Source organism: Rana temporaria, chromosome 12 (assembly GCF_905171775.1).
Source record: "Rana temporaria chromosome 12, aRanTem1.1, whole genome shotgun sequence".
NCBI lineage: Eukaryota > Metazoa > Chordata > Amphibia > Anura > Ranidae > Rana > Rana temporaria.
This window is the reverse complement of record NC_053500.1, coordinates 131,950,356-132,194,148: the sequence shown is the minus strand read 5'-3', so window position 1 is coordinate 132,194,148 and position 243,793 is coordinate 131,950,356. Positions and strand designations below refer to the sequence as shown.

Genomic DNA, 243,793 nt, shown 5'->3' with positions numbered 1-243,793 from the left:
GGGGGGGGGGGGTTTGCTGTGAGCAGATCGCCTGCTGATCGGAAAAGAATTCGCCCCGTGCTGAACGCAGAATTGTGCAGAGAACGTCTACAAAAAACAACAACAGGGGACCAAACTTCTGAAATTCTCTTTTTATTCAATAAAAGAACATCCGCTCTCTCTGTAATAGAATTAAACATTTATAATAAACTGTTCACTTCGTTTTTTGTTCTCAGTAGGAAGCCGAGACGTGAAAAAGACGTATTATACAAGCAATGAACCATGAATATTTTCACATTGCAGATCATGGATGGGTGATATGAAAATGTGTGTGAAGTGATCATTCCAAAAGCAGCAAAGTCTGTACTGAAGAGTCAAACCCTCTTCTACTTATTTATTAGTAGTAGAAATTCTTAAAAGTCTATATATAAAGCCTAAACTTTTATGTTTTGTACATAGTGGGGCACAGTCGAGACCCATCAAGGTCGTCTTTTTTTTTTGTGTCATGTCAGGAAGATTACCCTTCACTTCCTGTGCCAGAGACACAACAGGAAGTGAGAGAAAATCTCTACCAAGTGAAATCCAATGGATGCTCACTCCTAACATTACAAGAGTGAAAAATCAACAAAAAAAAGGCAGGATGTGGGAGTTACTTGGCCAGGCTTCTGGAGGAAAAACTCAAAATGGCCTACAAAAAAGGTATGAAATAAAATAAATGCTTTAAAAAGCGGCACCATTATATTATATATAGTATTTATTGGCGTATACTGCGCACTTTTTCCCCCTTAAAATCAGGGGAAAATCGTGGGTGCGTGATATACGCCGATCCCTGCTGTCTCTGAGCCGCTTGCCTAGAGCCGAGTGTACTGCGCACTCGGCTAGGCTACGCTCAGGTCCGCCTAGCGTACTGCGCACTCGGCTAGGCTCGGCCACGCTTGGCTCCGCCCGCAGCCATGCAAGAGGAGCCGAGACAAGCCGAACACACAGGAAATCCGGCTCCTCACGGCTCGCGCCAAATCCAAAAACGAACAGCGGACACGCTGGACGGAGACGGACACCTCCAAACCCGCAGACGGACACGCTGGACGGAGACGGACACCTGGATGGAGGCCGCAGATGGACACCTCCGAGGCCGCAGACGGACCCCGCGCAAGGAAGCCGGAGACGGACACCCACAAGGCTGGACGGACCCTGCACAAGGCCACAGACGGACGCCGGACAAGGCTGCCGATGGACGCAGGGCAAAAATGTAAGTTTTCTTTATTTTTACCTTTCTAAGCTTGGGGTGCGCGTTATACGCCGGCGAGCGGTATACCCCGATAAATACGGTATATAAAATCTATTGGAGCCCCGTGACTGCATAGGCTATTACGTTTTCTTTTAAGTTGATCATTTAGGCCGCCTATTATATTAACAAACCATACAGGGGACTTAGAAGGGGGGACCATGCTTGACTTTTTACAGGAAAAGTTGAAAGCCACTTAAAACTTCAGCTGCCAGACAGGGCCACAAGCCTGGGAATCTACGAAAAACGACCCCAGGACAAGGCGCGCTTTCACAACACTCACCCATGCTAATCAAACTTCTGTACAATTAAAAAATATATATATATATATATATAATTTACATACATCGTGTGTTACAGCTGTTTATCTTACATTTGCTTTTTTTATGAGGACTAAGACACCTTTCACACTGAGCCACACATAGCGTCGGCGGTGAAACGCTGCTATTTTTACCGCCGACGCTATGGGCGGATTTGCGTTGCATTTCGGACGGTAGCAGGGCTCTTTTAACCCAAGAAAGGGTTAAAACCTGAGGCAGCGCATTGTGAGCGGTATAACCGCGCTGTCCCATTGATTACCTCCAGCAGCGCTGGAGGAGCGGTAAACTTACTGCTCCAAAGATGCGGCCTAGCAGGACTTTTTTTTTACCGTCCCGCTAGCACAACGCTCCAGTGTGAAACCCCTCGGCCTTTCACACTGGAGCAGCCGTTTGAGGGCAGATTTCCGGCGCCATTTTTAACGCTATAGCGCCTGCAGTGTGAAAGGGTTCTTAATTGTAACTCCACCCAAACTTTTTTCATTGTTTTTGGCCAAGTAAGATCGGATTGGATCCCCTGCTAGGTCCTCCAGTGCTGGCATTTTTCGGGCGCCTGTAAAACGCCTCCCCTGCAGCCCCAGTGTGAGAGCCTGAGTGCACTTGCAGGATGTTAGAAAAAAAGTCCTGCAAGCAGCATCTCTGGGGCAGTGGCGGTGTATACACATTGAAATTAATGGGCAGCGCTGCCGAAGCGACTACGAAGCTCTTTGGCAGCGGCGCTTTTCGGGCGCTATTAACCCTTTTTCCGGCTGCTAGCGGGGGTTAGAAGCACCCAGCTAGCGGCCAAACATCGCCTCTAAAACGACGGCAAAGCGCCGCCAAAACTAGCGGTGCTTTACCGCTGACAGTGTGAAGGGGGTCTATTAGAATGAGATTTTGGAGTCAGGTCCCTTTACGTAGAATCCTTCTAGTGGTTCAATAACCTGCATACTGAAATGGTGGGAAGGACCATAACAAGGCACCAAATGCCCGCAAGAACATAGTATCGGCACAAAGTATGCCAATGTAAAATTTATAAAAAAAAAAAAAAAATTTGCTTAACCAACAAGCCTTTAAGTGACATTAAAGTTTTTTTTGTTTAAAAATAACAAGTTAATACTTACCTGCTCTGTGTAGTGGTTTTGCACAGAGCAGATCCGATTTTCCTCTTCTCCGGTCCCTCGACAGCGCTCCGGGTCTCTCTCTCTCTCTCCTGTCAAGTGCCCCCACAGCAGGAAGCTTGCTATGGGGGTCACCCAAGCCGAGCTGCTGCTCTGTGTGTCCATTCAGACCCGGAGCCCCAGCTCTACCCCACTCCCTCTCTCTCTCTCTCCTCATTTGGTGACTGACTTCGATTGACAGCAGCGGAGGCATCACCCACAACACTGCAAAGAGATTTTTTCAATATTAAAAGGAGAAGTCCAGCCGGAGTTCATTAGGCGGCGCTTCTCCTATGTATGGGTCACAGGAGTGCAATTCGTTTGGCGCTCCTGCGATCCATTTTCAGCAGAGAGCGGTCTGAAGTCCACTCTCTACTGACGTCACACAGATCAGTCCAGGCACCGCGTCATCACAACAATAAAGTCTGGATCCACCAGATGCTAGAGCTGCACGATTCTGGTCAAAATGAGAATCACGATTCTTTTGCTTAGACTAAAGATCACGATTCTCTCACGATTCTCAAAAACTGAAATGCCAGAAACTCCCCCCCCCAAATAAATAAATCTGATTTATCTGAAAATATGAATATTAAAAAAAAAAAAAAAAGAGACCAGTGATATGTCTATAATGCTAAAGACCATATAACTCCTATGAAAAAAGCAGAATCGGCTAGATGTTTTAAAATATGATCAGTACTTACCCGTTTACGAGATGCATCTTCTCCGTCGCTTCCGGGTATGGGCTGCGGGACTGGGCGTTCCTATTTGATTGACAGGCTTCCGACGGTCGCATCCATCGCGTCACGATTTTCCGAAAGAAGCCAAACGTCGGTGCGCAGGCGCAGTATAGAGCCGCACCGACGTTCGGCTTCTTTCGGCTACGAGTGACGCGATGGATGCGACCGTCGGAAGACTGTCAATCAAGAAGGAACGCCCAGTCCCGCAGCCCATACCCGGAAGCGACGGAAGAAGATGCATCTCGAAAACGGTAAGTACGGCTCATATTTTAAAACAAATAGCCGATTCCCCTAGACAAAACGAGCAGGAAGCTAAGGGGATTGTTTAAAAAAATATATTAATGGGTGAACTCCCGCTTTAACATTATAGACATATCACTGGTCTCTATTTTTTTTATACATCAGAAGCAGTACCGCCAGCAACCATTGGGTGGCGCATGGATACACACAGTTGTACAGAACTGTGAGAAAGATTAATACATCAGAAGCAGTACCGCCGGCAACCACTGGGTGGCGCATGGATACACACTACAGTTGTAAAGAACTGTGAGAGAAGCCCAGGCATCTATCCAGCGGCGCAGGCTGCCGACGTCGCTTCCGATACCGGCGCCATTTGCGTTCCACGCTGGTTACGTGGAACCGGCGGTGACACAAAAGAATCGCGGGTCATCCCGCGGGCAGGGAGAATCGGGATCGCGATTAATCGTGCAGCTCTACCAGATGCCTGGACTGATGCCCGTCTCGGCTGCTCCCCGCTCCTCCACAACTCAGCACTGCAGCGAGCGTGGAGGAGCAGAGAGGAGAGATGCTGATTGACAGTCAGCAACTCTCTGCTCGGAGGCATTGGCGACGTTCGATCGTTTGGTTCTCAGTGCAGAGGCGCCAGGGGAGCTAGGCAAGTATGAATTGGGAAAAATATATATATATACACACACTTCTCCTTTAAAGACCACCTACCTGCAAGTGGAACTACAATAGAGAAAGAGTAAGTCCCCTCCCAGTCAGGACTGTACTGTGTGGCAGAGTTGTGCACATTTTTAGGACTGAATGGACAGAAATACAAATCCTTTGGCAGGTAAAGCAGATTTTATGTATACATTTCATCTGAGTTTTTAGAAATTTGTCCGAAATTCTGCTTTTATTCGCAAGCTTTATTTAACAACGCCAGCTGGTATTCCAAGTTGGACTCATTGGCTCTTAAATTGAAAAAAAAATAAATAAAAAAAAAAATAATAATTGTGTCCCCAAACAAACAAAAAAAAAAAAAAAAAAAATTATGTATTAAACCCATTCCAGGTCTCAAACTGATTTTTAGGAGGACAGGAACGAATGTAGCATAACCTCCCCTGTGGATATTATTGAAACCCGGGCCCAATGAGAGCAACCTAATGCAAATCATTAATTGAATCAACTTTTTAACCAGCCATTGAACAGACAACATCAATCAATGAGATGTAAGCCTTAAACAGTTTAAGCATACCATTAAAAAAATAAAAAAAATTAAAAGAACATTTTTGATGGGTTGTTGGGTCATCACACGCCGTTTTTTTTTTTTTTTTTTTGTCTTATCAAAAAGATTTAACTGGATGTATTTAAAATAGGGGGAGCAATCTGTTAAAGTAAAAGGATAAAACAATAACCCACATTTTAAACGTTGATCCACCATTGGCTTCGTTATTCAATTCATAATTTTCTAATAAATCTTAAAGGTGATGTCGCTCCAATGAGTCGGTCTCTGCACGGCGACAATATCACCGAAACCATGACATCATCTCTCCGCCATCCAAAGCGCTGAAGCCCAAGTCTGGGGAGATTTCACACCAGCCAGCCGCTCCCGCCTCCTCCACAGTCCAGGGTTTCAGTGATCACTAAAGCGGATGTCACAGAGCTGGTCCAGACTCTGGAGAGATCCTAAAATTAATGTTGGGATCCACCCAGATGCCTGGAAGGGCAGCTGGCTCAGCCTCTCAGCGTGCCACCGAGAGGCTCAGCCAGCCACTACAGCCTCCTCCATTGCCCAGCTCCAGTGAGCGCTGGAGGAGCAGAGCAGAGAGCCGGTGACTGATAGTCACAGGCTCTATGCTCACTGAAGGTGGAGAACTGAGTGATCAGCAGTCTTTGATCGCTCAGTTCTCAGTCTTTGAAGCAGCGGGGAACAGATGTAGCATCGGACCAAGGCAAAGATGTTTTTATTACAGATTATGTGAGCAGACTGCAGTCCCTCTTTAAATATCAGAGCAATGGGGAGGCAACTTTTAAAAAGCTTGTTCTCGTTTAGCCTTTCCTTCCACTTTAAAGGATGGAACCCATTAGAACCAAACCACCAGAATTCATGTATTGCTCTTCTGACTGCTCCAAAAGGGAAATCTGGAGTGACTCTCAGCAACCAGTCAATCCTTACATCATCAGCATAGGTGACACTGTCCAGATACGTCCACTTACCCCGACAGCTAGAGATTAACCTGAGGACCTCAATGATCGAGGAAATAGACAATCAAACCACAATTCGTTAAAAATGCAGACAGAGCTAGGACCACATCACAGAGCTCCCGACACGTCTAGGTTTTATTACAACTCCGACTGGCCGAAAAATACAAAAAAAAAATTGTGTCCATTATACGCGGCCTTTCAAGTTGTGCTCAGAACCTGGATGGAAATCTGGAGAAGTTTCCTTGTGGGGTAACCGACCAGAAGTTGCGCCGGTTCTGGAAGTACTGGAAACTGTTTTTAGTTCTGAACTTGTCCTGTTTGAACTTGATTTTCTTCACCTACAAAACAGAACAAGATAATAAAAAAAAAAAAAAAAAAAAACACAACACACATTATTTCAAATGCATCTTTAACCACTTAAGACCCGGACCAAAATGCAGCTAAAGGACCAGGCCCCTTTTTGCAAACCGGGACTGCGTCGCTTTAACCGACAATTGCGCGGTCGTGCGACGCGGCTCCCAAACAAAATTGGCGTCCTTTTTTCCCCACAAATAGAGCTTTCTTTTGGTGGTATTTGATCACCTCTACGGTTTTTATTTTTTGCGCTATAAAAAAAAAATAGAGCGACAATTTTGAAAAAAATGCAATATTTTTTACTTTTTGCTATAATAAATATCCCCCAAAAATATATAAAAAACATTTTTTTCCTCAGTTTAGGCCGATACGTATTCTTCTACCTATTTTTGGTAAAAAAAAAAAAAAATCGCAATAACAGTTTATTGGTTGGTTTGCGCAAAATTTATAGCGTTTACAAAATAGGGGATAATTTTATTGCATTTTTTATCAATTATTTATTTTTTACTACTAATGGCGGCGATCCGCGATTTTTTTCGTGACTGCGACATTATGGCGGACACTTCGTACAATTTTGACACATTTTTGGGACTATTGTTATTTTCACAGCAAAAAATGCATTTAAAATGCATTGTTTATTGTGAAAATGACAATTGCAGTTTGGGAGTTAACCACAGGGGGCGCTGAAGGGGTTATGTGTCACCTAATGTGTGTTTACAACTGTAGGGGGGTGTGGCTGTAGGTGTGACGTCATTGATTGTGGATTCCTATAAAAGGGAACACACGATCGATGACAGCGCCACAGTGAAGAACGGGGAAGCTGTGTTTACATACGGCTCTCCCCGTTCTTCAGCTCCGGGGACCGATCGCGGGACTCCATCGGCGATCGGGTCCGCGGGTGCCGGAGCTGCGGACCGGGTCGCGGGAGCGCGCCCGGGCTTAAAGATTAACGTACATATACGTTTATGTGCCCAGTCGAGGCATTCTGCCGACGTATATGTGCAGGAGGCGGTCCTTAAGTGGTTAACCACTTCCAGTCCAGGCCTATTCTGGTACTTTGTCTACATGTAACAATACGTATTTTTTGATAGAAAATTAGTTAGAACCCACAAACGTTATATATACACACTTTTTTTTTAAAGTGGATGTAAACCCTAAAAAAAAAAAAAAAAAAAAAAAAGTGCCGTTTTCTGCCTAGTCAATCTCCTAAAAGGAAGGATAATACCCTAAGGTCAATTGCTGCTGTGTCCGTCCATGAACGGAAGAGAAATTACGTTTTGACGTTGCTTCCGCCCTGCACTGGTATGGAGCTGGGTGGGGGCCATCTTCCCCTCACTCAGCTCCATACCCAACACAGAGAAGGATCCGACCGCCGGTAAGCGGCCGCAGGCACTGGAGCGTGGCGGGAGGCCCTCGGGAGACCGATAAAAATAGGATTTTTGTACTCACCGTAAAATCTATTTCTCTGAGTTCATGGACGCACACAGCAGCAATTGACCTTAGGGGGATATAATACCCCCAAGGTCAATTGCTGCTGTGTCCGTCCATGAACGAAAGAGAAAGTGATTTTGCGGCGAATCCGAAGCAGAGACCACTTTTATCTGAAAACAGACCTCCCGTTAGGACATCAGCCGCTGGGATTGCTTTTACAAGAGAGCTGACCGCTAGCTCTAAAAAACATAGGCAACCTCCCGGTATAACCATCCAAAGTCCAGTGACGTACCGGTACATCGCTGGTCCGGAAGTGGATAAAGGCGCACGGACTTCTGCTGATAGTGTACTTACTTATACAAGTTATCTTCCCGCTGCAGGAGTAAGCATTGGTGTTGGGTCTTACCCCAGAGGATGGATGTACACTCAACTTCTATTGCACTCATAACCCAAATTTACCTTTCCACTATCAAAGTCTTCGTCCCATTCATCGATAACCACGTCATGTTTGGCGTCCTCCGCATCGCGCTCAGCATCTTGACTTACAGTGGACTTTTCTCCATCCCAACTGAACACTGTGGGGCAAAGCACAAGAAAGGACAATTGAATGGAGTGTACTGGTTTCTCTTCCATTCATGGACCCCCGGGGGTACACTCCCCGGGGTTTTTTATTTTTTGCTAAACGAATAAAAAAAGGCCGAACATTTAAAAAAAAAAAAAAAAAGTTTTTATTTTGTTTTGGTTATAAAATGTTGTAAATAAGTATGTTTTCTCCTTCACTGATGGGCACCGATAAGGCGACACCGATGAGGTAGCACTGATGGGCATCGATAGGCAGCACTGATATGCAGCACTGATGGGTACTTATGGGTGGCACTGATAGGCACTCATGGGTACTTATGAGTGGCACTCATGGGCAATGACGATGGGCATCGATAGGCGGCACTGATATGCAGCACTGATGGGTACCACTGATAGGCAGCACTGATGGGCACTCATGGGTACTTATGGGTGGCACTGATGGGCATCGATAGGCGGCACCGATATGCAGCACTGATAGGTACTTATGGGTGGCACTGATGGGCACTCATGGGTACTTATGGGTGGCACTGATAGGCAGCACTGCTGGGCACTGATAGAAAGCACCTCGGCGGCCGTCTCTGCTTCCCTAGGCAAGCACTCCACACCTTAATGTGAGCTTGCATGTTGTGGAGTCCTTGCGGGCGGCTATAGCTGCTCGCTGTATCACTCGCCCCCCGGCGCTGCGTCATCGGATGTGAGTGTCAGCAGCGAAAGCCTGTGGCTGCGCCGCTTTCAATCCATCCACTCTACCCAATCAACGGTGAGGGTGAGTGACGAGGAAAATTACGTGGACAAGCACGGGACTTTCGAGGGCTCAGGTAAGTATAACGGGGGGTGGTATTGTCAGAAGTTTTTTCACCTGGTGAAAGAACATTTACCTTTACAACCCCTTTAAGGTGAAAAAAACACCAAGATTTACAACCCCTTTAACTCCTCCCCACTCTAACCAAAACGAAGAAAAATGTCTGGAGTTTTTTTTTATCCCTTGTGCCCCAAGCATCTCACCTTGTGTCCCGTAGGCTTTATTGGTGGCGTTCTTCAGTAGCTGTTCCACGACACCAGATTTCGCCGTGCCGTCCCACGCCAGCTGGGCTTTCTTGTTTGCACAGGGAATGGATGGAAGTCGCTTGTATCCATCTTTGATGTGGCTGTCCCATACAAATATAGAGTCTGCACAGAAGAAAAAAACTGAATCAGAAAATTAAAAACAAAAACAGGGCGACCAGAAACCAAGCGACTTTCTCTATGGGGAGGGAACGTTGGGTGTGCGACATCAAACAGCGGAGCAGCGTGTGACCAATGACAAGCAATTCAGAGAGTAGTATGAGGATTGCCTAATCTACCCGACTTTCCCCCCCCCCGTCATTTATTTATCTGTCCCGACATTTCCCCAAAAATGATAACCAGGAGGAATCTGTCCATCCAAATAATTTTTATTTTTTTTTAGGATTTTAGTGGTTACATTTTTTATTTATGTTTTCCAACATAGGGTATAAAGTGGTAAAAAAAAAAAAAAAAAAGGAAGAAAAGACAAAGACAAAAACAAAACAAAAACAAACAAACCAATAAAAAATAAATAAAAAAAAAGGAAGAAAAGACAAAAACAAAAACAAACAAACCAATAAAAAATAAATAAAAAAAAGGAAGAAAAGACAAAAACAAAACAAAAACAAACAAACCAATAAAAAATAAATAAAAAAAAAAGGAAGAAAAGACAAAAACAAAACAAAAACAAACAAACCAATAAAAATAAAAAAAGGAAGAAAAGACAAAAACAAAACAAACACAAACAAACCAATAAAACAAAACAAAAAAAACACACACGTTATATAAAAGTTTTAACCCCTTCACACCCACCCCAGGTTCCCTTTAACCCCTTTGCGCCGACTGCCTCCCAGCCCTATAAGAGTTCTAAAAGGCGGAGGCAGGCATGTGACCGCTGTGGTGGGGCTGTCACGTGACCAGAAAGCTTCCCATCGCAAGTATGAATTGGGAGCTTGCCGATCCCCGACAGCTACCGCGCTGAAAGCGCACTCTCAGCACGGCAAGTATATGTGGCCACTCTGCGTTTAGGCCCACCCGCTGAGAGGCCGCATATATGTGAATGGCCGGCGCAAAGGGGGTTAATTGGGATATATTACGGCTGGGGGCGGGAAGGTCTGCCAGATCACGTGACCACAGTGATTGGCTGTCACAATGGTCCCATGATCAGGAGCTGTGCAGCATGTGGATATTAAAGCCCACCCCTTTTGCTGCCGCACATACGAGTTATGTGGGTAGCAAGAGGTTAATAGGGTAGCCTTTTTAATTGTGAACTGCCTAACCAGAGCCAGCGAGCTCTCTGAAATATCATAATCTTTCATTGCTTTACATCAGTGGTATCCCGACTGCAGCCCGCAGACCAGGTGAAGGCCTTTACTCGCCCTTGGGGCACTGTTCTACCCACTGATATGAGACCCCAATCCTTCCACTGACACCAACAATGGGGCAGTATTCCTCCCACCGACACCAACGATGGGGCAGTATTCCTCCCACCAACACCCATGACTTGGCACTATTCCTCCCACCAACACCCATGATGGGGCACTATTCCACCCACTGACACCCATGACGGGCACTATTCCTCCCACCAACACCCATGACGGGCACTATTCCTCCCACCAACACCCATGACAGGGCACTATTCCTCCCACCAACACCCATGATGGGTCACTATTCCTTCCACCAACACCCATGATGGGTCACTAATCCTCCCACCAACACCCATGATGGGTCACTAATCCTCCCACCAACACCCATGATGGGTCACTATTCCTCCCACCAACACCCATGATGGGTCACTATTCCTCCCACCAACACCCATGATGGGTCACTATTCCTCCCACCAACACCCATGATGGGTCACTATTCCTCCCACCGACACCCATGATGGGTCACTATTCCTCCCACCGACACCCATGACGGGTCACTATTCCTCCCACCGACACCCATGACGGGTCACTATTCCTCCCACCAACACCCATGATGGGTCACTATTCCTCCCACCAACACCCATGATGGGTCACTATTCCTCCCACCAACACCCATGATGGGTCACTATTCCTCCCACCAACACCCATGATGGGTCACTATTCCTCCCACCAACACCCATGATGGGTTACTATTCCTCCCACCAACACCCATGATGGGTCACTATTCCTCCCACCAACACCCATGACTTGGCACTATTCCTCCCACCAACACCCATGATGGGGCACTATTCCACCCACTGACACCCATGACGGGCACTATTCCTCCCACCAACACCCATGACGGGCACTATTCCTCCCACCAACACCCATGACAGGGCACTATTCCTCCCACCAACACCCATGATGGGTCACTATTCCTCCCACCAACACCCATGATGGGTCACTAATCCTCCCACCAACACCCATGATGGGTCACTAATCCTCCCACCAACACCCATGATGGGTCACTATTCCTCCCACCAACACCCATGATGGGTCACTATTCCTCCCACCAACACCCATGATGGGTCACTATTCCTCCCACCAACACCCATGATGGGTCACTATTCCTCCCACCGACACCCATGATGGGTCACTATTCCTCCCACCGACACCCATGACGGGTCACTATTCCTCCCACCGACACCCATGACGGGTCACTATTCCTCCCACCGACACCCATGATGGGTCACTATTCCTCCCACCAACACCCATGATGGGTCACTATTCCTCCCACCAACACCCATGATGGGTCACTATTCCTCCCACCAACACCCATGACTTGGCACTATTCCTCCCACCAACACCCATGACGGGGCACTATTCCTCCCACCAACACCCATGATGGGGCTCTATTCCACCCACCAACACCCATGACGGGCACTATTCCTCCCACCAACACCCATGACGGGCACTATTCCTCCCACCAACACCCATGATGAGGCACTATTCCACCCACTGACACCAATGATGCGACACTATTCCTCCCACCGAGCCTGAGACACTACTCTCTCTCTGACGCTGGGGCATTTTCTACCCCTACTGGCCACGGTCCTCTGGTTATTTCTTACCACAGTTTATTTCCTGAGCTTTATGTTTATCTCCATTGGCAGATTCGCTCTCTTCACTCTCTTGGCTATCGTGCTTGTGCAATTTATGCTTTTTCTTCTTCTTTATTTTCATGATTTCATGATCCCCTTGCGAATCCTGGCTAGACACTATGTGTGTACTAGGGGGGAAAACATTGCACATTTAAATCAGAACATGTCGAGTGTGTAATCAGTATTACAATTTTATATTAATGCTGCCATTGTTCTGGACAACACATGGTAAAGAGAACCTGTATATATAAAAAACAGCTGAAGATCGAGCCAGCAAACCATATCAGAAAAGGGCAGTTGCCCCCCAGATTCAGGGCCCCACCACCACCAGACCCCTGAAGAGTCCCAGATTTGAGGGTCATTATTGCCATCCTATGCATAAGTCACTGTATTCAACACTGCAGGTCTTTTCCTCTCAAACTCCATCTATGTCACGGGTGCCGAACCTTTTGTCCTCCAGCTGTTGAGGAACTACAAGTCCCATCATGCCTTTGGGAGTCCTGCTTTTAAGCCTTGCAATGTCTCATGGGACTTGTAGTTCCCCAACAGCTGGAGGGCCACAGGTTGAGCACACATGATCCTAGGTGGTGAGGTTATCGGAGTTTGATAGCTGTAATCAACTCTGCAGCATCCGTCCTGTGAAGAAGATCCATCTTCACAATGGAGTTTAAAGGGGTTGTAAAGGTACAATTTTTTTTCCTAAATAGCTTCCTTTACCTTAGTGCAGTCCTCCTTCACTTACCTCATCCTTCAATTTTGCTTTTAAATGTCCTTATTTCTTCTGAGAAATCCTCACTTCCTGTTCTTCTGTCTGTAACTCCACACAGTAATGCGAGGATCTCTCCCTGGTGTGGAGTGTCGTGATCGCCCCCTCCCTTGAACTACAGGAGAGTCAGGATGCCCACTAACACACAGCTCCTTTCTCTATCTGTAACGTAGAGAGCGTCCTGACTCTCCTGTAGTCCAAGGGAGAAAGCCTCGCATTACTGTGTGGAGTTGCAGACAGAAGAACAGGAAGTGAGGATTTCTCAGAAGAAATAAGGACATTTAAAAGCAAAATGGAAGGATGAGGTAAGTGAAGGAGGACTGCACTAAGGTAAAGGAAGCCATTTAGGGGGAAAAATTACCTTTACAACCCCTTTAAAAGAATCCTGCTATGCCAATGACAGTAGCAATTATGCAGGGCATAGCAGCCTTTGCTCTCAAAATCAGACACAGCGGGAGGGGGTCTAGTGTTTTAAGGGGTAAAGTAGGAAAGGGCATGGTGGGGAAGGGTACGGTAACGTGGGGTGGGGTGGTATAGGGTAGGGTATGGTACAGTAGGCTAGCATAGTGTAGGGTGCAGTAGGCATGGTGGGGAAGGGTACGGTAACGTGGGGTGGGGTGGTATAGGGAAGGGTATGGTAGAGTAGGCTAGCATAGTGTAGGGTGCAGTAGGCGTAGGGAGTCGGGCCTAAACCACAACCTTATTAATTTCCTTAAAACGCCCCTTGTTTTTCCCTTTGCCTCTATGAGCAAATATGGATATGCCACAATTTCACTCCACGGTTTGTCAAGTCACGGCCCAGCAGTAAGACCAGTCCCTCCCAGCATGTTGTTCGGAAGGGCTGAGAGATCACATCCCAATCTTCTCCAATTCAAATTGTGTACGGTGGACATGAAGGAACCTCCAAATGGGGGAAACCGGCAACAGAAGATCATCGATTTTTTAAGGTTTACTTCTTGCACAGTGGACATGTTTTAAAGAGAAGTTAAATTGGTTGTAAAGGTAAAAAGGTTTTTTTTACCTCAATGCATTCTCTGCAAAGTGGACGTAAACTTCCATTCTCGACATTCACCTATAGGTAAGCGGCCCAGGGTTTGACAAATATGCTTGGAATCTAGGAGCCAGCTAAAAAAGTAAGGCGCCAGAAACGCGCCCCGTCCCGCGCGCAGAAGCGAACGCATACGTGGATAGCGCCGGCATATGAAAACGGTGTTCAAACCGCACGTGAGGTACCTCCCCGATTGGTAGAGTGAGAGCAATAATTCTAGCCCTACACCTCCTCTGTAACTCAAAACGTGCAACTTGTAGATTTTTTTTAAACGTCGCCTAAGGGGGTTTCAAAGGGTAAAAGTTTGTTGCCATTCCACGAGCGGACGCAATTTTTAAGCGTGACATGTTGGGTATTAATTTACTCGGCGTGACATTATCTTTCACAATATAAAAAAAAAATTGGGCTAAATTTTTTAAAAAAGTGTATTTTTTCCCAAAAAAGTGCGCTTGTAAGACCGCTGCGCAAATACGGTGTGACAGAAAGTATTGAAACGACCGCCATTTTATTCTGTAGGGTGTTAGAATAAAAAATATATATAATGTTTGGTGGTCCTAATTGGAGGGAAGGAGATGGCAGTGAAAACCCAGGAGAAGCTCCATTAGCATTGCTGGTTGTCTTGTCTGTCGTACCAGCGGCCACCACAAGATGGCGCCAGATCACAAAAGGAAGCATAGGCCTGCAGAAGGCCGCAAAGCCGCGGCCTCAATTACCGGCCGGCGCGATCGCGCGCCGGGGGAGGTGGGGGCGTATGGAGACACAGGATGGGGTATCCTGTGTCTCCGTGCGCCCCCACCTCCCGATCGCATCGGGCCGCGCCGGCCGGTAATTAAGGCCGCGGCTTTTTGCAGGTCTATGCTTCCTTCTGTGATCTGGCGCCATCTTGTGGTGGCGCAATTGCGACCTGGTGCCCGGATTTCGTCGAACCCTGGCTTACCTATAGGTAGTGTAAATATCCCCTAAACGTACGCCGTTCAGGAGATATTTACTGTACATGCAACCAGTGAAATCACCGGCGCATTCCACCTGCAGCAACTCGTCTCTCAGGCTTGGCTAAGAGCAGTGAGAGTCATTGGCTCCTACTGCTGTCAATCAAAACCTGTGAGTGGGGGCGGGGCCAAGGCATGCTTAGTGTGTGTCATGGGCACACAGAGCGGGTCTCAAGAGCGAGCGAGCATGCACGAGTGCCCCCATAGCAGGCAGCTTGCCATTACTACATTCCAGGAAAGCCACTTACCTTTTCACTGATGCTTCCGGCTCACTTTCTGTATAATCAACTGGTCTCTCATCCTTTCTCCTCTTTTTCTTTTTCCTCGTGGTCTCCTGAGAAGTCTCAGCATTGTCCGTTGGCTCCGGTACAGGTATTGGAGAGGTGTGGCCCTGCAAAGTTTTGGCTTTCTTTGATTTGATTTTAGTTTTCTCTAGTTTAAGTTTTTGTCTTTCAGGGTCCAAGTGGGAATCCACTTTTTCTGTCCTTTCCAGAATTTCCGAGGGTTCGGAGGCTTTTCTCTTTTTCTTCTTGTGTTTCTTCCTTATGCTGCTTTCTTCTCTGACCCGGCCGTCCCCATTGCAGCTGATGATATGCAGCGGACTCTTTTGCTCCGAGATGCCGTCCTGTGCTGTACTGGTGCAGCTGTCTCCAGCTGGTTCCTGGGGCAAAAGAGTCCGTTTGGGGGTATTGCAAAGGCTGGATGGGGGCCCTGATGGAGCGAAATGTTGAGGAGATACTTCACTTTTGTGTTTCTCATGAGGTTTAAATGTTTTGTGTTTAAAAGTGTTACCACAAGTCCCAGGGAAGCTGTCTGAGGCTGGAAGAGAGTCTCTGCAAAATAAAAAATAAAAATAATCAGAGAACATCCACTTTAAGACCATTTCTGACTTTTTTGGTTTACGTTTAAAAAAAATCAGTATTGTTGGCTAGAAAATTACAAAGAACAACCAAACATATTATATATTTTTAAGCAGAGGCCCTAGAGAATAAATCATTGGTTTTGCAATTTCTTTCTTAAATGCCATATTTGCGCAGCAGCTTTTCAAACACAATTTTTGGGGGGGAAAAAACACCCCCCAGGTCCTTTAACAGTGACAGAGGGACGGACGTCACCACAGTGACAGGGTAGGGAGGGATGTCACCACAGTGACAGGGTAGGGAGGGATGTCACCACAGTGACAGGGTAGGGACGTCACCACAGTGACAGCGTAGGGAGGGACGTCACCACAGTGACAGGGTAGGGAGGGACGTCACCACAGTGACAGGGTAGGGAGGGACGTCACCACAGTGACAGGGTAGGGAGGGATGTCACCACAGTGACAGGGTAGGAAGGGATGTCACCACAGTGACAGGGTAGGAAGGGATGTCACCACAGTGACAGGGTAGGGAGGGATGTCACCACAGTGACCGTGTAGGGAGGGATGTCACCACAGTGACAGGGTAGGGACGTCACCACAGTGACAGCGTAGGGAGGGACGTCACCACAGTGACAGGGTAGGGAGGGACGTCACCACAGTGACAGGGTAGGGAGGGACGTCACCACAGTGACAGGGTAGGGAGGGATGTCACCACAGTGACAGGGTAGGAAGGGATGTCACCACAGTGACAGGGTAGGAAGGGATGTCACCACAGTGACAGGGTAGGGAGGGATGTCACCACAGTGACCGTGTAGGGAGGGATGTCACCACAGTGACAGGGTAGGGACGTCACCACAGTGACAGCGTAGGGAGGGACGTCACCACAGTGACAGGGTAGGGAGGGACGTCACCACAGTGACAGGGTAGGGAGGGACGTCACCACAGTGACAGGGTAGGGAGGGACGTCACCACAGTGACAGGGTAGGGAGGGACGTCACCACAGTGACAGGGTAGGGAGGGACGTCACCACAGTGACAGGGTAGGGAGGGACGTCACCACAGTGACAGGGTAGGGAGGGACGTCACCACAGTGACAGGGTAGGGAGGGACGTCACCACAGTGACAGGGTAGGGAGGGACGTCACCACAGTGACAGGGTAGGGAGGGACGTCACCACAGTGACAGGGTAGGGAGGGACGTCACCACAGTGACAGGGTAGGGAGGGACGTCACCACAGTGACAGGGTAGGGAGGGACGTCACCACAGTGACAGGGTAGGGAGGGACGTCACCACAGTGACAGGGTAGGGAGGGACGTCACCACAGTGACAGGGTAGGGAGGGATGTCACCACAGTGACAGGGTAGGGAGGGATGTCACCACAGTGACAGGGTAGGGAGGGATGTCACCACAGTGACAGGGTAGGGAGGGATGTCACCACAGTGACAGGGTAGGGAGGGATGTCACCACAGTGACAGGGTAGGGAGGGATGTCACCACAGTGACAGGGTAGGGAGGGATGTCACCACAGTGACAGGGTAGGAGTGATGTCCAACCAGCTGACATTGTGGATTTTAGTGCCACCCGTGACAAAGGAAGTAGTGGCGGAGGGAGTGCTGGCAAGGTGAGTATCAATGGGATGGTGGGGCCCCCTTTGCAAAGACACTGTTGACTTATCCCTGAACAAGCAAGGTGACAGTGACTCTTTAACCAGTAGCCTACCGCCCGCCATCTTAGGACGACGGGACGATGAGGCACTCGTTCTGGCCGGACGTCATATGACATCTTCGCCTTTCCGAGCCACTAGGGGGGGCGTTCGCGCCGCTGTGTCACTGGGGACCCGATGCGTGGGGAGACAACAATCGGATCACCTTGTCCAGTCAGTCCCCCCCCCACAGTTAGAATCACACCCTAGGGAACACATTTAAACCCTTGATCGCCCCCTAGTGTTAACCCCTTCCCTGCCAGTCATATTTACACAGTAATCAGTGCATTTTTATAGCATGGATCACTGCATAAATGTGAATGGTCCCAAAAATGTGTCAAAAGTGTGCGATGTGTCCGTCACAATATCGCAGTGAAGATATAAATCGCAGATCGCCGGCAGGCGCGATGATCACCGGGCACCCACGATCGCTCGTGACACAGCAAGAACCGGGATCTGTGTGTGTCGCCCTGCCCGCAGTCTGCCCGAGACTGTGTGGCCGGAAGTGGGTGCAAATACCTGTCTTTAGACAGGTATCTGCATCCCCCTCCCCCCTGAAAGGTGTCAAATGTGACACCGGAGGGGGGGGAGGGTTCCGATCAGCGGGAGTTCCACTTTAGGGTGGAGCTCCGCTTTAAAGTTAGGGTGCGTGTTATACGCTGATAAATACGGTATTTTCACGTTAAAGCTTACATAAGATATTTTGCAATTGAATTTAACGGAACAAACATTTAGGCTCCACAAAGAACGGTAACACAGAAAGCTGGCGGGTGAAAGACACTGAGTAGGGTGGGGGGTGAAGGCGCAGCTTGACTTACCCATGCTTATGGAGCGGCTGGGGTGTGGTGGGACCAGGGGAGACGGAGGTGGGATGAGCAGAGCCGGTGGTGGTGGTGATGGAGTGGGACGGAGGGCAGTAAACGTCATTTCTGCTTCCCTTCTGCAGCATGCTGCCCTGTAGTTATTGACATAAATAAAATCTTGGTGGTGTAAAGAAAAAAAGGGAGGTTTGTGACAAATCAAAATGAATGAAGGAAGAAAAGGAGGGTGGGGGGGGATTTGATATAGTTTAGACCAGTTGCACACACATCGATATATATGTATAAGGAGAAAAGGGTATACATATATATAGAAAGATGTCCAGGACACAGAAGAGATGGCAAGGCAGTATGACAAATGAAATGGTTTAACCAAGCCACAAAAAACGACAACGGAACAGTGATGGGGTGAGAAAAATACTTGTTAGAAAACATAAAAAAAAATAAAAGGAAATAAAAATAAATAAAAGCAAAATCAGTCAAGACAAATCTGATATTTGATTCTCAGGGATTCCAGATTGAAGTACCCGACAACCAAGTTCCCAGCTCCACCCATCCCCCCCGTCTTGGCCCTGAGCTTCTGGATTCACAGCAAAAACATTTGTTGTACTCACCATTTCTCGGAGTTCATGGACGGACACAGCACCCACCCCTCCTTTGTTTGTACTGCTTGTTTACGAACTGGGGCTGCGTCATGCAGAGAGTGGGATGTACCCGGGGGACCCGCCCCCTGGGAGGTGCTGTACTGAAAGTTCAACACTTTAAGGCTGCATTCACACCTGAACGCGGCGTATGTTACCGCAATTTGCAGCGACAAATTGCAGTGTTTTTTAAGCCTAACATACGCCGGAGGGGTGATCAACATTGTCGGCTATGCCGAAAGCCGCCTGAAAAAAAGGTCCGGGACTTGTTTTGAGCTTCAGGCGTACAGCGTTTCGGCGTTGAGATGTGAACCATCTCCATAGCCGACAATGTTAAATCACCCCTCCAGCGTATTGCAGGCTGCAATAGCGTCGCGCTACAGGCGACAATACGCCTAGGTGTGAATGGAGCCTAAGTGCTGTTTTTTCTGCCCAAGTCTCTCCTGAAAGGAAAGGTATATAACCCTAAGGTCAATGCTGCTGTGTCCGTCCATGAACGGAAGAGAAAGATCAAGACTTCCTTTTGCTGCAGGAAGAGGAAAGAGCAAAGGAAGTCCAGCTGGGAACTCTTTTGTGAATCCCGAGTGATGCAAGAAGCTAAAAGACTCAACTACTGTCCAATACCTACCCAAATATCAGCTTTGTATGGACCGACCAAAAGTTCAATACAGGTCAGAGACACAATACACGGAGAAAAACAGTTCTACAAGGATTGTACCTCAGATTTTTCCAATTTCGTCATGGCTTGGCCAGCATACTAAGGACATTTACTGTATGCAGGTCTTTTTTTCCTCCGTACATACCGTTATATTGTCATTTTGTCCAGGGCTTCCGGGTTCTGATGACTGCGGGACTGGGCGTTCCTATCCCTGCCTCAGGGTTCTGATGACTGCGGGACTGGGCGTTCCTATCCCTGCCTCAGGGTTCTGATGACTGCGGGACTGGGCGTTCCTATCCCTGCCTCAGGGTTCTGATGACTGCGGGACTGGGCGTTCCTATCCCTGCCTCAGGGTTCTGATGACTGCGGGACTGGGCGTTCCTATCCCTGCCTCAGGGTTCTGATGACTGCGGGACTGGGCGTTCCTATCCCTGCCTCAGGGTTCTGATGACTGCGGGACTGGGCGTTCCTATCCCTGCCTCAGGGTTCTGATGACTGCGGGACTGGGCGTTCCTATCCCTGCCTCAGGGCTCTGATGACTGCGGGACTGGGCGTTCCTATCCCTGCCTCAGGGCTCTGATGACTGCGGGACTGGGCGTTCCTATCCCTGCCTCAGGGTTCTGATGACTGCGGGACTGGGCGTTCCTATCCCTGCCTCAGGGTTCTGATGACTGCGGGACTGGGCGTTCCTATCCCTGCCTCAGGGTTCTGATGACTGCGGGACTGGGCGTTCCTATCCCTGCCTCAGGGTTCTGATGACTGCGGGACTGTGCGTTCCTATCCCCGCCTCAGGGTTCTGATCACTGCGGGACTGGGCGTTCCTATCCCCGCCTCAGGATTCTGATGACTGCGGGACTGGGCGTTCCTATCCCTGCCTCAGGGTTCTGATGACTGCGGGACTGGGCGTTCCTATCCTTGGATTAGATGATTGACAGCTTGGGAAACAGTTCCCCTGTCGCACAACGCGCGTCACCAGATTTCCGGAAATAGCCGAGCTGCGAGTCGGCACGATACGGCGTCCGCCGCGTAGAGCTGACTGCGAAGGCGCCGTAGAGTGCCGACTCGCAGCTCGGCTATTTCCGGAAATCTGGTGACGCGCCTTGTGCGACAGGGGAACGGTTTCACAAGCCGTTAATCATGTAATCCAAGGATAGGAACGCCCAGTCCCGCAGTCATCAGAACCCTGAGGCAGGGATAGGAACGCCCAGTCCCGCAGTCATCAGAGCCCTGAGGCAGGGATAGGAACGCCCAGTCCCGCAGTCATCAGAACCCTGAGGCAGGGATAGGAACGCCCAGTCCCGCAGTCATCAGAACCCTGAGGCAGGGATAGGAACGCCCAGTCCCGCAGTCATCAGAACCCTGAGGCAGGGATAGGAACGCCCAGTCCCGCAGTCATCAGAGCCCTGAGGCAGGGATAGGAACGCCCAGTCCCGCAGTCATCAGAACCCTGAGGCAGGGATAGGAACGCCCAGTCCCGCAGTCATCAGAGCCCTGAGGCAGGGATAGGAACGCCCAGTCCCGCAGTCATCAGAGCCCTGAGGCAGGGATAGGAACGCCCAGTCCCGCAGTCATCAGAGCCCTGAGGCAGGGATAGGAACGCCCAGTCCCGCAGTCATCAGAGCCCTGAGGCAGGGATAGGAACGCCCAGTCCCGCAGTCATCAGAGCCCTGAGGCAGGGATAGGAACGCCCAGTCCCGCAGTCATCAGAGCCCTGAGGCAGGGATAGGAACGCCCAGTCCCGCAGTCATCAGAGCCCTGAGGCAGGGATAGGAACGCCCAGTCCCGCAGTCATCAGAGCCCTGAGGCAGGGATAGGAACGCCCAGTCCCGCAGTCATCAGAGCCCTGAGGCAGGGATAGGAACGCCCAGTCCCGCAGTCATCAGAGCCCTGAGGCAGGGATAGGAACGCCCAGTCCCGCAGTCATCAGAGCCCTGAGGCAGGGATAGGAACGCCCAGTCCCGCAGTCATCAGAGCCCTGAGGCAGGGATAGGAACGCCCAGTCCCGCAGTCATCAGAGCCCTGAGGCAGGGATAGGAACGCCCAGTCCCGCAGTCATCAGAACCCTGAGGCAGGGATAGGAACGCCCAGTCCCGCAGTCATCAGAGCCCTGAGGCAGGGATAGGAACGCCCAGTCCCGCAGTCATCAGAACCCTGAGGCAGGGATAGGAACGCCCAGTCCCGCAGTCATCAGAACCCTGAGGCAGGGATAGGAACGCCCAGTCCCGCAGTCATCAGAGCCCTGAGGCAGGGATAGGAACGCCCAGTCCCGCAGTCATCAGAGCCCTGAGGCAGGGATAGGAATGCCCAGTCCCGCAGTCATCAGAACCCTGAGGCAGGGATAGGAACGCCCAGTCCCGAAGTCATCAGAGCCCTGAGGCAGGGATAGGAACGCCCAGTCCCGCAGTCATCAGAACCCTGAGGCAGGGATAGGAACGCCCAGTCCCGCAGTCATCCGAACCCGGAAGCCCTGGACAAAATGACAATATAACGGTATGTACGGAGAAAAAAATAAAAAAATTAAAAAAAGACCCGCATACAGTAAATATCCTTAGTATGCTGGCTCTAATGTTAGACAATAGTTTTTAGGGCGAACCCCCGCTTTAACTTTAATGGCATCCCAGTCTTAGTCCGTAAGGTTGAACATTGAGTTGGCCCCGCCCTTTGCAGCTATAACACCTTCAACCCTTCTGGGAAGGCTGTCCACAAGGTTTAGGAGAGTGTCTATGGGAATGTTAAAAAATAATGCCCATGAGATATGTAAATAACCTGTCACTCACAGCAGGAAGAACGGACAAAAGGTTTCTCCTGTTTGTCCGTTTATCTCACTGAAAAAAGAAAAAAAAAAAAAAAAGAGGATTGCTCAGAGCTGGATTAACTCTTTGTGGCAAGACTGGGCACAGATGATATTTTCAGAATTATACTCTACATTGTGACAGCAAAAGAAAAATAAAAAAATTCGGGTTTACATCCATTTTAATGCAAATCGCACTGCAAAGTATCAGTTTCGGTATCGGGAGGATTTACCAATACTCGTAGAAATGCTTGGCATCAGTGCATTCTTGATATACAACAAAGACAGTATGCAATACATATTATACCAAAATTACATGAATGCAAACTCCAACTTATTCACCAAGAATACATAGGTATTTCCCCATAGGTATAGGGCAGAGATGTCACGCTCTCCCATTTTACCCCATTAGAGAACACTTTGCATTTATGAAAAAGTGCAGAGCAAATGGCGCCTGTGCTGAGCGGTTGGCCTTCTGTGTTTATAGCGCAGCCACTCGGCACGGGACTCGGAAGCTAGTAGAGATCCCTGGGAGTAGTGGTGTCTACTTCAGTCATTTCCAGCTTCCAGGGGCTTCATAGTTGATCAAGAGTAAGGATGAGCTCCGGCGTGTTCACACCCCAGAGAGTCGGCACTGTGCTGCGCTAATCACAGGCAGCGAGACATTTCCCGATCTCTGCAGCTGCGCATCGGGACAATGTCTCACTGCCTACGATTAGCGCAGCACAGTGCCAACTTCCTGGCGGCTCTGCACTTGGGGTGTGTAAACACGCCGGAGCTTATCCTTAAAAGGGGTTGTAAAGGTACATTTTTTTTTTTCCCTAAAAAGCTTCCTTTACCTTAGTGCAGTCCTCCTTCACTTACCTCATCCTTCCATTTTGCTTTTAAATGTCCTTATTTCTTCTGAGAAATCCTCACTTCCTGTTCTTCTGTCTGTAACTACACACAGTAATGCAAGGCTTTCTCCCTGGTGTGGAGTGTCGTGCTCGCCCCCTCCCTTGGACTACAGGAGAATCAGGACGCTCACTAACACACAGCTCCTTTCTCTATCTGCAACGTAGAGAGCGTCCTGACTCTCCTGTAGTCCAAGGAAGGGGGCGAGCATGACACTCCACACAGTAATGCAAGGCTTTCTCCCCTGGTGTAGAGTGTCGTGCCCGCCCCCTTCCTTGGACTACAGGAGAGTCAGAATGCTCTCTACATTGCAGAGAAAGGAGCTGTGTGTTAGTGGGCATCCTGACTCTTCTGTAGTCCAAGGGAGGGGGCGAGCACGACACTCCACACCAGGGAGAAAACCTCACATTACTGTGTGTAGTTACAGACAGAAGAACAGGAAGTGAGGATTTCTCAGAAGAAATAAGGACATTTAAAAAAAAAAAAAAAATCCCTAAATAGCTTCCTTTACCTTAGTGCAGTCCTCCTTCACTTACCTCATCCTTCCATTTTGCTTTTAAATGTCCTTATTTCTTCTAAGAAATCCTCACTTCCTGTTCTTCTGTCTGTAACTACACACCGTAATGCAAGGCTTTCTCCCTGGTGTGGAGAAAGCCTCTTGAGGGGGCGAGCAGGCAAGTCAGGACACTCTCTACTTTGCAGCTAGAGAAAGGAGCTGTGCGTTAGTGGGAGTCCTGACTCTCCAGCTCGCCCCCTCAAGAGGCTTTCTCCACACCAGGGAGAAAGCCTCGCATTACGGTGTGGAGTTACAGACAGAAGAACAGGAAGTGAGGATTTCTCAGAAGAAATAAGGACATTTAAAAGCAAAATGGAAGGATGAGGTAAGTGAAGGAGGACTGCACTAAGGTAAAGGAAGCCATTTAGGGGGGGGGGGGGAATTGTACCTTTACAACCCCTTTAATCAAGAGCTTTCAGAAGAATAAAAAAAAACATTATATATATACATACATACACATATGTGTGTGTATATATATGTATGTATGTATGTATGTATATGTATATGTATGTATGTATGTATGTATGTATGTATGTATGTATGTATATATATATATATATATATATATATATATATATATGTGTGTGTGTGTGTGTGTGTGTGTGTGTGTGTGTGTGTGTGTGTGTGTGTGTGTGTGTGTGTGTGTGTGTGTGTGTGTGTGTGTGTATGTGTGTATGTATATATATATATATATATATATATATATATATATATATATATATATTTTGGTTGGACATACACACATCTATAGGAAGAGGACACCTATACACAGTGGCTGAAGGCTTTGGCCACAAAAGCCAGAATCTTCCTTCCACTTCCTCAAGCTAAGCAGACACCAATTTTCCTCTGTTTTTTGTAGAACTTGGTAAAACCATCTCAACGGTTCAGCAAAACAAAAAATAAAAAAAAACGATCAAGTCTTCACAGGAACTAACCTTTTTGGCTGACAGAGCCAGCTTTTTGGCGGGTGGGGGCGACATGGTCGTCAAAGCTTCACACACACTGGCCAAGGTGGGGGACTTGGACTTTAAAGTGCAGTTTGGCCCCGTCCGAACGGCTTCCATAGGAGGGCTGCAGCATGGCGATGGAACATTCCTGATGGCGGAGGTGCCCAGGGGCACAGCCTGTTCATTTAAGAGTGGTTCTTGCGGCTTTACATTTTTCACCTCTTCCAGTTTTTGGTTGGCGTCTTCCTGGGAGTCAAGGTTTTCGTTGGAGGTTTTGGAGGTGGATATCGAGCTCAGGCTGGTGGTATCCCAACTAGACTTGGGGTCCTCTTGCATTTTCGCTTCGTTCGATTCGTGAGATGCCTTGAACTTGGCAGCTTTCTTCACACGACTCATGTGATCATCCAAAAGACAAGGAGAGTAGGAGGTTTTCGAGCTGAGCTTTGGAGAAGGGCTGGCACTTAGGGGCCTAGGGCGGGGAACTCCGTTGTGTTCTTTGCTGCTGACCAAAGGATATGTACGGCACACTGGAACCCCAATGTCATCCATCGGTGACTTCTTCTCGTGTACTCCGTCTGGTCTCTGGAAGTAGGATGGTAGAAGAAAGAACGTGACAGGAGAAAAGAACACCCAATGCCAATAGACACAGGTGGGTTAAATAACCTGCTGTTTTCTAAGGTTTCTCGAAGATTGCAAACTTGAGATCTCTTAAAAGTTTGTGTTTCAGGGTAGGAGTCACTCACCTTCCCAATCAGCGGGGATGACAGACTACCATTAGAGAACGTCTTCTTGATAGTTGGAGGAACAGAGCTTGGGCGAGAAATTTGAGCATTTGGCACTTTACACGCCGAACCATCAAAACTCTTTCTGGATTCTGGAAGCCTGGGGAAGAAAGATTTCTGACCACATAGAACAAGCAGAAATTACCAAGTATACTATTTCACGGGTTCAACCTAAAGAAAACCTGTGGTGTGTCCATGCAGGGCACACCACCCCCCTTTCTGTCCCCTGCCAATCTATTCACCTGCAAGAAGAAAATCTGCCCATGTGATCCCTGGGTCACTTAAATAAGAGTCTCTACAGAGCCATAGCCCACCCTATATGACTGCGCTGGTGAATACCCCAGAGCTGTCACACAGGGTGAGTTGCATGCTCCTCCATACTGAGAAGAACAAGGCATTTTTTTTCATTCCTGACAGCCGATCAGAGCAACAAGGGAATGAAGGAAAGGTATGTGCTGCTGGAGAACAGGGGATTAAAGTCACTTTGCCAATTTAGTATAAAGGGACCAAAGCTTTTTAAAGTGCATCCGCGTCCAAGACCATGCACGTTAAAGTGTTTACATTATGTGAGCAACGCGGCTGGGCGGAGCACTGTGACTGAGCAATGCGGCCGGGCGGAGCAGAGCACTGTGACTGAGCAACACAGCCGGCAGAGCACTGCGATTGAGAGACCCGGCCGGATTGGCAGAGCACTGTGATTGAGAGACCCGGCCGGGCGGCCAGAGCACTGCGACTGAGCAACACAGCTGGGCAGAGCACTGCGATTGAGAGACCCGGCCGGATTGGCAGAGCACTGTGATTGAGAGACCCGGCCAGAGTACTGCGACTGAGCAACACAACCGGGCAGAGCACTGCGATTGAGAGACCCGGCCGGGCGGCCAGAGCACTGCGACTGAGCAACACAACCGGGCAGAGCACTGTGATTGAGATACCCGGCCGGGCGGCCAGAGCACTGCGACTGAGCAACACAACCGGGCAGAGCACTGTGATTGAGATACCCGGCCGGGCGGCCAGAGCACTGCGACTGAGCAACACAGCCGAGCAGAGCACTGCGATTGAGAGACCCAGCCGTATAAAAAAAAAACTGGCAATGGCGGCGATAGGCGACATATTACGATGGACATTCAGTCACTAACTGACACTTTTTGAGGACCAGTGACACCAATACAGTGATCAGTGCTGAAAAAAAAAAAAAAAAAAAAAAAATGCGTCACTGTACTAATGACACTGGCTGGTAAGTGGTTAACATCAGGGGCACTCAAAGGGTTAAAGGTGTGCCCAGCCAGTGTTTTTCTACAGTGGGTGAGGTGCTTTTACTATAGGAAGACCATGCCTTCCTTACTGACAGAACGGCAATCTGCCTTGTTTACATAGGCAGACCGCTGATCTGCCTCTCTGCTGGATCATCGGTAGGTGCCGGCGGACATTTAGTCCGCCCTACCTGCCGATCGGCTCCCGCTGTGTGTGATTGGAGAAAGCCGCTGGCCGTGTGCATGCGCACCCTACACGGAAGAGCCTGATCACATAAATATATAGATAATCTGGCGCACAGGTGCTGCCCTGTAGCAGTAAACCCGCTATAGGGCGGTCATTAAGTGGTTAATGGACCTCATTATCCTCATACTGCAATTACAACACAAAACAGCAGTTCCTGCTGTTTTAGAGAATGCTGTGAATTCATAGTTCTGCTATAACAATACCTCAGATAGAAGAGTACATAAGCCTGCTGATTCAGAACGACCTTGATGTTACTGGCATGAACAAGCGAATCATTCATCTGATACCACTGCCCGTTACTGGCCTAAAGAAGAGGGAAAAAAAAAAAAAAATCCACGTCAAATACATTTCACAACAGTTCCCGTCTCCTAGCGCTTTCAACAGGCATCAACTAAAGCTGAATAAATCTAGGCCACCAGGTTCCCATGGCAACTAAGGAAGGTAACCTGACGACCAGGAAGCCGCTGCGGCATTACTGCGGAGGACAGAACGCTATTCATGGTCTACGAAGCCCAATCAAGATTGTACAGACAGACAGGAGAGCTGGCTGTGATCAGAGGTGTAATATTAACCACTTGCCCTCCGGAAGATTTATCCCCTTCGTGACCAGGTCATTTTTTAGCGTTACGGCACTGCATTACATATATACACACATTATATATATATATATATATATATATATATATAACAAAGCTTTAGTATGACTTTAATAGGAAATTCTGCGTCCTCAGGAACACAGCACAACACAAAGCAGGTCAAAAATAGCCTCGGAACCGCCATGTGTGGCACCCAGTGAAAGTCAATGGGATGTCACTGACCTGCATTTAAAAGTGGTTGCATACCCTTTTTTTGCATTTTTAACTATAGGTAAGACATACGGCTTACCTGTAGGTAAAATGAATATCTCCTAAACCTGCATGGTTTAGGAGATATTCACTTTGCATGCAGCTGCTGAGGTCAGCGGCGCACACGCGCTGTGAAGGTCCAGCAGACGCTGCTGGAAAGAAGTCTCCCACGCACAGAAGTGACGACATCACGGCCCTGGCCAATCACAGCGCCGGAGCCGCGAACAAGGAAGACACGCCAAGGGGAAATATCCGCTTTCTCGGCAGTGACCGGGATCAGCTGCCGACGCCTCGTTCTAAGGAAAGTATTTCATAATGAGCTAGTATGTGGTGCATACTAGCTCAATACGCCTTTTGCCTTACAGGTTTTTAAAAAAAAAAAAAAAAGTGTGTGTGTGGGTATACAACCGCTTTAACATTAAAAACGTACATCAAATCTAAAAAAAAAAAAAAAACAGTGCCTATTGACATGGGCCCTAAGACTACATAAAAGATATGCAATACTACTCACTTTGACATAGCAATAGTAGTGTCCAGCATGGCAGCTGTACCCAGAGTGCACAAGGACTGCATAGAGAGAATACATAACCGGGTCTCCATTGCACTGAGACATATACGGACGGATGTTCAAAAATTCTGGGTAACCGACATCCTACAGAAGACAGGAAGCAAAGTGCAGATGTCATTTACACTTTAGAATGCCCTTTTTGTGCATATGTATTGCGTGTGTGTGTGTGTGTGTGTGTGTGTGTGTGTGTGTGTGTGTGTGTGTGTGTGTGTGTGTGTGTATATATATATATATATATATATATATATATATATATATTTTACACACACATTTTTTTATATATATATATATATATATATATATATATATATATATATATATATATATATATAAAATATATATACATATAAAATATGAACATTTATTTTACCGACCTTTGTTATTTTGCCGCCACTGAAGTTAGCAAATCGTTTTAGCGACAGTGTGAGGACATTGGAAGCCCGATGAATGCTGAACCTTTTAGTGGCCGGAACCTTCTTCTTACACCTTACAGAGAAGAAATCGACTGTAAGATATTTTATATCTGTACAAGTTTGACACAAAGCTGAGTATTTATAAAGCAGTAAATACGACAATCTCTTCCATGTGATTTAAATGACACCGATTGATTCACCACCATTGAATTCATGATCATCAAAAGGCGACCCCCGCCAGCCACAAAATGTGCGAGTTTGAGCCCAAAAAGTATTTATAAAAGCCAGCATTTAATACGGCAATAGCTAAAACATAAAATATGGGCTACAGCAATAATCAGAGGATAAGTTCAACCTTTGGAACATGTAACATGTCCCAGGGTCTTAAGCTCAGATATATAGCAGTGACCAGGCGTGAGCAAGGAGCACCTCTTAAAGTGGGTACCGCGGTGCCACACTGCTCAGCACCCTGCACTCACTGTGTGCACATCATGTTATTTACCCAGAACTCTGTTAACTGCATAGATGAAGAGTAACAGAACGGCTCTTACTTGCCACACATGTAGGCGTTCTCTCCGCTCAGCACATCAGACTTGATGAAAAGTTCTAAAGCACGCACTATGTTGGCCGATTGCTGCAACAAGAAACAAAAAGATCCTTACAATCTGAAGGAAGGAAGAAGAAAGAAAAAAAAAAAAAAAGAAAAAGAAAGAATTCCCATCCATTTACATATACTGCAAGTACATAAAAGAAAATCTGTTAATCTCCCAGAAATCTCTCCACATGCATTTTCTTTTGCAGAAAAACAATCCCACTGCCTAATGCTCCATAAGAAATTCAGAAATGTAGCAATGATGGGGAACCTTGGCACCCCAGGATTTTTGGAACTACATTTCCCATGATGCTCCACTACACAGCAGGATGCATAAGCATCATGGGAAATGTAGTTCCAAAAATCCTGGGGTGCCAAGGTTCACCATCACTGCCCTAGGGGGGGAGGGATGTACCAACATCCATAGAAACCAAGCAAAGGTACCCCTGCTGAGCCCTCCTTCCAGCAGCTTCTTCAATGAGAATTGTACAAGTCCAGGGATGGCATCACAAGGAGTAATGAAAGCTTTTTTGTCACTACAGGCACAAGAGAACAGTGACTGCTGGGACATGATCTACAGCAGTGATGATGAACCTTGGCACCCCAGATGCAGTGTTGCCAACCGTCCGTATTTTTACGGACAGTTCGTAAAAACGGGCACTTTTTTCCCCCGTTCGTAAATGTCTGTGGTTGCAGAAATGTGCCAGTAAAAATAGCCGAGATCGGCTCGGCTTGGAACTGCGCATGGAGATTGGAGGCAGGGGAAGATGGTGGCTGCAGTGGCACCTCAGAGGGGGCAATAGAGGCAGGGGGAGATTGGAGGCAGGGGGTGTTGGTGGCACCGCAGAGGGTGGGGGATGGAGACAGGGCTTGTTGGTGGCACCACAGAGGGGGGTGGAGGCAGGGGATGATGGAGGCAGGGGGTGATTGGAGGCAGGGGGTCTGGGGGAGATTGAAGGCAGGGGGTGTTAGTGGCAGGGGGTGTTGGTGGCACCGCAGAGGGGGATGGTGGCATCGCAGAGGGTGGGGATGGAGACAGGGGTTGTTTGTGGCACCGCAGGGGGAGATTGGAGGCAGGGGGAGATTGGAGGCACTGCAGAGGGGGGTGAAGGCAGGGGGTGTAGGTTGCAGAGGGGGTGGAGGCAGGGGGTGATGTGACTAAATAATTTGCCCTTATTATATCGAATAACAAAAATATGTTTTTTTACCTTATCTACCTTAAATCACATTGCTATTTGCCTAGCGTACTTGTTTAAAGCCTAAATACTGAAATTTGCACCTAGAAATGTAGTTTTGTAACTTTTGTGAAATGCCAGTAAAAATGTGGCTGCGCCAGTAAATTTCGGGTGTCGTGCCAGTAAATTTTAATCTGGTAGGTTGGCAACACTGCCCAGATGTTTTGCAACTACATTTTCCATGATGCTCAACTACACTGCAGAGTGCATGAACACCAAAGAAAATGTAGTTCCAAAACATCTGGGGTGCCAAGGTTCGCCATCACTGCTCTGGAGGGATGAAGGAGGTGAGGGGGTAAATTTGGGTCAGGCCTGTCCTTGAAGATCGATTACTAGCAATGAATTTCAAATGCTACCAAAAAATAAAAATCTCTTTCTTAGAACTATAACAATACTCTTCTGTGGCCTCTGTTCTGTAGGAGAGAGAGCCGAGCCCGTGTTGTCACCCAAGAGTCTCGCTGAGTGCGGTAGTGAGCCGGCTACTGCCATTTTATGTGAAGTGCTTTTTAATGTGATTCTCCCAAATGTAATTTGTAGCGGGGATTGAGAATACACTTGAAAAAATCTCCATAGGCGACATTTTAAAATGTTGTACCGGTTACATGTTTTGAGTTACAGAGAAGGTCTAGGGATAGAATTATTTCTCTAGCAACCAACGTTCGTGGCGATACCTCACATGTGTGGCTCAAACACAGTTTATGTGGGTGCGACATATGTATGCGTTTGCTTCTGCGTAGGGGCGCCATATTTTATTTATTTATTATCGTTAATTTAATTTTGTATCACTTTTATTCCTATTACATGTAAACATCCCTTGTAATAGGAATAGTGTGCGACAGGTCCTCTTTACAGTGAGATATGGGGTCAATAAGTCCCCAGATCGCACCTCTAGGCTGGGAAGCCTGAAATAAAAAAAATAAAAAATAGATTTTAGCTTCCCAGCTGAGGCGGCACCATTTTTTGCAATGCAGGAGCCGGCGTGATGTCATAACATCACGGCCGGCCTCCGAACGATCATAGACTCCAGGGACCATCTGGTCCACTGGAAATCTCTATGATCAGCATCCGGCACCAGTCAGTTCCTTCTTTAACTCACCGATCGCAGGGGCGAGTCAGTAGAAGCACCAGAGAGCGGTGGGAGGGGGTACTTCCCCTCCTGCCACCTGTAAGGCCGGGTACTAACGAGCAAACATGTACGGTGAAACCGGTCCGTCGGACCGTTTTCACCGTACATGCCTGCCAGAGGGCTTCTGTACGATGGCTGTACTAACCATCGTACAGAAGTCCGCGCGTAAACATTACGCGGGGCGTGTCCGCGTCGTCGCCGCGATGATGACGCGGCGACGTGGGCGGGCCTGCCATTTAAAGGCTTCCACGCATGCGTCGAAGTCATTCGACGCATGCGAGGGACGGCGGGCGCTCGGACATGTACGGTAGGTCTGTACTGACGACCGTACATGTCCGAGCGGGCAGGATTCCAGCGGACGGTTTTAAAACACGTCCAGGAATATTTGTCTGCTGGGAAAAGGCCCGGCGGGCAAATGTTTGCTGGAATTCGGCCCGCTCGCGCCTACACACGACCGAACATGTATGCTGAAACTGGCCCGCGGACCAGTTTCAGCATACATGTTTGGTCGTGTGTACGGGGCCTTAGAACGAGCAAGCGTCTGAACAGCCGTTAGGATCGTTCTTATGGTGAAGGGAGTCACAGGCGCTAAACACGGCACGCGGCTCTCCTCTCTCTTACCCTCTGCGATCACTGGGAGAAGGACCCTGCCTGCCGGCGGTGCTCGCCTCACCCCCGCCCCCCTCTCTCCCAGACAGCCCACCCTCACTGGCCATCAAATTCCACTGGCGAGTGGAATTTGAGGGCTGTACTCATTTTTTTTATATAGTCACAACTCTACATTGATCTTTGAAATTATTCATTTGTCAATAATAAAAACCTTACCCGTATCTCCAGTGCGACGTCCAGATATGGATCAAAGGTGTCAGACACGCTCTTACAGACGGAGCATTTCACTAGAAGACAGCAGATACATTTAACAATTGGAAATAAATCGACAATTAGATTTCAACTTACTATGATGACTACGAACTTTGAGGGTTAAAGCGATTGTAAAGTATTATTTTTTATAGGGGGAAAAAAAAATGAAAAACGCTTTACATTACCTCCTCTGTGTAGTGGATTTGCACAGAGCAGCCCAGATCCTCCTCTTCTTGGGTCCCTTTTTGCTGCTCCTGGCCCCTCCCTCCTGTTGAGTGCCCCCACAGCAAGCAGCTAGCTATAGGGGCACCCAAGCTGAGTCGCAGCTCCCTGTGTCCATTTAGACATGGAGCCCGACTCCGCTCTGCCCCCTCACTCTCCTGATTGGCTAGTTGACTTTGACTGACAGCAGCGAGAGCCAATGGCACCTGCTGTGTCTCAGCCAATCAGGAAAGAGGATCTCAGACGGTTGAGACACTCGTGGACAGCGCTGGACAGAGATGGCCCTCAGGGAAGTAAGAGGGGTGGCTGCTGCACACAGAAGGCTTTTTATCTTAAAGCGGAGGTTCACCCTAAAACTGAACTTCCTAGCTATGCTATCTGCAGCCTTAATAAAGGCTTGTAGCGTTGTCTTTTTTTTTTTTAATCTGTACACTTACCTGTCTTCAGCCTCACTTCCGGGTCTTCTTCCTTGCGGGGAGTGGGCGTGTCGCTCCTTTTCCCCGATGGGGAGCTCTGCGCAATGTCTCCTGGGAGTGAGTGTTGATCCTCCCAGGAGGCGCGTCATGCCTTCCGAAAATAGACGACGTGAGACTCGGCTGTTTACGGTGCCTGCGCCTGCCGTGTAGAGCTGACTGCGCAGGCGCCGTAAAAAGCCAAGTCCCACTTTGTGTATTTTCGGAAGGCGTGAGGCGCTTTACCAGCACGTCAATCATCTTCGCCTTGTCTTAGGAACGCCTACTCCCCGGGGCAGAGAGAACCCGGAAAACTACGATAACACGGTAAGTACAGCGGGGGGGGGGGGGGGGGGGGGGGGGCCAGCATACTGCAGATGTCAGCAGTATGCTGGATCTAATGGTATATAGATTTTTTAGGGTGAACCCCCGCTTTAATGCACATAGAATGCATTAAGATAAAAAAAAAAATGTCTGCCTTTACAACTCCTTTAAAGTGTTACTAAACCCAGGAGCTTGCACTCACTAGATCTGGTCTCCCACAGTACACAGACATGCAATAGTTTTAGTAATTATAAACTACTAAATACCTTTTTTCAACAGCAGTATATAGCAGTCTTGTGACTTCTATCAGTGTCTGCTTAAGCTTGTAGGAGAAGTTTTTATTCTACCCTGACGCTCTGTCTGGACAGTGCTGATTGGCCCTGTGCTAATCACATGCACTCTCCCAAGGGAAAAAAAAAAAAACAACTCTCTAACAATACACACCAAACTGAGCATGTGCAGCCTGACTCCTAATGCTCTGTTCTGTCAGGAGATGGATTGTAGTCAGTTAAAGACGAGGAGGATCAGAGCAGACAGGATCAAACAGCCTTTATACACAATGCAGGGGATCAACCCCTTAGGTTCCATGGTGAGTATAACAAGCATGCTTTACTGCATATACACACTGATTTTACTGTTGTGGGTTTAGTAACACTTTAATGCCGATTCCTCAGTGTAGTTTCAATTTTTGAGTATTGTCATCAATATTCCATGAATATTGCCAGAAGCTGGTAAATTTAGAGCATTGGCCACCTTCTTACCATGTATAATCCTAAATGTAGGATAAGCACTTTCACAGGTGTACCTGTCAGGGCACCATAAAGACAACCTGATACAGCCAATGCTTCAGTTTTGAATGAATAGTGAGTGATCGGTACCGATCACACATTGTGTTCATTCAGGAAAGGAAGGGGCTGGTAAATGACATTTACCAGACCCTTCCCCCTTACTCAATTTTGAAGGATCCTTTGTGTGTTTGCAGCTGCCAGCAGGAAGGAGAGGAGGGAAGTCGGTAGGACTGCAGGGGTAGGAGGAGGCACACGGGGGGGGGGGGGGGGGGGGGGCGGGGCAGCAGGGGAAAAATGTATGGTGCACAGGGAGGGTGATCAGTGTGGTGGGGGAGTGGGACAGTTACAGAAACCGATCCTTTGTATGGCTCTCTCTGCAGCAGTTGAAAGCCAACGGGAGGGGGAGGAGAAGAAGCCAGCTTTCAGCTGCTACAGAGAGCTAAACAGGGGATTGGTTCCAGTAATTTATTAGATGAGGAAGTGGAAAACAACAAGAAGGCAAAGAGCTTCTTGTGGGATGAAGAGCAGAACGAAAGTGATGTCATCTGGATGCTTGGGGGGCGTAGCTACGCGTTTCAAGGCCGCCAAAGCCTCTTTCTCAAGCTCATTCTAAGCTGACATCCAGCCTGACATCCGGACTTTCCAGGCTGCAAGTTGTGGAATTAAGCTCCCCATCCCAGATGCATGAGCCGACCGCTCACAGGTTACAAACAGTGCCATCTCTTCTTTCCATGCGAGTTACCAATGTACAAGTATTTTCTCAGTACTTAAAGCGTTGTTTCACCCTAAAAACAAATTTCTAGCATGCCATCAAGCATACTAGCGCGATCTACAGTACACCTTTCTTTTATTTTTTGGCGCCGTACTTACAGTTTACTGCCGTAGCGAAGTTTCAGACTCCCCGCGGGGAATGGGCGTTCCTATGCAGAGGGAAGAGGATTGACGGCCGGCTATGGCGCGTCACGCTCCCCGAAGATAGCCGAAATAGGACTTGCCTCTTCACGGCGCCTGCGCACAGACATCGGAGCTGACTGCGCAGGCGCCGTGAAGAGGCAAGTCCTATTCCGGCTATCTTCGGGGAGCGTGACGCACCATAGCCGGCCGTCAATCATCTTCCCTCTGCATAGGAACGCCCATTCCCCGCGGGGAGTCTGAAACTTCGCTACGGCAGTAAACTAAGTACGGCGCCAAAAAATAAAAGAAAGGTGTACTGTAGATCGCGCTAGTATGCTTGATGGCATGCTAGAAAAAAAAAAAAAAGTTTTTTTAGGGTGAACCCCCGCTTTAATGCTGCACTTAGTTTGGTGCCCCCCGGAGTGTTCTCTTGGTTCTGCAGGTTTATCAATCCACCCAGTACTCCTATTGGTCTGAGGTTCCCTCTTGTTGCGAGACTGAGCATCATCATAATAAATCTGTTAAAATACTACACTCAGATTGCACACTGCTGTTGTACTTACCTGCTTAACTTACATAGAGAATGCAACAAAAGGAATAGCGGCACCCCTGCTATGACAGCAGACAACAAGGGCAGGACAGAGAGAGGACATAAGGCAGGGAGATCCTATTGTAAGGGTCGTTGAGGGATATAAGGAGCTAATAGTTGACTTGTAGTGGTAGCCCACAGTGAAATATCACTTTTATACGGACCTAAGGCTTCATTTCCATGGACGTTTTTACAGCCACTTTTCTGAGTGTTTTTTGCAGCTTAAAAACGTCTCTCCATGTTAGTCTATGGCCTCATGCCCACCATGACGTTTTTGACGTTAAAAAACGCTCAAAAACGCGCAAAAACGCTACTGCAGCGTTTTTGAGCTCCAGCTCAAAAATAAACAAACAAACATGGACAGGCGTTTTTAAGCTGTAAAAAAGGCTAAAAAAAGTGGCTGTAAAAACGTCCATGGAAATTAAGCCTTAAAATGACTATTAAGCATCACATCATTAAACGCCTTCATTAGTCTCTTACCTCGAGAGCGCAAGTAACCCCCAAATATCTGATGCACCAAAGTCGTAGCTTGACTTTGTCGATCCAACCTAAAGAGAGGAGGTAAATATTTTACAATCATTTCTCATAAAACAAACTTAATTTAAAAATACTATCAGCTGAAACATCAATTCTTTACCCGGGTTCCCGACCGGCTCACTTAGATTTACTGCGGCAGAATGGCCCCCCCCCCCCCTTGGAAAAATCCCGTATGGGTACGTCCTTCCCTTTTTTTCGGCCAACAGTATAACTTTGTAAACATAGTAACACTGCAGCAGCCTCTGTTTCTTTTTGGCTATGCACAACTAGCTAGATTCAGTAAGAGTTAGGTCGGCGTATCAGTAGATACGCCGACCTAAATCTGAATCTGCGCCGACATAAGTTTAAGTGTATTCTCAAACAGAGATACACTTAAACCGATCTAAGATACGACGGCTTGCGCCATCCTATTTTAGGGTGCAATATTTAGGCTGGCCGCTAGGTGGCGCTTCCATTGCAGTCGGCGTAGAATATGTAAATCACTAGATACACCTATTCACGAACGTACGCCCGGCCGACGCAGTACAGATACGCCGTTTCCGTAAGAGATAGGCCGCCTAAAGTTATTCCGTTAAATAGATGGAATAGTAATGTTAAGTATGGCCGCCGTTCCCGCGTCGAAATTCGAAAATTTTACGTCGTTTGCGCAAGTCGTCCGTGAATAGGGATTTACGTCGTTTACGTCCACGGCGAAATCAATAGGCCCATGCGGCGGACTTAGCCGCAATGCACACTGGGAAATGTAGGCGCCCGGCGCATGCGCAGTTAATAAAAAAAAACCTCAATCACGTCGGGTCAAGCCTCATTATCATAAAACACACCCCCTCAGACAAATTTTAATTAGGCGCCCTTACGCCCGCCCGCTTTAGGCTACGCCGCCGTAACTTAGCAGACAAGTACTTTGAGAATCAAGTACTTGGCTCGCTAACTTAAGGCGACGTAGCCTAAACACGCTAAGCTACGCTGCCGCAAAGTTAGGACACCGTACATGAATCTAGCTAAACCTTTTTTGGCGATACTTTTATGGATCACAGGAATGCAGTTCGTTCTGCACTCCTGTGACCTGTTTTTATCCAACAGAGGGCTAAAGGCCCGCTGTCAGCTGATGTCACAGAGCCAGCTAAGGCTCTGAAAAGATCCCAAGCATTTGGTCAGGATCCACCCAGAAGCCTGAACCGTCACCTGGCTCAGCCTCTCAGCGAACCGCTGAGAGCCGGCCCCTCCCACCCCTCCACAGCCCGCCCAGCACTCCAGTGAGCACTGGAGGGGAGAGCAGAAAAAAGCCCCTGACTGACAGTCACAGCTTTGTGCTCAGAGTGAAGGGGGCAGAACTGATTGATCAGCATTGCTTAATCACTCCGTTCTCACTGCAGAGGGGGACAGATGCATCGTATCAATGCTGCATTCACCTAGGTTTGTAGAATTGCTTTATTTTTATTTTTTTAAAGGCTATTCTTTTAAAATGACACAAAAAAAAAAAAAAAGTCGATTTCAGTATGTATTCTTAACCCAAAAAGTTCCTTCTATTGCTCTCAGCCTCCTCCAAACTCCTCGTTTTTTGTTTTTGTTACGGTGATCAGACTTCTGCGGCTACTTTCGTTCTCCATGGTCCCACTGTATGTAGGACTGTTACCACTCTCCCTTCTGCTCACTCCTGAGATGGACTATGGGATTTGTAGTGTGTATAGAGCAGTGCAATGATGCACTGCTTGTTCCATACAAACAGAACTGAGAGGTTTGGGAACTCACATAGAACAGTACAAAGAAGCAGAAATACAGAGCAAGAAACAATTTCTTAGAAAATGGATTACAGGGACATCAATTAGTGGATTGCATGGATTATTTTTGGAGAATAAAGGATATATATAGTTTAGTGTCCCTTTAAATTATTATACACAATAAAAAATAAATAAAAAAACACTTTAAAATAAAAAAACAAACATCCACATAGGTGGATGCAGCATTGATTCTGATCTGCTGCATTTGTCCCGCCGCCTGCTCTGTAGTGAGAACCAAGCAAATACCGTATTTATCGGGGTATTGCGCGCTCCGGCGTATAGCGTGCACCCCTATAGTGGACCCAACATTCCTGTAAAAAAAAAAAGATTTTAGTACTTACAGTTTTGGTGTCTTGCGCGGCGTCCATCGGCGGCGTCTTCGGGTGTCCTCTTCGTCGGGTCCGGCATCCTTCTGCGGCGTCCTCCCCGCGCCGAGTTAAAATACTGCGCCGGCATATACCGAGCGCAGTACACTTGTGTATAGTCGGGCAGGCTCGGCTACTCTCGCGCTCACGTCCTGTATGTCCAGGACGTGAGCGCGAGAGGAGCAGAGCCTTCCAGACTACACACGAGTGTACTGCGCTCGGTATATGCCGGCGCAGTATTCAAACTCGGCGCGGGTATCGGCGTATATCGCACACCCACGTTTTTGCCCTGATTTTCAGGGCAAAAAGGTGCGCGGTATACGCCGATAAATACGGTAATAACCACTGATTGCTCAGTTCTCACCCTTCCCTCTGAGCACAGAACCATGACGGTCAGTAACTGTCTCTCTGCTGTCCCCTCCAGTGCTCACTGCAGCACTGAGCTGTGGAGGGAGCGTCAGGGGTAGGCTCAGGCAAACAGTGATGTGCTGGGAGGCTGAACCAGGTGACGGTCCAGGGTTCTGGGTGAATCCCGACCATATGGTTGGGATCTTTTCAGAGCCTGGATCAGCTCTGTGATGTTAGGCAGCCCGCTGTCGGCTGAAAAGAGGTCACAGGAGTGCAGAATGAACTGCGCTCCTATGATCCATAGGAGAATTACAGCCAAAACGTTTTGGCTATACTTCTCCTTCAAGCTCTGTACAATGCTGTCAAACTAACACAAGTAACATGCTTACAAAAGAAGTGCTGGTCTCTTACTTGGCATATCCATTCAGACAGGCCTTCTGCATGGCATCAATAGTATAACGAAGGAACTCATGAGCATCTTCTTGGCTCCCAAATCGAAAGTGACGAGCAATTCCTACATTACAAAAGTAAAACAAACACCTATGTTAACCTACATTTAAAATTCATAAACGTAATGCATATGTCTGGGCATCCTATGTCCAATAGGGGCATAGGATGACTGAGAAATGATATCTCGGATTACATGAAATGGGACAGTAACAATAATTCATGTATTGCAGGATATCTTGAAATTTTACAGGTGATTAATTCTGACCCCAACAGGTCAATAGGAGAGTGACTCATTCATGTGGAGACACATACTGTTGAGGTGTTTATTGAGTCTGGCTCCTAAGATATTTAATTGTGTGAAAGTCTATTGATGATAGATGTGTTGGGGGTTGGCAGTCTGAAAGGTCAGATGACTGACTTTTCAGCTGTAGTGGATTAGCATGTCAATTACGTCTACAAAAGGAATGTATATTGTGTAGCAGGTGAGAATAGCTTATTGCAGAGTCAGAACGTCTGGGTAATGATTAGTAATTCGTTTTTTTTTTTTTTTTTAAAGGTTTTAATTAGCCATATACACGTTCACAGGAAATGACATTGCATATAAAGTACAAGGATAGTAAAAAAATATTCTTATGATTAGTAATTCGTTTATGTAGATTATCTGAATGTCATTATCTAAAGGAATGTGTATTGAAGTTCCTTGTGTCATGTTGTGGGTGGAGTTGAGTCATTGTCCATATTTGGTTGCCAACTGTATAAGAAGAGCTGAGTTTACCATTAAAGTATTCATTCGTTTGGAACCAGAGAACAGAACTTGTGTCTCGTTATTCTGGGAAAATCCATATGGATCGTGTCTGCTGGATTGTGGAGTGTCGGATAAGCCGCCTTGGGTTGGTGGAATGGAATATCGTAAACGGTGTAAACCAGGGTTTGACAAATTTGCTTGGAATCTAGGAGCCAGCTAAAAAACTTAGGAGCCAGAAAACGCACCCCGTCCCGACGAGCTTGCGCGCAGAAGCGAACACATACGTGAGCAGAGCCAGCATATGTAAACGGTGTTCAAACCACACATGTGAGGTATCGCCGTGATTGGTAGAGCGAGAGCAATAATTCTAGCCCTAGTCCTCCTCTGTAACTCAAAACATGCAACCTGTAGAATTTTTTTAAACGTCGCCTATGGAGATTTTAAAGGGTAAAAGTTTGTCGCCATTCCACGAGCGGACGTAATTTTGAAGCGTGACATGTTAGGTATCAATTTACTCGGCGTAACATTATCTTTCATAATATAAAAAAAAATTGGGATAACTTTACTGTTGTCTTATTTTTTAATTAAAAAAAAGTGTAATTTTTTCCCAAAAAAGTGCGCTTTTAAGACCGCTGCGCAAATACGGCGTGACAGAAAGTATTGCAACGATTGCCATTTTATTCTGTAGGGTGTTAGGATAAAAAATATATATAATGTTTGGGGGTTCTAATTAGAGGGAAGAAGATGGCAGTGAAAATAGTGAAATGTTACATTAGAATTGCTGTTTAACTTGTAATACCAACGGCCACCACCAGATGGCGCCAGCTCACAAAAATTCTTTTTTTTTTTTTGCCCCCCTTCCAAGCCAAGTCGCCAGGACCCTATTTCTAGTCGCCATGGCGACCTGGCGATTTGTCGAGCCCTGGTGTAAACCCCTGACCGTTACACTGATCTCCCAGTAGCTGGGACATACTTGGTGGGGTGGTTTGAGAGTAAATGTCGGTCATGTCTATACAAATCCCTTAAAAGTGAAGTGCTGGATTACAAAATTAAAAAAAACATAATAACCTATTAGGATGCAGCATCAGTTTCATGCTGCAGCTGTCCCAACGCTGGCTCCAAGACCAAGAGCTGAGCAATCACATGACTGCTGATCGCTCAGTTCTCGGTTGCGATGACCGAGTCACCTTCTCTATGCTCTCCCCCTCCAGTGCTCACTGGAGCACCAGGCTATGGGGGGGGGGGGGGGGGCTGGCTCAAGCTCTAAGCGATTTGCTGAGAGGCCAAGCCAGCTGCCGGATAGGCAACCGAGTGAATCCTGACATTATTGTCGGGATCGCTGAAGAGCTTAGGCTTGCTCCGTGACATCAGCCATCACCTGTTCTTTACACTACAACCAATAGACTCTTGCAGTAGCGTGCTTACTCTTTAGTTCTCGGATGAAGGCGATGGGCTTGATGGCATTTCCACTATTTGCAAAGGCTTGGATGAGATGGTTTTGCATGATGCACAGCATACAGAATCCGCCCTGCTGACCTGTATAGGACATAGAGGGGTTAGAAGAGATATCCTGCTGTCAGAAATTAAAGTGGAGTTCCACCCATAAATATAACATTACATCAGTAGTTTTAAAAAAGCTGAGTTAGGCTTACCGGTAACTCCTTTTCTGAGAGTCTTCCAGGACAGCCCATGAGACCTAGGGCTCCTCCTACCAGGACAGGAAACACGTTAACCCCCACCAGATAAAAGGGCGGTCCTCCAGGCCCCATGCCAGTCTTCTCGAGAACCGTAGGACTACCCTGAAAAACATATGCATTAATAACACATAACTTCCATACAACAAAACCGGGTGGGAATCCGGCTGTCCTGGAAGACTCTCAGAAAAGGAGTTACCGGTAAGCCTAACTCAGCTTTTCTCTCAAGCGTCTTCCAGGACAGCCCATGAGACGATGAGCCAGAACTTACCAGTCTAGGGTGGGACAACTGCCTGAAGGACCTTTCGACCAAACGCCTGTTCTTGAGCGGATAGCAGATCCAGGCGATAATGTTTAATAAAGGTCGAATAACTGGACCATGTGGCAGCTTTACAGATTTGTTCTGGTGAAGCACCAGCCCTCTCAGCCCAAGATGCAGCCAAAGCTCTTGTTGAATGTGCTGTAACAAAAGGTGTAGGAACTTCTCTGATTTTATAGGATTCTGAGATGGCCTGCTTAATCCATCTAGCCAATGTGGCTTTAGATGCACCTTTACCTTTGTGTGTACCTGAAAAAAGGACAAATAAAGCGTCTGTCTTCCTGAAGACCTTGGTGACCTCCAAATATGCAAGAAGGGTTCTTCTTACATCTAAAAAACTAAATTTCTTTTCCTGATCACCCTGTGGTGAACTACAAAAGGATGGCAGTACAATGTCTTGTGATCTGTGAAATGTACTAGCTACCTTAGGCAAAAAACCTGGATCAGTTTTCAATACAACTCGATCCTCAAAAATCGTGAGGAAAGGCTCCCTTACTGATAAGGCCTGTAACTCGCTTACTCTACGAGCTGAGGTAATAGCTACTAAAAAAATAGTTTTTAAGGTAAGTAATTTAACAGAAATATCCTCCAAAGGCTCAAAGGGAAACTCTACCAGAGTTTGAAGTACCAGGGACAGGTCCCAAGTTGGACAACTTCTTACCACTACTGGCCTGGCCCTTGAAATGGATTTAAAGAATCTAGCTACCATGGGATTTTCCAAAAGAGAAAACTGGAGGAAAACGCTGATAGCTGCCGCCTGTACCTTTAAGGTACTAACTGAAAGACCCTTGTCGACACCCTCTTGAAAAAATTCCAAAATAGAAGGAACATCATGCGTTGATCTTTGGTTTTCAGACAACCATGAATTAAACTTTTTCCAAACCTTGGAATAGATGGCTCTAGTGACTGGTTTTCTGCAATTTACCAAGGTTCTAATCACCTTGTCAGAAAACCCCTGAGCCTTCAGTATCTTCTCTTCAGATACCAAGCTGTCAAGCTTAATGAAACCACCTGTGGGTGTGACACTGGACCCTGCGACAGCAAGTCCTCTCTGTTCTGAAGTCTCAGTGGAGGCTCCGAGACCAGAGACTGTAGCAGGGAAAACCATGGCCTCTTGGGCCAGAAGGGGGCGATCAGAATAAGATCTGTTTCTTCTAGGAGAAACTTCCGGAGCACTTCCGGAATGAGTCTGATTGGCGGAAATGCGTAGCAGAGGTTGAAGGGCCACGGATTCGCCAGGGCATCTATCCCCAGTGATCGATCCTCTGGGTTTAGAGAAAAGAACTCCTCTGTTTTGCGGTTGTCCTGATTTGCGAACAGATCCGCTTCGGGACAACCCCATTTGTTGGTGATCTCCAAAAAGACTTCTGGATGAAGTGACCAATTGTCTCGCTCCACCCTGTGGCGACTGAGGTAGTCTGCCAAACTGTTTTGCGTCCCCTTCAGGTGCACTGCTGAAATTGAGCCTAGATTTACTTCTGCCCAAGACAAAATGTTTTGTGCGATTCCTTGAAGAATTCGACTCCTCGTGCCTCCTTGTTTGTTGAGGTACGCCACTGTCGCAATGTTGTCTGACAGGATCTGGAGATTGTGACCCCTGACCTCCGATTGAAAAGCTTGCAGGGCTCTTTGCACCGCTAGCAGCTCCCTCTGGTTCGATGAGGCTCTTGCTTCCTTCAAGGACCATTTCCCCTGTGCGACCTGGTCTTTGAGGTGGGCTCCCCACCCCCAGGCACTTGCGTCCGTCGTGATCCTCTTGGATATCGAGATGGACCAAGGCAGGCCTTTTGTTAGGTGCAGATTTTTCCTCCACCACCACAAACTTCTCTTTACCTTGGTCGGTAACCAAACTTTTGACTCTAGGGACCTGGCGTCCCCGTCCCAATTTTCCAGAAGGAATCTCTGCAATGGTCTCTGATGGAACCTTGCCCATGGTACCGCAGGGAAACACGAGGTCATGAGACCTACCGTCCTTGAAATTTCCCTCAGTGAAACCAACTGATTGGTCTGTAAGGCTGACACTGCTTGCACCATCTTGGAGACCTTCTCTTCTGGGAGAAAAACTTTTTGGACTACTGAGCAAAAGTCGTAACCCAGGTACTTCACCTTCTGGGCTGGATCTAGGGAAGACTTTTCCCTGTTTATCAACCAGCCCAGGGATTGAAGGAAGTCGAGTACAGTCTGAAGATCTGCTAGTAATTTCTGGCGGGACTCTGCCACTATTAATAGATCGTCCAGGTAAGGGATGATAGTTATCGCCTTTAATCTTAGTGGCGCCAGCGCTTCCCCCAATACCTTTGTGAAGATACGAGGGGAAGAGGACAGACCGAAGGGGAGGGCCTGAAACTGGAAGTGCCTGATTTCCGATCCCATCTTTACTGCTATTCTCAGGAATCTCTGGAAAGCCGGATGGATCGGGACATGTAGGTAAGCATCCCTGAGGTCCAACGTGGCCATAAAACAGTTTGGGTAAAGCAGATTCTTGATAGAGAAGACTGTCTCCATCCTGAAGTGTTTGTATCGGATCGATTGATATAGAGACCGAAGATTCAGAATAAGCCGATACTTTCCTGACGGCTTTCTGATGACAAAAATGTGGGAATAAAACCCTTTGTTCTGATCTGACCGAGGAACCGGAATCAGGACCTTCTGGTCTAACAACTCTCCTACTTGGAGACCCAGAGCTCTTGCTTTCTCCCGATCTTTGGGAGGAGATGTGATCAAGAGTCGTTCTGGTGGCCGACAGGAAAACTCTAGCCTGTATCCATTTGCCACCAGATCCAGAATGAAGGGACTTGAGGTGACGGTTGCCCATTGTGGGAGAAAGGCCCTCAGTCTTCCCCCCACTGGCAGATGTTGGTCATTGTGGCTTGGCGGGCTGCTGAGGTGTGTTAAACAACACACCTCCTCTCCCTTTGCCTTTGTACCCGGACCAATGTTTTTTGGGCCTATTGTCCTTTTCTTTAGGACCTTGTTGCCATGGCAAGCCTTTATTTTGGCCACGAAAAAACTTTCTTCCCGTCTGCTTTTTCTTTTCTGGAAAGGCCTTTTTCCTATCGGCCGTACGTTCCAGTGCCTCCTGCAAACCTGGGCCAAAAAGATGATCCCCGTTTAGGGGAAGCCCACATAATCGTAATTTAGATGCTGCATCCCCAGACCATGTTTTAAGCCAAATGCTTCTTCTGGCTGAGTTCACTAAAGCTGAAGTTCTGGCTGTCATTCTTACTGATTCCGCAGATGAATCTGCCAGAAAACCCACAGCACTAAAAAGGAGAGGAAAGGATTTTAAAATCTCTTCCCTAGAAGTACCCGCTAAAAGATGGGTTTGGATTTGTGTAAGCCATTCCTCCAGATTTCTGGCTACACAAGTAGAGGCCAGAGCTGGTTTGAGATTCCCCATAGCTGAATCCCAAGCTCTATGAAGAAGGACATCACATTTTTTGTCCATAGGATCCTTTAGCGTACCCATGTCATCAAACGCCAGGTCCGAATTTTTTGAAACTTTTGAAAGAGGAGCATCTAACTTTGGGTTCTTATTCCACGGTAGCGCTGCATCCTCATCAAATGGAAACCTTCTTTTTAGGTTACCGGAAAAGAAAGGTTTTCTCTCTGGACTCTCCCACTCCAGTTTGATCGTATTAAGGAGGGAATCGTGCACTGGAAAGTTTTTACTTTTCTTTTTGTGCAAACCTTTGTACATAAGGTCATGCTTAGACATTTGTACCTCCTCCTCCTCCATTTCAAGGGTGGTATAGATGGCTTTTAACAAATTATCCACATCTTCCAGAGACAATTTGAACCTTGAGCCTTTAGAGGATACTCTATCCTTGGGCTCTGTATCTGACCCTGAGTCTTCCTGAGAAGAATGGGTAGATTTGGCTTCAGCCTCAGAGTCTTCACTCTCTACGCTCACCTGCGGGGTGCTAACCACTGAAGCCTTTCTTTTTGAAGATGTACCCTGTTGGGGAACCTGCATTTTGTCAATCAACTCCCTAAATGAGCCAAAGGTAGAAGCAAGCTCATCCCTGACCGAAGTCAACATTTTTTGACATGAGGTCACTGGGTCATCCTTCACTAAACCATCTATACAAGTGCGGCAAACTGGTTTTCCCCAAGTGGAACTCAGTTTGTTACCGCACACCGCACATTTTCTCTTATGTGGCTGTGATTGGGCTTTGTCCTGAGTCTTGGCCTGAAAGACACAAATTAAATGACCCCATAAGTAACCCAAGCCACAAAGAAATACTCCATCACCACGTGCAGGAGAAGAAAATGTGTCCCCTAACACCTAATCCTATGATTGGGAGGGGGGGGGTAAAAACCTTCACCAGGATAGCAAGAAAAAGTGACCATAAAAAACACTTGCAGCTTACCTGAGAGGTGCTGGTGTTGGGGACTGCATCCGTTGCCTGAGCGATTATCGCAGGATTGTCCATGCCGTCCGTCTGGTAGTCCTACAGCCTGTGCTGTCTTTACCAGAAATCACCAGCAGCCATTAGCCCCCGTTTCGCGCCGTTTTATGGAGACAGGAACCATGTCTCCGGCGCCCGAGGATGACGTCATGCGACCCGGAAGTGACCCTCGCCGGATCTTCCTGTAGCCAGCTTGAAGCGCAGAGGCTCCGCCCCTACCAGCGCTAGTGAGCTCCACGTTTCCCAGCACGAATCAGCCATGCTGTGTGCGGGAAACACTCTCACCAACATACAGCCTGTGCTGCGAACAGCGCAAGGGACCCGACGCCATCCCGGTCCTGGCCCTCTCCAGGCACAAAGAAGCAAGGGCAGCAGCAAAAACTTCCCCATGGAAAAAACTGCTAATGGCAAGGAGGTTAGTCAAAATATATACATACCCCTTTGAACGGTCATTAGAGCCCCTGCCCATGAGACCTAGGGGACCAGGTTCCTGAAACATGTTACCCCCCATCCGGAGGAAACACTAATACTGGCATGGGGCCTGGAGGACCGCCCTTTTATCTGGTGGGGGTTAACGTGTTTCCTGTCCTGGTAGGAGGAGCCCTAGGTCTCATGGGCTGTCCTGGAAGACGCTTGAGAGAAAAATGTCATTAGTCCTTTACGAATTTTTTTGTTTTTTTTTAGATGCCTTCAAAGTGTTGTTGCTAGGCAGAATAGTTAATCTTCCCACTTCCTGCACCTAGGTGCTTAATGCTTCCTAACCTACACCGCACAGACTCCTGGGAATGTAGTGGGTGTAACTTTCCAGGAGTCTGTGCACTCCCCAGTCTCAAAGAATCATGTGACTTGGACAGCACAGGTGCTGAAACCTGATCTGACACTGCTTGTGCAGCACTGAGCATGTGCAAGATTTGCAAGGCTGAAATCCAGGAAGTCATACAGTCTGGCTTCATGATGCCCACACTTAAGATGGCCCCAGTCAATTTCTATTTTATAAAGTGTCTAAATGCTGTAACAACCTAACAAAACGGACCTTAGTTTACAGACTAACTTTACTAGAATACATTAAGCTTGTGTATTACAGGGGTATTTATATTTAAAAAGTGAAATTGTGGCCGGAACTCCGCTTTAACTGTTCACATCATTCTCCAACTGTGCTACTCCCTGCCTAGGCACAGGCATTTGGCTGGAGCTCTATGGACAGCATTTATTAAAGGATTGGATACGACTAAAACAATTGCAGAAGACTAAAATTGGACTAAAACTAAAATGTCATTTTAGCATAATTTTTATTGGGTTTTTATCATAAAATATATAAAAAAAATAAAAAAAAATAAAAAATGTACAAGTTTTCTTACAAATTACTCAAAGCATAATAAACTTATCAATAGCATAAGTAATTTCAGTAATAATTAGGGTGTAATATGTTATTAAATTACCTGCCGCCACCCCAACCCGACCCCCACTGCAACAGCAGACAGGGGATCCTTTTCCTGCACCCACTGTCACAATTAGAGCAGCACAGGCTGAGCAGGGCTCCCGCAGAAGGTAAGGGTGTGAAGGAGGACCAGAAAAGGGTTGGAGCTCTCCAGCAGCTGCAGGAGAGGTGCGAGGGCCACATAAAAATGGCCTGGAGGGCCGGTTTGTGTTTGACACCTGGTGATTTAAAGAGCTCCTTTAATATGTGCCAGCACATATTAAAAGAAAGCTGTCACTTTACCCATTCAGGGCGATCTTTCATAACACCTCCCGCTCCACTCCATTCGTCAGTTAGATCCCTCATTGCTTTTGAACAGTGGTGTCCAAACTGCGGCCCGAGGGCCAGATGTGGCCCTTTGCTTGCCTTTGTCTGGCCCTGGAGGCACTATTTCTCCTACCACTGACACCAAGGATCGGGCCACTATTCCTACCACTGACACCAAGGATGGGGGCCACTATTCCTACCACTGACACCAAGGATGGGGCCACTATTCCTACCACTGACACCAAGGATGGGGCCACTATTCCTACCACTGACACCAAGGATGGGGCCTCTATTCCTACCACTGACACCAAGGATGGGGCCCACTATTCCTACCACCGACACCAAGGATGGGGCCACTATTCCTACCACCGACACCAAGGATGGGGCCACTATTCCTACCACCGACACCAAGGATGGGGCCTCTATTCCTACCACTGACACCAAGGATGGGGCCTCTATTCCTACCACTGACACCAAGGATGGGGCCTCTATTCCTACCACCGACACCAAGGATGGGGCCACTATTCCTACCACCGACACCAAGGATGGGGCAACATTCCTACCACCGACACCAAGGATGGGGCAACATTCCTACCACCGACACCAAGGATGGGGCAACATTCCTACCACTGACACCAAGGATGGGGCAACATTCCTACCACCGACACCAAGGATGGGGCCACTATTCCTACCACCGACACCAAGGATGGGGCACTATTCCTACCACTGACACCAAGGATGGGGCACTATTCCTACCACTGACACCAACGATGGGGCAACATTCCTACCACCGACACCAAGGATGGGGCAACATTCCTACCACTGACACCAAGGATGGGGCCACTATTCCTACCACCGACACCAAGGATGGGGCCACTATTCCTACCACTGACACCAAGGATGGGGCCACTATTCCTACCACCGACACCAAGGATGGGGCCACTATTCCTACCACCGACACCAAGGATGGGGCAACATTCCTACCACTGACACCAAGGATGGGGCAACATTCCTACCACTGACACCAAGGATGGGGCCACCATTCATACCACTGACACCAAGGATGGGGCCACCATTCATACCACTGACACCAAGGATGGGGCCACCATTCCTACCACTGACACCAAGGATGGAGCCTCTATTCCTACCACTGACACCAAGGATGGGGCACTATTCCTACCACTGACACCAAGGATGGGGCCTCTATTCCTACCAATGACACCAAGGATGGGGCCTCTATTCCTACCACTGATACCAAGGATGGGGCCTCTATTCCGACCACTGACACCAAGGATGGGGCCACTAATCCTACCACTGACACCAAGGATGGGGCACCAATCCTACCACTGACACTAAGGATGGGGAACTATTCCTCCTACTAATCACATTTTTTAAATCCCACTGACCACCAAGCCTGAGTCATTGTAGACTCCCATCAATGCTGGGACATTTTCTATTACAATTGACCACAGTCCGGCCCTCCTAAAGTCTGGAAGGCAGGAAACGGGCCCTTTGTTTGGGAAGTTTGGAGACCCCTGCTTTTGAGTATATAGGAGCATGTGCCTTTCTCCCCTTCCTCCCAGGATGCAGTGCTCAGGCCCAAACACTATTACATAGGACAGGAGAGAAGGCTTACACAGGGGATAGACTCAGTGCTCGAACAGAGCCGTAGGGAGCACATGAAATAAGAGCATTACTGGGTGGGGGTCTGTCATTTTGTCCTGGATGGGCAGATTTCCCTTACAATGTCCAACACGAGTCAAGGTCTGATTTATAATTACTGTCCCTTTAAATATGGCGCCCGTAGCGTGTGGCGGTACTCACAGTTGCGGCTGTGCTCCTTAGACAGCAAGTAGTTGGCGAGAGGAGGGGTGTAGGTCAGACACTGTACTGTGGAGTTGAGAAAGCAAGTGTTCCCCAGATTCTGCAGGCCCGCCCCCACTCTAGACACTCGCTCCCACTTCATAGACAACCTCTCCATTGGGAAAAGCATCTTCTGAGGAACGGGGATGCCATCTATTCCCCCCGATGCCAAGTCATTGCCTGCAGAGAGAAGAAAATAAGTTCCTATTATACTTTGTAGAAACCACCACCCACCGCTGCAAGGCTGGCAACCAAATACTTTTTTTCACAGTAACCATCATCATCACAATCAAGAAATAAAAAAAACGAAAAAAAAAAAAAACATTTGGGTAGCCATGATTCTATGTTGTGGAGATGAGGCGGGATTCTGGAGTTTGGCAAAATAAAACTGGGCAGGGCTGACACCAGGCAATTAGCAGCTAAAGAAGATGATCAATGGATGCAGAGACTGAAGGAACGATACATGAACAAATAATAAAACAGGAAGGCTCGCTCTAAGTGTAGTACATTACATATTTATTGGAGTGAAGGACAAAATGCAGCTCACATGAACCTATTCAAAACTACCGTATTTATCGGCGTATACCGCACACTTTTTCCCCCTTAAAAGCAGGGGAAAATCGTGGGTGCGCGATATACGCCGATCCCCGCGCTGTGTTTGAACGCCGCCGTTGACATATACCGGGTACAGGGTACACTCGGCCAGGCTCGGCTCCCCTCACGGTCACGCCCTGTGCCGCCTCCTAGCCTTTATACGAGAGGAGCCGAGCGTGCCCGAGTGTACTGCGCTCGGTATATGTCGGCGGCGGCCAAACACAGCGCGGGAAGCGGGGATCGACTCAAAAACAGCACGGGAGAAGTGGGGAGGACACCACCAAGGCCGCAGACGGACGTCGGACCGGACAAGGCCGCCGATGGACGCCGGGCAGGACACCGACGAGGGGCATTCAATTTTCCTGAAATTTCCCTTCCAGGTTTGGGGTGCGCGCTATACGCCGGGGCGCGCTATATGAAGATAAATACGGCAACTCACTTTTTATTATCCTAGAATCAATGAATGATTGTTTACACCCTGCAGTCCCAACACTGTATAACCAACGTGTTACCATGCTTAGGGGATTGGCTTGAGAAAAAAGCTTGATTGGCCTTGAATTGTGTAGCTCCACCCCCCTGATGACACTTCCGGTCTGCTCCGCTTTCCACTGGTACCCGCCGCCATCTTCCCGCTTCCTCCATTTGAGCTGGCACCCCGGCCCGACATCAGGTTGCTCTTTTTTTGGGACAGACCTCCAGCATAGATACAATGCTATTTTCCCTTTTATCTATGCAAGTTGCTTTATCATATTGCCTATCTGTGACATTTACTACTGCACTCGCGCATGCGCAGTAGGGAACCGGGCAGTGAAGCCGCAAGGTTTCACTTCCTGATTCCCTCACCGAGCCTGGCGGTGGCAGCATCCAAGGACTGAGCGATTGCTCATCCTCATCTGCCGACTTCGCGGGAGCGCTGGACAGGCAAGTGTTCATTTTTTAAAAGTCAGCGAAAAAATCCTGGGGGTCCTCTGCTTTAAAGAAGTTGTAAACCCTCGTGTTTTTTCACCTTAATGCATCCTTGCTTCCCCTTTTCACTCACCTGACCCCCATCGTTCCTTCGGCAGAGAGTCCATGGGTGCTCAACCTGTGGCTCTCCAGCTGTTGCAGAACTACAATTCCCATGAGGCATTGGAAGCCGCTGACAGTTACAAGCATGACTCTCGAAGGCAGAGGCATGATGGGACTTGTAGTTCCGCAACAGCTGGAGAGCAACAGGTTGAGCACCCATGGCAGAGACGCTCTATACCGCTCTGCTCGGGGTTCTCAGCTCTTGATTGGAAAGAGTCATAGCAGCACAGCCATTGGCTCCCACTGCTGTCAATCAAATCCAATGACGCAGGGGGTGGGGCAGAGTCCTACATTCTGTGTCTATGGATGCAAATGCTGGACTCGGGAGCGTGCCCGCAAGGTAACCTCCCCGGGAGAGCGCTTCTACTAGGTTGTTATGTGATGCGGGGAGGAGCTACCAGCGCCACGGCAGACCCCAGAAATCGAGGATCGGGGGGACTCTGTGCAAAACAAACTGCACAGTGGAGGCAAGTATAACATGTTTGTTATTTAAAAAAAAAAAATAATAATTAAAAGGGATACTAAAGTTTTTTTTTTTTGTTATACTTACCTTCACTGTGCAGCTCGTTGTTGCACAGAGTGGCTCCGAATCTGATCTTCTGCTGTCCCTCGACGGCTGTTTCGGCTCCCCCGCCGCAAGGACTTAACACCTTAATGCGAGCTCGCATGGCGTTGAGTGCTTGCGGGCGCGCTCCTGTGATACAGCCGGCGGCCATGGCTGCTCACTGTATCGCTCGGCCCCGCCCCCTGGCGTGCCGCGTCATTGGATGTGATTGACAGCAGTGCAAGCCAATGGCTGCGCTGCTTTCAATCAACCAATGAAGGAGCCAGGAAGACGGCCCAGAAGCCTGCGCGTTCACGGGACTTTCGAAGGGGCAGGTAAGTAAAGGGGGGCTCGGGGGGGGGCTGCTAATACACAGATGTTTTTTCACCTTAATGCCTCAGTGTGAAAGGGGTCTATGTGCAAAACAATCACATGGATCAAGGTGACCAGCAGTTTTTTTTTTTCAGGGCAATAAAGGCTGAAGGCTTGAATCATGTGTATGGCCAGCATTACGATTTGTCCAAACAGAGCATATAACCCAAGCACGTGTGATGACATACCCTGCCTGTGGTTACCCTCTATACTCTTGTGCGGAGTGGAGGGTTGCAGCGATGGAGCCAGCAGGACATATTTGCTCTTCAAGGTCTCCAGTTGGTAATGGAAGCTCTTGGTGGCCGGCTCAAACTCGATTTTCTGCAGAAGGATCTTCTTGGCGGAGGACGTGAGCAGCTTCCCGAGTTCCACATCGTCGGGGTCCTTCCGACCAGGCTTCAGGGCGTCCTTCAGCTTCTCTACAATCGGCATGTTCGCTTACTAAGAAAGAAAGATGGAGGAGGTCAGAGGAACGTTCAGCTGTACCCATTTATGTCAAAGTACACCATACTTCATATAAAGCTGGTCTCCAGGAAATAGCGGTTGTTACAGGGGTTGTAAATGTACAATTTATTTTCCTAAATGGCTTCCTTTACCTTAGTGCAGTCCTCCTTCACTTACCTCATCCTTCCATTTTTGCTTTTAAATGTCCTTATTTCTTCTGAGAAATCCTCACTTCCTGTTCTTCTGTCTGTAACTCCACACAGTAATGCGAGGCTTTCTCCCTGGTGTGGAGTGTCGTGCTCGCCCCCTCCCTTGGACTACAGGAGAGTCAGGCCGCCCACTAACACACGGCTCCTTTCTCTATCTGCAACGTAGAGAGCGTCCTGACTCCCCTGTAGTCCAAGGGAGGGGGCGAGCACGACACTCCACACCAGGGAGAAAGCCTTGCATTACTGTGTGGAGTTACAGACAGAAGAACAGGAAGTGAGGATTTCTCAGAAGAAATAAGGACATTTAAAAGCAAAATGGAAGGATGAGGTAAGTGAAGGAGGATTGCACTAAGGTAAAGGAAGCTATTTAGGGGGGAAAAAAAATTGTACCTTTACAACCCCTTTAACCACTTAAGGACCCCTTCACGCCGATATACGTTGGCAGAATGGCACAGCTGGGCACATCCACGTACATGTCTCCTTAAGCCCAGCCGTGGGGTCACCCGTGACCCAGTCCGAAGCTCCGCGGGACCTGTGGACCCGATCGCCGCTGGAGTCCCGCGATCGGTCCCCGGAGCTGAAGAACGGAGACAGCTGTGTGTAAACACAGCTTCCCTGTTCTTCACTGTGGCATCGATCGTGTGATATTATAGGGATACACAATCGATGATGTCACACCTACAGCCACACCCCCCTACAGTTAGAAACACATATTAGGTCACACATAACCCCTTCAGCGCCCCCTTGTGGTTAACTCCCAAACTGCAAATGTCATTTTCAAAGTAAACAATGCATTTTAAATGCATTTTTTTGCTGTGAAAATGACAATGGTCCCAAAAACGTGTCAAAATTGTCCGCCATAACGTCGCAGTCACAAAAAAAATTGCTGATCGCCGCCATTAGTAGTAAAAAAAATAAATAAATAATAAAAATGCAATAAAACTATCTCCTATTTTGTAAACACTATAAATTTTGCGCAAACCAACCGATAAACGCTTATTGCAATTTTTTGGACCAAAAATATGTAGAAGAATACGTATCGGCCTAAACTGAGGAAAAAAAAATGTTTTTTTATATATTTTTGGGGGATATTTATTATAGCAAAATGTAAAAAATATTGCATTTTTTTTCAAAATTGTCGCTCTATTTTTGTTTATAGCGCAAAATATGAAAACCGCAGAGGTGATCAAATACCACCAAAAGAAAGCTCTATTTGTGGGGAAAAAAGGACGCCAATTTTGTTTGGGAGCCACGTCGCACAACCGCGCAATTGCCAGTTAAAGCGACGCAGTGCCGAATCGCAAAAAGTGGCAATAAGCGTATATTGATTGGTTTGCGCAAAAGTTATAGCGTCTGCAAACTATGGGAAAGATTTATGGGGTTTTTATTAAACTAGTAATGGCGGTGATCTGCGATTTTTAGTGGTATTGTGGGGGACAGATCGGAGACTTTTGACACATTTTAGGGATCATTCACATCTATACAGCGATCAGTGCTATAAACAGGCACTGATTACTGTATAAATGTCACTGGCATGGAAGGGGTTAACACTAGGGGGCGATCAAGGGGTTAATTGCGTTCCCTCATGTGTTCTAACTGTATGGGGGGGGACTAAGAGATGACAGATCGCTGTTCCTACTTTGTAGAAACACACGATCTGTCTCCTCTCCTCTGACAGCACACACTCACACACAAATCCCCATGCTGCCTCTCGTGCAAGCGATTGTGCGTGGCTGGCGGCGATCGCGCCCGCTGGCAATTTGCATTGAGGCTCGCGCGCCTTCTGGGCAAAGCCGTAAATATATACGGGATTTCATATTTTGCATAGAAGTGGATGGAAGTCGGTTTTGTAGAGAAGAGGAAGGATGGCATTTCTAGAATATGAAGGTAGATTGAAAAACGCAGAAGGTCTACATTTGCGTTGAATAAAAGGGAATTCACAAATCGCATCCCTGAAGAGTATCAGTCGCACCCAAACCGCTAAACAACGACCTTTGGCAATCACGCTGAAAACCGACATGAAAATCTCACCACATGAGGAAAACCCTACTGCTCGCCCACAGCAAGGCTACACGTGCCTGGCACCCGGAACAGCATGTCCGGGGCATCGGGCGATAGGATTTGTGCATCCCTGCTAAGTGCATTAACCCCCCGCCCATGAAATTGCTGCCCCTCCTACAAGCCCCGAACCCCACCCCCCCTCCCCCCATTATATCACTGTCCCTCCCAACAGCCCTAAACCCCGCCCTCATGAAATTGCTGCCCCTCCTACAAGCCCCAAACCCCACACCCTACCCCCCCCCCCCCCCATAAAACCACACCGAGCTCCGCTTGACTTTTTGTTACTTACAATCAGTATTTTTTGCTAGAAAATTACTGGGAACCCCCAAATATTTATTTTTAGCAGAGAATCTAGAGAATAAAATGGCGATCTTGGCAATTTTTTTATGTCACACAGTATTTGCGCAGCGATCTTTCAAACGTAATTTTTGGGGGAAAAATACACTTCAGTTAATAAAAAATAAAAAAAACGAAACCGTAAAGTTATCCCAATTTTTGGGAATAACGCTGCGAGAATCGTGATCTTTATTCTAAGCAAACAAATCTTGATTCTCATTTTATCGTACAGCTCTAGCACCCCCATAAATCCATTGCCCCGCCCAACAACCCCAAACCCCACCCCCGTTAAATCGCTGCCCCTCCCAACAGTCATAAACCCCGCCCCATGAAATCACTGCCCCTCCCACCAACAGCCCCAAACGCCCCCTGAAATCGCTGCCCCTCCCAACAGCCCCAAACCACAATAAAATTACTGCCCCCAAACCTCGCCCCCATGAAATCACTGCCCCTCCCAACAGCCCCAAACCCCGCCCCCATGAAACCACACCCCCACCTGACAGCTCCAAAACTCACCCTCCAATAAAACAGCTGCCCCTCCCAACAGCCCAAAACCCCACCCCCATGAAATCACTGCCCCTCCCAATGGCCCAAACCCCTGCCCCTATAAAATCACTGCCCCTCCCAACAGCCCCAAACCCCGCCCCCATGAAATCACTGCCCCTCCCAATGACCCAAACCCCGCCCCCATGAAATCACTGCCCCTCCCAACAGCCCCAAACCCCGCCCCCATGAAATCACTGCCCCTCCCAATGACCCAAACCCCGCCCCCATGAAATCACTGCCCCTCCCAACAGCCCCAAACCCCGCCCCCATGAAATCACTGCCCCTCCCAACAGCCCCAAACCCCGCCCCCATGAAACCACACCCCCACCTGACAGCTCCAAAACTCACCCTCCAATAAAACAGCTGCCCCTCCCAACAGCCCCAAACCCCACCCCCATGAAATCACTGCCCCTCCCAACAGCCCAAAAACCTAACCGCTAAGAAACTACTGCCCCTCCCAACAGCCCTAAACCCTGCCCCTATGAGACTACTGCCCCTCCCAACAGCCTCAAACTCCGCCCCCATGAAACTACTGCCCCTCCCAACAGCCTCAAACTCCGCCCCTTGAAACGACTGTCCCTCCCAACAGCACCAAACTCCACCCCCACGAAACTACTGCCCCTCCCAACAGCCCCAAACCCCACCCCCATGAAATCACTGCCCCTCCCAACAGCCCCAAACTCCGCCCCCATGAAACTACTGCCCCTCCCAACCGCCCCAAACTCCGCCCCCATGAAACTACTGCCCCTCCCAACCGCCCCAAACTCCGCCCCCATGAAACTACTGCCCCTCCCAACCGCCCCAAACTCCGCCCCCATGAAACTACTGCCCCTCCCAACCGCCCCAAACTCCGCCCCCATGAAACTACTGCCCCTCCCAACCGCCCCAAACTCCGCCCCCATGAAACTACTGCCCCTCCCAACCGCCCCAAACTCCGCCCCCATGAAACTACTGCCCCTCCCAACCGCCCCAAACTCCGCCCCCATGAAACTACTGCCCCTCCCAACCGCCCCAAACTCCGCCCCCATGAAACGACTGCCCCTCCCAACCGCCCCAAACTCCGCCCCCATGAAACGACTGCCCCTCCCAACCGCCCCAAACTCCGCCCCCATGAAACGACTGCCCCTCCCAACCGCCCCAAACTCCGCCCCCATGAAACTACTGCCCCTCCCAACCGCCCCAAACTCCGCCCCCATGAAACTACTGCCCCTCCCAACCGCCCCAAACTCCGCCCCCATGAAACCACTGCCCCTCCCAACAGCCCCAAACTCCGCCCCCATGAAACGACTCCCCCTCCCAACCGCCCCAAACTCCGCCCCCATGAAACGACTGCCCCTCCCAACCGCCCCAAACTCCGCCCCCATGAAACGACTGCCCCTCCCAACCGCCCCAAACTCCGCCCCCATGAAACGACTGCCCCTCCCAACCGCCCCAAACTCCGCCCCCATGAAACTACTGCCCCTCCCAACCGCCCCAAACTCCGCCCCCATGAAACTACTGCCCCTCCCAACCGCCCCAAACTCCGCCCCCATGAAACCACTGCCCCTCCCAACAGCCCCAAACTCCGCCCCCATGGAACCACTGCCCCTCCCAACAGCCCCAAACCACACATGTCCTGTTCAGTGGAGATCTGCGGATCGGATTCCCTCATTGAAGGTTATATCCGGCTGTCACTGGCTACTTCTACAAATGCTCGTTGCCTGGCTGCCCATCTTCCCTCCCAGCACACATGGCGGTGGAGAAGAGTCAGGTGACACACAGCAGCCAGGCCATGAGCATTGCCAGGAGGAGCTCAGCAATGGCTGCCCCCAGACCTCCCTCATGGCACACATTGTAAACATTCAGTATCTCCCCCCCCCCCCTCTCCATGTCACAGTCTGTGGGGGGGGGGGGGGGTTGTTTTTTAATATTTTTTAACCCCTCTTCTCCCCCTCCACAGGACAGACATGAGGGGGGGGGGCAGAGCCTGGGGCGCCAGCAGAGCAATGCATGTGCCTGGCAGGCAATGACATGTGACTAGTGGGGGAAGGGGGGGGTGAAGTGTCCTTCTCCCCCTCCCCCCCAGGAACACGTGATCAGCCCGGTCTCTCCCCCCCTGACCCGCAGGACAGACGTGTCCCCGGTACTCACCGGGCCCCTCTGCCGCCTGGAAGGACTGGACCACTTCCGCTCCCCTCCACTCGCAACATCCGCCCCGCACTGCCTGACTCACCGCGCCCACCGATGACGTACCATCATTTCCACTGCGGTGGCCCGAACCAGGCGACAGGAAATGATGTTTGAAGCACATGTTCCAAAAAAAATTGTCTCCAGTAACAGGGGGCGGCCATTTTTGAGGAGACCAGGGAGAGGCCGGGCGCTGAGTGGCTCAGGAGGATCACATGACCTCCTTCCTAGTTCTCCTACTGGCTGGCCTGTTCTTAAAGCAGTATTAAACCCAAAAAGGAAACATTATATTGCAGCTTATTAGATGTGGTGACTGCAATAGTATTCTTTTTTTAGGCTTTTCCCCTCCTCTGTTGATATAACGAGTAACACATCACGGGCTAGATTCAGGTAGAAGTTACGGCGGCGTATCTCCAGATACGCCGCCGTAACTTCAAATCTGCGCCGTCGTATCTGTACGCCGATTCTCAAAGGCAGATACGTTCAAAAAATAGGCTTCCTCCGCCGACGTAACTTGAATACGGGGGCGTATAATTGTGTGCAATTTTACGCTGGCCGCTAGGGGCGCTTCCGTCGTTTTCGGTGTAGAATATGCAAATTACCTAGATACGCCGATTCACAAACGTACGTACGTACGTACGCCCGGCGCAATTTAGTTACGTCGTTTACGTTAGGCTTTCTTGGCGTAACCTTATGCCTGCTATTAGGAGGCGCAGCCAATGTTAAGTATGGACATCGTTCCCGCTTCGAAATTTGAATTTTTTATGTCGTTTGCGTAAGTCGTTCGCGAATAGGGCTGGACGTAATTTACGTTCACGTCGAAAGCAATGACGATTATGCTGCGGATTATGTGGAATTTCGAGCATGCGCACTGGGATTCTTTCACGAACGGCGCATGCTGTAAAATATGCGGGGTCACCATTAAAGCGGGGGTTCACCCTATAAACCCCCAAAAAAAATTTTTGTTTTCTTCTACCATAAAATCAGGCATTGTAGCGCGAGCTACAGTATGCCTGTCCCGATTTTTTTATCCCCGTACTCACCGTGTACTCGTACATCGAAGATACCGACTCCCCTCGGGGAATGGGCGTGCCTATGGAGACGGAGGATGATTGACGGCCGGCTCTGGCGCGTCACGCTTCTCCGGAAAAAGCCGAAATAGGCTTGGCTCTTCACGGCGCCTGTGCATAGCCTGTGCGCAGGCGCCGTGAAGAGCCGAGACCTACTCCGGCTGTCTTCGGGGAGAGTGACGTGCCAGGGCCGGCCGTCAATCATCCTCCCTCTCCATAGGCACGCAGATTCCCCGCGGGAGCCGAAATCTATAATGTACGAGTACACAGTGAGTACGGGGGTAAAAAAATCAGGACAGGCATACTGTAGCTCGCGCTACAATGCCTGTCTCGATGGTAAAATCGTGTCACTGAGGGTGAACCACCGCTTTAATTTAAATAAAACACGCCCCCCTCATCATCATTTGAATTAGGCGCGCTTACGCCGGCCCCATTTACGCTACGCCGCCATAAGTTAGGAGGCAAGTGCTTTGTGAATACAGCACTTGCCTCTCTAACTTACGGCGGCGCAGCGTAAATACGATACGCTGCGCCGCCGTAAGAATGGGCGCAGCTACCTGAATCTAGCCCCTCCTGTATTAGAGCATCTCTACTCTGGATGAAGGAGAACAGGGGAGACAGCAGCGTTGTCTTTTGGGGTGGGGTGCATACCTCCCAACTGTCCCTGATTTGGAGGGACTGTCCCTGATTTGGAGCAAAGTCCCTCATTCCTCCTCATTTGTCCCTCATTTTGGTCTGATCTATATAGATGTATATAAAATGCACTTTTTATCTATCAAAAATTGTTTCCCAGCGCTAAATCTTTCATCCAATTTCTATATTGCTGCATTTGTAAATTCCAAAAGCCAATATAAAGGAATAGTAGTAGTAAAAAAAAGCACATTTTATTTTTTGTACAATTCTCCTTTAACTACTTCCATATCGGCTCACGTTGTTGTACAGGGGTACTTTGAAGAGGGATATCGTTGTTATGGCAGCAGCTACCATAACCCCGGTATCCTCTTCCTTAGCGGGCGGTCCAGTTTCCTGAAAAAAGTGGTCTCTGCGGCAGATTTGGCTTTTATCGGCGGCGGAAGAGGGGACCTCCCGCCGCTCTCCTGTGCCCTCAGTCGCTTACCGGAGCTCTCGGAAGCTGCGGAGGCGATCGGATCCTTCTCTGTCCCATACCATGCAACAATAATTTGCGGGTCGTCCCATGAATTACATACCTCCCAACTTTCTGACATGGGAATCAGGGACACCTATCAGCAAGAGTATGTAGGCATAGGACACACCCCTTGCCACGCCCCCTTAAAGGAGAATTGTACAAAAAAAATAAGATTGGTTAAACCCACAAGTTCTTTTTTTACCACTATTATTCCTTTATATTGGTTTTTGGAATTTACAAATTAAGCAATTTAGAAATCAGATGAAAGGTTTAGCACTGGGAAACACTTTTTGAAAGATAAAAAGTGCATTTTATATACAACTATATAGATTAGACCAAAATAAGGGACAAATGAGGAGAATGAGGGACAGAGGGACATTGCTCCAAATCAGGGACAGTCCCTCGAAATCAGGGACAGTTGGGAGGTATGGAATTACTTAACATAACAAAATTTGGAACATTTCAAGGGGTATGAATACTTTTTCAAGGCATTGTATTGACTCCTCACCACCTGCTTTAACCCCCTTAAAACGGAGCTCCACCCTAAAGTGGGAGGTTCCGCTCATCAGATTCCCCCCCCCCCCTCCGGTGCCACAATTGGCACCTTTCAGGGGGGGGACAGGTATCCTTTCCCATTTCCGGAAGTCCGGCCGCGGGGCTCCCTCCTCCTCCCCTGGCCGCCGGGCTAATAGGAGAGAGGAGCAGGGCCTCGCGCATGCGCAGCAGGGTTCCCGGCGTGAAGCCGCAAGTGTATCCTTTCAGCTACACGCCGGGAACCCTACTGCCGACATCGCTGGACTCCAGGACAGGTAAGTGTCCATTTATTAAAAGCCAGCAGCTGCAGTAAGCCCCAGACCTCCTCTTTAAAATGCTGGCTCACTGCATGTTGTGGCGCGGCCCTATCCCCTTAAATGTTGCTGGATGGCTATGGCACAGCCCTATTCACTTGAAAGGGTCATGTTTGGTGGTGTTCCGCCTGCTGAATGTAACATGTTCTTTAGTTTTGTTTTGTACAGCACTGAGACGGCTGTGTTTAAGTGGGCGGCCAGGGGGAGGTAAAACCATCTGTTTTCGATATAGTAAGTGCAGCGCTTAAAAATGTGTCACAAAAAAAATGATATAAACATAATTATATAATCATGAAACAAATGTAATTAAAGGAGAAGTCCAGCCTGAGCTCGTTTGGCTTCTCCTATGAATCACAGAAGTGCAATTTGTTTTGCACCCCTGTGACCTTGTGACCTGTGGTTTGAAGTCTGCTGACGTCACAGAAATCAGTCCAGGCACCGCGCGTCATTCCGACTCTGGGAGTCTGGATCCCCCAGATGCCTGGACCGACACCCGTCTGAGAGCCTGAGACAGATGCTCCCTGCCCCTCCACATTTCCAAAACTTCAATTCAGGGACACACCCCCTCTCTCACCTTCCCCCAAAAAAGATGAGGGGGGGGGCGGGGGGAAATGTAGTCTTGGGGTTGATGAGGAATTCAGCGGCGGGTTATTTGTCAGGTGAATGTGCCACTTGCCACCAGATGCAGTCAGGGATGGACTGGCCATTGGGACTAAAGGGAGTTTCCTGGTGGGCCGACTTCAGTGACAGCGGACCGCCACCCCCCTCCGCTCCTCTGTCTCTCCCTCCCTGCAGCGCTCACCTGGGGGGAACAGAAAAGCAGGGGGAGGACCAGAGGAGCAGGGGGAGGACCAGAGGAGCAGGGGGGACAACAGAGGAGCATGGGGGAGGGGACAGACAGCGGACTCAACATCTATGGCCTGGGAGTTTCTCACTTCTGCCTAATCTTGTCCCATAAGGGGGCACGGAACTGATTCTTTGCCCCGGGTGAAATAATGTCTAGCTTCTCCACTGGTACTGCCTATAAGAGTACCAGTAGCAGCCGTTCTACTCTAATAAAGTGTAATGGTTAGTGGCTGTTGAAGGGGAAGAGGGGGCTTGGGTGGCGGGGGAGGGGGTGAAGTGGGCCAGTCTGGATGAAGTCCAGGGCCAAATCTTTATCCCAGTCCAGCCCTGGATGCAGTGCCACTTGCCACCCATAGCCTGCCACCAGATGCAGTGCCGCTTGCCACCCATAGCCTGCCACCAGATGCAGTGCCTCTTGCCACCCATGGCCTGCCACCAGATGCAGTGCTGCTCTCACTCCCTCTGCATGAGCCACGTGCGTATAAGGAAAGGAGTGGCGTCACTATCTGGAGAGTGAAGATCACACCAGTCCCTGCTGCTTGCCACTGTGTGCCAGAGAAGAAGGAGGTGCTGAGGTGGGTGGGAACAGCAGCGCTGCACTAGGCACAGGCCTCGCTCCTGGCCTCATTGTCTGAAAGTAAATTGTCACTGGTTTCAAGACGCCAGGCAGCGCCGGCCCTAGCAACCAGTTCTGGAAATGTAGTTATTAGTTAGTAGGGGGTGGCTGTGTCCTCTATTTCATTCCGGGACATTGTATTGTCCCAGAATGAAGGTGCCCGGGACCCGGGACAGACATGTTAATTGTGGGACAGTCCCGGGCAATCCGGGACACGTGGGCACCCTAGAGTGGAGAGATGCTGATTGACAGGCAGCAGCTCTCTGCTCTGGTAGCCGAGAGAACCGAGCCATTGGCAGTGTTTGATTGCTTGGTTCTCAGTGTAGAGGCACCAGATGCAGCATCCACCTAGGTAAGTACGGGGCTGCTGCAAGAATTTTTGACACCATAGGTGAAAGCTCATTTTGCCTCCCCATTGACCCCGCCCCTGACTCCGCCCCCTTGCCCTGCCCATGTATACCCCACCTTTTTAATGAAGCACCTATTAAATGCAGCCTACCAGTGCCCATCAATTAATGTTTGCTTGCTTTCATTCATTCGAGAGTCGGGACACAGACACAGTCCTCCTCCACTACACGCTGACGCTGATGCCGCGTACACACGACCATTTTTCATGTCATGGAAAAAAACAACGTTTTTCTCGACGTGATTCCTCTCAAGCCTGCCTTGCCCAGAAGACAGCTGGGGGGGACGGGACAGAGAAGGCGCCGGAAGTGGCGTAGATACCCGTGGGTGGATCGGGTATCCATGCCCGGGAGTGGGAGCAATTACACAGGTATCCGCTCCCCCCTGAAAGTTGCCAAATGTTACCCGCAGGGTGGAACGGTTCCGAAAAGCGGAAGTTCAATTTTTTGGGTGGAACTCCGGATCTGGATTTTGGGATATCAAATAAAAGCCCATAGGAGAATAGGCCGTGAAGTAATAAAACATAGAAATGTGTAATTTACAAGTGATCCACCAGATGTCAGTATTGTAATGAAAAAAAAAAAAGTGGTGCCAGGAAAAGGAATAACCTTCTAATGGTAATTTAAAATATATCCACCAGGTGTCAGTAGAAAGATTTTTTTTGAAGGGGACCTGTCAGAAAAGGAACTTGGGAGCTGCCAATGTTATTTTTGATGGCGTTACCTCCAGGGCTGTCATCCTTATCCTTGCGCCTCTGTTCAGTGAGACAATACTCCGGAACAAGTGTGCTTACAGAAGGTGTTGAGTGTACTAATTTCATTGGCTGCTCACACCCTGTTTGCACTGTATTGGTGGACGTACACATAACAATCTGGTCGATTGATCAGGGCCGCCATCAGGGGGGTACAGGCATTACACCTGTAAGGGGCCCTATGGTCCTCAGGGGCCCAGCTGGCCCCCCTCCCGTTTTTTTTTTGTTTTTTTGCATCACACCTGTAAGGGGCCTGATGGTCCCCAAGGCCCCTTGCAGGCCCGGCCGGCCCCCCTCCGTTTTTTTTTTTGCATTACACCTGTAATGCCCAATGGTCCCCAGGGCCCCCCCTTATTATCTCACGTCAGGAGAAGAGATTACACTTGTTTTTTTATTAGACACCGTGCCCATCATTGCAGCCTCACCGTGCCCATAATTGTAGTTTCACTGTGCCCATTATTGCAGCCTCATAGTGCTCATCATTGTAGCCTTACCGTGTCTATCATTGCAGCTTCACCATGCCCATTATTGCAGCCTCACCCTGCTGCTCATTGCAGCCTTACCATGCCCATCATTGCAGCCTCGCCGGGCTCATCATTGCAGCCTCACCATGCCCATTATTGCAGCTTCACCATGCCCATCATTACAGCTTCACCATGCCTATTATTGCAGCCTCACCATACTCATCATTGCAGCACACCGTGTCCATCATTGCAGCCTCACCGTGCCCATCATTGCAGCTTCACCGTGCCCATCATTGCAGCCTCACCGTGTCCATCATTGCAGCCTCACCGTGCCCATCATTGCAGCTTCACCGTGCCCATCATTGCAGCCTCACCGTGCCCATCATTGCAGCCTCACCGTGCCCATCATTACAGCTTCACCATGCCTATTATTGCAGCCTCACCATACTCATCATTGCAGCACACCGTGTCCATCATTGCAGCCTCACCATGCCCATTATTGCAGCTTTACCGTGCCCATTATTGCAGCCTCACTGTGCCCATCATTGTAGCCTCACTGTGCCCATCATTGCAGCCTCGCCAGCCTCATTGTGTCCAACCGTCCATGCAGCCTCATAAGTCAGTGTCTGGGCATCTCCCGCTGTGTCACGGAGCTCAGTCTGAAATGTTTGGCTGCACTGTAACAAAGGTCCCGCCCTAAACAGGAGGAGGAGTAGGGAGGGGAGCGCTGCAGCCACATGTCAGCTTAAAGCGACCCCAGGGCAGGCAGCCTACCGGGAAATGTTCCTTTATCCCGGTAGACCAGACGCTGGGCATCCCATATCTACCATCCCCATCCAAGTTATACCCCAACTCTCGGAGTTCCTGAGAGTGAATGCTGGGCTGATTTCCAGCATAAATCTTCCAAATTTATTTCTAAAACCAGTGTTCCGTGTTTGTCAAGAATTCCCACGCAACAACAAGGGAACAGCGCCATGAATAATGCATGTGCACAGCGTGACATTTCATTATGGAAATGAGGACCGCATCTGAAAATACCTGAACAGCCCCAACCGACTCTTCCCTCTCCATCTGTTCACCAAAGAGAAACCGTGACAGCCAATCGCAGACAGCGCTACCCTTCGCCGCTGTTCTGTAGAGGGATGAACACCGCTCAATGGACATAGATAGACAGATAGGCCCAGATTCTCAAAGGAGTTACGCCGGCGTATCTATGCGCCTGATTCTAAGGCCCCTTTCCCATTTAGGCGTTTTTCATGCGGTACAGCGCATGAAAAAACCTGCCTGTAGGCTTTCACATTGAAGCAGTGCGCTCCAAAAGTCCTGCTAGCCGCATCTTTACTGTGGTATAGGAGCGGTGCGTTCACCGCGCCTTACCATTGAAATCAATGGGAAAGAGCGGTAAAACCCTTTTTCGGCTGCTAGCGGGGGGTTAAAACCTCACCGCTAGCGCCCGAATATCGCGGTAAATACGACAGTATAGCCGCGCTACAAATAGCGCGGCTATACCATCACCGCGGCTCCACGCCTCAATGTGAAAGAGGTCTTAGAATCAGTTACGCATAGATTTGTCTTAGATCCGACCGGCGTAAGTCTCTTACGCCGTCGTATCTAAGTTGCATATTTACGTTGGCCGCTAGGTGGCGCTTCCGTCGATTTACGCGGCGAGTATGCAAATTAGCTAGATACGCCGATCCTCAAACGTACGTCCGCCCCGGCGCATTTTTTTACGTCGTTTACGTAAGGCTTTTTCCGGCGTAAGGTTACCCCTGGCTCTATGAGGCGTAGCCACTGTTAAGTATGGACGTCGGGACAGCGTCAAATTTTCCGTCGTTTGCGTAAATCGTTCGCGAATAGGGCTTTGCGTAAGTTACGTTCACGTCGAAAGCATTGACTTATTTGCGACGTGATTTCGCGCATGCGTACTGGGATACGTCCACGGGCGGCGCATGCGCCGTTCGTAAAAAGCGTCAATTACGTGGGGTCATACTAGATTAGCATACAACATGCTTACTCCAAGCCTACTTTGAATTACGCAGGCTTACGCCGGCAGATTTACGTTACGCCGGTGCATATATGGGAGCAAGTTCTTTGTGGATACCCTACGAGCCACTCAGATTTACGGCGGCGTAGCGCATATGAAATGCGCTACGCCCGCCTAAATATACGCCCGTTTTTGGGGATCTGGCCCAGTGTCTTTCTTTCTTTGTATCCATCTATCTATCTCTATTTCTCTCTCTATATCTATTGATTAATCAATCTATTGATCGATCGGCCGATAGATACATATGGATAGAAAGAGAGAAAGATTATCTATCTATCTCTATCTATCTATCTATCTCTCTCTTATCTCTCTCTATCTCTCTCTTATATCTATCTCTATCTCTCTCTATCTATCTCTCTCTCTATCTATCTCTCTCTTATCTCTCTCTTATATCTCTCTCTCTCTCTCTATCTCTCTCTATCTATCTATCTCTATATCTCTATCTATCTATATCTCTATCTATCTATATCTCTCTCTATCTATCTCTATATCTCTCTCTATCTATCTATCTCTATATCTCTATCTATCTATATCTCTATCTATCTATATCTCTATCTATCTATATCTCTATCTATCTATATCTCTATCTATCTATATCTCTATCTATCTATATCTCTATCTATCTATATCTCTATCTATCTATATCTCTCTCTATCTATCTCTATATCTCTCTCTATATCTCTATCTCTATATCTCTATATCTCTATATCTCTATCTCTCGTGCCTTAAAAAAAGTATTCATACCCCTTGAAATTTTCCACATTTTGTCATGTTACAACCAAAAATGTAAATGTATTTTATTGGGATTTTATGTGATTGACCAACACAAAGTGCCACATAATTGTGAAGAGGAAGGAAAATAAATGGTTTTCAAAATTGTTTACCAAATAAATATCTTGAAAGTGTGACGTGCATTTGTATTCAGCCCCCTTTACTCTGATACCATTTAGGCCCCATTCACACCTGCGCATAGCGTTTTCAGGCAGAAAGTCAAACAATTCTACCGCGATTTTTTGCGGCATTTTTTCCCCAAGATTTTGTACAGGTCAAAAGGTCACCAATGTAAAAAGAATGAATCTATGTTATTTTTGCCGGCTGCTGGCGCCGACTATTCAGATGGCCGGACGGTGAGCGCTGGCCACCTGAATAACGGCAGCTGGTTGGCTGTGCGGAAGTGCCTATCAGAGCCAGCGGCTCCCGGAAACCTAAGTGACGTACGGGTGGTGCGTTCCTTAGATAAGACTGACAGGCGTCTCAGTCAATCAGGTTCACCGGTTCTGGTTACCGGTAACCTGATTGGCTGAAGCGTCTTCGAGGGCGGGAGAAGACATCGAGGGACGTGGAAGGAGGATGGCTGACCCCCAGAAAGGTAAGTGCCGGGCGGGGGGGGGGAGGGGCATTATACAGGGCACAGTGGCGTCAATGGGCACAGTGGCATCAATGGGCACAGTGGCATCAATGGGCACAGTGGCTGCGTTTGATGGCATGGGACAGTGGTGACAATTGATGGCACAGTGGCTGCTTTTGATGGCATGGCACAGTGACTGCATCTGATGGCATGGCACAGTGGTGACAATTGATGGCACAGTGGCTGCGTTTGATGGCATGCACAGTGGCTGCGTTTGATGGCATGGCACAGTGGTGACAATTGATGGCACAGTGGCTGCTTTTGATGGAATGGCACAGTGACTGCATCTGATGGCATGGCACAGTGGTGACAATTGATGGCACAGTGGCTGCGTTTGATGGCATGGCACAGTGGCTGCGTTTGATGGCATGGCACAGTGGCTGCGTTTGATGGCATGCACAGTGGCTGCGTTTGATGGCATGCACAGTGGCTGCGTTTGATGGCACAGTGGCTGCTTTTGATGGCATGGCACAGTGACTGCATCTGATGGCATGGCACAGTGGTGACAATTGATGACACAGTGGCTGCGTTTGATGGCATGGCACAGTGGCTGCGTTTGATGGCCTGGCACAGTGGTGACAATTGATGGCACAGTGGCTGCGTTTGATGTTATGGCACAGTGGTGACAATTGATGGCACAGTGGCTGCATTTGATGGGCACAGTGGCTGCATTTGATGGGCACAGTGGCTGCATTTGATGGGCACAGTGAGGCTGCAATTGTTTTTTTGTTTTGTTTTTCGTTTGCGTCCCCCCAAAAATTTTGAGCACCAGCCGCCACTGAACAGCAGTGTAGAAAAGCAAAGTGGGGGACCTGGCTGTGCTACCCCATTAGTGGGTACCTGGATAACAGGAGAAATCCTTTGGTAGGTACACATATACATATTATATGAGATAGTTAGCCTCTTCCCCTTAGTTGTGCTTCATGCTGGTCAAACACACACAAAAACAGTCCAGACTGGTATTGGCAGATAATACTGTTTATTGGCACCTATGAAACTTTCACATACAGAATTTGTCAGAATGAGTGCAAAGCACAGAACATGCAACCTTCCCCTTCTCTCTCCCCAAGTCTCAGACTTCATAAATCAGCAAAAAAACACAAAGAGAACAAAAAGCTTTAAATTAATACTGGCAGCGGAAAAAAATAATAATAATTATAATAATAATAATAATAATAATAATAATAAAATACACATTCCGTTTTATATTTACCAAGCAAGAATCTCTACAAGTAGCATGACTGTGAATTACAGTATACTTGTTTGCACAAGGTGGGGGTTGGCTTTAACACAAGGACCAGAAAACCTTAAAACGGGAAGCTCTCAAATCATATGACATAAATATGAGAAAGGCCTTCGGTAGCATTAATGGGTAAATATATATATATAAAAAAAAAAAGAAAAAAAAAAAAAAAAGACTATGCAGTCAGTACACCAGGCTCGTGTCGAGTTGGGTTGAGTTTATGAAATTCGAAGGAAAGGAAGGTGTCTGTATTGCCTGTAGCAACCAATGGGAATGTAACAGTTGACATTCTAGAGAAACAGGTATTGATGCGACTGTCTTGCCCGTAGCAACTATGTAGGGTAATTGGAAAATTCGTTTTGTGGTTCCCAGTGTAGAAAATGGCCGGTTCTCTGTGGTGGACACATGAAAAAAAAAAGAGGATAGGCAAGAAATCGATTTTAATGTGGAAATAGAAATATGGGCCCAGATTCTCAAAGGGCTTACGACGGCGCAACGCCATGTACGCCGTCGTAAGTCCTAATCTGGGCCGTCGTATCTATGCGACTGATTCTTAGAATCAGTTACGCATAGATATCCTCTAGATCCGACAGGCGTAATTGCTCTCACGCTGTCGGATCTTAAATGCATTTTTTTTTTTCGCCGCTAGGTGTCGCCTCCGTCATGCAAATTAGCTAGATACGCGAATTCCCGAACGTACGCGCGGTTGACGCAGTGAAGTTACGACGTTTACGTTAGGTTTACGCAACGTAAAGTTGCTCCTGCTATATGAGGGGCAACCAATGTTAAGTATGGTCGTTCCCGCGTCGAAATTTAAAAATTGACGTCGTTTGCGTAAGTCGTCCGTGAATGGGGCTGGACGCCATTTACGCTCATGTCGAAACCAATGACATCCTTGCGATGTCATTTGGAGCAATGCACCCTGGGATATTTTCCGGACAGCGCATGCGCAGTACGTTCGGCGCGGGAACGCGCTTAATTTAAATGCTCCACGCCCCCTACCCAGCTAATTTGAATTACGCGGGCTTGCGCCGGGTGATTTTCGCTACGCCGCCGCAACTTTACAGGCAAGTGCTTTGGGAATAAAGCACTTGCCTGTAAAACTTGCGGCGGCGTAACGTAAATGACATACGTTACGCCGCCGCAGAGATACGCCGGATATACGAGAATCTGGGCCATGGTATCTTACATTAGATGAGGTTGGGAGTAACCATAATGCACAGGTAGAAGCCCATGCAGATGCAGGAACAGTCACTCTCGATGGTTGGGTGAGCCCAGACTTAGGTCCACTTGCAGATCAGGATGGTGTAGGTAAAAAAAAAAAACAGTATATAAAGCTGAAGACAGCAAATATACAGTGGAACCTTGGATAAAGAGCTTAATCCATTCCTGGGGAATACTTGTAATCCAAAGCACTTGCATATCAAAGCGAGTTTCCCCATAGAAATCAATGGAAACTAAGATAATGTGTTCCGCATTGACTTCTATGGCATGCAATACCGCATGTGGCCAAAGGTGGGGGAGCCTCAGAAATACTCAGGAACAGCTCGGCTGATCTTGGAAACCCTCAGAAAGGCTTGGAAACACTCAGGAACAGAGTATTTTTGAGTATTTCTGAACTGTTCCGAGTGTCACCGGCGCCCCTGCACCTGCTGCACACCCCATCAGCTTGAATTCTGCTTGTTTTACAAGACAACACTCGCAAACCGAGTCAGGATTAAAAGAAAAAAGTTGCTTGTCTTTCAAAACGCTTGTTAAACGCGTTACTCGTAAACCAAGGTTCCACTGTACATGTAAAACTTATGTAGGGAGATTTGTTTCATCTCTGTGTACCATCTGAGGCTGTTTACTTCACTGGGTATATGTGAGGGTTTACATCCGTTCTGAACGGTAACTGAAAGCTGGAAAAAAAAACAGCCAGAATCTGTGTGTTTACAAACACACAAATCTCTGCACAGTGATTGGGCACAGCCGGTCATACGGCCAAACTCATTGGCTGTAACCTGCGCTGTGGCTAATCACAGCACAGATTAGCAGAGGACGTGCGCAAGCGTGCCTCTAAATCGGGAAGCTCATTGTGACGTATGGGTACATTGTAGTGCCTAAAGGCAAGCTGTTAAAGTAGCAATTACACAATGCTGTTTTATAGTATATATAAAAGAGTGCTCCTCTCTCAATCTGATAAGCGGCATAACAAAAATCAAAGCAAGAATTGAAGCCGGCCACCCGGTAACTCCTATAAATGTTCTTTATCGGTTACATCCTGTAAAACAGGATCAATGCTAACGTGGGTTTCGGCCGAAACGCGTTAGGGTGGATCCTGTTTTACCTGATGTAGCCAATAAAGAACATTTATAGGAGTTACCGGGTGGTCAATTTTTGCTTTACATTACGGGTATATTCATGATGGCTGTGTAAACGCTGTGAATTTTGTATAACTTTACCCCTATGTGTATGCAAAAAAAAAAAAAGACATGTCAGGTCCAGTTGCCCAATCCGATTGGTTGCAAAGGGTGAGACAATGCCTTTCACGTGTGAGGAAATTGTCATTATGTTAAGAGAATTCTGGGTAATAATGGAGCCTGTGACTCACAGCTTAGACCTCGCTTGGCGGCTTAGAGATAGAAGCATGGTGGGGGGGGGGGGGGAGGGGAAGAAACGGGGGGGGGGGGGGGGGGGGTTAAGTGAGGGAAGGGGGCTGTAGACCAGCTACACAGAATTCGGGAATTCTCAATATGGCCTTGTGCGCTGTGATAAGGGGGAAAGGTGGTGAAAGGAAGTCTAAGAAGTAAGGTGGGCGGCAAGAGTCCATCCACCTTCCGCCTCCATTTAATCCTTTCAGTGCTGCGATCTCTCCAGCAATGAAGGGGTTAAACCCCACGTCCCATGACGGTTTGCCAGTCCAGCTTCAGTCACGTGACTTGCGGGAAAACCGATATTAACCTGGGTCGAAAAAGGGAAAAAAAAGACGCCTCCCTCTCCTCCTCGTGGGCGCGCTGGCTTCTCAGAACTGGCGGCTGGGACTTGAGAGAGACGGGAGTTAGGGGTCCTCTATGTCGAGGAACTCCTGCTTCGGGGGGGCGGTCCCCCGGTACCAAGAGCACGATCCGTCGCTGCGCTTGATGCAGGCATAGTGCTTGGCCTGCCGCCCGTGTATGCTCTTCTCCGTCATCCAATCTGTCCAGAGGCATTCATCTTGGGCGCTGACGTAGCAGGGGATGGAAGGGCAGCGTGAGATCTGCAGGGGTACAAGCAGCACAGGACAGTTAGAATAAGGACACATATGATGCAATTAGTCACTAGCATAAAAATCCCAGCAGTTTTTAAGATGGATACATTATCTGTGGCACAGACTAGAAAATGATGTGCGAAAGTGTTGCAAAAAGTTGGAAATTGCAACAAATTATCTATTATGTTGCCGTGAGCAGAGGTGTAACTAGAACCTTCAGAAACCATAAAGGGCCCCATTGATCCCTGTCCTGGTGGCAAGTGAGACCCTTGTGACCCTGGTAGTTCCGCCACTGGTGTCAGTAGTTCCTGACTTCTCCTGTTTGCCTGTGCCCTTGACCTTTTGCCTGTCCCTTGGTTACCCTAGTCTGCCTGTTGTCCTGACCTCGGCTTACCCATCACTACCATTGTCCTGCTTGCTGCTTCCCCTCTCTCTCTGCGGAGCGTGACCTAGGGGATCCCAAGGGTCGCGACCTGGATCCAGCTGCGGCGAAGGCCATCCTCACCACTAGAGGCTCTGGTGAACACAAAGCTGGGTCTTAGACTCCGCGCCCTGGGCGATCTTGTGTTCGCTTCCTCTCTGATCGCAGCAGTCGGCTATAAGGTTCACTACCCAGTGGTGCATCCCTTACCCCCACGGGGTGCACTTGTCACCTGGCCACAGTTGACCTGACAAAGGAAAGCTTTTGGCCGAGAATTCCCAGCCGTGTGTATGCTCCCTCGCAGTTTTTTCGACTGAAAAACTGCCAAAATCCGCCGGGAAAAAAAAAAAGAGAACCAGCTCCCTTTTTTCCCGTCTGGATTCCCGGCTGACTTTTTCCCGTCGGAAATCCCGAGCGCGTGTACGAGGCATGAAGGTGTTAAGGAAAAGAGTTGAGCCCAGTCCATAAAAGCTGTAGGACACATACAAGGTTTAGTAAATCCTCCAGCTACTATATAATTTTTAGAAGATTGCATTGGTTGGCAACCACAGTAAATGGTATAGATCAGCTTCCTGTATGGGGTCAGATGTCTATGAGTCAACACACACTCCCCAATAAAAAAAAAAAATCACGCAGAGCTCTCCTACAGTGCGGCCGGCCGGTAAGAAGGAAGCCATTATTGTGAGCTCAGGTCTCAGGTTACACTCAGGGTTTGCAACAAACCACTTAGCTGATATTAAAAGCATGTGACAAAAAAAAAAAAAAAAAAAAAGTTTTTTTGCGGTCAGACGAGACAAAATTGGAACATTTTGTTCTCAGTCCAAAGGCCCGCATATGGTAAGAGCTCGACATCAAACGTTCACCGAGGAACTGCTTTGAAAGTGAAAAACTCTGCTTCGGTGTTAAAAAAGCTTAAAACAAGAGAAATGCTTTTCTTTGATACGGAACCAAAGCCTCGGATCAAAGAGGATTAGAGCGAGTAAAGTGAACGAGTCAAGCGGGAAAAACACGACCAACAAAACTTGATTTTGTAAATTTAATGTGGTTGGTGGGTGGTCCCAGGCAGTGGTGTAAGCGTGGGTTGTCAGCGCCTGGGGCGAGGCAAAGTAATCTGCGACCCCCTGACCCACGGACTTACCTATTTTCAGCTAGCTCCAGTCTGGTCACATGATCCACTGTGTGAGACAGCGGTGGCTGTAGGGAAGAGGAGAGCGTGCTTGATAATGACTGGTAAAGCCTGGAGTGGTGACATCATGCATTAGTTCCTATGTCCCATCTGTTGTTGGCGCTCCCTCCTCGTATACACTACGGCGGCGTAGTGTATCCGAGATACGCTACGCCGGGCTTACATATGCGCCGAGGTACGTGGATCTGGGCCTGTATGTTTCCTACAGCTTTTATGGACTGGGCTCAGCTCTTTTCCTTAATACCTTCATGCCTCGTTCACGAGCTCGGGATTTCCGACAGGAAAAAGTCAGTCGGGAATCCAGACGAGAAAAAAAGGGAGCTGGTTCTCTTTTTTTTTTGCCGGCGGATTTTGGCAGTTTTTCAGTCTGAAAAACTGCGAGGGAGCATACACACGGCCGGGAATTCCCGGCCAAAAACTCTCCTTGCAGTTTTCCCTTCGTAAGACCCGGTCGTGTGTACGAGGCATAAGCCTATTTCCTGACAGCTCCCCTCTAAATTTTGCACCCGGGGCGGTGGCCCCCCTCGCACCCCCCATGCTACGCCACTGGTCTGAGGGATACAGAACAAAAAAACTCACGTTGGAGCTTTGCTGCAAGGGACGGTCCAATGTAGAGGAGGTTCTGACTGATGGGCCAGATTCTCGTAGTTTGGCATAACTATATTTACGTTACGCCTCCGCAACTTAGAAGGGCAAGTGCTGTATTCTCAAAGCACCTGCTCCTTAAGTTGCGGCGGCGTAACGCAAATAGGCCGGCGTAAGCCCGCCTAATTCAAATTTGGAACAGGGGGGCGTGTTTTATGTAAATGTTCTGTGTATTTTTTCCCCAAAAAAGTGCGCTTGCAAGACCGCTGCGCAAATACGGTGTGACAGAAAGTATTGCAACGACCGCCATTTTATTCTTTATGGTGTTAGAATAAAAAAATATACAGCAGCCACTTCTATTGTACTGTTGCAGACATTTCGTAGCTTCTCCAAGCCACTTCTTCTGCACTATAGAAGACGTTTCATAGCATCTCCAAGCCACTTCTTCTGCACTATAGAAGACGTTTCATAGCATCTCCAAGCCACTTCTTCAATACTGTTGGAGACATTTCAAAGCTTCTTCAAGTCACTTCCTTCAATACTGTTGAAGATGTTTCGAAGTTTCTCCAAGCCACTTCTTCAGTACTGATGAAAACATTTCATAGCATCTCCAAGCCACTTCTTCAGTACTGTTGACGTTTCAAAGCATCTCCAAGCCACTTCTATTGTACTGTTGCAGACATTTCATAACTTCTCCAAATCACTTCTTCTGCACTATAGAAGACGTTTCATAGCATCTCCAAGCCACTTCTTCAGTACTATTGAAGACGTTTCATAGCTTCTCTAAGCCACATGTTCAGTTTATCAACATTACAGGACAAATCCAGTTGAATGTGACTACTAGCTCTACCATAACCAACAAAAACCTTCACAGACATATATCCCTAAACTCGTTCTCTTACCTTACACTCACAGCCCATCTCATATCTCTGGTTAAGACTCTTCTTCTGGGTTTGGGTGAGGGATTCCCATGGCCACACGAAGTCGCACAGTGTGATGTGCATTTTTCCAGTACCCTCTGCTTTACCTGGAAGAATGAGTTTGAATGGTTACCATCTGTTACAAAAATGCTCATTTCAGAAAACAGAACAATAAAATTAAAGCCAAACTCCAGGAAAACATCTAAATATACAGATAAACTACACATAATGGAGTTGTTTGTATTTGTGTCCACCCTGGGGGGGCAGAAGACCCGATTTTTTTTCTACTTCAGCTAAGTAACACATACAGGTCTTGTCCCTCCCAAGACTGTAGTGCTCAGTAAAGTAGAAGACAGAGCCGGGTCACACTGGGGCGACTTGTCAGGCGACTCAGCCGCCTGACAAATCGCGTCCCATTCTATTCAATAGAACCGTTCTAATAGGAGCGACCACTTAGAAAAAGGTTCTTGTAGGACTTTGGGGGCGACTTGCATTGACTTCTATACAGAAGTCATTTTGCAAGTCGCCTCTGAAGTCGTCTTCAGGACGCCTTGCTGCGGCGTAGCGTAAATCACCCGGCGCAAGCCCGCCTAATTCAAATTAGGCGGGTAGGGGGCGTATAGCATTTAAATTAAGCGCGTTCCCACGCCGAACGTAATGCGCATGCGCCGTCCCTAAAATTTCCCGACGTGCATTGCGCTAAATGACGTCGCAAGGACATCATTGGTTTCGACGTGAATGTAAATGGCGTCCAGCCCCATTCACGGACGACTTACGCAAACAACGTAAATTTAAAAAATTTCGACGCGGGAACGACGGCCATACTTAACACTTGGTTGCCCCTCATATAGCAGGGGCAACTTTAAGCGGCGCAAATCTAACGTAAAAGTCGTAACTTCACTGCGTCGACCGCGCGTACGTTCGGGAATTTGCGTATTTTGCTAATTTGCATACTCGACTGGAAAAAAACGACGGAGGCGACACCTAGCGGCAAAAAAAAAAAAAAATTGCATTCAAGATCCGACAGCGCAAGAGCCTTACGCCTGTCGGATCTAATGGATATCTATGCATAACTGATTCTAAGAATCAGACGCATAGATACGACGGCCCAGATTAGGACTTACGACGGCGTACATTGCGTTGCGCCGTCATAAGCCCTTTGAGAATCTGGGCCATATGAGTTTTAGCTTTGGAGTGCACACCATAATGCCATAGGTATTAGTGCACAACTGTGATTCTTAGTAAAAGTTTATAGCTACTCAAACACAACTACATTCTATGCATGAAGAAAAAAAAAACCTTCTGTATGCAGCCCCCCAGCCCCCCAATCCTAACCTGAGCCCCACTCTGATCCAGCGATGTTCACGATAGCCTCAGCTATATGGGGATTCTCCTTCCTCATTGGCTGAGACAGCAGCAGGGGCCCATTGGCTGTCAGTGAGCCAATGAGGAGAGAGTCGGGGGGGGGGGGGGGGGGGTCTGGCAGCCGCGGCTCTATGGGGTTGATTTACTAAAGGCAAATAGACTGTTGCTCCAGAGCTTGGTAAATGAGCAGAGGCTCGGCTGACTTCCATCATCCAATCATGTGCAAGCAAAAATGCATTTTTACTTTTATTTTCCTTGTACTTGATTGTGTATACTTTGCAAAGTGAAGCTTTCCTCATTTACAAAGTCCTGGAGCAACTGCACATTGCAAAGTACACAGTCTATTTGCTTTAAAAAAAATCAACCTCTGTGGCCCAGATTCTGAAAGGGCTTACGACGGCGCAGCGCCATGTGCGCCATCGTAAGTCCTAATCTGGGCCGTCGTATCTATGCGTCTGATTCTTAGAATCAGTTACGCATAAATAACCATTAGATCCGACAGGCGTAAGGCTCTTACGCTGTCGGATCTTAAATGCAATTTTTTTTTTCACCGCTAGGTGTCGCCGACGTCGTTTTCCCGATCGAGTACGCAAATTAGCAAAATACGCGAATTCCCGAACGTACGCGCGGTCGACGCAGTGAAGATACGACGTTTACATTAGATTTGCCACGCGTAAAGTTGCCCCTGCTATATGAGGGGCAACCAATGTTAAGGATGGCCGTCGTTCCCGCGTCGAAATGTAAAAATTTACGTTGTTTGCGTAAGTCGTCCGTGAATGGCGCTGGACGCCATTTACGTTCACGTCGAAACCAATGATGTCCTTGCGACGTCATTTAGCGCAATGCACGTCGGGAAATTTTAGGGACGGCGCATGCGCAGTACGATCGGCGCGGGAACGCGCCTAATTTAAATGATCCGCGCCCCCTACCAGGATCATTTGAATTAGGCGCCCTTACGCCGCAAGAGATACACTACGCCGCCGTAACTTACGGCGCAAATTCTTTCTGGATTCGAAGCAACAAAAAGCAAGTTACAGCGGCGTAGCGTATCCCGCCATACGCTGCGCCGGTGCAGATCTCTGTGGATCTGCCCCACAGTCTATTTGCCATTAAAAAAAAAAATCAACCTCTGTGTGTCTTATGAATGCATAGAGCAGTGGCTCGGGAGTGAGCACGCAACGGTGCCCCCAGGGCATTGGACTTTCTCTAGGGGGGGCTGCTTGAGGGGGAGGTACCCGAAAAGAAGAGGATCAGAGCTGCTCTTTGCAAAACCACTGCGCAGAGCAGGTACCATGAAAACAATTCAAACAAAAAAAGAAGGACAAAGCTTAAGTAGCACTTTACTGGACAAAGCTGAAAAGGTGATGGCAATGTCTCCAAATCCTCATCTGAGAACTGAAAGCTGATTTTTGCAATACAGATATTACACAAACGCAACCTAACTTCGCAAGACTACTTTCTTGCAGCCATACGGATGTTTCTACACTTTGGGGAAACAATATGACAGCTACTGAGCCACAAACAAGTTTATGTGTAATCCTCATGCCATAGACTAGAGCTGTGTCTCGATACACTGTGTGCGTCAATAAAAAAACACAGCCTCATAGCCTAGGATGGCAAGGCACACTTCCCTGCTTTTCCATCCTCCTCCTTTCTTCAAACTGACATGCAGAGTGACTCCAGACTGCACTGTCCACTTTTAACTTTGGAAACCTGGAATTTTAACAAATAGTTCAATGGGGAAAGTTTATTCTATTGTGCTTAATGTGCGAAACTAAAAAAATACAGAGCGATTATTACTACTTTAAAACAGACCTTCATCCTCATTCTTCACACTTTTATTTTTGCAGAGTGCAGAGCTCAGGGGTGCTTTATGTACAGAGTGAAGAGCTCAGGGGTGCTTTATGTACAGAGTGAAGAGCTCAGGGGTGCTTTATGTACAGAGTGAAGAGCTCAGGGGTGCTTTATGTACAGAGTGAAGAGCTCAGGGGTGCTTTATGTACAGAGTGAAGAGCTCAGGGGTGCTTTATGTACAGAGTGAAGAGCTCAGGGGTGCTTTATGTACAGAGTGAAGTGCTCAGGGGTGCTATATGTACAGAGTGAAGAGCTCAGGGGTGCTTTATGTACAGAGTGAAGAGCTCAGGGGTGCATTATGTACAGAGTGAAGAGCTCAGGGGTGCATTATGTACAGAGTGAAGAGCTCAGGGGTGCATTATGTACAGAGTGAAGAGCTCAGGGGTGCATTATGTACAGAGTGAAGAGCTCAGGGATGCTTTATGTACAGAGTGAAGAGCTCAGGGGTGCTTTATGTACAGAGTGCAGAGCTCAGGGGTGCATTATGTACAGAGTGAAGAGCTCAGGGGTGCTTTATGTACAGAGTGAGGAGCTCAGGGGTGCATTATGTACAGAGTGAAGAGCTCAGGGGTGCTTCATGTACAGAGTGAAGAGCTCAGGGGTGCTTTATGTACAGAGTGAGGAGCTCAGGGGTGCTTTATGTACAGAGTGAAGAGCTCAGGGGTGCTTTATGTACAGAGTGAGGAGCTCAGGGGTGCTTTATGTACAGAGTGAAGAGCTCAGGGGTGCATTATGTACAGAGTGAAGAGCTCAGGGGTGCTTTATGTACAGAGTGAAGAGCTCAGGGGTGCATTATGTACAGAGTGAAGAGCTCAGGGGTGCATTATGTACAGAGTGAAGAGCTCAGGGGTGCATTATGTACAGAGTGAAGAGCTCAGGGGTGCATTATGTACAGAGTGAAGAGCTCAGGGATGCTTTATGTACAGAGTGAAGAGCTCAGGGGTGCTTTATGTACAGAGTGCAGAGCTCAGGGGTGCATTATGTACAGAGTGAAGAGCTCAGGGGTGCTTTATGTACAGAGTGAGGAGCTCAGGGGTGCATTATGTACAGAGTGAAGAGCTCAGGGGTGCTTCATGTACAGAGTGAAGAGCTCAGGGGTGCTTTATGTACAGAGTGAGGAGCTCAGGGGTGCTTTATGTACAGAGTGAAGAGCTCAGGGGTGCTTTATGTACAGAGTGAGGAGCTCAGGGGTGCTTTATGTACAGAGTGAAGAGCTCAGGGGTGCATTATGTACAGAGTGAAGAGCTCAGGGGTGCTTTATGTACAGAGTGAAGAGCTCAGGGGTGCTTTATGTACAGAGTGAGGAGCTCAGGGGTGCTTTATGTACAGAGTGAAGAGCTCAGGGGTGCTTTATGTACAGAGTGAAGAGCTCAGGGATGCTTTATGTACAGAGTGAAGAGCTCAGGGGTGCTTTATGTACAGAGTGAAGAGCTCAGGGGTGCTTTATGTACAGAGTGAGGAGCTCAGGGGTGCTTTATGTACAGAGTGAAGAGCTCAGGGGTGCTTTATGTACAGAGTGCAGAGCTCAGGGTCTTTTCAGGGCAGACACAGTATTTTTAACTGAAGTTATTTTGGGCATTGCTAGTACCAAGGTCAAGAAGTCATAAAACACAACCGAGTAATATACTGTAAGTATAATGATCCAGTTTGAGGATCACACAATTCTAAAAAGAAAAAGGGTGCAGTCATGAATCTAATTGATGATGTAATGCGAGCGTATGAGGTACATGGGCCCGCCATCTGGCTCCATTTCCAAGATCCTACAGATGTCGGGAATGAGCTGGGTACACTGCATGGTGGATGCGTCACAGAGGCCGTGAAGATAAATGAATAAAACAGCAACAAGAGGAAGACGTTTTTTGGGGCAGAAGAGACTTTGCATGTTTCATGACTTCCACTTGAAGAGTGTGATAGCTGTTACATTATTCATACAATTCATTCATTCCAGTTCATAGGAGCAAACCAAAGGCTTGTCCTATAGGGACCTCCAGGCTTATAAGTAGGATCCAGCAAACATATCAGTGGAAACTTGTTATTTAAATAAAAATTGTTCCTATTTAATCATTTATTATAACATTAACTGGCCTCTAATAATTCCCCCTTCTCTCCTAAGATATATATATTGTTTTCCTTTTTTTCCCCAGTTAAGACTTTTTGGATTTATTGGTTTGTTTTTTGTTTGTTTTTTAGCTTTATTTAAAAAAATGTGCAATTTAATAAAAAAACAAAGAGAAGCTTGGAGTTTCGGGAAAACACTTTGGAGAGTGCAGAGTGTAAGATGATGGGCAATATATGCAGGAGAGGTGTACAGAGGGAATGATGGCGGGCAGTATGTGCAGGAGAGGAGTACAGGGGGAATGATGGCTTGAGTATGTGCAGGAGAGGAGTACAGAGGGAATGATGGAGGGCAGCATATGCAGGAGAGGAGTACAGAGGGAATGATGGAGGGCAGCATATGCAGGAGAGGAGTACAGAGAGAATGATGGCGAGCAGTATGTGCAGGAGAGGAGTACAGAGGGAATGATGGGGGGCAGTATGTGCAGGAGACGAGTACAGAGGGAATGATGGGGGGCAGTATGTGCAGGAGAGGAGTACAGAGGGAATGATGGCGGGCAGTATGTGCAGGAGAGGAGTACAGAGGGAATGATGGCGGGCAGTTTGTGCAGGAGACGAGTACAGAGGGAATGATGGGGGGCAGTATGTGCAGGAGACGAGTACAGAGGGAATGATGGGGGGCAGTATGTGCAGGAGAGGAGTACAGAGGGAATGATGGCGGGCAGTATGTGCAGGAGAGGAGTACAGAGGGAATGATGGCGGGCAGTATGTGCAGGAGAGGAGTACAGAGGGAATGATGGCGGGCAGTATGTGCAGGAGAGGAGTACAGAGGGAATGATGGCGGGCAGTATGTGCAGCAGAGGAGTACAGAGGGAATGATGGCGGGAAATATGTACAGGAAATGAGTGCAGAGTATACAATGATGGGCAATATGTGAAGGAGAGGAGTGTAGAGAGTATGATGGTGGGCAGTATGTGCGGGAGAGGAGTGTAGAGAGTATGATGGTGGGCAGTATGTGCGGGAGAGGAGTGTAGAGAGTATGATGGTGAGCAGTATGTGCGGGAGAGGAGGAAAATAGTATGCAGGGTATGATATTGGGGCAATATGTACAAGAGAATAGTGTGGAGGACATTTTGTAGGGCAATATGTGCAAGAAAGTAGTATGAAGGACATGATGGAGGGCCATATAGGAGAGGACTTCGGAGAGTATGGCAGTGGGCAGTATGTATAGGAGAGGACTGCGGAGGGTATGACAGTGGGAAGTATGTATAGGAGAGGACTGCAGAGGGTATGGCAGTATGTATAGGAGAGGACTGCGAAGGGTATGGCAGTGGGCAGTATGTATGGGAGAGGACTGCGGAGGGTATGGCAGTGGGCAGTATGTGCAGGCGGAAGTATACTGTATGTATCACACTTCTCTCTTCAAGGCACAGCTTAAAATACAAAACTCTTAGGGAGTGGAGGAGACAAAAAGTTTTTCAGAGGCACAAAGCCTTATCTGCTAAACAACTTCTTCCTCTAGTCATTGTATCTCATGTGCTGTGTATTCTGTACAATGTGACTGCTTCTCAATGACTGAAGATGAGCAACATGGGAATGGAGAAGATGGCGGATAGAGCAGTGACTGGCGGTCTGGATGGGATACCCCTGGAGGAGAACTCTCTTGTAGGTAGGTGTTCCATAGTGCCGGAGCCCACAGTGGACTTTAGTATCACTTTGATCCAACAACAATGACTTTTAACTGTCAAGCAAGTCATTGGCTGCTAACCTGCAATCAGATACTCTTTTTTGCCTCCCGTTTCCAGTGTCACTCCACACACTGCGGAAGAAGAAGCTGTGAGGATGTACTGGATGTCCTCGGCGGGGCCCTTGAACATCTGCAAAATAAAGAACATGGCAATCAATAGATCATTTCCAATGATAAAAAACATTTTTTGATTTTTTTAAAAACGTCATTTAAAATCATTGTGTGTGGGCTTCACACCGTTTTTCGGCTTCTTAAAAAAAAAATTTAACGACCGTGTGTACGCCGCATCAGTCTACACCAGTGGTTCTCAACTCCGGTCCTCGGGACCCACTTACAGGCCAGATTTTAAATATTACCTTGAGGAAAACGTTTCAGTTAATTTCAGTTATTTTGAAAACGTTTCAGTTATTTTGAAAACGTGACCTGTTAGTGGGTCCCGAGGACTGGAGTTGAGAACCACTGGTCTACACGGTTTAGGAGACATTTGCAAAAAAGATGGGCACTGATGTCTACGGCGCATGCGCACTGTGGAGACCTTTAGAAACGGCAAGTGTGTTGGACTATCACATAAAATCCCAATAAAATACATTTACGTTTTTGGTTGTAACATAACAAAATGTGAAAAATTTAAAGGGGTATGAATACTTTTTTAAGTCACTGTATCTAAGTTAAATTTATATATTGAAAAAAAAGTTTTAAGGATGTATTGATAAGATTTGATTTTTTTTTATATTTAACTCATTTATTTTACTATCAATGTTGAAAAAAAATGATTATATATATATATATATATATATATATATATATATATATATATATATATATATATATATATATATATATATATATATATATAAATTCCATTAAAGCCAACCTAGGGGACACTTACAAATAATCCCTCGCAAGCCCTGAACGTCACTCTGATATAACCAAATCTTCCACTGAAATCTTTCCGGAAACCCACACTTCAAGGAGTGGCAGATTCCTAGTCCCCTGCTGTGCTCAGTGGTTTCTCCCGCTGACCCCTCAATCACTACTGTATGCTGTAGTGACATAGGGTTCAGTAGGGTAAACCACTGAGAGCAACAGGGGACCAGAAGATCGAGCCCACCAGAAATGTAAGCCACTGAAGAAACTTTAACAGATGATGTCATCATGCATCAGTGAGGCGCTCAGCACTACTACCATATAATTCTGCAAAAACTGTTATATATTATAAAACACTTTTGCACATAATACATCAAAATACAGACAGGAAATCTAAAAAGAGACATTAGGCTCAGTTCTAAGCTACGTTATATGACCAAAAGCCATCACACCTACCACTATACAGCCAATAGGGGGTTAGAGGGTTAGGGTTAGAGTTAGGGTTAGAGTTAGGGTTTTACCTTGAAGAATAAGGCTAGGACTCAGGAATTGGAACAGGGACCTCCCCAGAGGTCAAAGGTCAGAAGGCAGGTTCCCAGAGGTCAAAGGTCACGGGGCGTGGCTAGTCCACCTCCACCACAGTGTACTGCCTACCCCAACTAAGGGCCAGATTATTTACGTTACGCCTCCGCAACTTAGACGGGCAAGTGCTCTATTCTCAAAGCACTTGCTCCGTAAGTTGCGGCAGCGTAGCCTAAATAGGCCGGCGTAAGCCCGCCTAATTCAAATTTGGAACAGGGGGGCATGTTTTATGTAAATGTTCCGTGACCCGACGTGATTGACGTTTTTCACGAACGGCGCATGCGCCGTCCGTGGAAATCTCCCAGTGTGCATTGCTCCTAATACGCCGCAAGGACGTATTGGTTTTGACGTGAACGTAAATTACGTCCAGCCCCATTCACGGACGAGTTACGCAAACAATGTAAAATTTTCAAATTTTGTCGCGGCAATGACGGCCATACTTAACATTGGTACGCCGCACTTACGCCACCATATAGCAGGGGTAACTTTATGCTGGGAAAAGCCTAACGTAAACGGCGTATCTGTACTGCGTCGGCCGAGCGTATGTTCGTGAATTTGCGTATCTAGCCGATTTACATATTTCTAGGCATAAATCAGCGTACACACCCCTAGCGGCCAGCGTAAATATGCAGTTACGATCTGACGGCGTAAGAGACTTACGCCGGTCGGATCTAATAGAAATCTATGCGTAACTGATTCTAAGAATCAGGCGCATAGATACAACCGGCCGGCCGTATCTCTTTTGAGAATCTGGCTCTAAGTGTTTTGAACAAATGTTCTTTTAGATCAGGGGTCTCCAAACTTTCTAAACAAAGGGGCAGTTTACTGTCCTTCAGACTTTAGGGGGGCCGGACTGTGGCCACCACGAGTAGAAAATGTACTGGCATCAGTTGGAGTAAACTATGCCCCGTTTTGGTGCCAGTGAAAGAAATTGTGCCCCATTGATGGTGTCTTTGGTAGGATATGTGCCATTGAAAGAAATGGTGCCACATTGATGGTGCGTTTGGTAGGAAGTATGCTCCATCGATGGTGTCTTTGGTAGTGTAGGGCCCCCTTACTTTCAGTATGGGCACAACGCTAAAGTTAGTGGGGAATGGGAGAGTTACCTTTCTCCCATTCACTATTTGTTTAAATTTTGGGACTTCTGTCATTCCAGAAATGTCCACTGGGTCAGTCTGTGGTCCAGGGATGCAATGTCATCTCTGGCCAGCAGTTGGCGCCAGAGGGGTTCTGGCAGAGTAAGTTTCTCCAGCAGCCAATTAGAGGAGTTTTTTTTCCCTCGCGGGGCGTGCTGGAGAGGAGTATATCTGTGACAGGTGTCATGTGTTCTAAAATCTTCACGGGGTCCCTGTTCCAGATGCGGCATCCACCTTCAGGGTGCGCGCATCCATGGACCCCGCCGGCGTGGCCCACCTGGCCATAATTGCAGACTACTTGGGACCTCATCCGGAGGTACAAGGGGACCCCAGTGACTGGCTGGGTTCCCAGGCTGGGTGCCGTTCGATTGGGGAGTCGGTTTGAGGAGGACCCGGAGGCAGGTCATCCAACAGAGCCTGAACAAACCAATTGGGGATCCGGTGACTAGAGTACTGACAGGTATGTTTGCTGTCATCTGGTGACCGATGCAGAAATCTACTGGGAGGATTCGCTTCATCTATCTATCTAGCTCAGTTATTGTAATTGGCCTGTGGGGGTCTGTGAGAGTGGCCTGTTCCTCCCAGAAATCCTAAGTGACATCTCGGCTGCCAGGCCTGTAAAGAGGGATCTGCCCGGGGGCACTATACCCACTCAGTTGGAGTGGCGACAAGTTACAAAATTGGTACAATGCAGAGCAGTACTGACTGCTCTATCCAATATCCAGGCCTGATACTGCAAGGTTCTTCCTCTCTCTCTATTCATCAACTTTGCCCTTCCCAATTGATGTTGATGTTGGCCTGGAAAATAAAGCATTGGAAAAAACCTTTATTCACTGTCTGGACTTTCCCTCACTGTTTGTTTCTACAATTGCACCCCTAGACAACGCCAGGGTAACTTAATAGGCCCTTCGGGGGTAGCGCTACAGTAGGAATTGTGCCCCATCGATGGTGTCTTTGGTAGAATTGATGCCCCATCGATGGTGTCTTTAGGCCCCATTGTTAATGTCATTGGGAGGGATAGTGTCCCATAGTTTGTGTCATTAGGAGGAATTGTGCCCCAATCTTTGGTGTCATTCATAGGAATGGTCCCCCATCATTGATCTCATCGGGCCCCATTGTTGGTATAATTGGAAGGAACAGGAACTATGCCCCTTTGTTGGTGTCAGTGAAGGAAATAGTGCCCCAGGGGCCGGATTCAAGCAAGCAAAGGGCCACATCTGGCCCCCGGGCCACAGTTTGGAGACCTCTGTTTTAGATAAATGGGCACAAAGTCCCACAGACACCCCCCGAAATCTTGTGGAAAGCCACCAAAAAAGAACGGAGAGGCAACAGGTTCTGTAATGGCATCTCTAACAAGCCATATAGTGTGTATGTGATGGTCAGGTGTCCACAAAGGTTTGGCCACACAGTGTATGACAACTGATTGACCGCAATGTTCTTTATTTAGCTAAAATAATAATAAAAAAAAAAGTGAATTGAGCCTATTGTTATTTTATTTCATACCTTAATTTGTTTGATTTCATACTGGATCCTTTTGATGGGATTCCCATAGACATCATTCCCGCTGTCGATTTCTTTACCCACAATGGCCTTGGCCCGAATCACTGCAAGGAAAGAATGGGAAAGAACTTTAATAACATGTTTTTATTTTGGTGGCTATATATAGTTCCATATTTTTTAATTATTTTTTGCATAAAAATTATTTTGAATAAATTATAATTATTTTTTTCATGATGTAGCGAGCATAAAATAAAAGTTTCTCTTTGTTATTTATTACCCATTCTCTGTTATTATTACATATTTTTAAATATTGTGAACACTCCTGATAATTTAACTCTTGTTTATACACAGTTATGAAAAGAGCAAATAATTCTAATTAGACTTTTCCACATTTCATCTGTTTACTACAAGTCATGTTTACTTCATTTATTTTTATTTATTTATTTTCCACCTGATTTAATATTATTTGCATAATTTGTACCTTTATATACCAATTATTCTCTGTACTCCATCTTTTCTTTAAAGCGGAGGTCCCGCGAAAAATAAATATTAAAAGCCAGCAGCTACAAATACTGCAGCTACAAATACTTAATAAATGGACACTTACCTGTCCAGGGTGCCCGCGATGTCGGCAGCGGAAGACGAGCAATCGCTCGTCTCTCGGCTGCCCCCACCGACATTCTCGGTGAGGGAATCAGGAAGTGAAGCCTTGCGACTTCACTGCCCGGTTCCCTACTGCGCATGCGTGAGTAGTGCGGCACGTTCCCAGTGGTCCCCTCTGTCTCCTGGGACCAGTGTGTCTCCCAGAAGGGAGTGGAGTGACTCCTGTGGGAGTCTCTCCCTTGAAGTTGGTGCAAATACCTGTATTATACAGGTATCTGCATTCCCCTCCCCTGAAAGTTGGCAAATGTGACACCGGAGGGGGGGGTTCCAAAAAGCGCAAGTTCCATTTTTGGGTGGAACTCCGCTTTAAAGTGGTTGTAAATAGGGTTGTCCCGATACCACTTTTTTAGGACCGAGTACAAGTACCGATACTTTTTTTCAAGTAGTCGCCGATACCGAATACCGATACTTTTTTTTAATGTCATGTGACCGTTTTCAAACCACAATACAGACCAAAGATATTTTCTTTAGAATTATGAAGAACTGGTACATCATGGTGTGGGGCTGTTTTTTAGCATACGGTACTGGAAAACTACATATCATTGAAGGAGTGTTCACTGTCAGTGCAGCTCATCGGTGCCAGTGCCCAAAAGTGCAGCTAGCCAGTGCCACCTATCAGTGCAGGGAAGCAGCTTATTAGTGCATCTCATCAGTGCCACCCAATCAATGCCAGTGCCACCTATCAGTGCCATCCATTTATGAGTGCCATTCAATCAATGCCAGTGCCACCTATCAGTGCCATCCAATGGTGCCATCCAATTTGTGTTCGATGTCACAAAAAAAAAAAAAAAAGTATTCTATTCTGGTATCGGGAGTATTTGCGCGAGTACGAGTACTAGCGCAAATACTCGGTATCGGTCCCGATACCGATACTGGTATCGGTATCTGGACAACCCTAGTTGTAAACCCCACTTTATGAGTTTTACCTACAGGTAAGCCTATAATAAGGCTTACCTGTAGGTATAAAGAATATCTCCTAAACCTGCAGCCCATACCCGGAAGCGACGGAGAAGATGCATCTCGTAAACGGTAAGTACGGCTCATATTTTAAAAAAAATAGCCGATTCCCCTAGACAAAACGAGCATCCATCTAGGGGGAAAAAGTGCCCTCTAAGGGTGAACCCCCGCTTTAAAGAATGGAAAGAAAAAATCAGTCAGATGTTTTCCTTCCATTCTTTAATTCATATTTTGCCGAACAGGCTACAGTAGAATAGCTGCTGGGGGTGGGGGGGCCCAGACAGTTCTCATTTCAGATATTCTGAAAAAAAACAAGGTTGGGCCATTGTGTATTAATAGCAGGATAGGCATATTTCAGCCGTGTCACGTGACCTTATTCAGAACCACGCCACACATCGCAAAATAAACGCGATCCTGCCTTTGAAGCGATCGTTAGCATAATTTCAGAGATGGGGTTAGTCAAGGTGTCCGGGGAAAGCATTAATAAACTCCTGAAATGAACGCTCAGCGATCGTCTGTATAGGGTGGTGGAGCAGAACGATGGTTGTGGTGAACAGAACTCCGTTCCTCTCATGTGCTGCTGAATCATTAGACAAAAATGCATCCAAATTCTGAGAGGATTTGTTGGAAACAGAGAAGCTTTGTGGAGGGAACTGCTAGTCTGCACTTTCCAAGCCAAAACCAAAGCGACGGAGCCAAGAGCTAGTGCAGAACGCGTGATGGGAGAGAGCGAGAAAAGAGGAGACCGATAAAATCATATAGCCAAATTCGGAGAGAGTTACGCCGGCGTATCAGTAGATACGCCGTCGTAACTCTGAATCTGCGCCGTCGTAAATTTAAGTGTATTCTCAAATTGAGTTACACTTAACCACTTAAGGACCGGACCAATATGCTGCTACATGATCCAAGGGGTTTTTACAATTCGGCACTGCGTCGCTTTAACAGACAATTGCGCGGTCGTGCGACGTGGCCCCCAAACAAAATTGGCGTCCCTTTTTCCCCACAAATAGAGCTTTCTTTTGGTGGTATTTGATCACCTCTGCGGTTTTTTATTTTTTGCGCTATAAACAAAAATAGAGCGACAATTTTGAAAAAAATTCAATATTTTTTACGTTTTGCTATAATAAATATCCCCCAAAAACATATATAAAACATTTTTTTCCTCAGTTTAGGCCGATACGTATTCTTCTACCTATTTTTGGTTAAAAAAAATCGCAATATGCGTTTATCGATTGGTTTGCGCAACATTTATAGCGTTTACAAAATAGGGGATAGTTTTATTATTATTTTTTTTTTTACTACTAATGGCGGCGATCAGCGATTTTTTTCGTGACTGCGACATTATGGCGGACACTTCGGACAATTTTGACACATTTTTGGGACCATTGTCATTTTCACAGCAAAAAATGCATTTAAATTGCATTGTTTATTGTGAAAATGACAGTTGCAGTTTGGGAGTTAACCACAGGGGGCGCTGTAGGAGTTAGGGTTCACCTAGTGTGTGTTTACAACTGTAGGGGGGTGTGGCTGTAGGTGTGACGTCATCGATCGTGTCTCCCCTATAAAGGGGATGACGCGATCGATACGCCGCCACAGTGAAGCACAGGGAAGCCGTGTTTACATACGGCTCTCCCCGTTCTTCAGCTCCGGGGAGCGTTCGCGACGGGGCGGCTATAAACGAATAGCCGCGCCGTCGCCCCGGATCGCTCCCTGCGGGAATCCGACCGCCGCATGTAGCGGGGGGGGGGGGTCCCCGATCGGACCCCCGACCCACGTCTAGGCAGGGACGTACATGTACGCTAATGTGCCTGTACGTGCCATTCTGCCGACGTATATCTACATGCGGCGGTCGGGAAGTGGTTAAATCTAGCTAAGACACGACCGCGGGCGCCGTCGTATCTTAGCTGTCTATTTAGGCCGGCCGCTAGGGGCGTGTATGCCGATTTATGCCTAGAATGCGTAAATCAGCGAGATACGCCTATTCACGAACGTACGCTTGCCCGTCGCAGTAAAGATACGCCGTTTACGTAAGGCGTTTTCAGGCCTAAAGTTATTCCACCAAAAAGATGGCGCAGCCAATGTTAAGTATGGACGTCGGACCCATGTCAAATTTTTTTTTAATTTTACGTCGTTTGCGTAAGTCGTCCGTGAATGGGGCTGGGCGTAATTTACGTTCACGTCGAAACCAATAAGTCTGTGCGGCGTAATTTGGAGCATGCGCACTGGGATATGTCCACGGACGGCGCATGCGCCGTTCGTTCAAAACGTCAATCACGTCGGGTCACGGTTCATTAGCATAAAACACGCCCACCTCTTCACAATTTGAATTAGGTGCGCTTAGGCCAGCACATTTACGCTACGCCGCCGTAACTTAGGACGCAAGCACTTTGTGAATACAGCACTTGCCTCTCTAACTTACGGCGGCGTAGCATATATGAGATACGCTACGCCTGCCTGGGTCTTGCGCACAGATACGACGGCGCACATTTGCACTTACGTCTGCGTAACTTGATATACGTCGGCGTAAGTGCTTTGTGAATCTGGGCCAATGTCTGTTAGATTCTAACTACGACTTTGGATGACACATTCCAGAATATAGAGAATGCAAAACCTCCCCCAGATGAGCTTTAGAAATTAGATTGTTGCCTAATCCAGCCAAAATTGATTGCCACCCAATGTTGTGGTTCTCAAACATCGGGCTGAGGCCTACTGCCGGATTATTGCCTTCCTCCTCCTGGTCCAATCACCCTTAACCTTCTATAGCGCGCTCCCATGATGCTCCTCAACCTCCAATCGTGGACCGCAGTGCCCCTTGGCCCCTGCTGGAGAGCCTCCAAGCCCCCATAGTGCCCCTGACCTCTAACCTTGTCCCACAGTGCCCCCAAAACCACTAAGAGCCCCCAGCTTCCCACGGTGCCCCTCAACCCAATGCATGGCCTTCAAGGCCCCCAACCTCTAACAGTGTCCCACAGTGCCCCCAGACCACTAAGAGCCCTCAGTCCCCAAAGTACCCCCCCCCCCAGCCTCCCAGGGTTGCCCCTCAACCTAACACAGGGCCCCCAAGCCTACTGCAGAACCTCCAGCCCACTTCAGTGCCCCCAACCTCCAACAGTGTCCTACAGTGCCCCCAAGAGCCCTCAGTCCCCCCAGCCTCCCACAGTGCCCCTTAACCCAATGCAAGGCCCTCAAGCCTACTGCAGAGCCTCCAGGCCCCCTTCAACCCCTAACAACGTCCCCTAAGCCCCCTAAGAGTCCTCAGCCCCCACAGTCCCTCCCACAGTGTCCCTAAACTCAACATAAGGCCCCCCAAGCCTGCTGCAGAGTCTCCAGCCTCCTAGAGTGCCCCCAATCTCAAATGGTGTCCCACAGTACCCCCATACCCCCTAATAGCATTTAGCCCCCACAGCCTTTCACGGTGCCCCTTAACCCAATGCATGGCCTTCAAGACTGCTGGAGAGCCTCCAGGCCCCCAACCTCTAGCAGTGTCCCACATTCCCCCCCAAGACTACCAAGAGCCCTCAGCCCCCAAAGTACACCCCCCCCCCCCCCCCCCCAAGCCTCCCATGGTTGCCCCCTAACCTAACACAAGGCCCCCAAGCCTGCTGCAGAGCCTCCAGCCTTCTATAGTGTCCCCAACCTCCAAAATTGCCCCCAAGATCACTATGAGACCTCACACCCCAAAGTGCCACCCAGCCTCCCACATTGTACCCCAAACCAACGTAAGGCCCCACAGCCTGCCCCCAACCTCTAACAGTGTCCTACAGCGCCCTCAAGAGCCCTCAGTCCCCAGAGTGCCCCTCAACCCAATGCAAGGCCCCCAAGCCTACTGCAGAGCCTCCAGCCCCCCATAGTGCCTTCAACCCCTAACAGGGTCCCACACAGTCCCTCCTACAGTGTTCCTCAACCCAACGTAAAGCCCCTAAGCCTGCTGCAGAGCCTCAAGCCTCCCAGAGTGCCCCCAATCTCAAACGGTGTCCCACAGTACCCCCAAGCCCCCTAAGAGCATTTAGCCCCCACAGCCTTTCACTGTGCCCCTTAACCAAATGCAAGGGTGTCTTCCAACAGTGTCCCACAGTGCCCCCTAACCTCCCATAGTGCTTTCCAGCACCAAGAATACCCCAGTCCCCAGCCTCCTGGAGAGACCCTTAGCCCCTTCCAGTAACTTTATCCCCTACAGGGCAACAAAGGCCTAGATTCACGTAGGGCGGCGTAAGTGTGGGCGGGCGTAGCGTATCGTATTTACGCTACGCCACCGCAACTTAGAGAGGCAAGTGCTCTATTCACAAAGCACTTGCGTCCTAATTACGGTGGCGTATCGTAAATGTGCCGGCTTAAGCACGTCTAATTCAAATTGGTAAGAGGTGGGTGTGTTTTATGTAAATGACGTTTTGAACGTTCGGCGCATGCGCCGTCCGTAGACGTATCCCAGTGCGCATGCGTCGGATAGAATGCCTAAGATACGTCGAACACTGCCTACGACGTGAAAGTAACTTACGCACAGCCCTATTCGCGTACGACTTACGCAAACAACGTAAAAAGATACGCTTGTTCCGACGTCCATACTTTGCATGGGCTGCGCCACCTAGAGACCTGCTTTATCTTTACGCCGGTGTATGTCTTACGTAAACGGCGTAACTAATTGCGACGGGCGTACGTACGCTCGTGAATCGGCGTATCTTGCTCATTTGCATATTCAACGCGGAAAACAGAAACGCCACCTAGCGGCCAGCGTAAATATGCACCCTAAGATACGACGGCGTAGGAGACTTACGCCGCTCATATCTTAGCCAAATTTAAGCGTATCTGGTTTCCAGAATATGCTTGAAGAAACGAAGGCGCAGATTCAGGTTCATGTGACAGTGAATGCGCCGACTGTACAAAAACCGAAATGGCTTTTCACGGTCAGGAGTTCTTATGAAAACGTTTGTTTCTGGAGCGCGGCCGGGAGAAGCACAAGACAAACAGACTGAGTTCCAGGTACCAAAATATCTGCTGAAAGCGCGTGAGGGAAACGGCATCGGATGACAATCTGCCTTGGATTAAACTCTGCTTCAACTTTCCTACAGTTTGCAACGGCACATCTGTTTCAAATCTTTGAAGTGAACCTGTCCTGGGGGTCAAGATGCCAAAAGCTTGCCATACACTATACAATCTGATTGTACAATCTCCTACCATCAACTATGCAGTGAAAGGGTCTGCCTGATTGGATACAGAGGGCTAGATTCAGGTAGCCGGGCGCATTGTTAGGGCGGCGTAGCGTATCGTATTTACGCTACGCCGCCATAAATCAGAGAGGCAAGTGCTGTATTCACAAAGCACTTGCCTCCTAAGTTACGGCGGCGTAGCGTAAATGGGGCCGGCGTTAGCGTGCCTAATTCAAATGAGTATGAGGGGGCGTGTTTTATGTAAATGGGTGGTGACCCGACGTTTTTTACGACCGTGTACATATCCCAGCGTGCATTGCCCCAAAGTACGCCGCAAGGACGTATTGGTTTCAACGTGAACGTAAATTATGTCCAGCCCTATTCGCGAACGACTTACGCAAACGACGTAAAAAATTCAAAATTCAACGCGGGAACGACGTCCATACTTAACACTGTGTACGCCCCATAGAAGCAGGAGCAACGTTACGCCGGAAAAGCCTTACGCAAACGACGTAAAAAAATTCCGCCGGGCGCACGTACGTTTGAGAATCAGCGTATCTAGGTCATTTGCATATTCTACGCCGAAAACGACGGAAGCGCCACCTAGCGGCCAGCGTAAATATGCACACAATTATACGCCGGCATATTCAAGTTACGTCGGCGGAGGAAGCCTATTTTTTCAACGTATCTGCCTTTGAGAATCGGCGTAAAGATACGACGGCGCAGATTTGAAATTACGGCGGCGTATCTGGAGAAACGCCGCCGTATGTTGTTGCTGAATCTAGCCCAAATTGTAGAATAACCAAAATTAGGTAATATAAGGAGAAACATTTCCAGATATTTATTACCTCTCCCAGAGAGCAGTGGCAGTGCATAAAGGGCACACGGGCGCTGCCCCCTCTCTCCTGCCACCTGTCTATCACCATAGATAGTTTTCGGGCTCCGGGCACCTGAATTACAGTAGCGGGGTATTTTTTGGAAGCCGTTTGCTTTCCTAACACTGAACCGCCTCTCAGCCAATCAGGTGCTCGGGTCTGTTGCCTGTCACCTGATTGGCTGAAACGTCAGGCGCTGTGATTGGATGCCTATCAGGTGTCCAATCATAGCAGAGGATAGGAAGAGAGGACGGGAGAAGACATCAAGGAGCGTGGAGGACATCGCTGCCGTGAACCGCTTCCCTCAAAGAGACAGGTAAGTGATGCACACTGGCAGCGATTGATGGACACAGTAGCCGCAATTGATGTGCACACTGGCAGCAATTGATGGGGCACAGTAGCGGCAATTGATAAGCACACTGGCAGCAATTGATGGGGCACAGTAGCTGGCGATTGATGGGGCACAGTAGCTGGCGATTGATGGGGCACAGTAGCTGGCGATTGATGGGGCACAGTAGCTGGCGATTGATGGGGCACAGTAGCTGGCGATTGATGGGGCACAGTAGCTGGCGATTGATGGGGCACAGTAGCGGCAATTGATGGGTACAGTAGCTGTGTTTGATGGCACAGTGGCGGCAATTTATGGGTACATTGGCTGCATTTGATGGGCACAGTGATTGCGTTTGATGGGCACAGTGGTGGCGATTGATGGGCACAGTGGCAGCAATTAATGACATAGTGGCTACGTTTGATGGTCACAAAAATGCATACGCAAGTCGCTCCTGCATATGAAAACGGTGTTCAAACCACACACATGAGGTATCACCGCGATCATTAGAGCGAGAGCAATAATTCTAGCACTAGACCTCCTCTGTAACTTAGAACTAGTAACCTGTAGAAATTTTTAAATGTCATCTATGGAGATGTTTTAAGGGGGCAAAGTTTGTCGCCATTCCACGAGCGGACGCAATTTTGAAGCGTGACATGTTGGGTATCAATTTACTCGGCGTAACATTATCTTTCCCAACATAGAAAAAAATTGGCTTAACTTTACTGTTGTCTTATTTTTTTATTCAAAAAAAGTGTATTTTTTTTCCCCAAAAATTGTGCTTGTAAGACCGCTGTGCAAATACGGTGTGACATTAAGTATTGCAATAACCGCCATTTTATTCAGCCCTATTCGCAAACGACTTACGTAATCGATGGAAAATACGACGCTGGCCCGACATCCATACTTGACATAGGATACACCTCATATAGCAGGGGTAACTTTACGCCGGAAAAAGCCGAACGTAAACAACGTAAAAAAATGCGCCGGGCGGACGTAGGTTTCTAAATCGGCGTATCTACCTAATTTGCATATTCCTCGCGTAAATCGACGGAAGTGCCACCTAGCGGCCAGTGTAAATATGCAACTAAGATACGACGGCGTAAGAGACTTACGCCAGTCGGATCTTAGCCAAATTCCGGCGTATCTTGTTTTCTGAATACAGAAAGAAGATACGCCAGAGCATCTTAGAAGTTACGTGGCGTATCAATAGATACGCCAGCGTAACTTCTTTATGAATCTACCCCCAAATGTCAGAAATAGGCTTTGTCACGAAAGGGTTAAAGTAGGTTTTATGGTTTCCAATGGCATCGTTCACACCAGTGCAGCCAGTTCCAGAAAAAATAGATCTACCATGGATCGCTTTTCAGAGGGGCAGCACGTGAGAACGAGTTCCAATCCAACTACACCCTTCAGAATTAGCTGGACGCCTATTGCCAGCACTGGCCGTGTTTCAGGACAGTCCTTTTATTAACCGGACTTTCATTTTTATGTTTATGCCTTTTTTTAAACGTCCAGCCTAAATATAGCTTTGGCGTTATTATATTCCTTCGCAGAACACGAGCAACAGTCCTTTCCTTCCAAAAAATATATTTTTACAGCTCCTCTCCACAACCATATAATTAGACGACTACGACGGTATTTCTGTACTAATATATTCAGAGAAAACTGCGTACAGAATAAACACGCAGCCTGTCATACCTATAAGGAGGAACTACAGGCTACAAATATTTTCTATACTTTCTACCTATATAGATGTTTAGGAGATATTCAGAGTGCATGCAGCCGGTGACATCACAGACATACCGAATACATAAATGAAACACGCCCCCTACCCGCTAAATTTGAATTCTGCGCCCTTACGCCGCGAGAGATACACTACGCCGCTGTAACTTACGGCGCGAATTAGTTGAGGATTCAAACCAAATCAAAGTAAGTTACAGCGGCGTAGCGTATCTTACATACGCTGCGCCCGGCGCAGATGTGTGTGGATCTGCCCCAAAGTGTAATTTCTTCAGTGTTAAAGTGGAGGTTCACCCGGAAATGTTAATTTTTAACATTAGATTGAGGCTCATTTTGTGAAGGGGAATCGGGTGTTTTTTTTTAAAAACGAAGCAGTACTTACCGTTTTAGAGAACGATCTTCTCCACCGCTTCCGGGTATGGGCTGCGGGACTGGGCATTCCTATTTGATTGACAGGCTTCCGACGGTCGCATCCATCGCGTCACGATTTTCCGAAAGTAGCCGAATGTCGGTGCACAGGCGCCGTATAGAGCCGCACCGACGTTCGGCTTCTTTCGGCTACTCGTGACGCGATGTATGCGACCGTCGGAAGCCTGTCAATCAAAATAGGAACGCCCAGTCCCGAAGATCATACCCGGAAGCGGCGGAGAAGATCGCTCTCTAAAATGGTAAGTACGGCTTCGTTTTTAAAAAAACTGCCCGATTCCCCTTCACAAAATGAGCCTCAATCTAAGGTTAAAAAAATTTTTTTGGGTGAACTCCCGCTTTAAAGTGTTAAAGAAGCTGAGGGTAAAGGTGATGGACTGGCCAAGCATGTCTCCAGACCTAAACCCTATTGGGCATCTGTGCGCAATATTAAAGTGTGACTTGTTGGGTATCAATTTACTTGGCGTAGCATCATCTTTTATATTTTAACATAAAAAATTTGGTATTAGTGCTTGTGTGCAAAAATAAATATATTGAAGTGTATTTTTTCCCAAAAAATTGCAGTTAAAAAAACTGCTGTGCAAGTACCGTGACAGAGAGGTTTTCAAAACCCACTATTTTATTCTCTAGGGCCTCTGCTAAAAAATATATATATAATGTTTGGGGGTTCTAAGTAATTTTGTAGCAAAAAAAATAAAAAAATACAGATTTTTACAGCTAAGAAATGTCAGGCCTGGGGGGGAACTGGTTAAAACCTACGATATCTGGTCAAGCTAAGAAGACGGCGTGGTATTAGCAGTGAAGGTAAGTGGACCCTACCATTTCTTTCATTTATGGGGGGGGGGGGGTACATCCTGGCATGACCTGTCCCGGAGCCAATGCTGACATTCAGCAGCAGCCGGCATCCCTTCCGACCGCAGGCCCTGTGGTCGGCAGACTTCCTGAGTAATAGATTTCAGCTCCGGGCTGCAGAAGGCACAGGGGAGCATGGAGGGGATTCGTCACCTAGATGAAAGAAGGGGAAACGGCGCAAAAAAAAAGAAAGAAAAAAGAAGCTAAAACAAGAGAATTTACCGACACTCAGCAAGAAAGACGAACTTTCCGGGTGGCCAAGCACAATACAGAGCTGAGCGCAAACCAACCACATCCACATCCTACCGTCCGATAGAACAAATACACCGACCACGCTAAACCCTGACTACGGGAAACGTTCATTTCAAAGCCCACATCACTCACGTGTCAATAAGCCCCACACAATACAATGGAAATCTGGTGCTGATTGATGAAGCGCTTCTGGAAACACGCTTCAAACTGCTCAGCTGTGAACGGGGCTTAAGACTACGTTTAGCGGTTGATTTACTAAAGGCAAATAGACTGCGCCAAAGCTTAGTAAATGAACCGATTCCCGCCCAGCCTATAGCAGAATGACGGCCGCGTGGCGGTTTAGTTATCCTGACTGGGCGTCATATGACGTCCAGCAGGATAAAATGCTGGCGCGCACCACCCGCAGCGCTGCGATCAGTGGTGCTGTCTGTCACTCTGACACACTCATCACACTCATCTCCTCTGACGGAGGCTCCTTACCACGTGATCAGCTGTGACCAATCACAGCTGATCATCGCGTGAACCAGGAAGTGCCGGTAAGCGGCTTTCCTCGGTTTGCGCTGACAGGGAGAGCCGATCGGTGGTTCTCCCTGTCGGGGGGGGGGGGCGGGGGGTCTGTGCTCATTGAGCACAGCACATTGATTATCAGCACAGACCCATCAGAAGTGCCACAAACAATGCCAATCGGTGCCCATCAGCTGCCATTCAGTGCCCCATCAGAAACGCCTGTCAGTGCCCATTAAAGTGCCAATCAGTGCCCACAACAGTGCTAATCATTGCCCATCAATAAAACCTGTCACTACCTCATTATCAGTGTCACCTGTCAGTGCCAATCAGTGCTGATTATCTGTACTGCCTGTCAGTGCCCAACAGTTCTGCCTGTCAGTGCCACATATCAGTGCCCATCAATTCTACATATCAGTGCCTCCTCAGTGCCAACTCATCAGTGCCCATCATTTTACCAAAAACATGTAGAAGAATACATATCGGCCTAAACTGAGGAAGAATTTTTTATTTAATTTTTTTGTATATTTATTATAGCAAAAAGTAAAAAATATTGTTTTGTTTTTTTTTCAAAATTATTGCTCTTTTTTTGTTTATAGCGCAAAAAAAAAACCCGCAGAGGTGATCAAATACCACAAAATGAAAGCCCTATTTGTGGGGGAAAAAAGGATGAAAATTTTGCTTCCGGGTATGGTCTTCGGGACTGGGCGTTCCTATTTGATTGACAGTCTGACGGTCGCATCCATCGCGTCACGAGCAGCCGAAAGAAGCCGAACGTCGGTGCGGCTCTATACGGCGCCTGCGCACCGACGTTCGGCTACTTTCGGAAAATCGAGACGCGATGTATGCGACTGTCGGAAGCGTCATTCCGGAGGTATCCACGGCGGGGTCGGTGAGTGAGAAGCTCCGGGAGGGACATGCCGGGATTGGATGTGAAGCCAGATGGAGAGACTGTGGTGTCGTGGAAGTCAAGTTGCTGCAGCCAGGAGGGTTGGCAGGATGTGTTTTGGACTTTCTGGGATCAGTAGTCCACCAAGTTCAGTTAGCACAAATGTATTTTTTCATCGCTATTGGTTGCTACACCAAAGGGGACTGCAGACCCCTTCCAGTGAATAGCTATTATTGACTTATTCAGAGTGAGGCCTAACTAGTTGCTAATGGTGACCGCAATCTAGGATTGTGTAGCAGAGAAAGCAAGTGATCCCAAGTAGCGTGCTGGAGGAGTGTGGAGCTTTAGAGACTGCCAATATAAAGTCAAAATGATTGCTCAATTCACCAAGATTTATTATCTGGGCATCCCATGACCCTTTTCCCCATCCAAGTTTAACCCCCTAAATAAAAACAACAAAAACAAGCTAAAGGACTGTTCATTGACTGGCAATGTCTGAAGTGAATGTCTGGCCAAGCAGGGTGATGTGTAGAACTAAAACACGCAGTGACCCCACGGGGGGCACCGCTACATACCGGTATGGCATAATAATATATGATTTAGCTTGTACATTTTCAGCAGCAGCAGATTCTCATTCTCCCTCTAAACCACAGGTGTCAAACACAAGGCCCGCGGGCTAAATCCGGCCCTCCAGGCCATTTCATGTGGCCCTCGCACCTCTCCTGCTCCAGCTCTCCTCTGGTCCTACCAGTGGCGGTCCGTCTATAGAGGGCGCTGGAGCGCCGCCAACTCTGGCTCCGCACCGCCACTGAGATAACATACATTAATTGCATGAATGTATGTTATTGTTGCCAGCTGCCGCTGGTCTATTCAGATAGCGGGACCTTGAGCGCCGACCACCTGAATAACGGCAGCTGGTTATCTGTGCGGAAGTGCCGAGTACAGCCCTCGTCTCCCGGAAGCTTATCCTCGGAACGTACGGGGTGCGTTCCTTGGACAAGACTGACGGCCGTCTCAGCCAATCAGGTTCACCGATTCTGGTTATCGGTTATCTGATTGGCTGAAGCGTCACCAAGGCGGGAGAAGACATTGAGGCCTGAATCACACTTGTGCGGTGCAAATTTCAGCTCTCTTATCTCTGCAGAGAGATAAGAGAAGTGTTCTGCAGATTAGCAAAGTTTTAGATGCGAATTTGGAGACCTGGGAGAAGTTCCAGGTGAGAGGAGAGTGGGGGAGAAGAGTATTGAGCTGAATGAGAGAAATTCCTGAAGAGAACAGAACACATCTGCGAATTAGATGCGTACCCATAGAAGATAATGGGACTGAATTCGCACCTGAGCCGCACCGCAAGACATAAAAACCGCACACGGTTTGGAGGCAATGCGCAGTGCGGATGCATCGCACATATGTGAACCAGCCTCATTGAAAACAATGTATTTTGAAATGTCCTGCGAATTAGATGCAGTTTAAGCCGCACTCAATTCGCATAGGTGTGAACCCGGCCTGAGGGATGTGGAAGGAGAAAGGTAAGTGCATTTTACAGGGCACAACGGCGACAATGGGCACAGAGTCGACAAAGGGCACAGTGGCATCAATGGGCACAGTGGCGGCAAAGGGCACGGTGGCATCAATGGGCACAGTGGCAACAATTGCGTTTGATGGCATGGTACAGTGGTGCGAATTGATGGCATAGTGACTGCATTTGATGGCATGGCACAGTGGTGATAATTGATGGCACAGTGGCTGCCTTTGATGGCATGGCACAGTGACTGCGTTTGATGGCATGGCACAGTGGTGCGAATTGATGGCATAGTGACTGCATTTGAAGGCATGGCACAGTGATGACAATTGATAGCACAGTGGCTGCGTTTGATGCATGGCACAGTGACTGCATTTGATGGCATGGCACAGTGGTGATAATTGATGGCACAGTGGCTGCCTTTGATGGCATGGCACAGTGGTGACAATTGATGGCACAGTGACTGCATTTGATGGCATGGCACAGTGGTGACAATTGATGGCACAGTGGCTGCGTTTGATGGCATGTAACAGTGACTGCGTTTGATGGCATGGCACAGTGGTGCGAATTGATGGCATAGTGACTGCATTTGATGGCATGGCACAGTGACTGCGTTTGATGGCATGGCACAGTGGTGCGAATTGATGGCATAGTGACTGCATTTGATGGCATGGCACAGTGGTGACAATTGATGGCACAGTGGCTGCCTTTGATGGCATGGCACAGTGGTGACAATTGATGGCACAGTGGCTGCCTTTGATGGCATGGCACAGTGGTGACAATTGATGGCACAGTGGCTGCCTTTGATGGCATGGCACAGTGGTGACAGATGATGGCACAGTGGCTGCGTTACAACACAAGACAAACAACATAAAAGTGGGGAAAAGGGAAGTGGAGAAAGTGCATTTGGTGCCATCTCAAAATATCAAATTTTTATTGCATAGCTTGTTCCAATGGTGCTTTACCATTGGTCCAAAGCTCCAAGCTGCCCATTAAGCTCAGTGCCTCTAAAAAGAAGTGAGAGGCACTGTGAGCTTATCCTCTCAGTCTGCTGCAAACCGAGTGTGCCAGCTTGTATTTAAACTGGCCACTCTGTATGTAGCTTCAGACAGGCTGTGCAAGGAGCCCTGTATCTCCGGAACTATAGGCGGCAGGAGCCCCAAATTTTGACCAGTGGTAGCGTAGGACTTCAGCTACCTACCCCCCCCCCCCCCCTCATCTCAGAGACTCCAATTTCCAACATTTCCCAGGTATGGTCATATCTCTGATAAGCAAGGATGCTGCCTGTATTATCTAACATACAAATCTGTATGGACAGAGAGAACTGTGTAAATACGGTACAGCAAGAAGGTAGAAGTGTGACACATTAGTTCTGCCTAAATAAATCAGACGGGGGCACATTGGCTGAAAATACACTTTGTTCTGCTTGGAGGAGAACAGCTGATGTCTCAGTTTACAGAACACGTATAGAAAACTCCGCTCACCCAGAGTCAAATCAGGTCAATCTAAAGGAGTAATAAAGAAAACAGACTTTTCTGAATGCTGAGACGGGTTCTGTTTTTTATCTGAAGATGTCAAACACGGTTGCACATTGCCATAGTTTGTAGTAATAGGTTAGCACCCTGAGGATCGGGACCTTGGGTGCCAGCTACCGGCAGAGACGGTTCTGGCACAGAGTTTGTAGGTTTGCAATGTGCTAGCAACCAGGCAGGACGGGATGATGCCATCTCTGGGAGTTTTTCAGCCAGGCTTCCGGAGGTACGTAAATGGCCTACACCTCTATCAAGGGTATTATTCAACTTTTGGCAGAATTGCACAGATTGGCCCAGATTCAGGTACGACTTGCGCTTTATTTGCGGAGGCACAGGGCAACGATTTTGCCCTGCACCCACGCAAATATTTTGCGCTGCCCTCGATTCACAGAGCAGTAGCTCCGTAAATTGCAAGGGCGCGCCGGCAAAATTGCCCGGCGTAAGCGCGCGCAATGGGGGGCGGGAATCATTTAAATTAGGCGCGTTCCCGTGCCGATCGTAAAGCGCATGCTCCGTCGGGAAACTTTCCCGACATGCATTGCGGCAAATGACGTCGCAAGGACGTCATTTGCTTCAAAGTGAACGTGAATGGCGTCCAGCGCCATTCACGATTCACTTACGCAAACGACGTAGATTTGAAATATCGCGACGCGGGAACGTGGGTATCCTATAGCATTGGCTGCGCCTGCTATTAGGATGTGTAACCTTACGCGAAACCCGACGTACGCAAACTACGTAATTTGCGTACGCAGGGCTCGCGCAACGTTGTGAATCGGTGTTAGTATGCAATTTGCATACTATACACAGATCACAATGGGAGCGCCCCCTAGCGGTCATCGCTAGAATGCAGCCTAAAATCTGCGTGGCATAAGAGCCTTATGCCACGCAGATTTTAGGCTGCAGTCGGCGTAACGAGTTCTCTGAATCAGGAGAACTAGTTACGCCGGCGCAAGTCAGCAATTGCGCTGCGTAACTATGGTTACGCAGGCGCAATTGCTACCTGAATCTGGGCCATTGTTTTTTATCTACAGACACCCCTTATATGCATAGGCCGTTTTCTGGGAAAAGGCAAATTAACCCTTTAAAGAGGTGATGACAGGGTCTCTTTAACTACTTGCCGACCAGCCGCCGTATAACAGTTATACGGCGGCAGGACGGCTCCCCTGCACGACAGCCCGTAGCTATACGTCGGCTCTCGCAGCGGCCACTAGGGGCGCGTGCGTGCGCCCCCCGCTTGTCCCTGACTCCAGTGCGCGTGCCCAGCGGACGCAATCGCCGCCGGGCACCCGCGATTGCTTGTTACAGAGCGAAGACAGGGAGCTGTGTGTGTAAACACACAGCTCCCAGTCCCGTCAGGGGAGAAATGCCTGACCGTCTGTTCATATAATGTATGAACAGCGATCTGTCATTTCCCCTAGTGAGGCCACCCCCCCCCCTACAGTTAGAACACACCCAGGGAACATACTTAACCCCTTCTGATGTGAAAGGGTGAGGGGGGAGGGACTGAGGGCTCTGATGTGAAAGGGTGGGGGGGGGAGGGACTGAGGGCTCTGATGTGAAAGGGTGGGGGGGGGAGGGACTGAGGGCTCTGATGTGAAAGGGTGGGGGGGGGGGGGGAGGGACTGAGGGCTCTGATGTGAAAGGGTGGGGGGGGAGGGACTGAGGGCTCTGATGTGAAAGGGTGGGGGGGGAGGGACTGAGGGCTCTGATGTGAAAGGGTGGGGGGGGGGAGGGACTGAGGGCTCTGATGTGAAAGGGGGGGGGGGGGGGGGAGGGACTGAGGGCTCTGATGTGAAAGGGTGGGGGGGGAGGGACTGAGGGCTCTGATGTGAAAGGGTGGGGGGGGGGAGGGACTGAGGGCTCTGATGTGAAAGGGTGGGGGGGGGGGAGGGACTGAGCGCTCTGATGTGAAAGGGTGGGGGGGGGTCCATTTTGCTCTGTCATATTTAAAATATTTGATTTATTTTTTCGTATTTTTTTATACGGTTTTTCAAGGCGATGTCCTCTGTAGACTCTCAGCACACCGCAGCCGCTCCCAGTCCCAGTCCCGTGTCCTCACACACATGTATGTAAATCAGAGAAAAATGCGGAGAATGTGTATGATCTGTAAATGGTGCCCATATGTGGAACGGCCGATTTTAGGAAGAGTGCGTCCTCCTTAAAAACAAGGAATGTTGCCTTTAAGTCGCCATCTCTCCTCCCCATTGTGCTTCATCTGGATGTAGTTAGCGTGCAAAGAGGGCGAGCGAGGCGCGCTGTGCTGGGGAAGAGGTGAGCTCAGTAGAAAGCAGGGGGGGTTGTTAGGCCTGAGGACGGAACGCAAGCGAGGACGGCATCACGCCGCAACAATAAGATCGGAAATTTATATTTTTAATGAAAATAATTAAAAAAACAGCAATAAAGCAAAGACCCGGAAACCCATAGAAATGAAGATTTCAGTCTCGTCTTCTCATATCGGTGAAAGATCGATACCTCTACATCAGGGGGATCGACAATGTGCAAGACGACGCCCACATCATATCATTTATTCATATATCCCGGCAAAAAAAAGATTTATAAAGAGAGGAATTACATTTAAATGAATGAATAAACTTTATTTATCAAAGTCCCCCTTACATCAGAAACCCCATCAAAGACCCCCCTTACATCAGAACCCCCATCAAAGTCCCCCTTACATCAGGAACCCCATCAAAGCCCCCCTTACATCAAGAACCCAATTAAAGTCCCCCTTACATCAGGAACCCCATCAAAGTCCCCCTTACATCAGGAACCCCATCAAAGATCCCCCTTACATCAGGAACCCCATCAAAGACCCCCTTACATCAGGAACCCAATGAAAGTTCCCCTTACATCAGGAACCCCATCAAAGTCCCACTATCAGGAACCCCATCAAAGTCCCCCTTACATCAGGAACCCCATCAAAGTCCCCCTTACATCAGGAACCCCATCAAAGACCCCCTTACATCAGGAACCCAATCAAAGTCCCCCTTACATCAGGAACCCCATCAAAGTCCCACTATCAGGAACCCCATCAAAGTCTCCCTTACATCAGGAACCCCATCAAAGTCCCACTTATATCAGGGTTTTCATCAAAGTCCCCCTTACATCAAGGTCCCCCATCAGAGTCCTGTAGTGGCAAGGTGGAAGCCATGAACAGGAGCAGGTCCATCCTCGTGAGAATGGTGGGGTAAGCACATGATCAGGGAATCTGATCTCGAATGAGAGGACTGTGGGTCCACATTGAGAACATGCTACAGACCCCAGCTGCGGGCCAGATACAATCTTGCAGTGGGCTGGATTTGGCCCTCGGGCCGTAGTAGGGAGACCCCTGCTCTACATTATGTTCTTTGCCTAAATAAAGTGGACCAGTCATCCATTATATTACATATTCACAATATTCAAAGACTGGGCTACACTCAACAAGTCTTACCTCTGCAATGCTGACCACCTATCCCTACCACCCAATGAGGCATCCTAATCACCAACAGAAGAATGCCATTGGATAGGAGAATGGTGGAAGCCTGCTATATAACATCAATTCACCTTCACCGGACGCCCCTAAACCCAGCATAGGTGTAGAAAATAGACTGAAAACAGTTTATTGATCTCAGAGACTCTCTTGTGAAGACACGCAACCAGGATTCCCCCAGAAGGTGCTAGGGGTTCCTTGAGCTGTGACTAATTCACCCCCCATCTGATGCCTGCCTGCTTAGTCTCAGGGCCAACGCCAAGCCAGACATAACCAATGTAAGGAACATTCTTCCCACTGACCACCAATGTAAGGGGCATTCTTCCCACTGACCACCAATGTAAGGGACATTCTTCCCACTGACCACCAATGTAAGGGACATTCTTCCCACTGATCACCAATGTAAGGGACATTCTTCCCACTGACCACCAATGTAAGGGACATTCTTCCCACTGATCACCAATGTAAGGGACATTCTTCCCACTGATCACCAATGTAAGGGGCATTCTTCTCACTGATCACCAATGTAAGGAACATTCTTCCCACTGATCACCAATGTAAGGGACATTCTTCCCACTGATCACCAATGTAAGGGACATTCTTCCCACTGATCACCAATGTAAGGGACATTCTTCCCACTGATCACCAATGTAAGAGACATTCTTCCCACTGATCACCAATGTAAGGGGCATTCTTCCCACTGATCACCAATGTAAGGAACATTCTTCCCACTGATCACCAATGTAAGGGGCATTCTTCCCACTGATCACCAATGTAAGGGACATTCTTCTCACTGATCACCAATGTAAGGAACATTCTTCCCACTGATCACCAATGTAAGGGACATTCTTCTCACTGATCACCAATGTAAGGGACATTCTTCCCACTGATCACCAATGTAAGGGACATTCTTCCCACTGATCACCAATGTAAGGGACATTCTTCTCACTGACCACCAATGTAAGGAACATTCTTCCCACTGATCACCAATGTAAGGAACATTCTTCCCACTGATCACCAATGTAAGGAGCATTCTTCCCACTGATCACCAATGTAAGGAACATTCTTCCCACTGATCACCAATGTAAGGGACATTCTTCCCACTGATCACCAATGTAAGGAACATTCTTCCCACTGATCACCAATGTAAGGGACATTCTTCCCACTGACCACCAATGTAAGGGACATTCTTCCCACTGATCACCAATGTAAGGGACATTCTTCCCACTGATCACCAATGTAAGGGGCATTCTTCTCACTGATCACCAATGTAAGGAACATTCTTCCCACTGATCACCAATGTAAGGGACATTCTTCCCACTGATCACCAATGTAAGGGACATTCTTCCCACTGATCACCAATGTAAGGGACATTCTTCCCACTGATCACCAATGTAAGAGACATTCTTCCCACTGATCACCAATGTAAGGGGCATTCTTCCCACTGATCACCAATGTAAGGAACATTCTTCCCACTGATCACCAATGTAAGGGGCATTCTTCCCACTGATCACCAATGTAAGGGACATTCTTCTCACTGATCACCAATGTAAGGAACATTCTTCCCACTGATCACCAATGTAAGGGACATTCTTCTCACTGATCACCAATGTAAGGGACATTCTTCCCACTGATCACCAATGTAAGGGACATTCTTCCCACTGATCACCAATGTAAGGGACATTCTTCTCACTGACCACCAATGTAAGGAACATTCTTCCCACTGATCACCAATGTAAGGAACATTCTTCCCACTGATCACCAATGTAAGGAGCATTCTTCCCACTGATCACCAATGTAAGGAACATTCTTCCCACTGATCACCAATGTAAGGGACATTCTTCCCACTGATCACCAATGTAAGGAACATTCTTCCCACTGATCACCAATGTAAGGGGCATTCTTCCCACTGATCACCAATGTAAGGGGCATTCTTCCCACTGATCACCAATGTAAGGGACATTCTTCTCACTGATCACCAATGTAAGGAACATTCTTCCCACTGATCACCAATGTAAGGGACATTCTTCTCACTGATCACCAATGTAAGGAACATTCTTCCCACTGATCACCAATGTAAGGAACATTCTTCTCACTGATCACCAATGTAAGGAACATTCTTCCCACTGATCACCAATGTAAGGGACATTCTTCCCACTGATCACCAATGTAAGGGACATTCTTCCCACTGATCACCAATGTAAGGGACATTCTTCCCACTGATCACCAATGTAAGGGACATTCTTCCCACTGATCACCAATGTAAGGGACATTCTTCTCACTGATCACCAAGGGTCCAAGGGACATTCTTCCCACTGATCACCAATGTAAGGGACATTCTTCCCACTGATCACCAATGTAAGGGACATTATTCCCACTGATCACCAATGTAAGGGACATTCTTCCCACTGATCACCAATGTAAGGGACATTCTTCTCACTGACCACCAATGTAAGGAACATTCTTCTCACTGATCACCAATGTAAGGAACATTCTTCTCACTGATCACCAATGTAAGGGACATTCTTCTCACTGACCACCAATGTAAGGAACATTCTTCCCACTGATCACCAATGTAAGGAGCATTCTTCCCACTGATCACCAATGTAAGGAACATTCTTCCCACTGATCACCAATGTAAGGGACATTCTTCCCACTGATCACCAATGTAAGGAACATTCTTCCCACTGATCACCAATGTAAGGAACATTCTTCCCACTGATCACCAATGTAAAGGACATTCTTCCCACTGATCACCAATGTAAGGAACATTCTTCCCACTGATCACCAATGTAAGGAACATTCTTCCCACTGATCACCAATGTAAGGAGCATTCTTCCCACTGATCACCAATGTAAGGAACATTCTTCCCACTGATCACCAATGTAAGGGACATTCTTCCCACTGATCACCAATGTAAGGAACATTCTTCCCACTGATCACCAATGTAAGGGACATTCTTCCCACTGACCACCAATGTAAGGGACATTCTTCCCACTGATCACCAATGTAAGGGACATTCTTCCCACTGATCACCAATGTAAGGGGCATTCTTCTCACTGATCACCAATGTAAGGAACATTCTTCCCACTGATCACCAATGTAAGGGACATTCTTCCCACTGATCACCAATGTAAGGGACATTCTTCCCACTGATCACCAATGTAAGGGACATTCTTCCCACTGATCACCAATGTAAGAGACATTCTTCCCACTGATCACCAATGTAAGGGGCATTCTTCCCACTGATCACCAATGTAAGGAACATTCTTCCCACTGATCACCAATGTAAGGGGCATTCTTCCCACTGATCACCAATGTAAGGGACATTCTTCTCACTGATCACCAATGTAAGGAACATTCTTCCCACTGATCACCAATGTAAGGGACATTCTTCTCACTGATCACCAATGTAAGGGACATTCTTCCCACTGATCACCAATGTAAGGGACATTCTTCCCACTGATCACCAATGTAAGGGACATTCTTCTCACTGACCACCAATGTAAGGAACATTCTTCCCACTGATCACCAATGTAAGGAACATTCTTCCCACTGATCACCAATGTAAGGAGCATTCTTCCCACTGATCACCAATGTAAGGAACATTCTTCCCACTGATCACCAATGTAAGGGACATTCTTCCCACTGATCACCAATGTAAGGAACATTCTTCCCACTGATCACCAATGTAAGGGGCATTCTTCCCACTGATCACCAATGTAAGGGGCATTCTTCCCACTGATCACCAATGTAAGGGACATTCTTCTCACTGATCACCAATGTAAGGAACATTCTTCCCACTGATCACCAATGTAAGGGACATTCTTCTCACTGATCACCAATGTAAGGAACATTCTTCCCACTGATCACCAATGTAAGGAACATTCTTCTCACTGATCACCAATGTAAGGAACATTCTTCCCACTGATCACCAATGTAAGGGACATTCTTCCCACTGATCACCAATGTAAGGGACATTCTTCCCACTGATCACCAATGTAAGGGACATTCTTCCCACTGATCACCAATGTAAGGGACATTCTTCCCACTGATCACCAATGTAAGGGACATTCTTCTCACTGATCACCAAGGGTCCAAGGGACATTCTTCCCACTGATCACCAATGTAAGGGACATTCTTCCCACTGATCACCAATGTAAGGGACATTATTCCCACTGATCACCAATGTAAGGGACATTCTTCCCACTGATCACCAATGTAAGGGACATTCTTCTCACTGACCACCAATGTAAGGAACATTCTTCTCACTGATCACCAATGTAAGGAACATTCTTCTCACTGATCACCAATGTAAGGGACATTCTTCTCACTGACCACCAATGTAAGGAACATTCTTCCCACTGATCACCAATGTAAGGAGCATTCTTCCCACTGATCACCAATGTAAGGAACATTCTTCCCACTGATCACCAATGTAAGGGACATTCTTCCCACTGATCACCAATGTAAGGAACATTCTTCCCACTGATCACCAATGTAAGGAACATTCTTCCCACTGATCACCAATGTAAAGGACATTCTTCCCACTGATCACCAATGTAAGGAACATTCTTCCCACTGACCACCAAGGGTCCAAGGGAGGGGGCGAGCACGACACTCCACACCAGGGAGAAAGTGTGTTAATGAGCACGTGACAATCATAGGACGGTAAGCATAATAATCACATTAATATTTCACAACTTGAATGACGCATCACTGAGAAGTACATTACCATGTAAAGCCTGGTCCTCGGTTACATTTTAATCCCTAAGAAAATACAAATTCACTTATTGCAGCTGTTTGCAGTAGAACCCAATGTCCATAAATCCATGCCGTATGTGCGGAGGTATTTTACAAGCATTCCAATCTTTACAAGAAGAAAAAAGCATTCCTTATACAAAGATTGGACAGCTTAAATTTTTTTTCCTAACTGATCCAAAAATCGCATTCACCCATCGGGGGGTCACCCCAATAACATGCAGAGCTTTGTGTGAAATTTGGAGCCTGCAGGCGATATGATGTCGGGATAGTGACAGCAGAAGAGCCTAATAACTGCTGAGCTTATGGCCAAAGGCAACTGTCATGGCGGCAACCAACAAATTGAATGTTTTTAGTGGATTGGTACATAATGTATTTATTATGGGCAGAATCATTTAAGAAAAAAAGTCATGTGAATATGCTAATATTCTGCATTCTCTTTTTCAGACAGCAGGTGGAGCTGTAGGCACCATTTCCCATTTTCCAGGCTTAGTTTGCTTCTTTGATGTGATGCTGATGGTTACCTCACGTCAATAAATTGTGGGGCCCTGGGGAGGAATTTGGGGTCTGTAGGCATTATGGTGCTTTTTGGATGTGATGGTGGTTTTTAGAGAAATCAATAGCTCAAGCTGAAATTTGGACAGGTGACAGGTAAACCGCAATCCCTCCTTGCCGGTCCTCAGAACCTGGACAGCAGAGGCGGCGGGGTTGAAATTTAGTGGAACCGATCTGTATTTTCCTCCTGCAGCAGCTGAAAGTAGGCTTCTCCTCCTCTCCCTTTTGTCAACATTCAGCTGCCACAGGAGGAAAATATAGGGGATCGGTACTAAAATATGCCACCCTCCTTTCCCTGTTCCTCCCCCTACTGTTGCCCGGGTCCCCCATGTGCTCCCTTGCTCCCCCTTTCTCCCATTGTTTCAGGATGGAGAGCGGGGAAGAGGCCAGTAAATATGTCAAACGCATATGTGTTGGAGATTTGTAGTGCACACCCTAATGCGATAGGCTGCGTATACCTATGTGTGACTGTGATAGCGTGGCGGAAAATGAAGGACTGGTGCTAATTGACACTGGCTGGAAGGGATGCTAATCGACTAAGGCCCCATTCACACCTCAGCGTTTTGTAGCTTGAAGCCTTTAAGCTACAAAACACAGGAGGGGAAAAAAGCAATTATTCTCTATGGAGATGGTTTACATTTCCACTCCAAAACGCCCGAAGCTAGGCACGCGCATTTCGTTTCGTTCCGAATCGAAATTCGGACAAATTTTTCATTATTCGGACATTCGGATGCATACGAATTCCCCAATTGTAATATTAACGAATTTAACCGAATCCGAACGAACGTTTTCGAATCGAAAACCCGCAGACGAAATTCGATCGAACATCGAAAACAATTCGATTCGAAAACAAATTCGAATGAAAATTGAAAGCAAATTTGAATCAAAATCTAAAAAATATAAATCGATTTCTAAAAAAAGAATACAATAAAATAGAATATGAAATAATAAAACAATAGAATGAAAATCAAAGAATAGTAAAGAACAGAATGGAATTTAATAGAATGTAATTAAATACAATAGAATACGACCTGGCTTCTTCTATCTATCTTCCATTTTCTGAAATTCGAAATTCATATAGAATGAACTCAAATTCGAATAGAAAAATATTAGAAGAGTAGAATAATATATATATATTATTCTAATATTTTTCTATATGAATTTCGAATTTCAGAAAATGGAAGATAGATAGAAGAAGCCAGGTCATTTTCTATTGTATTTGATTACATTCTATTAAATTCCATTCTGTTCTTTACTATTCTTTGATTTTCATTCTATTGTTTTATTATTTTATATTCTATTTTATTGTATTCTTTTTTAGAAATCGATTTATATTTTTTAGATTTTGATTCAAATTTGCTTTTTAATAGTCATTCGAATTTGTTTTCGAATCGAATTGTTTTCGATTCGAATAGAATTTGTTTTCGAATCCGGTCGAAATATTTTCGAATTCGACCGGATTTTTTGAAATTCGGTCGAAAACGAACGAATTCCGAAAACTAATTTAACACATGTAACGAATCTAACTTAACGAAATTAATTAAATAACGAATTAAAACGAAACGAAACAAATTTTTCCCTTTTGTACACGCCTACCTCAAGCTCAAACAATTTTTGGAACTTTGAGGGAGATTACAGGTGTTTTTCTGCTTTTCATATTGGTGACCCTTTGACCTGTACAAAATCGCGGCAAAACCACGGTAAAATCGCGCCCCAGGTGTGAATGGGGCCTAACTGATGCTAGCTTACGTCTAGTGGCACTAATACAGTGATCAGTTATAATACTATATAACAGGCATCACTCAATGGTGGACCAAGGTCAGGGTTTGGACCGAGTCAATGTCCTATCTGGACCGCCGCGGTACTGCAAATTAAAGCGGTGTTTCACCCTAAAAAACAAGTTTCTAGCATGCCATCAAGCATATTAGTGCGAGCTACAGTACACCTTTTTTTTTTTTGCGCCATACTCACAGTTTAATCCTGTAGTGAAGTTTCAGACTCCCCGCGGGGAATGGGCGTTCCTATGCAGAGGGAAGATGATTGACGGCCGGCAATGGCGCGTCACGCTTCCCGAAGATAGCGAAAATAGGACTTGTCTCTTCATGCTATACGGCGCCTGCGCACAGACATCTGATATGACTGCGCAGGCGCCGTGAAGAGGCAAGTCCTATTTTGGCTATCTTCGGGAAGCGTGACGCGCCATAGCCGGCCGTCAATCATCTTCCCTGTGCATAGGAACGCCCATTCCCCGTGGGGAGTCTGAAATTTCACTACGGCAGTAAACTGAGTACGGCGCCAAAAAAAAACCAATAAAAGCGTAATGTAGATCGCGCTAGTATGCTTGATGGCATGCTAGAAATTTTTTTTTTTTTTAGGGTGAACCCCCGCTTTAAGGAGCTGTTCTGCTTGGAGCTGCCACCGCTGCGGTCATTCTCATTCTCACAGAGCCAACAGCGGGAGGCGGGACATCTCTGGATGCAGGGCAGATGCTGCCTGAGTTAATAAGCAGGTGATTGGTTGCTAGGATGCAGGGCGGTCCCGGCAGCCAATCAACAGCTTGCAGCTCCCGCCCGCTGACCAAACCTGCTGTGCCTCCCGTGCTCCCCGCTGTCTGTGTAAAGCCGGGTATACACAAACTGACAGCTCCAGTCAGAGACGCTGTACTAACCATGCAAGGTCAGTTCAGTGATCTCCCCGCTGAGCTGTTGTGTTCTGACAGGGGAACACTCCGATCAGCGCTCTCTGCCATTGGCTGAGAGTTGGTCGGCTGCTGGTTTTACAGCCGGCTTCTTTTGGACAGACATACACACGGGCCGAATGTCAGCCGTTTTTTGTGTGAACCGGCTCTTGTCTCCCAACATTCGGCGCGTGTGTACGGGGCTTTAGGTAGGACAGGAAGGGGAGTGGCGATGTGAAGGGGCGCTGAGAACATTAAAGCGGAGTTCCACCTAAAAATGGAACTTCCGCTTAATCCACTCCTTCCCTCCTTACATGCCACATTTGGCATGTAATTTTTTTTTGGGGCGGGGGGGGTCATGAGGAGTGGGACTTCCTGTCCCACTCCCTCCTTCAGCCGAGGGGCTGATAAGGCGAATATCTTAATCGCCTTATTGCAGCCCCTCCCTGTAGGCGAGCGCCTGTCCAATCGGACGGCGCAGTGCCGCTCGCGCATGCGCAGTGGGTGCCCGGCCGTGAAGCCGAAAGCTGTCACTGCCGGGTGCCCACACTAGGAATGAAGAGGGGGGGGGCGAGGAGCGGAGCCCCGGCCGGCGCGTCGCTGGAACTGTGGAGCAGGTAAGTGTTATTAAAAGCCAGCAGCTACACTTTTTGTAGCTGCTGACTTTTAATAAACTTAAAAAAAGGCTGGAACACCCCTTTAATGGGGACCCCTGGACTAAGGGATGTGCTGGATTTTTTTTTTCACAAATAAATATCTGCATTTGTATTCAGCCCCCTTTACTCTGATACCCCTAACTAAAATCGAGTGGAACCAATTGCCTTCAGAAGTCACCTAATTAGTAAATAGAGTCCACCTGTGTGTAATTTAATCTCAGTATAAATACAGCTGTTCTGTGAAGCCGTCAAAGGTTTGTTAGAGAACCTTAGTAAACAAACAGCATCATGAAGGCCAAGGAACACACCAGACAGGTCAGGGATAAAGTTGTGGAGAAGTATAAAGCAGGGTTAGGTTGTAAAAAAATATCCCAAGCTTTGAACATCCCACAGAGCTCTGTTCAATCCATCATCCGAAAATGGAAAGAGTATGGCACAACTGCAAACCTACCAAGACATGGCCGTCCACCTAAACTGACCGGGCCGGGCAAGGAGAGCATTAATCAGAGAAGCAGCCAAGAGGCCCATGGTAACTCTGGAGGAGCTGCAGAGATCCACAGCTCAGGTGGGAGAATCTGTCCACAGGACAACTATTAGTGGTCTCTCCACAAATCTGCCCTTTATGGAAGAGTGACAAGAAGAAAAACATTGTTGAAAGAAAGTCATAAGAAGTCCCATTTGCAGTTTGTGAGAAGCCATGTGGGGGACACAGAAAACATGTGGAAGAAGGTGCTCTGGTCAGATGAGACCAAAATTGAAACCTTTTGGCCTAAAAGCAAAATGCTATGTGTGGCAGAAAACTAACACTGCACATCACCCTGAACACCATCCCCACCGTGAAACATGGTGGTGGCAGCATCATGTTGTGGGGAGTCCTTTCTTTAGCAGGGACAGGGAAGCTGATCAGAGTTGATGGGAAGATGGATGGAGCCAAATACAGGACAATCTTAGAAGAAAATCTGTTAGGCCTCGTACACACAGTCGGTCAAAACCGATGGAAACTGACTGAAGGTCCGTTTCATCAGTCCAAACCGATGGTGTGTGGGCCCCATCGGTCAGTTATCCTTCGGTCGAAAATTCTTGAACTTGCTTTAAAATTCAACTGATGGACGCCTAACCGATCGGTCAAAACCGACGGTTAGTATGCAAAAGCATCGGTTACAAACCCGCGCATGCTCAGAATCAAGTCGACGCATGCTTGGAAGCATTGAACTTAATTTTTCTCAGCACATCGTTGCGTTTTACGTCACCGCGTTGAACTCGATCGTTTGTTTAACTGATGGTGTGTAGGCACATCAGACCATCAGTCAGCTTCATCGGTTAACCGAAGGACCGTTCTCATCGGATGGACTGATCGTGTGTACGAGGCCTTAGAGTCTGCAAAAGACTTGAGACTGGGGCGGAGGTTCACCTTCCAGCACGACAACGACCCGAAACATACAGCCAGAGCTACAATGGAATGGTTTAGATCAACGCATATTCATGTGTTAGAATGGCCCAGTCACAGTCCAGACCTAAATCCAATTGAAAATCTGTGGCAAGACTTGAAAATTGCTGTTTACAGACAGTAATGCATTAAGATAAAAAAAAAAAACCTTCTGTGTGCAGCTCCCCCAATACTTACCTGAGCTGCATCTCGATCAAGCGTTGTTGCACGTGAGTCTCGGCTGTCCAGGACTCCCCTCCTCATTGGCTGAGACAGCAGCGAAGTGCCATTGGCTCCCGTTGCTGTCAATAAAAGTCAGTGAGCCAGGGAGGAGAGAGAGGGGGTGGGGCCGGGCCCCCGGTAAGAAATAATATAGGTGTTTTTATTATTTCTCCCGGGGCTCCTAATAAATGAAGCAGATTATCCTAATCTTTAGAAAGTCTGAGCTCCATGTTTCTACAAACACCGACAGTCCGCACTCCAATACACGCACTTCGGAATTTCAAAAATGATCCGCAGAGCCAAAACCCAGCTTGTGGCTCACTGTGCACAGCCTGTTTATTTCATCCCCTATTACAGGCAACTGGCAGCTCCATGGCACAGATCAAGGAGACATGCCAGCTCCCCTGGCTCCTTCTCCAATCTACAGAGATTATAATCACAACTGTAACCCTTTCTGAGCAATTGTAGGCGGCTCTACTCAACGAAACCACAGAGAAGGAGGACCCCACCTCATCACCAGCCAAAAAGAGCAACGACACACAGAATGTTCTACCAACAGTAGATAGATAGATAGATAGATAGATAGATAGATAGATAGATAGATAGATAGATAGATAGATAGATAGATAGATAGATAGATAGATACAATTTTTATAAAAGATAGATAGACAGGCAAATAGACGATTGACATATGGACCGGAACATAGATAGATAGATAGATAGATAAAGATGAATAGACAGACAGACAGACTAGACATATGGACAGCCAGATGGATAGACAGACAGACAGACAGACAGACAGACAGACAGACAGATAGATAGATAGATAGATAGATAGATAGATAGATAGATAGATAGATAGATAGATAGATAGATAGATAGATAAAGATGAAAAGACAAAGATGAATAGACAGACAGACTAGACATATGGACAGCCAGATGGATAGACGGTAGATAGATAAGGAGGTAGAGAGGAGATAGATAGATAGATAGGAGATAGATAGGAGATAGATAGGAGATAGATAGGAGATAGATAGGAGATAGATAGGAGATAGATAGGAGATAGATAGGAGATAGATAGGAGATAGATAGGAGATAGATAACAATAAATAGATAGACGACAGACATATGGACAGCCAGATAGATAGATATATGGATGGATGGATAGATAGATAGATACATAGATAGATAGATAAAGAGGTATATATGAGATAGATAAATAGACTGATAGATAGACAGATAGATAGATCGATCAATAGGTAGATACAGATAAAAAGACAGACAGATAGACATATGGACAGCCACATAGATACAATTTTTATAAAAGATAGATAGACAGGCAAATAGACGATTGACATATGGACCGGAACATAGATAGATAGATAGATAGATAGATAGATAGATAGATAGATAGATAGATAGATAGAGATGAATAGACAGACAGACAGACTAGACATATGGACAGCCAGATGGATAGACGGTAGATAGATAAAGAGGTAGAGAGGAGATAAATAGATAGACAGATAGGAGATAGATACAGATAAAAAGACAGACAGATAGACAATAGACATATGGACAGCCACATAGATACAATTTTTATAAAAGATAGATAGAGAGGCAAATAGACGATTGACATATGGACCGGAACATAGATGGATGGATAGATAGACAGATAGACGATAGATATATGGACAGTCAGACGGACCGTAAGATAGATAGATAGATACCCTCAAGTTGTAAAGCGCTGTGTAAACTGTTGGCGCTATATAAGTCCTGTATAATAATAGATAGATAGAAAAAGAGATAGATAGATAGATAATAGACAGATATATAGAAAAAGAGATGGATGGGAGATGGATAGATAGATAAATAGATAGATAGGTAAAGATGAATAGACAGACTGATAGACTATAGACATATGGACAGCCAGATAGATAGATAGATAGATAGATAGACAGACAGACAGATAGATAGATAGATAGATAGATAGATAGATAGATAGATAGATAGAAAAAGAGATGGATAGATAAATAGATAGATAGGTAAAGATGAATAGACAGACCGATAGACTAAAGACATATGGACAGCCAGATGGATAGATAGACAGATAGCTAGATGGATTAATAAATAGACAGACAGAAAGACGATAGACATACGGACCGGAAGATAGATAGAAGATAGACGGATAGATAGATTTTTTAGGACTAGTTACAACCCTTTATATGGGGGAGGAGGGAATTCCCTTCTCTTCCTGTCTTGTAGACACAACAGGAAATGACAGGAAATCCATCCAAAGCCGTCTGTCTGTCCATAACTGACAATACATGTTTTCACTTTAGATACACCTTAATATTAAAATCCCCCCCATGTGGCTCATCCAAGCTATCAGCATCCATCCAAAACTGAACAGTGACTTTTATTTGGCTGTATAATAAATGGGCACAAAGACGTTTCACATGACAAAGCTGAATTTGGACGACTATTTGCTGGGCATGACCCCAAAATGTGATACCAGGAACATTGCATGGATGGTGTCACCACCACAGGCCCTTCTCATTTCCTTTCCCATTTCTTCTATTGGCTCTACTACTAACCTGTGCCAAGAGGTACAAACAGTTTGGCCAATGATATGCCAACCAACAGCTTCACCAGCAGCCACTGACCCACTAAGGGGGTCCCACCAACAAACAGTACCCGAAAATTGCCAATGTGCCCACTGGGCCACAAAAATACAGATTTACCATCAAATCTCAGCAACTATCCCACTGTGACAAGAAACGTTTTAGAATTATGTTGCAATGAAATAAAATTGTTACAATAAGTCTACATTGTATGAGTCTGAAAACCCAACAAGAAATGTGTCACATACAACCAATCCTAGGCTGGCATCAGACGGGCAAAGATTTGTGTGGTGATAATCTGGTGTATATATATATATATTGATTTGGTGTTGGATCCCTAACTTCTACATTTTTAAATGATTTGTTGCTTCAATGTTCAAAACCTAAGAGTCAATGGCGTTATGTAGGAGAGCGCGACCCAAAGCTGCAGCTCTTTCATCAGCGGCTTCAGCAACTAAATTGCTGGCGGCATCACTGGCATTAGCGACTTGTAGGACCGATGAAGCTCTGCTACAAAATCGCTTGTCTGGCATCATTTTTTACAAAACTGCTCCCTTGCAGTGGGTCCCCATCAGAGTCCTCCTTACATCAGGGTCCCCATCAGAGTCCTCCTTACATCAGGGTCCCCATCAGAGTCCTCCTTACATCAGGGTCCCCATCAGAGCCCCCCTTACATCAGGGTCCCCATCAGAGCCCCCCTTACATCAGGGTCTCCATCAGAGCCCCCCTTACATCAGGGTCTCCATCAGAGCCCCCCTTACATCAGGGTCCCCATCTGAGGCCCCCTTACATCAGGGTCTCCATCAGAGCCCCCCTTACATCAGGGTCTCCATCAGAGCCCCCCTTACATCAGGGTCTCCATCAGAGCCCCCCTTACATCAGGGTCTCCATCAGAGCCCCCCTTACATCAGGGTCTCCATCAGAGCCCCCCTTACATCAGGGTCCCCATCTGAGGCCCCCTTGCAAGGGTCTCCCTCTTGCATCAGGGTCCCTATTAGAGCCCCCCTTACATCAGGGTCCCCATCAGACCACTCCTTACATCAGGGTCCCCATCAGAGCCCCCTTACATCAGGGTACCTATCAGAGCCCCCCTTACATTGGGGCTTCCATCAGACCACCCCTTACATCAGGGTCCCCATCTGAGTCCTGCTAACATTCGAGTCCTCCTCTTGTATTAGGGTCCCTATCAGAGCCCCCTTACATCAGGCACCCCATCTAAGCCCCCCTTACATCAGAGTCCCCATCTAAGCCCCCCTTACATCAGGGTCCCCATCAGAGCCCCCCTTACATCAGGGTCCACCCTCAGAGTCCTCCCTTACATCAGGGTCCACCATCAGAGCCCCCGTTACATCAGTGTTTCCATCAGAGCCCCCGTTACATCAGTGTTTCCATCAGACCACCACCTTACATCAGGGTCCCCATCAGAGCCCCCTTATATCAGGGTCCCCCTTACATTATAGTCCCCCTCTTACACCAGGGTCCATATCAGAGCCCCCCTCTTGCATCAGGGTTCCATTAGACCACCCTTTAAATCAGGGTCCACATTGACACATTGGACCCTGATGTAATGGGGGGGGGGTCAGATGGGGACCATGATGTAAGGCGGACTCTGACAGGGACCCTGATTTAATGGGTGACTGTGACAGGGACCTTGATGTAAGAGGGACTCTGATGGGGAATCCGGATGTATAAGGAACTATAATGGGGGACCCTGATGTAAGGGGGAGCTCCGACGGGGACCATAATGTAAGGCAAACTCTGACAGGGACCCTGATGTAATGGGTGACTGTGATGGGGACCCTGATGTTAGGGGGACTCTGATAGGGACCCTGTTGCAAGGGGGTTTCTGGTGGGAACCTAGATATAAGGGGGGACTATAATGGGGCCCCAATGATGGGGGAATGTGATGTAAGGAGGGAACTCTCAGGAGATATAGGCTGATATAAGTGGGGCCTCTGATGGGAATCCTAATGTAACAGAAGACTCTGATGGGGGGGGGGGGGCTCTGCTGGGAAACCCCCTTGTAAGGGAAGACTCTGATGGGAATCCCAATGTAAGGGAAGACTCTGATGGGAATCCCAATGTAAGGGAAGACTCTGATGGGAAACCCAATGTAAGGGAAGACTCTGATGGGAAACCCAATGTAAGGGAAGACTCTGATGGGAAACCCAATGTAAGGGAAGACTCTGATGGGAAACCCAATGTAAGGGAAGACTCTGATGGGAAACCCAATGTAAGGGAAGACTCTGATGGGAAACCCAATGTAAGGGAAGACTCTGATGGGAAACCCAATGTAAGGGAAGACTCTGATGGGAAACCCAATGTAAGGGAAGACTCTGATGGGAATCCCAATGTAAGGGAAGACTCTGATGGGAATCCCAATGTAAGGGAAGACTCTGATGGGAATCCCAATGTAAGGGAAGACTCTGATGGGAATCCCAATGTAAGGGAAGACTCTGATGGGAATCCCAATGTAAGGGAAGACTCTGATGGGAATCCCAATGTAAGGGAAGACTCTGATGGGAATCCCAATGTAAGGGAAGACTCTGATGGGAATCCCAATGTAAGGGAAGACTCTGATGGGAATCCCAATGTAAGGGAAGACTCTGATGGGAAACCCAATGTAAGGGAAGACTCTGGTGGGAATCCCAATGTAAGGGAAGACTCTGATGGGAAACCCAATGTAAGGGAAGACTGGTGGGAATCCCAATGTAAGGGAAGACTCTGGTGGGAATCCCAATGTAAGGGAAGACTCTGATGGGAATCCCAATGTAAGGGAAGACTCTGATGGGAATCCCAATGTAAGGGAAGACTCTGATGGGAATCCCAATGTAAGGGAAGACTCTGATGGGAATCCCAATGTAAGGGAAGACTCTGATGGGAATCCCAATGTAAGGGAAGACTCTGATGGGAATCCCAATGTAAGGGAAGACTCTGATGGGAATCCCAATGTAAGGGAAGACTCTGATGGGAAACCCAATGTAAGGGAAGACTCTGATGGGAATCCCAATGTAAGGGAAGACTCTGATGGGAATCCCAATGTAAGGGAAGACTCTGATGGGAAACCCAATGTAAGGGAAGACTCTGGTGGGAATCCCAATGTAAGGGAAGACTCTGATGGGAAACCCAATGTAAGGGAAGACTGGTGGGAATCCCAATGTAAGGGAAGACTCTGGTGGGAATCCCAATGTAAGGGAAGACTCTGATGGGAAACCCAATGTAAGGGAAGACTGGTGGGAATCCCAATGTAAGGGAAGACTCTGGTGGGGGGCTCTGCTGGGAACCCCCTAGTAAGTGGAGACTCTGATAAGGTCCCTAATGCAAGGAGGTTTGATGGGGAACCTGACATAAGAAGGACTCTGCTGGGGACAGCTGATGTAAGTGGGGACTCTGATGGAAAACAGTTTGGCCCCCTAACATGTTTCAGAATATAATATGTGGCCCTAGAACTGAAAAGTTTAGAGACCCCTGATTTAAACGACTCCTCAGCTCCCATCATCCCTCCCAATACCAGCCGCTGCCCAGCTGTGCCAGAGGATCCGCGGGTGGCTCCTGCGCTGCGCTAATGTGCCCTGCACGCTGCGCTCCGCACCCTCCCCTCCGCACCCCGCTCTGTCCCCTTCTCCGCTCCGCGCTCACATCTCCGGCCTCACCTATGTCGGCGTTGCAGAAGGCCTGCTGGGGGTGCACGGGGGAGCAGCTGCAGGCGTCGGTCAGGCGATCCGAGGAGCAGAGCAGGAACAGAAGGGCCACAGGGGCCAGGAGGCCGGAGACCGGGGCCGAGCGCATTCTCAGAGCCGCATGTAGATGCAGATCGGTGTCCCGGGCGCGGTGCGCGCTGTGTACGTCTCGCCTGCTGCTCGGGGATGTGACTCCTCCCCCTGGGCGCTCCGCCAGGACCCTCCGTACTGGGTGACGGGAGGATGGAGGTGACGGGGGAGGGGCTGCAGACACGCGCCTGTCACTCATCATCCCGGGGGGAGGGGCTGACACCCGGAACCGGGCAACTTTCCTCATTTCTGGAGAGGGGTCCCTACAGGAGTGTCCATGGAGAGGGGTCCCTACAGGACTGTCCATGGAGAGGGGTCCCTACAGGAGTGTCCATTGAGAGGGGTCCCTACAGGAGTGTCCATGGAGAGGGGTCCCTATAGGACTGTCCATGGAGAGGGGTCCCTACAGGAATGTCCATGGAGAGGGGTCCCTACAGGAGTGTCCATGAAGAGGGGTCCCTACAGGAGTGTCCATGGAGAGGGGTCCCTACAGGAGTGTCCATGGAGAAGGGTCCCCACAGGAGTGTCCATGGAGAGGGGTCCCTACAGGAGTGTCCATGGAGAGGGGTCCCTACAGGAGTGTCCATGGAGAAGGGTCCCTACAGGAGTGTCCATGGATTGGGGTCCCTACAGGAGTGTCCATGGATTGGGGTCCCTACAGGAGTGTCCATGGAGAGGGGTCCCTACAGGAGTGTCCATGGATTGGGGTCCCTACAGGAGTGTCCATGGATTGGGGTCCCTACAGGAGTGTCCATGGAGAGGGGTCCCTACAGGAGTGTCCATGGAGAGGGGTCCCTACAGGAGTGTCCATGGAGAGGGGTCCCTACAGGAGTGTCCATGGAGAGGGGTCCCTACAGGAGTGTCCATGGAGAGGGGTCCCTACAGGACTGTCCATGGAGAGGGGTCCCTACAGGACTGTCCATGGAGAGGGGTCCCTACAGGAGTGTCCATGGAGAGGGGTCCCTACAGGAGTGTCCATGGAGAGGGGTCCCTACAGGAGTGTCCATGAAGAGGGGTCCCTACAGGAGTGTCCATGGAGAGGGGTCCCTACAGGAATGTCCATGGAGAGGGGTCCCCACAGGAGTGTCCATGGAGAGGGGTCCCTACAGGAGTGTCCATGGAGAGGGGTCCCTATAGGACTGTCCATGGAGAGGGGTCCCTACAGGAATGTCCATGGAGAGGGGTCCCTACAGGAGTGTCCATGAAGAGGGGTCCCTACAGGAGTGTCCATGGAGAGGGGTCCCTACAGGAGTGTCCATGGAGAAGGGTCCCCACAGGAGTGTCCATGGAGAGGGGTCCCTACAGGAGTGTCCATGGAGAGGGGTCCCTACAGGAGTGTCCATGGAGAAGGGTCCCTACAGGAGTGTCCATGGAGAAGGGTCCCTACAGGAGTGTCCATGGAGAGGGGTCCCTACAGGAGTGTCCATGGAGAAGGGTCCCTACAGGAGTGTCCATGGAGAAGGGTCCCTACAGGAGTGTCCATGGAGAAGGGTCCCTACAGGAGTGTCCATGGAGAGGGGTCCCTACAGGAGTGTCCATGGAGAGGGGTCCCTACAGGAGTGTCCATGAAGAGGGGTCCCTACAGGAGTGTCCATGGAGAGGGGTCCCTACAGGAGTGTCCATGGAGAGGGGTCCCTACAGGAGTGTCCATGGATTGGGGTCCCTACAGGAGTGTCCATGGACAGGGGGTCCCTACAGGAGTGTCCATGGAGAGGGGTCCCTACAGGAGTGTCCATGGAGAGGGGTCCCTACAGGAGTGTCCATGGAGAGGGGTCCCTACAGGAGTGTCCATGGATTGGGGTCCCTACAGGAGTGTCCATGGATTGGGGTCCCTACAGGAGTGTCCATGGAGAGGGGTCCCTACAGGAGTGTCCATGGAGAGGGGTCCCTACAGGAGTGTCCATGGAGAGGGGTCCCTACAGGAGTGTCCATGGAGAGGGGTCCCTACAGGAGTGTCCATGGAGAGGGGTCCCTACAGGACTGTCCATGGAGAGGGGTCCCTACAGGACTGTCCATGGAGAGGGGTCCCTACAGGAGTGTCCATGGAGAGGGGTCCCTACAGGAGTGTCCATGGAGAGGGGTCCCTACAGGAGTGTCCATGGAGAGGGGTCCCTACAGGAGTGTCCATGGAGAGGGGTCCCTACAGGAGTGTCCATGGAGAGGGGTCCCTACAGGAATGTCCATGGAGAGGGGTCCCCACAGGAGTGTCCATGGAGAGGGGTCCCTACAGGAGTGTCCATGGAGAGGGGTCCCTATAGGACTGTCCATGGAGAGGGGTCCCTACAGGAATGTCCATGGAGAGGGGTCCCTACAGGAGTGTCCATGAAGAGGGGTCCCTACAGGAGTGTCCATGGAGAGGGGTCCCTACAGGAGTGTCCATGGAGAAGGGTCCCCACAGGAGTATCCATGGAGAGGGGTCCCTACAGGAGTGTCCATGGAGAGGGGTCCCTACAGGAGTGTCCATGGAGAAGGGTCCCTACAGGAGTGTCCATGGAGAAGGGTCCCTACAGGAGTGTCCATGGAGAGGGGTCCCTACAGGAGTGTCCATGGAGAGGGGTCCCTACAGGAGTGTCCATGGAGAAGGGTCCCTACAGGAGTGTCCATGGAGAAGGGTCCCTACAGGAGTGTCCATGGAGAGGGGTCCCTACAGGAGTGTCCATGGAGAAGGGTCCCTACAGGAGTGTCCATGGAGAAGGGTCCCTACAGGACTGTCCATGGAGAGGGGTCCCTACAGGAGTGTCCATGGAGAGGGGTCCCTACAGGAGTGTGCATAAAGAGTGGTCCCCATAGGACTGTCAATACACAGGGTTAGAGAGAGTCCTTTGTGACAGTCCTTGTATAGACTCTAATGCCAGTCCTGACAGGGAGGTCCTGATTTACAGGAATAATTCTGGAATTGAAAGGCTGGTTTTGGGAAACAATTGTCCTGGACCGCGACACGAGAGGTTCCGTTGTCAGGACCGCGACACGAGAGGTTCCCTTGTCAGGACCGCGACACGAGAGGTTCCCTTGTCAGGACCGCGACACGAGAGGTTCCCTTGTCAGGACCGCGACACGAGAGGTTCCCTTGTCAGGACCGCAACGCCAGAGGTTCCGTTGTCAGGACCGCGACACGAGAGGTTCCGTTGTCAGGACCGCGACACGAGAGGTTCCCTTGTCAGGACCGCGACACGAGAGGTTCCCTTGTCAGGACCGCGACACGAGAGGTTCCCTTGTCAGGACCGCGACACGAGAGGTTCCGTTGTCAGGACCGCGACGCGAGAGGTTCCGTTGTCAGGACCGCGACGCGAGAGGTTCCTTTGTCAGGACCGCGACACGAGAGGTTCCGTTGTTAGCTTCACTTTCCTCCTCTCTTACCTGAACTCATCCAATGAACATCGCGGAAGGTCGCCGACCATCACATGAGATTCTGGGACATCCCACAGCCATTAATATGGAGTTGGCGCCCCCTTGTGGCCAACGGCCTCCACTCTTCATGCCCAATGTAAGAGACCTTCTTCCCACTGATCACCAATGTAAGAGACCTTCTTCCCACTGACCACCAATGTAAGGGACATTCTTCCCACTGATCACCAATGTAAGGAACATTCTTCCCACTGATCACCAATGTAAGGAACATTCTTCCCACTGATCACCAATGTAAGAGACATTCTTCCCACTGATCACCAATGTAAGGGACATTCTTCCCACTGATCACCAATGTAAGGGACATTCTTCTCACTGATCACCAATGTAAGGGACATTCTTCTCACTGATCACCAATGTAAGGGACATTCTTCTCACTGATCACCAATGTAAGGGGCATTCTTCTCACTGATCACCAATGTAAGGAACATTCTTCCCACTGATCACCAATGTAAGGAACATTCTTCCCACTGATCACCAATGTAAGGGACATTCTTCCCACTGATCACCAATGTAAGGAACATTCTTCCCACTGATCACCAATGTAAGAGACATTCTTCCCACTGATCACCAATGTAAGGAGCATTCTTCCCACTGATCACCAATGTAAGGGACATTCTTCTCACTGATCACCAATGTAAGGGACATTCTTCCCACTGATCACCAATGTAAGGAACATTCTTCTCACTGATCACCAATGTAAGGGACATTCTTCCCACTGATCACCAATGTAAGGAACATTCTTCCCACTGATCACCAATGTAAGAGACATTCTTCCCACTGATCACCAATGTAAGGAACATTCTTCCCACTGACCACCAATGTAAGGAACATTCTTCCCATTGATCACCAATGTAAAGGACATTCTTCTCACTGATCACCAATGTAAGGGACATTCTTCCCACTGATCACCAATGTAAGGGGCATTCTTCCCACTGATCACCAATGTAAGGGACATTCTTCCCACTGATCACCAATGTAAGGGGCATTCTTCCCACTGATCACCAATGTAAGGGGCATTCTTCCCACTGATCACCAATGTAAGGAACATTCTTCTCACTGATCACCAATGTAAGGGACATTCTTCTCACTGATCACCAATGTAAGGGACATTCTTCTCACTGATCACCAATGTAAGGGACATTCTTCCCACTGATCACCAATGTAAGGGACATTCTTCCCACTGATCACCAATGTAAGGGGCATTCTTCCCACTGATCACCAATGTAAGGGACATTCTTCTCACTGATCACCAATGTAAGGAACATTCTTCCCACTGATCACCAATGTAAGGGACATTCTTCCCACTGATCACCAATGTAAGGAACATTCTTCTCACTGATCACCAATGTAAGGAGCATTCTTCCCACTGATCACCAATGTAAGGGACATTCTTCTCACTGATCACCAATGTAAGGGACATTCTTCCCACTGATCACCAATGTAAGGAACATTCTTCCCACTGATCACCAATGTAAGGAACATTCTTCCCACTGACCACCAAGGGTCCAAGGGAGGGGGCGAGCACGACACTCCACACCAGGGAGAAAGCCTTGCATTACTGTGTGGAGTTACAGACAGAAGAACAGGAAGTGAGGATTTCTCAGATCACCAATGTAAGGGGCGTTCTTCCCACATCCCTACAGGAATCAGGAGTGTGGTGACACTACACCAAAAAATCATTTATGTGTTTAACCACTTAAGGACCCCTTCACGCCGATTTACGTAGTCAGAATGGCACGGCTGGGCACATCAACGTATAGGTACGTTGCCCTTTAAGCCCAGCCGTGGGGTCACGGGACTCGCAGACCCGATCGCCGCTGGAGTCCCGCGATCGGTCCCCGGAGCTGAAGAACGGAGAGAGCTGTGGCGCCGTCATCGATCGTGTGTTCCCTTATATAGGGATACACAATCAATGGCGTCACACCTACAGCCACACCCCCCTACAGTTGTTAACACACATGAGGTCATACTTAACCCCATCAGCGCCCCCTTGTGGTTAACTCCCAAACTGCAATTGACATTTTCACAGTAAACAATGCATTTTAAATGCATTTTTTGCTGTGAAAATGACAATGGTCCCAAAAATGGGTCAAAATTGTCCGAAGTGTCCGCCATAATGTCGCAGTCACGAAAAAAAAAAAAAATCGCTGATCGCCGCCATTAGTAGTAAAAAAAAAAAAAAATAATAATTAATAAAAATGCAATAAAACTATCCCCTATTTTGTAAACGCTATAAATTGAATTTTTTTTCAAAATTGTCGCTCTATTTTTGTATATAGCGCAAAAAAAAAAAAAAAAAAAAACCGCAGAGGTGATCAAACACCACCAAAAGAAAGCTCTATTTGTGGGGAAAAAAGGACGCCAATTTTGTTTGGGAGCCACGTCGCACGACCGCGCAATTGTCTGTTAAAGCGACGCAGTGCCGAATCGCAAAAACTTGCCGGGTCCTTTACCTGCATTTTGGTCCGGGGCTTAAGTGGTTAAAGACGGCCCCGGTTACAGCTACAGGTTGCTTTTCTTTTTTGGGATAAAGGCTGAATAAAAGCCGACGATTGTAAGCACCCCTGTCAGTGGTATTTGGTTTGTCTTAACCATCTAACTGCCACTTTTGCTGGACAGCTTGACCTGTTAAAAGGAAGTTGAAAAACAGACTTACTGGCAGGATCCCCAGGTAATAAATCTAGGATACAGAGGGGGACACAGAAAAACAAAGACAGTTCATGCCAGTCAGAGGCGTTGCTAGGGGGGTGTGGTCCGCACCGGGTGACACCCGCTAGAGGGGTGACACCTTCCCGTTTTTTTTTAGCTGACATGCCCAGCCTGCCCTGTGCAATCCCAGCCTGCCCTGTAACACCCCAGCCTGCCCTGTGCCACCCCAAACAGCCCTATACCACCCCAGCCTGCCCTGTATCCCCCCAAACAGCCCTGTGCCACCACAGCCTGCCCTGTACCACCCCAAACTTTCCCATGCCACCCCAACTTGCCCTGTACCACCCCAATCTGCCCTATGCCACCATAACTTGCCCTATACCACCCCAACCTGCCCAATGCCACCCTAACTTGCCCTGTATCACCCCAACCTTTCCCATGCCACCCTAACTTGCATTATACCACCCCAACCTGCCCTGTACCACCCTAACTTGCCCTATACCACACCAACCTGCCCTATGCAACCCTAACTTGCCCTATATCACCCCAACATGCCCTATACCACCTTAACCTGTCCTATACCACCCCACTACACCAACCTGCCACTATACCACTCTATACTACCTTATACTATCATTTACAGGGGCTGGTTTGGGGTGCGCCCCGTGCCAGTGCGCTGCCTGCTTGGTTCTGGGCAGCCTACACAGAGGGGGGGGGTGACACCATGTTTTACCGCACCGGGTGACACCAACCCTAGTGACGCCACTGATGCCAGTGACTGACTATATGTGTCAGTTTTATTTTGCCCATAGTCCAATTTAAAAGTAAAAAAAAAAAAAAAATTGTATTTAAAATAAATAAAAGACACCTCCTTTCCACGCACATCTGAAGAGCAATCCCAACACAGATTGCTTTTCAGAGAGCACCACTAGTGTAAACAAGGCCTAAAGGAATAAGCTGTATAGGCTTTTAAGGTGTCCCCTATTTACAATGTTGGATATTGTTGTTTTTCCCCCGACTCTTAGGCCGGATATAAATGGTACTTATTAAAGTCTTGTGCTTTATATTTAATAGAATCCAGAGATCAAAAAGTATTTTTCCGCAATAAATATTACACATGGATAATCTTTTTTTTTATTTTTTTACTTAAAATATTTATTTCATTTTTTTTTTTTTATCATTTTACACATTCCCACTTCATTTTACTTTTTTTTTGATCACCCCGGCCAGTTATTTCATTCATCCCACCCAGATGGAAAAAAAATAAAATATTCTAGGGGAGAACACCGAAATGTATGTGATGAGATTTATCTGCAGGAGGATTTCTAGTTCTGTTCAGCCGGTCTTGTGATCCACTTTGCAGTTTCCAATGTGCTCTTCTTGTTCATTGGACAAGGAGTCTGCCGTGTGATGACACTCATTCAAAGTCCATCGAGCTGGAAGGTGACACGGGAAGCTGCAATAGGAAACCGGGGGAGGGGGGGGGGGGTCACCTGGCTGGCTGTGCAGTGTGACTGGTGCCCGATTCACAAGACTGGCTGAGCGGAATTACAAAAGCTTTAGCAGATAGAAGGTTTTGTATCTATGTACATAGCACTTTGCCTGGAGTTCTGCTTTGGTACGGTTGGGTAGAATTGTCCTGTTGTCAGACTGAACAGGGCTTTCAGAGGAGGTCCTAAAGTGAACTTGTGCTTTGCCTATGAAGGGCAAAATAACAGGTTTACCAGATCGCTGCTCCCCAGAGATGCACACATGTACCTTCCTTTCTGTACCCGCCCTGCCTTTCAGGTGTCAGGAGCAGAAGTAAGACGTGAGCTGGGACTCCCTCCCCATGTGACGGCACTGCCGAGGACTGCCCCCACGTGACGGCACTGCCGAGGACTGCCCCCACGTGACGGCACCGCCGAGGACTGCCCCCACGTGACGGCACCGCAGAGGACTGCCCCCATGTGACGGCACCCCTGAGGCCTGCCCCCATGTGACGGCACCCCTGAGGATTCCCCTACACTGCCCCCATGTGGCGGCACCACTGAGGACTGCCCCCATGTGAGGGCACCGCAGAGGACTGCCCCCATGTGAGGGCACCGCAGAGGACTGCCCCCATGTGAGGGCACCGCAGAGGACTGCCCCCATGTGAGGGCACCCCTGAGGACTGCCCCCATGTGACGGCACCCCTGAGGACTGCCCCCATGTGACGGCACCCCTGAGGACTGCCCCCATGTGTCGGCACCCCTGAGGACTGCCCCCATGTGACGGCACCCCTGAGGACTGCCCCCATGTGTCGGCACCCCTGAGGACTGCCCCCATGTGTCGGCACCCCTGAGGACTGCCCCCATGTGTCGGCACCCCTGAGGACTGCCCCCATGTGTCGGCACCCCTGAGGACTGCCCCCATGTGTCGGCACCCCTGAGGACTGCCCCCATGTGTCGGCACCCCTGAGGACTGCCCCCATGTGTCGGCACCCCTGAGGACTGCCCCCATGTGTCGGCACCCCTGAGGACTGCCCCCATGTGTCGGCACCCCTGAGGACTGCCCCCATGTGTCGGCACCCCTGAGGACTGCCCCCATGTGACGGCACCGCTGAGGTCTCCCTCCACTGCTCCCGTGTGACGGCACTGCTGAGGATTCCCCCCCCCTCATGTGAAAGCGCCGCCGAGAACTTCAAGCACATCCTCGATGTAATAGTACGAGGTGTCTAAGCAGCCAATCACAATTGCTATGAAAAAGGAAAAAGTGCGAGTCACACACTCCTCATATCTGGAATTATCAGACATTTTTCTACCACTCCTGGTGGCCATATGCATTGGTGGGGTGGTGAAGGGAAGGTAACTGTATGCAGCCGGGGGAGGGCAGCAGTCAAGTGAACCTGTCATTTTGCCCATGGTACGGGTTTACTTTCCTAGGCCTGCAGGCTATTGGCAGATATTGGCATGCTCCCTTCCTTCTGAATGTTCACCGATGGGCAGAATTAAGACTTGCTAGCGATTGCGATGGGAGGAGTTGAGAACACAGCTTTAAAGGATCATGGTGTTCCCAGAACAGTAGGCTACCAACAACCACACAGCTGTACCCGGAGGGGCGGTCTAGTGTCATCAAGCATGGACATGGTTAAAAAAAAAACAAAATAAAAACCCCGGAAAAGTAGTCTGTTCTGTCCGTTAGTTCATGTGGAGTTTTCAAGTTTGTCTGGAGTGCGCTCTTCTCATATAAACTCGATTCCTTCATATTTAACGTTCCCGATCTTCGTCTCGGGAAGGAGAACCCGGCCGTCCAGGATGAAGACGGTGATGAAGGTGGCCACTTGCCCATTATTCTCTTCCGATTTGAGCGCCACGATGATCTGATCATCTGTGCCCGGGATGAACTTAAAGGAGGAGAAACCATGGGTGGGCATCTGGGGGCCCACGTGCGAGAGGGTAATGTCTGAGAAGTCGGCCGAGGAGCGCAACAGGATGTTGGCACCGCGCAGCTCGTCCTCCTTCTCGCTGTACCTTTCTTTGCTGGCCCGACGGGGCAAGAAGAACCAGCTGTGCAGAGAGTCGCTCCATGCAGCAGACTCGTGGATCAAGTAACCTGTAGGGGGCGCAAAAGAGAACAGTTCAGACATTTCGGGAAGTAAAGCAGTTAGAAGGTAGGCATGGCTGTATGCTCCAGAATTTTATCATCAATACCCATTAGGGTACCCATTTATTGCAATAACCATTAGTGTAGAAATTATCCTGCAGTATTTAGTCTCCACCACTAGATGTCACTAGTCTTCTGCTTTGAATGACAGCCAGCATTTTTCTGTAAGCCTAGGCTGTCGTGGATCAACCAATGGGTGAAGGACATCATTATTCACAGTACTCCTGGAATAAGGGGGCCCATAAGTCATTATGCAAGTACCACTCTGTCAAGGAGGAAAGCCCCCCCCCCCCCCCCAGGTGATGTCATCAAACCGGGCTGAAGACTGGATAAAAAGGTGCAGCTTTCATTTTTTTTTATGTTAATAAAATTTCATATTTACCATAAAAAACTCTCTACCAATTGTAGCAAGTCATTTACTACTATACTGTGAATAGCATGCTACTATTAGGTATTTTTTTTTTACAGCTAAATGAGGGGGCATAGGACAGGGGTGGGTCAGTTAGTCAGTGAGGGGCATAGGACAGGGGTGGGTCAGTGAGGGGCATAGGACAGGGGTGGGTCAGTTAGTCAGTGAGGGGCATAGAACAGGGGTGGGTCAGTTAGTCAGTGAGGGGCATAGAACAGGGGTGGGTCAGTTAGTCAGTGAGGGGCATAGGACAGGGGTTAGTCAGTTAGTCAGTGAGGGGCATAGGACAGGGGTGGGTCAGTTAGTCAGTGAGGGGCATAGGACAGGGGTGGGTCAGTTAGTCAGTGAGGGGCATAGAACAGGGGTGGGTCAGTTAGTCAGTGAGGGGCATAGAACAGGGGTGGGTCAGTTAGTCAGTGAGGGGCATAGGACAGGGGTTAGTCAGTTAGTCAGTGAGGGGCATAGGACAGGGGTGGGTCAGTTAGTCAGTGAGGGGCATAGGACAGGGGTGGGTCAGTTAGTCAGTGAGGGGCATAGGACAGGGGTGGGTCAGTTAGTCAGTGAGGGGCATAGGACAGGGGTGGGTCAGTTAGTCAGTGAGGGGCATAGGACAGGGGTGGGTCAGTTAGTCAGTGAGGGGCATAGGACAGGGGTGGGTCAGTTAGTCAGTGAGGGGCATAGGACAGGGGTGGGTCAGTTAGTCAGTGAGGGGCTAAGAAGGCACAGTCCTGGGGGAGTATATTTCAAAAGGGTCTGGAGTCCATGATATTGGGAGGGGGGTTTGATGGGGGAGTCAGAAGGGCACACTGCAGGTGGGTCTGGAAGGTACAGTACTGTAGGGTCAGAAGAGCACAGTACTGGGGGTCAGGAGGCAATGTAAAGAGGTGGGGGGTGTAAGGCGGGTTTAGGAGGGCACAGTACTAGGGGGTCAGGAGGTCTTGGTACTGGGGGGGGGGGGGGGGATCAGAAGGGCCCACAAGTGCTTTTTTGATGCAGAGCAGCGCAGGGAAGCTGCTGTGACAGATCTACCTGTTCTGGTGTGCTAATCCCCGCCGGCCCATCTTTCTCGTCACATGTCACCCACAGAAGGAACTAAAGATGTGGGCCGGCGTGGGATCAGTACACAGGGGGACAAGAGCTTGAAGCCTGAGCGCCGTCAAACCCACCATGACTTTTCTCCCCCTACTTGCCCATTTACCTGGAGGCTGAATCCCAGCAGCTTCTCGCAGAGAGTTGTAATTGGGAACCCAGTTATGGTGATGAACATCCCCATGGGGTCCGACCACCTTTATCCATTCCGGGTATTCGTTCAGCACCTCCCCCGCTGTTGTGGTCCACTCCTTCCCCAGTCCACCGACGTACAGAAGTTCATCCTTTACTGCCAACCATTCCGCTTTAAAACCTGGGGAAAGAATTAAACACATAAAACCCAATGAGATTTCAAGCTGAACTCCAGACAAACTGCTAAGTGAACAGTCAAGAAAAGAAAGCCTCAACATAAGGCTATTGTATGATAAGAAAAAAATAAATAAATACTTATTGGTGCAACCCTAGTCCTCAGCTCTGTACAAGCTCCAATCATGGCACAGGGTTTCCTTTCTTTGATTTGGAACAAAGGGGTGGCACAGGGAAAGTATGTGCAGCTAAAAAGAAGGGCAGGTAAGGGAACCCGTCGCTTCACCCGTGCACTTTTAAGCCGATCTTGCAGTACAATTTTTGGCTCTGATGAAGAGGGGATGCCCCTCGAAATACATAAGCCAAACAGATTCAGTTGGTGTCTTCCCGAGCCAAGGAGCACGTGCAGTGGATCGAGCAATATAGTCTATGAGGAGTTTGCGATTCGCAGTGGTTTGTGAATATACATCCATTATAGTTTTTATCAATAAATGGTTTACTAAGGTAGTTCGCTAGGCTGGTGCACCCTCTCTTTTTTTGCTTTCATAGTAACTATAATGTTGAGGCATCCTGAGTAGGGTTGCCACATCATCCCTTTAATCCAGGACACAATTACACAGGTTCTGTGGCTGATTAAGGTGGTAATTAAACTCACTTGATGTCTTATCTGCATTAAATTAGCCTCAGAACCTGTGGAATTAATGTGTGTCCTGGATTAAAGGGATGATGTGGCAACTCTAATCCTGAGTCCTAAGAGGTCAGCAAAGCGCGGCGATCTCCTTCCATCCTTGGAGAATGGATTGGATTGGATGAGTGAGAAGCATTGGTGTCTGGACAATGCACTTATGGTCAGAAGGTTGTTCTTACTGTCGCTGCAAGGAACACATGTCATTCCCCGGGCGCATGGATGCGTCTGTGTGAATGACGCCCCAAGGTACTCATCATTTTCCAGAAATTCCGAAGGGTACAGGAGGTCACACCTTGCAATGTGAAAGGCAGCAGGACTCGGCCCCACCCACCGGCTCCCGTGTCATTGGATCTGAGTGACAGCAACGGGAGCCAATGGCTGGGCTGCTATCAATCTATCCAAACAAGACCAGCGACACCGGCTGGAGCTGGTTTCCCCGTCCCCGTGGCTGGAAAGATCGGTACATGCAAGTAAAGGGGGGCACTGGGCAGCTGCTGCATCACAGGAGGTTTTTTACCTTAATGCATAGAATTCATTGAGGGTTTACAACCCCTTTAAGTATATAATATTGTTTTTTTCTTACAAGTATATTCCTATATAAAGTACCAATGTTTGACAAATCCCAGGAACCAGGTCGCCACGTTGACTAGAAATTGCGTCCTGGCGCCTGGGCTTTTGCCAGCCCGTTCACTGCCGACACCACCTTGCACGCTCTAAGCCTGCATAAGCGAGTTCTTAGTCTGAGAGTCAGGCAATGGAGTTTTTCTCACTGGATGGGGCGATCCCCGTCCTAAAGAGGCTGGGCTTTCCGTCCTAAAGAGGCTGGGCTTTCCATCTCCTGGGGCATGTGCTAGGCCGAGCTGTGAAGTTGATTGGGTGGGATCAGGTGTGCCCGCTGTCCAGGGGATAGATCAGATGTTGGGCGGGGGTCGGGCCCTGTGCGAAGGTGGGCAGCTACCTGTCTCAGTGGGGCAGTGCAGGGTGTAGCGGCTCTCAGCCCTTCGCTCTCCTGGTGGCCAGTGGTTGGGCGAAAGGAGGATGGAGCATCACCGCCATTGGCTGTACGGTGAGCGCTGAAGACAAAGCGGCTGTTCCGCAAGCCCCGAGCCATGTATTTTGGGCTCTGCTTGCCCATCTGTGGGCCCAGAACCAGTATAGCGGATGCCGCCGGGTAGAGGGGAGGGAGGAGAGCGGACACACTTCCACTCGCCTCCCCTTCTTGTTACGGACCAGGAAGCGTTGTTTATGACATCACTTCCGGGGTCCCCATTGACAGTTTCCCTGCCATCAAGGCCAGGAAAGTATGTAATGGAGTGTGATGTGCATTGCATTACATTCAGTGGCGCGCGGGGAAGACATGCAGGGTCTTTTAGAATAGGTGGGCACCTTTCAAAGTCAGCATTTACTGCAAGTTTTGCTTTTTAGTTACTGACCAGCCTGTAACGGAAAGAGTTTGAACTGGGCACCCTAAATCTTGACATGCAATCCCAAGACAACTCTTAAAAAAAATATATATATAGAACACAATAAATACTTTTCAAAATAATTGAGAATGATAACCAAAAGCATCAGGTTCTCTTTCAAGGACTCACCTTTATCCACTGTGCCATCACCATCTGTAAGTATAACCCATGGCACAGCCTTCCTCCCCTCCAGCCGGTAGACCACCCCGGTGCGATCATCCACCGAGTACAACTTCCCATTGAACACGATCAACTCCGAGAGCTCCATCCCACGTCCCTTCTCCGCCAAGTGAGTCTCTACTACAGTGTCCTCCTTGTCCCATTCCACCGCCACCCGGTCGCCGCTATCATACAGCGTCAAGTGGCCTTTCTTTAGGTAGCTGAACCACGTGTTGTCTTTGGTGCTGCGAGAGTCGGTGTCCAAGTCGGCGATGATGGCGATCTGGTAGCGCAGTCCGTCCAGCAACCTCTGGGGAGGGGTGAGCGGGTAGGTGTCGTTATACAGTTCTCCTGCTAGAGCTTGGACCACCCGCCAGTTGTGGGCGTTGGGCACTGGAGAGCGGGCATATGAAGACCGGTGGAAGCATAGCAGCAACAGGAGCAGCGCCAAGACCACCCCGAAGAGCAAGATGGCACGCCAGCGTGGCCTGAAACGGGGGTCTGCAGTCTTTGTCATGGAGGCCAGAACGGGAAGGCCACCCACACTGATGCGCAAGGGGCTCATAGATTCTTTACATTCCAGTAGTGTGTAGGGATTCATAAGGCATCGGTGTGGTCAGCCAGACCCTGTTTAACAAAGACCAATAGAATTAGTATTAGTGTAGTCATACAAGTCAATAATTGCATTGCTACTTTTTCAAAAAACTACCACCATTTGTATTTAATTTTTAATTTTGGAGTTCCCCCATCTTTTGTAAATGCAAAGTCCATTCCATGGAGTGCGAAAAAAACAAGTTTATCAAGTAAACACGGATTTAGCAGCACGTAACAAAGGGTGTGACGGACGTCGCACATATTCACCGAGCGCCACCCAGATCCTTTCCATTCTTCTGATATTGACACAACAAGACAAACACCCTAATCGCCCGTCCTGCTGTGGAAGATGAATATCATTAAACTCTTTGTCATTAGAATGTGAAAGAGCCGTCATTACAAGTTTATCAGGAGTAGACGTGTAGATAGAAGACAGAATGCCCCCCCCCCCATGGGTCACACCAACAATCCAATCTGCTGTCTCCTGGCCACACACATTCCAATAAATGGAGGCAGAATCCCGAATTGATGTCCAATAAGCAGCCTGTGTTCCTAGGAGGTGATTGTACTTCTTGTGACACCGCCATGGATCTCTCACCGCCCGATTATCACAGCCATGCATGAAAAGTTGGTCACACCGTCTATGCAAATATTGGAATGTGTTCAGGAAATGGAATACGAGCCGGAGAAGGAGACGGCAAGAGGCTTTAAGAGTTATCTGACCACAAAAAGTAAATATGAAGTTGTCACAGTAGTTATCATGGTGGTAGGAGCTTTTAGTGACATAAAATTCCTGTAACCACCCCCCCCCCCTTCCAATATATACCCTTTATGTAACCCCAACACTCAGCTTCCCTATAACCTTTACCACCTCCCCTCCCTGCAACCCCCAACATCTACCCCCCCTGCAACCCCCAACACTCAGCCTTTATCACCTCCCCTCCCTGCAACCCCCAACACCTACCCCCTGCAACCCCCAACACCTACCCCCTGCAACCCACAACACTCAGCCTCCCTATAACCTTCATCACCTCCCCTCCCTGCAACCCCCAACATCTACCCCCCCTGCAACCCCCAACACTCAGCCTCCCTGCAACCTTTATCACCTCCCCGCAACTCCCAACATCTCCCCCCCCCCCCTGCATCCCCCAACACTCAGCCTCCATATAACCTTCATCACCTCCCCTCCCTGCAACCCCCAACATTTCCCCCCCCCCCCGCAACCCCTAACACTCAGCCTCCCTGCAACCTTTATCACCTCCCCGCAACTCCCAACATCTACCCCCCCCGCAACCCCTAACACTCAGCCTCCCTATAACCTTCATCACCTCCCCTCCCTGCAACCCCCAACATCTACCCCCCCTGCAACCCCCAACACTCAGCCTCCCTATAACCTTCATCACCTCCCCTCCCTGCAACCCCCAACATCTACCCCCCCCCGCAACCCCTAACACTCAGCCTCCCTATAACCTTCATCACCTCCTCTCCCTGCAACCCCCAACATCTACCGCAACCCCCAACACTCAGCCTCCCTATAACCTTCATCACCTCCTCTCAACCCCCAACATCTACCCCCCCCTGCAACCCCCAACATCCCTATAACCTTCATCACCTCCTCTCCCTGCAACCCCCAACATTCAGCCTCCCTATAGTCTCCAAACCCCAACATTTACCCTCCCTGCAAACCCCAACATCGACCCGCCCCATACCTAGAAACACCTTCCCTTCCTACAACCCCCAACATTCAGCCTCCCTATAGTCTGAAAATAATCTAATGCCAACGAAAATCCGACATGCTGGTTGCACCCAAATTGGTTGATGTATCGACTTGGGTAAATTCAGCATGTACCAGCTGAGATTTGAACAATCTATGACCCTGTAACCCCCCCCCCCCCCCCCCCCCCCAACACCTACCCTCCCTGTAGTATCCATGCCACTAACCTTACCTGTGACCCCAAACACCTACTCTCCCTGTAGTATCCATGCCACTAACCTTACCCGTGACCCCCCAACAGCTACCCTCCCTGTAGTATCCATGCCACTAACCTTACCTGTGCCCCCCCAGCACCTACTCTCCCTGTAGTATCCATGCCACTAACCTTACCTGTGCCCCCCCCCAACACCTACCCTCCCTGTAGTATCCAGGCCAATAAACTTACCTGTGACCCCCAACACCTACCCTCCCTGTAGTATCCATGCCACTAACCTTACCTGTGCCCCCCCTAACACCTACTCTCCCTGTAGTATCCATGCCACTAACCTTACCTGTGCCACCCCCAGCACCTACCCTCCCTGTAGTATCCATGCCACTAACCTTACCTGTGCCACCCCCAGCACCTACCCTCCCTGTAGTATCCATGCCACTAACCTTACCCGTGACCCCCAACACCTATCCTCCCTGTAGTATCCATGCCACTAACCTTACCTGTGCCCCCCCCCCCAACACCTACTCTCCCTGTAGTATCCATGCCACTAACCTTAACTGTGCCCCCCCAGCACCTACCCTCCCTGTAGTATCCATGCCACTAACCTTACCCGTGACCCCCCAACACCTACTCTCTCCGTAGTATCCATGCCAGTAACCTTACCCGTGACTCCCCAACACCTACCCTCCCTGTAGTATCCATGCCACTAACCTTACCTGTAACCCCCAACACCTACCCTCCCTGTAGTATCCATGCCACTAACCTTACCCGTGACCCCCACCACCTACCCTCCCTGTAGTATCCATGCCACTAACCTTACCTGTGCCACCCCCAGCACCTACCCTCCCTGTAGTATCAATGCCACTAACCTTACCTGTGACCCCCCCCCCAACAGCTACCCTCCCTGTAGTATCCATGCCACTAACCTTACTTATGGCCCCCCAACACCTACCCTCCCTGTAGTATCCATGCCACTAACCTTACCTGTGCCCCCCCAACACCCACCCTCCCTGGAGTATCAATGCCGCTAACATTACCTGTGCCACCCCAACACCTACCCTCCCTGGAGTATCAATGCCGCTAACATTACCTGTGCCACCCCAACACCTACCCTCCCTGGAGTATCCATGCCACTAACCTTCCCTGTGACACCCAACCCCTACCCTCCCTGGAGTATCCATGCCACTAACCTTACCTGTGCCCCCCCCCCCAACCCTCCCTGTAGTATCCATGCCACTAACCTTACCTGTGCCCACCCAATACCTACTCTCCCTGTAGTATCCATGCCACTAACCCTACCTGTGACCCCCAATAATAGTGTCAATGTCCTGGCTCCAAATCATTCTGACTTTCCCCATCCCAGATTCAGATTAAACCCTCCCCAGTAATCCTTTGGACGGGGCCATGTAGCAGCCCAGGAGTTCATACCCACCATCACTTCTGGCCATCAGAGACTTCCACTCCCAGATTCTCATTGACCCGTCTGATCCATCCAATAGGAATGGAAGGTTGGTCCGGGGCGGTCATCACCCCACAAGTACCGGGTGACCCTACCAATCCAATGGCCGCCATCCATCACCTATGGGGACTATTTGTTACACAGGAACAGACGGGACTGGCTCAAGGATTTGTGGAAAAACCTCCATAGAAGGGAATTCAATGAATCCCAATTATGAAGAATCCATCTCTTTCGGGACGATCGTTATTCCCGACATTGGATGGTGTGTCCCCAATGTGTACCGGACACGCGGGTCCCGGGGGACACTCACTGTACATACTAGGGGTTCCATATGAGACCCCCCCATAGATATGTACGCTCCACCGCCCCAAGCAGGCGCGTTTCTGGACCAAACTCACCATCTGACCATCCAGAACATCCACCAACCACCCAATTCTAATATCTTTATCACATTGCAACATTGTAACCTTCCAGAGGATTCTAGAGGAAATAACAACTTATATAATTTACAATAATGACCCCTCCCCCATCTAATAGAGGAGAGCTGTGCACTAAGGGTTAAATCTAGCATCACTGGGGGGTATTCAGTCTACAGATCACACCGAGGAACCGGCTACTTACCTCTGATCTGGTCCCAGGCAAATCCGATCACCGACCCATCGCCACCACCACAATCCAGCACTGCCACTGCACTTCCTGCTTCCGCAGCAAACTACAACCCCCGGCATGCTCCGCGCCAGCAGCCTGCAACTCCTGGCACCGCCCACTCCACAGGCTCCTCTGTCCGCCACCTGCTGGTCATGGGCGGATCTGCAAGCTGTGGGTGATTATTTACCATTCTTCTTCTATAGGGAACTACATCTCCCAGAATGCTCCCCGCCCCAAGCCTGCGACTCCCAGCACCGCCCCCTCACTACAGGCTACAGTCTGCCCCTGCTGGCCAGGGATGGATCTGCAGGCTATGTGTGATTCCTGTTATTCCTATTATACTATTTTTCCTATATAATAATAATAATAAAAATTAATCATCAGCATCATAATCATAATAATAATTCATTAATATTATTATTACACTAACAATACACTATATGGGAGGTAGAATCTCACGCCAAAATATAAGTGGAAAAATAAAAATATATAAACAACCTGAGCTGCTACCCCAAAATTACAGTGGTATGTAACAATGTGAATAGTGAAGAAAAAGGGGGGCGCTAGGGATTTAAATGATCAAATATCCCTAGCGCCCCCCTTTTTCTTCACTATTAACAATACACTATAATTGCACCAATTTGGAAAAAATAAAAATAACAACAATAATAATAATGCATATTAATTTTATATATTTTTTTATAATACACTATAATTGCAACATTTTAATAATAATAATAATAATAATAATAAAAAACATAATAATAATAATACACTATGTTTACACTAATTGAAAATAATAATATTATTAATAATAGTCATAATAACAGTTATTGTTATTATTATTTTCATAATACATTATAATTAGTTACACAAATTGGAATATTATTGTTATTATTATTATAATACACTATAATTACACTAAATTAAATAATCTTAAATAAAATATAAATAATAATAATGATGATCGTAATTAATTCTCATCATTACAATTAGTGTCACTTCCATCTATATCTATGTACTGTGAGCTCTAACGAGCAGGGCCCTTTGATCCCTCCTGTATTGAATTGTATTGTAACTGTACTGTCTTCCCTGATGTTGTAAAGCGCTGCGCAAACTGTTGGCGCTATATAAATCCTGTATAATAATAATAATAATGTACTGAATCAACCCTTTCACTGCCAGAGCTGTTTTTGCATTTTTTTTTTTGCACACGTTTAAAAAAATCATGTTAGGCCTGATTATTACCTAACATTATATATATATTTTTTGAAAGCAGACACCCTAGGGATAATCGCGCCCTTCCAGCTCCGAAAAGGGTTAATCGTTCTCTTCAAGCACTGAAAAGGGGTTAATCATGCTCTTCCAGCAACAAAAGGGGTTAATTGTGCCCTTCCAGCAACGAAAATTGTTTATTGTGCTCTTCCAGCACCGAAAAAAGGGTTAATTGTGCCCTTCCAGCGACGAAAACGGTTAATTGTGCCCTTCCAGCAACAAAAAGGGTAAATTGTGCCCTTCCAGAACTGAAAAGGGTTAATTGTGCCCTTTCAGCAACGAAAAGGGTTAATTGTGCCCTTCTAGCACTGAAGGGGTTAACTGCACTTCCAGCATCGCAATGGTCCTATCAGTCACTTCTTTCACTTCCGCCCTTCCTAGCAGAGCCCTGCCTTCCACTTCCGCCCTCCCTCCTATCACTTCCTGTGTTTTACTTCCGCCCTCTCCTACTTTTGTTATCGCTATTCCTATTAGTCCGTCTCATACCACCTGACTGTCACTAACCAACCAATCACAGCTGTCCCCTCACTGCACAGACCGTCAGCGTCTAATCGCCTGTGACCTCTATTACAGCTGATTGGCTGGAGCGGCTTCCGAGTCTGGTCAGCAGCCGATGTTGGTGAGTGAGAAGAGATCATCCGGTGTGCGGTGACCGGGCCCCGTCCGAGAGAACGGTGAGTGTGTGTGACTCCTCCCTCCCCTATCTCCCTTTGAAATGTGTATATATATATATATATATACACATACATATATATATATATATATATATATATATATATATATATATATATATATATATATATATACACACACATACATGCATATATATATTTTTTTTAGCCAAGACCCCTATAGGGAATATAATCGTTGTAATTTTTTTTTTTTTGTCCCACATTATTTGCTCATTGGCTTTTCAAATGCAAGTTTAAAAAATAAATAAAAACATTTTAATTAATAAAAATAAAACACAATAGTTACCCCAATTGTGTATATAATGTGAAAGATGACGTTACGTCGTGTAAATAGATACCTAACATGTCAGGCTTGAAAATTGCGCACGCTTGTGGAATGGCGACAAACTACGGTACTTAAAAACCTCCATAGGCGACGCTTTAAATGCCTTTACAGGTTACCTGTTTAGAGTTACAGGGGGGATCTGGCGCTAGAATTATTGCTCTCGCTCTGACGTTCGCGGTGATACCTCACATGTGGTTTGAACAGTGTTTACATATCCACGACTTACGGAAGCGTTCACTTCTAAGCGCGAGCTCGGAGGGACGGGGCGCTTTACATTTTTATTTATTATATTTTTACACCGTCCCTTAACTTTTATTTTTTTATTTTTTTTATCACTTTTATTCCTACAGCAAGGAATGTAAACATCCCTTGTAATAGAAATAAGGGGTGACGGGTCCTCCTTATAGAGAGATTTGGGGTCAAAAAGACCACAAATCTCTTCTTTTCCTTTTTAAAAGAAAAAAAGGTTTGATTTTTATACTTCACTTCCAGCCAGGACCGGAAGTGACCTCATGGCGTTGCTCAAAGGCCATAGAGGCGATCAAAGCAGATTGACTCTTTGATCGCCTCTGTGACCAGCTCGCTTCTTGGGCGAGCCAGCAGGAATTGGTAAGCCAGAGAGAGACACCAGCAGGGCCGATCCTAGGCAGGGTGCATTGCACCTAGGCGCCTGCAGAGGTGGGGGCGCCGAACATCTAACAGACTCTCTAACAGAAGCCCTCTCTGTGTCCATCACAGAGGCCCCCCTCCAGGTCCCAATAAAGTACTCTGCTTCTCTTCCTGTATTTTGTTTATTGTTAAGAGATCATGTAAGGATCCCAGGGTAATGAAGACTTTGTGGGGGAGCATCTCTGTGGTTGAGTCATTGCCATAGAAACATTTGTAAAGGGGAGGAGTTAGTAAAATTACGACACCCATGTGGGGGCGCCAGAAATATTTCTGCACCCAGGCGCCTGTGACCCTAGGATCGGCCCTGGACACCAGCAAGCGGCATGAGGGGGGCATTGGGAAACGTCCTCTCCCACTGCTCCTGAAAGCGGTCCAGCGGCTCATGAGCTGCTTGGAACGCTTTTAACAGTCAGCCAATCGCTGGCTAAAAAAAACAATACTGGGGTTATGCCTGATGGCTTCTTGTTTTACCTGGAAATGATCCAATGGTTTGCACGACTGGCCATAAAGGAGAACAGAGACCAGATGGTCTCTGATCATCTCTATGATCTTTGGAGGACCAGAGCGATGTCATGATGTCACTTCCAGTCTAAGGTGGAAGTAAAGAGTTTTTTTTTTTTTTTTTTTTTTTTTTTTTTTTAACCACTTACGGACCACCCTCCATCATTATACGTCGGTACTTTGAATAGGAATACCGTTGTTACGGCAGCAGCTAGCTACCATAACCCCCGGTATCCTCTTCTTCAGCGGGTGGTCCTCTTTGAGAAAAAAGTGGTCTAAAAAGTATATACAGAGATCTGATGTCACCAAAAGAAGATGCCGGCCACCGATGAAGTGAGCCTGTGAAGGAGGAGGAATGTAGCATATGGGAAAGACAGAAATGGGCATACAAGCAAATAAATAAACCTAGGGCCAGATCCACGTAGCGCGGCGCATTTTTACGTCCGGCGTAGCGTATCTCGGATACACTACGCCGCCGTAACTTACAGCGTATTTTACGTATCCACAAAGAATTTGCGCCGTAAGTTGCGGCGGCGTAGTGTAAATGCGTCGGCGTAAGGGCGCGCAATTCAAATCACTAAGTTGTGGGCGTGTTTTATGTTAATACGTCTTGACCCCACGTGAATGAAGTTTTTTTTTTTAACGGCGCATGCGCCGTCCGTGGGGGGTATCCCAGTGCGGATGCTCCAAATTAACCCGCAACAAGCCAATGCTTTCGACGTGAACGTATTTCTACGCAAAGCCCTATTCGCGAATGTTTTACGCAAACAACGGAAAATTCGACGCTAGCCCGACGTCCATACTTAACATTGCGTACGCCTCATAGAGCAGGGGTAACGTTATGCCAAAAAAAGCCTTGCGTAAACGACGTAAAAAAATGCGCCGGGCGGACGTACGTTTGTGGATTGGCGTATCTAGCTAATTTGCATACTTGACGCGGAAATCGACGGAAGCGCCACCTAGCGGCCAGCGTAAATATGCACCTTGGATCCGACGGCGTACTAAGACATACGCCAGTCGGATCTAGCCCAGTTTCAGGCGTATCTTGTTTTGTGGATACAAAACAAAGATACGCCGGAGCAACCTAGAAGTTACGCGGCGTATCAATAGATACGCCAGCGTAACAGCTTTGTGGATCTGGCCCCTAATTTTTATGGGCTATATAAATGGAATGAAGGTGGCAGTTTCATGTAAGGGGGGTCTGTTTCAAATTTTTTTTTAAATCAAATTAAAAAAAAATCTATTTAGTTAGGGTGTCGGTTCCATACAAGGGGGGAGCGCATCTGTTTCAAGAAAAAAATGAAATTAATATAAATTTAAATGAGGTTGGTGAGAGGGGAGCATCTGTTTCAAGCCGGTAGTTGCAGTTGATTTATTCTCGGGTTTTCTCCCCTCAGATCATGGATTCCCGATTCAGCCGCGGTAAATCTTCCATCCTGGAGCGCTCTCTGGCGCGTCCGAAGACAGAAGTCAGCCTCAGCGCCTTCGCTCTGCTGTTTTCGGAGATGGTGCAGTACTGCCAGAACCGAGTCTATTCGGTTTCCGAGCTGCAGGCCAAGCTGTCCGAGTTGGGCCAGCAAGTGGGGTGCCGGATCCTGGATCCGCTGGTGATGAGGGAGAAGAACGGCAAGCGCGAGACGAAGGTGATCAGCGCTCTGCTCTTCATCAAGGTGGTGGCCTGGAAGGCGTTGTTCGGGAAGGAAGCGGACAAGCTGGAACAAGCCAACGACGATGACAAAACCTACTACATCATAGAGAAGGACCCTCTGATCAACTCTTATATCTCCGTCCCGAAGGAGAACAGCACTCTGAACTGCGCTTCCTTCACCGCCGGCATCGTGGAGGCTCTGCTGACCTGCAGCGGCTTTCCCGCTAAGGTGACCGCCCACTGGCACAAGGGGACCACCCTCATGATCAAATTCGATGAGTCCGTCATTGCTCGGGACAAAACGCTGGATGGACGTTGAAAATAGGAGGACCCGGGTGCTTTGGTGGCCCGTTCGGTTTAAAATATTCCAGGTGGAAGGTCCCTATAATAAAGTATTCTATTCCCACCCCACCCTCTGGCAGCCCGTGTCTCCTTCATTCCCGCGTTGTGGCTTCAGCCAGTTTCTCCAGCATTCAACACCATGAGCAGTCGCAGATGTCCTCCATCGCATGACACCGTTCATCCTCCGACCTCTACAGGACACAAGCGTCATGTAGGGGTCAGAGGATGGAACCACAGACATCCGACACTCCCGGAAGTGTCAAATGCCGAAGGGCCTTATGGGGGCTTCAGCTCTGGATCCGGGGAAGATAAGAGACACAGGCTGCTGAAGAGGTGAAATATCTTCTCTATTCCAGGGATCTTCTTCCTTATTTTATTTTTTTCAAGCCCACCTTGATTTTTTCAGATGCCTAGAACTGTACATTTGGGGACCATTGACACACCATGCAGGAGATTTACTGAAACCAGAGCGCTCAGAATCTGATGCGTCTGTGAATGGGTAGCCAATCGGCTTTTATCTTCAGCTTGTTCAATGAAACTTTGACAATAAAATGTGGAAGCCGATTGGTTACTATGCAGAGCTGCACCAGATTTTGTACTCTCCAGTTCTAGTAAATCCCAAACCTTCTTTTGGGTTTTCTGTATTTGTTACCATTGGAGTGGAATATTGCTTATAGAATATTGTCTGGTTAAAGCGGCGCTCTCTGGTTATTGCTTTTCTCATGGTTGACTTTTTTTGTGTTTATTTTATTATGACTTTTCACAGCTGTAAATTAAAAGCATTAAAAAGAAAGTTCTCTCTTCTCTTTGTATTACACTTTCACTCATTTGTTCTTTGGAATCCCCTTATATCTTCTTCATTATAGTGGGTCGTGTACTCTGGTCTTGATCTTTTTTCATATCAGTGTTACCATTTGTCCCATTCTTAAAGGATCACTAAAGATAACATATTTAAAAAAAAAAAAAAAAAAAAAACTTATACTTACCTCCACTGTGCAGCTCGTTTTGCACAGAGTGGCCCCGAACCTGGTCTCCTGGGGTCCCTCGGCTGGCTGACTCGGCTCCCCCGCGCAAGGACTCAACACCTTCATGCGAGCTTGCATCGTTTTGAGTTCTTGCTGGCGCGCTCCCGTGATACAGCCGACGGCCATAGCCACTCACTATATCACTCAGCTCCGCCCCCTGGCGACCCATGTCATTGGATGTGATTGACAGCAGTGCGAGCCAATGGCTGCGCTGCTTTCAATACATCCACTGTAACCAATCAACGGCCAGGCTGAGCAGCAAAGAGGATATCGGGGGTGAGCGCGGGACTTTCGAGGGGGTCAGGTAAGTAAAACAGGGGGGCTGGGGGGCCGATATTGTCGGATGTTTTTTCACCTTAATGCATAGAATGCATTAAGGCAGTGTTTCTCAACTCCAGTCCTCAAGGCGCCCCGACAGGTCATGTTTTCAGGATTTCCCTCATGAAATGGCTGTTGTAGTTACTAAGGCAGTGAAACTGATCAAATCACCTGTGCAAAATAATGGAAAGCCTGAAAACATGACCTGTTGGGGGCACCTTGAGGACTGGAGTTGAGAAACTCTGCATTAAGGTGAAAAAACGTTTATCTTTACAACCCCTTTAAAGGATTAATTCACCGTTATCAAAAATCTGCCAATGCAGAACAAACAGTGCAGCTTTGGTATAGGTGAAGGACATTTACATACCTCCTGAAGCCTGACTGAAAAACTTCCAAAGATCCCATCATCCCGTCCTGCCTTGTTGCTAGAATATTGATAAGACACGCCCAGCTCTTATAGTTTTCCTCCACCATCACAGGAAGGGGCTCACAAACACTGAGCTACTGCATCAGAGGAGAGAGAGCAGTACAGTAAGAGCTAGGAGTCTCTTGGCAAGGTCCTAGCAACAAGGCCAATAGCCCTGCACTGTACATGTGGTAACTGACTTCCACCCTCAACCAGGAGTGTCACAGAGAAGTGGAGAGCGCCGGAGTGAGGATCAAAGGAAGTATTAGAGATTATTCCTCTACCCCCTCATGCCCTGGGCGGTGACGTCACAAGAGGCGGGGCCTCTGGTTAATGTCACCCCATGCCTATATAAGTAATGGCACACCGTGGAACTATCATTGGAGCGGGAGAGATCGCCAGGAGAAGAACAGAGGGAGAAGACATCAGCAGAGAGAGGAGACCTGGCAGAAGGGGGAGAAGAAATCGCAAAAGACCCTGGAGCTTATTTAATAAATTGCCCTTTTAAAAACCTGAGTACTGTTTATTTTTTTAAACTTTTTTTTTTTTAGATGAATGAGTACAATGTACCCCATACTCATCGGGGGGGGCTCTGTCAGGAGGAGAATGAGTTCCTCCTACTAACCTATTTAAAGTGGAACTTTAAGTCAGAAAATTACTCCTATGCCACTTCAGGCGGGCCTCCTTTGCAGGTATAATTATGTAAAACACTACAAATAAGTTTATACTGTGAAACATCCAGTAATACACTGCCTCACCCTGCTCATGCTCAGTTTCTCTCTCTTTTTCAGCACTGCGCCAAACTTGTAGAGGTTGACAGCCTAAAGATTAAAGCAGAACTAAAACCAGCGATTTAACGGTTTCAAAAAAGTTACATTTCCAGCATGCCAGGAATGCTGTCACATTTGTTCGTGTCCTCAACCAAACTGTCAAACCATCCAATGGCTGGAGTCATAACTGATCACATGTGCAGCATCATGGCAGTTTGCAGATCATACAGATGGAAACTTCCTTGGCTGAAAGGGATAGGAGGGTTCAGATCCCTGCCCAAAATATAGCCCAGTCTCTCGGACACAGCTGGTCACAGATCGGAGTAAAACGGCAATTACAGCGGCCCTTTACCACGTGATCAGCTGTGTCCAATGACAGCTGATCACGGATGTAAACAGAAGCCGGTTATAGGCATTCCTTCCCTCATGCTGACAGCATGAGGTGAGAAGAAGAGAGCTAATAACTGGCTTGTGTTAAAGGGACATTGGTACTGATTTCAGTGCAGTCCAAACAGTGCCCACCAGTGCTGCCAATTAGTGCCCCCTCATCAGTGTCACCTATAAGTGCTGCCTATCAGTGCCCATCAGTGCTGCCTCACCAGTGCCCACCTGTGTTGCCTCATCAGTGCCTATCACTGCCACCTATCAGTGTCTACTTTAAGTGCCGCCTCATCAGTGCCCACCTGTGTCGCCTCATCAGTGCCGCCCATCAGTGCCACCTATAAGTGCTGCCTATCAGTGCCCACCTGTGTTGCCTCATCAGTGCTGCCTATCAGTGCCATCTATCAGAGCCACCTATAAGTACTGCATATCAGTGCCCACCTGTGTTGCCTCATCAGTGCTGCCTATCAGTGTCACCTATGAGTGCCGCCTCATCAGAGCCACCTATAAGTGCTACATATCAGTGCCCACCTGTGTTGCATCATCAGTGCCGCCTATCAGTGCCACCTATAAGTGCTGCATATCAGTGACCACCTGTGTTGCCTCATCAGTGCCGCCTATCAGTGCCGCCTCATCAGAGCCACTTATAAGTGCTGCATATCAATGACCACCTGTGTTGCCTCATCAGAGCCACCTATAAGTGCTACATATCAGTGCCCACCTGTGTTGCATCATCAGTGCTGCCTATCATATCAGTTCTGCCCACCTGTGTTGCCTCATCAGTGCCCACCTGTGTTGCCTCATCAGTGCCGCCTATCAGTGCCCAGTCTTTTTTTGTTTGTTTAGTAAAAAATAAAAAACCCAGTGGTGATTTAATACCACTAAAAGAAAGCCTTAATTGTTTAAAAAAAAAATAATAGAAATATCATATGTGTACAGTGTTGCTTGACTGCGCAATTGTCATTCAAAGTGCAAGAGCGCTGAAAATTGGCCTGGGCAGGAATCGGGTGAAAGTGCCCGGTATTGAAGGGGGTTAACTTTTGCTTTGGGCTTCAACAAAATGGCGGCCTCCTACAAGCAGACACAGGAGCAAAGCTGGAGGCAATTTACACCGCACACTCATGTTGGTAACCTTATTATTAATGTGGAATGTGTGTGCCTTGCTAAAGAATGTTCATTTTTTTTTTTTTATCAATTGCTACGAGAAAGGTTCCGTGCGGGGGCGCGCATTGAAGCGGGCACAGCTCAGTCCCCACTTTGGTACAGCACAGAACGCATCTCTCGGCCGGCGATACCTCTTCCGACCGGCAGAGGGCGGTGGTGGTGGCGGCGTGCGCCGCTCAGCGTCACTGCTGTCCCTTCTGTCCGGCGGGCATCTCGCTGCTCCTGGATTGGGGAGGTGTGACGTGGATCAGGAAGTGTGTGAGAGTCCTGGGAGAGTACCGGTGCTGGTCTATCAGTGTGAGTGTTGTGTGTACGGTGCTGAGGGAGCATACGCTGGGCTGAGTGGGGGGAGGTGTGAGGGGTAATGACAGAAGTATGGAGGGGAGGTGATGAGGTGGCACTGGGGGGGTGAAGAGACTCTCAGACAAGGCCTGGAGAATGGGAGTCATCGCTCTACAAATGTTCAGTAATATAAATCCAATATCTGGGGCCCATGTGCCAGCTGTGCCCTGTTGCTAGGATACTCCAGGCGTTATACTGTTGCCCCCGGCAACACGGTAGCGTGCATGCGTGCCCTTTTTTTCATTCAATGACCCGCACACGTGCAATGCACCCTCTCCCATCGCACCACGATGAGCCAGAGGGATCGCGCTGCGCAGGTGCGGGGATTTGGACGCGGACGCTCATTCGCCCAATGGTGAGCCTCCAGCCGCTGGAGCTTCCTTGTGACAAGATGAGGCGAAGCAAACTACAGGAGTTCAGCTGTGGGGGGCGGAGTTCCCTTTTGGGAGTATCTCACCAAAAAATGACATTTGTATTGCAGGAGATGCCTGAAATCTGACTTGTATCTTAAAGGGGAGTTCCGGACTTTTGGTGTTCATTAAAAGTCAGCGCCTATAAAAAGTGTAGCTGCTGATTTTTAATAAACAGACACTGACCTGCTCCACTGTCCAGTGACGCGGCCGCCTGTCATCACGCAATTCCCGTCGGATAATCCGATCGTGTGTACGAGGCTTTAGTGCAGACTTCTGGGAAAATCGGGCAGCCAATCACACAAGCAGGAAATTAAATTTCTGGCGGGGTGATCCGCACCACATCTTACTCCCTCAGGTTACCGTATTGCATTTTGCAGAAAACTACAGCTGCTATTTTTTCCCATGAAAGTGGAGTTACCCTTGCAGGAAGATAATATTTTGTCCCAGATCCTACGGTCTGTGCCCACCTAAGTTCCACTTGCAGTACCCAACGTGTCTCTGGGGGGGGGCACATGCAGCCAGTCTTTCCTAGGAGAAATCCAGGATATGAGCTCTAATGCCGGCTACATGGCTGTTAGGCTGAGTCGCTGGCCCCCGGCGGCTGTAGATTTGGAATCGCTGGCCCCCGGCAGCGGTAAATTTGTAGTCACTGGCCCCCGGCGGCGGTAGATTTGGAATCGCTGGCCCCCGGCGGCGGTAGATTTGGAATCGCTGGCCCCCGGCGGCGGTAGATTTGGAATCGCTGGCCCCCGGCGGCGGTAGATTTGGAATCGCTGGCCCCCGGCGGCGGTAGATTTGGAATCGCTGGCCCCCGGCGGCGGTAGATTTGAAATCGCTGGCCCCCGGCGGCGGTAGATTTGGAGTGGCTGAGGCTGGGTTTTCACTGACGCGTGAGGGTTTCCTCCACATCCAATTCGCATGACAGGAGAGTGTAACCGGCTCTCAATGGGGCCAGCTCTGGGGCGGCCTCGGCCCGTATTGGAAAGGGGTCCATTTCAGGAGCAAATTCAGGAAAAAATTTGGACCTGATTCACGCCTAAATGGGTGTACAGGGATGCACCAGACCCCCTGCTGTGACCCGCGGCCACAACAGCGTGAACACTGCCTGACTGCGGTAGATTCTGGGTCGCCGGGCAGGGTAAAGTCAAGAGACGGAAGACTTTGATAGGGAAGCATTTTTCTTTTGCAAAAGCATTTTAAAAACTGCTCAGAGTGAAAGCAATTTATCGTCTGTAAAGGTACTGACGATGGGCGGAAATAGATTCAGATTAATTTAAATTCATACTAATTAAAATATTGAATATAATACATTTTTATATATATATATAGAGAGAGAGATTTATTTTAATATATATATTTTTTTAAACGGTCCATATTGGTTTTCGCGTAAGTGCATCCCGAGTTATCGGTTTCGGTCCGGAATTTCCATTTCGGTGCAGCACTACCCCAAACTCAGAAGCAGGCCAGCAACGCACATTTACATTGATGAGCCGGCATCAGCTGTTTACTCGTAGTACAATTACTGTGAGAGGGTGGCAAGTGGTTGAATATGGAATGCAGAAAATTTGAAAGTCTGAATACAAAATTTGTATGCGTATATGAGAGATGAAGATAGAACTTCTCTAATTCTGTTATAATTTTGCTGTTGCAGGAACATGTCGCGGTCAGCTGCAAAAGTCGGGAACCTGAGAGATAAGTTGGATGGAAATGAACTGGACCTGAGTCTGAGCGACCTGAGTGAAGTCCCAGTGCGGGAACTGGTCAGTAACATCTTGAAGTCTTCTTCTATCTTGACGTATTTGTTTAAAAATCAATTGATGGAATCTGTATAACAGGGATATGCAATTAGTGGACCTCCAGCTGTTGCCAAACTACAAGTCCCATCATGAATCTGCCTCTGAGTGTCCTGCTTGTGGCTCTCAGAGTCTTGCTATGCCTCATGGGACTTGTAGTTCTGCAACAGCTGGAGGTCCGCTAATTGCAAATCCCTGCTGTATAAGGTAAAATAATTTACTGAGGATTGCTGTTTAGAAAGATGTGTCCTTTGAATCCTAAGTAGGTTGGAATTGTTCTTTAAAGTGTTATTAAACCCCAGGCACTGCATTCCCTATATCTGGTCTCCCACAGTACACTGAACATGGAAATGCAGTTATTTTAGTAAATATAAACTGCTAAATACATTTTCTCATAAGTTGTATATAGCAGTCTGTAATTCATTGAAGTGTATTTTTCCCCAAAAAATTGCGTTTGAAAGACCGCTGCACAAAAACAGTGTGACATAAAAATTCAACATCCGCTATTTTATTCTCTAGGTTCTATGCTAAAAAATACATTGTATGTCTTCTCTTCTCTGTCTCTCAGCACTGTGGAAAATCTGCTTTTTTTTTTGGACAGATCGGCTCTGCACTGTTTACATAGAATCGCAGAAAATAAGGGGGCTTTTATCGAGTTTGTGTTTTTTTTTTTTTAACGATTAATTGCGCAGCTCTACTGCATATACAGACTGTTTTTACTCTTGTGGGTTTAGTAACACTTTATGGCCTCATGAACAAGTACAGTGAGGCTAAAAATATGCTGGTTGTAAGATTCTGGGTGAATACCCGTGCTCGGGGTGCCGCAGGTATTGCATACAGTCTGCTAATCAAGTGAGTGGCTGTACTCGCAAATGGGTGTATTTCCCAAACACAAAGCTTTCACATTCAACCAATGAGGTAAACGAGACGTGGGGGAGCTGCTGTCGTTGTGTACATCGCTGGATCGAGATGGGGCTCAAGTAAGTATGGGGGGGGGGGGGCGACATATCCCTCATTGGTCACAGCCAACTGCTGGAGCATAATGAAGCGGTGGATCAGGTAAGTAAAACTGCTTTTCCCATCTTCTAGACCAGCGATGGTGAACCTTAGCACTTCAGATTTTTTGGAACTATGTTTCCCATGATGCTCAACTACACTGCAGAGTGCGTGAGCATCATGGGAAATGTAGTTCCAAAACATCTGGGGTGCCATTGTTTGCCATCACTGTTCTAGACCGATATGCAGTGCTAAGTAAAAGGTTCCATTCAATGGCCCCCTCCCCAACTGTACTACACCCATGTGACAGTGCTGAGCCAATGTCAGGAAGCACCAGGTGTTTTCTTCCCTCCCGGTGGGTGCAGGACAGGTTAGTATTCGCTGCTGTGGATGGAAGGAGGCAAGTTTGTTGCTCTCTTGCCTTTTGGCCATTGTTATCGTCACTATTGACTAACCAAAGTCAAATGATTTCTGGTCTGGTGCTGTGTAGTCTTTCCTTGGTCTTCTCTGAGAATAATTTGTTCTGTTTCTATTTATCTTTACATTCAGGCTGCCCTCCCCAAGGCCACGGTGTTGGACCTTTCTTGTAACAAGCTTGCAACATTACCGGTAAGGTGTTCTAAAAGAGAAAGTTCCAATCATACAAGCTGACCTCAATGCTCTGTCTAATTGGGCGACTGAGTGGCAGATCAGGTTTAATGTTGATAAATGTAAAGTTATGCACTTGGGGGCTAAGAATATGCATGCATCATACATACTAGGGGGAGTACAACTGGGGGGATCCGTAGTGGAGAAGGATCTGGGGGTTTTAGTTGATCATAAGCTCAATAATGGCATGCAATGCCAAGCTGCGGTTTCCAAAGCGAGCAAAGTCCTTTCTTGTATAAGAGAGGTATGGACTCCAGAGACAGAGATATAATTTTGCCCCTGTACAAATCATTAGTAAGACCTCATCTGGAATATGCAGTTCAGTTTTGGGCCTCAGCTCTCAAAAAGGATATCGGAGAACTGGAGAAAGTGCAGAGAAGAGCAACCAAACTGATAAGAGGCATGGAGGAGCTCCGCTATGAGGAAAGATTAGAAGAACTAAATCTATTCACTCTTGAGAAGAGGAGAATTAGGGGGGATATGATCAACATGTACAAATATATAAGAGGTCCATACAGTGTACTTGGTGTTGAGTTATTCACTTTACAGTCAACACTGAGGACAAGGGGGCACTCTTTACGTCTAGAGGAAAAGAGATTTCACCTCCAAATACGGAAAGGTTTTTTCACAGTAAGAGCTGTGAAAATGTGGAACAGACTCCCTCCAGAGGTGGTTCTGGCCAGATCGGTAGATTGCTTTAAGAAAGGCCTGGATTCTTTCCTAAATGTACATAAAATAACTGAGTACTAAGATTTGTAGGTAAAGTTGATCCAGAGTAAATCCGATTGCCTCTCGGGGGATCAGGAAGGAATTTTTTCCCCTGCTGTAGCAAATTGGATCATGCTCTGCTGGGGTTTTTTGCCTTCCTCTGGATCAACTGTGGGTATGGAGTTGGGTGTATGGGATTGTACTGTGTTTTTTATTTTGTTTGTTTATTTTTTTGAGGTTGAACTGGATGGACTTGTGTCTTTTTTCAACCTGACTAACTATGTAACTATGTAATCTATTATAGCAGTCATGGGACCCTGAAGTCACATTTGTTTGATTGATCTTTACTTGTTGGATGTGTGTGAAGTTCTTTTTGAATGAGAATGTATCCTCAATTCACAAAGCTCCATTGAGACTTGAAATTAACAGCTTAATGGACAAAATAAAGACATTTTAAAGGCTTTGATTGCCTCTTTATATAAGAATATTAGTTTTCAGTATGCAATTAAGCCTTTTGCTAATGATACTTTGCCCAACATATTCTTACTCTGTCATTTCTGTATCCTGTAACCCGTTCACATGACCGCAATGAGCTTGAAGAGTACTACAGTTCCCATTAATCCATATTGGCAGAGAGGTGGGCAGACTTGCTACTGATATCATTGCACACAGGATCAAAGATCTTCAGGGCTGTGCTAATAGTTGGGGCATCCTGACTTATGCAGGACACTTGATTAGCTACCATTCTTAACCCCCGGAAGAGTTCAATCCCTTCATGACCAGGCCATTTTTTTCCTAATTAGCACTGAGTTACTTTAAAGCGGGGGTTCACCCCCAAAAAAATTTTTAACATTACATTCAGCCGAGTTGTGAGAATGACATTAGGCTGTTTTTTTTTTTTTTTTTTTTTTTTATTAAATCTTTGCCGTACATACCGTATTATCTATATTTTCACCGCGGCTTCCGGGTATGTAATCTGCGGGACTGGGCGTTCCAAATTGATTGACATGCTTCCGACCGGCGCATACAGCGCGTCAATAGTTGTAGAAAGGAGCCGAGCGTCGGTGCGCAGGCGCCGTATAGAGCCGACTCGCAGTCCGGCTTCTTTCGGCAACTTGTGACGCGCTGTATGCGCCGGTCGGAAGCATGTCAATCAGTTAGGAACGCCCAGTCCCGCAGATTACATACCCGGAAGCCGCGGTGAAAATATAGATAATACAGTATGTACGGCAAGGATTTAAAAAAAAAAAAAACAGCCTAATGTCATTCTCACAACTCGGCTGAATGTAATGTTAAAACATTTTTGGGTGAACCCCCGCTTTAACTGGCAACTGCTCGGTCATGCAACGCTGTACCCGAACATCATTTTAAATTCTTTTTTTTTTCCCACACAAATGGAGCTTTCTTTTGGTGGTATTTGAATTTTCTGTGATGTAAATGAAAAAAGAAAAAAAAATTTGAAAAGAAACTACAAAAAATTAAATAAAAATTGTCTTCTTAAATTTTGGCTTCAAATGTATTGTGCTACATGTGTTTTGATTTAAAAAATCAATGCATTTTTTGTTTTCAATAAACACACTACAGTCCATTTAACATGGTTTCCTATGGATGTAGTTCACATCTGTGCATTTTATGGAAAGGGCCAGGAACTTTTTTTTCTGTTTTTTGAGTCCATAGACTTCAATGGAGAAAAGATATATGTATTGAAAAACACAAAATGCACCTGGAATATGCAAACTGCAACCTGCATAGGTGTGAACCAGGCCTAAAACGAACTAACTGCCACTGATGTCACCATTAACACTAATACAGTGATACTATACACTGTCAGTGTACTGATGACACTGACTGGCAAGGGGTTAACATCTAAGGGTAATCAAGGGGTTAAATGTGTGCCTAAAAAATGTGTAATGTGTGTATTATGTGCTGCTGTTATCTGCTTTTTGCTATAGATCCCTTTGTTTCTTATCTCTGTTTTGCAGGGATAAGAAACAGAGATGGCTCCCTCTGTACACCGTCCTGTCTTGAATGTCAACACAGAGCTCTGGGCTGTGATTGGACACAGACGATCAGCAGGTCCCAGGTGTGAATCAGTGTCTGGGACCTCTTGACAGGTTCCTGTTGTGTACAATCACAGCAGGTATCAGCAGGGGGACTGGCAAAAAAAAGCAGACCTCTCGCTTGCCATGGAAGTTTTGCTTTAACTGTGTATTTTAGGATTTTATTGTCTCATTTTCTTTATTATCCTTTTAAATCTCTTCTGTCTCTGCAGGGTGACTTTTGCTCTCTCACTCACATTGTACGACTGGATCTCAGCAAAAATCAGCTTCTGCAGCTCCCATCTGAATTTGGGAGGTTGATAAATCTGCAGTACCTCGATCTTCTACAAAACAGTTTGACTATGCTGCCTGTGACCTTTGCTCAACTCAAGGTAAGGACCTAATATTGTACTCGGGAAGAAAACCTAAAAATGTTAGTGTGTCAATATAAAGGACACAAATTAATGCAGCCTTGTGATCATTAATGCAGTATTTATTGCGTATTAAAAATACAAGCAGTGTAAGTACCCAATATCAATCTTTTACATTACTCATTAAAGAAGAAGTACAGCCAAAGCTCGTTTGGTTGTACTTCTCCTGTGTATCACAGGAGTGCAGTTTGTTCTGCAAACCTGTGACCCGTTTTCAGCAGGCTGAAGTCTGCTCTCGACTGATGTCCCAAAGACGGTCCTGTCCTGTATGGGAGATTTCCCTTCACTTGCTGTCCTGGAGACAGGGCCGATCCTAGGTAGGGTGCACAGGGCGCGTTGCATCCAGGCGCCTGCAGAGGTGGGGGCACCGAAGTGCCAGAGTTCTCCCCTCCCTCCTTCTCTCCTTGTTTGTGTCCGTCCAGAACTGAGCATAGGGCAGCCTGTCCAGCCTGGCAGTGCTCGAGGGAGGGGCCGCTCCTCTTCCTGACCTTCCAGAGGGTTCTAGTTTTCAGTGGCTGCTGAGTGCTGATGTGCAGGAATGAATTCCTCAAACTGGGAGTCTTGGATCCCGCACTGTCTCCACCAACTCCAGTTGGAATGCCTCCCCCTCCCATCTCTATCTCGGGCTGCACAGAGAACCAAGGTGAGTCACAGTGTTCTGTGTGCTGGAGGATAGCATCTCTTTACATGTGCTCTTGGTTGCCCCTGCTCTAGATGTTTTATGGCATGGTAGATTGCATAGGATACACAGCCCCTGCCCATTCCTGAGCCTCAGTAGTCCATCCTACAAATGAGATGTACCAAGAGCCCTTTTACACTGACAGTGCTGGGGTGCTGGCGGTAAATGGGGAGAAGTTAGTAAAATGACCACACCCATGTGGGGCACCAGAAATATTTCTGCACCCAGGCGCATGTGACCCTAGGATCGGCCCTGCCTGGAGAAGCAACAGGAAGTACATGCTGGAAATCTCTGCAAAATTAAAAGGGAGGGGGGGGGGGGTACCTTAGGCCGTCGTCACAAGAAGAGAAGTCTCCATTAAAAGCTTATCCTCTCTTGTCCTGGTGATAATTCTTTACTATTATTGGGTTCTCTTCAAAAAAAGTTCAGGGTGTATAGTGAAATTCCAGTTTTGTTAAAAAAAAAAATATATATATATATATATATATATATATATATATATATATATATATATATATATATATATATATATATATATATATATTCGTTCTTGGTCATGTCAGCTTCATATGTTTTAACCACTTCAATACCGGGCCTTTTCACCCTCTTCCTGCCCAGGCCAATTTTCAGTTTTCAGCACTGAACTTATTTATTTTTATTTATTACTATTTGTTTGTGAAGCGCACATAAACCACCAGTCAGTGGTGCCAAAGCGCTATATGACAGATTGCCCGGATGTTCTAGCGAGGGTAGCATAAATAAACGCAACTGCTGCAGGACAGAGGAGGAGACACATCCCCATATTTTGAAAACATTTAATCAAAACACAGGAAAGACACCAAATCCTGGGAGAGCTGGACGGGAGAGGAGACTAGTAGAGGGGAGGGGGATGTGAATTGTGCACTTTATAGAAGCTGTGCATGTCTGCAAGCTAGTGCACGAGATATGTAAATTACCTGTCATTCAAGCAAGGACTTTGGTCTTTATCTGGAAGTCTGTTTTGTTTCACTGAACAATAAAAGAGGATTGCTCAGCGCTGGATTAACTCTTTGTGGCAAGACTGGGCACAGATGATAGGAAATCTTATACTTTACATTGTGACATCAACAAAAATTTTTTTTGGGGGTTTACATCCACTTTAAGTAACTGGGAGTGTTTCGTCATGATTTTGATGTTAAACACCGTTGTTATGGCAAAAGCTAGTTGTGGTCAGTTCTCTAGCTATACTGGGAACTCAGCCTGCTCTCCTCCGATGATCATACTTGTCCTGACATGACGCACCTCTGCACCGCCTTTCACTGAGAAGATCAGTGTGCTGCTGTTTCTCCTCCCCCCCCCCCCCCCCCCAGCTCTCTATGCAGCTGAGAACAGAAAGAATGCGATAAAGGATAGTTATAATCGATACACAAATATTTTGCCTTTTCTGTGTTTTAAATTGAATGGGTTGTTTTACAAGGTGAAGGTTTACAATCAAGTTTGCTTCAACTCTTACATAATTTACCAAACTATAAAAAAGGAAAAAAAAGGTTAACAAAGATAAAGACTAGCTGAATTTGATTAGGCACAGACTGTTGTAAATATGAGAAGTGAACTTTTGTTTGATTTTTACAGAGCCTGAAGTGGTTGGACCTGAAAGACAACCCGCTGAACCCTGCCCTGGCCAAGGTGGCCGGAGACTGCCTGGATGAGAAGCAGTGCAAGGACTGTGCCCTGAGTGTGAGTATCCTATGGAGGAGTGTCCATTGCTGCAATGATCCGGATGCTTTGTATCGCATAGCACTGGAGGACAAAAGTTCTAATAGAAAACGGACTGCAAGTTTCTTTGAAGGATATAATCTATATTGTTTTATTCAGTGGCTGTTAAAGCAAATCTTCACCCATAAATTGAAAGTCCCTCCTGTCCACCCCTCCTCTGCTACCTGTATAGCGGCTTTTTTTTTTTTTTCTTCTTCTTCTTTGCCCCCCCCTTTTTTTTTTTTTTTTTAATGTTTGGTCCCGCCTCCAATACACACCTAGAAAATGGAGAAATATATAGTGGTTTTTAGGCAGGTGTTTAAATCTAGTCCCACGCCCCATCCCTTAATTGGGAATATATATTTACTCCAATACACACCATTCGCCATTCGCTGAGGCCACGCTTTGCCTCCTGGGATATGTTCGCCCAATATCCCAGGGGGGGGTCATAGTGTTTAATTTACAGAGGCGGGGCATGATTGGTTGAACCCAGAAGAGCCGGCAGGATTCCAGGTGACGTCAGACACAAACATGGCGGCGCGGGGAACTGAGCGGCGGCTGCTGGGAAAAGGATCTTGCCAGGACGCCGCTGAGTGGGTGAGTATCCAAACTGCCACAAATTAAGCAGGGGTACAAAAACAAAAGGGGGGGAAGCTGAAGATGGTCTTTAACCACTTGACCTCTGGAAGATTTACCCCCCCCCCCTTCATGACCAGGCCGTTTTTTGCGATACGGCACTGCATTACTTTAACTGACAAATGTACGGTCATGCGAAGCTGTACCAAATTAAAATGTATGTCCTTATTTCCACACTTATACGACTTGTCTCACGATTTTGGACTGCAAAATCGTATGACAAGTCATTCTCCATTATTTTCAATGACTACCATTCATACTGGCACGACTTTAAGTAGTCCTTGCACTACTTTGGTCCGATTTTGATGCCACTTACACAGGCATTCATTGAAATTTTTAAAAAAATTAAGTTTACTTTCTGCTAAAACATATCCAATAAAAAAATCGATTTTCTTCATCTATTTAGGCCAATATATATTCTGCTACATATTTCTGGTAAAAAATTCCAATAGGCGTATATTGATTGGTTTGCACAAAAGGTATCGCACCTACAAACCTATGGGATGTTTTTATTTTATTTGTTTTTTTTTTTAACTAGTAATGGCGGTGATCAGCGACTTATAGCGGGACTGCGATATTACGGCAGACATTCTGAAACGGACACTTTTTTGGGATCGGTGCTAAAAAAATATGTACCAAGGACACTGGCTGGGAAGGTGTTATCATCCGGGGCGATCAAAGGGGGAACTGTGTGCCTAGCCAGTGTTTCTGTGTACTGTGGGGGAGGTGCTTTTAACAGGGGAAAGCATGGATCCATGCCTTCTCTCCTGACAGAATGGCGATCTGCCTTGTTTACATAGGCAGATTGCCGTTCCGTCTCTTTACAGAACAATCGGCGGGTGCCGGCGGACATCGAGTCCATGGTATCTGCCAATCGGCTCCCGCTGTGATTATACATTTGCCCGCTACCGGGAGGAGTCGGTTCACGCGTGTGTGTGTGTATATACGTAGTCCGGTGCAGAGGCCTGTACAATGGTAATGTTGGTTAACTTATTAGTTGCTAGCATTTTCAGTAATATATGAAGAAAGTAGCTCTATTAAGAAAGGTAATGATAAAAGAGAAATAGAGGAAATGGAGCAACGGGGGGGGGGGTCAGTGAGCTATATATTATTGAACACACCGATCATTTCTGTCATTTTTGTAGGTTCTTCAACATATGAAAGTTATCCAGGAAGAACAAGAGCGAGATTTGCAACGCAAGTTTTTGGAAGAGCAAGGTTTGTGTTTTTTTTATATTATGGCTGCATGATTTGGACTAGGCAAACGTAACCGGCATTAATCATTATTATCGGTCCTACAGTTCTGAAGAAGAAACGTGAGGCTGAGCAGAGACAGAGAGAGGAGAGGGAGAGAGAACAGAAGCGCAAGCAGAAAGCGAAGCAGAAAGCGCGTAAGAGGAGGGACTACAACGCCCTTCAAGCTGCTCAGCAAGACGTGAAAAAGGAAACAGAGAAAAAGGGCACAGAGAACCACAGTGAGTGTCCTGATTTTATTTTTTAGGTGCAAACTGAAACTCTTTATTGAAAACTCGCACACAATTTTTACCACACCAAGTCAGAGAAGAGCGTGATCACATTATCCTAAACAATGCAAACTTTAAACGGTGATACCATCAGTACATCCAATAGTATCTAACATAAACATTGCAGCCAAGATTTGATAATGTGTACATCTTGGAGGGAAAGAGAGAGTGAAGCTGCTGCACATATGAATTAAAAGGTCCAAGCGGCACCTTTACCAGTCCTTAGCCATCAGTCCTCTATTGCTGATGCCCATTTGGAAGGCCAACAAATGCGCGAAATCCCACTTTAAAAGATTGTTAGCAGTTAAAAGATTATTTGCTAAAAGTGACATGCAGAGCTCCTCCCCTCCCGCCATGTTCCTAGAAATTGAATACAACCAAAACAAAGCTCTACTTGTGTGAAAAAAAGTGTTGCATGACCGGGCAGTGAAGTATGTATGAGAGCGCTGAAAATTGGCCTGGGCAGGAAGGTGGTAAATGTGCCCAGTAGGCAAGTGGTTAAATTATGCTTTTTGATTTTCAGGTCAAAGTGCTGATTGATAAAAAGCCTTTAAAATGTCTGCACTTTTTTATTTTTCCATATATATATATTATATGTGTGTGTGTGTGTGACCAGTCATGCAGCAAAAAATAAACACACACACTCACACAAACACACTCACACACACAGAAACTCTCACACACACAGAAACTCACACTCACACAAACACACTCGCACACACAGAAACTCTCACACAGAAACTCACACTCACACACCCACTCACACACACAGAAACACACTCGCGCGCACACACACACAAACTCGCGCACACACACACAAACTCGCACACACACACACAAACTCGCACGCACACACACAGAAACACACACTCACACACATACACAGAAACACACTCTCACACACACATAGAAACACACTCTCACACACACACACACAGAAACACACTCTCACACACACATAGAAACACACTCTCACACACACACACACAGAAACACACTCTCACACACAGAAACACACTCTCACACACACACACAGAAACACACTCACACACACACACACACAGAAACACACTCTCGCACACACACAGAAACACACTCTCACACACACACACACAAACACACTCTCACACACACACACACAGAAACGCACTCTCACACACACTCACACACACACTCTCACACACACACACTCTCACACAAACACACTCTCACACACACACACACAGAAACACACACACTGAAACTCACACACTGAAACTCGCACAGAAACACACTCACACACAGAAACACACTCTCACACACACTCTCACACACACACACACTCTCACACACACACACACACAGAAACACACTCTCACACACACACAAACGCACAGACACACAAAAACATTTTTAAGTGAATATCCTTAAACTTCCATGTGCCTCCTTTGCAGAAACCTCGGCGGGGGCCTCTCAGAAGAAGCAGCCGCAGAGGAGATCATGGAAAAGGCTGATCCTGCAGATGGTGGTGTTCTTGCTTATGGTGACTGTGGCCGGTGTTGCGGTATGTCGGTACACTGATCTGCGGACTCAGAGTGTGTGCTCCAATGTGAATACAGTGTATGAGGACACCGTGAGAACTCTGCAGAGCTACCACTTGGTGGAAAGCGTCCTGAAGTTCGGATCACAGCAGTGAGGATTGAAGACGGTTTTGTGCATACGGAGAAAGTGTTGAATTGGAGGGTATTTTGTATAGAAGGGCATCACTGCTAAGCGTACATTTCTAGAGTGATCGAAGTGCAGTGTGTAAACATCTCTCTGCCCCGATTGGTTCAAAATCCCACAATTATTACATTTGAGTCTTTCTTTAGGTTTTGCTCCTCATATATTACTTGTGAATCTCAGAATTCACATGCATGTTTAACCCTTTCCAGACAATTCTTTAAAAGCGCTGGAGGCATCGCATGGGCTTCCCCTTCACGTGATCACTGTGATTGGCTGTCACAGTGATCACATGATCTGCAGTCCACCCCACTGGCCCCTAAATGTAAATGGTGACCAGGAGCGGTCAGTGACAGCGCAGTCACAACTCGGTGGAAGCTGAGTGAGCGCAGTGACACCATCTGTATATGACAGCTAAGGGTTAAAGCCCACCACTATGCTGCCACATATATTTGCATAGAGCTGGTAGGAAGGGGTTTAAGGAAACTAACTCTTAATCAATGTTAAAGAGGAGCTGCAGTCTCCTAATGAAAAATGCAATAAAAACATCCCCCATACTCCTTACAATAATGCTTTTAACATTTGAATACTGCTAATATATAAAATTAAGTGTTTGCTTGCCCCTGATGAAATGCTGGCGGCGGCCATCTTAGGTAAGGGCATCTGAAGTTGGTGTCAGTGAGTTACAGGATTCAGTGCAGCTGATTTACCCAGCATGCACCTCTCAATCTCGAGCATGAGCATCAGTACCATGAGATTACACTAGACTCCTAGGAGAGGTGACGCCGATATCCCAGGAGTCCTAGGGAATCGCCTGATGATATCATTTCCTAGGCAGCCGGGACAGAAAGTGACAGCGAACTGATTTTAAAAAAGATATTTTATAAATGATAAAAAAAAATGTACAATATCCATTTTGCACTGCTGATGGCCATTATAAGCCTGCATTCACACCTAGGCGTATATACGCCGACGCCGCAGCCACCCCTAATACGCTGGAGGGGTGATTTTACATGGTCGGCTATGGAGATGGTTCACATCTCCACGCCGAGACGCCTGAAGCTCAAAAGAAGTCCCGGACCCTTTTTTTCGGGCGGCTTCGGTGTTCGGGCATAGCCGATCATGTAAAAAATCACCCCTCCAGCAAAAAAAACGTCACGTTTTGTCGCCGCAAATCGCTGGACAAAACGCCTATTTGATGTCGCCGCAATACACGGCAGATCACCTACGCTGAGGTGTGAATGGAGACTTAGAGAAAGATAAAAAAAATGGGTGAAGCTCAGCTTTAACTACCGTATTTTGAATCCTTATGCTGCTAGCATTAATATATAGATATGAATTTTATGATTTTTTTTTTATATATTTTTGGGGGATATTTATTAGCAAAAAAAAAAGTAAAAAATATTGTTTGTTTTTTTTTTCAAAATTGTCGCTCTATTTTTGTTTATAGCGCATAAAATAAAAATACCACCAAAAGAAAGCTCTATTTGTGGGGAAAAGGACGCCAATTTTGTTTGGGAGCCATGTCGCACAACCGCGCAATTTTCAGTTAAAGCGACGCAGTGCCGAATCGCAAAAACTGGCCAGGTCCTTTAGCTGCCTAAAGGTCCGGGTCTTAAGTGGTTAAAGCAGAACTTCACTCAAAAAAATGGAACTTCCCACTCTTCTATCATATTTGGATTGTTTTTTTTTTTTTTTTAAATATATATATATACACGGGAGGGTTACATCTGCCTAAGCAATCAGAGCAGAAGTTTGGCTCGCTGCCGCAGCCTCCTGGGACACATCTAGTTTCCAAGAGACTGCGGGACCATTCAGATGGCACGACTTTCTGGCTGTGAAGCTGCAGGGAGTCGCAACCAGCTTCCCACAGTAAACGTGCCGGTGCTGGGACCAGAAGCCCATTGAAGAACCGGCCCGGGTGAGCACAGCGCTGGATCAGGTGGCTGTGCGTTTTTATGAAGTCAGCAGCTCCAGTATTTGTAGCTGCTGACGTTTATTTATTTTTTACGAACTGACTAAAGCTCCTCTTTTTAGGTATGGCACCTAACCCAGGGTTTGACAAATTTGCTTGGAATCTAGGAGCCAGCTAAAAAAGTTAGGAGCCAAAAAACGCGCCCCGTCGAGCTTGCGCGCAGAAGTGAACACATACGTGAGTAGCGCCCGCGTATGTAAACGGTATTCAAACCACACATGTGAGGTATCGCCACGATTGGTAGAGCGAGAGCAATAATTCTAGCCCTAGACCTCCTCTGTAACTCAAAACATGCAACCTGTAGAATTTTTTTAAACGTCGCCTATGGAGATTTTAAAGGGTAAAAGTTTGTCGCTATTCCACAAGCGGACGCAATTTTGAAGCGTGACATGATGGGTATCCATTTACTCGGCGTAACATTATCTTTTACAATATAAAAAAAAAATTGGGCTAACTTTACTGTTGTCTTATTTTTTAATTAAACAACGTTTTATTTATTTTTCCCCAAAAAAGTTCGCTTGTAAGACCGCTGCGCAAATACGGTGTGACAAAGTATTGCAACAACCACAATTTTATTCTCTAGGGTGTTAGAATAAAATATATATATATATAATGTTTGGGGGTTCTAATTAGAGGGAAGGAGATGGCAGTGAAAACTGAAAAACACATTAGAATTGCTGTTTTGCTACTAGTAATGTCACTACTTGTAATGCCAACTGCCACCACAAGATGGTGCAAGATCACAGAAGGAAGCTTAGGCCTGCAGAAAGCCACGGCTTCAACTACCGGCCGGCCCGCGTCGGCCGGTAATTGAGGCTGCGGCCTTCTGCAGGACTAAGTTTCCCCAGGCGCCAGGTCACAATTTCTTGTCGCAATTGCGCGCCCGGATTTTGTCGAGCCCTGCTCTATGTAAACTCCGACGGAATTCCTCAGAATATCCAATGGAAAATCTTCGATGGGGCATACGCACGGTTGGAATTTCCGATGGAAAAAACCCTTCAGACTTTTTCCCTCGCAAATTCCGATCGTGTGTACGAGGCATTATCCTTTAATTTTAACAAAAAATAGAAACTTGGCAAACACTGTACATACCGGGAAGGAAAATGATATAAATCATGAATGGGGGCTGGGCAATGATATATTTACACACTGCACTGATCCTCACCACTCAATGCTAACGCCTTTCTATGTGATGTTTTACAAAAAACAATTATCTTTTTTTTTTTTAAATAAATTAAGTTAAACGGCCTCTTATATGCATTACCGTTTTTGTATTTAAAACGTGGTATTACTGACGGCGCTGTCAACGTCAGCATTCATTTTTCCGTTTGCCATTAAAAGGAAGAGTTGTAAAAAAAAAAAAGAGAAAAAAAAAGAGTCCCGGTACATTTCTATGAGAGAACGCAATGGTCGCACTACGTATAGAAGGAGCCACTCTATTTTTCTATGGACTGTATTGCGCTCGCTTCCTATCTGAAGAAATGGAATATAACTGCCACATAAAGTTGTGCATTCCTTGTCACTCTACAACTCAGGTTCTACAACTAATTCCCCCAGCCGGATTCCTGGAAATGGGCCGCTTCGGATCGCTTCGCCAGTAACTGTGATGTAACGTTTCTATGTAGAATACAACGAAAGTTGCCTTTTGATTGGTAGCTGTACCAAATGAACAAACAATAAATAAAACAAATTCTCTTATTGATTGTGTTTGTCTTTCATTTTTTATTTTTTGCTAGAAATTTTCTCCTTCAAATTGTCTTTCACTCCCCTTGCCCTTTAGTTGGAGAAGACCAATAGCCAGATTCACGTCGTAACAGTAGATACGCCGTCGTAACTCTGCATCTGCGCCGTCCTAAATTTAAGTGTATTCTCAAATTGAGATAGACTTAAATCTAGCTAAGATACGACCGCCGGCGCCGTCGTATCTTAGCTGTCTATTTAGGCCGGCCGCTAGGGGCGTGTACGCTGATTTACGCCTAGAATGCGTAAATCAGCGAGATACGCCTATTCACGAACGTACGCTTGCCCGTCGCAGTAAAGATACGCTGTTTACGTAAGGCGTTTTCAGGCCTAAAGATATTCCACCAAAAAAGATGGCGCAGCCAATGTGAAGTATGGACGTCGGAACCACGTCGAATTTAAAAAAAATTACGTCGTCTGCGTAAGTCGTCCGTGAATGGGGCTGGGCGTAATTTACGTTCACGTCGAAACCAATAACTCTTTGCGGCCTAATTTGGAGCATGCGCACTGGGATATGTCCACGGACGGCGCATGCGCCGTTCGTTCAAAACGTCAATCGCGTCGGGTCACGATTCATTAGCATAAAACACGCCCACCTCTTCACAATTTGAATTAGGCGCGCTTAGGCCGGAAATGTTTAATATTAATATGTTTAATAAACCATAGTGTTTGTGGCTTGAACACCGCTTTAAGACAGCTCTCACTGACTAACATGCCCCATGTCATGCAACTTGGGAGTCTCACAAGTCACGATAATGTGAACCGAGCCTTAATTAAATGTTGTTTTGCGATTGCTACAAAATAATACGTTTCACTTTTATTCAACAGTATTTACATCTGATACCAAATCAGGAATCTGCAGTGTGTACCATGACAAGGTTCATTTCCCAGATACAAAGCACTGAATGTTCAGGGAAGGAAGACACAAGATGACCAGAGTAGTATTGGGAGTTACAATATAAATGTGATCCGCCGGCTGCCTGACCGGCCTTGAGAGGCCATTGGTGGCAGGTAGCTGTTCCCTTCAGGAATATGAGAGTGCTGTACCTGCACTTTGTATGGCAAAGGAGCCAGAAAGCAATGTTCTACTTTGTAAACCAATAAGATTGTTGTGTAGACAACCAATGAAAAGTCCGCTGCCACAGATTACTGCATGGTGCTCTTTGCCTTATTAAACAAAGCTCATTATAGAAATACTGAAGGGCACAGTAAAATATGTGCAAAGTGCAGCAATCATAAGTCAAGTGACAGCTCTGGCTGCAAGCTTGTAAACTGCAGGTAGATCCGTTTGGATAATTCTGGTCCAACGCGCCGGGACGTAGACGTGACTCCTTCTCCCCGCCGCACAAGGATATCACTCAAGAGGCCGTGTCGCTCTGCGTTGGTCTGACAGTGGCGATAGGCCTGGAAGAGAGGTGAAAAAAAAAAAAAAAGTCACCAAACAAGGAGGAGGACTTATTCATCGCCAAATTCTTCCATTCTACATTGTATGCCTGTTGCATCTTTGCCGGTGTTCTGTCAAAAAGTGCGCCCCCCCCAGAGGGAGCTGCGGTGGCTCAACGCGATTGGCGCTGCGCTGACAAGCCATTCACTTCTGCAGCTAGGGGTTCGGGTCCCGGCTGCATGTGAATTGAGTTTGGTGGTCTCAGCCCGGCTCCCGGTGGGTGTGCTATGCGAGGTAAGCCTGCGCTTAGTATGCCCACCCCCCTCCCACAAAAACCACCACACTTACACGCACTCGAAATTGGGTTAACATCACGCACTTTGACCACGCGGTCTCTAAAGAGAGAGGCGAAGGACTAACGGGGCTGGTTGAGCGGGCTAATCCTCTCACTCCCTTATAGGGAGTCCCTCTGCCCCGTTGGGCTTCAAAGCGGAGCAGGTAGGGTGGGCTGTGTGGGAGGACCCCCTCACACACCCACCATTGCCACCTGGGGCATGGAGAAAGGTGGCAGATTGCCTCTGGGGGAGGCCTGCCTACTCCCAACTCCTGCAGTCCGGCTCCTCTCTCGAGTACACGCACAAAATACACTGAAAAAAAAAAGAAAAGAAAAAAAGTGCGCCCCATCGGATAGTTCACGCGTATGCGCAGGATGGAGCCGCAATCCAGCTTGAGTGACCGTGACCAGGGAGCAAGTGCACATCATAGGAGGTATCTCTCGATGGGCACGGCACAATTGAAACCTGTACAAACAGCGGGGGGAGGGGCGTACTTCTCACATTGTGCCTTGCTGTTGCGGGACGGCGTTACAGTGTGCTGATGGTCCAGTTTCCCCCTTGTTTGTATGGGTTTAAATTGTGGCTGTGAAATGGTATCTCCCATCGAGAGATACCTCCTACGATGTGCGCATGTGCCACGTTTTACGTCAGCTCAGTTGATCGGCAAATTAGCTGTTGTGCACAATTCTTCCCAGGCCCTATTCCAGGGATATGCAATTAGCGGACCTCCAGCTGTTGCAGAACTACAATTCCCATGAGGCATAGCAAGACTCTGACAGCCACAAGCATGACACCCAGAGGCATGATGGGACTTGTAGTTTTGCAACAGCTGGAGGTCCGCTAATTGCATATCCCTGCCCTATTCGATGGGGGGGGGGCACTTCGACAGAACACCGAGTTCATGAACTGCCATTCAGTTGGCATCAAGTAAATCATGTAACCCCCCCAACAGAATGGCATTTAGTTTGCAGACACAATTTAAAGAGATGCTCCAGTCAACTCCCCTCCAAAGATGAAAAGGCAGCGGCTACAAATACAGTAATACCTTGGATTACAAGCATAATTCGTTCCAGAAATATGCTTGCAATCCAAAAGCACTTGTATATCAAAGCATGTTTCCCCATAAGACATAATGGAAACTCAGATGATTTGTTTCACAACCACTGCTGGTGTATGCAGTACTGTATGTGGCCAGAGGTGCGGGGGCGCTGGTGAAGCTCGGAGACACTCTGAAACCGTTGACACCTTTGGGTGCTTCGACGCACATTACGCCCACCCAGCTGGGAGTGTCTCTGAGCATCTCCGAGTTCTCCAGGGGCCACATACGCCAACACATACACCAGCAGCTTGTGTCCTGCTCGTCTTCCAAGACAGCGCTCGCAAATCAAGTTTTAAAAAAAGAAAATCTAGCTCGTCTTGTGAAACGCTTGTATACCGCGTTACTCGCAAACTGAGGTATCACTGTATAGTAGCTTCCAAGTTATAATAAAAGGACACTTACGTACCTGTCCAGGGATCCATGGCTGTTCTCACCTGGGTTGGTTCTTCGCCAGTCTTTGGGTCCTCGGTGCCGGCATGTTTACTAAAGGAAGCTAGATGTGACTCCTTGTAGCTTTACAGCCGGTTTCCCACTGCACGTGCCAATCTTGAGGTCAGGACTCTGTGCAGGTCAGTAAAGTTCCTACAAGTCTTCATGGACCTTGCTTTGTGCACTGGTGTGCAGTCATGTTGGAACAGGAAGGGTCTGTCCCCAAACTGTTCCCACAAAGTTGGGAGCATGAAATTTCCCTTGGTATGCTGTTGGCACCAAGTTCCAAAATGTCATTAGAACTAAGGGGGCCAACCCCTTAAAAGACAACCCCCCACACCATAATCCCCCCTCCACCAAATGATTTAGAACAGTGCACAAAGCAAGGTCCACAAAGCCATGGATGAGCGAGTTTGGGGTGGAGGAACTTGACCGGCCTGACCTCAAGATCAGCTTGTGCATGCGCAAGTGGGAAGCCAGCAGTCCTGACCTCAACCAGATAGAGGCTGGAGGTCAATTAGAGAGGAGCCAGGCCTTCTTGTCCAACATCAGTGCCTGACCTCACAAATGCGCTTCTGGAAGAATGGTCAAACATTCCCATAGACACGCTCCTAAGCCTTGTGGACGGCCTTCCCAGAAGAGCTGAAGGTGTTATAGCTGCAAAGGGCAGGGCCAACTCAATATTGAACCCTATGGACCAAGACTGGGATGCCATCAAAGTTCATGTAAAGGCAGGTGTCCCCATACTTTTGACAATAAACTGTCTATCAATGGGGAAACAACTTTTTGGTGCAAACAGTAACTAAGCTGTCATGGGCAGCTCTCAATGCATACTTGTGATTGAGAGCCTCTAATCATGTGACCACTGTGACAGCCAATCACAAGAGTCACACGATCAAAAAGCCTGTTTCCACCATTCAGATCCAGGGACAGCGACGGCAAGGATGCAAAAAAAAACAACAGTAAGAAAATAACATATTTGCACAGCAAGAAGTCTGAACTCACTTTTATCAGTAACTGTGGCGAGGGATAGGCGGCCACCACCGCACTGGCAACTTCCACACCCACTCTATTGAACTGCTGAATCTGCCTTTTCCACACATCCAGCAGACCTTTCCCACATTTCTCCACACGCACCCCTCCTGCCCAATCACCGTCCATGTAGAAGGAGAAGGAGGTGTTGTCTCGTTGCCTCCTAAAAAGAAAAGAAAAAATCTGATCAAATGAAAATTATTATTGGTGCAATTTATGCTGGGGGGGGGGTTAAAAAAATATATACCTGACTTCTATTAGAAAATATGGAATGGTGGAGCACGTTACGTCCCACTTACCATGAAAGGCTATGCCGGACAAAGCAATAGGTTTGGCTAAACTTCCGCACACCCCTGTAAGCCATGTCAGTCTGGCTATTACACACCACGTCATCATGTGATCAGCCAATGACAGCTCATCACATGATGTAAACAAAGGATCAGTAAACAATCACCGGCTTGTTTACAAGGGACATCGGTCCCGAAGAGGAAGAAGGCACATCAGCCTCATCAGTGCCCATAAAAACCACCTGCCAGTGCCACCTGCCTTTGCCACCTATCAGTGCCCATCTGTGATGCAAATGAGTGCCACCTAGTAATTCTGCCTGTCAGTGTAACCGATCAGTGCCCATCACTGCCACTCATCAGTGCCCATCACTGCCACCTATTAGTGCCACTTCTCAGTGCCACCTATTAATGCCCTTCAGTGCCGCCTGTCAGTACCACCTCTCAGTGTCGCCTCTCAGTACCACCTCTCAGTGCCGCATGTCAGTACCACCTCTCAGTGTCGCCTCTCAGTACCACCTCTCAGTGCCGCCTGTCAGTACCACCTCTCAGTGCCGCCTGTCAGTACCACCTCTCAGTGCCGCCTGTCAGTACCACCTCTCAGTGCCGCCTGTCAGTACCACCTCTCAGTGCCGCCTGTCAGTACCACCTCTCAGTGCCGCCTGTCAGTACCACCTCTCAGTGCCGCCTGTCAGTACCACCTCTCAGTGCCGCCTGTCAGTACCACCTCTCAGTGCCGCCTATCAGTACCGCCTCTCAGTGCCGCCTCATCAGCGCACATCAATGAAGGAGAAAAATTACCTGTTTGCAAAATGTTATAACAAAAATTATATACCGTATTTATCGGCGTATACCGCACACTTTTTTGCCCTGAAAATCGTGGGTGCGCGATATACGCCGATCCCTGCTTTCCCGCCCGCCTAGTTTGAACACTGCGCCGAGATATACCGAGCGCAGTACACTCGTGTATAGTCGGGCAGGCTCGGCTCCTCTCGCGCTCACGTCCTGGACGTCCAGGACGTGAGCGCGAGAGTAGCCGAGCCTGCCCGACTATACCCGAGTGTACTGCGCTCGGTATATGCCGGCGCAGTGTTCAAACTCGGCGCGGGAAAGCAGGGATTGAGTGGGGAGGACACCGCAGAAGGACGCCGGACCCGACGAAGAGGACACCCGAAGCCGCAGACGGACGCCCGGACCCGACGAGGCTGCCGATGCACGCTGCGCAAGACACCAAAACTAAGTACTAAAATGTTTTTTTTACAGAAATGCGGGTCCACTTTAGGGGTGCGCGCTATACGCCGGAGCGCGCAATACCCCGATAAATACGATTATATATATATATATATATATATATATATATATATATGTTTTTTTTAAATCTGTCTTTTTATTAATTTTTTTAACAAAAAAAGAAAAACTGCAGAGATGATCAAATACCAAAAAAAAAAGAAGCTCTATTTGTGGGAGAAAAAGCATGACCGCGCAATTGTCATTCAAAGTGCGACAGCGCTAAAAAATGTCCCCAGTAAGCAAGTAGTTAATGAATTCTTTACCTGTAACCTAGGAGACTTGGGTTACTCATGTCCGTTTATTATTATTTTAGTGATCACCATTTATAGGATCACAGATATTCGAAAAGTATAGAAACGCCCCTTTTTCTTTACAAATAAATATCGGACTTCACTCTGTGAAGTTTTCTATATGGAGGCAGCAGCTCAGCGCACACCTAAGCTTAGGAATTCTAATCAGGTACAGAACTACATCACGTGTCATTACTTGGTTGGAGCCTCCGCTAGAGATTTGCTAAACATGCAGACAAAGTCTGAGAATTCCTTCCAGGTCTCCAGGAACCAGACGTGGACATTCATTTGTAGCTGCAAGACCAACAGAGTCTGAAATACAGAAGAAGATGTTCTTAATCCACAGTTAGTTAAAGGGGTTGTAAAGGTAATATTATGTTTTTACTAAATATCTTCCTTTACCTTAGTGCAGTCCTCCTTCACTTACCTCATCCTTCCATTTTGCTTTTAAATGTCCTTATTTCTTCTGAGAAATCCTTACTTCCTGTTCTTCTGTCTCTAACTCCACACAGTAATGCGAGGCTTTCTCCCTTGTTGTGGAGTGTCGAGCTCGCCCCCTCCCTTGGACTACAGGAGAGTCAGGACACCCACTAACACACAGCTCCTTTCTCTATCTGCAACATAGAGAGCGTCCTGACTATCCTGTAGTCCAAGGGAGGGGGCGAGCACGACACTCCACACCAGGGTGAAAGCCTTGCATTACTGTGAAGCGTTTTTACAGCGTTTTAGCGTTAAAAATAGCGCTCTTAAAACGCTCATAAAACACTCTCCATGCATCTCATCTTTCACACTGAGTCCTGCAAGCAGCATCTTTGGAGCAGCTTTTGGGCGCTGAAAAAAACGCTCCAAAAACGCCCCTCTTTATTGAAATGAATTGAAAAGCTCTGTAAAAACGCCTTACCCTTTCACACTGAGGCACTGCAAAAACGCCCTAAAACGTTAGGGTCTTAGTGGTGCTTTACCAGCACATTGGGATTGCAGATGAGGCTTCGCTCGAATAACGCTGTAAAAACGCTTGAATAACGCTATAATAACGCTTGAAAAAACGCAGTAAAAACGCTCAAATAACGCAGTAAAAACGCTGCAATAACGCAGTAAAAACGCTGCAATAACGCAGTAAAAACGCTGCAATAACGCAGTAAAAACGCTGCAATAACGCAGTAAAAACGCTGCAATAACGCAGTAAAAACGCTGCAATAACGCAGTAAAAACGCTGCAATAACGCAGTAAAAACGCTGCAATAACGCTCAAATAACGCTGTAAAAACACTCGAATAACGCTGTAAAAACACTCGAATAACGCTGTAAAAACACTCGAATAACGCTGTAAAAACACTCGAATAACGCTGTAAAAACGCTGTAAAAAGGCTCGAATAACGCTGTAAAAAGGCTCGAATAACGCTGTAAAAAGGCTCGAATAACGCTGTAAAAAGGCTCGAATAACGCTGTAAAAAGGCTCGAATAACGCTGTAAAAAGGCTCGAATAACGCAGTAAAAACCCTGTAAAAACGCTCGAATAACGCTGTAAAAACGCTCGAATAACGCTGTAAAAACGCTCGAATAACGCTGTAAAAACGCTAGAACAACACTGTAAAACCGCTAGAATAACGCTGTAAAACCGCTAGAATAATGCTGTAAGATCCTGCAAGCAGCATCTTTGGAGCAGCTTTTGGGCGCTGAAAAAAACGCTCCAAAAACGCCCCTCTTTATTGAAATGAATTGAAAAGCTCTGTAAAAACGCCTTACCCTTTCACACTGAGGCACTGCAAAAACGCCCTAAAACGTTAGGGTCTTAGTGGTGCTTTACCAGCACATTGGGATTGCAGATGAGGCTTCGCTCGAATAACGCTGTAAAAACGCTCGAATAACGCTATAATAACGCTTGAAAAAACGCAGTAAAAACGCTCAAATAACGCAGTAAAAACGCTCAAATAACGCAGTAGAAACGCTCAAATAACGCAGTAGAAACGCTCAAATAACGCAGTAAAAACGCTCAAATAACGCAGTAAAAACGCTGCAATAACGCAGTAAAAACGCTGCAATAACGCAGTAAAAACGCTGCAATAACGCTCAAATAACGCTGTAAAACCGCTTGAATAACGCTGTAAAAACACTTGAATAACGCTGTAAAAACACTCGAATAACGCTGTAAAAACACTCGAATAACGCTGTGAAAACACTCGAATAACGCTGTAAAAACACTCGAATAACGCTGTAAAAACGCTGTAAAAAGGCTCGAATAACGCTATAATAACGCTTGAAAAAACGCAGTAAAAACGCTCAAATAACGCAGTAGAAACGCTCAAATAACGCAGTAAAAACGCTCAAATAACGCAGTAAAAACGCTCAAATAACGCAGTAAAAACGCTCAAATAACGCAGTAAAAACGCTCAAATAACGCAGTAAAAACGCTCAAATAACGCAGTAAAAACGCTCAAATAACGCAGTAAAAACGCTCAAATAACGCAGTAAAAACGCTGCAATAACGCAGTAAAAACGCTCAAATAACGCAGTAAAAACGCTCAAATAACGCAGTAGAAACGCTCAAATAACGCAGTAGAAACGCTCAAATAACGCAGTAAAAACGCTCAAATAACGCAGTAAAAACGCTGCAATAACGCAGTAAAAACGCTGCAATAACGCAGTAAAAACGCTGCAATAACGCTCAAATAACGCTGTAAAACCGCTTGAATAACGCTGTAAAAACACTTGAATAACGCTGTAAAAACACTCGAATAACGCTGTAAAAACACTCGAATAACGCTGTGAAAACACTCGAATAACGCTGTAAAAACACTCGAATAACGCTGTAAAAACGCTGTAAAAAGGCTCGAATAACGCTATAATAACGCTTGAAAAAACGCAGTAAAAACGCTCAAATAACGCAGTAGAAACGCTCAAATAACGCAGTAAAAACGCTCAAATAACGCAGTAAAAACGCTAAAATAACGCAGTAAAAACGCTCAAATAACGCAGTAAAAACGCTCAAATAACGCAGTAAAAACGCTCAAATAACGCAGTAAAAACGCTCAAATAACGCAGTAAAAACGCTCAAATAACGCAGTAAAAACGCTCAAATAACGCAGTAAAAACGCTCAAATAACGCAGTAGAAACGCTCAAATAACGCAGTAGAAACGCTCAAATAACGCAGTAAAAACGCTCAAATAACGCAGTAAAAACGCTGCAATAACGCAGTAAAAACGCTGCAATAACGCAGTAAAAACGCTGCAATAACGCTCAAATAACGCTGTAAAACCGCTTGAATAACGCTGTAAAAACACTTGAATAACGCTGTAAAAACACTCGAATAACGCTGTAAAAACACTCGAATAACGCTGTGAAAACACTCGAATAACGCTGTAAAAACACTCGAATAACGCTGTAAAAACGCTGTAAAAAGGCTCGAATAACGCTATAATAACGCTTGAAAAAACGCAGTAAAAACGCTCAAATAACGCAGTAGAAACGCTCAAATAACGCAGTAAAAACGCTCAAATAACGCAGTAAAAACGCTAAAATAACGCAGTAAAAACGCTCAAATAACGCAGTAAAAACGCTCAAATAACGCAGTAAAAACGCTCAAATAACGCAGTAAAAACGCTGCAATAACGCTCAAATAACGCTGTAAAAACACTTGAATAACGCTGTAAAAACACTTGAATAACGCTGTAAAAACACTCGAATAACGCTGTAAAAACACTCGAATAACGCTGTAAAAACACTTGAATAACGCTGTAAAAACGCTGTAAAAAGGCTCGAATAACGCTGTAAAAAGGCTCGAATAACGCTGTAAAAAGGCTCGAATAACGCTGTAAAAACCCTGTAAAAACGCTCGAATAACGCTGTAAAAACGCTCAAATAACGCTGTAAAAACGCTCGAATAACGCTGTAAAAACGCTAGAACAACACTGTAAAAACGCTAGAACAACGCTGTAAAAACGCTAGAACAACGCTGTAAAACCGCTAGAATAACGCTGTAAAACCGCTAGAATAACGCTGTAAAACCGCTAGAATAACGCTGTAAAACCGCTAGAATAACGCTGTAAAACCGCTTGAATAACGCTGTAAAACCGCTAGAATAACGCTGTAAAACCGCTAGAACAACACTGTAAAACCGCTAGAATAACGCTGTAAAACCGCTAGAATAACACTGGAAAAACACTCGAAATAACGCCCCAGTGTGAAAGGGGCCTAGGGTAAAGGAAGCTATTTAGGGAAAAAAAGATTGTACCTTTACAACCCCATAAAATATAAATCAGTCTGATTCAATGTTTTGTCCCTAATGTAGGACAAGGGAAGCATAAAAGGAACTCCTCTCACCTCCTCCACATCTACTCTGCTAAGTTTGGGCAGTTCTTGCAGATCTTTTTGTTTGCGTTTCCTTTCTTTCGCCCCTTCTCCTCGGACGGTCTTCTTACCTTTTGTCTTCTGATCTCTGCAAGTAAAAGGTGTGAGATGTGAGACTTTCTTTAGAGACGGTCTATTATTGTATTGATCTCCGGGGACCCACCTGAAATACTTCTCCATCTCCATGATCACAAGTGAGGGGATGACACGTGACTTGCTTGCCATGATGTGGGACACAAAGCCTCTTAAGGTGCCCGTGCTCTGGGTAAAGTGTGCCTCCTGTATGGGCACAAAGGCAACACAACCTTCAATACCAGGAACAGAGATACAAATTTTCAGGCTCTGAACTTCTGCAATGAGACGCGCACGCGAGGCCCGCTGACTTGATAGCCGCCGGTGTCCCGCTATCGTGTCAAGGAGCTGCAGAACAGGGAGATGCCTGTGTAAACAAGGCATTTCCTTGTTCTGCCTAGTGACAGGACAGTGATCTACTTCTCCCTGTCATCTTTGTGGGAACAAAATTCAAAAAAAAATTGTTTGGGTACAGTGTAGCATGACCGCTCAATTGTCATTCAAAGTGCAACAGCGCTGAAAGCTTAAAATTGGCCTGGGCAGGAAGGTGCGTAAGTGCCTGGTATGGAAGTGGTTAAAGCGGAGTTCCGGCCACAATTTCACTTTTTAAATATAAATACCCCTGTAATACACAAGCTTAATGTATTCTAGTAAAGTTAGTCTGTAAACTAAGGTCCGTTTTGTTAGGTTGTTACAGCATTTAGACACTTTATAAAATAGAAATTGACTGGGGCCATCTTAAGTGTGGGCATCATGAAGCCAGACTGTATGACTTCCTGGATTTCAGCCTTGCAGATCTCGAACATGCCCAGTGCTGCACAAGCAGTGTCAGATCAGGTTTCAGCACCTGTGCTGTCCAAGTCACATGATTCTTTGAGACTGGGGAGTGCACAGACTCCTGGAAAGTTACACCCACTACATTCCCAGGAGTCTGTGCGGTGTAGGTTAAGCACCTAGGTGCAGGAAGTGGGAAGATTAACTATTCTGCCTAGCAACAACACTTTGAAGGCATCTAAAAAAAAAAATTAAAAAAAATTCGTAAAGGACTAATGACATTTTTTTAAAACTACTGATGTAATGTTATATTTATGGGTGGAACTCCACTTTAAGGTCTCATCGGCTTGACCCAGGAAGAACTGTGTCCAGGGCCAGGAGAAGAGAGCTGGTCAATCCCATCTCATATGGAATTATATGGATCAATAAACTGATAACCCCCCAATGTCAAAAATGAAACACAATTCCCTACCGTTTTACTGGCTTGGACCATGGAAATAAAGGCTTCTCCAGGGACAAGGACCAACATCTCTGCCTCTTCCTGGCAGAAGGCTTCTCCCTGAAAAGGAAAGAACGAGCACAAAATCTGACGAAACATATTCTGACGACACTTGGTCTTCTATTTCAGTTATCACCATTCAAGTGTATGCAAACCTTAAAGGGGTTGTAAAGGTCCAAGGTTTTTTTACCTTCATGCATTCAAATAATGCTTGAATAACGATCGAATAACGCCCCAGTGTGAAAGGGGCCTTGTAGAATGAGATTGGATGAAGAACTCACATTGCCGTCTTCCCCGGACCTGCTCCAGGTAATACTCCGTGCCACCGGCTGGGACTGGATCACACACTTATACTCCTGAGCCTGCAGAGCGTTCAGCACTTGTCCTCCTCCAGAGCCGTCCTGCAAGAGACCTGAGAAGAAAGGTCCCCTGAGTCTGATGTCTGGACCCCGGAATAAGAACATCCACAACCTCTGACGCCAACCACATCTAAATGGTACAAAAAGAGCAATCTACCACCAGACATTTCCCCACCCGGAGTTCCTCCAGCCGTCTCCCATCTGACCTCTGGGTCCAATGCCACCTGGCAAAGCCAGTGGGCACGACACCAATGGTCCTTTCAGATGGCTGGAAGCACGGCTTTCCTCCCACTGGGCTTGTAACCACTTCAGCCCCGGACCATTGGGCTGCCCAAAGACCAGAGCACTTTTTGCGATACGGCACTGCGTCGCTTTAACCCCTTAACGACCGCCACATGTACATATACGTCCACAGAATGGCACGTACAGGCAGATGGGCGTATATATACGTCCCTGCCTTAAAGCGGGTGGGGGGTCCGATCGGGACCCCCCCCCCTACATGCGGCAGGCAGATTCCCGCGGGGAGCGGTCCGGGACGACGGCACGGCTATTGGTTTCTAGCCGCCCCCTCGCGATCGCTCCCCGGAGCTGAAGAACGGGCAGAGCTGTATGTAAACACGGCTTCCCCGTGCTTCACTGTGGCGGCTGCATCGATCGAGTGATCCTTTTTATAAGGGAGACTCGATCGATGACATCACACCTACAGCCACACCCCTCTACAGTTGTAAACACACACTAGGTGAACCCTAACTCCTACAGCGCCCCCTGTGGTTAACTCCCAAACTGCAACTGTCATTTTCACAATAAACAATGCATTTTTTGCTGTGAAAATGACAATGGTCCCAAAAATGTGTCAAAATTGTCCGAAGTGTCCGCTATAATGTCGCAGTCACGAAAAAAATCGCTGATCGCCGCCATTAGTAGTAAAAAAAAAAAAGAGTTAATAAAAATGCAATAAAACTATCCCCTATTTTGTAAACGCTATAAATTTTGCGCAAACCAATCGATAAACACTTATTGCGATTTTTTTTACCAAACACAGGTAGAAGAATACGTATCGGCCTAAACTGAGGAAATTTTTTTTTTTATATATATATGTTTTTGGGGGATATTTATTACAGCAAAAAGTAAAAAATATTGTTTTTTTTTTCAAAATTGTCGCTCTATTTTTGTTTATAGCGCAAAAAATAAAAACCGCAGAGGTGATCAAATACCACCAAAAGAAATCTCTATTTGTGGGAGAAAAGGACGTCAATTTCGTTTGGGAGCCACGTCGCACGACCGCGCAATTGTCTGTTAAAGCGACGCAGTGCCGAATCGCAAAACCTGGCCTGGGCCTTTAGCTGCATTTTGGTCCGGGGCTGAAGTGGTTAACTGACAATTGCGCGGTCATGCGACCTGGCTCCCAAACGAAATTGACGTCCTTTTCTCCCCACAAATAGAGCTTTCTTTTGGTGGCATGTGATCACGTATCTAGACATTAGACAGGTATCTGCTCTCCCCTCCCCCATGAACGGTGCCAAATGTTCCCCCTGGAGGGAGGGGGGGGGTGATTTTTTTGGAAAAGCGGAAGTTAATTTTTTGGGTGGAACTCCGCTTTAAGGGGGTAAATCCTTCCTGGGCTGAAGTGGCTAAAAAAAATGCCCAATATATTGTGCGACGTAAAAAAAAAAAAAAATCGCAGCGACTACCATTTTATTCTCTAGGGCCTCTACTAAAAAAAATCTATACAATGTTTGGGGGGGGGGGGGTTCTAATTAATTTTCTATCAAAAAATACTAATCATTAATCGCAAAAACTATCAGAATAGGCGTGGCCCTGAAATGATTTCTATTGGTGGACAATGCCATGCCCCGCCCCGCAGTACCGGCGTCTATGTGCACTTCTAGGCTCTCTGGACATTTCTTGGCTTTCTTGGACTGAGGCGCTCCGGCGGGGTCACGTGACGCTGCGCTCTTGGTCGGAGGAGCTCTGGAGGAGGGGGCGCCGCCTCCGCCGCCTCTCTTAGCCCCACGTGACCCGGGTGGGCGGGCTGAGTGCCCTCGCGGAGCTGGGGCGGCACGTGACGGCGGGGCAGCCAATCGCCGGAACAGAGGGAGCTCCTCCACCTCCTGCTCGCTGTCGCTGCTGCTGATCGTCTGCGCTGCGACGGGGCGCCGGGCTGCTGCGGTGGAGGAGGAGGCCAGGAAGGGTAGGCGGGGCAGGTCCTCGCTGTCGCTGGACTCGGAGCTCATGCTTGCTGCGCTTCAAATTTGGCGCTGGTGTTAAACCGGAAGTGACGTGTTGGCGTTTCAGACGAGTTGGCTAGTTTGACAGATTTGGCTCCCCGTCACAGATTGCTCCGGAAGTGACGTTCCGTCGCCGCCATCTTGCTACACCCTACACTCCTGAAATTATAGCGTGTGAAGGGGGGCAAGCGGACATCTTGTTACACCCACCGGAGTTTTAGACATGTGACAAGACTCCTGAAACGAAGCGGAAGTGACGTTGGGAAGTGAGGGGGAAAGATGTCGCTGCTGTGTGCTGTGTCCGGGCGGCTCGGTGAGTGACCTCCGCGAGTGTGAGAGAAACCTGACTGGCTGTGTCTCCATGACAACCAGAGGAGGTGACACTGACCGGTCACCTGATATCAATGTTATGTGGAGGTGTCTTCCTGGGTTGTCATAGAAGGTGGCTGGAATATGAAGGAAAGGGACCCGACCGGCACTCACCTGAGAGCCGGACAAGATGGTGGTGTGAGGAAGAGTTGGTGCCCTCACCCCCCCTCTTTAATGAAGAGGCCCTGTCACCTGAGCAACCAGAAACATACCAGGGGCTTCCATATCACCAGAGGGGGGCGCTAACACCGGGCCCTTCAATACACACATCTTCCCCTTCACACGTTGTGCGCTCCAGCCTGCCGAAAACGCACGGCACGCCATTCTTGACCACTTGCAGACCAGGGGCCAGATCCACGTAACATTAAATGGTCGTAGCGTATCGTAGTAAACGCTACGCCGCCGCAACTTTGAGAGGCAAGTGCTGTATTCACAAAGCACTTGCCTCTAAAGTTACGGCGGCGTAGCGTAAATCTGCCGACGTAAGGGCGCGGAATTCAAATGACAGAGATGTGGGCGTGTTTTATGTTCATTCTACTTGACCCCACGTAAATGACGTTTTTTTTTTTGAACGGCGCACGCGCCGTCCGTGGGGGTATCCCAGTGCGCATGCTCGAAATCATGTCGCAAATAGTCAATGCTTTCGACGTGAACGTAATTTTACGCAAAGCCCTATTCGCGAACGTTTCACGCAAACGACGGAAAATTCGACGCTGGCCCGACGTCCATACTTAACATTGCGTACGCCTCATAGACCCAGGGGTAACGTTACGCCGAAAAAAGCCTTACGTAAACAACGTAAAAAAATGCGCCGGGCGGACGTACGTTTGAGGATCAGCGTATCTAGCTAATTTGCATGCTTGACGCGGAAAACGACGGAAGCGCCACCTAGCTGCCAGCGGAAATATGCACCTAAGATCCGACGGCGTACTAAGACGTATGCCAGTTGGATCTAGCCCAGCTTCAGGCGTATCTTGTTTTGTGGATACAAAACAAAGATACGCCGGAGCATCCTAGAAGTTGCGCGGCGTATCAATAGATACGCCGACGTAACTTCTTCGTGGATCTGGGCCCAGGCCTTTTCTGGCGCTTTTTCTTTTCAAGCTTTAACCTTTTCACGCCAATGCCTCCTGGCCCTTTAAGAGTTTTTTGACTCTGGGAGGCGGGGCGTAAGAGGACGTGACCACTGTGATTGGCTGTCACATGATCCAAAAACTCCCAATTGGAGCTTTCGGTTAGGCACCGGTGACTGTATTGGGAGCGTGCAGTGTGTGTGTGCGCGCGCTCTCGGCACAGTTTGGGCAGCAATTCACGCACATATGTGCCCCCCTCAGTGCCAAACACCAGGTGCCGACAGGCTGCATATAGATAGGCGTGCCACCGGCACCAAGAGGTTGAATCAGTATTTTTTTTGCTGGAAAAATGACTTGCAACACACAAACTATATATATATATATATATATATATATATATATATATATATTTTGTGTGTTCCAAGTCATTTTCCAGCAAAAAAAAAAAAAATATATATATATATATATATATATAATGTGAGAGAGATATAGAGGGGTAAAAAGATTATATATATATTTTATATATATATATGGAGAGAGAGAGATGGATGGATGTGTGTTAGGTTATATAGGTTGCTTACCCCCTGCCCTAGGGAATAAAATGGATAACGTTGCAATTTTTTAAAGCGGAGCTCCACCAAGGCAGCAAACAGTTAATACATGTATGTTTGTATCTTGTAGTTTCTCCATCACCGGCGACATTGATCCTGATCAGAGAGGCGTCAAAGAAAGCCGGATCCAGTACAAAGAACCTGGGAGGAAAGAGTCCTGGGAAGAGATATGGAGTCAAGACTCTAGATGGTGAGAACCACTGTGCAGTGTACAATAGATCTGTGTGTTTAGCAGATTGAAATAACATAGATTTTACCCTTTTTTTTATATCAAAGCTCAAATGGTCTTGTAGTTTTAATTCACTCAAAACATTTCAGGTGCATCGAAACAAAAGTGTGCAAAGTCTTCCCCGGGGGTTCAGGTGGGCTGCAAGTATCAGAGCTACATTCATTAGAGCTAATCTCCCCACATCCATTCATGTTGTTTCTGCACTGACAGATGCAGCTCACACAGTGTTCCTAGTCTGGACATATATTTCTGGGATTGTTTTGCCTATCACCCCTCCTTTTTTTTTTTTTTTTTGTTCTTTTTTTCTTCTTTAATGTGTAAGAGTGCAAGTCTTAAAGATGAACTCCGGGGAAATTTGAAAATGTCCCTTTCAGTGGGGCTCCCCTGCACTGCAAGGGTTAAAGCTGAATTCCAAGACTTGAGTTACTTTGCTAAAACTACAGGTATACCATGATTGGAGTCTAAGTCTGTCAGTTTTGACGGCGGACCTGAACGGTCGTTCCATGCATCTATATGGTGGTTAGGGTTTCCATTTGAATAAGGCTAGCACTCAGGAGTCAGAAGAGGAACCTCCCCAGAGGTCAGAAGGCGGGTTCCCAGAGGTCAAAGGTCACGGGGGGTGGCAGACCCACCTCCACCAAAGTGTACCGCCTACCCCAACTAAGTTGGGGAATGAAAAAGTCGGATGTCAGCAGAGACATGTCCGCTGACATCCGACCCGATCCAATTCGCTAAAAACAGACGTATGGGGATATACGTCACCATTCGTCCGTGGGGGGATTGGGTGAGATGTGATGGAAACGGACATTCTGTCCGTTTTCATCAGATCGCTCCATAGGAAACAGCGGCGCCCAACAAGCCCCTCCCCGCTCAGTGAGCAGAGAGGAGCTTGTCATCTGCCGGCTCAGCGGAGATCAACGGACTGATCTCCCATTGAGCCGGCGGGAGCAGGCGGAGTCCGCCTCGTGTGGAAGGGGCCTGACGAGCCACCTCATAGACTTTTCTCTATTCATATCGCACAGATTAATTGCTCCAGGAAGATAGCTTCTGGACTCCCATGCTGCTCGCTGTGGTTCTCTGCTCCTTCAAGAGCAGAGTCTCTGAAACTGCTATGCCCTCCCCCTCTTTCTGCCCATTCACTGAAGTCTTTGTATTATCATTCACAAATGAGCTGGGATGAATATTCACAGTATTCTAAGACCCAGATGTTGTCAGTTTATTGAAGATCAGCACAGCGAGTCCGACGATGGATCACTCGGTAATCATCATTCAATGTTCTTTTGATTTTAATTTGTTTATTTTCCTTGTGCCTAACAAGGATTATTCTTTTTATTGATATTTAAAGGGGTTGTAAACCTTCGTGTTTTTTTCACCTTAATGCATCAAGGTGAAAAAACATCTTGCAGTACAAGTACTTGCCAATAGCGAAAACCGGTACTTTGCGGTGCGATTTGCGTCAATACAAAAAAGTGGCGCAAGTCGCACTGCAAAGAATTGCATGCAACTTGCACAGGAATGCGGTGCAATTCCTGTCCGAATCGCATGCGATTTCCCCCACTGCGTAAGGGTTGAAAGTGCCATCTAGTGGGCAGTTTAAAAAAAAATTTTAGAACTCGTAGTACATATCTGACCAAATGCAAAATAATCTACACAGGTGTCCTGGTCTGCCGATGGTAGCAAATCAGGGAGGTGCTCACAGAAGGAGAAGTTCCGGGACTCCATGGGTATAGGGTGGAATTGATATCAGCTTGGGGGTGGACCACCTCTACATCTCCTCCAGCCCTGTGAGCACCTCCAGCAGCCCTGATTTGCTATCGGGGGGGTTTGTGCTATTTTTCTCCAAAGCACACTTCCTGGCATGTGTGGGTGCATAGGTTCTTCTGTGTCTGTATCTTCATAATGGAATATCTTCAGTCACTGCTGCCTCTGACTGCTAGTCTCAGGAGATAGTAAGCGATATTTGGGGATGTCACTATTCTGCTGTTTGGTGTTCTCTTTGCTGGCGGCTCTGATGTTGAGAAGGAAAAGACCTCTCTCTACCAAGATGGCCGCCTCCACAGAGACCGTGTAGAACAAAGCATGGTAAGTCCATATTGGGATAGATCACCTGCAGGGAACCAAGAAATGCTGGTACCTGGTCACCGCTTCCAGAAAGTTCCTCTCTAAAGTGACACTGTCCTCGTCATCAGGTCCCTGCAAGTGATACATTATACTTGCCTCTCCAGAAACTTGTGTTTCCTATCTTTGCTCTGCAAGTTTATTTGGGAGGTTACATTGTCATTTCATGTATATTGGGAGTATTTCATTGCTCTGCCTTGCTGTAAATTACCTCCTTCCTTTTTCTTTTTTTTTTTTCTTTTTACTTCTCCTGCTGCATCCTGTTGACCCTCGTCTGCTTAAATTTCAGGTAACTTTGTCCATTCTGGAAATATTCTTGCTACTCAGAGGCTCATGCGATGGCACCCAGGGTCTCAGGTAGGCCACAGTTATAATGACTTGACAGTTTTATGGTTTCTTGCACTTTAACCTCTTCCCGCCCTTAGGACGTACCAGTACATGCTCGGGTTGAAGCGGTTATATCAAGGTCATGGCTGCATTCATGACCCCGGTATCTTTCTTTTCAGCTGGTGGCGCTGAATAATGTAAAAGTAATCAGAGCGTCTATCTAGCCACTGGACTCATGAGTCCAGTGGCTAGATAGACGCTCTGATTACTTTGAAGGTGGTCTCACCCCCCCCCCCCCTTCCTCCCAGTGGAGTGGAGTGGAGCCTGGAACTAAAGTAGATTACGGCTTACCTGTAGGTGCTCGAAATATCTCCTAAACCTCCACGGTTTAGGAGATATTTACAAATGAGACGGGCGCCGATGTCTGCGGCGCAGGCGCACTTTAGAAACGGTGAGCATGCCATTTCTAAAGGAGATTGTGCCGTGACTGGCTGCTCCCACATGCATCACCGCTCCGGCCAATCACAGCGCCGAAGCTGCGATACCCGGAAGGAAGATGGGCGCTTTGTTGAACTGGGGAAAGCAGTGACATCGCATGCTTCGTTTTCAGGTAAGTGACACATAATGGGCTACTACAGTGGGGATCGAAAGTTTGGGCACCCCAGGTAAAAATTTGTATTAATGTGCATAACGAAGCCAAGGAAAGATGGAAAGATCTCCAAAAGGCATCAAATTACAGATTAGACATTCTTATAATATGTCAAAAAAAAGTTAGATTTTAGATGTTTTTCAAAACCTCTGGGGTGCCAAGGTTCACCATCACTGACCTAGATTGTTTCAACAGAGTGAAGATTTAAAGCGGAGTTTCAGCTTTTTTATGTTTATTAAAAGTCAGCAGCTACACTTTTAGTAAACAGACACTTGCATGTTCCACGGTCCAGCGATGTGGCCGCCCAGAGCATCGATCCTCTCCGCCGGTTGCCTCCATTGCCACTCTGGGCACCCAGCCCTGACCGCTTTCGGCTTCACGGCCGGGCACACACTGTGCATGCGAGAGTCGCGCTGCGCTTTCGGAGTGGACAGGCGATCTTCTGGGGCCTGTCACGTGTCCCAGGAGATCGCCTAGAGCAGTGGTTCTCAACCTGGGGGTCGGGACCCCCTCAGGGGTTAAATTACAATTTGCCAGGGGTCACAGAATCCTGGGCTGTTCCTGAAGCCCGCAGCACTCTCAACCTTTTCTCAGCCATCCAGCTGGGCTGCTTCTGGAGCCCTTGCCCGCCCATTCAGCTCACGGCATGGTTATGGAGCAGAGACTAGAGGTCAGCTGACTGGTGAGAAATTTGAAGTGGGAGGGGCTGGAGGAGACCCTATCTCCTGATTTCGGCATAGGTGTCACTGCTACGAGACACCGCAAAGCCGGAGACACAGTAAGTAACTCTACCTGTGATTAGAGTTGCCATTTAAAGTCCCCACTACAGTTCTCAGATCAGCAGATCTTGATCAAGAGCATCTAAGCTGGCTGATCAGAACTCCCCGCCAGCTACCCCCCACCCCCAAGGAGTAGGAGAAGGAATACAAATGGAGAATACATGGAAGGTAGAGGAAAAGGGGGAGCAACAAAGAAAAAAGGGAGAGAAAGAATAAGAGAGCAGGAAAGATGACTAGAGGGATATGGGGGGGGGGGGACAAGAAATTAAGATAGAGAGATAAAAGTGAAAGAAAGGAGAACATAGAGAGAGTCGTACATCCTAAAATGTACCAGAAGGGGTTTTAATACTGTAGGAGTGTAAGGGACTTAGGGAGCCCTAAATGTCTGTGGGTTAGGGGCGCAAATTACTTGTATGGCCTTGGGTGCTGACAACCCACGCTATGAAAATTCTACTGTTAGGTCCCGACAACTTGGGAAATTTTATCAAGGGGTCATGGCACTAGGAAGGTTGAGAACTGCTGGCCTAGAGGGAGGGGCGTCGCCGCCTAGGCGGCCCTCAAGGAGGAAGTGGGACAGCAAGTCCCACTCCTAACGAAGCCTCCACTCGACCATATTGTCGGATCTGCGCAGATGTCTGATCGGTAGCTCTGAATCGACTGCTCCCATCCCCTCCACAGCCCAGCACTCCAGTGGGCCTAGAGGAGCAGAGAGTTGGTCACTGAAGACATGAATCGAGCGATCAGCAGTGTTTGATCACTCAGTTCTAGAGGTGGCGGGAGACAGATGCGACATGGATCGATGCTGCATCCGCCTAAGTGAGTATGCATGTGTGTTTTTTTTTTTCTTTATTACGAAATGTCTTTTTTTTAAATCCAAATTTACCTTTGGATAAATATTTCAGTAACTTCTGAGATTGTAGCAATTTCCTTTTTTTTTTTTTTTTCATAGGTGGGAATTGGCCGCAAGAATACTCTGTACGCCCTGGAGGATGGCATTGTACGTTACACCAAAGAAGTCTACATACCAAGGCCTCGTAGCAGTGACACCACCAATGTCATCACTAAGCTGCCTATGGGTGCCGTTCTGTACAAAACCTTCATTAATGTCATTCCCAAGCCCAAAGAACATAGCTTTAAATTGGTGGAGATGATGTGAGTGGTAGTCATAATGTAAATAACCCTTTATTTAATTAAACTGCTTTCTAATTAAAGATTGTGGTCATTCTCTTATTTGTGAAGTTTTTTTTGCAGTCTGAGACAAATTCCCATTAACCCCTTCCCGCCCAGCCTATTGTAATATGATGGCCAAGAGGGTGAAGGCAGTGCTGGAAAATAATGGCGGCCACACAAAATATTGACACTTTGGGCCCAATTTGGACATTTTCACTTAGGGGTGTACTCACTTTTGTTGCTAGCAGTTTAGACATTAATGGCTGTGTGTTGACTTATTTTGAAGGGACAGCAAATTTACACTGTTATACAAGCTGTACACTCACTACACAACATTGTAGCAAAGTGTCATTTCTTCAGTGTTGTCACATGAAAATATTTAAACATGGGAGGGGTGTACTCACTTTTGTGAGATACTGTGTGTAAGAAGACGGTAAATATGTAGTATAAAAGGCTTATAGATATATAAGTTATCGAGTTTGTTGACTCTATAACTTTTCTACAGGCTAAATAATATACACCGATTTGGGTTATTTTCACCAAAGAAATTCAGCAGTATAAATTTTTCCCTAAATTTATGAAAGATTTTTTATTTGCAAAATGTTATAGCGTCTACTTCTGTTATAACTTTTGTGCAAACCAATCAAACGCTTATTGCTATTTTTTATTTTTACAAAAAATATGTAGAATACGTATCGGCCTAAACTGAAGGAAAAAAATTGTTTTTATATAATTTTGATATTTATAACAGCAAAAAGTATTTTTTTTTTTTAAATTGTCGCTCTATTTTTGTTTATAGCGCAAAAAATAAAAACCGCAGAGGTGATCAAATACCACCAAAAGAAAGCTCTACTTGTGGGGAAAAAAGGAAGCCAATTTTGTTTGGGAGCCACATCGCACGACCACGCAATTGTCAGTTAAAGAGACGCAGTGCCGAATCGCAAAAAGTGGCCTGGTCTTTGACCAGCAAAATGGTGCGGGGCTGAAGTGGTTAAAGTCACAAATATGAGGCATATAAAAATGTATATCTGGAGGAAAATAAATAAATAGCAATACATTTTCTTAAAACATATCCCTGTTCCAGATGTGTTCATGCCAGTTACACTCTCTGCACAAGGTGCTCCTCCCACTTTGGGGTGTTCTTCAATGACGGCGACATGTCCGATTTATAAATAGGATTCTTCCTTCCTCTAGGGAGCTTCTTTTTTTTTTTCATTGCGATAGTATTTGTGTTTTTTTTTTTTATTCCTAATAAGATGTGATCTTTACTTACTGTACATATCAGAAGAAGTTTCCCATTTATTTTTGTTGTATAAACTGCTGGTTTGAATGAACAGATGGGGCGCTGATCTCTGTGTATAAGGTGGATGGGGCCCTTCCGAGGAGATCCACCTTCTGTGCATCAATAGAGACGACACACCGGCATTGTCCAATGGTTTGAGATATATTCCACACTGAGGGGTGATCACTCGTGGATGATGCGCCACAGTGACACCCATCACCCCTTACTACTGACAAGCCTGATTCCCCATCACATTTGAATGATGCCCCACATTGACCACCATCACTCTAGAATGACAGCCCCCATTGAAACCCCTACCATCACTGACCCCAGACCATGAGTTGGGTGCGGTGATCATACATTGGGGTGTATAGAATAATCTCCAGCGTACAGGCAGGATAATGACACTTTTTTTCCCCTCCCCATCACATATTGAACATGATCGCCTACTCGTTTCACAGTAGAATGTCCAGCAGGTGAGGAGTTAAAGGGGTTGTAAAGATACATTTTTTTTTTTTATTTATTATACACAAAAAATTTGGATTATTATATACAGTATTTTTCGTCGTATAAAACGCAGTTTTACTACTCCAAAAAACGGAGTGAAATGTCCCTGCATCTTATAGTGTGAATGCTGACCAGTCACTGACCCCCCGTCGCCGCCGTGTCAGAATCCCTCTCTCATAGGAGAGAGGACAGGACACGTGATGCATTCATAGCAGGGGCATACCAAGAGGGAGTGGGGGGAGACGTTTTGCACCCGGGTGTCAAAACATGGGGGATGTCAGTAGCAGTGCTATGGGGTTGCGCTCTGCACCCAGATCAGGTGTCACCCACCAGAGGTGACACCATCCCGAAGGCAGTGAGAGCCTTTGCTGTTTTTTTTTTTTAGCACTATATCACCTGTAAAGCGCCTCAGTGGGAAAGGGGTCTTAATACAAAATACACATTTAGAAGTAGTAAAAAAGTATTCATGACATTAAAGTAAAGACAATGTCCATTCCAGTGTTAAAATAAAGAAGATTTCGATCCTCTTGGCGCTGAGCTGTGTATTGTAGGCCGTTTTGTGATACACATTTTGTAGTAGAATGACAAAAAAAACGATTTAGTGGCTACAACATAACGTTTATTAAGACTTTCACTCCATAAAAATGACATTAATAAAGTGCTTTGCGTCACAAAAGAGTGATAACTGGCACGCTAGCCTGTGGCACCAGCCCCTGCCAGTCTACACAGGTGGCTGCACCGCACAGGCAACCTTTGGTAATTGGTTTAAACCACTAGATCAACCATTCTGAAAACAAATGCAAGAACTTCATTAGTGGTGCTAGAAAAAGTACCGTTCGTTAATGGAAATTAACTTTAACACGGAGTCCACAATGACAGAACCTTCATACCACAGTTAGTCATGTGATCCAATTATGAAACATCACAGACCCGATAAAGATGGCACCGGTACCACCTTGTGGGCAGCTGTGGCTGGAGGGCGGACCGCCAGCCACTCTTTAGTAACCGATTTGAGTGACAGCTGATCACGTTGGTCGGTCTTCCACCCCGAGCTGCACAGTAGGTAGTCCTTGTCACATCGTTACCTATTCTGCATGTGCAGCTTTCTTCTTTGCTTTCCCCACATGTACAGCTCTTTTCTTTTTCCCCCCCCCCCCCCCAGCAGCACGTGCAGCTCTTCTTTTTGCTCCACCCCAGCACGTGCAGCTCTCGTCTTTGCCTCCTCCCCAGCACGTGCAGCTCTCGTCTTTGCTTCCTCCCCAGCACGTGCAGCTCTCTTGTCTTTGCCCCCCCCCCCACCCCCTTGCATGTGCAGCTCTCGTCTTTGCCTCCCCCCCCCCTGCACGTGCAGCTCTCTACTTTGCCTCCCCCACACACACACACACGTGCAGCTCTCTTCTTTGCTCCCCCCGTACAAGTCCACAAGTAAAAGTCATCCATCCGAGGAACCAGCCCCTTCAGGAATAGTAGAGTCCACCCATGTTGTATTTGGTCATTTCAGATCTGTTTCATAGCAGCAGATACATCCCCAGCCAGAAACCTATTTGGCACACATGGGGGAAGGGGGGTTGCTGGACCAGCTTGGCACACTCTGGCGAGCAAACAGGAAATGATGAGGAATGTCAAGTGACCTTTATCAGGCCCTCATAGAACCGGGAAACTATGTAAACAGATTCAGCTTGTTCGTCTATTCATATCAGGCAGAAAACAGCTCAAGCTTTTGCTTCATCCACAGATCTGCGACACGGGCAAAACACAGGTTGTCCCACAGTCGAGATACCACAAACCGCAGTCCACAACCGCGCCGGGAATTTCTGCTACCTTAAGCGGCCATCATGTCCGACAGGCCCCATATCAGACTTTGAGTCCGGAGACATGGAACTCCAGTGTGTGTCAGAACAGATGGGAAGGGACGGGCAAAACGAGGATCCAGTCTTGGTGCAAACGCCTCCGACAGACCAAAAGCTGCTTAAACCGTCATCCGTCCATTTCTCAAGATCTTTACCCAGTAGCTCAGACCTCCGATTGGCCTCCTGCTCGACTTCAACACGTGGGGGTAAACTTAGGATTCCACTCAGTGCTTGAAAGTTTTGCTCCATGTACTGACCCCGAGATGGACCAGCATGCAGCCAGCGGTCACCTGAAAGATATAAAAAAGAAAAAATTATAATAATTATTAACCAATCAGGTCACATATCTTGCAACGCACTCATGAGAAGTAGCAGAAATGATTTGCCATCTTTGCACCACTAGAGGGATATTTAAAGCGAAGTTCCACCCAAAAATGGAAGGTAACCCCCTGACATCCCACATTTGGCATATCATTTTTTTGGGGGAGGAGCGGGTACCCAGCTCCCACTTCCTCCCCTGCAAGGAAGTTCACCTCTCCCCCCTCCCTCCAATTTTCTGGGACACGTCACAGGTCCCAGAAGATTTCCCAGCCATTCAACTACCAGATTAAAAGCGGTAGCGATTTTACCTACAGGTAAGCCAATAAGGATTACCTGCAGGTAAAACGAATATACCTCTTAAACGTGCACCGTTTAGGAGATATTCACCCTGCATGTAGCCGATCTGGAGTGCCAGAACTTTAGAGCTTCTTGCCAGAACTGAGGGCATGCGCGGGAGAGACATCTCGCAGCTCCGGCCACTCAAAGCGCCGCAGCCCACGATCCCAGATGTAACGCCGAGGGAACACGTCAGCCCCCTCAGCGATGACCAGGGGCTTCGTTCTAAGGTAAGCATTTCATAATGAGCTATGAATGGGCGGCATCATCTGATGTTTTTTCACCTTAATGCATAGAATGCATTAAGGTGATTTTTTTTTTACCTTTACAACCTCTTGTATGGCGGCGATCAGCGATTTTTTTCATGACTGCGACATTATGGCGGACACTTCGGACAATTTTGACACATTTTTGGGACCATTGTCATTTTCACAGCAAAAATATGCATTTAAAATGCATTGTTTACTGTGAAAATTACAATTGCAGTTTGGGAGTTAACCACAAGGGGGCGCTGAAGGAGTTATGTATGACCTCATCTGTGTTTCTAACTGTAGGGGGGTGTGGCTGTAGGTGTGACATCATTGATTGTGGTTCAATATATAAGGGATCACACGATCGATGACAGCACCACAGTGAACGAGGAAGCTGTGTTTACACACAACTCTCCCCGTTCTTCAGCTCCGGGGACCGATCGCGGGACTCCAGCGGCGATCGGGTCCCGCGGTCACGGAGCTTCGGACCGGGTCGCGGACCCACGGCTGGGCACTTAAAGAGGACGTACTTGTACGTGCTTGTGCCCAGCCGTGCCATTCTGCAGGAGGCGGTCCTTAAGCGGTTAAGAGGCAATCAAGGGGTATATTCTGTCAAAACCTCTCACTTGTATGTCCCTAATTTACTAATGCCCACAAATGCCATGTTAGTGATGAGTTAGCATCACCAAGGCAGAGTTCATAGTCTGATCTATTGCACACAAAAGTCTTAACAGCCACAATATCTGTACAGTACCTTATATTTAAAGGGGTTGTAAAGGTACATTTTTTTTCCCCAAACACCTTCCTTTACCTCAGTGCAGTCCTCCTTCACTTACCTCATCCTTCCATTTTGCTTTTAAATGTCCTTATTTCTTCTGAGAAATCCTCACTTCCTGTTCTTCTGTCTGTAACTCCACACAGTAATGCAAGGCTTTCTCCCTGGTGTGGAGAAAGCCTCGTGAGGGGGGCGAGCAGGAGTGTCAGGACACTCTCTACTTTGCAGATAGAGAAAGGAGCTGTGTGTTAGTGGGCGTCCTGACTCTCCTGTAGTCCAAGGGAGGGGGCGAGCACGACACTCCACACCAGGGAGAAAGCCTCGCATTACTGTGTGGAGTTACAGACAGAAGAACAGGAAGTGAGGATTTCTCAGAAGAAATAAGGACATTTAAAAGCAAAATGGAAGGATGAGGTAAGTGAAGGAGGACTGTACTAAGGTAAAGGAAGCTAATTAGGAAAAAAAAAAAATTGTACCTTTACGACTACTTTAAGAACCTTAAGTAGTAAAAAATGAGGCCTAACCTCCCTGCAGTGGTTCCTTATTTCTGTAGGTCAGCGGGATCACAAGGAATTTGACTTCTGCCAGCAGCTCCCAGAAGTGCAGCAAGCGGACCTTCCACACACCGGGGCGCAGGGGGCGTGACAGCGGCGGCTTGTATTGTGTGAAATCTGCCTCAGATTCAACCGAGATGTCGTATGAAGCGGCTATTATGTACGTCGGATCGATCCAGACCACGGTAACCGTCACATTTACTCCATGGCTCCATTTCTGAACAGCCACAGGCTCATCCATAGGACCGATCAGGCCTCCGAAATTCCGGAAGATTCTCTCCTTGGGATCCCATTCAGTGCCCACCTGTGACAAAAACACAGCATCAATGGTGAGAAATGACAGAAGTGGCGTTAGTTATGCAACACCCCCTAATTCCAGTATACGTGTTACTCAGGTATGTGAAAAGGAAAGTGTATGTCAGGGGTCTCCAAATTTTCTAAACAATGGGACAGTTAACTGTCCTTCAGATTTTATGGGGGGGTCAGACTGACTGGTGGGAGTAGAAAATACCCCATCTTTGGTATTAGGGGGGAAAATAGTTGGTGTCAGTGGCAGAAATGATGCCTCAAGGGCATTATAAAGTTAAAAGGAGAAGTACAGCCAAAGCCTGTTTGGCTGGACTTCTCCTATGGATCACAGGAGTGCAGTAATGCCTTGTACACACGATCGGAATCTCCGATGGAAAAAGTCAGACGAAATTTTTTCATCGGATATTCTGACCGTGTGTATGCCCCATCTCAGTTTTTCGATGAAAAAAAATTCTAATCAGAAATTCAGAAAACTGTGCAGGTACCGCCCTGTCTTTTCTCCGCTCTCCCCTATGGGGGGATCGGATGAACACGGACCGTCTGTCCGTGTTCACCCGATCCGATAGACGGATGGAAAAGTAGGTTTTTCCTCCGTCACACTTTGGCGGATCGGATGTCAGCGGGCATGTCACCGCTGACATCTGCGGCTCCATAGAGGATCATGGAGCGCCCGTTCAGGTCCGCCTAAAAAACTGGCAGGCGGATCTGAACGGGCCACCAGTGTGAAAGAGCCCTTAGAGTTTATATTGGTATAAAGATGAGGGATGGACAGCCGCACTCCAAACCAAACGGGTTGCCATGAATAAGCACTGAAGCCAGTGCGAAACGTCGGTATTCTCCTGTTCCTATTGCTGTGATCTGCTGTGTTCTTGCTGTTGATTTGAATAAAGACAACCCGTTTGGTTTGGAGTGCGGCTGTCCATCCCTCATCTTTATACCAATATTTGCCTTAGTGCATTGCCTGCACCCTTGGAGTCCTATATTTGTGAAACGACCCTACAATAGACCTACCTTGAGCGGTGATCTTCTCTCTCATTTGTCTTTGGATTTTGCACCCTTAGGCCCCATACACACGAGAGGATTTATCCGCAGATACGGTCCAGCGGACCGTTTCCACGGATAAATCCTCTCAAAGATTTCTGCTGATTTCGATGGGATGGAGTGTACACACCATCGCATTGAAATCCGCGCGGAAATCCTCTGCCGATGACGTGTCGCGCCGTCGCCGCGATTATGACGCGGCGACGCTGTCATATAAGGAATTCCACGCATGCGTCAATTCATTACGACGCGTGCGGGGAATCCCTTTGGACGGATGGATCCGGTAAGTCTGTACAGACGAGCGGATCCATCCGTTGGAATGGATTCCAGCAGATGGATTTGTTGTGCAGCACAGCAAATATCCGATCTGCTGGAATCCATCCCAGAGGAGATTTCTCCGCGGAAACAGATCCGCTGGCGTGTACACACCATAGGATCTATCCGCAGAAACCCATTTGCTGGGATTTATCTGCGGATGGATTCTATCGTGTGTACGGGGCCTTAGAGTTTATCCCGACGAAAATTCCGGTCACGTGTACGGGGCATTCGTTTTGCACTCCTGTGATCCGTTTTCAGTAGACAGCGGGCTGAAATCTCTCTGCTGTCACAGAAACAGAAGTCAGTCCAGGCTCTGTGTCATGACCACCATGGAGTCGAGATTCGCCAGATCCCTGGACCGACACCCGGCTCTGAGGGAGCCGTTGAAAGGCTGAGCCGGATGCCCCCTCCACAGCCCAGCACTCCAGTGAGCGAGGAGGGGCCAAAGCAGAAATGTATGCGTTTTTATTTTAGCTAAAAAACTTTAACAGTGCCAAATGTTGAAAGCTTCATGTTCCCGTTTGAAAGACTGTCTGCAGAAGAGTTCTACAGTTAAAGGGGTTGTAAAGGTAAAAAAAAGTTTTTTCACCTTAATGAATTCTATGCATTAAGGTGAAAAAACATCTGCCGATTATATGAGCCCCCCACACCCCCCCCCCCCTTTTACTTACCTGACCCCTGGAAAGTCCTGCGCCATGAAAGTGCAGGCTGCTCGGCTCTGTCATTGGTTGATTGAAAGCAGTGCAGCCATTGGCTCGCGCTGCTGTCAATCACATCCAATGACGCGGCGCGACAGAGGGCGGGGCTATAGCCGCTGGCTGTATCACGGGAGCGCGCCCGCAAAGACTTGCTCGCATGAAGGTGTTGAGTCCTTGCGGGGGGACCCGAGACAGCCGCCGAGGGACCCCAGAAGACCAGGTTCGGGGCCACTGTGTGCAAGACGAGCTGCACAGTGGAAGTAGAACATGTTTGTTATTTAAAAAAAAAATAATAACTTTAGTGATCCTTTACAGCACGCAGTACTCATAACTCCTGCATAGTCACAGTACATGCAGTGTGTGTTCAGATACAAGTTTATGCGACAGGTCCTCTTTAATAGGAAAGAGCTGATGCTCACCTCAAGGCTCTGGATGCGATTGGCAGCTCCGGTCTGATCGACTATTCTGAAACTACCACGTGGCATCATCCAAAATTCCAGTGTTGAACTGGGATGAACCTTCTGTGTAACCAAGTAACCTTGGAAGTGGTCATCATAGAAATAAACCTCAACCGCAAATGGAAAACCTTCAGATGCAAAGCTGCAAAGACACAAAAGCAAGCACTGTAATTATTCTGCCCGAGCCCCCTCTGTTTATTATCTTAGTCACTTGCTGACACATGTTCTGCTCTGCAGCAGATACGGGCTCTATATAAACTGTCTGTCACCTCCAAAGTCATCCAGCACACAACAGGCTGCACCGCAAAATTCCATTCATTCCAGTTCTCTACAGGCATGGGGGACTTCTATGTACAAAGGTGACTGGTAGATTCTCTCCTCTTGCGAAGAAAACAAAAAAGGACAGGTACAGGCAATGAGATATTTCACGCTAGAAAGGAGTTCCGATTAGGCACTTTATAGTGTGAAACGCGGTAACGCTTGTACCCGTCTTTATGGAGCCGTGATCTTCAGAAAGTTGAAGTGCGGTCATCCATCCTCTTTTACTAGCATCTCCGACACCTCTGATGGCCCTGAATCTCAGTATTTCACCAACCCTAAGCACCGAAGCCCCATGACCCCCAGAGATCCCAACACCGGGTCTGTACTGTGCCAGAAAGAGGTCTTACAGTCCATATTTCCATCCATCGTACCCATTCCTGGGATGAGCTCTAGAAGGTACTGGATGCTGTAGCGACTGCCAGCTGAAAACTGGAACCTGTGCCATATGTAGATATTCGCCAGCACACCAAGGCTCATCAATTCCATCCAAACGGTTTTTATTCAAGAAAGATTACATCACAAAATGGTATAGGGCAGGCGTCTCCAAACTGCGGCCCGAGGGCCAGATGTGGCCCTTTGCTAGCCTTTATCTGGCCCTTGGGGCACTATTCCTCCCACTGACACCAGCAATGGGGCACTATTTCTTCCATGATACCAATGATGGGATACTATTCCTCCTACTATTACCAATGATGGCATACTATTCCTTCTAATACCAATAATGGGGCACTACTCCTCCTCCTGACCACCAACCCTGAGGCCATATTTATTCTCACTGATGCTGGGCTCGGGACATTTTGTACCCCTGCTGGCCACAATCCGGCCCTCCCAAAGTCTGGAGGACAGTAGACTGGCCCTTTATGTGAAAAGTTCGGAGACCCCTGGTATAGGGTAATGTTTCAGACCCCCTTCAAGATATTATTTTTCTTGAATAAAAACCGTTTGGATGAAATTGATGATCCTTCGTGTGCTAGCGATTATCTACTTATAGAAAGAGGTCTTAGGCTCGGTTCACACTGCTGCGACATGGGATCCGACTTGTGAGACCCCAAGTTGCTTGACATGTCAAACTCAATGTTTCCCTATGAGAGCCACCCAATCGATACTTCATAAGTTGCTCAGACTTTAGAAAACGATCCTGTGCTACTTTGTATGCGATTTCAGCCCTTGTACAGGCTCCCAAGTAGCATCCAAGTCAAAAGGAAGTCACAGAGCAAAGTCGCACGACTTTGCGGTCGCAGCAGTGTGAACCGAGCTCGAGTAGCTTTGGAGTGGCCCTGACAATTAGATGGTCCCTTTACAAAGAGGTTTCATTGTCAAAGCCTATCTGAAGAAAAAAGGGGGACCACGTGAGTATAGGGAAAAGGCTGCTTGGGGCCTATTAACCATCAATAGTCACGGGTCAAAAAGGTGTTGGCTAGGATTTTCAAGGCACTGATAACATGACCATAGAATAGTAAAAAAGGTACCGTATTTATCGGCGTATACCGCGCACTTTTTTGCCCTGAAAATCAGCGCAAAATCGTGGGTGCGCGATATACGCCGATACCCGCGCCGAGTTTGAACCACTGCGCCGGCATATACCGAGCGCAGTACACTCGGGTATAGTCAGGCAGGCTCGGCTCCTCTCGCGGTCACGTCCTGTGCGTCCTTTACGCGAGAGCAGCCGAGTCTGCCCGACTATACCCGAGTGTACTGCGCTCGGTATATGCCGGCGCAGTGGTTCAAACTCAGCGGGGAGGACACCACGATGGCCGCAGAAGGACTCCGGACCCGACGAGGACGACACCACCGAAGCCGCAGACGGACGCCGGACCCGACGAGGCCGCCGATAGACGCCGCGCAAAACACCAAAACTGTAAGTACTAAAATGTTTTTTTTTTTACAGGAATGCAGGTCCACATTAGGGGTGCGCGCTATACGCCGGAGCACGCAATACCCCGATAAATACGGTATTTATTAACATAAAACAAAATACAAATTTAAAAGCATTAGTAACCCTATCTGAAGAAGCTGAAGTTTATGGTTGTAAAGCTGTAAGGTTTTTACCTTCATGCATGCAGCAAAAAATCTTCTGTGCTTGGGATCCCTCCCCAGCCCCCCCTTATACTTGCCTTTTTTTTAGTTTTATACTTACCTCAGTGGATGGATCATCACACCGATGCTCCATCTGTCCCCCGCTGTCTGTGCGCTGAGAACCGAGCCACTGAACATCGCCGCTGGCTCAGTCCTCACAGATCCGAGAGGAAAGAGGCTGACTATCAGTCAGCTTCTTTCCTCTCTACTTCCCGGCGCTCATTGGAGCACCGAGCCATGGAGAGGCTGTCTCAGCAGCTCGCTGAGACAGCCATCAATCAGGGCAGCTGGCGGATCCTGACTTGGGAAGTCGTGATGACGCGCTGCCCCGACTGATGGCAGCGACGTCAGCGGAGAGCGGAATTCAGACCGCTCTCCGCTGAAAACGGGTCACAGGAGTGCAAAAACGAATTACACTCCTGTGACCCAGAGGAGAAGCCCAGCCTAAAAAGCTCAGGCTGGACTTCTCCTTTAACACCATTGCTATCCAGCACTGTGCAGGAAAGCCATTGGCTCCTGTCGCTGACAATCAAAGACGAGGAAGTGGGGGCAGGGCCGTTTCTTGCATCTATGGACGTAGCAAGCGGGGCTTGACAAGGAGCCACATAAGTGCCCCCTATAGGAATCGGTTTCTATAGGGGCACTGGATGAAGCCAGGAGCGCCAGGGCTGCTTTGTGGAAAAGCCATTGCACAAAGCAGGCAAGTATAAACACTTTTTTTTTTAACTAAAAATGACAAAAGGAAGGAGCTTCACAAACACTTTTAGGCCCGGTTCACACTGCTGCGAATTTGAGCCGTTGCGATCGCTCAAATTCGTAAGTCATTAAAATAACATTCTTAGTGCCGTTCACATCAGTGCGGTGCGAATCCAAGCTGCGGGGAAAGAAGGTGCGAGTTTGATCCGTGTGCGATGCAAATTCAGTTCTATAGACTGGCATTCCCTGAAAAATCGCGGTAAAAATCGCGTGATTTTTCATTTGCAGCAGCGTGAACCTAGCCTCAAATCTGATTGGTTACCATGCACAGCTGCACCAGGCTCCCGAGTGCTCCAGTTTTAGTAAATCTCCCCCCATCTCTATACAAACCTGCAGGATCTCTTTTTGTTCAGTTGCTCGGGACTCTGCAGTTCTCGTAGGACTAAACGTGTAAACGATGTATATGCAGTCATGGTGACATCTGAAAGAGCCCTCTGTCCCTCCAAGTTGTGGTATACATTCTCCCAGTAACCTTTGAGACCTGGAGTCCCGGGAACCGGCTCGCCAAACAGGTGAGCATCCAAAATATCTAGGACTTCCTGATTCACCGAAGACTCAAACTTCCTGGCAAAAAAAGTTGGCCTGGAGAGCTGCTGAAAAAAGAAATGAGCAAAGTGAGAAAAAAAAATAAAAATAACATGTACTACAAGGTGTGTGAACAGAAAGTGATCCCATAACTAGCGGAATTAAACCCGCCCCTCTCCTTTACAGCCAAGGAAGTTGCCATCTTGGCCTCCATTTGATCTGCGGCTGTCATGGAGCGACCGGTTAGGACACCAGCCATTTAATGGTTTGAAAGTTCAGTAGAGAACGTAACCACATTAGTAACTCTGCTTTCCAACTGCTCCATTGTAAAAATGCATATGCGTTTTTTGCCAGATTTCCTGGTTGCCCGGCATCAGCATGTGACTCAACTCACACAAATACATCTCCCCATTGAAATGCATTAACCACTTAAGCCCCGGACCATTTGGCTGGCCAAAGACCAGGCCACTTTTAGCGATTCGGCACTGCGTTGCTTTAACTGACAATTGCGCGGTCGTGCGACGTGGCTCCCAAACAAAATTGACGTTCTTTTTTTCCCCCCAAATATAACGCTTTCTTTTGGTGGTATTTGATCACTTCTGCGGTTATTTTTTGCATTATAAAACAAAAATAGAGCGACAATTTTGAAAAATAATAATAATAATAATAATAATAATAATAATAAATATATATATATTTATATATTTATATATATTTATATATATATATATATATATATTTATATATATATATATATATATTTTTATATATATATATATATATATATATATATATATATATATATATTTTTATATATATATATATATATATATATATATATATATATATATATATTATATATATATATATAAAACTTTTTGCTATAATAAATATCCCACAAAAATATATTAAAAAAACGTTTGTTCCTCAGTTAAAAACAAAAAAAAAAAAAAAAAATCGCAATAAGCGTTTGATTGCTTTGCGCAAAAGTTATCTTGAGTATCCCCCCCCCCAAAGAACTTTTAGGCAATTGCAGACATTTCACGTTATTCACATTGCATTCCTGTGCATCACATTCGCACCAAAATTATTACAGATTGCAAGTGCAGTGTGTTTTGAACATGCATGGGTTTCCCCGCACTGCGCTCTGAAGTAATTTAAGTTATTTTTTTAGCCCACAAAAATGCATTTTGTGAGAAAGAGAGACGAAGTAGAGAAAAGAGAGAGAAAAGAGAGAGAGAGACGAAGCAGAGAAAAGAGAGAGAGAGAGAGAGAGACGCGAAGCAGAGAAAAGAGAGAGACGCGAAGCAGAGAAAAGAGAGAGACGCGAAGCAGAGAAAAGAGAGAGACGCGAAGCAGAGAAAAGGAGAGAGAGAGAGAGAGAGAGAGAGAGAGAGAGAGAGAGAGAGAGAGGGGGGGAGAGAGAGAGGGGGAGAGAGAGAGAGAGAGAGAGAGAGAGAGAGAGAGAGAGAGAGAGAGAGAGAGAGAGAGACGAAGCAGAGAAGAGAGAGAGACGAAGCAGAGAAGAGAGAGAGAGAGAGAGAGAGACGAAGCAGAGAAGAGAGAGAGAGAGAGAGAGACGAAGCAGAGAAAAGAGAGAGAGAGACGAAGCAGAGAAAAGAGAGAGAGAGAGAGAGAGAGACGAAGCAGAGGAGAGAGAGAGAGAGACGAAGCAGAGGAGAGAGAGAGAGAGACGAAGCAGAGGAGAGAGAGAGACGAAGCAGAGGAGAGAGAGAGAGAGAGAGAGAGAGAGAGAGAGAGAGAGAGACGAAGCAGAGAAAAGAGAGAGACGAAGCAGAGAAAAGAGAGAGAGAGACGAAGCAGAGAAGAGAGAGAGAGAGAGAGAGAGAGAGAGAGAGACGAAGCAGAGAGAGAGAGACGAAGCAGAGAAAAGAGAGAGAGAGACGAAGCAGAGAAAAGAGAGAGAGAGACGAAGCAGAGAAGAGAGAGAGAGAGAGAGAGAGAGAGAGAGACGAAGCAGAGAAAAGAGAGAGAGAGAGAGAGAGAGAGAGAGAGAGAGAGAGAGAGAGAGAGAGACGAAGCAGAGAAAAGAGAGAGAGAGACGAAGCAGAGAAGAGAGAGAGAGAGAGAGAGAGAGACGAAGCAGAGAAGAGAGAGAGAGAGAGAGAGAGAGACGAAGCAGAGAAGAGAGAGAGAGAGAGAGAGAGAGAGAGAGAGACGAAGCAGAGAAAAGAGAGAGAGAGACGAAGCAGAGAAAAGAGAGAGAGAGAGAGAGAGAGACGAAGCAGAGAAAAGAGAGAGAGAGAGAGAGACGAAGCAGAGAAAAGAGAGAGAGAGAGAGAGACGAAGCAGAGAAAAGAGAGAGAGAGAGAGACGAAGCAGAGAAGAGAGAGAGAGAGAGAGAGAGAGACGAAGCAGAGAAGAGAGAGAGAGAGAGAGAGAGAGAGACGAAGCAGAGAAGAGAGAGAGAGAGAGAGAGAGAGAGAGAGAGAGACGAAGCAGAGAAAAGAGAGAGAGAGACGAAGCAGAGAAAAGAGAGAGAGAGAGAGAGAGAGACGAAGCAGAGAAAAGAGAGAGAGAGAGAGAGACGAAGCAGAGAAAAGAGAGAGAGAGAGAGAGACGAAGCAGAGAAAAGAGAGAGAGAGAGAGACGAAGCAGAGAAAAGAGAGAGAGAGAGAGAGAGAGACGAAGCAGAGAAAAGAGAGAGAGAGAGAGACGAAGCAGAGAAAAGAGAGAGAGAGAGAGAGAGAGAGAGAGACGAAGCAGAGAAAAGAGAGAGAGAGAGAGAGAGAGAGAGACGAAGCAGAGAAAAGAGAGAGAGAGAGAGAGAGAGAGAGAGACGAAGCAGAGAAAAGAGAGAGAGAGAGAGAGAGAGAGAGAGAGAGAGAGAGAGACGAAGCAGAGAAAAGAGAGAGAGAGAGAGAGAGAGAGACGAAGCAGAGAAAAGAGAGAGAGAGAGAGAGAGAGAGAGAGACGAAGCAGAGAAAAGAGAGAGAGAGAGAGAGAGAGAGAGAGAGAGAGAGAGAGAGAGAGAGAGAGAGAGAGAGAGACGAAGCAGAGGAGAGAGAGAGAGAGAGAGAGAGAGAGAGAGAGAGAGAGAGAGAGAGAGACGAAGCAGAGGAGAGAGAGAGAGAGAGAGAGAGAGAGAGAGAGAGAGACGAAGCAGAGAAGAGAGAGAGAGAGAGAGAGAGAGAGAGAGAGAGAGAGAGAGAGAGAGAGAGAGAGAGAGAGAGAGAGAGAGACGGACGAAGCAGAGAAAAGAGAGGAGGAGGAGGAGGAGGAGGAGGAGGAGGAGGAGGAGGAGGAGGAGGAGGAGGAGGAGGAGGAGGAGGAGGAGGACGACGACGACGACGACGACGACGACGACGACGACGAGGAGAGAGAAGAAGGAAAGAAAAAAAGAAAGAAAGAAAAAAAGAAAGAAAGAAAGAAAGAAAGAAAGAAAGAATCTTTCAAAAGAAAAGAAAATGTATAAATATAAATATATATTATACACACACACACACACACACACACACACCTTTTATTTTTTTACCTGCAGACGTACGACATCCTGTGGTTTGAAGTCGTTGGGAGAACAGCCGCACCAGTCTACGATGTGTTTGTACTGACAGCGGCAGCCCAGCTTTCTGTTCCAGTTCGTCACCCGCAGATTATTATCCACAAGGGTGTCGCAGTCGTGACTGTTCTCCAGGACAGTGTGGAAGAAGGACTGAAGGGGAGACAAGAGTGTCAGGTGCTGCTTTATGGTAACAATACATACAATTTAATGTGAAGTTTAGATAATCAGAAATCCCCCCAGACATATACCCAGACACACCCAGACACACAATTACCTCAGCAGGCAGCAGAGTATACTTGTAGAATCGCCTCAACTCCGACACAAGGACGTCATGTGTATAGGTCACATATTTCACAAACTTGTGGGTCAAAGCGAACCAATCAGAGCCCCCATCTACCACAATGCCCTCTGGTATCTGCCGCTCACCCAGACGCCACATGTGCGAGTCACATTCATGGAAAAGGCGATCTAGGCCTTGCTTCTTAATGAATCTGGAAATGAACAATAACTGACTTAGCAGCATCCTTTACAAACAGAAGTCTATGGCTTAAAGTAGAACTCCGGCCTGAGCTTTAGTCTTGCACAATTGTACCGGCTCCTCCTGTACCTATGTGCATTAGTCAGAAGTCGGAGAGAAAGCGCCTTTTTTCTTGGCTGTCCAGCATCATCTTTTTTATTCAGTAAAGTAAATCTTACCGAGCATTGTCACGGCCGTGCGATTTAAGGAAATTCTTGTCTCTGTATTTTGATAGAAAGAGAACCAGCTCCTCGTTGGTCCTGTGTACAGAAGAAACATTTCACGTTATACCCAAGGTGCAACCTTACAAGGTTCAACTACAACCGCCATTTACACAAGGAACACCTGCAAAAGAGTTCCATGGGTGGGCGCCAAAAATAATGGGAGTATATTGAAGAACTCAATACATTGTCCATTTGGGATTGGCAGGGAGGAAGAGTGCGCCGTCATTGGTGTCAGGGGGAGGAAGAGTGCGCCGTCATTGGTGTCAGGGGGAGGAAGAGTGCGCCGTCATTGGTGTCAGGGGGAGGAAGAGTGCGCCGTCATTGGTGTCAGGGGGAGGAAGAGTGCGCCGTCATTGGTGTCAGGGGGAGGAAGAGTGCCCCATTATTGGTGTCAGGGGGAGGAATAGTGCTCATTTTTTTGCAGATAAAAAAAAAAAAAAGCACATTAAAATTGTTTCTCAGCCAACCAGGAGAGTCCCGGGGCGGTTGAGGGACTTCTGCACATCGCTGGACAGAGATGCTGCTCAGGTAAGTATTAGAGGGTGCTGGAGAGGCTGCTACACACAGAAGGCTTTTTATCTTAATGCATCAAAATAAAAAACCTTCTGCCTTTACAACTTCTTTCACTGCCAAAGCCAGCACCCGATAGCCGATTTATCAATCGGCTCAGGTGAGGAAACCACTGGATGCCAGGACAGGTAAGTGTCCTAATATTAAAAGTCAGCAGGTGCTGACTTCATTTTTCTTAAGGAGCCCAGCGCTCCTCTTTAAAAAGGATAACTAAAAGGTTCAGTTTTTTTTTTTTTTTTAAACAAACTTGTCATACTTACCTCCTCTGTGCACTTGGTTATGCACAGAGTGGCCCCGATCCTCCTCTTCTGGGGTCCCCCAGCTTCACTCCTAGCTCCTCCTCTTCTTCTCGAGTGCCCTGTCGGAGAAGTGCTCTCCCTCGGGGCACCGTGTCCCTCTGCTACATCCATTGACAGACAGCAGGACTCCGCTCCGCCCCTAGTTCCCACGTCATTGGAATTGATTGACAGCAGCAGAAGACAATGGCTGCGCTCCTATCAATCTATCCAATGAGGCACCGGCTGAAGTGGATGTGCTTTTCCCTGGCGCAGGAACAATCAGGCTCAGGTAAGTAAAAGGGGGGGGGCTGGTGCATCACAAGAGATTTTTCACCTCAATGCATAGAGGTGAAAAAACGCAAGGGTTTACAACCCCTTTAAATTTTTATTTGTAAAACAAAACCTGTATTATAACAATTCTCTTCTTTAGGTCGTTTTCCGACTTACCTGGTTGGGTAGTCAGTGGCACTTAAGTTGATAAAGAAGTCCCAGGGCCAGTCGGACATTTCAAGCAGATCTTGCATGCTGCGCAAATACATGGTGAGAAGGCTGGCTCCGCCCCAGATAGTGATCATGCGCCACGGGGTGACACGAATGTTCGTATAATGCTGCGCCAACTGGACAGCTTCATTATGAAGGTAGTTTGAGCGCTGTCAGAAAGACGGAAATATTAGTAAACGCCCATTCACCTTGTTCCATGCATGTTGCATTGGGCCCTTTCCCTTTCTATGGGAACCTCCATGAAACAAAAAGATTTACCCAACATTTTTTTAACATTTTTACAACACAGTACACCACAAAGTATTCCCATCTATGCATTGCGATGCATTAAACACACCGGACCATTTAGTGTATTGGGGAAATAAGTGGGAGGGCTTTAAAAGTCCATGGACAGAGGGGCACTACTCAAAAGCTAAATTCCAGGAATTTGTAAAAAGTGAAGGCACACTAGAAGTTAAAGTGGTTAAGCCACTTGTATAAAAATCTCCCATCCCCTCTGTATTAGAACAATAAGTTCCCCTGTGTCTGTGTGATATCACAAATATTCTTATCTGTACTGATAACACAACACAGTCTTTCTGCAATCAGGTGCCTCCTCTCTCCGGCTCACAGTTCCAGTGGGCGGGGCCGAGAGGGAGAGCCAAGGAGTCACATGATCGCAGGAAGACTCTATGTTATCAGTTCAGATAAGAATATTTAAACAGAGGAACTTATTGTTCTAATACAGAGGGGATGGGAGCATTTAATGTTAATTATGAGAGCAGCAGGAGAGTGTGTGTGTGTGTGTGGGGGGGGGGGGGCGCTGACACGAGCAGACAGTCAGGGGGGGGGGGGGGGGGGAGAGGACACAGGAGACATAGAGCAGGCTGCAGCTGATGGAGGCATGTACGCTGACAACGGTGTCAGGGTACAGGGGGAGGACATAGCCAGGCAGGATCAGCCAGGTGACACAGGGGGCCCAAAAGACACAACACAAGCGCTGTATAACATGTTTTAAGGGAACAGGATCCGTTTTTCTTTTTCTGGGTTATCAAACGCTTTAAAGTCCAAGGAGGTGCGCGACATCTCCTGGACACATATACTATATAATTAGAGATAACAGAGAGAGACTCAGGATTTTGCCAAGTGAGAGGTAGGCCTATTTGCATGTAATTGGACCTTTAATTTGCTTTATAAATGTCCCCCAGTTTGTATATCAAACACCCCGCAGAGCAGTAATCAGGTTGAGATGGGGAGGTCCAGCAATGTCAGACAAATGAGTAAGATTACAGCACTGTCACATGTTCCAGACTGGAGGGAACTGTAGGCACTGATGAGTGGTGCGGTTCTCTGGCTACACAGTGCTGCAGAAGGTCTGTACAAGTCACTGGATGCTCCTAACATTAGGCAGTCTCTTACCTGATCTACATGTATGTAGTAAAAGTGGTCTTTGTGGTAAATGGCTTTGATGAGACGTTTCAATTGCCGCACCGCTCTCCCGTGTACAACGAGCATGTAAACAATGCGCAGCGGATTCTCAGGAGGCGGAGCTCCAACATCTGACTCCTCCCACTGTAAGCCAGAGGTCATTTTACCTGGGAAGAAAACAAACCAAATCTTAGATTAATCCAATTAAAAAAGGAGAAAAACACTGAATGATTTCCGACTGCTACCAAGAACTCCGATGGCGAGATTCCAGCTCTGCCACACATCACAATATGTGTGTGTGTGTGTGTATATGTAGATAGATAGATAGATAGATAGATAGAGAGATAGAGAGATAGAGAGATAGAGAGATAGAGAGATAGAGAGATAGAGAGATAGAGAGATAGAGAGATAGAGAGATAGAGAGATAGAGAGATAGAGAGATAGAGAGATAGAGAGATAGAGAGATAGAGAGATAGAGAGATAGAGAGATAGAGAGATAGAGAGATAGAGAGATAGATATAGATATATATAGATATATATAGATATATATATATATATATATATATATATATATATATATATATATATATATATACACACACACATATATATACATATATATATATATATATATACACATACATACACACACACACACACACACACACACACACACACTGATCTGCGGCTTTGAAATCGCGCTGAGGTAGCGTGATTTTAAAGCTTCACTGGTGGGAATCGAGGCTTACATAACCGTGATCCAAGTGGCTAGGACCACTTTTACAAGCGGTGGAGGGGGGTCTCTCCCTTCCTTTGGCCGCCTTTACCAGGCTTTGCTGTCCTATCAGGTAGCGTGTTACCGACGCAACCAGTGGCACACAGTGAGAGGAACTGACATTGTTCTTCCTACTGTGCGACGTTGAAAATTGGAAGTGACAAAATCCTCAGAATTCTATTTTTTTACAAAGTTACCAGATTTTTTTTCATAATAAATAGATATATCTCTATCAGTACTCGTACATGCTGTGAAAAAAATGTTAACGGTGATGTGTGAGTGTATGTATGTATGTATGTATGTATGTATGTATGTATGTATATATATATATACACACACACATACATACAAAAAAAATATATATATATATATATATATATATATATATATATATATATATATATATATATATATATATATATATATATATATATATATATATATATATATATATATATATATATATATATATATATATATATATATATATATATATATATATATATATATATATATATATATATATATATATATATATATAAATGGTGCCGCTTTTTAAAGCATTTATTATTTTATTTCATACCCTGTAGGCCATTTGAGTTTTCTCCAGAAGCCTGGCCAAGTAACTCCAACATCCTGCCTTTTTTGTTGATTTTTCACTCTTTATATATATATATATATATATATAAATATATATAATACATACACACTATATATATATATAACAAGTTTTTTTATCACAAGATACCAAATACCGATACCCATTTTTTTTCATGCAGTGCAATTTGAGCCCATACAAAATGAATAGGCTCAAATTGCACTGCAAAGAATTGCATGCTATACAGGAATGCGGTGCGATTCCTGTCCGAATCAAATGCAGTTTCCCACAACGCTCCCGTGAACCCAGGCTGAAGTCACTAGGACATTCATTTTGTATGGGCTCAAATAGCACCGCATGTAGATGGTATCGGAGCATATTAGGGATAGAGAGATAGATCTCTCTATCTCTCTCTTTATATATCCCCCTATCTCATATCTCTATTGATATAGTTTGGGGGTTCCCACTAATTTTCTAGTGCAAAAATAAATAAATGTGAAAAATGTCAGAATTGGCCTGGGGGGTGAAGTGGTTAAATATATTTTGTTTTATGGAGAATGCATCAAGAAGAGCGGTCACAGCCTAAAAAAAAAGCGAGGCCGTTCAGCAGCCCGAACAATTACCTGTCGTTTGGCAATAACGGGGCAAACTCTTGGGCATGATCTGTCCCATCTGGTGCAGACAGACAATATCGGCAAGCTCCTGCTGACATTTCTGGGTGGTGGCCCTGGAGAGAGCAGACAGGGCGTCTTTTCCTTTGATGTCGCACTTTGGGATGAAAACGCGTTCCGTGGGGTGCGGTCCTTCCACGCTGCCGGTGTCGCCGTCTCTGGTTAGGTTGTGCCACGTTTCCTGGGGGACATGAAGACGGGTGCTCAGCTTGGATCTCGGATTAGCCTCTCTTGCCACTCTGGCTACCTCACTGCCTGATCTCCCTGCCTTTCCTCTCGATTTCCAAGCCCTGCGCCCTGCGGAATTACCAGGGTCCTTGGAATGCTCTGCTTTATCTGGGCTTCTATTTTTCCTCTGCTGAGCATTCTGCAATACAAAAATCAAGTTGAAAAAAAAAAAGCAGCAGATTAGCAAGTGTGGAGGGAAAAGAAAAAGTCCAATTGACTAATTTTTATAAAATCAATGTTTTCCTTTTCTACAGAGTAGAGAATGGCTGAACATCCTGTCAGGATTATTTCTGATGTCCCATCGGAGAGGATTTCCTGTCACATCCTGCCCCCGAGACACAACAGGAAGTGAGGAAAGTTATCCAAAGTGAGGAAAATCCCCTCCATGGCTACGTTTGGAAACATTGCCACACCTCAAGTCCACAGTGGATTGCTTTTCAGTGACATTTGACTGACAGACAGGAGCCCCCGACCACCCGTTTTTACCCTGCAAATGCCACATCACCACAACTTCAGTTAAAATACATTCAGCAGTGGCACTACCTGTTGGATGCAACAGGGGGTGCAATTTTCGCTGCAGCCAAGAAGCAAAGCATCATAGTCATGGCACATCTACACTCCCATCTGGCTCCCTTTGAAGCTTAAGAGGGGTGGTAATAATGCACCTGGAACGGGGACCCCACGAAGATTTTAGAACATATGACACCTGTCACAGATATACCCCTCCCCAGCATGCCTTGCGAGGAAGAAACCTCTCTAATTGGCTGCTGGGGAAAACTCGCTCTGCCAGAACCCCTCAGGTGCCAACTGCTGGCTAGGGGTGGTACCACATCCCTGGAGCACAGTCTGACCCAGTGGACCTTTCTGGAACGACGGAAGTCACAATTTAAAATAAAATCGTGAATGGGAGCAAAGTAACTCTCCCACTCCCCACTAACTTTAGCGTAGTGCCCATACTAAAAGTAAGGGGGCGCTACACACAGAACATGGAAATGCAATTATTTTAGTGAATATAAACTGTTAAAAACCTTTTCTCATGAGCAGTATATAGCAGTCTTGTAACTTCTATCAGTGTCTGGTTAAAGCTTGTAGGAGGAGTTTTCATTCTACTTTGCCTGTTCTATAAGGCTGCAGAACCCCTGACCCTCTGTCTGGAGCTGTGCTGATCACATGCTCCCTCCCAAGAAAGAAAAAGAAAACGCTCTACTAATACACACCAAAACTGAGCATGTGCAGAGTGCCCCCAAGGCTCTGTACCATCAGGAGATGGATTGGGGATCTTCAATGTGAAGAAAGAGAGAAAGAGAAAAAAGGAGGAAGAAAGAGAGAAAGAGAAAAAAGGAGGAAGAAAGAGAGAAAGAGAAAGAGAGAAAAAAGGAGGAAGAAAGAGAAAGAAAGAGAAAGAAAGAGAAAGAAAGAGAAAGAAAGAGAAAGAAAGAGAAAGAAAGAGAAAGAAAGAGAAAGAAAGAGAAAGAAAGAGAAAGAAAGAGAAAGAAAGACAAAGAAAGACAAAGAAAAAGAAAGAAAAAGAAAGAAAGAAAGAAAGAAAGAGAGAAAGAAAACGAGAAAGAAAGAAAGAAAAAGAGAAAGAAAGAGAGAAAGAAAAAGAGAGAAAGAAAAAGAGAAACAAAGAAAGAAAGAGAGAAAGAAAAAGAGAAAGAAAGAGAGAAAGAAAAAGAGAAAGAAAGAGAGAAAGAAAAAGAGAAAGAAAGAGAGAAAGAAAGAGAAAGAAAAAGAGAAAGAAAGAGAAAGAAAAAGAGAGAAAGAAAAAAAGAAAAAGAGAGAAAGAAAAAGAGAAACAAAGAAAGAAAGAGAGAAAGAAAAAGAGAAACAAAGAAAGAAAGAGAGAAAGAAAAAGAGAAACAAAGAAAGAAAGAAAGAAAGAAAGAGAGAAAGAGAGAAAGAGAGAAAGAAAGAAAGAAAGAAAGAAAGAAAGAAAGAAAGAAAGAAAGAAAGAAAGAAAGAAAGAAAGAAAGAAAGAAAGAAAGAAAGAAAGAGAGAAAGAGAGAAAGAGAGAAAGAGAGAAAGAAAGAAAGAAAGAGAGAGAGAAAGAGAGAAAGAAAGAAAGAAAGAAAGAAAGAAAGAAAGAAAGAAAGAAAGAAAGAAAGAAAGAAAGAAAGAAAAAAAGAAAGAAAGAAAGAAAGAAAGAGAGAAAGAGAGAAGAGAGAGAGAAGAAGAGAGAGAGAGAGAGAAAGAAAGAGAGAGAGAAAGAAACGAAGAAAGAAAGAAAGAGAGAGAGAGAGAAAGAAAGAAAGAAAGAAAGAAAGAAAGAAAGAAAGAAAGAAAGAAAGAAAGAAAGAAAGAAAGAAAGAAAGAAAGAAAGAAAGAAAGAGAGAAAGAAAAAAAGAAAGAAAGAAAGAAAGGAGAAAGAGAGAAAGAAAAAAAGAAAGAAAGAAAGAAAGAAAGAAAGAAAGAAAGAAAGAAAGAAAGAAAGAAAGAAAGAAAGAAAGAAAGAAAGAAAGAAAGAAAGAAAGAGAGAAAGAAAGAAAGAAAGAAAGAAAAAAAGAAAGAAAAAAAGAAGAAAGAAAGAAAGAAAGAAAGAAAAAAAGAAAGAAAGAGAGAAAGAGAGAAAGAAAAAAGAAAGAAAGAGAAAGAAAAAAAGAAAGAAAAAGAGAAAAAAAAAAGAAAAAGAGAAAAAAAAAGAAAAAAAGAGAAAAAAGAGAAAGAAAGAAAGAAAACAAGAAAGAAAAAAAAAGGAGGAAGAGAAAGAGCAAGGAAGAGGAAGAGAAAGAGCAAGGAAGAGGAAGAGAAAGAGCAAGGAAGAGGAAGAGAAAGAGCAAGGAAGAGGAAGAGAAAGAGCAAGGAAGAGGAAGAGAAAGAGCAAGGAAGAGGAAGAGAAAGAGCAAGGAAGAGGAAGAGAAAGAGCAAGGAAGAGGAAGAGAAAGAGCAAGGAAGAGGAAGAGAAAGAGCAAGGAAGAGGAAGAGAAAGAGCAAGGAAGAGGAAGAGAAAGAGCAAGGAAGAGGAAGAGAAAGAGCAAGGAAGAGGAAGAGAAAGAGAATTAGTGCCCTGATTATCAGTGTAAATGTCACACTTGCCCGCTCTCCTCATGCTGTGTGACAAAGAGAATAACTGGCAAGCTTGTTTACATGTGATCAGCTGTAATTTAACTTTTTTGCCATAATCCCAAAAGATAGGTTTGGAGCAAAACTAACACTACACATCACCAAAAGAACTCCATACCCACCGTGAAGCATGGTGGTGGCAATATCATGTTTTTTTTTTTTTTACTTCAGCTGGAACAAGGGCCTTAGTCAAGGTAGAGAGAATTATAAACCGTTCTAAATACCAGTCAATATTGGCACAAAACTTTCAGGCTTCTGCTAGAAAGCTGAACATATGACAACAACCCAAAGCACACATCCAAATCAAAGGAATGGCTTCACCAGAAGAAGATTAAAGTTATGGAATGGCCCAGCCAGAGCCCAGACCTGAATCCCATTGAAAATCTGTGGGGTGGTGTGAAGAGGGCTGTGCACAGGAGATGCCCTCACAATCTGACAGGTTTGGAGTGTTTTTGCAAAGTGAAGATGTGCCATGCTGATAGGCTCATACCTAAAAACGCTGAGTGCTGGAATAAAAGTATTAGTGTGAGGGGGGTTTTATTATTTCTTCCCTCCACCTAAAAGATTTCGGTTTGCTGTTCAGCTGCATTGTACAGTTCAGAGGTCACATAAAAGGTGGAAAAAGTTGTGAAATTATTTCTTTGTCTCATTTTTTACATCACAGAAACCTGTCATTTAAACAGGGGTGTGTAGGACTTGTTCTCTGTGTGTGCAGAGGGAGGGGTCTGTCAGTTTCTTAGAGAGAAATACTTTAAAGATCTATTCAGAAAATCAGCCCATTGTTAGGCACACCTTCCCTTCATCACCCGAGATGTTAACCCCTTCCTAACGAGTGTCATTAGTGCGGTGACAGTGTATGTTCATCCCAAAGCTGCTGAGGTCAGGACTCTGTGCAGGTCAATCAAGTTCTTCCACCCCAAACTCGCTCATCCATGTCTTTATGGACCTTTCTTTGTGCGCAGTCGTGTTGGAATAGGAAGGGACCATTCCCACAAAGTTTGGAGCATGAAATTGTCCAAAATATGCCGACGCCAAGCCCAACCCCTGAAAAAAAACTCCACACCATAATCCCCCCTCCACCAAATGATTTGGACCAGTGCAAAACAGAAAGGTCCATAAAGACATGGAGGAGCGAGTTTGGGGTAGAGGAACTTGGCTGGCCTGCACAGAGTCCTGACCTCAACCTGATAGAACACTTTTGGGATGAATCTGAGTGGAGACTACGAGCCAAGCCTTCTCATCTCATTTCCTGACCTCACAGATGCGTTTCTGGAAGAATGGTGAAACATTCCCATAGACACACTCCTAAACCTTGTGGACGGCCTTCCCAGAAGAGTTGAAGGTGTTATAGCTGCTCTCCGAAAAAAATCACCACGTAAGCCGATGACAAGAAACGCGCCCCAGAGCGAGGAAACGTGTTCTGTCATTTCATGGATAAGGTCTCTGCCCCATAGCAATACATTCTGCAGATTTGGTGAGAGAACTTCCTCCATATTGATAAATGGAGGAGACAGGGAACAGGTTCTACCAGAGCGCAGAAATCTCCCCATGGTGACAATGACAGCAAAGAGTAAACTGACCGCCAATCAACCCCCCCCCCCCCCCCCCCCACAATACGAGGAAGGGATCGGCTTAAGTCAATACTTAAAGGTGTAACTGAAAAAAAAAAATCCACATTTTTGGGAGTTTCCCTTTAGACCATTGTCCCCATCTGAGGAGTCCTTACATCAGGGCCCCCCCATATCAGTTCTCCCTCTTACATCAGGGCCCCCCATATCAGTGTTCCTTCTTACATCAATGTCCCCATCAGAGATTCCTTCTCCTTTATATCAGAGTCCTTCTTACACCAGGGCCCCCATCAGAGCCCCCCCTCATAAAGCAGGAACCCCCCCCCCTTACACCTAGGTCCCCATTAGAACCCCCCTCTTTACACCAGGGCCCCCCCCATCAGAGCCCCCCTTTATACCAGGGACTCCATCAGAGCCTGCCCCTCTTCACACCTGGGTCCCAATCAGAGCCCCCCCCCCCCCTCATACAGCAGGTACCCTCTTACACCTGGAGTCCACATTAGAGCCCACCCCCCCTTACACCTGGGTCCCATCAGAGACCCCCCTCTTTTACACCAGGTTCTCCATCAAAGACCCACCCACCCCCCTCCTCTTCACACCAAGGTTCCCATCAGCGCGCCCCCCACATGCACAGACCTCAAGGTCCCTATCAGAGCTCCCCCGCTTTGTACCTGGGTCCCCATCAGAGCCCCCCGTCCCCCGCTTTACACCTGGGTCCCAATCAGAGCCCCCCCTCATACAGCAGGTACCCTCTTACACCTGAGTCCACATTAGAGCCCACCCCCCCTTACACCTGGGTCCCCATCAGAGCCCCCCCCCCCCGCTTTACACCTGGGTCCCCATCAGAGCCCCCCTCATAGAGCAGGTACCCCCTTACACCTGGGTCCCCCATCAGAGACTACCCCCTCTTTACACCACCAGGTTCTCCATCAGAGACTCACCCACCCCCCTCTATACATAAAGGTTCCCATCAGAGCCCCCCCCCCCCCCCCCCACACACACACACACCCCAAGGGTCCGCATCAGAGCCCACCCTTCATACAGCAGCCCCCCCCCCCCCACCATACACCTGGGTCCCTATCAGAGACCCCTTCTTTACACCAGGGACTCCATCAGAGACCCACTCCCCTCTTTACACCAAGGTTCCCATCAGAGAAACCCTTACTTCAAAGCCCCCCCATAAACTAGGGTCCCCATCAGAGACCCCCCCTTCCTTTTACACCAGGGTTCCCATAAGAGCCTACAGTTGCCCTTTACCTCAGGCCCCCCCTACACCAGGGGCCACAACAGAGTGCTGCTTACATCAATGTCCCCATCAGAGACTCCTCCTTTATATCAGAGTCCTCCTTACACCCGGGTCCCATCAGATCAGTGCCCCCCCCCCCTCCCTCCTCATACAGCAGTGACCCCCCCTTACACCCAGGTCCCATCAGATCAGTGCCCCCCCCTCCCTCCTCATACAGCAGTGACCCCCCCCTTACACCCAGGTCCCATCAGATCAGTGCCCCCCCCTCCCTCCTCATACAGCAGTGACCCCCCCTTACACCCGGGTCCCATCAGATCAGTGCCCCCCCCCTCCCTCCTCATACAGCAGTGACCCCCCTTACACCCGGGTCCCATCAGATCAGTGCCCCCCCTCCCTCCTCATACAGCAGTGACCCCCCTTACACCCGGGTCCCATCAGATCAGTGCCCCCCCCCTCCCTCCTCATACAGCAGTGACCCCCCTTACACCCGGGTCCCATCAGATCAGTGCCCCCCCCTCCCTCCTCATACAGCAGTGACCCCCCTTACACCCGGGTCCCATCAGATCAGTGCCCCCCCCTCCCTCCTCATACAGCAGTGACCCCCCTTACACCCGGGTCCCATCAGATCAGTGCCCCCCCTCCCTCCTCATACAGCAGTGACCCCCCTTACACCCGGGTCCCATCAGATCAGTGCCCCCCCCCTCCCTCCTCATACAGCAGTGACCCCCCTTACACCCGGGTCCCATCAGATCAGTGCCCCCCCCCTCATACAGCAGTGACCCCCCCTTACACCCGGGTCCCATCAGATGGGTGCGATGATTGAAGTGGAGACAACAGACAGACTCGATCCTCTGTACTCTGTACACATAAAGGAGATCCTAACTGTGATCTGGATGAGATCTTGTAGCGGCCTGCATGTGGCCCACGGGCCGTACTTTGGGGGCCCCCTGGGGAAGACAATCCAACCCGACAAACAATGCTGCTGTGCCTCCTGTGCTCCTCCATCCAGAAGGGAGACAAATCTAATACAGGAGGTGCGTTACTGGCCAGATCACCAGGTAATAAAAATGCAGCCACCACATCTAATGATTGGTAAGAGACAGTATATTACATTTTTGTTTTTTGTGACAGGTGTCACCAACATGCAGAGTTAAAAATTGGGGTGAGCGCTCAGTGCTTCCTGTCTCAGTGACCCCCAGACAGGAAGTAGGGGGAATTTCCCCAAGGGGGACACCACTGGGGCTGTGAAGGTCCGCTCTCTATAGTCAGTGATGGAACTCACAGCTTCATTGATGTTCTGAGGAAGAACTACACGTTCGGCCCCGCCACGCTGGGACTTGTAGTCCTCCTCCCTCCCCCATACACACACACAGATGGTCTCTCACCATGTCCGCCTCCTCTCCCTCCTCCAGGGCGCTGAAGCTCCACACCACCAGGCCCTGCACCAGCAGCAGAGCCAGCGCGGCGGCAGCCAGGTACTTGTATCGGCGGCCGAGCTTGATGACCCGGGCGCTGGGCGCCATCCTCCGCTGCCTCTCAGCTCCTCACAGTCCACCGTGCGGCCGGCGCTCTCCCGCGCTGCGCGCCCACAGCCACCGCATTCCTGTGCCCGGGCACGGAGCAGCGCTCGCCCACAACAAATATGACCGCCGCCGATTTCTACTGGAATCCGGGGGGACGCGTCAGCACCATAGAACAGTTTACTTCCGGGCAACGTTTGGCGTCCTGTGGTGAGGGGGGCGTGCTTGGTTGCCTGGCAACCCGTGTCTGCTCTTCCTCGCCCATAGTCCCTTGGGTTCAGTATAGAGGGGAGGAGCCTCCAGAAGAAACAGAGGCCCACCGTGTAATAAATTGCATTACATGTGGTGACTGCATTCGTTTTCTTTTTAAACTACTTGCTGATCAGGCTTTTTCAGGCACTTTAAGTTTACAAGTTACAATCTGTATTTTTTGCTAGAAAGTTACTTACAACCCCCAAACATTATATATTTTTTCCTTAGCAGAGACCCTAGAGAATAAAACTGCGATCTTTGCAATTTTTTTTCTATGTCACACCGTATTTGCACCGTATTTTGGGGAAAAAATGCATTTTAACCACTTCAGCCAACGAAAGATCTACCCACTTCCTGACCGGGCCATTTTGTGCGAAACGTCACTGCGTTGCTTTAACTATTAACAATTTTGCGGTAGTGCGACGCTGCACACAAATAGGTAGATTCAGGTAAGTTGGCGTAACTTTGCGGCGACGTAGCTTAAGGAATTTAAGCTACACCGCCGTAAGTTAGAGAGGCAAGTAAATGATTCACAATGTACTTGCCCGCTAAGTTACGTCGGCGTAGCCTAAATCGGCGGGCGTAAGGGCGCCTAATTCAAATGTGGGGGCGTGTCTTATGTTAATGGCGCTTGACCTCACGTTTTTTACATTTTTTTGCGAACTACGCATGCGCCGGGCGCCTACATTTCCCAGTGTGCATTGCGGCTAAGTACGCCGCACGGGCCTATTGATTTTGACGTGGACGTAAACGACGTAAATCCCGATTAACGGACAACTTACGCAAACAACGTAAAAAATTCAAATTTCGACGCGGGAACGGCAGCCATACTTGACATTACTATTCCAATAGGGCCCAGCTCTAACTTTACGCGGCCTATCTCTTACGTAAACGGCGTAAAAGTACTGCGGCGGCCGGGCGTACGTTCGTGAATCGGCGTATCTCCTCATTTACATATTCTACGCCGACCGCAATGGAAGCGCCACCTAGCGGCCATCCAAAATATTGCAATCTAAGATAGGACGGCGCAAGCCGTCGTATCTTAGATATGTTTAAGCGTATCTCTGTTTGAGAAAACACTTAAACATAAGTCGGCGCAGATTCTGAGTCTACTGATAAGCCGGCCTAACTCTTTCTGAATCTACCTAAAACATTGGCGTTCTTTTTTCCCCACAAATAGAGATTTCTTTTGGTGGTATTTGATCAACCCTGCGTTTGTTTGTTTTAAGAGCGACAATTTAAAAAAAAAAAAATGTATATCTTTTTTACTTTTTGCTATAATAAATATCCCCCCAAAAATTTAAAAATAAATAATTTGTTCCTCAGTTTAGGCCGATACGTATTCTTCTACATATTTATGGTGAGAAAAAAAATAAAAAATCGCAATAAGTGTACATTGATTGGTTTGCACAAAAGTTATAGTGGCAACAAAACAGCGAATAGATTTATAGCTTTTTTATAGTTTTTTTTTTTACTAGTAATGGCGGAGATCAGTGATTTTTAGCGGGACTGCACCATTGCGGCAGACAGATCAGACACTTTTTTTTTAGACCAGTGACATTTATATATCGATCAGTGCTATAAAAATGCACTGATTACTGTATAAATGTCATTGGCAAGGAAGGGGTTAACCTGTAGGGAGCGATCAAGGGATTCAATGTGTGTCTTAGGGAGGTGTTTCTAACTGTGGGGGGGATGGGACTGCCTGGAGGAGGACACAGATCGCTGTTCATAATCAGTATAAACAGCAAGGGGCAGATCCACAAAGCGAGTACGCCGGCGTATCTACTGATACGCCGGCGTACTTTCAAATTTTCCGCGTCGTATCTTTGGTTTGAATCCTCAAAACAAGATACGACGGCATCTGGGTAAGATCCGACAGGCGTACGTGTTCGTACGCCTTCGGATCTTAGATGCAATTCTTCGGCGTCCGCTGGGTGGCGTTCCCATCGTTTTCCGCGTCGAGTATGCAATTTTGGTATTTCCGACGATCCACAAACGTACGAGCGGCCGTCGCATTCTTTTACGTCGTCTCTAGTCGGCTTTTTTCGGCGTATAGTTAAAGCTGCTATCTGGTGGCGTACGCAATGTTAAGTATGGCCGTCGTTCCCGCGTATAATTTAAAAAAAAAAAATTCGTTTGCGTAAGTCGTCCGTGAATCGGGCTGGACGTAATTTACGTCCACGTCAAAACAATGAAGTCCTTGCGACGTCATTTAGCGCAATGCACGGTGGGAAATTTAGGGGCGGCGCATGCGCAGTTCGTTCGGCGCGGGGACGCGCTTCATTTAAATGAAACACGCCCCCTACTCGCCGCATTTGAATTGCGCGCCGTTACGCCGCGAGAGATAGACTACGCCGCTGTAACTTACGGCGCAAATGCTTTGTGGATTCGAAGCTTCAAAAAGTAAGTTACAGTGGCGTAGCGTATCTCCCATACGCTGTGCCCATGCAATTCTACGAGGATCTGCCCCCAGATCTGTACCCAAATAAAATATACATAAATTAATGCAGTGTCTTAACATAAAAAATGACCTGGTCATGGGGGGGGGGGGTAAATCTTCCGGAGATCAAGGGCCAGATTCTCAAAAGAATTACGCCGGTGTATCGACAGATACACCGGTGCAATTCGAAAATCCCGCCGGCGTATCATTGTTTTGTATTCTCAAAACAAGATACGCCGGAATTAGGCTAGGATCCTAAGTCACTTACACCGTCGGATCCTAAATGCAATACTATGCTGGCCGCTAGGTGGCGTTTACATTGATTTCAGCGTCAGATATGCAAATGAGCCGATACGCCGATTCCCGAACGTTTTTGCGCCGCTTCGCCGTAGTTTACGTCGTTTCCGTAAGCGTAAGGTTACCCCTGCTATATGAGGGGTAACCTTACGTCGGTCCGCCGTATGCCATGTTAAGTATGGCCGTCGGGACAGCGTCGGGTTTTTCCGTTGTTTACGTAACTCGTCGCGAATAGGGCTGTGCGTTAATTACGTTCACGTCGCAACCAATGTATTTGCCGCGTACTACGGTGCATGCGCAGTGGCCTACGTTTAAGGCCGGCGCATGCGCAGTTCGTTCAGCACGGGGGCGCGCTTAATTTAAATACAACCCCTTTGATTTACGCGGGGTTTACGCCGGGCCATTTAGACTACGCCGCCGCAAATTACGGAGCAAGTGCTTGGAGAATACGGCACTTGCTCCAGTAAGTTGCGGCGGCGTAGTCTTAATGGCATACGCTACGCCCCGCTCGTAGATACGCGGATCTACGAGAATCTGGCCCCAAGCGTTTAATAAATCGTAGAATATAAATTCCTTAGACGTGTGTTATATGTGGTTAATAAGAATCCAGGGTCAACATTCTTGTGAACATTATACACGCCTCACCCTGGGCAATCCATAATATACTCTGCACTGTACAGCTGAAAGTTGCTATTATATAATTGGTCCAGCCCTGCAAACTTTGGAACTCAGCAAATGAATTGTCAGACAACTGAATGGCAAGAAGTATATGGCATTTAGTTATTGAGCGGTTTTATTGATTTTTATAGCTCTGCATTGCCACCTAGTGGTAGTCAAGAAGAAAACAGCCACTGTGCATGCTATTATTGAGGAGTATGGGATGCATGGGGCTCCTGCAGTCCAACAAGGATTCATGCACATGGAAAACCTCTGCAAACATGAAGGACGATAACAAACTACCACAATATGGCTTTTAGCATAAAGAATAAAGAAATGATGCTATGATAAACATTTTGCTTTATTGTATCCACCATACAATATACATGCATAAGGCGGCGAGGGAGGCGGCGTTCTGACCTCACCGCGTATTGTCTACCTGATACAGGCTGTGTATCGAGCGGGCCGGCTCATATTTGTACTCGTTTACCTACTATGCTATGTAAGTGTATTTTTACCTTTACTAAATATTAAACTAAGACTGAATTACGCTATGTGAGGTCTCTCTGTTTCTTATACCCCTGGATGACCTATCGAGAGATGCATCTGTAAAGACACAGTTACCAGGATTTCATCGCTGTTGCTGTCTATGGGATATTATCCATCTATGTCTCTTATGCGCTGTTTGATCTCTCTCAATCCGGAGATCAATTATATTTGGTAAGAGGCTTTTATTTCGTTGGTGGAGGATCTTTCTGTCCAGCACTTTTCCTTGTGGATTGAGTTCATCACTTGGGAGAATTTATTTACTTGCCTTTGTGGCGGGACTGATTATTCATTTGAACTTTATGTCACTATTTTTTGTTTACAACCACTATAAGAGGGCTACTCTAACTATTTGTAGCTTTTCCCATGCTGTACAACCGTCTAGCCAGATAATGATATTTCACAAGTCAAATCCCTGCAATAGATTGGCCAGAGGAAAGCATTACTCAGCATTCTTTTGGAAATATCGATTGTACTTCAAAAAAAGAAACACAGCAATGCATGGCAACATTTTAGGTTTCTGATGTAAGGGCACATTTTGTACAACCTTTTGAAAGGCCAACAGCCCAATAGTCAAGGGCAATTTTTTTTCAAGGCAGTTTAACCTAGTAACATATGAGGTGATTCCCTGATTCACTAGCAGACATATATAGGTAGATTCACAAAGAGTTAGGCCGGCTTATCAGTAGATAAGCCGACCTAACTCTGAATCTACGCCGGCGTTTGTTTAAGCGTATGCTCAAACAGAGATACGCTTAAACAAAGCTAAGATAGGCCGGCTTGCGCCGTTCTATCTTAGCTTGCAATGTTTCTGATGGCCGCTAGATGGCGCTTCCATTGCGGCCGGCGTAGATTATGTAAATGAGGGGATACGCCGATTCACGAACGTACGCCAGGCCTACGCCGTCGAATTACGTAGTTTCCGTAAGGGATAGGCCGCCTAAAGTTAGAGCTATGCTCTAGTGCAGTGGTCATCAACCCTGCCCTACAGGGCCCACTAACAGGCCAGGTTTTATGTATTACCTTGGGGAGATGCAGTCTAGAATACTGCAATCACTGAGCAGCAAATGATATAACCTGTGATGTATTTCAGTTATCTTGCAAACCTGGCCTGTTAGTGGGCCCTGAGGACAGGGTTGATGACCACTGCTCTAGTGGACTAGTAATGTTAAAGTATGGCCGCCGTTCCCGCCGCGAGGTTCGAATTTTTTGCGTCGTTTGCGTAAGTCGTCCACGAATCGGGAGTTACGTCGTTTACGTCCACGTCGAAATCAATAGGCCCGTACGGCGTACTTAGCCGCAATGCGCACTGGGAAATGTAGTCGCCCGGCGCATGCGCAGTGTCAAAAAACGTCAAACGTGAGGTCAAGCCTCATTTCCATACAACACGCCCCCCCATCAAGCAATTTGAATTAGACGCCCTTACGCCCGCTCGTTTTAGGCTACGCCGCCGTAGATTAGCAGGTAAGTAGATTGTGAATCACTACTAGCCTAACCAATTTTCGGCGTTGTAGCCTAAACAGGCTAGGCTAGGCCGTCCTAAAGTTAGGCCAATGTGTGTGAATCTACCTAATAGTGCCTGATTTCCTATGATCATTAGCTTATAAGCAGGTTAAAATAGCCAGTTAGGCGCTGTCCTGGCAGGGAGGGTAGGAGTTAATGCCTTTCCCGGTTCTTTTGGTCCTTTGGCGGGTTCATCTCTGGGTCCAGCCCACTAATCCTGTGATATATGTAGCACAACCCCTGGAGGAGCTGGTGCTTTGTTTTGGGTGGCATGTTACCTCGGTGACTCCGCTGTCTAGGGTAGTTGATGAGTACCATGTGGCCAGAGGTGTGGGGGGCGCCGGTGATGCTCGGAGACACTTGGAGATGCTCAGAGACACTTACAACCAACCAGCGTCTGCGTGCAATGCATGCATTTAAACTAGGGTTGTCCCGATACCGATACTAGTATCGGTATCCGGACCGATTCCGAGTATTTGCGGGAGTACTCGTGCAAATACCACCGATACCCGAATAGAATACCCCCCCCCCCCCCTCCCCCTCCGCCGCCGCCGCTGCATGGGGGGGAGACGCTGGATGGGGGGAGACGCTGGATACATGAGGGGGAGCCGCTGGATGGGGGGAGACGCTGGATACATGGGGGGGAGACGCTGGATACATGGGGGGAGACGCTGGATGGGGGGAGACAATGGCTGCATGGGGGGAGACGCTGGATGGGGGGAGACAATGGCTGCATGGGGGGAGACATGGCTGGATGTGGGGTGACAATGGCTGGATGGGGGGTGACAATGGCTGGATGGGGGGGTGACAATGGCTGCATGGGGGGAGACGCTGGATGGGGGGAGACAATGGCTGCATGGGGGGTGACAATGGCTGCATGGGGGGTGACAATGGCTGCATGGGGGGTGACAATGGCTGGATGGGGGGGTGACAATGGCTGGATGGGGGGAGACAATGGCTGGATGGGGGGAGACGCTGGATGGGGGGAGACAATGGCTGGATGGGGGGTGACAATGGCTGCATGGGGGGTGACAATGGCTGCATGGGGGAATACATTGCTGGATGGGGGGTGACAATGGCTGGATGGGGGGATACATTGCTGCATGGGGGGAGACAATGGCTGCATGGGGGGTGACAATGGCTGCATGGGGGGAGACAATGGCTGCATGGGGGGAGACAATGGCTGCATATGTGGGGGGACATCGCTGCATTTGGGGACACATTTAAAAAAAAGTATCGGTATTCGGTATCGGCGACTACTTGAAAAAAAGTATCGGTACTCGTACTCGGTCCTAAAAAAGTGGTATCGGGACAACCCTAATTTAAACCATGAGGTGACATAATGCCTCCCTATCACCACCTGTCAAATGCCCTCTGAAAAGCAATCCATGGTAGATTGCTCTTCAGAGGGCAGCGCTATTGTTAACGACCCATTAGTATCACTTTATCGCTGCACTGAGCCTGGTTGAATACGTCTTGAAATTCCTCCTGACATTTGGACTGGAACTGAATGGGGCTGTTCATGTGATTCTGATGGGTGACAAAGTTACAAGTTGTTCCCCTGGTGAATGTTTGCAATGATTTCCTGAATGGATAACTATTTGATAGACACCAGAGAGCCCTCCCCATGGTGGCCTGTGGGGTGGCGGGAGCAGTCAGGTGAGGATTTGTAGTTGTAGGTGAAAGGATCACGCTCTCTGTATCTGTTTAATGGATAATCCTGACTGCAAGGAGCAGATATACTGAGCAAACATAGATCAACCTATCAGATGGCTTAGATCAGCGGTCCTCAACTCCTGTCCCCAGGACCCACGAGCAGGCCAGATTTAAAGTACAGTGGAACCTCGGTTTACGAGTAACGCGGTTATCAAACGTTTTAACCACTTAAGACCCGGACCTTTATGCAGGTAAAGGACCCGGACAGTTTTTGCGATTCGGCACTGCGCCGCTTTAACTAACAATTGCGCGGTCGTGCGACGTGGCTCCCAAACAAAATTGGCGTCCTTTTTTCCCCACAAATAGAGCTTTCTTTTGGTGGTAGTTGATCACCTCTGCGGTTTTTATTTTTTGCGCTAAATAAAAAAATAGAGCGACAATTTTGAAAACTTTTTTTTGCTATAATAAATATTCCCAAAAAAGATCTAAAAATACTTTTTTTCCCCTCAGTTCAGGCCGATACGTATTCTTCTACATATTTTTGGTTTAAAAAAATCGCAATAAGCGTTTATAGATTGGTTTGCGCAAAATTTATAGCGTTTACAAAATAGGGGATAGTTTTATTGCATTTTTATTAATATTTTTTTTTTTACTACTAATGGCGGCGATCAGCGATTTTTTTTTTTGTGACTGCGACATTATGGCGGACACTTCGGACAATTTTGACACATTTTTGGGACCATTGTAATTTTCATAGCAAAAAAATGCTATAAAAATGCACTGTTTATTGTGAAAATGACAATTGCAGTTTGGGAGTTAACCACTAGGGGGCGCTGTAGGGGTTATGTGTGACCTCATATGTTTTTCTAACTGTAGGGGGGGCGGGCTGGACGTGTGACGTCATTGATCGTGTTTCCCTATATTAGGTACCACATGATCAATGAAGCTGCCACTGTGAAGAACGGGGAAGCTCCGTTTACACACAGCTCTCCCCGTTCGCCGCTGATCGCGGGACTCCGGCGGCAATTGGGTTCGCGGGTCCCGCGGCCACGGTCACGGAGCTTCGGCTGGGCACTTAAGCTGCATTCACACCTGAGCGTCGGTCGTTCGGTCGTTTTTTCTGGCGTTTTTTTCCGGCATTTTGTCGCGCATATTCATGCTTACTTGCGCGTTTGCATACAGCGTCGTCCGACGTTTTTGTACTTCGCCGTTTTTTATTTTAGCCAATAGGAAAAATTATCATCTTTTCATCACTTGTTGCTATTTTGGTAGATTTTTTTAATCTTCTGCCTGAGTGAAAAGTTCTATTGATTAAAGCGACAAAACGCCCGTAGAAACGCTCGTTGTCGCGCTAGTCGCTTGAATCGAGCGTTTCCATTACTTTCTATGGGAAATGGAAACGCTCAAAAACGCCCAAACCGCCCGATACGAGCGACAAAAAAGGGTCCGGAACTTGTTTGAGATTCAGGCGTTCGGCGTCAGGCGTATTGGTGTGGAGATGTGAACCATCTCCATAGGGAATAATGTATTTCTTCCCCTCTAGCGTTTTTGAGCGTCGCGCTTCAGGCGACAAAATGCTCAGGTGTGAATGCAGCCTTAAAGAGGACATACAGGTACGTGGATGTGCCCAGCCGTGCCATTCTGCCGACGTATATCTGCAGGAGGCGGTCCTTAAGTGGTTAAATAACGAGCAACTTTTAAAAAAAATTCTGACTCGTTCGTGAATCGGCGTATCAACTCATTTACATATTCTACGCCGGCCGCAATGAAAGCGCCACCTAGCGCCCATCCGAAAAATTGCAATCTAAGATAGGACGGCGCAAGCCGTCGTATCTTACATATGTTTAAGCGTATCTCTGTTTGAGCATACGCTTAAACATAGGTCGGCGTAGATTCTGAGTTAGGTCGGCTTATCTACTGATAAGCCGGCCTAACTCTACCTGAATCTACCTAATTAAGTATCCAATCAGGGAGGCCCTTGCACTACATGTAAAGATGTAAAGTAGATTGTGCAATCAGATTGCGTAGTGTATGCTCAGCCGAATGTTAGTTGTAATGTGTATGGTGAGCCTAATGCTGACAAACTATAACAAAAAATGGTAAATTGTGGATCATAATGATAACGTGTTGATTTTTCTGACCCGCATTGTGCGGTTTGGTCGATCGTTTTTTTATTGAGCCTATAAACCTCAGGTTGGTATGTACAATGGCTTGTATGACAAGTTACTAAATGTCACTGTCATCAGTTTCAATGTTACAATCTCACTTCCTATTCAAATAAAAGTATAAAAAAGAAAGTTATGAGGCCACGCCCACAGATCTGGCAGTACTGGTTTAGGGAGCGTGGGAAATGTGTTGACTTTCTGGGGTCAGAAAGACATCAGATGTCATATTTACACTAAAATGCAATAATTTAAAAAAATGGCACTTTAAGAGTTATGGGCGGAAGTGACGTTTTGACGTCGCTTTCGCCCTCTTATGGTACGGAGACGGGTGGGGGCCATTTTCCCCTCACTTGTATCCATGCCAAGCAGGAGAGAGGACCCGATCACCTCCGCCGCTACCGATGGCTCCGGTAAGCGCTGAAGGGCACAGGAGAGCGGTGGGAGGGGGTCCCCTGGGGGCCCACTTGTTAAAGGAATCTTCCAGATTCCGATAAACCATCTCCCCCACAATCACCGACCAGGGTTGCGGGGAAGAGGCCCTTGTCTCCATCAACATGGGGTAAAGGTGCTTTGTGGGGGGCCCCCTGCCCCAAAACAACCCCCCCCCCCCATGTTGAGGTCATGTTGCCTGGTATGGTTCAGGAGGGCGACCCCCCCCCCCCCTTACTGACCTGCTGGGCTGCATGCTCAGATAAGGGTCTGGTATGGAATTTGAGGGGGGGGGGGAATCCCATACCTTTTTTTCATATTTGGCGTAAGGCTGAAGGGCCTGGTAGGGTGGTAGGGCTGTTTTTTCCATTGCCAGCATTCTTTTCACACAAGTTATTTGGATCAAAATTTGGCCGGTTCAGCCGGGACCGACCACATTTTTGATCCATGTATGGGCAGGGTGGTTGTACAGAAGTCAATCTATCAACCACCTTCTGTACAACCAGCCTGTCTGGCACAAGCGTGCGCACATGGTGTGCCATATGTGCCTGGGCGCACCCTAATCACCCAGTACGGTACCGGTTCCCCCTGCATCCTACAGCAGCAAGCAAGTCTCAGCATCAGCAGGCAGCCGCCACTCCGTTCGCACATAGTGTCAGAGATGGAAGGAGGACTGTGTCTGTGTCCCAACTCCCGAATGAATGGAAGCAAGCAAACATGCATTGATGGGCACTGGTGTGGCTGCATTGATGGGCGCTGGTAAGGCTGCATTTGATAGGCGCTGGTGAGACTGCACTCATGGGCACTAGTGAGACTGCACTGATGGGCGCTGGTGAGCCTGCATCAATGGGCACGGGTGAGGCTGCATTGATGGGTGCTGGTGAGACTGCATTGATGGGTGCTGGTGAGACTGCATTGATGGGCGCTGGTAGGCTGCACTGATGGGCACTGGTGAGGCTGCATTGGATGGGCGCTGTTAGGCTGCATTTGATGTGCACTTCATTAAAAAGGTGGGGTATACATGGGCAGGGGTGGAGCCAAGGGGGGTGGCAAAGTGAGGTTTTGCCTAGGGTGTTAAAAATACTTGCACCAGCCCTGGGTGGAAGGCAGTTGATTAGAAGTATACTATGTACACCCTAAGGCTCCATTCACACCTAGGCGTTTTTACGCCCGACGCTATTGCAGCCTGAAATACGCTGGAGGAGTGATTTAACATTGTCGGCTATGGAGATGGTTCACATCTCCACGCCGAAACGCCGTACGCCTAAAGCTCAAAACAAGTCCCGGACCCTTTTTTTCAGGCGGCTTCGGCGTTGTTTAATCACCCCTCCGGCGTATTTTAGGCTTTTGTCGCGGCAAATCGCGGGACAAAACGCCGCAATTTGTCGCGGTACAATACGCCGCGTTCAGGTGTGAATGCAGCCTAAATACGGGTGTAACGTGTTCCTAAAGTGGAACCTAGTCTTTAATATATTAGGGGGCATTTACACTGGCCACTGGCACCACCCACCTGGTGCCGCCCCTGGTTAATACTAATGCACATGGGGTTATTAGGGTGTGCCCAGGCACACCCAGCACACCCTGTACGCACGCCTATGATGTGAACCTTGCTTTAGGGTGCGTTTCAACTGGTACCACCTTCTAAAGAGCGACCACCTGATGATCGCTTTTCAGAAGGCATTTGACAGTGGCGTTGTCACTTTTTATTTTAACCCCTAAATGCCCCCATTACACGTTCTCTTGAATTGGCAGGCGTTGCACGGGTGATATCAGGTCACCTCATGTTTACCGTAATCCTAGTTGTACATTATGATGTAATTGGCATCCGCAGAGGAACCCTCTGTAATGAATTCCCATGTTGGCGCTGAGCGGCTCAGCTTCACGCTTCATCTGCGCCCCAAAGTGCCGACAGAACTTTTCAGACGCTCCCTCGCTGACCCCCTCCACCCAACCATATATGGTGTGTGGGCGGGGATAGGCAAATCGAGTCAGCCGCTGGGAATGATGCTGGGTTCCAGTGGGCGCCTCCTGCGGGGCGGGGACTAGAGCAAGGAGGGCGTGGCCTAATTAAAGGTACCCCTGCAGCTGCTTTCCGGAGTTTCCGTTGTCCGGACTCGTTGCCGGTGGCTGTGCGGGGATCTGATGGCGCGATCGGGGAGGATGATGCTGCTGGCTCGGAGGGCGCTGAGTGCGGGGGTGCAGAGGGTGTGGTCTCGGGGCATGCATCAGGGCAGGTAAGTAGGCAACATGCTAAACTATTAATTATACCGTGTGCAATAATAGGCATTGGGGCATTGCTGAGGACTGCACACCAACCCCCAACTTTATGTCTTCTTACACACGGGGGAATATTTGTAGGTCGGTAATGTGTTGTGCAGAAAGTGAGAACAGCTGTTAGAAATGGCTGGTTCTCCGGCTAAAGCCAGGCTGGCTGCACATTGGCCCCCCAAGAGGTTAGAGTGGAGCGCCCCATATATCTAAGGGCGCCCTGCGGAGGTTAGAGCGCCCCGTAGATCTTAAAGCACCCCATAGATTTTAGAGCTTCTCCTGGAGGTTAGAATGCCCCATAGATCTTGGAGCGCCCAGTGGAGGTTAGGGGGTCTCCATAGATTTTTAGAGGGCCCAGTGGAGGTTAGAGGGCCCTTTAGATCTTAGAGCGCCCCATAGATCTTAGAGCGCCCAGTGGAGGTTAGAGGGTCTCCATAGATTTTAGAGGGTCCAGTGGAGGTTAGAGGGCCCTTTAGATCTTAGAGCGCCCCATAGATCTTAGAGCGCCCAGTGGAGGTTAGAGGGTCTCCATAGATTTTTAGAGGGCCCAGTGGATCTTAGAGCGCCCCATAGATCTTAGAGCGCCCAGTGGAGGTTAGAGGGGGTCCCTATAGATCTTAGAGCGCCCATGGAGGTTAGAGTGCTTCATGGAGGTTAGAGTGCCCCATAGATCCTAGAGCGCCCAGTGGAGGTTAGAGGGTCTCCATAGATTTTTAGAGGGCCCAGTAGAGGTTAGAGGGCCCTATAGATCTTAGAGCGCCCCATAGATCTTAGAGCGCCCAGTGGAGGTTAGAGGGGGTCCCTATAGATCTTAGAGCGCCCATGGAGGTTAGAGTGCTTCATGGAGGTTAGAGTGCCCCATAGATCCTAGAGCGCCCCATGGAGGTTAGAGGGTCTCCATAGATTTTAGAGCGCCACATAGATCTTAGAGCGCCCTGTGGAGGTTAGAGGGTCTCTATAGATTTTAGAGGGCCCTATAGATCTTAGAGCGCCCCATAGATCTTAGAGCGCCCAGTGGAGGTTAGAGGGTCCCTATAGATCTTAGAGTGCCCCATAGATCCTAGAGTGCCCCATGGAGGTTAGAGGGTCTCCATAGATTTTAGAGGGCCCCATAGATCTTAGAGTGCCCCATAGATTTTAGAGCACCCAGTGGAGGTTAAAGGGGCCCCATAGATCTTAGAGTGCCCCATGGAGGATAGAGGGTCCCCATATATTTTAGAGGGTTCTATAGATCTTAAAATGCCCGTGGAGGTTAGAGGGGCCCCATAGATCTTAGAGCACCTGTGGAGGTTAGAGGGGCCCCATAGATCTTAGAGCACCTGTGGAGGTTAGAGGGGCCCCATAGATCTTAGAGCACCTGTGGAGGTTAGAGTGCCCTAGATCCTAGAGCGCCCCATGGAGGTTAGAGTGCCCCATGGATGTTAGAATGACCCATGGAAGTTAGAAGGCCCCAAAAGAGGTTAGAATGCCCCATGGAGGTTAGAGCACTCCATGGAGGTTAGAGTGCCTCATAGTTCTTAGAGCCACCCATGGAGGTTAGAGTGCCTCATAGATCCTGGAGCGTCCCATGGGGGTTAGAGGGCTACAGATATTTGAATGACCCATGGAGCTTAGAGCACCTCTTGTTGGTTAGAGGGTCCCATAGATGTTTAAGTTACCCATGGAAGTTAGAAGAGGTAAGCGCACCACATGTTGGTTATAAGGTCCCAAAGATGTTTGAGTGACCCATGGAAGTTAGAAGGCCCCATAGATCTTAGAGTTGAGTGCCACATAAGTCTTTGAGTGACCCATAAGGGTTAGAACGACCCATGAAGGTTAGAGCACCCCATAGATCTTAGCGAGACCTATGGAGGTAAGAGTGCCCTATAGATTTGAACAACCCATGGAGGTTAGAGGGCCCCATAGATGTTAGTACAACCCATGGAGGTTAGAAGACCCTATAGATTTTAGAGCACCCCATGGAGGTTAGAGTGCCTCATAGATCTTAGAGTGACCCAGGGGGGTTAGAATGACCCATAGAGGTTAGAGCACCCCATGTTGGTTAGAAGGCCCCATAGATCTTAGAGGGACCCATGGAGTCTAGAGGGCCGCATTGATCTTAGAGGGACCCATGGAGTCTAGAGGGCCCCAGAGATCTTGCAACGACCCTTGGAGGTTAGAGTGCCCCATAGATTTGAATAACCCATGGAGGTTAGAGCACCCTATGTTGGTTAGGGTCTGATAGATGTTAGCATGACCTATTGAGGTTAGAAGACCCCATAGATGTTGGACTGACCCATGGAAGTTAGAAGGCTCCAAAGATGTTAGAGCGCCCAATGGAGGTTAGAGTGCCTCATAGATCTTTGAGTGACCCATGGGGGTTAGATGGTCCTATGGAGGTTAGAGCACCCCATGTTGGTTACAGGGTCGCATAGATGTTACCATGACCCATGGAAGTTTGAAGGCCCCATAGATGTTTTAGTGACCCATGGAAGTTAGAAGGCTCCATAGATGTTTGGGTGCCCCATAGATGTTAGAGTGCCCCACGGAGTTTAGAGTGCCTTATAGATCTTAGAGCGAACCATGAAGGTTTGTGTACCCCATGTTGATTAGAAGGCCCCATAGATGTTTGAGCACCCCATTAAACTTTAGAGAAGTCTACTGACATTATAGTGACCCATGGAGTTTAGAGCACTCCATAGACCTTAGACTAACCTACTCAGGTTAGAGCGACCCAATGACAAAGGACCCTATGGACACAAAAATGCCCCATTGACGTTGGAGTGCTCCATTGACGTTAGATCACCCCATAGACAAAGCATGCCATGGAGTGTAGAGCACACCATGGACCTCAGAGTCACCTACTAAGGCTAGAGCGGCCCATAGACCATAGAGCGCTCCATAGACACAGCAACCTATGGACCTTAGAGTGACCTACTGAGGTTAGAACGGCCCATAGACAGAGCACCCCATGGACGCTAGAAAGCCCCATGGACGTTGGAGTGCTCCATGGACGTTAGAGTGACCTATAGACGTTATAGTACCCCATAGATGTTAGTAGCACCCCATGGAGGTTAAAGCGCCCCATAAATGATCCCATGGAGGGTAGAGCAACCCATGGAGGTTAGAATGCCCCTTAGAAGTTAGAGCACCCCATGGAAGTTCGACTCATGCATGGTTTGAGCATGCCATGGACATTAGAGCGACTCATGGAGGTTAGAGCGCTCCATAGACCATAGAGAACCCTGTAGACAACCCCCGTAGAGGCTAGATTGCCTACATAGGCATAAAATCATTGCATGATAGGATAAGTGACAAGCTGAGCCCATTGTATGATCTCCAAATCTGAGCAGACGGCCCCAGCTGACCATTAGTTTGGGGAAAGTTCACTTGGCCATGTTACATTTTGGCAACTTATTGCCGTACTTTGGTCAGCCATAGATGGACAGATGTCTAGCCAAGAATGATTAATGTTTCTTAGGCAAGGCCGGAGGTCATTATTACTCTTTGGAGTATGTTTTCTCAACCTTTTTATGTTTGAAAACCCTTAAATATTTTTAAGTTCTTCAACAACCCCCCCCCCCAGTGTACCCCACCCCCTTTTCCAGCAGATGTCAAGATCCTCCCATCATCAGAAGTCAAGAGTCCCCCCACCCTCCCTTACATCACAGTGCACTCCCTTACCATGTGCTGCTGTTGGGAAGAAGCTTGGGGCGGAGCTGGGGGAGAATAAAATGCAGGGTCTGGAGGAGGACCAAAAGAGAGTTGTCAAAGCTACCGTATATTTATCGCGGCATAACGCGCTCCCCTAAAGTGGCCCCCAATCCTGTGGAAAAAAAGTTTTTTTTGTACTTACAGTTTTGGTGTCTTGCGCGGCGTCCACATCGGCGGCCTCGTCAGGTCCGGCGTCCTTCTGCGGCTTCGGGTGTCCTCTTCGGCGTGTCCGGCGTCCTTCTGCGGCTTCGGGTGTCCTTCTGCGATGGGTCCGGTGTCCTCTTCGGCGGGTCCGGTGTCCTCTTCGGCGGGTCCGGTGTCCTCTTCGGCGGGTCCGGCGTCCTCTTCGGCGGCGTCCTCGTGTCCTCCCCGCTCGTTTCCCGCGCCGAGTTTGAATACTGCGCCGACATATACAGAGCGCAGTACACTCGTGTATTGTCGGCAATGCTCGGCTACCCGCGCTGACGTCCTGTATGTCCAGGACGTGAGCGCGGAAGGAGCGAAGACTGGCCGACTACACCCGAGTGTACTGCGCTCGGTATATGTCGGCGCAGTATTCAAAACTCGGCGCGGGTTTTGGCGTATACCGCGCACCCACGATTTTGCCCTGATTTTCAGGGCAAAAAAGTGCGCGGTATACGCCGATAAATACGGTAAATGATGAGATCAAGGGAGGCGGATACGAAGGGGTGCTGTGGCTGCACAGAGAAGTGCAGGATCTGTCAGGAGACTTTACTGCTGAGACAGGGAGGGGAACAGAGACAATCCTCTCTGCTGCTGACTGCTAGGTGGGGGGTGCCGCAAGCTGCAGGAGAGGTGTGAGGGCCACATGGATTGGCTTGGTGGGTCAGATTTTGCCCGCGGGCCTTGTGTTTGACACATATGCTTTAAAGCATCCCTACACCAAAGTGGTAGTCATTATTGCCCTTTAGAATGGCCCTACACCACGTGGGTGTTCAGTATTAGCATTATCATAGCCCTGCACAACATGGGTAGCCTATGTACTACTGGTGTGCCCACCAGTGGTCAATTTCAACATATGGGATCAATATCGTGATATTGTAATGACGGCGGCTAGTCGGCAAGCGGTTAAACACAGCACAGCCGGGTCGCTAGCTGCGCGCGCCCCCTACCCGGAAGTGCCAGGTCACGTACCCAATACGGCACCTTGCTGGAGTATAATGTTTGTTATACGGTTGGCAAGTGAGTAAAGCGGAGCTTCACTGCAACATTTTCTACTTTTTAGGGGGGAGCGGGTACCTGGTTTTGACAGGTACCTGCTCCGAATTACGGGTAAGATCGCTGCGGCGATATACAAAGATGTCCGCCTCCTCTTCCCCCCGCCCCTGCAGCCTTCTGGGACACACACAGATCCAAGAAGACTGCGGGACCTTTGCGAAAATGTCGGCACCTGAACCCAAAGCTGGTTGAAGAATCGGCTCGGGTGAGGACATTGCTGGATCCCTGGACAGGCAATTGTCCTTGTATTAAAAGTCAGCAGCTACAGTATCTGTACTCGGAGGCGGCTCTAGGCTTTGTGAGGCAAAACTTAGACATGAGGCCCCATTCACGCCCATAAATGGGAAAAATAATTCAAGCAAGAAAAATGGCTGCAGAAAACGCACGGATCTAGCACACAGGTGATCAGCACCACTTCCAGGGTGCCCTCTTCACCCATCAGACATATTCAGCCAATGCAAGAGGAGGGGTGAGAAAGAGACAGGGGCGATATAGAGATCCGATGGTCTGTCTTCCACGAACGGCACGTGTGAGATCTCCCCAGAGCGGCTCAATGATATTGAGGTCAGCAGACGGAGATGGCCCCACTCCAGAACCTTCACTTTATTCTGCTGTAGCCAATGACAGGTGGACTTGGCCTTGTGTTTTGGATCATCGTCATGTTGGAATGTCCAAGTCTGTCCCATGCGTAGTGACAATGGGCACAGTGGCATCAATGGGCAAAGTGGCATCAATGGGCACAGTGGTGACAATGGGCACATTGGCAACAATTAAAGGGCACAGTGACAACAATGGGCACAGTGGCGACAATTAAAGGGCACAGTGGTGACAATTGGCACAGTGGCGACAATTGAGGGGCACAGTGGCTGCATTTGGCATGGCACAGTGGTGACAATTGATGGCACAGTGGCTGTGTTTGATGGCATGGCACAGTGGCTTTGTTTGATGGCATGGCACAGTGGTGCGAATTGATGGCATAGTGACTGCATTTGATGGCATGGCACAGTGGCAACAATTAGGGGGCACAGTGGCTGCGTTTAATGGCATGGCACAGTGGTGACAATTAATGGCACAGTGGCTGTGTTTGATGGCATGGCACAGTGACTGCATTTGATGGAATGGCACAGTGGTGTGAATTGATGGCATAGTGACTGCATTTGATGGCATGGCACAGTGGCGACAATTGAGGGGCACAGTGGCTGCATTTGATGGGCACAGTGAGGCTGCAATTTTTTTCGTTTGCGCCCCCCTCAAAAATGTTGAGCACCAGCCGCCACTGGTCTAGTGACATGGCACCCTTTTCGAAGCTTACCAATTAGCTGCCTACACCAAGGCTCAGGCTGGGGCAGCCCAGAAGAGTGTAATTTAGATTACAGCAGCTCAACTCCAACCTTGGAAACCCAAATGAAGCCTTGAAATGGGGCTCTGTGCCAGTGTTGTGGGTGTGCCACTCATCAGACTTCACTATCTTGTTGTATACATGTGATCATCCCATGGACCTCCAGCCATCAAGGTGCCAGCTGTGTATCTGTCTGTCCGCCAACTTCCCTCCCGCGGTTTATTGACGCTCTGATGAGCGATCTCCGAAATGTAACGACTTATCCTGGAGGAATATAAACACTCGCAACTCATGAAGACAAGTGGGGGAAATCTTAACAATGAACAGAAGCTTAGTTCTATCATTGATGTCATTATGTAACCGATCATGTCGTGTTCTCAATGGACGGCGTCTGGAGAAAGGGGAAGATCGCGCATTCCACCAATAAAAGATAAACTCCAGATGAGTGGAAAAGTACAGCAGAGGAAATTCTGTTCAGCCAGTGTTCTAATCCAGGCACTCCATAAGATTTAAAGAGGAACTGCAGTCCGCTCACATCATTTGTAATAAAAACATCTTTGCAGAGGCGGCTCTTTAATTAGGCAAATTAGGCGGTCGCCTAAGGCCTCGCACTCACAGGGGCGTCACGGCTGCCTAATATGCCTCTGTGTGATAGATCCTTGCAACTTTCTGCAGCCATTTTTATTTGCTTGAATTTTTTTACCCATTGTGGGCATGGTGGGGCCCCCCGTGTCTAAGTTTTGCCTAAAGTGGAGGTTCACCCTCAAAAAAAATTCTGACATCACATGGAGTCGAGCCATCCTACCGACAGAATGCCGGTGTTTTTTTTTGTTTTTCTCAGCACATACCTCGTTATCACGATTTTCACCCCCCCGGCAATTCCACGGGACTGGGCGTTCCCAAGCACTGCCTGTGATTGACAGGCTTCCGAACGGCGCATACTGCGCGTCACAGGTTGCTGGAAAAAAACGCATCGGTGCGGCTCTATACGGCGCCTGCGCACCGACGTTCGGGTTCTGTCGGCAATCTATGATGCGCAGTATGCGCCGTTCGGAAGCCTGTCAATCACAGGCAGTGCTTGGGAACGCCCAGTCGCGCGGGATTGCCGGGGGGTGAAAATTGGGATTAAGAGGTACGTGCTGAGAAAAAAAAAAAACACTGGCATTCTGTCGGTATAATGGCTCGACTCCATGTGATGTCAGAATTTTTTTTTGAGGGTGAACCTCCACTTTAAGGCCTCACAAAGCCTAGAGCCGCCTCTGCATCTTTGCCATTCTGAAGCTTCCCTCCAACCACTTTGCATATTATTTTATATATACTGAGATTCTGTACTTGCCAAAAATGCTGTAAAAATCTCCCTCCACTGAGTCTGGCTGCAGCCATTTTAACTGTGGGCAGCTGAAGATGTTGCCTGTTCACTTCCTGGATTTACACATAGCCACACCTCCAGGTCTCATTGGCCCTCTTATGACTCACTTCCTGGCAAACTCTCACGACAGTGAGAGAGAGAGAGAGAACTGTGCATGATGTCATAAGCCTAGGCTAATGACCAGACAAGAAACAGGAAGTGTATAAGGCTAAAAAAGTTTTACTATCCAAAGTTACAACAACAAAGGCAGAAGATTTAATAGATGGAAAAAATTATTAAAGGTCCGCTCTAAACCGGGTTGGTTAATTACTTTTCCCCACTGCAGGTAAGTAATACAGTGTGGTCACAGCCCCCCCCCCGACAGCCTACTGGTTGGGACAATACAGTACAGTGGTGAGGCCATCATACTGATTACCTCGATGTTGTCTCCTGTTAGCAAGCCCAAAGGTGTTCTATTAGGTTGACGTCAGGACTCTGTGCAGGTCGGTCAAGTTCCTCAACCCCAAACTCGTTCATCCGCGTCTTTATGGACCTTGCTTTGTGCACTGGTCCAAATCATTTGGTGGAGGGGGATAATGGTGTGGGGTTGTTTTTCGGGTTTGGCTCCTTAGGTGCAGTGAAGGAAACTCCTTAAGGCGTCAGCATACCAAGACATTTTGGACAATTTCAGAAAGGAGTTGTAAAGTCTTGTGGTTTTTCACCTTAATGCATTGAGGCTCCATTCACACTAATGTTTTTTTTTTATGCATTTTGCAGAAATGCAGGGACATTTTTTAACATGGTTTCCTATGGAAGATGTTCACATCAATGCTTTTTTGTGCCTCTGCGTTTTTTGGAAAGGGTCGGGACTTTTTTTCCCTGCAAAAAGCAGCGTTTTGCATGCAATAGAATTCAATGGAACCGCATCCAAAAACGCAAGTACCGCGTTTTTACCGCAATTAGATTTTTTTTTTTTTAACCTGTTTCTAGCTGGTTGTTAAAGGGGTTGTAAAAATACAATTTATTTTCCCTAAATATCTTCCTTTACCTTAGTGCAGTCCTCCTTCACTTACCTCATCCTTCCATTTTGCTTTTTAAATGTCCTTATTTCTTCTGAGAAATCCTCACTTCCTGTTCTTCTGTCTGTAACTCCACACAGTAATGCAAGGCTTTCTCCCTGGTGTGGAGTGTCGTGCTCGCCCCCTCCCTTGGACTACAGGAGAGTCAGGACGCCCACTAACACACAGCTCCTTTCCCTATCTGCAAAGTAGAGAGTGTCCTGACACTCCTGCTCGCCCTCTCAAGAGGCTTTCTCCACACCAGGAAGAAAGCCTCCCATTACTGTGTGGAGTTACAGACAGAAGAACAGGAAGTGAGGATTTCTCAGAAGAAATAAGGACATTTAAAAGCAAAATGGAAGGATGAGGTAAGTGAAGGAGGACTGCACTAAGGTAAAGGAAGATATTTAGGGAAATAAAATTGGACCATTTACAACCCCTTGTAAAAACGCATTTCATGTCTGAGGTTTACAACCACTTTATGGCTGCTCAGGCAGCTCTGTTTAGCTCTGCAGAGACCGCTGAGGAATTCGAGGATTTCAGGGTAAAGGTCTGTGACTTGTTTGTACTTTTTTTTTTTTTTTTTTACACATTACTTCTAGACTATTACACTGACCTCATAGGTCTGCACACAGTATATTCCTTTAACCGCTTAAGGACCGCCCACGGTGTGTATATATATATATATATATATAATGTCGGCAGAATGACACGGACAGGCATGATCACGTACCTGTACGTGACCCTTTAAATGCCTGCCACGTGGTCACGAGTGCACTGCGGGTCCTAGGGACTCGATCGCTGCAGGGATCCCCGCGATCGTCTCACGGAGGTATAGAGCGGGGAGATGCTTGTGTAAAAAAGCATCTCCTTGCTCTGCCTAGTAACAATGACACTGATCTCGGCTCTGTGTACTCGGAGCGGAGATCACTGTCATGTGACACAGAGCCTATCCCCCCTACAGTAAGAAACACTATGCAGGGAACACTTAACCGCTACAGCGCCAGCTAGTGGTTAACCCCTTCACTGCCAGTGTCATTTTCACAGTAACCAGTGCATTTTTATAGCACAGATGGCTGTGAAAATGACAATGGTCCCAAAAATGTCGCAGTCACGAAAAAAAAAAAATCACTGATCGCCGCCGTTACTAGTAAAAAATTCTTAATAAAAATGCTATAAAACTAGCCCCTATTTTGTAAACGCTATAACTTTTGCGCAAACCAATCAATAAACGCTTATTGCAAAAAATGATTTTTTATTTTTTTTACCAAAAATATGTAGAAGAATACGTATCTGCCTAACCTGAGGGGGGAAAAAAAACGTTTTATATACTTTTTGTGGGATATTTATTATAGCAAAAAGTAAAAAATATTGCCTTTTTTTTTTTTTTTTTTAAATTGTCGCTCTATTTTTTTTTTATAGCGCAAAAAATAAAAACCGCAGAATACCACCAAAAGAAAGCTCTATTTGTGGGAAAAAATGACATAAATTTTGTTTGGGAGCCACGTCGCACGACCGCGCAATTGTCAGTTAAAGCGACGCAGTGCCGAATCGCCAAAAGTGCTCTGGTCTTTGGGCAGCCAAATGGTCCGGGGCTTAAGTGGTTAAATGTAAATGTAATATAAGCGCGTTGTGGTAGTGACGCTACACGTGTCACTAAACCTCATGGCGTTCTTCAGTAACCTTCCCATAGACGTTGCTAGATACCGAAAAGAGCAAACGGTTGTCCTTATCTCACATTAATGATGTTTAATTTGGACAGTTTCCCAGCCTTCTGTGTGTTTTCTGTCTTTAGAAGCCGGTTTGGAGAGGTGCGGGAGATAATCAGTTTATTGTTGTGCGTTGAGTGCTTCTATTTATGATTATATAATACAGTTATTATGTAGATAGTATTCTTTGTATATTATATTTTGTTCTGTGACTTTAGCATTATATACAACACATGCTGTGTATACAGTAGGGCTGGAAAAAAAATCGATTTGAATCGAGTTGTGAGGGCAAATAGATTAAAATTTTGGTCAAACCGATTTATTTTATTTTTTTCCATAAGTCGGCGCGCCGCGGATTAGGCCGAAGCTGCGACCTTGTCCGATCCTGGGAAAAAGTCGCGGACTAGGCCGAAGAAAAAATCCTGCCGCAGCTTGCCACCTTTTCCCAGGATCGCGGCGTGCAGGATTTTATAGGCGAGGCCGCAGCTTCGGCCTAGTCCGCGCCCTTTTCCCAGGATCGCGGTGGATTAGGCCTAAGCCGCGGCCTCGGCTAAAAACGTAGAACCGGCGCGGTGAACATGGGGGAAATAACAAAAAAAAAAATCAATTCGTATCGTGAATCAAGTTTAAAAAAAATAGGAGGTGGATAGAAGGGGGCGAGGGTGAATAGGAGGCGGCGAGGGTGAATAGGAGGCGGCGAGGGTGAATAGGAGGCGGCGAGGGTGAATAGGAGGCGGCGAGGGTGAATAGGAGGCGGCGAGGGTGAATAGGAGGCGGCGAGGGTGAATAGGAGGCGAGGGTGAATAGGAGGCGAGGGTGAATAGGAGGAAGGGGGTGAGGGTGAATAGAAGGAGGCGAGGGTGAATAGGAGGAAGGGGGTGAGGGTGAATAGGAGGAAGGGGGCGAGGGTGAATAGAAGGGGGCGAGGGTGAATAGGAGGCGGCGAGGGTGAATAGGAGGCGGCGAGGGTGAATAGGAGGCGAGGGTGAATAGGAGGAAGGGGGTGAGGGTGAATAGAAGGAGGCGAGGGTGAATAGGAGGAAGGGGGTGAGGGTGAATAGGAGGAAGGGGGCGAGGGTGAATAGGAGGAGGCGAGGGTGAATAGGAGGAGGCGAGGGTGAATAGAAGGAGGCGAGGGTGAATAGAAGGGGGCATAAAATATTTTCAGCATCTGGAGGCCATAAACGTGGAAACGTCATTCATATAACAGAACTGGCTGCATTTACGTAAAGCCCGGCGCCTTTCTGTGTGGTCATAAGATCTCCTTCCAATGTCCACAAATAACACCTTTTATTAAACAAACATTCACATGCGGTGGAATAAAAGATTATGAAATCTACAAACTAGTTTATCTCCAGCAAACAGCTAAAATACATCTAAAAATGAACTCTGATCTGTCAAAGGATTCTATTCACCTTCACCTCCTTCTCTTCCCCTTCACCTCCTTCTCTTCACCTTCACCTCCTCCTCTTCACCCTCACCTCCTCCTCTTCACCTTCACCTCCTTCTCTTCACCTCCTTCTCTTCCCCTTCACCTCCTTCTCTTCCCCTTCACCTCCTTCTCTTCACCTCCTTCTCTTCACCTTCACCTCCTTCTCTTCACCCTCACCTCCTCCTCTTCACCTTCACCTCCTTCTCTTCACCTCCTTCTCTTCCCCTTCACCTCCTTCTCTTCCCCTTCACCTCCTTCTCTTCACCTTCACCTCCTTCTCTTCACCTTCACCTCCTTCTCTTCACCCTCACCTCCTTCTCTTCACCTTCACCTCCTTCTCTTCACCTTCACCTCCTTCTCTTCACCCTCACCTCCTCCTCTTCACCTTCACCTCCTTCTCTTCCCCTTCACCTCCTTCTCTTCACCTCCTTCTCTTCCCCTTCACCTCCTTCTCTTCACCTCCTCCTCTTCACCCTCACCTCCTCCTCTTCACCTTCACCTCCTTCTCTTCACCTCCTTCTCTTCCCCTTCACCTCCTTCTCTTCACCTCTTTCTCTTCCCCCTTCACCTCCTTCTCTTCCCCTTCACCTCCTTCTCTTCACCTTCACCTCCTTCTCTTCCCCGTCACCTCCTTCTCTTCACCTTCACCTCCTTCTATTCACATTCACCTCCTTCTCTTCACATTCACCTCCTTCTCTTCACATTC

At 47.4% G+C, this 243,793-nt stretch overlaps 9 protein-coding genes across 13 annotated transcripts in view; 4 read left to right on the top strand and 5 right to left on the bottom strand.

Moving 5' to 3' along the window:
* Window positions 1–4,855: 4,855 nt before the first annotated feature.
* Window positions 4,856–58,900, bottom strand: USP36 (ubiquitin specific peptidase 36). Of its 2 annotated transcripts, none has more exons than XM_040330744.1 (19): window positions 58,881–58,900; window positions 53,241–53,493; window positions 50,436–50,654; window positions 41,868–41,978; window positions 39,659–39,761; window positions 36,700–36,767; window positions 32,915–32,985; window positions 29,688–29,770; window positions 29,098–29,209; window positions 28,667–28,807; window positions 27,514–27,614; window positions 25,775–25,913; window positions 25,020–25,613; window positions 18,545–18,681; window positions 15,417–16,001; window positions 12,336–12,493; window positions 9,260–9,424; window positions 8,132–8,247; window positions 4,856–6,225 (listed from the first exon to the last, which is right to left on the bottom strand). In XM_040330744.1, the coding sequence occupies exons 2-19, from the start codon at window positions 53,482–53,484 to the stop codon at window positions 6,097–6,099; spliced, it is 3,276 nt and encodes a 1,091-aa protein (XP_040186678.1). In that variant the 5' UTR covers window positions 53,485–53,493; window positions 58,881–58,900; the 3' UTR covers window positions 4,856–6,096. The 2 variants fall into 2 exon arrangements, with proteins under 2 accessions (XP_040186678.1, XP_040186677.1); XM_040330743.1 differs by lacking the exon at window positions 58,881–58,900 and adding an exon at window positions 58,779–58,874.
* A 13,427-nt stretch (window positions 58,901–72,327) lies between these two features.
* Window positions 72,328–123,072, bottom strand: TIMP2 (TIMP metallopeptidase inhibitor 2). The gene is made up of 5 exons (XM_040330742.1): window positions 122,828–123,072; window positions 87,107–87,207; window positions 83,040–83,148; window positions 75,980–76,104; window positions 72,328–72,894 (listed from the first exon to the last, which is right to left on the bottom strand). Exons 1-5 carry the CDS (start codon window positions 122,961–122,963, stop codon window positions 72,697–72,699), a joined length of 669 nt encoding a protein of 222 aa, XP_040186676.1. The 5' UTR covers window positions 122,964–123,072; the 3' UTR covers window positions 72,328–72,696.
* Window positions 123,073–131,617: 8,545 nt separating this feature from the next.
* Window positions 131,618–141,526, bottom strand: CANT1 (calcium activated nucleotidase 1). The gene is made up of 4 exons (XM_040330739.1): window positions 141,339–141,526; window positions 136,710–137,366; window positions 134,233–134,436; window positions 131,618–132,574 (listed from the first exon to the last, which is right to left on the bottom strand). The coding sequence occupies exons 2-4, from the start codon at window positions 137,338–137,340 to the stop codon at window positions 132,204–132,206; spliced, it is 1,206 nt and encodes a 401-aa protein (XP_040186673.1). The 5' UTR covers window positions 137,341–137,366; window positions 141,339–141,526; the 3' UTR covers window positions 131,618–132,203.
* Window positions 141,527–143,123: 1,597 nt separating this feature from the next.
* Window positions 143,124–147,610, top strand: LOC120918882 (trafficking protein particle complex subunit 5-like). The gene is made up of 2 exons (XM_040330738.1): window positions 143,124–143,314; window positions 146,225–147,610. Exon 2 carries the CDS (start codon window positions 146,228–146,230, stop codon window positions 146,792–146,794), a length of 567 nt encoding a protein of 188 aa, XP_040186672.1. The 5' UTR covers window positions 143,124–143,314; window positions 146,225–146,227; the 3' UTR covers window positions 146,795–147,610.
* A 3,461-nt stretch (window positions 147,611–151,071) lies between these two features.
* Window positions 151,072–165,465, top strand: LRRC59 (leucine rich repeat containing 59). The gene is made up of 8 exons (XM_040330736.1): window positions 151,072–151,178; window positions 153,288–153,396; window positions 154,975–155,034; window positions 158,054–158,212; window positions 160,542–160,646; window positions 162,446–162,518; window positions 162,602–162,775; window positions 164,257–165,465. Exons 2-8 carry the CDS (start codon window positions 153,292–153,294, stop codon window positions 164,496–164,498), a joined length of 918 nt encoding a protein of 305 aa, XP_040186670.1. The 5' UTR covers window positions 151,072–151,178; window positions 153,288–153,291; the 3' UTR covers window positions 164,499–165,465.
* A 3,560-nt stretch (window positions 165,466–169,025) lies between these two features.
* EME1 (essential meiotic structure-specific endonuclease 1) lies at window positions 169,026–182,741 on the bottom strand. The gene is made up of 8 exons (XM_040330734.1): window positions 182,301–182,741; window positions 180,356–180,486; window positions 180,048–180,134; window positions 178,893–179,008; window positions 178,703–178,817; window positions 174,579–174,694; window positions 172,492–172,681; window positions 169,026–169,643 (listed from the first exon to the last, which is right to left on the bottom strand). Exons 1-8 carry the CDS (start codon window positions 182,665–182,667, stop codon window positions 169,473–169,475), a joined length of 1,293 nt encoding a protein of 430 aa, XP_040186668.1. The 5' UTR covers window positions 182,668–182,741; the 3' UTR covers window positions 169,026–169,472.
* Window positions 182,742–182,816: 75 nt separating this feature from the next.
* MRPL27 (mitochondrial ribosomal protein L27) lies at window positions 182,817–190,027 on the top strand. The gene is made up of 4 exons (XM_040330735.1): window positions 182,817–182,974; window positions 184,785–184,904; window positions 187,351–187,418; window positions 189,766–190,027. Exons 1-4 carry the CDS (start codon window positions 182,941–182,943, stop codon window positions 189,970–189,972), a joined length of 429 nt encoding a protein of 142 aa, XP_040186669.1. The 5' UTR covers window positions 182,817–182,940; the 3' UTR covers window positions 189,973–190,027.
* A 3,233-nt stretch (window positions 190,028–193,260) lies between these two features.
* On the bottom strand, window positions 193,261–219,192 carry XYLT2 (xylosyltransferase 2). 3 transcript variants are annotated; one of them, XM_040330732.1, is made up of 11 exons: window positions 218,919–219,192; window positions 211,381–211,795; window positions 209,376–209,551; window positions 207,924–208,126; window positions 206,584–206,664; window positions 206,162–206,378; window positions 205,861–206,037; window positions 202,170–202,429; window positions 198,648–198,828; window positions 195,833–196,166; window positions 193,261–193,915 (listed from the first exon to the last, which is right to left on the bottom strand). In XM_040330732.1, exons 1-11 carry the CDS (start codon window positions 219,054–219,056, stop codon window positions 193,593–193,595), a joined length of 2,505 nt encoding a protein of 834 aa, XP_040186666.1. In that variant the 5' UTR covers window positions 219,057–219,192; the 3' UTR covers window positions 193,261–193,592. The 3 variants fall into 3 exon arrangements, with proteins under 3 accessions (XP_040186666.1, XP_040186665.1, XP_040186667.1); XM_040330731.1 differs by having other exon boundaries at window positions 202,170–202,432; window positions 218,919–219,191; XM_040330733.1 differs by having other exon boundaries at window positions 202,170–202,432; window positions 211,381–211,609; window positions 218,919–219,191.
* Window positions 219,193–231,072: 11,880 nt separating this feature from the next.
* Window positions 231,073–243,793, top strand: part of ACSF2 (acyl-CoA synthetase family member 2) — a 72,941-nt gene continuing 60,220 nt past the window's right edge. For both annotated transcript variants that reach the window (XR_005744483.1, XM_040330729.1), the window contains exon 1: window positions 231,073–231,235. Coding sequence is in view for 1 of the 2 variants with exons in the window: in XM_040330729.1 (XP_040186663.1) it covers window positions 231,144–231,235 (92 nt within the window). In the remaining variant the exon portion in view is untranslated. The remainder of the gene's footprint in view (window positions 231,236–243,793) is intronic.

Coding starts and splice junctions, on each gene's coding strand:
- USP36 (XM_040330744.1), bottom strand. CDS start 53,484: ATGCCGATTGTAGAGAAGCTGAAGGACGCCCTGAAGCCTGGTCGGAAG. Junction 29,210..29,687: donor AACGCCTACATGTGTGGCAA/GTAAGAGCCGTT, acceptor CTTCTCTGTAAG/GTGTAAGAAGAAGGTTCCGG. Junction 25,914..27,513: donor TATGTACTCTTCTATCTGAG/GTATTGTTATAG, acceptor TTTCTTCCCCAG/GCTTCCAGAATCCAGAAAGA.
- TIMP2 (XM_040330742.1), bottom strand. CDS start 122,963: ATGCGCTCGGCCCCGGTCTCCGGCCTCCTGGCCCCTGTGGCCCTTCTG. Junction 83,149..87,106: donor ATGAAATCAAACAAATTAAG/GTATGAAATAAA, acceptor TTTATTTTGCAG/ATGTTCAAGGGCCCCGCCGA. Junction 72,895..75,979: donor AGATGGGCTGTGAGTGTAAG/GTAAGAGAACGA, acceptor GTACCCCTGCAG/ATCTCACGCTGCCCTTCCAT.
- CANT1 (XM_040330739.1), bottom strand. CDS start 137,340: ATGAATCCCTACACACTACTGGAATGTAAAGAATCTATGAGCCCCTTG. Junction 134,437..136,709: donor TGATGGCACAGTGGATAAAG/GTGAGTCCTTGA, acceptor TTCTTTCCCCAG/GTTTTAAAGCGGAATGGTTG. Junction 132,575..134,232: donor TGCTGGGATTCAGCCTCCAG/GTAAATGGGCAA, acceptor CGCCCCCTACAG/GTTACTTGATCCACGAGTCT.
- LOC120918882 (XM_040330738.1), top strand. CDS start 146,228: ATGGATTCCCGATTCAGCCGCGGTAAATCTTCCATCCTGGAGCGCTCT.
- LRRC59 (XM_040330736.1), top strand. CDS start 153,292: ATGTCGCGGTCAGCTGCAAAAGTCGGGAACCTGAGAGATAAGTTGGAT. Junction 160,647..162,445: donor GCAAGGACTGTGCCCTGAGT/GTGAGTATCCTA, acceptor TCATTTTTGTAG/GTTCTTCAACATATGAAAGT. Junction 162,776..164,256: donor AAAGGGCACAGAGAACCACA/GTGAGTGTCCTG, acceptor CCTCCTTTGCAG/AAACCTCGGCGGGGGCCTCT.
- EME1 (XM_040330734.1), bottom strand. CDS start 182,667: ATGAGCTCCGAGTCCAGCGACAGCGAGGACCTGCCCCGCCTACCCTTC. Junction 179,009..180,047: donor TGGTCCAAGCCAGTAAAACG/GTAGGGAATTGT, acceptor GTGCCCATACAG/GAGGCACACTTTACCCAGAG. Junction 169,644..172,491: donor CGCCACAGTTACTGATAAAA/GTGAGTTCAGAC, acceptor CCTCTCTTCCAG/GCCTATCGCCACTGTCAGAC.
- MRPL27 (XM_040330735.1), top strand. CDS start 182,941: ATGTCGCTGCTGTGTGCTGTGTCCGGGCGGCTCG. Junction 182,975..184,784: donor TGCTGTGTCCGGGCGGCTCG/GTGAGTGACCTC, acceptor TGTATCTTGTAG/TTTCTCCATCACCGGCGACA. Junction 184,905..187,350: donor TGGAGTCAAGACTCTAGATG/GTGAGAACCACT, acceptor CTTAAATTTCAG/GTAACTTTGTCCATTCTGGA.
- XYLT2 (XM_040330731.1), bottom strand. CDS start 219,056: ATGGCGCCCAGCGCCCGGGTCATCAAGCTCGGCCGCCGATACAAGTAC. Junction 206,379..206,583: donor CACGGCCGTGACAATGCTCG/GTAAGATTTACT, acceptor GTTCATTTCCAG/ATTCATTAAGAAGCAAGGCC. Junction 206,038..206,161: donor ATACTCTGCTGCCTGCTGAG/GTAATTGTGTGT, acceptor TCTCCCCTTCAG/TCCTTCTTCCACACTGTCCT.